This window comes from Pseudophryne corroboree, chromosome 8, assembly GCF_028390025.1.
Source record: "Pseudophryne corroboree isolate aPseCor3 chromosome 8, aPseCor3.hap2, whole genome shotgun sequence".
Lineage (NCBI taxonomy): Eukaryota > Metazoa > Chordata > Amphibia > Anura > Myobatrachidae > Pseudophryne > Pseudophryne corroboree.
The window spans coordinates 231,527,045-231,815,402 of record NC_086451.1 but is presented as its reverse complement, the minus strand read 5'-3'; the positions used below and the strand labels follow the sequence as shown (position 1 = coordinate 231,815,402).

General features: G+C 45.7%; 2 protein-coding genes and 1 long non-coding RNA gene across 4 annotated transcripts in view; 1 reads left to right on the top strand and 2 right to left on the bottom strand.

Annotated features, from left to right (window-relative positions):
• LOC134947649 (uncharacterized) overlaps nucleotides 1-28,867 on the bottom strand; it is a 177,480-nt gene extending 148,613 nt beyond the window's left edge. The window contains exons 1-2 of the long non-coding RNA XR_010182680.1: nucleotides 28,646-28,867; nucleotides 28,132-28,364 (exon numbers count right to left, since the gene is read on the bottom strand). This is a non-coding gene — a long non-coding RNA (uncharacterized LOC134947649). The remainder of the gene's footprint in view (nucleotides 1-28,131; nucleotides 28,365-28,645) is intronic.
• Nucleotides 28,868-28,933: 66 nt separating this feature from the next.
• LOC134947648 (P2Y purinoceptor 4-like) lies at nucleotides 28,934-57,905 on the top strand. The gene is made up of 2 exons (XM_063935622.1): nucleotides 28,934-29,214; nucleotides 55,935-57,905. The coding sequence occupies exon 2, from the start codon at nucleotides 55,992-55,994 to the stop codon at nucleotides 57,597-57,599; it is 1,608 nt and encodes a 535-aa protein (XP_063791692.1). The 5' UTR covers nucleotides 28,934-29,214; nucleotides 55,935-55,991; the 3' UTR covers nucleotides 57,600-57,905.
• Nucleotides 57,906-97,149: 39,244 nt separating this feature from the next.
• Nucleotides 97,150-213,749, bottom strand: LOC134948853 (diacylglycerol O-acyltransferase 2-like). 2 transcript variants are annotated; one of them, XM_063937100.1, is made up of 9 exons: nucleotides 213,673-213,749; nucleotides 210,816-210,938; nucleotides 200,376-200,483; nucleotides 187,860-187,930; nucleotides 169,360-169,564; nucleotides 147,057-147,231; nucleotides 132,795-132,971; nucleotides 118,953-119,155; nucleotides 97,150-98,283 (listed from the first exon to the last, which is right to left on the bottom strand). In XM_063937100.1, exons 1-9 carry the CDS (start codon nucleotides 213,710-213,712, stop codon nucleotides 98,129-98,131), a joined length of 1,257 nt encoding a protein of 418 aa, XP_063793170.1. In that variant the 5' UTR covers nucleotides 213,713-213,749; the 3' UTR covers nucleotides 97,150-98,128. The 2 variants fall into 2 exon arrangements, with proteins under 2 accessions (XP_063793170.1, XP_063793171.1); XM_063937101.1 differs by lacking the exon at nucleotides 132,795-132,971.
• Nucleotides 213,750-288,358: the final 74,609 nt, after the last annotated feature.

Below are 288,358 nucleotides of genomic sequence, written 5' to 3'. Positions count from 1 at the left end.
GCCGGCTTACCAACAGTGTGGCGAGCGCAAATGAGCCCCTTGCGGGCTCGCTGCGCTCGCCAAGCTATGGTCACGGTGGCTATTTTATTCTCCCTCCTGGGGGGTCGTGGACCCCCACGAGGGAGAATAAGTGTCGGTATGTCGGCTGTCGGGATTCCGGCGCCGGTATACTGTGCGCCGGGATCCCATCAGTCGGCATACTGAAGACCACCCGTACAGTACAGTAGGCCATTGCTGTATCTTGCAGCTCTGTGTCACTGCAAGTATCCATCCATTCCATATCTGTGCAGCATTTTTGTGAGCAGTATATATAGTATTACTGTGCAGCATTTTGGTGACTAACAGTATATAGTTGTACAGTAGGCCATTGCTGTATTTTGCAGCTCTGTGTCACTGCAAGTATCCATTCCATATCTGTGCGGCATTTTTGTGAGCAGTATATATAGTATTACAGTGCAGCATTTTGGTGACCCAACAGTATATAGTTGTATACAGTAGGCCATTGCTGTATCTTGCAGCTCTGTGTCACTGCAAGTATCCATCCATTCCATTTTTTTCCAGTGATTTGGACCAAGAATACCATTGATTAGAACAAATAATTCCAGTGATTTTGTCATTTTCCTTCAGTGATTTGGACCAATAATACCATTGATTAGAACAAATAATTCCAGTGATTTTGTCATTTTCCTTCAGTGATTTGGACAAATAATACCACTGATTAGAACGAATAATTCCAGTGATTTTGTCATTTTCTTCCAGTGATTTGGACCAATAATACCATTGATTAGAACGAATAATTCCTGTGATATTGAGGTGTTTGTGTCGCTTAGCTTAGCCGTCCAGCGACCACAGTGCACCTCTTTTTCTCTTTTCTTTGCATCATGTGCTGTTTGGGGCCAATTTTTTTAAGTGCCATCCTGTCTGACACTGCAGTGCCACTCCTAGATGGGCAAGGTGTTTGTGCCGCCCTCTTGGGTCGCTTTGCTTAGTCATCCAGCGACCTCGGTGCAAATTTTAGGACTAAGAATAATATTGTGAGGTGTGAGGTGTTCAGAATAGACTGGAAATGAGTGGAAATTATGGTTATTGAGGTTAATAATACTATAGGATCAAAATTACCCCCAAATTCTATGATTTAAGCTGTTTTTGAGAGGTTTTTGAAAAAAAAACACCTGAATCCAAAACACACCCGAATCCGACAAAAAAAATTCAGGGAGGTTTTGCCAAAACGCGTCCGAATCCAAAACACGGCCGCAGAACCGAATCCAAAACCAAAACACAAAACCCGAAAAATGTCCGGTGCACATCTCTAGTTGAGACAGAGGACTACTGTGCACACTGCAGTGAAGAGTGATTGAAAGTATTGGACTCGTGGTAAATTCTGGTATCTTGACTCTAACCTGCAGCGCGGCTGCAGGGAAATGGCTCCCAGACCTCTGTGTAGGAGAAAAGGTTCAGCAGTGCTGGCAGGTGGGAGATACTTGGGGGGTAATTCAGAGTTGTTCATAGCAGCAAATTTGTTAGCAGATGGGCAAAACCATGGCCCTCATTCCGAGTTGATCGGTCGCAAGGCGATTTTAGCAGAGTTACACACGCTAAGCCGCCGCCTACTGGGAGTGAATCTTAGCTTCTTAAAATTGCGACCGATGTATTCGCAATATTGCGATTACTAACTACTTAGCAGTTTCAGAGTAGCTTCAGACTTACTCTGCCTGTGCGATCAGTTCAGTGCTTGTCGTTCCTGGTTGACGTCACAAACACACCCAGCGTTCGCCCAGGCACTCCCACCGTTTCTCCGGCCACTCCTGCGTTTTTTCCGAAAACGGTAGCGTTTTCAGCCACACGCCCCTGAAACGCCGTGTTTCCGCCCAGTAACACCCATTTCCTGTCAATCACATTACGATCGCCGGAGCGAAGAAAAAGCCGTGAGTAAAAATACTTTCATCATAGTAAAGTTACTTGGCGCAGTCGCAGTGCGAACATTGCGCATGCGTACTAAGCGGATTTTCACTGCGATGCGATGAAAAATACCGAGCGAACAACTCGGAATGAGGGCCCATGTGCACTGCAGGAGCGGGGGGGGGGGGGGGTGACAGATGTAACATGTGCAGATAGAGTTAGGTTTGGGTGGGTTGCATTGTTTCTGTGCAGGGTAAATACAGGCTGCTTTATTTTTAAACTGCAATTTAAATTTCAGTTTGAACACACCCCACCCAAATCTAACTCTCTCTGCACATGATATATCTATTTATCATGCCCACATCCCTGCAACATAGCACAGGGAACTGCAGCATTATGTCAAAGGACGTGGCTACAATGACATAATTATTGGCACCATCTCCCCTTTCCTCTACCATGAACCTTATGGTCTGGATCACTGGGAAGTAAAGTGGCCACATGCAGTGAAGACACACCACTGGATCCAGTGGGGATCACACTGCACATGCTACACCTATTCACAATACTTACCTCTCCGCCTACGCCATTTTCCACAAGATCTATGAATGCACAGTACTAAACTCACCGGGAAAATGACACAGACATCATGTACCAGAGAGTGGTTCTTACACAGTAGACTCTGACAGTATCAAAGTCTACTTGGGGGTGTTGTATGATTTGTCGACAGTTATCATTTAAACTTGCATCAGGTGGTCGACAGGATTATGTCGACATGGACAAACTGTTGACATGTTTAGAATGTCGACACACTTATCATGTCTACATGGAGCACGTATGGATATGATGAACTGTTGACAAACCTTCCCTGGTGCAGCTCCAGCATCTTTTTCCAGGTCCTGGCAGTCCATATGGAGTAGTTCCGGTAATGACTAAGCAGCTGCGTTCCAGTTAGTATTTTACCCCCTATTCCTAGTCTTAGTCCCTGCCCCTAGTGCTTAACCCTATCTCTCCCGACATCACAAGTGGCCTGGCATTTAAATTTACCCACCCAGTAGTTATGTCAGTGTTGGCGGACCCTGCAGCAAGTGTACAGGCTGTTCTGTGTATTGTTTGTCACTCGAACAAAGGATAAATCATTTAAGTGTGTACTCAGGATTACTAGGGACTCGCTCTTATGAGGAAAGGGGGAGGGGGGTGCACAGAGACTGCACATGGGCCCCCTTTTCTGTTAAACCACCCCTGAGGGCCCAAATATGTCTTCTCATTTATCCCCAGTGGTCTGGAGCTCTTCCCAATGCACACTGCAAGTATTCTGCTTTGCATATGCACTATCTGAGGAGAGCGCAAGTGCAATTGTGTGGCCAGGTCCAGAACTGCAAGAAAGTGATAATGTTAGCCCTAGAGTTGGTTCATAAATAGCCCTGAGAACACACTATAATTCACCGTTACATGCAATGCTAATAAAGAATGTTCATTTTTGTGGCCACACCGCAACTGTTTATAAATGGGCCCCTTCATTTTTCTAGTGTAGTTTTATGCTGGGGTTATAATTTGTTATGGTACTTCAGCTGAATTTCTGTTGTTTTACAGATCAAAGGCCACATAAATGTATGATGAACTCATGACCTGCTGTGTTTACAGTTCCTGGACAGAATCAAATCCACCAGACGGTCACTACATGGCAGCAGTAACTGCACAGTGATATATTAGCCAAATGACTGAGATTTTTATTCTTTAAAACTAAATAAACAAAAGTACTTTGGCGGGAATCAAGAGTAAGCTCAATACTGATTCATTAGAATGAATGTCCCTTTAATTCCAGTAAATTACTAACTCTAATAATCACTGTTTGGGGCACAGATATTGCCATCCATATAACAGCCTGTCACTGATTATGAGGAATGTTGGTGTGCTTGCATGAGCAGACAGGTCCCACGCTGACAAACTCTGGTGCATGGTCCTGATGTTCCTATTGTGTCTGCTAGCACTACTTCCAGCATGTCACTATTGTGTGATGCATTAGTATCCAGCCCCCAAATATCTTGTAAGGCTGCAGGCAAAATTGAGTACTGCTTACAGTGTGTGAGAAAGAAGCAAACTGCATTCCACTGACTTAACTGACCTGTGAAGTGAAACCATGACATCCAGTATACAACATATTGCTTACAGTAACTTAACTATCTCTGCTGAATACTGGATGTCTGACTGCTGTGACTCTGAAAATGAGAAATCCTTCTCCACTGGATGTGACATCAAACCATCAATGCAAACCCATTTGATAATAATCTTAAATTTGTGTCTTCTCTTCAGTATTACTTGTTTGTATGCACAACAGTAAATACATACAGAAAAGCAATGGCTTTGTTTTATTGTCTCAGGGGGCAACACAGATTATTCTTTCCAGTGATTATAATGGGTCATTACTAGAGATGTGCAGCGGGCATTTTTCGTGTTTTGTGTTTTGGTTTCGAAATCGGGTCCATGGTCGTGTTTGGGATTCGGACGCGTTTTGGCAAAACCACCCTTTCGGGTTTTGGATTCGGATGCGTTTTGGATTCGGGTGTTTTTTTAAAAAACCTCAAAAACAGCTAAAATCATAGAATTTGGGGGTAATTTTGATCCTATAGTATTATTAAGCTCAATAATCATAATTTCCACTCATTTCCAGTCTATTTTTAACACCTCACAATATTATTTTAATCCTAAAATTTGCACCGAGGTCGCTGGATGACTAAACTAAGCAATCCAAGAGGGCAGAACAAACACCTGGCCCATCTAGGAGTGGCACTGCAGTGTCAGACAGGATGGCACTTAGAAAAATAGTCCCAAAACAGCACATGATGCAAAGATAAATAAAAAAAGAGGTGCAAGATGGAATTGTTCTTGGGCCCTCCCACCCACCCTTATGTTGTATAATAAACAAGACATGCACACTTTAACAAACCAATCATATCAGCGACAGGGTCTGCCACACGACTGTGGCTGAAATGACTGGTTGGTTTGGGCCCCCACCAAAAAAGAAGCAATCTATCTCTCCTTGCACAAACTGGCTCTACAGAGGCAAGATATCCGCCTCATCCTCATCCTCTGATTCCTCACCCCTTTCACTGTGTACATCCTCCTCCTCACAGAGTATTAATTCGTCCCCAGTGGAATCCACCATCACAGGTCCCTGTGTACTTTTTGGAGACAATTGCTGGTAAATGTCTCCACGGAGGAATTTATAATTAATTTTGATGAACATCATCTTCTCCATATTTTCTGGAAGTAACCTCCTACGTCGATCGCTGACAAGGTGACCGGCTGTACTAAACACTCTTTCGGAGTACACACTGGAGGGAGGGCAACTTTGGTAAAATAAAGCCAGTTTGTGCAAGGGCCTCCAAATTCCCTCTTTTTCCTGCCAGTATACGTACGGACTGTCTGACATGCCTACTTGGATGCTGTCACTCATATAGTTCTTTCAATGGTGACAGAATCATATGCAGTGACAGTAGACGACATGTCCGTAATCATTGGCAGGTCCTTCAGTCCGGACCAGATGTCAGCACTTTCTCCTGACTGCCCTGCTTCACCGCCAGCGGATGGTTTTGGAAATGTTATCCTTTTCCTGGCAGCTCCAGTGGCGGTAGAAAATGAAGGAGGAGCTGTTGGCGCGTCACGTTCCGCTTGACTTGACAATTGTCTCACCAGCAGGTCTCTGAACCTCTGCAGACTTATGTCTGCCAGAAATAGAGATACAACGTAGGCTTTAAACCTAGGATCGAGCACGGTGGCCAAAATGTAATGCTCTGATTTCAACAGATTGACCACACGTGAATCCTGGTTAAGCGAATGAAGGGCTCCATCCACAAGTCCCACATGCGTAGTGGAATCGCTCCATTTTAGCTCCTCCTTCAATCTCTCCAGCTGCTTCTGCAAAAGCCAGATGAGGGGCATGACCAGATGAGGCTGGCAGTGTCTGAACTGACTTCACGTGTGGCAAGTTCAAAGGGTTGGAGAACCTTGCACAACATGGAAATCATTCTCCACTGCGCTTGAGTCAGGTGCATTCCCCCTGCTTTGCCTATATCGTAGGCAGATGTATTAGGCTTGAATGGCCTTCTGCTGCTCCTCCATCCTCTGAAGCATATAGAGGGTTGAATTACACATCGTTACCACCTCTTGCTTCAGCTGATGGCAGGGCATGTTCAGGAGTGTTTGCTGGTGCTCCAGTCTTCGGCACGTGGTGGCTGAATGCCGAAAGTGGCCCTCAATTTTTCGGGCCACCGACAGCATCTCCTGCACGCCCCTGTCGATTTTCAATGATGCACCACCAAATTAATTGTATGTGCAAAACATGGGACATGCTGGAATTTGCCCACATGTAATGCACGCACAATATTGGTGGCGTCGTCTGATATCACAAATCCCCAGGAGAGTCCAATTGAGGTAAGCCAATCTGCGATGATGTTCCTCAGTTTTTGTAAGAGGTTGTCAGCTGTGTGCCTCTTATGGAAAGTGGTTAAGTGGACAGTGGGTACAACTGCATTTTTTAGGACACTGAGGACACTTTTTCTGAGGTCTGTGTACATTCTCGGTATCGCCTGCCTAGAGAAGTGGAACCTAGATGGGATTTTTTACCGGGAACACACTACCTCAAGCAATTCTCTAAGTCCCTGTGAACTAACGGTGGTTACCGGACGCACGTTTAACACCAACACAGCTGTCAAGGCCTGAGTTATCCGCTTTGCAACAGGATGACTGCTGTGATATTTCATCTTCCTCACAAAGGACTGTCTTCTGACTTCCCCTCTGGGATGACGATCGACTCCCAGCAGCAACAACAGCAGCGCCATCAGCAACAGCAGCAGTAGGCGTTCCACTCAAGGATCCATCGGAAGAATCCCAGTTAGGAGAGGACTCATCAGACTTGCCAGTGACATGGCCTGCAGGACTATTGGCGTTCCTGTCTAAGGAGGAAATTGACATTGAGGGAGTTGGTGGGGTGGTTTGCAGGAGCTTGGGTACAAGAGGAAGAAGGGATTTAGTTGTCAGTGGACTGCTTCCGCTGTTACCCAAAGTTTTTTAACTTGTCAATGACTTCTGATGAATGCGCTCCAGGTGACGTATAAGGGAGGATGTTCCTAGGTGGTTAACGTCCTTACCCCTACTTATTACAGCTTGACAAAGCCAACACACGGCTTGACACCTGTTGTCCGCATTTCTGTTGAAATAATCCACACCAAAGAGGTGATTTTTTTTGTATTTTGCCCAGGCATGTCAATGGCCTTATTCATCCCACGGACAACAACTGTCTCCCCTCGTGCCTGATTTAAACAAACCACCTCACCATCAGAATCCTCCTCGTCAACTTCCTCCTCAGCGCCAGCAACACCCATATCCTCATCCTGGTGTACTTCAACACTGACATCTTCAATTTGAATATCAGGAACTGGACTGTGGGTTCTCCTTCCAGCACTTGCAGGGGGCGTGCAAATTGTGGAAGGAGCCACCTCTTCCCGCCCAGTGTTGGGAAGGTCAAGCATCACAACCGACACAATTGGACTCTCCTTGGGGATTTGTGATTTAGAAGAACGCACAGTTCTTTGCTGGGCTTTTGCCAGCTTAACTCTTTTCATTTTTCTAGCGAGAGGATGAGTGCTTCCATCGTCATGTGAAGCTGAACCACTAGTCATGAGGAACATAGGAGAGGGCTTTAGCCGTTCCTTGCCACTCCGTGTCGTAAATGACATATTGGCAAGTTTACGCTTCTCCTCAGACGATTTTAATTTAGATTTTTGGGTCATTTTACTGAACTTTTGCTTTTTGGATTTTATATGCTCTCTACTATGATATTGGGCATTGGCCTTGACAGACGACGTTGATGGCATTGAATTGTCTCTGCCATGACTAGTGGCAGCAGCTTCAGCACTAGGTGGAAGTGGTTCTTGATCTTTCCCTATTTTACCCTCCAATTTTTTGTTCTCAATTTTTTAATGTGTGGAATTATATGCCAGTAAGATACCTGGAATTAGACGGCAGTAATGTCTTGAATTAGATACCACTAGATAGATACCAGATACCACTGTGACAGGAATGATGATGACCTATGCACAGTGACAGGACACTACCACAGCACCCTACAGCAGCAAGATGCAGCACAAGACACTGTACTAGTATTAGTAATGTAGTATTACTGAGCACCATGAGACAATGAGCACTGATACTGAGCACTGATGATACTACCGAGCACTAACACTGAGCAGCATGATTAGCACAAGACACTGTACTAGTTTTAGTAATGTAGTATTACTGAGCACCACAAAACAATGAGCAGTGATACTGAGCACTGATGATACTACTGAGCACTGATGATACTACTGAGCACTGACACTGAGCAGCACGATTAGCACAAGACACTGTACTAGTATTAGTAATGTAGTATTACTGAGCACCACAAGACAATGAGCAGTGATACTGAGCACTGATGATACTGAGCACTGATACTGAGCACTGATGATACTACTGAGAACTGACACTGAGCAGCACGATTAGCATAAGACACTGTACTAGTATTAGTACTGTAGTATTACTGAGCACCACAAGACAATGAGCAGTGATACTGAGCACTGATGATACTACTGAGCACTGATGATACTACTGAGAACTGACACTGAGCAGCACGATTAGCACAAGACACTGTACTAGTATTAGTAATGTAGTATTACTGAGCACCACAAGACAATGAGCAGTGATACTGAGCACTGATGATGATACTACTGAGAACTGACACTGAGCAGCACGATGCAGCACAAGAGAGACACTGTACTAGTACAGGTTGAGTCTCCCTTATCCAAAATGCTTGGGACCAGAGGTATTTTGGATAATGGTTTTTACCGTATTTTGGAATAATTGCATACCATAATGAGATATCATGGTGATGGGACCTAAATCTAAGCACAGAATGCATTTATGTTACTTACACACCTTATACACACAGCCTGAAGGTCATTTTAGCCAATATTTTTTATAACTTTGTGCATTAAACAAAGTGTGTGTACATTCACACAATTAATTTATGTTTCATAAACACCTTATATACAAAGCCTGAAGGTCATTTAATACAATATTATTAATAACTTTGTGTATTAAACAATGTTTGTGTACATTGAGCCATCAGAAAACAAAGGTTTCACTATCTCACTCTCACTCAAAAAAGTCCGTATTTCGGAATATTCCGTATTTCGGAATATATGGATATGGGATACTCAACCTGTATTAGTGAGCAGCACAAAAGCACTCTGGATTTGTCACCCCCCAGATACCACTGTGACTGGAATGATGATTACCGATGCACAGTCACAGGACACTACTACCACAGCACCCTACAGCAGCAAGATACAGCACAAGACACTGTACTAGTATTAGTGAGCAGCACAAAAGCACTCTGGAATTGTCACCCCCCCCCCCACCAGATACCACTATGACTGGTATGATGATGACCGAATCACAGTCACAGGACACTACTACCACAGCACCCTACAGCAGCAAGATGCAGCACAAGAGAGACACTGTACTAGTATTACTGATCAGTAATAAGCACTGATACTGAGTACTGATACTGAGATTTGAAACTGAGAGAACGTAGCCACGTCCTCTCTGTACCCTCTACAATGCATGAGTGAAAATGGCGGCAATGCACGGCTCTTTATATGGAATCTGAATCTCGCGAGAATCTGACAGCGGGATGATGACGTTTTGCCTTGTTCGGGTTTTCCGAGTTAGGCGAGAACAAACGAGCCTGGCTCGGACCCGTGTTTGACACGTGGAGTTCGGTGGGGTTCGGTTCTCAGCGAACTGAACCCGCTCATCTCTAGTCATTACATGTAAAACTGCAGAAAGCAATTAAATACATAATGTGGGTTAATACAGTAGTAGGCATTTTTTAGAGATTTTAAGCACAAAAAGAAAATGTATGTATTTTATCTGTGCCTATGTTGTTACTATGAAGAGTCATATTCAGCAGCCATACCGAGCAGTAAACAAGGCCATTATACCACTATTATATTAAAATTCCAAGCCACTCCCGGGATTTGTGCCCGGGTCCTTCCCATGTGCGACTTGGCGACACCCCGTTCTGCCGGGTTAGTGAGGTCAGCAGCTCTTGGAGGTCAGATGATCTACAAGCGCCACCTCTTTTCTATGCAGTGAATGAGTGCCAGGAGGCATCGGCCGGGCTAACCCGTTCACACTGCACTGCGATTGGAGTCCTTCCCGGGACCAACCCTGCAAGCCAGCAGGGTTGGATTCCCAGGTAACTAGACCCATGTAAACCCTTTTACACTGAGACACTCCTGGGTTATCACAGCAATAACACAGGTTTTTAGCAGCGGTGTAAAAGGGGTATTAGTCAGAACTAGAGAGGCCAATCCCAGGCCGTTTTTTCAATCCCGGGACTCTGCATTGAAAAAACGGTCGGATACCCGGGATTGGCTAGGGTAAAAATAAATTTTAAAAATAGTCACCCTCCTCAGGTATGGCTGTCAGTGGTCTAAGCAGCAGGCAGTGGTGCTGTCGGTGGGTCCGGCTGGCGGCGAGTCTGAGAGGTGGGTACAGGCATTTCGGCCACAGCATGGCTCGCGCTGTGCTGTGCAGTGTGACCTCTAACACCATATCACGCTGCACAGGGCACACAGCTGGGGGCAGGGGGAGCCGGGCTGCATCTGAGTCGTATGCTGAACCGGTTCGGAGGCTGCCCAGCATTAAAAAAAAAAGCATTGCCAACTTTAGGCCAGAATCCCGGGAGCCCGTCGATCCCGGGATTGGCCACCCTAGTCAGAACCACTGTAAGCCCCTCAGACCGCACATTTTAGTGGGTCCCATTTGAAAGACATGATGCAAAACTTGTAATTTTATGCTAATACAGTACGTGAACATAGTATCAATAGCAGTAAGCATCAATTTCCTTGTGCACAGATCAGTCTGAGGAGCGGTTACATCTTTTAATATATGAGGAATAAGGTCACAGAATTTTTATTTATTTTTTAAATAAATACCAAATGCAACAATTCTGTGTGTGATGGATCACACATTTAACTTTGTAACAATACATGTTATTATACTACAGGTAATAATAATCAGTAATCACTGCTACTAAAAGACCTCCAATTCTTCAACAATTGTGACTATGTAAAAGTGTCTTAAGTTGTTTTATGTTTCCATTTGTTTTGATTCCCCCAACTGTTTCTTTACCCCCTCCCCCTACCTCTTACAGTGCTCTCCCCTCCCCACCCAAGTGACATCACTGAAAGGCTACCTCACACAAATGTCCCAGCCTGGGCCCGCACAGAAGCAGAATTTGATGAAGACAAGATAATGCACAATACTGTGTACAGATCAGAGCCAGGTTACAGGAAAGCCTTGTAGTAATAATAATGTGCTGGGAATGAGTATATTGTAGGTAGACAGTGTGAGAGAAGCACTATGAGAGAATGACAGCCCTGTTTGGATTTTGGTGAAAAAAAGAGACAGTGGAAACAATTTATAAAGTCGATCAACAGCAGATAAAGTTTCAAGCTGAAATGTCTATGGGAGTGGATTACCAAAGATGCTGGGAAGTAAAACACTGACACAGGATCACACTCGGAAAGGTAAGCACAATTCTTAGCCTATGTAGCCTTTTGCTGCATCTTCACAATGGGTACCTCGGATAATGTCATCACTAGACTGTAGGATGACAGTATGGCTCAGATCTCTGACTGGCACAAAGGTTGCCAGTTGTAGCGGGTGTGATGTCATTGTATTCATTGAGGAATTTATATGAAACACACACATACATAATAGATACAAACTGGATGTTGGTGAATAGTCTGAAAACATGAGCTGGACAGAATGTGAAGCTGGGATGTCCGTGGGAAAGCACTACCAAAGATGCTGTGATTTAAAAACTGTTACACTGGATCATAGTGAGACAGGTAAGCACAATTCTTAGCAATATTATGTATGAATGTTTGTGCTGCAGCATCGAAAGTGTGGCTAAAACAGACTGCAGCATAAAACACTGGCTCCAGTCTCTGATTGTACACATAATGCCAGATCTGTAGCAGATGATACCATTGATAATATAAGTGCGCCCTAATAATTGTGGAATATGTATAAGGGATCAGTATGGATGACCGCCGGGCATACCATGTATAATATACTGTACACACAAAACATAATATAACATTAAGTGGAAATTAATAATTTGATTAGGTTTAAAGAATTCCCAACTTTTTGACCTCACCATTTCTTTACACTTCATGATGTACAATATTTCACAGATTTAGGTGAACTGAACCTCATACATGTACATTATAATTTATGTTATAACAACACTGGATATCATCCCCTAACTGGCATGGCATGGGTTAATGCTGTCTAGCAAACAGTTTCTCTATGTTGGCAACTACATTGTGCTGGACATTGAAATATAATACTAATGTAATACAACAGTTAAAACCCTTTTAAAAACATCTGTTTGATTATTGATTGTTTTGTTTAAATAAAGACATTCCCAGATCCCTCTTTCACCACTTTATTAGCATCCGAGAACTTCTTTCCTGAATTAGTGCCAGGCCATAGTCCACTTACAAATAAAACAAAAAACCCTATAAAGCCTACTATTTCTTACAAAGCCTTGCTGCTAAATGCCATTCTCATCTGACTGGGAACCACAATGACATGCTTGTGCTTGGCTTAGTGTGTATTGATTGGCCCACCTCATCATTTGAAGACAATGTCATTCAGCAGAAGGGCTCCAGCATGCACTGTTTTAGATAAATAAGGGTAAAAGCTGTTATCAATCAAGCCAGTGGTATAACGTTCCCTCTAATTATAAGAAGCTGCGTGCAAATTCAGCCATTTTTTTGCAAAGCGTCTTACTCATGACTGTCAAATGGGCTCTGTGATTGATGTTAAATGTACACAAGTGAGTATGATGTATGTAAAAAAGAATGATTACTATATTAACAAAAAAGTATAGCAATGGGCAGAAGTATTATGTTTATTCTTTAAGTCATTCACTGCTGAATAAGATTATCTACTGCCCACACAGGCTACATCTACTGAATGTAAGGCTAAAGAAGGAAGACTGCTTCTTCTACCAAAAGTCCAATAACCAGTATTCCACTCTACAAAGCAGAACATTGAATCAGTATTCATTTATCAAGAAACTGGCCAATGCTGATAAAATGTTCAATGTGAATAAGTGTAATCACAGAGCATTAAGATCCTACTATCCGGGCCACTTAAACATCATGTGGACCCTATTACTGAAGATGGGGGGGTTGGGGGGGTTGTGATGGCCACAGAAGGGAATGCAGCTATGCCCCAACCTGGTGTACTGTACATTACTATGGTGCTTCTCGTATCAGGGTATGTGGTTAGAGCATAGTTATGTTATGGTTATGTCACTCCAGCACTCCAAGGTCCCAGCAGACATCCAGGTCCAGGTCATTTGCGCTGCTTCTACTGCCCCCCCACTTCCCCCAATTTTGTATATTATTATATATTCATCTTTATATTATCTGTCACTGCCTAATTGGAGCTTACACTCTCAATTCCATATCATACAAGCATGCATACACATGCACATCTTGTATAAATTTCACTATTCTGTTAGTTTGTCCAGTTATGCATTTGAACACCCCTGCACCGATTAGGATGTAACTAACGTGAGATGGTCCAGTTGGATCCTGACCAGGTTTTAGGGGGGGTTAGGATTCCGGTCGGATATCCTATTGGTGTGTGCTGGGCAGAGCGTTGACCCATGGAGCGTGTTCTGGGCCTTCCACTAGACGGAGCTTGTTCTGGGCCTTCCACTGGATGGATTTGAACGAAAACTTTGCAGAGTGGTACTATTGGATCCCAGGAGATGGTTGAGGTCCTGGTTGCACCTCCTTTTAGTGTTCACCATACAGAACTGACCTGATGAGCCTGTTGTGGGCCTTCCGCCGGATGGATTTGAATAATATTGGATCCAAGAAGACATACTAAAGGGTTAAGGTCTCGGTTGGTCCTCCAGTTGGTGCACGCCAGACAGATATTTGACATAGGGAGCCTGTTCTGGGCCTTCCACTGGATGGATTTGGATGAAACTTTAATGAACTGTAATAACTTACAAAATAACCCATAATTCAGTTGCCGGAAATGACTGACTGAAATAACCATAAATCAATTATCTAAAATAACTGACAGAAATGGAGGTGGGAAGACAAAAATATTGTATACCCAAAAGCTTTGGAATAGCAACATAATAGAAAATAAACTTTAAACCCATCTTGCAGCGTGAAGTGATTATAAAACTGAACACAATGGAAAGCTGGGGATTAGGGCTACTGGCTTTACCCCCCAAAAAAGGACACAGGGCAGCCACTTCATAGGTGTGTTTGGAAGAGCTGCTAATTATTTTTAAAATGTTGACAGTTACATCCAACTTATTGCTAACTAAATAACTTGACAATTTAAACCCGGACAAAGCCGGGTACTTCAGCTAGTTAAGGATCATTTTGCTAGAAGCCATTTAACCTACCATTATGTTTTTGAAATGTGGGAGGAAACTAGAGCATCCAGAGAAAATCCATGCAAACATGGAAAGGACATACAAGCTCTACACAGATTGAGCCCTTGGGGGTAATTCAGACCTAATCGCTGCTGTGCATTTTCGCACACCGGGCAATCAGGCACAAACTGCGCATGTGTATGCACCGCAATGCGCATGCTCATCACACGGGTACAAAGCGGATCGCCGCTCAGCGATGGGTTTGTGCGACGGATCCTTTTGCACAGGGGATCGCAAGGAGATTGACAGGAAGAAGGCATTTGTGGGTGTCAACTGACCGTTTTCTGGGAGTGTCTGCAAAAATGCAGGCGTGTCCATGCGTTAGCAGGGAGGGTTCCTGACGTCAATTCCAGTCCTGGACAGGCTGATGTTATCGCAGCGGCTGAGTAAGTCCTGGGCTGTGCAGAGACTGCACAAAATCTGTTTGTACAGCTCTGTTACACATGCGTGCGCACAAATGCACAGCTAAAATACCCTCCCCCTGTAGACGGTGACTATCTGAACGCAGCAGTGCAAAAATCGCTTGCTAGCGATCAGGTCTGAATTAGGCCCCTTGTTGGGAATTGAGCCACAGTGCTGTGAGTTACTGTACAAAATATTACAAGATCTGGAATCATCATAATAATCAGTAAGTAACAAACATTTCTACCTGTGTTACCTGTGTACATAGTAAACGGTTATCAATTGATGACATCAATAACAACATCAATGCCAGGAGTGTGAAATGAAGAAAATTAAGACACAAACAGCAGAAGCTCATGGCTGAGAAATGTATGGAATTATTAGCAAAATATTCTTGCTGTAACCTGTCAGTGAGTCTAACAATGAAACACAATGCTTGTCTTTTTAATTTGTCTGACTTTAATGATTAATATTAATGTCAGTTTGTGTATGAGATGAGAAACTTTTTCGTATATGTATAAATATATATATATATATATATATATATATATATATATTTAAAAAACACTAGTAATGTCTGGCGCTATTGTATATATATATATATATATAAATATGTGTAATTGCGAGTGGGTGCCTATATACACAGTCAAACCCACTCCGCACAGGTATCAGGGAATTAATCCAATACTCTCATACCTCACAAGATCTATCCAGCAGCAACAAAGGTGAAATGGCCTGTGGATATGGCCAACACAATCCACCCGATTTTTTAAAAAACCGGGTGTGAACTAAAACAAACAAAAAAAAACCCTTGCGCTATTCAGACTCAATTAGAGGCAACAAGGCTTGAATAATCTCAAATAAGATTATAATTACAAGATGATTTTATTATCTATAAAATTGATCAAATATGAACATATATAATTCATTAATAACTGTAATATGCGCATATACATAAAAATAAGACTAAAACATTAATAATAATACAACTACTAATGAGCATAAGAGGTGGATCATATAACTAACAGTGACCACAGTGGGCTAGACACTGATAACATCCTTGCTTTTAATTTTCAAATAAGACCTTCTCATCAAATGTGTTCATGAGTCATTCATAATTAGATATCATATGGTGTAATATATTTGAAGTCTTTGTTTAAAGATCTCTCAATGAATAGAATTCATCCAATTGCTCACATATACTGATGGTGCTTTACTTGTGGGATATCATTCGAAAAGGTCATGGAGGAAGTAATACACACCCGGGACTCTTAGTGCATCGCAAGCACCTGTGAGAACAAAGCTCCCGTCTCAATTGCCACAAATGATGTCCTCCGTCTCCCACTGAAACTGGCTCCCGTGCACACACCTGTATTGGTTTGGAGAGAGAAGTAACAGTCCGGCTACCGGAGCCCCGCGCACTGCAGGCGCTAGAGATAGATTCCGCTCCTGTTTTCCAGCCGCCGCATATAGCGTCCTCTCGTCTCCTGCGTGTCAGTCTCAGACACCGCTGCATTTCAATGAGAGCTAACAGCCAAGGTCCACCGGGTCACAGATAGGGCACTTTCTCTGATGCGTTTCGCATATAGCGTCCTCTCGTCTCCTGCGTGTCAGTCTCAGACACCGCTGCACTTCAATGAGAGCTAACATTATACTGGCGGGGGTGTAGGATTGTGCCACGGCCCAATATGCTACCTTTTTGCCAGTTAGAGTAGGTTTTCATACTGCCCAGGGCGCCCCGCCCTGCACCCTGCTGTGCCTGTGTTATGGGTAGCATGCTTGCACAGCGTTCCTGCCCGCTGCGCCATACCTTTTTGCCATCACGATGACCGGAGAATCTCTTTGGTAATACCCTCACCTGTCTTCTGACTTCTGGCTCTGTTAGGGGGGGTGACGGCGTGCTGTGGGAGTGAGCGCTTAGCCGCAGCTAGTGTTCAGTACCCTTCAGAAGCTAATGGTGTCCTGTCAGCAAGAAGCAGAGCCATGAAACTGTTCAGGAAGTTGGTTCCTACTTCTTCCCCTAAGTCCCACGAAGCAGGGAGACTGTTACAAGCAGTCTGCCTGAAAATAAAAAACCTAACATAAAGTCTTGTTAGTGAAACTCAGTAGAGTGCGACCAGTCTGCCCGGGCACATTTTCTAAACTGAGGACTGGAGGAGGGGCATAGAGGGAGGAGCCAGTTCACACTCTGAAAAAGTCATAAAGTGCCCATGGCTTCTGCGGAACCGTCTATACCCCATGGTACTGAAGTGGACCCCAGCATCCTCTACGGACTAGGAGAAAAGGATTTACCGGTAGGTATTAAAATCCTGTTTTTTTATTCATTTAATGTCATCTTCATTGGAGAAAAAAAACGTGCTTTTCTTAGAAAAAAAAGGACATTTCTAAGTGACCCCAAACTTTTGAACGGTAGTATATACAAATATATACAAATATATATATATATATATATATACACATACACACATATATATATTAGAGATGAGCGCCGGAAATTTTTCGGGTTTTGTGTTTTGGTTTTGGGTTCGGTTCCGCGGCCGTGTTTTGGGTTCGACCGCGTTTTGGCAAAACCTCACCGAATTTTTTTTGTCGGATTCGGGTGTGTTTTGGATTCGGGTGTTTTTTTTAAAAAACACTAAAAAACAGCTTAAATCATAGAATTTGGGGGTCATTTTGATCCCAAAGTATTATTAACCTCAAAAACCATAATTTACACTCATTTTCAGTCTATTCTGAATACCTCACACCTCACAATATTATTTTTAGTCCTAAAATTTGCACCTAGGTCGCTGGATGACTCAGCTAAGCGACCCTAGTGGCCGACACAAACACCGGGCCCATCTAGGAGTGGCACTGCAGTGTCACGCAGGATGTCCCTTCCAAAAAACCCTCCCCAAACAGCACATGACGCAAAGAAAAAAAGAGGCGCAATGAGGTAGCTGTGTGAGTAAGATAAGCGACCCTAGTGGCCGACACAAACACCGGGCCCATCTAGGAGTGTCACTGCAGTGTCACGCAGGATGTCCCTTCCAAAAAACCCTCCCCAAACAGCACATGACGCAAAGAAAAAAAGAGGCGCAATGAGGTAGCTGTGTGAGTAAGATAAGCGATACTAGTGGCCGACACAAACACCGGGCCCATCTAGGAGTGTCACTGCAGTGTCACGCAGGATGTCCCTTCCAAAAAACCCTCCCCAAACAGCACATGACGCAAAGAAAAAAAGAGGCGCAATGAGGTAGCTGTGTGAGTAAGATAAGCGACCCTAGTGGCCGACACAAACACCGGGCCCATCTAGGAGTGTCACTGCAGTGTCACGCAGGGTGTCCCTTCCAAAAAACCCTCCCCAAACAGCACATGACGCAAAGAAAAAAAGAGGCGCAATGAGGTAGCTGTGTGAGTAAGATAAGCGACCCTAGTGGCCGACACAAACACCGGGCCCATCTAGGAGTGTCACTGCAGTGTCACGCAGGATGTCCCTTCCAAAAAACCCTCCCCAAACAGCACATGACGCAAAGAAAAAAAGAGGCGCAATGAGGTAGCTGTGTGAGTAAGATAAGCGACCCTAGTGGCCGACACAAACACCGGGCCCATCTAGGAGTGGCACTGCAGTGTCACGCAGGATGTCCCTTCCAAAAAACCCTCCCCAAACAGCACATGACGCAAAGAAAAAAAGAGGCGCAATGAGGTAGCTGTGTGAGTAAGATAAGCGACCCTAGTGGCCGACACAAACACCGGGCCCATCTAGGAGTGGCACTGCAGTGTCACGCAGGATGTCCCTTCCAAAAAACCCTCCCCAAACAGCACATGACGCAAAGAAAAATTAAAGAAAAAAGAGGTGCAAGATGGAATTGTCCTTGGGCCCTCCCACCCACCCTTATGTTGTATAAACAGGACATGCACACTTTAACCAACCCATCATTTCAGTGACAGGGTCTGCCACACAACTGTGACTGAAATGACGGGTTGGTTTGGACCCCCACCAAAAAAGAAGCAATTAATCTCTCCTTGCACAAACTGGCTCTACAGAGGCAAGATGTCCACCTCATCATCATCCTCCGATATATCACCGTGTACATCCCCCTCCTCACAGATTATCAATTCGTCCCCACTGGAATCCACCATCTCAGCTCCCTGTGTACTTTGTGGATGCAATTGCTGCTGGTCAATGTCTCCACGGAGGAATTGATTATAATTCATTTTAATGAACATCATCTTCTCCACATTTTCTGGATGTAACCTCGTACGCCGATTGCTGACAAGGTGAGCGGCGGCACTAAACACTCTTTCGGAGTACACACTTGTGGGAGGGCAACTTAGGTAGAATAAAGCCAGTTTGTGCAAGGGCCTCCAAATTGCCTCTTATTCCTGCCAGTATAAGTACGGACTGTGTGACGTGCCTACTTGGATGCGGTCACTCATATAATCCTCCACCATTCTTTCAATGGTGAGAGAATCATATGCAGTGACAGTAGACGACATGTCCGTAATCGTTGTCAGGTCCTTCAGTCCGGACCAGATGTCAGCATCAGCAGTCGCTCCAGACTGCCCTGCATCACCGCCAGCGGGTGGGCTCGGAATTCTGAGCCTTTTCCTCGCACCCCCAGTTGCGGGAGAATGTGAAGGAGGAGATGTTGACAGGTCGCGTTCCGCTTGACTTGACAATTTTCTCACCAGCAGGTCTTTCAACCCCAGCAGACTTGTGTCTGCCGGAAAGAGAGATCCAAGGTAGGCTTTAAATCTAGGATCGAGCACGGTGGCCAAAATGTAGTGCTCTGATTTCAACAGATTGACCACCCGTGAATCCTTGTTAAGCGAATTAAGGGCTCCATCCACAAGTCCCACATGCCTAGCGGAATCGCTCCGTGTTAGCTCCTCCTTCAATGTCTCCAGCTTCTTCTGCAAAAGCCTGATGAGGGGAATGACCTGACTCAGGCTGGCAGCGTCTGAACTGACTTCACGTGTGGCAAGTTCAAAGGGCATCAGAACCTTGCACAACGTTGAAATCATTCTCCACTGCACTTGAGACAGGTGCATTCCACCTCCTATATCGTGCTCAATTGTATAGGCTTGAATGGCCTTTTGCTGCTCCTCCAACCTCTGAAGCATATAGAGGGTTGAATTCCACCTCGTTACCACTTCTTGCTTCAGATGATGGCAGGGCAGGTTCAGTAGTTTTTGGTGGTGCTCCAGTCTTCTGTACGTGGTGCCTGTACGCCGAAAGTGTCCCGCAATTCTTCTGGCCACCGACAGCATCTCTTGCACGCCCCTGTCGTTTTTTAAAAAATTCTGCACCACCAAATTAAAGGTATGTGCAAAACATGGGACGTGCTGGAATTTGCCCATATTTAATGCACACACAATATTGCTGGCGTTGTCCGATGCCACAAATCCACAGGAGAGTCCAATTGGGGTAAGCCATTCCGCGATGATCTTCCTCAGTTGCCGTAAGAGGTTTTCAGCTGTGTGCGTATTCTGGAAAGCGGTGATACAAAGCGTAGCCTGCCTAGGAAAGAGTTGGCGTTTGCGAGATGCTGCTACTGGTGCCGCCGCTGCTGTTCTTGCGGCGGGAGTCCATACATCTACCCAGTGGGCTGTCACAGTCATATAGTCCTGACCCTGCCCTGCTCCACTTGTCCACATGTCCGTGGTTAAGTGGACATTGGGTACAACTGCATTTTTTAGGACACTGGTGAGTCTTTTTCTGACGTCCGTGTACATTCTCGGTATCGCCTGCCTAGAGAAGTGGAACCTAGATGGTATTTGGTAACGGGGGCACACTGCCTCAATAAATTGTCTAGTTCCCTGTGAACTAACGGCGGATACCGGACGCACGTCTAACACCAACATAGTTGTCAAGGCCTCAGTTATCCGCTTTGCAGCAGGATGACTGCTGTGATATTTCATCTTCCTCGCAAAGGACTGTTGGACAGTCAATTGCTTACTGGAAGTAGTACAAGTGGGCTTACGACTTCCCCTCTGGGATGACCATCGACTCCCAGCAGCAACAACGGCAGCGCCAGCAGCAGTAGGCGTTACACGCAAGGATGCATCGGAGGAATCCCAGGCAGGAGAGGACTCGTCAGAATTGCCAGTGACATGGCCTGCAGGACTATTGGCATTCCTGGGGAAGGAGGAAATTGACACTGAGGGAGTTGGTGGGGTGGTTTGCGTGAGCTTGGTTACAAGAGGAAGGGATTTACTGGTCAGTGGACTGCTTCCGCTGTCGCCCAAAGTTTTTGAACTTGTCACTGACTTATTATGAATGCGCTGCAGGTGACGTATAAGGGAGGATGTTCCGAGGTGGTTAACGTCCTTACCCCTACTTATTACAGCTTGACAAAGGCAACACACGGCTTGACACCTGTTGTCCGCTTTTCTGTTGAAATACCTCCACACTGAAGAGCTGATTTTTTTGGTATTTTCACCAGGCATGTCAACGGCCATATTCCTCCCACGGACAACAGGTGTCTCCCCGGGTGCCTGACTTAAACAAACCACCTCACCATCAGAATCCTCCTGGTCAATTTCCTCCCCAGCGCCAGCAACACCCATATCCTCCTCATCCTGGTGCACTTCAACACTGACATCTTCAATCTGACTATCAGGAACTGGACTGCGGGTGCTCCTTCCAGCACTTGCAGGGGGCGTGCAAATGGTGGAAGGCGCATGCTCTTCACGTCCAGTGTTGGGAAGGTCAGGCATCGCAACCGACACAATTGGACTCTCCTTGTGGATTTGGGATTTCGAAGAACGCACAGTTCTTTGCGGTGCTTTTGCCAGCTTGAGTCTTTTCAGTTTTCTAGCGAGAGGCTGAGTGCTTCCATCCTCATGTGAAGCTGAACCACTAGCCATGAACATAGGCCAGGGCCTCAGCCGTTCCTTGCCACTCCGTGTGGTAAATGGCATATTGGCAAGTTTACGCTTCTCCTCCGACAATTTTATTTTAGGTTTTGGAGTCCTTTTTTTACTGATATTTGGTGTTTTGGATTTGACATGCTCTGTACTATGACATTGGGCATCGGCCTTGGCAGACGACGTTGCTGGCATTTCATCGTCTCGGCCATGACTAGTGGCAGCAGCTTCAGCACGAGGTGGAAGTGGATCTTGATCTTTCCCTAATTTTGGAACCTCAACATTTTTGTTCTCCATATTTTAATAGGCACAACTAAAAGGCACCTCAGGTAAACAATGGAGATGGATGGATACTAGTATACTTATGGATGGACTGCCGAGTGCCGACACAGAGGTAGCTACAGCCGTGGACTACCGTACTGTACTGTGTCTGCTGCTAATATAGACTGGATGATAATGAGATGTAGTATGTATGTATAAAGAAGAAAGAAAAAAAAAACCACGGGTAGGTGGTATACAATTATGGATGGACTGCCGAGTGCCGACACAGAGGTAGCTACAGCCGTGAACTACCATACTGTGTCTGCTGCTAATATAGACTGGTTGATAATGAGATGTAGTATGTATAAAGAAGAAAGAAAAAAAACCACGGGTAGGTGGTATACAATTATGGATGGACTGCCGAGTGCCGACACAGAGGTAGCTACAGCCGTGGACTACCGTACTGTACTGTGTCTGCTGCTAATATAGACTGGATGATAATGAGATGTAGTATGTATAAAGAAGAAAGAAAAAAAAACCACGGGTAGGTGGTATACAATTATGGATGTACTGCCGAGTGCCGACACAGAGGTAGCTACAGCCGTGGACTACCGTACTGTACTGTGTCTGCTGCTAATATAGACTGGATGATAATGAGATGTAGTATGTATAAAGAAGAAAGAAAAAAAAAACCACGGGTAGGTGGTATACAATTATGGATGGACTGCCGAGTGCCGACACAGAGGTAGCTACAGCCGTGGACTACCGTACTGTACTGTGTCTGCTGCTAATATAGACTGGTTGATAATGAGATGTAGTATGTATAAAAAAGAAAGAAAAAAAAACCCACGGGTAGGTGGTATACAATTATGGATGGACTGCCGAGTGCCGAGTGCCGACACAGAGGTAGCTACAGCCGTGGACTACCGTACTGTACTGTGTCTGCTGCTAATATAGACTGGATGATAATGAGATGTAGTATGTATAAAGAAGAAAGAAAAAAAAAACCACGGGTAGGTGGTATACAATTATGGATGGACTGCCGAGTGCCGACACAGAGGTAGCTACAGCCGTGAACTACCGTACTGTACTGTGTCTGCTGCTAATATAGACTGGATGATAATGAGATGTAGTATGTATGTATAAAGAAGAAAGAAAAAAAAACCACGGGTAGGTGGTATACAATTATGGATGGACTGCCGAATGCCGACACAGAGGTAGCTACAGCCGTGAACTACCGTACTGTGTCTGCTGCTAATATAGACTGGTTGATAATGAGATGTAGTATGTATAAAGAAGAAAGAAAAAAAAAACACGGGTAGGTGGTATACAATTATGGATGGACTGCCGAGTGCCGACACAGAGGTAGCTACAGCCGTGGACTACCGTACTGTACTGTGTCTGCTGCTAATATAGACTGGATGATAATGAGATGTAGTATGTATAAAGAAGAAAGAAAAAAAAAACCACGGGTAGGTGGTATACAATTATGGACGGACTGCCGAGTGCCGACACAGAGGTAGCTACAGCCGTGAACTACCGTACTGTGTCTGCTGCTAGTAGACTGGATGATAAATAATGATATAAAAAATATATATATATCACTACTGCAGCCGGACAGGTATATATTATATAATGACGGACCTGCTGGAGTGGACACTGTCTGTCAGCAGAATGAGTTTTTTAATTTTTATAGAATAAAAAAACACCACACAAGTCACACGACGAGTGTACTTTTTCAGGCAGACATTCAATCACAATATACTATACTGGTGGTCAGTGTGGTCAGGTCACTGGTCACAGTGGTCAGTGGTCAGTCACACTGGCAGTGGCACTCTGGCAGCAAAAGTGTGCACTGTTTAATATGTACTCCTGGCTCCTGCTATAACCTATAACTGCTCCCCAGTCTCCCCCACAATTAAGCTGTGTGAGCACAGTCAGATATTATACATAGATGATGCAGCACACTGGGCTGAGCACAGATATGGTATGTGAGTGTGACTGAGTCACTGTGTATCGTTTTTTTCAGGCAGAGAACAAGAACAGAACGGATTATTAAATAATAATAAATTATAAAACTGCACTGGTGGTCAGGTCACTGGTCATCAGTCACTAGTATAACTCCTCCTAAGCTCCAGTAAGTAAATGAAGTGTCTCACTCTCACTCTCCTATCTATTTTAATTTCTAAACGGAGAGGACGCCAGCCACGTCCTCTCCCTATCAATCTCAATGCACGTGTGAAAATGGCCGCGACGCGCGGCTCCTTATATAGAATCCGAGTCTCGCGATAGAATCCGAGCCTCGCGAGAATCCGACAGCGTGATGATGACGTTCGGGCGCGCTCGGGTTAACCGAGCAAGGCGGGAAGATCCGAGTCGCTCGGACCCGTGTAAAAAAACATGAAGTTCGGGCGGGTTCGGATTCAGAGAAACCGAACCCGCTCATCTCTACACACACACAAACACAGTATATATATATATCGGTCATTATAGCATCCTGCTGTAGGTCCCAAACATAGCCCCAACTATGAGCCATGCAGCCTGATTCAGAGTTGCACATAAAGTGACTGCTATTCCAGCCGCTTTCTGTGCTTGTAATAAATGCAGATGCTCATCTCTACATAATCCGCAATTCCATCTACATGCCTACAACTTGCCAACTGAACACTTACCCTGATCAGTTTGTGGCCCAGTTACACCCACTCAGCTGCAAGTGGTATACAACTGTCTGAGATCCATATGACTGTGAATCGCCATAAATGCTCTAGGATAAGTATTTTATGTTAAATGCTCTACGATAAGTATGCAGGCAATCAGGGCCGGACTGGGACTAAAAATAGGCCCTGGCACTTTTGAAGCACACAGGCCCACCTCGGTGTCAGCATCTGACTCCTCCCCTTACTATTCCCGACTCCTCCTACTTCTTAGTCTATGATCTTACAAATATAATTAATATTATAACAACATACACGTGTACATCATTCTCTATTAAAATACACACAACCAGTAGTTGAAGTGGAAATGTTGAAGTGAGGGTATGGAAAAGTAAAGGTTGTAAATAAGCCTCCAGGCGTGGCCACTCAAAAGGGGGCATGTCCTTCAGTGTAGTTTACCACACCATATACCCCTTATACACATTATGCACCACAATAGTAGGACCCCTTATACTATCTAGTACTGGTGACCTTTTCACATTATACCACACAGTATGAGCCCGAAATTCACATTATACCACATGGTATGAGCCGAAATTCACATTATAGCACACGGAATGAGCTGAAATTCACATTATAGCACACGGTATGAGCCGAAATTCACATTATAGCACACGGAATGAGCCAAAATTCACAATATAGCACACAGAGTGAGCCGAAATTCACATTACAGCACACAGAATGAGCTGAAATTCACATTATACCACACAGAATGAGCCGCCATTCACACTATAGCGCACAAAATGAGCCAAAATTCACATTATAGCACACAGAATGAGCCAAAATTCGCATTATAGCACACACAATGAGCCAAAATTTACATTATAGCACACAGAATGAGCCAAAATTTACATTATGCCACATGGAGTGAGACAAAATTCAGGGACAGTGACAGCAGGGACATAGGGACAGGGAAAGTGACAGAGGGACAGGGAAAGAGACAGCAGGGACATAGGGACAGGGAGAGTGACAGAGGGACAGGGTAAGTGACAGCAGGGATATAGGGACAGGGAGAGTGACAGAGGGACAGGGAAAGTGGCAGCAGGAACATAGGGGCAGGGAGAGTGACAGAGAGGGACAGCAAGGGCATACAGTAGGGACTTAAAGAGAGAGAAAGGCAGCAGGGTAAGATGACCTATTTAGCAGCGGCGGTGCTGAGGATGCTGTGGTCTGCGGTGTCGTGGATGAAGAGGCTGTGGTCAGTGCAGGGCAGAGGAGGCTGTGGGTCTAGAAGATGGTGCGGAGGAGGCAGCTGTGAGAGCTGGCGGAGGTGCAGAGAAGGACTGAGGGCACAAGTCTATCCAGTTTAGTTCCTCACTGTATGCCCATCTAGAGCAAGGCAATCTATATTTTAAAGCCAGAGAACCTCACCCATACCGATGTTGGCAGAGGAGGCTGAGGGCAGCGCCGTTGCAGGAGAGGAGGAGGCAGAGGGCGGCAGCAGTGCAACGGAGGAGGAGGCGGCTGTGGTCATGGCCTTTGGTGCGGCACTACAGTGCGGCTCCTATGACCGCGGCGCTATTATTTCAAATCTGCCACGGACCGGCAGCCAATCAGGAGCAGCCACGTGGACAAGAGAGAGAGGTGAGGACAAGACAGAGAGGTGAGGACTAGAGAGAGAGAGAGAGAGAGAGAGAGAGAGAGAGAGAGAGAGAGAGGTGAGGACAAGAGAGAGAGAGAGGTGAGGACGAGAGAGAGAGAGAGGTGAGGACAAGAGAGAGAGGTGAGGACAAGAGAGAGAGAGAGGTGAGGACAAGAGAGAGAGAGAAGTGAGGACAAGAGAGAGAGAGAGAGAGAGAGAGAGAGGTGAGGACAAGAGAGAGGCGGGGACAAGAGCGAGGTGAGGACAAGAGTGAGTAAGAAACAAGATTGAGAGAGAGGGGTGGGGATGAGAGAGAGCAATAGGTGTGGGGAGAGAGAGAGAGAAAGGTTAGGACCAGAGAGAGAGAGAGAGAGAGAGAGAGAGAGAGAGAGGGGGGGGTGAGGGCAAGAAAGGTGGGGACGAGAGAAAGAGAGAGAGTTGAAGACAAGCGAGAGAGAGAGGTAAGGACAAAGAGAGGTAAGGACAAGAGAGAGAGGTGAGGACGAGAGAGAGAGAGAGAGAGATAGTGGTGGGGACAAGAGAGAGAGAGATGAGGACAAGAGAGGGAGATGTGAGGACAAGAGAAGGAGAGGTGAGGACAGAGATAAAGAGAGGGGTGAGGACGAGAGAGAAAGAGAGAGAGATAGATGGGGTGAGGACAAGAGAGAGGGAAAGAGGTGAGGATGAGAGAGAGAGAGAGAGAGAAAGAGAGAGAGAAGTAAGGGGAGAGAGAGAGAGAGAGAGGTGAGGACAGAGAGAGAGAGAGAGAGAGAGAGAGAGGTGGGGACAAGAGAGACAGAGAGAGAGAGAGAGAGGAGGGGACAAGAGAGAGAGAGAAGTGAGGACAAGAGAGAGAGAGAGAGAGGTGGGGACAAGAGATAGAGAGAGGTGGGGACAAGAGAGAGAGGTGGGGACAACAAGAGAGAGGGGTGATTATAACGAGAGAAAGAGAGAGAGAGAGGTGGGGACAACAAAAGAGAGGGGGCGAGAGAAATAGGTGGGGATGAGAGAGAGAGAGAGGTGGGGACGAGAGAGGGCTAGAAGTGTGGGCAGAGAGTGAGAGGTGAAGACAAGAGAGAGGTGGCGATGAGAGAAAGTGAGGTGAGGATGAGAGAGAGTCGGGAACGAGAGAGAGAGAGAGAGGTGGGGACAAGAGAGAGAGAGGTGGGGACAAGAGAGAGAGAGAGGCGAGGACAAGTGAAAGAGAGAGGTGAGGACAAGTGAAAGAGAGAGAGAGAGAGGTGAGGACAAGAGAGAGAGATGGGGGGTGAGGACAAGAGAGAGGGAAGAGGTGAGGACGAGAGGGAAAGAGAGGTGAGGATGAGAGAGAGAGAGCGGTAAGGATGAGAGAGTTGAGGACAGAGAGAGAGAGGTGAGGACAGAGAGAGAGGTGAGTAGAGAGAGAGAGAGGTGAGGATGAGAGAGAGAGAGGTCAGGATCTGAGAGAGAGAGGTGGGGACAAGAAAAAGTGAGGTGAGGACAAGGGAGAGAGACGTCATGAGAGGTGAAGACAAGAGAGAGAGGTGCAGACAAGAGAGAGGGGTCAGGACCTGAGAGAGAGAGAGAGAGAGAGGTGGGGACAAGAAAAAGTGAGGTGAGGACAAGGGAGAGACGTCACGAGAGAGAGGTGAAGACAAGAGAGAGAGGTGTGGACGAGAGAGAGAGAGAGAGAGAAAGAGAGAGGGGTGCAGACAAGAGAGAGGGGTCAGAACCTGAGAGAGAGAAGTGAGGGTGAGAGAGAGGTGAGGGCAAGAGAGAAAGGTGAGGACGAGAGAGAGAGAGAGACACAGTGGTGAGGATAAGATAGACAGCCAAGGCATGTATACACCTGCACTCACCTGATGGGCAGCACTCTCCCTGCAATGCTGATGCTGCAGCTGGTCCTGTGCTGTGGTGCTGCTTGGGCTGGGATCCAGGACTGCGTGGGTAATGGGTCTCCTCACCAGGGGCTCAGTCAGGCAGGCTGAAGGCCGGGCTGCTTGTGGGCGGCCGCGTGTAGTGCCATTACCCAACACCATGCTGCTGCTCCTAGGACTTTTCTTCCCCGCGGCCACTCCCAGAATGCTGTGCGCTATGATGAGAGATAGAGGGATGAGGACAAGAAAGAGAGGGGGTGAGGACAAAAGAGAGAGGTGAGAGAGAGAGGGGGGGGGGTAAGAATGAGAGAGATAGAAAGATGAGGACAAAAAGAGAGAGGGGGTGAGGACACAGAGAGAGGACAGAGAGAGAGAGAGAGAGAGAGAGAGAGAGAGAGAGAGAGAGAGAGAATGGGGTGGTAGAGAGAAATAGAAAGCAGAGAGGATAGAGAGAGAGTGAGAGTCAACCAGAGCATCATGATACACCCGCACTCACCCTAGCCAGGGGGACAGCACTCTCCCTGCAGTGCTGATGCTGCAGCTGTCTGTCTGCTGTACTGCTGCTGTGGCCGGGATCCAGGGACAGGGGCTCAGGCAGGCAGACTGGGTGCTTGTTAGCAGGTGGGAGGCCGCGTGCCACCATGCTGGGGCTGCTGCTGCTCCTTGTTCTTGCTCCTCGCACGTTTACTACCCTCCCACTACCGCGCCCGCCCCCCAGAATGGTGTGCGGACGAGCGCGATGACGTCGCGCTCACACTGGCATTCTGGGAAGGTGGGAGGGAAGAGGAGAGCAGCCGCACTTTTCTCCAGAGCGCAGCGGCCGGACATAGGCGCCGGTCGCTGAGAGTGTTGAAAGGGGGCGGAGATACTCGGGCAAGCAAGCAGACAGTCAGACCGGCCCATCTGGCCATCGGCCCTTCTGGCATTTGCCAGAAGTGCCAGATGGCCAGTCCGGCCCTGCAGGCAATGACACTTTAATTTAATAAATGTCACGAGAGCCATTCACAAGGAGGATTTACCAGCAAATCTGAATCAGTCCCAGAATATGGAAATACTGCATAAACGGTAAACCACAAACCAGATCAAAACATTAATACAATTCTGAAAACAGGGTTGAGACGTGATCTTTGTATGTCTCCAATGCATGTGGCAAATAAGGAAAAATGGGTACTGTAGTATTTTTCTTAAGTAGGGAAATGCAATAACATTTAACACAGAAAAGTTCTCCCCTAACATTCATAGCATGTAGTCTGATTATCGATAAACAAAAGTTGAAGAATCAGAAGGTAGGCCTGTGATGACGACACGCTTACGGTGGTCATTCCAAGTTGTTCGCTCGCAAGCTGCTTTTAGCAGCTTTGCACACGCTAAGCCGCCGCCTACTGGGAGTGAATCTTAGCTTCTCAAAATTGCGAACGAAAGATTCGCAATATTGCGAAAAGACTTCTCTGTGCAGTTTCTGAGTAGCTCAAGACTTACTCTGCCAGTGCGATCAGTTCAGTGCTTGTCGTTCCTGGTTTGACGTCACAAACACACCCAGCGTTCGCCCAGACACTCCTCCGTTTCTCCAGCCACTCCCGCGTTTTTCCCAGAAACGATAGCGTTTTTTCGCACACACCCATAAAACGGCCAGTTTCCGCCCTGAAACACCCACTTCCTGTCAATCACATTACGATCACCAGAACGAAGAAAAAACCTCGTAATGCCGTGAGTAAAACTCCTAACTGCATAGCAAATTTACTTGGCGCAGTCGCACTGCGGACATTGCGCATGCGCAGTAGCGACTAATCGCTCCGTTGCGATAAAAACATAACGAGCGAACAACTCGGAATGACCCCCTACATGTTCCTATTGCCAATACAAATGCTGATTATAGAAAGGTGATTGCTTTTTGGAGCACCCTTTTAGTATTATCAAAAAGATAAGTGATCATACATTAAAACATTACTTTTACAAATCTTCTTAAAATATAAGGGTTTTAAGACTGTTGTTTAAGGATAATGACACAGGGGGTATCCAATTACAGGTAAAGAAACATCGGGCATGAAAAATTTACTTTTCTACAATTTTTTCCAATGTTTCACCCGTATATTTTTACAAGCTATCCATTTTGGTCGCCTGCAAAAAAATACTTTATCTCCCGAAAACACACAGGTCCAGTGAAACGTGTGTTTTCGTTAGAAATAGCTCAGTTTGCGGATGAAAATGGGTCTGTTTCCGGGGATTTGGTGAAACAAAATCCCTGATGTAGTCAGTACAGTAAACAGTCTCCTGTATGATACAAAAGTTCTTAGCTCTGCATAACAAAGGTATTCAAAACACAAATATAAGTATGTTCTAACTGTGACAACTAAGGTACCTACTAGGGCGCTGACCTTAAACAAAAGTGAGCTATTTCCCTGACTACATATTAAAGTATTTAACGCTAAATTAATCTGCTTAAAAATATTCTATCCACTCTGTCCTGTTTTCCCATTAGAGAATTATTACTGTTCAATGTCACCACAAATACTGTACATTTTTTTGTGTAGGATATAGATAAACTCATAATACCAACCACATTTGTCTGAAAATGCAAATTAAATCAGGAGCAAAGTAAATTTTCCCTAATGTGAAATATATCATACATATTATATGCTGTAAAAGGGATATTTTACATGAAAGGTCATTATCCTTAAACAATAGTCTTAATTCACTTATATTTTAAGGAGATGGTATTGAAAGTTATGTTTTAATGAATCATCACATATCTTTTTGATAATACTAATAGTGCTCCGGAAAGGAATCAGCTTTCTATAATCAGCCTTAGGCTGGTTATACCCTGTATTGGATATTGTATTCGATTCCTGGGAGCAGGGCCGTTTCTAGCTAATTTGGCTCCCAGTGCGAGATTTAAAAATGTGCCCCCCCCCCCCCCATTCACATAAAAAAATGTGCCCCCCCCATAGATATAAAGAGTAAAAGCATGCAAGGGGGCGTGGCCTCGTTAAAATGGACGTGGTTTTGTTGAGATGGGCGTGGCCTCATCTGATCTCATCATCACGGCCACCACAGGATAAAAAATAAAAAAGTCCTCATTTTACACATTACAGCAGGCACGCGACCCCATTTTACAAGGCACGGCAGGCAAGTGTCCCCATTTTACACAGCACGGTAGGCAAGTGTCCCCATTTTACACATTGCGGCAGGAAAGTGTCCCCATTTTACACATTGCGGCAGGCACGTGCCCCCATTTTACACATTGCGGCAGGAAAGTGTCCCCATTTTACACATTGCGGCAGGCACGTGCCTCCATTTTACACATTGCGGCAGGAAAGTGTCCCCATTTTACACATTGCGGCAGGCACGTGCCTCCATTTTACACAGTACGGCAGGCAAGTGTCCCCATTTTACACATTGTGGCAGGCACGTGCCCCGATTTTACACAGTACGGCAGGCACGTGCCCCCATTTTACGCAGTACGGCAGGCAAGAGTCCCCATTTTACATAGAATGGTAGGCACGCATCCCCATTTTACACAGTACGCAGGCAGGTGTCCCCATTTTACACAGTACGCAGACAGGTGTCCCCATTTTACACAGTATGCAGACAGGTGTCCCCATTTTACACAGTACGCAGGCAGGTGTCCCCATTTTACACAGTACACAGGCAGGTGTCCCCATTTAACACATTATGGCAGGCAAGTGTCCCCATTTCACATATTATGGCAGGCAAGTGTCCCCTTTGTATACATGATGGCAGGTGGCAGAGGGGGGTAGAGAGAGAGAGAGAGGGAGAGGCTGACTTACAGTTGAAGCGGTTCTTCCCGCTCTTCGCCGCCTCTCCCTCCTCTTTGCGGCGCCGCCGGCTTGGCTCCCCCTCCTCTGTCCTCCCGAGTACCCAGCTCGGGATACGGAGTTTCGTGGAATGACGCGATTGCGTCGTGATGTCACGACGCACCGCGTCATTCCACGAAACTCCGCTCCCCGAGCTGGGTACTCGGGAGGACGGAGGAGGTGGGAATGGATTTTAAAGTGTCCAAGAAGTGCCGCGGCGGGCGCCCCGTGCGGTTGCACGGCTCGCCCGCCGCAAGAAACGGCACTGCCTGGGAGCACCTCCAGCAAGTTATATGCAGTAAATGAGAACAGTAGTTTTCAGTTATTAAGGGTAATATTGTTGGTTACAACAATACGATTTTCGATTCTCGGTCCTGTGCGGGATATGATACTTGGATTTTGGATGTTACTATTGCCATCCGCAGCATTGTAACCATGTCAGCTTTACAATTTTAAACATAGGGGTATATTCAATAAGAGTCGGAAACTGCCGTCTTGTCGGTAAGACGGCAGTTTCCTACTGATTTAGAAACAACAAAAAGAAATACAACTCTGCGCTGGACAACAAAAGGCAGCAATCAATACCTTCTGGTGTTATCAAAACCAGAAAAAACAAGTATACAATGCAAAAGATGATATTGTTTTGCGCCAATTTTTAACGGTAGATAGGAAATTTCAGTTATACAGTTCTTACTGTGAATAGTTAATTTGTCTTCTTAAGTGTATTGACTCATCGGATAGGGATGTTCACATGGAAAAAGAACACAAACAAAATGTCCCAATGTATAGTATTGTCTTGATGGTAACAGTCAAAAAGATAGAAGAATATGGGATATATTCAGATCCTCCACTCAGTGGTGATGGAAGGCATAATGGGATCACCCAAATAAGTGCGGTGGTCAGGGAAAATGATGCTCACTTCAAAGCTTACTTTCAAAAAGTCTGGTCCATGCATATAAAGGTATCTTTAAATGGGTCCTGGGATGGCGTCCTCTAATGGGTATTAATACAGCCCCTCCACAGGATATATATGGAAAACGGGAACAAGAAAGATGCTCCAATGTGTAGTACAGTAATGAACTTTTATTAAAAATGGAGAATACAGTAACCTTTAAACCGTGATGCTAGTAGGTAAGGGTCACCCACGAAGTGTGTCTCAATAATAAATGATGCTCACTTTAATGCTTACATAAAAGCGATGGATCCATATATATAAAGGTATCTTTCGATATTCTTTATCATCTATTCATCTGGCATGAAAACGTACATGTATGCTTACTTAAAATTAGGGTTGTCCACTCCTATAGCGGTTTCTTTCAGATCTCCTTCGCCATGTGTATGGAAGTAGGAAAAAAAACCGTTTGTATATAAAAACCGACTTTATTAAATAAAACAAAAAATTATAAAAATATAAAAGTTGCTTTTACACAGATACAGTCACCTGTTTCAGGGAAGGTGTAACAATGACAGCACAAAGTGGCAGATGAATAATCCAAAGGGCCCAAATTACCACTCCCACATGAGCTGAATCCCGCAGGTAACAGATCTGAGTAACATATGTAAACCACCAACGCGTTTCGACTATTTCTGTCTTCCTCAGGGTGTGCTAAGGGATCCCAGAGCAATCTATTTATGCTCTGTCTGATCCCGCCCCCTTGTTATAACAATATGGGGTAAATATTGCAGAAGATTATATACTCCAACTGAAAGGTGGATGTGGACATACTGCCAAATTCATACATATACTGAACAAACTAAATATACTGAAATGAATACTATGAATACACGTATAATATCTCTAAAAAATGGGTTACCATGGTAACCGCCACTAAACCTATAAACGGAGGCTCCCTTGATTGACACCAGAAAGACCTCAATCGTATGGTGTCGGCGTCACCTCCGGATATAGGAGAGCCAATAACAACGGCCTATAAGTAGTGGAGGGAACAGACAGCATGACCGTGCTTCCGTTCCCTCCCCGCTGGAGCGCACAGTGCGTTCCACTTCGATCCCGGAAGTGTCGTCACGTCCTGTTAGTTAGAAGAGCAGAACATGCGTTCCACCCAGAGACCGGAAGTGAATGTGATGACCATCCGTATTGATGCGTCTCACTAAAACATAATTTAGGAAGTGTGCGTTCTGGTTTAAAGGTTACTGTATTCTCCATTTTTAATAAAAGTTCATTACTGTACTACACATTGGAGCATCTTTCTTGTTCCCGTTTTCCATATATATCCTGTTGAGGGGCTGTATTAATACCCATTAGAGGACGCCATCCCAGGACCCATTTAAAGATACCTTTATATGCATGGACCAGACTTTTTGAAAGTAAGCTTTGAAGTGAGCATCATTTTCCCTGACCACCGCACTTATTTGGGTGATCCCATTATGCCTTCCATCACCACTGAGTGGAGGATCTGAATATATCACATATTCTTCTATCTTTTTGACTGTTACCATCAAGACAATACTATACATTGGGACATTTTGTTTGTGTTCTTTTTCCTACTGATTTAGGTTTCGACCGATGCAATAGGGGCAGAAGGGGTTCCGACCTATTCAATAGGGGCAGTTTTTTTCCAACATACGCATGCTACTGTCGGAAATGGGGCCAAATCCGACAGGTTTTGACCCCATTTCCGACAATCTCAATACGACTTTAAAAAAAAGTTGGATTGAGGTGAGGAGATGGGGGAGCGGTGTGGCGGACTACGGTGAGCGGTGCAGCGGGCTACAGGGAGTGGGGCTGGCAGTTACCTTATGACGGCTGTCCCCTGGCCAGGCACGTCTCTCCCTGCAGCGCGGCACTGGGCTACACGGCTGTGATGTGCGGCTCCATCAGCTCCCTGTGTTCTCACACACGGGGAGATGCTGACAGCAGCTGCACAGACACCGGCCAAATCCGACAGTCTGATTAGGCTCCAATCCGACAGTCGGATTTGGCCACTCTATTGAATAGTGGTTGTCGGATCCATTCCGATAAATGCATGTCTGAATGGATCCAACTCTAATTGAATATTCCCCATAATGGTAAAAGGTTACAATGCTGCACATTGCATTAAAAACAAGTTGGCATGCCGGGTTCGACAACATGCTGCCCCCCTTGGATTGTTGAACTTATAATGGTTGATCACACATACCCAACCCAAAATTCACATCTAAGTAAACACCTCCAGGCTGTTGGAAAGCTGGCATCAAGTGTTTCCTCTTTGTGCTTCTACTTTATGTTCAAGCAAACATTAAGCAGCAAGTGTGGCACCTTCACTTTATCTCCCTCGAGCGGTTTGCTGCTCAGTTATCCGCATCACTGCTCTGTTCAACACAGTAGAACAGCAAGCCGCCCGAGGCAAGCGTCGAGACTGGCTGATTGTGAACTGAGAGTCTCCGCTTGCCAATAGGAGAAACTGGTAATTACACTCCAGCATTTACTATATACAGTGCTATATTTATTCTGACTATTCAAATACACCACTCACTGTTCCTTATAGGGACACTAGATATAGTTCTACAGTGTGCACACTAGTTGTTCTAATTGTTGTCTGTCAATTTTATATTGTGAAGTACTTACTGGTCTGTTGTGATTTTAAATGCTTATGTGTTTGTTATATTAATGTATTTTGTTTTTTAATAAATTATTTAAAAAAAATTATAACAATTATGCATTATTAAGTGCCACTTGGTAAATGTATTTTGTCCTTGCATAAAAATGAGAAGAGGTTGGCAACCTCTTCACCAGGTGGCTGCTGATTTGTATACTGATATCTACATGCACCAACACAGCGCCAACAAACCCGATTTGTTCTCTTGTTACAGTTTAGAGTTTGGCTTACATTTTGGGTTATGTTTAGGGCTAGGCTAAAATATGCAACAAACTATGTCAACATTTTGGTATTGACATGGTAAATGTCGGCATTATGGACATGTCCACATTTTAACCATGTCATCATTTGTGAATGTCTACATATTGCTTGTCGACCTACAGTAATATGCATGTCAACATTCTGAATGTCAACCTTTTATACAACACCCTATCAAAGCTCCAAAGATTGTACCCACTTTTTACATAACGTATTTACAAATGCAGTGTCACTAGTAGTAGGTAGGTATTTTTTTAGGCTGTCGCTATAGGAGGGCCTTAGATTGATACCTTTAAGTAAAACAACATAAACACACTGTACTGATGAGCAGATTCAGATGTCTATGTTTCACACAATGGTGAAAAATGTATACAACACATGTAACTTTGACAGGGAAGGTGGGCCCCTTTCAGATCTGGGCCCCATAGCAGCTGTACTGCCTGCACCTATGGTAGCTACGTCCTTGTCTCCAATGCAATGGTTTGTCATATGATTGTTTACTAATGTTATGCCTCTATAATTACTTTCTTGTTTATCACTCAAACATAGATGAATATGATGGAACAGCTGACCAGTGGGTACTAGGGTTAAAATGTTCAAAAATTGTGCACGCTCTTGTGACACAAAACTGTCACGTTAAGTGCAACAAATATAGGCCCCCTTAGTGGAAGTAAAAAAAACATATTGTACCTGCTTTATAAAATAAATGGAAAAGCTGTGCTTCTTTAGAGGCGGTAGTCATAATATCGACATTTACAATATAGACGGGAGGGGAGGGTTAGGGATATGCTCACTGCGGGAAGTGTTGCTGGATCATGTCAACATTTGAATTGAAATGATGAATGTTAACAAAATATGCCACACTCCCTTCTTAGTATGATAATGAATAGCGTATGCCTCTTTATATGTTTGTCTTATTATTATTATTCTTAAGTAACACATTTAATAAATAAATAAATAAATAAATAATAATAATTGCCCCCAGAATGAAATAAATACCTGAAACATTTTCTGGTAGTTTAATATACTGCAGCACTGTAAATTTGACCATTTGGTTTTCTTAACAGCTGTTAAAAAATCGGGATGACGTTGTCTAATGTGTCTAATGTGCCATTTTTAAAAACAGCAGTCATTCATTGATTTGGCTTTCAGTAAATCTATCGAGTCTGAAAACCACCAAGAAAATCACTGAAAAGATGGCGATTTAGTGATACACTTAAAATATATTTCCCACTCAGAGGCTGAATCATGGGAAAATAAACATTACATTAAAGGTTTCGGGCAGGAAAAAAAAGCGGAAAACTGGGACATGTGAGAGCCCCAAGTCATGGCCATGTGTCATTTCATAGTTCTTCTCTGATATATCATCATTACACTATTCCTGCCCAAATAACATACTCTCTATTAAGAGTGTATGGGTCTTTGAATATACCTCTGCTACACCTTCACTACATCAAAATCCTCCTCTCCACATGGTCAAACATCTCCCCCCTCCCCCCCTAATATGTGCATTTTGCTTCAGAAATGTAATTGCTCTGGCAGAAATTTAAGCACCAATGTGTAAATAGGGGACAGTTACTCAGATGACCGATGTTCGCGCAGAATGATCCAGACCTAGTAGTGGACTACAGAAGGAGGCAGGAGGGGTTTATTTAAACAAGATGTATCATTAGCATGTTTTAGCATAGCTGCTGCATACAAAGAAGTATGACTCTATCTCTGAATCAGGTCCTCTTTGGGGACGTCCGTGAGCAAAAAACTTGGTAAAAGGCCTTTGCATAGAAAGCTGTTTTATGTTGCATACATACATAATTAATGCTTGAGATCCCTAAGTTAGACCATATTGTGAATACCAGCCACTATGTACAGGTTGAGTATCCCTTATCCAAAATGCCGGGACCAGAGGTATTTTGGATATGGGATTTTTCTGTATTTTGGAATAATTGCATACCATAATGAGATATCATGGTGATGGGACCCAAATCTAAGCACAGAATGCATTTATGTTTCATATACACCGTATACACACAGCCTGAAGGTGGTTTTAGCCAATATTTTTTATAACTTTGTGCATTAAACAAAGTGTGTGTACATTCACAGAGTTCATTTATGTTTCATATACACCTTATACACACAGCCTAAAGGTCATTTAATACAATATTTTTAATAACTTTGTGTATTAAACAAAGTTTGTGTACATTGAGCCATCAAAAAACAAAGGTTTCACTATCTCATTCTCACTCAAAAAAGTCAGTATTTCGGAATATTCCGTATTTCGGAATATTTGGATATGGGATACTCAACCTGTATTTTCTCTTAGCTTATCTGGCAGAAAGTTCAGTTGAATTTAATAATGCATGTTTAGTTTATTCCACTGCTCCCACCCTTCACCTATCAATTCCCACTCTGTCATTGATTCAAATCCTTAATTTTTCTGGCCATGAACTTGCCGCCTCCTCTCAGTTTGAACAAGGAGAGATTGATTGCTTCTTTTTTTGGTGGGGGTCCAAACCAACCAGTCATTTCAGCCACAGTCGTGTGGCAGACCCTGTCGCTGAAATGATGGGTTTATTAAAGTGTGCATGTCCTGTTTATACAACATAAGGGTGGGTGGGAGGGCCCAAGGACAATTCCATCTTGCACCTCTTTTTTTTTATTTATCTTTGCATCTTGTGATGTTTGGGGCCAATTTTTTAAGTGCCATCCTGTCTGACACTGCAGTGCCACTCCTAGATGGGCCAGGTGTTTGTGCCGGCCACTTGGGTCGCTTAGCTTAGTCATCCAACGACCTCTGTGAAAATTTTAGGACTAAGAATAATATTGTGAGGTGTGAGGTGTTCAGAATAGACTGGAAATGAGTGGAAATGATGGTTATTGAGGTTAATAATACTATAGGATCAAAATTACCCCCAAATTCTATGATTTAAGCTGTTTTTGAGAGGTTTTTGAAAAAAAACACCCGAATCCAAAACACACCCGAATCCGACAAAAAAATTTCAGGGAGGTTTTGCCAAAACGCGTCCGAATACAAAACACGGCTGCGGAACCGAATCCAAAACCAAAACACAAAACCCGAAAAATGTCCAGTGCACCTCTCTAAAATAATATATAGCATGAGCTGTCATGCTTCCAATCTCAAACAGAGAGACTGACATTGGTTGATATTAAGTACAGAAGTTCTGTTTTGTAATATAAAATAACTTTTTCGGGTAACGTATTGAATGACCTTTTTCTTTTTATTATAATTCTTTATTTTGTACGGTCAGAGAAAGTGGGAAAAAAATACAAACAGGAGAAACAGTTGGGCAACCAAAGCCCAATAATGACCATGTTATTTTTAAGAAAAAATATAAAAGAAAGAACATCAGTAAAGTATCAAATGGCTAAAGAGGGGGGGAAAAGGGAAGGGGGGGGGGACCACGATACAGTCTCACAATGACAAATATACAAAAAGTTTTCAAATGAGGAATTAGAAAAAAAGAAGCGAAAAAATAGAAAGTAAAAAGAGGACATAACATTTGAGGGAAGCAGAAGCAAGAAGAAGGAGGGGGATCAACCGCTGTTTTCCATAGGTCTACGGAAAAAGCTAACAACAGGAAGGGGGAGGTGATGGCTTATGCTCTGCAAGTAGCCAAGGAGCCCAAACCTGATCGAAAGCGAATCCTTGGTCATGGAGGTAATATGTGATTTTTGCCATTGCTGCAATGTGCCAGATCCTGGTCTTGAGGGCAGAGAGAGGGAGAAGAGAAGCTTATTTTCCAGTCTAGAGCAATCAGTTATTTTGCAGCTGTTAAGATGTGTGTTGTCAGTTTTTTAGAAAATGTATCAAGAGTCGGGGGGGGAGGGGGGGGGATAACACAGTAGAAAAATCCAGGGATATTTCAGCACAGGGGTTTCGAGAAGAGAATTCAAGAGTGTATGGACCAAGTCCCAAAAGGGGATAATGATCGGGCAGGTCCACCATATATGAGCCATAGTACCTCTGCAACCACAACCCCTCCAACAATTTGGAGAGGAAGACGAGGAGAGCCTATCGAGTCTGTAAGGAGTATAATACCAGCTATAATAAATCTTGTATGCTGTCTCTTTGACAGTGGTTGCATTAGAGCTCTTAGCTATCCCCAATTTCATATCGTCCCAGTCCTCATCTCCTGAGGGAGGTCCAAGATCACGTTCCCAAGCAGTTTCATGTGGTCTGGAAGACGGAAGCGTGGGATCTAGGAGGAGGGCATAAAGCTGGGAAATTAAACCTTTGGAGAGGGGGTATTTTTTATATATAGTTTCGAAGGGGGTAAGGTCACGAAGCACTGTGAGCAAGGGCAAATAGCATAAAAAATGTCGAATTTGTAGAAATTCAAAGGGGTTGAGTGTTTGTGAAGGGGTTTTCTGTTGTAGATCAGACAGGGATAACCATTGGCCCCGGTTGGCAAAATCAGCTGGGAATTTTAACCCCAGTTGGGTCCAAGTACGGAATCTCATAACCAAAGATCCCGTGGGAAACAAGGGGTTCGCCAAATAGGGGTCAAGGGTGAGAGAAGGGAGGTAAGATTCATCTTTACAGAATAGCAGTCCCAGAGTTTAAGGTTAAATTTAATGGTGGGGAGTAGTTTGGATGTTGAGGGTCGGGATGCGGAGGAGAGACCCCACAAGGGGGTCAAATCTGGGAGGTTAATGTAGGCCGATTCAATATTCAGCCAGGAAACAGAGCCAGAGGGAGCATAAGAGGTTACAATATGGGAGAAATGAGAGGCCACACAGTAGAGTTTAATATCGGTAAGGCCTCTGCCACCAGCGGGGACCAGACTTTTCAAAATGCTGGCAGAAATATGTGGGGGCCTGTTGTTCCAAATTAAACGGACAAGGGCTTTTTGAATATTGCAAAGGAAGGCAGCAGGAACAGCTACAGGAAGGGTCTGGAAGAGATTAAGCCATTTGGGAATTATATTTATCTTAACGGCGATGATCCAACCCAGCCACGAAATGATAAAACTGTTCCAAGATAACAGGTCACATTGTGTCTTGGAGAATAGAGGTGGGAAGTTTTCATGGAAGAGCGAGTCATAGTGGGAGGTCATATAAATCCCCAGATACTTGATCTTTTTGGGTTGCCATTTGAAGTTGAAATTAGTTCCAAGATTTTCGGCTTCCTGGGGGAGGGTGACGTGGAGCAACATGGCCTCCGATTTGGAGTAGTTAATCTTATAGCCCGAAACAATACTATGGGTGACGTGGAGCAACATGGCCTCCGATTTGGAGTAGTTAATCTTATAGCCCGAAACAATACTATAAGATCAAAGGATCGAGAATAGATTTGGGAGAGATATAGCCAGTTGAGTCAGGGAGAGGAGGATATCGTCCACGAAGAGAGAAATTTTGGAGTCGGTACGGCAAACTTTTATACCATGTATATCATGATGGGATCTGATGTAGGAAGCAAGCTGTTCAATTATAAGGGCACCGTAGAGGAGGGGGTAGAGTATAGTGCCAGGACACCAGTGAGAAAGTCACCAGACAAGCCATAGGCCTCGAGAGCGGTTTTCAGGAAACTCTAGCTTTTTCAGCATTAAAGAAAGCATAATAGTAGGGGATCTCCTGGAGTTTGAGATACGAATGAGATCAACAGCGCACCTGGTATTGTCTCTCATCTGGCGTCCCGGAATAAACCCCTCTTGGTCATAATGGATCAGGGATGGGAGATACGGGTTCAGGCGGTTTGCCAGGATTTTAGCGAATATCTTTAAATCTAGATTCAGGAGGGAAATAGGCCGGTAGCTAGCACAGTTAAGTAAATCTTTACCTTCTTTAGGGATCACAACAATTCTAGCCTCCAACATCTCAGAAGGAAAAGGGTCGCCATGGATTATCTTATTGAAGAGGGACTGGAGATGGGGGGGAGCAGGTCAGAGAATTTTTTATAATATAGAGCTGTAAACCCATCTGGGCCAGGAAATTTGCCATTTTTTGAGCTTTTATAGTTTGAGCAATTTCCTCCATAGTGCTAAGATGATCCAAAGTGGCCTGAGATAATTTGGGCAGGTTAGATTCGGAGAGGAAGCCAGAAATCAGGTCAGAGTGAGACGGAGAGGGGGAGGCAAGAGAGAGAGATGGGAGGTTATACAAGTCAGTATAATAGTCTTGGAAGGCGGCCCTTATGGCAGCGGGGTCATGAACCAGGCGGTTGTGGGGATCTCTTGAGATTATATTTTTCTTGGTTCTAGCAGATCGAAGTCGTGCTGCCAGAATTTTGTCTGCCTTGTCCCCTTTCTCATAAAAAGACTGGCGAAGCCATTTACGACGTTCAGCCACTTGTCTAGAGAGAAGGAGATCAAGTTCCGCCTTAACTGTGAGGAGTTCAGACAGAATAGTTGGGTCAGGATATGATGTATGCTGAGATTCTAAGGCGTGAAGTTTAATGGAAAGTTTGTTAATCCGGGTGAGGGATTCCTTTTTTCTTTTTGAAGCCATGCTGATCATATGCCCCCAGAGGACAGCCTTGTGTGTCAACCAAAGAGTAGATCTAGAAATATCTGGGGAGCCATTCAGAGCAAAATAGTCAGAAAGCTGGTCTCGGAGATGGGACAGGATCTCCGGGTTGTGGAGTAGAGAGTCGTTAAGGCGTCATGTCATTGGACAAGGGTGAGAGAGTAAACCGGAGATATCGGAAGAAATAGGAGCATGATCGGACCAAATAAGAGAGTGAATAAGGGCAGATTGGAGATTCAGAGCAAATTTGTAGCTGAGCAGGATCATATCGATATGAGAGTGTGAGTTGTGGGGTGAGGAATTGGTACATGTAGTCACGTGCAGATGGATCCTTCATCCTCCAGGAGTCAAACAGGAACTGGGACTTCATGAGATGGAGGAGAGACCTAGAGTGGATAGAGTCCGATGAAGAGGCAGAGCGTACAGGAGCAGAATGGTCCAATGTGGGATTTAGAGTTAAAATCTCCCACAAGAATGAGTTTTCCTTGTCGAAATCGAGTAAGGAGGTAAAAAATACCTCGAGTAAGTTTGGCAAAAAATAAATCTTGCCACTGATTAGGGGCATATATGTTAGCCAGTGTACATAATTTATTATTAAGTTTCCCCACCAATATAAGGAAACAGCCCTCTTTGTCAGTATGGGAATCAATAATTTCAAAGGTAAGGTGGCGAGCAATCAGGATTGCGACCCCTCTTTTTTTAGCTGTATGGTCGCATTCATGGAAAGAGTCAGGGAACAGTTTACAACGTAGTTCAGGATGGGAGTTGTGTAACAAATGAGTCTCCTGGAGAAAAACCAAGTCACGCTTATGGAGTTTAAGAGAGGCAAAGAGTTTTCCCCGTTTTGGGGGCTATTAAGCTCATTTACATTAAACGAAAGAACTCTAAGACCCATGGGCGACTAACTGAGAAATAGGCAAAATAGAAAAAGTGTTAAACTGTAGAGATAACAAGTAGAAATGGAGAAGTAAATAGGAGAGATAGAAGGCAAGAGACATTGCGATCAAGAGGAAGGAAATAAGAGAGAAAGAAAGGGATCGGAAGGTGTGTGTGTGTTTCTGGGGGGGGGGGGGGGTTGGGGTTGGTCACCCGGCAGTAGAGGCCAGGACTGTTGCCGCTGACAGGGGGAAGGGATACTGTGTGTCCACAGGACACCTAGGTCAGCTAAAGGGCTAAAAGCCCTGAAGGGGCTTAGGAAAACTGAATGACCTTTTTCATTTTATATGATGTAGAGGGAGATTATTAGAACACAGTGACAATATGATGAAGTTTTGTCTACTGGAAGGTATTCTGCTTACTATAGCTGTCACAAAACTGGCATGGCATACTTGCAATGGCTTGCTCATCTGAATTATTCAACTCCAGGTTGCAATAAGAAGATGGAAAATCTTTGAGTGATAGCTCTTCATACTCTGCCAACTAAGGTCAACCTCATTCAGTGACCAACTCATGCAAAGTCTTCCCTATATGGACAGTCATGAGTCAGTTTTACTATATATCTCTGAGATTAGTAACATGATAATTGCTTGGCTTTTTATGTGGTCTGAGGCCTTCCTGCACAAAGCCTTTTTAGTAGGATCTCACCAATGCAATAGCAGCTATTACAGTCATGGCCAAAATGTTTTCAGAATGACACAAATATAAATTTTCACAAAGTCTGCTGCCTCGGTTTTTATGAAGACAATTTGCACATACCCCATAATGTCATGAAGAGTGATCAGATGAATTGCAATTAATTGCAAAGTCCCTCTTTGCCATGACAATGAACTTAATCTAAAAAACAACATTTCCACTGCATTTCAGCCCTGCCACAAAAGGACCAGCTGATATTATGGTGAGAGTGTTGACAAGGACAAGGCTGGAGATCATGCTGATTGAGTTAGAATAACAGAAGCTTTTTAAGGAGAGTGGTGCTTGAAATCATTGTTCTTCCTCTATTTACCATGGCTACCTGCAAGGAAACAGATGCAGTCATCATTGCTTTGCACAAAAAGGGCTTCACAGCAAGGATAGTGCTGCTAGTAAAATTGCACCTAAATCAACCATTTATCAGATCTTCAAGAACTTCAAAGAGAGAGAGGTTCAATAGTTAGGACCGTCTCTTAAAGTAGATCACCTGCGGGAACATGGCACCACCAGTGCAGAGCTTGCTCAGGAATGGCAGCAGGCAGGTGTGAGGGCATCTGCATATACAGTAAGATGCATCTGCATATACAGTAAGATGAAGACTTTTGAAGGATGGCCTGGTGTCAAGAAGGGCAGCAAAGAAGCCACTACTTTCCAGGAAAAGCATCAGACACAGACTGATATTCTGCAAACGATATAGGGATTGGACTGCTGAGGACTGGGGTAAAGTAATTTTCTCTGATGAATCCCTTTTCAGATTGTTTGGGACATCTGGAAACACGCTTGTCTGGAGAAGGAAAGGTGAGCGCTACCATCATTCCTGTGTCTTGCCAACAGTAAAGCATCCTGAGACCATTCATGTGTGGGGTTGCTTCTCAGCCAAGGGAGTGGACTCACTCACAATTTTGCCTAAGAACACAGCCATGAATAAAGAATGGTACCAAAACATCCACCAAAAGCAACTTCTCCCAACCATCCAAGAACAGTTTGGTGACGAGCAATGCCTTTTCCAGCATGATGGAGCACTTTGACATAAGGCAAAAGTGTTAACTACTGTAAATGGCTCAGGGAACAAAACTTTGAAATTTTGGGTCTATGGCCAGGAAACTTCCCAGACCTTAATTTCATTGAGAACTTGTGGTCAATCCTCAAGAGGCAGATGGACAAACAAAAACCCACAAATTCTAACTAACTCCAAGAATGGGCAGCTATCAGTCAGAATGTGGCCAAGAAGTTGATTGACTGCATGCCAGGGTGAATTGCAGAGGTCTTGAAAAAGAAGGGTCAACAATGCAAATAAATGTAATGTAATTGTTAATAAAAGCCTTTGACACTTATGAAATGCTTGTAAATTTACTTCAGTATACCATAGTAACATCTGACAAAAAGGTCTCAAAACACTGAAGAATGTGATTTTATAGCACTTTTACCTTACTAGGACTCAAATTGCTTTACATTAACATTAAAAAGCTATGATATATTATGTACGTATGCCGGGATCCCGAGCGCTGGTATATCGTAGTACACCCAAAATAAAGTTTTGATACAGTGAAGAGAGTAAAAAAATAGGATTTTGGTACTTACCAGATAAATCCTTTTCTTTGAATCCATAGCGGGCACTGGAGTACTCTTGGGATATGGACAGTGCGATAGCAGGGATAGGCACATTTAAATTTTTAAATGTGTAACCCTCCTTCCCCTCCATACTCCCAAGATGCCTCCGTGTTTTTTGCTGAGCCAAATAGGAGCAAAAAAGAGAGGATGAACAATGAAGAATTACATATAACATTATAAGATAACAAACAACTAGAAAGTTGAATCGACAACAGATTACAATCATCTTAACTTTTCAAACAAGCAGGTGATAATGTGTAATATAAGTATAAACTGAACCTACCACAAGACAGGTGAAACTGCTCTGGGCAGGCGTCCAGTGCCCTCTATGGATTCAAAGAAAAGGATTTATCTGGAAAGTAGCAAAATCCTATTTTCTTTTTCATCCACTAGGGGTCACTTGAGTACTCTTGGGACATACCAACATTTCCCCCTTGGGTGGCACCAGGGCCGGTTCTTCCCCTTGTGGCGCCCAGTGCGAGAGTCACCACTGGCGCCCCCCCCCCCCCCCCCGTGGCAAAACAGTTAGTGTGCGGGGGCGTGGCTTCATAGGGGAGGGGAGGGGCCAGTTATGCTCACAGTAGCTGTGCCCCCCAGTTGATTTGCCCCTGTAGATATGCCCCCAGTAGTTGTGCCCCCTCTTTATTTGCGCCTCCTCTTTATTTTGCCCCCAGTAGTTGTGCCCCCTCTTTATGTGCCCCCAGTATTTGTGCCTCCTCTTTATTTGCCCCCAGTTGTTGTGCCCCCTCTTTATTTGCCCCCTGTAGTTGTGCCCCCTCTTTATGTACCCCCAGTATTTGTGCCTCCTCTTTATTTGCCCCCAGTTGTTGTGCCCCCTCTTTATTTGCCCCCTGTCGCTGTGCCCCCCCGCTTACAAACACACACACACACAAAATAATAAAAACAATACTTACCACAGCCCCGCTCCTGCTTCTTCTGCTACTGCTGCTGCTGCTCCGTCAGTCTGGCCGCCCGCTCCTCTCTATGGGAGAGACGTCATGACGTCTTTCCCATAGCGCCGCACAGACACTAGAGGTCAATAACGACCTCTAGTGTCTGTGCCTGTAGCCGGCTGCAGCGGACGCCCACACAGCCCACGGCGTCTGCTGCAGCCGTGGAGCGGGGAGCGGAGTGCGGGCAGGCGGCGGTGCCTGCGGGGTGACTGCGGCCGCGCCCCCAGGCCGCAGCGCCCCGGGCAAAGGCACTGCTTGCCCGCACCAAGGACCGCTCCTGGGTGGCACCTGTAACAGTAGACAGCCAAAGCTAGATGCTGATGCCGCAAAAGTATAAAACTTGTAAAAGCGCACAAACGTGTGCACTGATGACCATGTAGCCGCACGGCAAAGTTATGTCGTGGAAGCCCCATAACCTGCTGCCTATGACGTTACCACAGAATGCGTGGAATGTGCTGAAATAGATGCAGGCAGTTGTAACCTAGAATGAAAGAAAGCCTGCCGAATGATCAGCGTAAACCATGTAGCCAACTTCTGTGTTCTAAGTGAGAACTTAACATCCACTTGTTGTAATAAGGGTTCAAAAGTAGTGAGGACTACAAAAATTTCAAACTAGATTCAAGTCCCATGGAGCTGTAGGTGTATAAACGGAGGTTGAACACTAAGGACACCTTCCTTGTAGGAACGTATGCACTGTTGGCAAAAGAGCCAAGCGGCGCTGAAAGAAAAATTGGCAAAGCAGAAACCTGCACTTTTAGTGTTGCTAAATGTAGTCCTCCATCCAATCCCGTGTGTAAAAATAGCAAAAGACGGGATAACATGAAAGAAGATGTCGGAAACTTGCAAGCTTTACACGAACCAATATAAGCTTGTCAATACTTTGATAATGAGCTCCTGTAACTGACTTTCTAGCATGTAACATGGTTGGTATAACCGTCTTTTGAATACCCTCTCTTCTTAAAAGAGTGGTTTCAACAGCCACCCCATCAAATGCAGCCGCGCTAAGGGGCTAATTCAGACCTGATCGCTGCTGTGCCGATGGCTTTCTTAGCCCTGCGATCACCTCTGCCTAATTGACAGGAGTGGTGGTTGCTGGGTGGGCCGGCTGCGTTTGGCCACCATTCAGGGGAGGCAGTCTGGGCAACGCAGGCATGCCCGGACCATTGGGGGGGGTGGGCTGGGGGGGCTGCGTGACATCACATGCAGCCGCTGTGACCCTCACAGCAATGAGTAGCTCCTGCCAGCGCACAGGAGCTGCGCTGGCAGGGAGCTACTCTTCCAGTACAAAAGCATCGCCGCTGTGCGATGATTTTGTACTTGTGCGCAGAGCCGGATTAAGAGGGGGGCCCCGGGGATAAGTACCCCGGGCCCCCCTTTTTAAATGGGCCCCCTGCAACCGTCATCTCTGATCCAATCTGCGGTGCTGCACTCCCGGCTCCCGGGAGCCGGCGCGGCGGCTCCACCTGCAGGGCAGCTGAGTTATAGCTGTCTCCACTTTCCTTGCAGCGGCGCCACGGCCGCACGTAGGGACTGTGTAGAGTGTCCAGGAAGGACAGCTGAGCGACGGCTCAGCTAGTCCAATAATCTGTGCAGCAGCAGCAGTCTGTGGCTCAGCCATTGGCTGGGCGCGCAGGCTGCAGGGAACAGGGAAGGCAGCGCATATGGAGCCTTCCTGCGCCCATCCAGCACCCCTATACACTGGACCTACCAGCATCAGAGCAATAGTTGTGTGTGTGTGTGTGTGTGTGTGTGTGTGTGTGTGTGTGTGTATATATATATATATATGTATATATATACATATGTACATATATATATATATATATATATATATATACACATATACACATATACACGTGTGTGTATATATAAATATATATATATATATATATATATATATAACTATATACACACACAGTATATGTCAACTTATACACCAACGTTTCGGGGCTTCCCGTGCTGTCCCGGGCCCCTCAGTCCTTCTCCACACAATCGCCTCCTCCGCACCATGCCGACCACAGCCTCCTCATCCACTGCACCGCAGACCACAGCATCCTCAGCACCGCCGCTGCTAAATAGGTAATATTACCTTGCTGCCTTTCTCTCTCCCTAGTCCCTACTGTATGCCCTTGCTGTCCATTTCTCTCTGTCACTCTCCCTGTCCCTATGTCCCTGCTGTTACTTTCCCTGTCCCTCTGTCACTCTCCCTGTCCCTGCTGTCACTTTCCCTGTCCCTCTGTCACTCGCCCTGTCCCTGCTGTCACTTTTCCTGTCCCTCTGTCACTCTCCCTGTCCCTGTGTCCCTGCTGTCACTCTCCCTGCCCCTGCTGTCACTTTCCCTGTCCCTCTTTCACTCGCCCTGTCCCTGTGTCCCTGCTGTCACTTTCCCTGTCCTTCTGTCACCCTCCCTGTCCCTGCTGTCACTTTCCCTGTCCCTATGTCCGTGCTGTCACTCTCCCTGAATTTTGCCTCATTCCATGTGGCATAATGTGAATTTCGGCTTATTCAGTGTGCTATAATGTGAATTTTGGCTCATTCAGTGTGCTATAATGTGAATTTCAGCTCATACAGTGTGCTATAATGTGAATTTCGGCTCATACAGTGTGCTATAATGTGAATTTCGGCTCATACTGTGTGCTATAATGTGAATTTCGGCTCATTCAGTGTGCTATAATGTGAATTTCAGCTCATACAGTGTGCTATAATGTGAATTTCGGCTCATACAGTGTGCTATAATGTGAATTTCGGCTCATACTGTGTGCTATAATGTGAATTTCGGCTCATACTGTGTGCTGTAATGTGAATTTTGGCTCATACCGCGTGCTATAATGTGAATTTTGGCTCATACTGTGTGCTGTAATGTGAATTTTGGCTCATACAGTGTGCTATAATGTGATTTTCGGCTCATACTTCAAATTTACCACCCAATTGTAATTTTCTTTGCAGTAATTAAAGACGTTATGATTTTAATTTGAGATTTTAGGGCCCCACTGTCTTAAATACCCCGGGCCCCCGAAGCCTTAATCCAGCTCTGCTTGTGCGTGGTGGTCGAGCCTGACATGCGGGGCAGACTAGCCCTGTGCTGGGCATCCCCCCGCATGTCTGTGTGACTGATTGTAGATGTGCTAAATTTAGCACATCTACGATCAGGTCTGAATTAGGCCCTAAGGGAGTCATTCCGAGTTGATTGCTAGCTGAAAATGTTCGCTGCACAGCGATGAAGCAAAAAAAAATGGCACTTCTGGCCATGCGTATGCAGCGCAATGCGCATGCGCGATGTACTTTCATAACGGCCAATGCCGTTTTACACAAGAGCTAGCGAAGCTTTTCAGTCACACTGCTGGCCGCAGAGTGATTGACATGAAGTGGGCGTTTCTGGGTGTCAACTGACCATTTTCAGGGAGTGTTCGGAAAAACGCAGGCGTGCCAAGAAAAATGCAGGCGTGGTTGGGAGACCGCAGGGGTGTGTTTGTGACGTCAAATCCGGAACTGAACAGTCTGAAGTCATCGCAAGCTAGGAATAGGTCTGGAGCTACTGTGAAACTGCACAAAAAAATTTTGTAGTCGCTCTGCGATCCTTTCGTTCGCACTTCTGCTAAGCTAAAATACACCACTTCCAGAGGGAGGCGGCTTACCGTTTGCACGACTGCTAAAAACTGCTATCGAGCGATCAACTCGGAATGACCCCCTAAGTCGGGGTAAATACGGACTCTTTTGCAGAAGGTCTGGACGTAGCGGAAGCGGCCACGGATGGTCTGCGAGTAGAACGTGGAGATCCGAGAACCACGCTCTCTGAGGCCAATAATGCGCCACTAGTATGACGGCTGTGGACTCTCTTTTGATCTGCTTTAGCAACCGAGGAAGTATCTTAAATGGTGAAAATAGATATACTAGGCCGTACGGCCATGCTATAGTGAGAGAATCCACTGCCACTGAGTTTGGATCTCTTGTTCTGGACACATACTGGGGTGTCTGATGATCTTGGCGCGATGCCATTAGACACACCTGTGGGTAACCCCACCGCTGGACTAACATCTGGAACACTTCTGGATGTAAGGCCCATTCTCCTGGATGAAAATCCTGACCACTGAGAAAATCTGCTTCCTAGTTGTCCAGTCCTGGAATGAACACTGCCGACAATATCACTTGGTGATGCTCGGTGCAATTCAGGATTCAAGCAACTTCTCGCATGGCCATGAGACTTAGAGTCCCTACTTGTTTATTGATGTATGCGACTGCCATCGTGGTGTCTGACTGAACCTGAACAGTCTGAGACTGGAGCATGTGCACTGCCTGTTGCAGCATGTTGTAAATTGGCCTGAGTGCCAGGACATTCATTGACAGTAATCTTTTACGGTCTGATCATGGACCCTGAAGCTGACAATGTAGGACCACAGCTCCCCAACCTCTGAGACTTGCATCTGCCATTGGAATTATCCAATTCCAGACTCCAAACCTTTTTCCCACGGTGAGATTTTTTATTTGGAGCCACCAGAGTAGTGACACTCTGGCCTTGGAGACAACTGCACCATCTGATGAATTTGTACATGAGAGCCTGACCACTGTGCGAGAAGATCTAGCTGAAAAGGATGTGAGTGAAATGATCCAAATTGGAGTGCTTCGAAAGACGCCACCATCTGTCCTAACAGTGGAATGCACAAGTCCACCAAGACTGTCCGTGGTTTGAGCACTAACTGTACCAGATGATGAATACTGTGTGCTTACTGGTCTGGCAGGCAAATTTGTTGATCCACTGTATCCAGAATCATTCCTAGAATTTGAATTTGTTAAGACAGGACCAGGCTTGATTAAAAAGCCAATCGCGCTGAACTAGTACATTGTACGTCAGTAAGGCATTTTGAAGGAGATGAAGCCTTGATGAGAAGGTCGTCTAAGTACGGAACTATTATCACTACCATGGATGTGAAATGAGCTATCCTCACAGACATCATGTTTGTGAATACCCGAGGCGCTGATGAAAGGCCAAACGGTAGTGCCTGAAATTAATAATGGTTTTGTGATGCTCTGCCCAATTGGAATGTAAGTACGCATCCTTGAGATCCAGCGAAATTATACATTTCTGTGGTTTTAAACCTGCAATCCCTGAACGCAGGGATTCCATCATGAATTTATAGTAAGTGACGTACTGATTGAGCCCCTTTAGGTTCAATATCAGTCTGACAGAGCAGTCCAAAAAGACTGGAATAAAACCCCTGACCTTGTTGGTGTACGGGTACATGAATTAAAACTGCTGAATCTACAAGAGACTGAATAGCAGTCTGCAGATCTGCCCTCTTATCTGCTGATACAGGCAGACCCGTGTTGAAAAATTACCGCATCGGAGTTGTACAATCACTAAATTGCGGATCCACCCATTTGTGGACGTTTGAAACCACTCAAAGAGAAATGTTTGAAGGCGTGCTCCCACAACTGAAGATCCAAGACGGGCTGGAAGCCCGTCATGCCACTAGTTTGTCAGCTGGCTTTGTGTCTTGATGACGGTTAGTGGTTTGTTGAAACCACGTCCTCTTTGTGCGGTTGTGCCTTGAGCACAGCCTCGAAAGAACTGAGGTGTAAAATAATTGAACGCTAGTCTAGGATATTGTCTCTTAGGAACTGTTGCAGCAACAGTAGGAAAACAGACTTTTCCCCCAGTTGCCTAAGAAATCTATTAGTCCCATGTATGACCAAATAACATATTGCCAGTGTAAGGCAACGCTTCTATTCCTAGTTTTGACTGAACCTCCGAATACCAAAAACGCAACCAAAGTGCCCATCGGGCCATAATTAGTGAAGTTGTAAGCCAAGAACTAACCTGCCCGACATCCATAGAAGCCGAATCTAAAAAAATACACATCCAATTGACAAAAAAGATTGGCAAAAAGTATAAGCTGGTCTGAGTAAAGACCTTGTTGTAGGCTTAACCTGAGTTATTTCGCCCATGCAACTACTGCCTTGGTAACCCAAAACTACAACTAAAGCAGGTATAAGCAACACTCCTGCTGCTGTATACATGGGTTTTAACATGGCCTCCAGCTTACGCTCCGATGGGTGTTTTAGCGTAGTTGCAGCTGGGACTGGAATAGTGAATTTGTTTGAAAGTTTTCAAAACTGAATAATCCACTGGCGGAGCATTTTCCCATTTAGTTGGCAGAACCTGGAAAAGTGGAGTTAGACAGAAATCGCTTTGGTATAGAAAATACGCATATCTGGATCTTTTCATGCTTACACCAACTGCTAATTAAGAGAATCTGAATAAGGAAAACTCAGTCGCCCTTTGTCTCTTAGCAAACAATGTGCTAGTGAAATGTAGAACGTGGCGTACCACGCTGAAGAGATCATCAATCACTTAAGAGCGTATTAGAGCGTTTACTTAACCTCACCAAGCATCAGAGACTCTAGTAAAGGTGTCAACATGCATGCTGGCCAGGGCTCAGTGACCTTACTATCTGACTCCTGGCCCAATTTACCCTCCTCCTGTTTTTCCTGAGATACATTGAATTGTCAGAGTGTTAACTTGAAATTTTAGAAATATGCTGAGCCCACTCTGGCTGCTCAGACGGCATTGACCTTGGCTGATACTTATGTGCTGCAGACAACCCTGACAAAAATCAGCCATCAAACCTGCCATTATCGGCTAAGGAGGATCAGGGCAGCGGCCAGTACTTGCACCCGTTTTTGCAAGACACATTGTGCAAGGGGAAGTTTCATCACGTAACACAATCACAGTTTTCGCAGACAAGGTGCTTTTTAAATTTTGCATTAACTTATGATGCACAGAGCCAGACAATATACACAACAATAATACAGCTATTTTTACAGATTAGGTAAAATAACTAAAGTGTGCATGAGACCGAGTGCACTGCACTGTAGTACCCACTTAGTCTGTGTTGCACCAGAAGGCTGCGCTAATGATCCTCCCCTGAGCAGTGGCAGTGTGAGCTGACCGTCCGTTGTATAGCGCTGGAAGTGGCACCTCTTCCCCCTGCCTGAGGTGCTTCCAGAAGACGGACTTAACAGAGCAGCGGCAGCCACTGACAGAGCGAGGGGCTGGGAGCGGTGGTGTGAGTGACAGCAGCGGCTGATTTCCCCCCGCAGACAGCAGCAGAAAGCAAGGGGCTGGGAGTGGCCGGCGTTAGCAAGAGCTGATTGCCCGCTGACAGAGTGTGGGGCTGGGAGTGGGGGCGGTGAGCGGGAGCTGACCAGCTGCTCACAGTGGGGTAGTGCAGGGCAGCAGTACACAACAGTGGGCTGGGGAGAGCGTGCAATAGAAAAAAAGATGGGCACACTGAGCGGGGCAGCATGAGCTGACCCCCACCATTACCTGCTTCTGGGATCTCTAAGCTCTGTCCTGCTCCCTCAGCTAAGGCTGGAATCACCATATGCTTATGAAGGTCTATGGCGAGACCCCCCTGTCTGAGTGCCGACAAGCCTTTGCTGCTTGTAGCAGCCCACACAGACCCAAACTTCTTAATAAGCTGGGAAGAGCTGTGGTTAAAAATTAAAAAGTAAAATTAAAAATTAAAATTAAAGTCTGGAACTTCAGTCCAGGATGAGCTATCCCATGAGGCACATAAAAAAACACTGAGGCATCTTGGGAGTATGGAGGGGATGGAGGGTTACACGTTTAAATATTTAAATGTGCCTATCCCTGCTATTGCACCGTCCATATCCAAAGAGTACTCCAGTGACCCCTATTGGATGAAAAATAAATGTAGGTTCCATTTTTGTTTTTAACTATAGGGGCATTGATGAAATACTTCAGCACACAAAGTAAGTCTTCAGTCTATTTTTTAAGGTTTCTAGAGTGAAGGGGGCTCAATGAATTATAGGAGAACCAAGGTACTGCTAATAGTTCTTCATCTGAAGATCAAAGAGAGCAAGTGGGTTATGTAGGGTCATCCAGCATGCAGCCAGTGAAGGGAGTAGAAAATGGGTGTTATGTGACAGAAACAAAACTGGCTGCTGCATTTTATACCAACTGCAAGTGATGCAATTGTTTTGCTTGGATGCACAGGTAAAGGGAATTGCGTGTTAACACAAATGCATGTAGTATAAGCAGACCTTCTGAGGGAATAAAGTGCTTGATACTGATTATGGGCCTAATTCACATTTGTATACTTTTGCATTCGCAATTGGTATTTTTTCTGAATCAGAACTGCTAATCTTAGCAAATGCGTAGGGCTACGCAGACTGGCCGTGGCAGTAGCGACACTGGTGCCATGTTTCTCTATGTTCATGATCACGGCTGACGACAGATGCATACCCTGAAAACAGCCATGACACGCCTGGGTTTTTGCTGCCACTCCCTATAACACTCCCATACGGTCCCTTCCTGTCAATCAGTCGTCGATAAAAATCTATGTACGAGCACAATCGCAAAAGCACACATGTGCAGTGTAATTGCTGTGTATGCGCATTCTGCAGATAATCGCTCAGTTGTGTGAACGTCGCAAACATGAATTAGGCCTACAGATGTGTCCACTTACATCTTTGCTCTTTTGTTCAATTTGGTACAATATTCAAATCACGGATAAGTTGTTTTTCACAAGTAGCGAGTGGATGGATTTAATTTTTTTGTTATAATATATGTATAAAGTAACATATTAAAGAAGCAAATTAAGAAAAATCAAAAGGCATGGCTAAATCTCTGAGTCTATGGCATGCAAAACCGTGCCATACATGGCGGGATATGGCAAAGATGTATGTGGACAAATCTGTATGTTCCTCAGATGAAAGAATGAGGATTTGATCATGGCTGACATCTGTTGTTTAAGTGTTAAGCCACCATCCAGGAAAACACCAAGATTCCACACGTGTATTGCAACTCCCAAGGGTAAATTCAGCTGGTTGACTGTATTCTTGTCCTTTGTCAATTATGTCATATCATAAGGACCTTTGGACCCTTGTTTTATCCAGATTGGGTCGCAGCCAACTTGCTCTCATTGACTTCTGGAGCTCAGCTAGACAGACATTTTTGATATTGGGTTCTCCGTACCAGCAAAGGATACGTACTGTACAGTTGTGTATATCAGGCCATGACGTCTGATTATTTGATTTCAAGCTGTACTTAAGTATAGCAAGAAGGAAAGCAGTTGTCATGTTTACATTTCCAGTGTAGGACTGACCATATGGGGAAGAATTTGGTGTGAGTTGGTCAGCTTAATATATGTTAAAATATATGGAACTAACATTCCCTGTTTTAGATACAGAGTACAGTTTGGAGCATTAATGATGTATAATGGTAAGTGCAGACTTTCAATTTTTTGTTTTGTTTATACAATTTGGTCAAATCCCTCTTCCATCCCCTATGTATTTTAGATCAAGCGCTTTAGTACTAAAATATCTTTAAAAATGATACTTATTTTATACTATTATATGATTACTAATTCTGTATGTGTTATTGTCCTACATAATTATAACGTGTCCTTTATTTTCAGAACCTACCTGCATCCAAGTTTATCAAGAAAAGATTCTCCGTCCCAGTTCTGGAGAAAATGGTTGATGCATATACCACAACTTCTCTCCCATCTCCTTTCCCCCGAAATGCAACCAATCAGGACAGCTACTGTGTCTTCAATGAGGAATTTAAGTTTTTGTTGCTGCCAGTGTCCTACAGTGCAGTCTTTGTGCTGGGGCTGCCATTAAATCTCACAGCCATGTGGATTTTTTTTGCAAAAATGCGCCCATGGAGCTCAACTACAGTATATATGTTCAACCTTGCCTTATCTGACACTTTGTATCTGCTATCACTGCCCACTCTCATCTACTACTATGCGGATCGCAACAACTGGCCATTTGGAGTGGCACTGTGCAAGATAATGCGCTTCCTCTTTTACACAAACCTCTACTGCAGTATCCTATTCCTCACCGGTATTAGTGTCCATCGTTACATGGGTGTTTGCCACCCTCTTCTCTCTCTGCAGAGAATGAAGTCTAAATATGCCCATATGTTTTGTGGTGTGGTATGGCTATTAGTTAGTATTTGTCTCGTTCCTAATCTTAAATTTGTTACTGTTAGCCCCAGGGGCAATGACACTCTGTGCTATGACACAACTCAGCCTGAGGAGTTTGAGGAATATGTGAAGTATAGTACATCTGCTATGATCCTTCTATTTGGAATACCCTTTCTGGTGATTGCAGGCTGCTATGGGCTTATGACTAGGGAACTGATGAAGCCATTGGTCAATGGGTCCCAACAGACTCTTCCATCCTACAAGAAGAAATCCATCAGAACGATTGCTGTGGTGCTGACAGTATTTATTATTTGTTTCTGTCCATTCCACATTACGCGCACAATCTATTATTATGCTAGACTCCTAAAAGCAGATTGCCAACTGCTCAATGTGGTAAATTTGACCTACAAGATAACACGTCCACTGGCTAGTGCCAATAGCTGCTTTGACCCTGTGTTGTATTTCCTAGCTAGTGAAAACTACCAAAGGAGGCTTGTCACAGCAATATCAAGTGCATGCTGGAGACGTCACCCTGTTAGCAGTTCTGGGCTTGAGCCACACAGAAGAAGGAGCAATGTGGCAGTGATTTCTGCTGAGGACGTACAAACAAATGGTAGCCTGGGTAATCTCTTAGAAGTTAGAGAGGAAGGAAGACATAAAAGTGATATGGAACCAGAAAGAAATGCAGACTGGGACAGTAATGATCCAACACTGATAGATAACATTGCTAGTTCTATGAAAAATAAAAAGAAGATGAAGAGCAAAGACGTTGCATGGGAGGAAGACATTAGGCTGGGTAATGGAGAAGAAAATGAAATTGAACACAAGAAAAATGTAGGTAAAAATCAAGAGGGAATACATGTGATAGAATGCAGTAATATTGATAACAAAATTAACAGAAAAAAAAGTGAAATAAAGTCAGACAGGAAGATAGAAAATGTCAGAGAAGAAAATAGAGGCCGCTGGAGTTTGAAACATGTGAGACATGTTGGAGGGTCAAATCACGGAACCCTGGAAGAGAAATCATGTGACGTGTATAGCAGCTCCTCCTGGAATCTACTGGATTTTGTGAGCCAAGGTGAACAGTGCGTGTGGCCCATAGAAGATTCAGAGGGAGAGAAAAATCTGCAGAGTCTACCCAATATGTAAGCTAACAGAAGTAAAACAGATCAACTAACATTCTCTATTCTAATGGAGAGGGCAGATATTTTACCCCTCTATTATCACTGCTTTGGACATAACTGTAAGTCAAGTTGTAAGCTATAGCATGAACTGAATGTAAGACTTGTATAACAGAACTGTGTCCTGGATTTACACAGAAAGCTCATGAAATGTTACACTGATTCTATATTGAAGAGTTCTATCATTTTCTATTCAAAATGACAAATTAAGGTAGAGTAGAATTGCAAATAAGGAAATGTCCTATGGTTTGTATTTAAATAAATACATTTTATTATTACCGGAGAACAAATAAATTTGTGTTTGCAAATAAGTTTTGGATGTGTATTGCACTTTTTTTAACTTTGCATAACGTCTATAATGTCTCCTCTATCCCCTAACTGGTACCTGATCCTGAACTCTTTGGGGGAGATTGAAATGTTTGAAAAGTCAGTTGGGAGTCAGTTTTTTCCTATCTAATAGACAGGAAAAAACAGACACCCAGCCGACTTTTCAAACATTTGAATATCTCCCTTTGTGTGTAAAGCATTAGAAGTAACCATCAATTGGGTAAATTTACAAAGATGGGAGTTCTATTTAAGATAGCAACCAATCAGATTCTACTTCTCATTTACCTAGCACCTTCTAGAAGATAATACCTGGAATCTGATTGGTTGCTATGGTCAACATACCAGATATGGTCAATGGGAGGGGTTGCTGGTTGGTTTTGCCTTGTAACTGATTGGCGCTTTAAAAAAACAGGTAGAGTTGCACAAAGTCCTGCACCTCCGGCAGCTAACAGGCTATTACATTTATCCTTTTGTATCTGACATACTGTATTAGACATAATGATATGGCCAACAGGAAATTGTAGGTGAGATCATACAATAATGAAAACCTGCACCCACTTTAAAATTGTTTGTGTACCTTTCTGGTTGTCTGGCACTATAGCTTCTGTGTGAAAAATAAAAAGTAATTATAAAAAAAAACTTCTCAAGCAAAATATAGAATATTTAAAATACAACTCTGCTTTTATGTAGAAATCTTACTGTAATGTGTTTCTTGTGGTCTGCTTGCAATGTTTTAGTTATTGTGGCAGTATGAAGTTACTTACACTTATACCCCTTTTCCACAAGCTCCTTAAAACACGGGTAAATGCGCAGGGGCGCGCATTTACCCGAGTTTTTCCCTAGTGGAAAAGGGTCCCCCTGCAAATTCCCGGATTACTTGATCCTACCCGGGTAGCTAGCCGGGTTGAACACGTGTTCAACCCGGCTAGCTGTCTAGTGTGAACGGGAGTCGTGTCGAGGCGACACGGCTCCCGTTCACAGTGTATGGGAGGGCGGCGCTGGGAGATCATGTGATCTCCCAGCGCCGCCCCTGCAGCGTCACTAGCAGCGTCACCAACCCGGCAATATGCCGGGTTGGGGAGCGCTGTCTGAAAGGGGGCTGTAGCACGGGTCGCAGCCGTGTCAGGCGACACGGCTGCGACCTGTGCTACTAGTGGAAAAGGGATATTATTCAGAGTGTGGCTGGAGGGATCTGCCCACATAGGGAAGATAAGGCAGGTGTGAGAACACCTAATTGTTGCAGCTGAGAGTCAGATTGGAAGATTCTGCATTCAAGACAAGTTGTGGCCTGTGTAAAAGCTGCCCTGTTGAGACAAAACCAGACAGAGCTCATTGTTCCACTGGGGGCCAGGAGGCCTGAGCCTAAACCTATAGGAGACAGAGAAGGCCATGAAACTCTGGGACTGAGCTACACTTGATTGGGAAGAAGCATGGTGGGGAGCCTTGAGTGTGAGTAGGCCGGTGTCTGTGTTATGGCAGCAGGAAGCAGGACTGTGAATGTGCATTGTACCTGTGAGAGACAGGACTTAGAGTTTTCATTTAAGAGACTTGGGCTAGATTTATCAAGCCTTGGAGAGTGATAAATTGCACGGTGATAAAGTACCAACCAACCAGCTCCTGTCATGTTACAGGCCGTGTTTGAAAAATGGCAGTTAGGAGCTGACTGGTTGGTACTTTATCACTGTGCAATGTATCACTTAACAAGGCTTGATAAATATGGGCCTTTATGTATGCAGATTAACGGCCCAAGGTTAGTCAGGGGCGTAGAAGTGAGTCATTGCCCTGAATGTGGGCTATGCATTTGGTATTATCTGTTCTCTTGTCAATTTATTCTGAAAGTATAGCACCATTCCATTCATTTACCTAAAAGCTATATTGAATTCTGTTTGAGCACATAGACACTGCACAAATTCGCCTCTCTACCAAGCTAATTACCCCATGTCTTCACACTATGGGGGTTATTCAGAGATGAACGCGGATCGCTGCATATGCAGCCAGATCTGCGTTCACCTCCTCACATGATGGGGGCCGCTTCCCGATGCATCTGCAATTAGATTGCGGACACATCAGAACTAAGGTTGACCCCTGGCAGCGCAGCCTGGCTGTGCTGTCAGGCGGTTTGCTGCCATTTTATAGTTTGGTGCAGTGGCGTGTGACGTCACACAGCCACCCTAAAAATGGTCCCCGTCTGCCCCGCCTAGCCCCCCCAACGCTGATGCAGCCGCTACCCATACATAGTTTGCCGCCATCGTCAAACTGTGCTGCAGACCATTGATGCGTCAGGGTCTGAATGACCCCCTAAGATTGACCCTGTGTGAACCTTTGAAAAATGCAGCTAACAGAATAACTTACGCTTTATCCAAATGTCAGCAAAAGCTGGGCACCCAAAGAAGCAACAGCATATCACTTGCGCGGTAACCGTCAGGTTGCATAGGATGGCCGGGCTGTTCACACCACTCGGGGTTAGGAAATCTACATCCGAAGACGCGGTCCCAGGCCTTACCACTTACAAAAAACAAAGGCGATATGCCACTGTTTTCGGGAACACTGTTCAGCTCCGCCCCCTGCCCCAAATGTCAGCAGCCTGTCAAAGAAGGCACTGCATGCGATCACGCTGCAGGACCAGTCCTGTACATGCGCAGAGCAGGTCCTACATGTGCAGAAACACCACCATCGAAAAATGGACGTAAACCATCAGGTGCAAACTATCCCAGGTGCAAATGTTCTAGTTGGGAACAACTTTACTTCATACTCTCGCTGAACAACCAGGAGACTACTAAATTTTGGGTTTTCCAGCACTGTTCGTATCCCACCCTCTTATTAGTGAAATGAGCAAAAGGAGTAGGGGTGATACCGCAATTATCGTCATCATATCCCAGCACCTTATACACTGTGCTGCGATTTGTGCATTGCATCATGAGGGCATGGTCAAATGATGCAATATGCTGACCCTGCACAGCCACAGTGACTTTAATTGATACTTGTAAACTATAATTAAAATATTACATGGCTGATTTAAATCCTTCCCATGTGCGCTCAGTCATCACCACTGTGTCTGGCTGCACACATTACGGCTTATTACAGCAAGGAATCTTAGCTCATTTTCCTGCACACTTCTATTGTATATATTGCTGCAGATTGACTTCACAAGTATTCCGTAGGCACTCCACAGGACATTGGCCCTCATTCAGATCCCGTTGCAGAGTTGTGATTCATGGAGCAAAGCAACAATGGCCCTCATTCCGAGTTGATCACTAGCTGCCGTTGTTCGCAGCACAGCGATCAGGCAAAAAAATCGGCACTTCTGCGTATGCGTATGGTGTGCACTGCGCACGCGCAATGTACTTTCACAAAAGCTGATGCAGTTTCACACAAGCTCTAGCAAGGCTTTTCAGTCGCTCTGCTGGCCGCAGAGTGATTGACAGGAAGTGGGTGTTTCTGGGTGGTAACTGACCGTTTTCGGGGAGTGTGTGGAAAAACGCAGGCGTGCCAGATAAAAATGCAGGAGTGGCTGGCCGAACGCAGGGCGTGTTTGTGACGTCAAACCAGGAACTAAACAGACTGAAGTGATCGCTAGCTAGGAGTAAGTCTCGAGCTACTCAGAAACTGCTCAGTCTTTTTTTGCAGCAGCGCTGCGATCCTTTCGTTCGCACTTCTGCTAAGCTAAGATACACTCCCAGAGGGCGGCGGCTTAGCGTTTGCACTGCTGCTAAAAGCAGCTAGCGAGCGATCAACTCGGAATGAGGGCCAATGTTTGGTACTTTGCGCATGCGTTGGACCTGTACTGCACACAGAGCCGGTCCTAGGCATAGGCAAACTAGGCAAATGCCTAGGGCATTTGGAATGCCTAGGGGCACAAGCAGCTTCTGCTGATTATAATGATATGCAGCATGCCTATATTCTGTGTTTGACTGCGACTCTATCTGCATACGAAATGCATTATTAACGTGCGGCATTATGTGTATAATGCAGTGGTTTCCAAACTTTTTTGAATTACGGCACCCTAGAATATCAGAATTTTTTTCACGGCACCCCTAGGCCAAAAATGTCTTATTGAGAAATTTAGAAAGAAATCTTACATTAAGTAGATCGCGTTTATATGTCATCCTTAGGGTCAGTTGTGTGGCGAGGGACAAGATTTGCTTCTATTTGGCCACATATTTTATGACTGGCAGCCACCAGCACTGGTTTTGCCTATTATATTGACCATGAATAATTTGAATTGGTCCTGGACCACCAACCCAGGGCACCCCTGCAAGTGTCCCGAGGCACCCCAGGGAGCCACGGCACACCGTTTGGGAACCTCTGGTATAAGGTGTACTACAGTAGTTTGTAGAGTAACGTACACAAAGGGCACTACTGTGTGGTGTAATGTGAATAAAGAGCAATATGGTGTGGTGTAATGTGAATAAGAGGCACTAATGTGAGGAGTAACATGGTACTACTGTGTGATGTAACATGAATAAGAGACACTATTGCATGATATAGTATAATGTGAATAAAGTTGCAGTACTCTGTGGCATAATTTCAACTGGGGGTAGTATTGTGTGGCCATACCCCTTCCCAGCAAGAACGCGCACTGTTTTGAGCTGCACACCAAATGTGCACACTGTTCCTATTTAAAATATAGGGGGTAGGAGCACCAAAATGAGGACTGCTATGGGTGAGGGGTGATGGTGCTGGGAAAGGAGTACAGAGTCAGAGGTGGAACTAGCGTCTGTGCAAGGGGGCACCAGCCAAAATCTTGCCTAGGGCATCATATTGGTTAGGGCCGGCTCTGACTGCACATGTGCTGTACGGGTCTGCAACGTTGGTCGCACTACGGCATCAGACTGTCAGTGATTGACAGTCTGATGCCGTCTGGGAGTGGCTTCTGCCTCAGTTTCTCCAAACGGAAGCATGACGCCGCCATTGCAGGGGAGGGAACAGGCCAGGATCTCAGTCAGACAGAGATTTCCTGACCTCTAGGTACTGTAGGACTTGCAGCGGCTCATGGGTCACGCAGCCGGTCAATGGTGTCGCATATGATCTGATACGCAGGATCAGTAATGCATGCCGGAGGCGTGACACCTCCTGCTGAATTACCATATTAGCGCTATCAGTGATGCTTCTATGTAAGCAGCAGTGATAGCTCCTTCAACCACATATGAATGAGGGCCATTGTACGGGATTGAATCATACTTACCGACTTTCTGGCTGCTGTCTTTGGGAGAGAGCAGCAAGATCGACTCAGCAGGGTAGCGAGGCAGGGCAATGATGAGCTGAAGGGGTGGGGCAGAGGCGGTACGGGGGTTTGGTTGCCAGGTCGCGTCATTTAAGCCCTGCCCTGCACTGTAATGCCAATATTACCGGCATTATACTGCAAGGGGTGTGGCTATGATGATGCAATTCAACAAGAATCGCGTCATAGACTGCCCCGACCGTCCACTTTACTCACTAAGTGGGGGCCGGGCAGGAGGGACCACAAAAATCGGGAGACTTGCCTGCTCTTCTGGGGGGGCCGGGAGGGTCACCCAGTTTTCGGGAGCCTCCCGGCCATTCCTGGAGAGTAGGCAGGTAGGGATTGAATTGAACCCTGCAAATTCTTTTTTTCATTACTCCTGGATAGAAAACCTTCTTGACTATAACTTCAGAATTTATTTTATCTTACATTGTAGAAGAATGCCTAAATAAACTTATGTGATTACAACGATGTATATCTGACATTATTTATAATTACACTTTTTTCTTTCTCACATCTTACAGTATTGGTTCTGCACCCCCCCTCCAGTCTTACAATATGTGTCCGGACAGTTCCCTCTTTTGTTAATCCCTGCTTTTATCACTGGGCTGTAAAGATTTCCATGGTTACATGCTAAAAATCTTAAACCCTGGTCTTAATAAAAACAGATTGTCCCTGAAGCAGTCTGTATTGGAATGTCCCTCGCTACTGTACCTTTCTGGAAAGGCTGTGGGAGTAAGAGGGAGGAGAAGTTCTTTGTGCCCAGTTTAATGGATGTAGTGGGTTTACTTTATAGGTAACACATTCTGTCAGGAGACATAGTTGGAATTTACTGACAGAAACCAAGCACTGCCATAGAAGTAATCAAAAAGGACAGAAGAATGAAAGAACTCCCTTTCTGTAAAGATAATAACACTTTCTTCTGCGTTCCTTCATGGCAGCCATTACTCTGGGGATTGTATCCATCCTCCTATAATTAGACAGGTAGGTTTTTTTTTCCAGCAGCTAAGTACCGCCCACTCTGGGTATAAAGCGACCCTCCTCTTCCTCCTCCCTAGTCTTTTTTCCTGTCTCCTATTAGAGCAGAGTAGTGTTTGTTGTTTTATTTTTGTTTTTATTTTATTTTTTTAGGCTTACCTCTAATATTCCCAGTTTGCGGTTATTGCTTTATACTGGAAGAGGGTGGCTCCCTGGGAAGAGTGGCAAAGTGTGCTAGGGGCAGTATGAGTAAGTCCCCACTAAACAGCTTAAGGTGTCTGCCCGCAGCCTGCTTTTGTATAGAGGCCTCTCTGCATCGCCGCATCATAGTGCACATACCACTTTTCCCCTGTGCTTGCGTTCTCCCCATTCCGTGGTGTGGGTGGAAGTGCGGCTAGGGGAAGGGACGCACTGGCGGGCGGAAGGGAGCGCTCGACAGTGGCCGCTGGCGGGCGGAAGTGCTGGGTGGCAGGCATCCCTGGAGGATTAGAGGGAAGCTCTGCACAAGTGCTGCAGCTCTATGATAAGGAGCTGTTTAAAAAAAATAAAATAAAATGGCACTGCACACTAGAGATGAGCGGGTTCGGTTTCTCTGAATCCGAACCCGCCCGAACTTCATGGTTTTTTTCACGGGTCCGAGCAGACTCGGATCCTCCCGCCTTGCTCGGTTAACCCGAGCGCGCCCGAACGTCATCATGACGCTGTCGGATTCTCGCGAGACTCGGATTCTATATAAGGAGCCGCGCGTCGCCGCCATTTTCACACGTGCATTGAGATTGATAGGGAGAGGACGTGGCTGGCGTCCTCTCCATTTAGATTAGAAGAGAGAGAGAGAGATTGACCTGATTTACTGGAGCTTAGGAGTACTGTAGAAGTGTAGAGAGTGCAGAGTTTACTAGTGACTGACCACAGTGACCACCAGACAGTGCAGTTTTGTTTTATTTAATATATCCGTTCTCTGCCTGAAAAAAACGATACACACAGTGACTCAGTCACATACCATATCTGTGTGCACTGCTCAGCCCAGTGTGCTGCATCATCTATGTATATATATCTGACTGTGCTCAGCTCACACAGCTTATAATTGTGGGGGAGACTGGGGAGCACTGCAGTGCCAGTTATAGGTTATAGCAGGAGCCAGGAGTACATATTATATTAAAATTAAACAGTGCACACTTTTGCTGCAGGAGTGCCACTGCCAGTGTGACTGACCAGTGACCTGACCACACTGACCACCAGTATAGTTAGTAGTATACTATATTGTGATTACCTGAAAAAGTTAAACACTCGTCGTGTGACTTCACTTGTGTGGTGTTTTTTTTTTTATTCTATAAAAAACTCATTCTGCTGACAGACAGTGTCCAGCAGGTCCGTCATTATATAATATATACCTGTCCGGCTGCAGTAGTGATATATATATATTTTTTATATCATTATTTATCATCCAGTCGCAGCAGACACAGTACGGTAGTTCACGGCTGTAGCTACCTCTGTGTCGGCACTCGGCAGTCCATCCATAATTGTATACCACCTACCCGTGGTTTTTTTTTCTTTCTTCTTTATACATACATACTACTACATCTCTTTATCAACCAGTCTATATTAGCAGCAGACACAGTACAGTACGGTAGTTCACGGCTGTAGCTACCTCTGTGTCGGCACTCGGCAGTCCGTCCATAATTGTATACCACCTACCCGAGGTTTTTTTTTCTTTCTTCTTTATACATACATACTACTACATCTCTTTATCAACCAGTCTATATTAGCAGCAGACACAGTACAGTACGGTAGTCCACGGCTGTAGCTACCTCTGTGTCGGCACTCGGCAGTCCGTCCATAATTGTATACCACCTACCCGTGGTTTTTTTTTTTTCTTCTTTATACATACATACTACTACATCTCTTTATCAACCAGTCTATATTAGCAGCAGACACAGTACAGTACGGTAGTTCACGGCTGTAGCTACCTCTGTGTCGGCACTCGGCAGTCCGTCCATAATTGTATACCACCTACCCGTGGTTTTTTTTTCTTTCTTCTTTATACATACATACTACTACATCTCTTTATCAACCAGTCTATATTAGCAGCAGACACAGTACAGTACGGTAGTCCACGGCTGTAGCTACCTCTGTGTCGGCACTCGGCAGTCCGTCCATAATTGTATACCACCTACCCATGGTTTTTTTTTCTTTCTTCTTTATACATACATACTACTACATCTCTTTATCAACCAGTCTATATTAGCAGCAGACACAGTACAGTATGGTAGTTCACGGCTGTAGCTACCTCTGTGTCGGCACTCGGCAGTCCGTCCATAATTGTATACCACCTACCCGTGGTTTTTTTTTCTTTCTTCTTTATACATACATACTACTACATCTCTTTATCAACCAGTCTATATTAGCAGCAAACACAGTACAGTACGGTAGTCCACGGCTGTAGCTACCTCTGTGTCGGCACTCGGCAGTCCGTCCATAATTGTATACCACCTACCCGTGGTTTTTTTTTCTTTCTTCTTTATACATACATACTACTACATCTCTTTATCAACCAGTCTATATTAGCAGCAGACACAGTACAGTACGGTAGTTCACGGCTGTAGCTACCTCTGTGTCGGCACTCGGCAGTCCGTCCATAATTGTATACCACCTACCCGTGGTTTTTTTTTTCTTTCTTCTTTATACATACATACTACTACATCTCTTTATCAACCAGTCTATATTAGCAGCAGACACAGTACAGTACGGTAGTCCACGGCTGTAGCTACCTCTGTGTCGGCACTCGGCAGTCCGTCCATAATTGTATACCACCTACCCGTGGTTTTTTTTTCTTTCTTCTTTATACATACATACTACTACATCTCTTTATCAACCAGTCTATATTAGCAGCAGACACAGTACAGTACGGTAGTTCACGGCTGTAGCTACCTCTGTGTCGGCACTCGGCAGTCCGTCCATAATTGTATACCACCTACCCGTGGTTTTTTTTTCTTTCTTCTTTATACATACATACTACTACATCTCTTTATCAACCAGTCTATATTAGCAGCAGACACAGTACAGTACGGTAGTCCATGGCTGTAGCTACCTCTGTGTCGGCACTCGGCAGTCCGTCCATAATTGTATACTAGTATCCATCCATCTCCATTGTTTACCTGAGGTGCCTTTTAGTTGTGCCTATTAAAATATGGAGAACAAAAATGTTGAGGTTCCAAAATTAGGGAAAGATCAAGATCCACTTCCACCTCGTGCTGAAGCTGCTGCCACTAGTCATGGCCGAGACGATGAAATGCCAGCAACGTCGTCTGCCAAGGCCGATGCCCAATGTCATAGTACAGAGCATGTCAAATCCAAAACACCAAATATCAGTAAAAAAAGGACTCCAAAACCTAAAATAAAATTGTCGGAGGAGAAGCGTAAACTTGCCAATATGCCATTTACCACACGGAGTGGCAAGGAACGGCTGAGGCCCTGGCCTATGTTCATGGCTAGTGGTTCAGCTTCACATGAGGATGGAGGCACTCAGCCTCTCGCTAGAAAAATGAAAAGACTCAAGCTGGCAAAAGCAGTAGCACCGCAAAGAACTGTGCGTTCTTCGAAATCCCAAATCCACAAGGAGAGTCCAATTGTGTCGGTTGCGATGCCTGACCTTCCCAACACTGGACGTGAAGAGCATGCGCCTTCCACCATTTGCACGCCCCCTGCAAGTGCTGGAAGGAGCACCCGCAGTCCAGTTCCTGATAGTCAGATTGAAGATGTCAGTGTTGAAGTACACCAGGATGAGGAGGATATGGGTGTTGCTGGCGCTGGGGAGGAAATTGACCAGGAGGATTCTGATGGTGAGGTGGTTTGTTTAAGTCAGGCACCCGGGGAGACACCTGTTGTCCGTGGGAGGAATATGGCCGTTGACATGCCTGGTGAAAATACCAAAAAAATCAGCTCTTCGGTGTGGAGGTATTTCAACAGAAATGCGGACAACAGGTGTCAAGCCGTGTGTTCCCTTTGTCAAGCTGTAATAAGTAGGGGTAAGGACGTTAACCACCTCGGAACATCCTCCCTTATACGTCACCTGCAGCGCATTCATAATAAGTCAGTGACAAGTTCAAAAACTTTGGGTGACAGCGGAAGCAGTCCACTGACCAGTAAATCCCTTCCTCTTGTAACCAAGCTCACGCAAACCACCCCACCAACTCCCTCAGTGTCAATTTCCTCCTTCCCCAGGAATGCCAATAGTCCTGCAGGCCATGTCACTGGCAATTCTGATGATTCCTCTCCTGCCTGGGATTCCTCCGATGCATCCTTGCGTGTAACGCCTAGTGCTGCTGGCGCTGCTGTTGTTGCTGCTGGGAGTCGATGGTCATCCCAGAGGGGAAGTCGTAAGACCACTTTTACTACTTCCACCAAGCAATTGACTGTCCAACAGTCCTTTGCGAGGAAGATGAAATATCACAGCAGTCATCCTACTGCAAAGCGGATAACTGAGGCCTTGGCATCCTGGGTGGTGAGAAACGTGGTTCCGGTATCCATCATTACTGCAGAGCCAACTAGAGACTTGTTGGAGGTACTGTGTCCCCGGTACCAAATACCATCTAGGTTCCATTTCTCTAGGCAGGCGATACCGAAAATGTACACAGACCTCAGAAAAAGAGTCACCAGTGTCCTAAAAAATGCAGCTGTACCCAATGTCCACTTAACCACGGACATGTGGACAAGTGGAGCAGGGCAGGGTCAGGACTATATGACTGTGACAGCCCACTGGGTAGATGTATGGACTCCCGCCGCAAGAACAGCAGCGGCGGCACCAGTAGCAGCATCTCGCAAACGCCAACTCTTTCCTAGGCAGGCTACGCTTTGTATCACCGCTTTCCAGAATACGCACACAGCTGAAAACCTCTTACGGCAACTGAGGAAGATCATCGCGGAATGGCTTACCCCAATTGGACTCTCCTGTGGATTTGTGGCATCGGACAACGCCAGCAATATTGTGTGTGCATTAAATATGGGCAAATTCCAGCACGTCCCATGTTTTGCACATACCTTGAATTTGGTGGTGCAGAATTATTTAAAAAACGACAGGGGCGTGCAAGAGATGCTGTCGGTGGCCAGAAGAATTGCGGGACACTTTCGGCGTACAGGCACCACGTACAGAAGACTGGAGCACCACCAAAAACTACTGAACCTGCCCTGCCATCATCTGAAGCAAGAAGTGGTAACGAGGTGGAATTCAACCCTCTATATGCTTCAGAGGTTGGAGGAGCAGCAAAAGGCCATTCAAGCCTATACAATTGAGCACGATATAGGAGGTGGAATGCACCTGTCTCAAGCGCAGTGGAGAATGATTTCAACGTTGTGCAAGGTTCTGCTGCCCTTTGAACTTGCCACACGTGAAGTCAGTTCAGACACTGCCAGCCTGAGTCAGGTCATTCCCCTCATCAGGCTTTTGCAGAAGAAGCTGGAGACATTGAAGGAGGAGCTAACACGGAGCGATTCCGCTAGGCATGTGGGACTTGTGGATGGAGCCCTTAATTCGCTTAACAAGGATTCACGGGTGGTCAATCTGTTGAAATCAGAGCACTACATTTTGGCCACCATGCTCGATCCTAGATTTAAAGCCTACCTTGGATCTCTCTTTCCGGCAGACACAAGTCTGCTGGGGTTGAAAGACCTGCTGGTGAGAAAATTGTCAAGTCAAGCGGAACGCGACCTGTCAACATCTCCTCCTTCACATTCTCCCGCAACTGGGGGTGCGAGGAAAAGGCTCAGAATTCCGAGCCCACCCGCTGGCGGTGATGCAGGGCAGTCTGGAGCGACTGCTGATGCTGACATCTGGTCCGGACTGAAGGACCTGACAACGATTACGGACATGTCGTCTACTGTCACTGCATATGATTCTCTCCCCATTGAAAGAATGGTGGAGGATTATATGAGTGACCGCATCCAAGTAGGCACGTCACACAGTCCATACTTATACTGGCAGGAAAAAGAGGCAATTTGGAGGCCCTTGCACAAACTGGCTTTATTCTACCTAAGTTGCCCTCCCACAAGTGTGTACTCCGAAAGAGTGTTTAGTGCCGCCGCTCACCTTGTCAGCAATCGGCGTACGAGGTTACATCCAGAAAATGTGGAGAAGATGATGTTCATTAAAATGAATTATAATCAATTCCTCCGCGGAGACATTGACCAGCAGCAATTGCCTCCACAAAGTACACAGGGAGCTGAGATGGTGGATTCCAGTGGGGACGAATTGATAATCTGTGAGGAGGGGGATGTACACGGTGATATATCGGAGGATGATGATGAGGTGGACATCTTGCCTCTGTAGAGCCAGTTTGTGCAAGGAGAGATTAATTGCTTCTTTTTTGGGGGGGGTCCAAACCAACCCGTCATATCAGTCACAGTCGTGTGGCAGACCCTGTCACTGAAATGATGGGTTGGTTAAAGTGTGCATGTCCTGTTTTGTTTATACAACATAAGGGTGGGTGGGAGGGCCCAAGGACAATTCCATCTTGCACCTCTTTTTTCTTTTATTTTTCTTTGCGTCATGTGCTGTTTGGGGAGGGTTTTTTGGAAGGGACATCCTGCGTGACACTGCAGTGCCACTCCTAAATGGGCCCGGTGTTTGTGTCGGCCACTAGGGTCGCTAATCTTACTCACACAGCTACCTCATTGCGCCTTTTTTTTTTTCTTTGCGTCATGTGCTGTTTGGTGAGGGTTTTTTGGTAGGGACATCCTGCGTGACACTGCAGTGCCACTCCTAAATGGGCCCGGTGTTTGTGTCGGCCACTACGGTCGCTAATCTTACTCACACAGCTACCTCATTGCGCCTCTTTTTTTCTTTGCGTCATGCGCTGTTTGGGGAGGGTTTTTTGGAAGGGACATCCTACGTGACACTGCAGTGCCACTCCTAGATGGGCCCGGTGTTTGTGTCGGCCACTAGGGTCGCTAATCTTACTCACACAGCTACCTCATTGCGCCTCTTTTTTTCTTTGCGTCATGTGCTGTTTGGGGAGGGTTTTTTGGAAGGGACATCCTGCGTGACACTGCAGTGCCACTCCTAAATGGGCCCGGTGTTTGTGTCGGCCACTAGGGTCGCTAATCTTACTCACACAGCTACCTCATTGCGCCTCTTTTTTTCTTTGCGTCATGTGCTGTTTGGGGAGGGTTTTTTGGAAGGGACATCCTATGTGACACTGCAGTGCCACTCCTAGATGGGCCAGGTGTTTGTGTCGGCCACTAGGGTCGCTTAGCTTAGTCATCCAGCGACCTCGGTGCAAATTTTAGGACTAAAAATAATATTGTGAGGTGTGAGGTATTCAGAATAGACTGAAAATGAGTGGAAATTATGGTTTTTGAGGTTAATAATAATATGGGATCAAAATGACCCCCAAATTCTATGATTTAAGCTGTTTTTTAGGGTTTTTTGAAAAAAACACCCGAATCCAAAACACACCCGAATCCGACAAAAAAAATTCGGTGAGGTTTTGCCAAAACGCGGTCGAACCCAAAACACGGCCGCGGAACCGAACCCAAAACCAAAACACAAAACCCGAAAAATTTCAGGCGCTCATCACTACTGCACACAGAGATTCAGACTGCAGTGTCTCCCTGAATGGCTGGGCAGGTTCCTGTGCATACCAGCAGCAATATCATGGAGGAGCCTTCTTCCCCAAAGCCAACTGTTGCCCTAAAGAGGTAAGTCCTCATAGAGGGCATATATATATGTTATATTATATTATATTATATTATATTATATAGTGTTAGAGTAGGTTATGATACCAGTATTATAGTGTGCCTCCAACTAAGAAGAGGATGTATAAAACTAAAAAGAAGCACAAGGAAATTCAGTGTGCTGCCTGTGATAAATTCTTCTCTTCTGTGGAGAATACTAAATTCTGTGAAGATTGCACTAGAAATGAGGCCAGTGACTCTAATCAGTCCAGACAAATACAGAATCTGAAAGAGTGAATGAAGAGCTCGTTTGTTACCAAGCAGCAGCTGTCTGAGTTGCAGGGAAGTAAAAGGTCTAGGTCTTTGACTAGCATTGATTCAGTGGAGGATTCAGTCTCACATGATTGTAGTTATGATGACGAGTATCAGGAGGAGTATAGGAAATTCACATTTGAATTGGTGGACAGTCTGTTAAAGAATATTTATAAGACTATGAATTATAAAGAGCCTGAAGGAAAATGTGGTGATGAAGATGTACTGTTTGCAGAGTGTTCAAAAAAAAAAAAAAAACTAGGAGTTTCTAGTTCACAAAGCATTAAAGACATTGTCAGTTAAGAGTTGCAAAATATTGATAAAAGGCTTGGTAATATTAAAAAGACTGACCGTATGTTTCCTATTGAGGATGAGCAGGTTTTAAACTGGTGTATGGTACCTAAAATTGATGCTGCAGTTGCTGAGGTAGTTTCAAAGACTACTATTTTGTTGGAGGATGGTGCAGTTCTAAGGGATAAACGGATGGAAAGTGCCCTAAAAAAGCTACATATTTCCTGAGCGGTGTCATTAAAGTCAGGTGTAGCAGTTGCTTCAGTATCCAGAGCATTAAGAGTCTGGGGTCAGCAATGTCTACAGACTTAGAGGAGAAAATGTCAAGGTAATGTCTGTTGAAAATTTTTTATATGAAAGGAGTAAAATATCTGTGTGAGGCATCCTTAGATGTTCTAAATTTTGCTGCAAAGTCTATGGCAGCAGGAATAATGGCAAGGAGAGCTCTGTGGCTTAGACCGTGGGCAGCAGATATCCTTTCCAAGAATAGACTGGTGTCTTTACCATTTGAAGGATCATTGTTATTTGGCAATAAATTGTAAGCCATTATACAGAAAATATCAGGAGGTAAATCAGCAAAATAACCTCAAGATAGAAGGAATAGATTTCCTGTTCCCTACTCCAGGCAACAATTTAAAGAGGCCAGGAGATATAGGCCAGGTCATGGTTACATTGGCAGGTATTCGTCAGGGACAAATCGTCAATCCTTTCGTCAGTCCTACAGAAGAGGTCGCAGACAATAACTATTGTGGAGTTCTGGACTCCATTCCAGTAGGGGGCAGACTTCGGGAATTTAGCAGTCATTGGAGAGAGTCAATTCAAGATACGTGGGTGTTGGATGTCATAGCCAATGGTTACAGAATAGAGTTTTCGGTAGTTCCAGATGACAACAATTTTCTGGTATCAGAAACACCTTCTCTGGCTCCAGAATTAGAAGCCCTAAGGGACAGTTTAAAGAAATTGATCAGAGCAAAGGCAGTGAAGGTTGTCCCAAAGTTCCAGATAAGAAGCAGATTCTACTCAAGAATATTCCTAATAAAAAAAAAAAACCCTGGGGAGTTCAGAACTATTCTAGACCTCAGACGCCTATACAGATTCATAAAAACAAGAAAATTTTATATGGAAACCCTAAAGTCAATTCTGATAGGGGTAAGGAGAAAAGATTTTATGGGGTCCATAGACCTAAAGGTTGCTTATTTTCAGGTACCTGTAGCCAGTTATCACAGAAAGTATCTAAGATTCTGCGGGCTCGGAAAGCGTTTTCAGTTTACTTGCCTTCCGTTTGGTCTAAAGACATCACCAAGGGTGTTCACGAAAGTCCTTACATCACTCCTGCCGGTCATAAGAAATCAACAGGTGGCAATTTGGTCATATCTGGACGATCTGCTAATATGTTAGGGATCGGAAGCAGAGGTGATGGTGGCATTGGACAAGACATTACAGATTCTTCAGAATCATGGCTGGCTGATAAACTGGGAGAAGAGCCAGTTAGAACCAGAACAAAAAATTCAGTTTCTGGGAGTACAACTGGATACTTGCAGCTATGTAATAAGTCTGTCGGAAGAGAGATGCAGAAAAATACAGGAGCTGGCAGTTCTGGTAAGAGGGTGCAGCACAGTGACGTTACGTCAAGCGATGAGTCTATTAGGAATGATGGCGTCCACCATAGATATAGTCCCTTGGGCGAGATGGAGAATGAGGAAACTACAGATGGACATTCTCCGGTTCAGTTAAAAAGGTTATTCTCTAAACTATCAGATAGGGTTACGTCAAGAGACAAGGTCCCTAGATTGGTGGTTGGAAGCGGAGCTGATAGAAAGAAGCACGTCTTTGGCTGGACATCAGTGTCTAGTGTTAACAATAGACGCAAGCGCAGTAGGTTGGGGAGAAAATCTGCTGCAGCAAAGTTGCCAAGGCCAATGGAATCAGAGAGAGAAGAGACTATCTTCAAATCACAGAGAAATTAGGGCAGTTTGGAATGCGATAATATTTTTCCAGAATCAATTATGTGGGAACCATCTCAAAGTGTTTTCGGACAATGTAACGGTGGTGGCCTATCTGAATCGGCAAGGAGGCACCAAGAGTCAAGCACTAATGGTGAAAGTGTCAAGGATACTTCAGTGGGCGGAAAGCTACCTTTGGTCCTTGTCAGCCCTGCATGTTCCAGGCAAAAGAAATCTGGTAGCAGACTTCCTCAGCAGACAACAAGTGCTAGCAGGAGAATGGGAATTAAACGAGGCAATGTTCTGGGACATTGTTCAAAGGTTCGGACAGCCTCAAGTAGACCTGATGGCCACACATATCAATGTGAAGATGTCCCTGTTTTTTTCCCGTTATCATCTACCAGGAACAGGGGGAGTAGATGCCTTCTCTCTTCCATGGAATTTCAGACTGGCTTATGTGTTTCCCCCGTTTCCAATGATTGCCCGTGTAATAAAGAAGATCAGGGAAGAGAAGGCACAAGTCATAATAATTCTTCCCTTATGGCCAAAGAGAGTTTGGTTTCCCTCAGTGATGAGGATGGCGGAACAAGGACCTTGGAGACTACCTCTAAGGAGAGATCTGCTACACCAGGGGCCGCTGCTACATCCGAACCTTCAGCAGCTTCATTTGACGGCATGGAAGTTGAACGGCAGTTACTTAGGAAAAAGGGCCTGTCCGAGCAGGCCCTCGATTTGCTAATTCAGGCAAAGAAGAAGGGGTCTTCAAGTGCATATTATAGAGTCTGGAGAAATTTTATTTCCTGGGCCAGTTCAGATTTTGGCACTCAGAAAGTAGATACGTCTCACGTGTTACAGTTCCTGTTCGAGGGCTTCGAGAGAGGTCTGGCAGTGTCAACTATCAAAGTCCAAATAGCAGCACTCAGCGTGTTCCTTGACCGAAGGTTGTCGAAGGCCGATTTAACAAAAAAGTTTTGTCGGTCAATAAAGAGGATACGCCCTAGAGTTAGGTTAATCTTTGCACCATGGGACCTGAATTTGGTGTTGGATGCCTTAATGGCGCCACCCTTTGAGCCAATACAGGAGATCTCAGTAAAGTTGTTACATGGAAAGTGGCTTTTTTAGTGGCTATTATGTCGACCAGGAGAGTTGGTGAGCTACAAGCCCTGTGGTCAGAAGAACCTTATTTAAATTTCCTTCCGGATAGAGTGGTTCTTAGAACTAATCCGAGTTTTCTTACCTAGAAATTCTTCAGAATTTCATTCGGGTCAGGAAATTGTCTTGCCGTCCTTTTATCCGGAACCACAGAACAGGGAGGAAGAAAGGATGCACAATTTAGATTTAACCTGAGCAATCTAATTTTATCTGGAGAGCATGTAGGAGTTTCAGAAGACCAAACACCTGTTTGTGCTGCATTCAGGACCAAAGAGAGGTGACATGCCTACTAAGCAAACCATTTCCAGATGGATTAGAGAACTGCTAACATTTGTGTATGAGGAAAGTGATCGGGAGGTTCCAGGAGGACTAAAGGCACACTCTCTATAAGGGCGGTGGCAGCTTCCTGGGCTAGGAAGGCTCAAGTGTCGGCAAGAGACATGCGCAGCAGCTACCTTGTCATCTGTACATACGTTCTCTAGTCATTATGTGCTGCATGTTGGAGACTCCCACTTTGGGAAACAAGTCCTTGAAAGGGTTATGGAATAAATAGTTATTACTGTTCAGCATTAAACCGTGGTCTTTCTAATTTGTTACCCTCCCTGTATTGAGCGTTGGTATATCCCAGAGTAATGGCTGCCATGAAGGAACGCAGAAGAAAAAAGCAAATTATACTTACCGATTAATTTAATTTCTTCAAGATACTTCATGGCAGCCTATGATATTCCCTCCCTTAAGTTTTTTTTTCACAGAAGGTGTCAGTAAGGAGACATTCAAAAGACTAGGGAGGAGGAAGAGGAGGGTCGCTTTATACCCAGAGTGAGCGGTACTCAGCTGCTGAAAAAAAAAAACTACCTGTCTAATTATAGGAGGATGGATACAATCCCCAGAGTAATGGCTGCCATGAAGTATCTTGAAGAAATGAAATTATCGGTAAGTATAATTTGCTTTTTTAACCAGGCAAACAAACGTATTGAATATATAGCCTTAGGGTATTTTTTGTAAAAAATATACTGATGTCCTGCTGCGCATGCGCCACCCCCCCCTACATCGCCGCTACTGCCGCCGCCCGGTTGCCCCCCCCGTCGCTACTACCCCTGTGTGCCATGGACTCCACCCAGAAGATCAACATACTTACCAGTCTAGGGAGCCGGTCCGCGCTGCTTCAGGAGGCTGCCAGGCGCCGAGTCCTTTCCCTGCGCTGTGACCCCTGGTGCTGTAAAGTGTGCTGCCAACTTGCAGCGTCACTTTAATGCACCGGGGTCACGGTGCAGCATATGGGGGACCCGGCGCCGGGCAGCGCTCACTGGAGCAGTGGACACCGGCTCCCTGGAGCAGTGGACACCGGCTCCCTGGACAGGTGAGTATTTTTTTTTTTTAAACTGTGATCAGCTTGTATGTCCATCAGACACACATAGCTGATCACTCTGCAGGGTACCTGCTCAGCTTTCTCTGCAACGGGCGGAGAAAGCTGGGCAAATGGCACATTATCGCAGTGCCGCCCCGTGAACTCGCCAGCCTGAGCTGGCGAGATTATCACAGAGCACACTGCGGTATTTTTTCACATAATATTTTATTTTTATTTTTTTTAGCAAATTTGACCACATCACATTTCCCATTATAAGTATGGGGAATGCGATGTGTGCTACTAAAAATAAAAGTGATTTAGTTTTTCATGAAAACTGCTCCAAATGCCCTTTAATACATTCAGGCAGGGCCGTTTCTTGGGGCAGGCGAGCAGTGCAACGCACCGGGCGCCTGCCGCGGCACTAACTCTGGCTCCCTGCTTCCCCCTCCTATTTCTCCCCGAGTAACCTGCTCGGGGGGCGGAGTTTCACGGAATGACGCGGTTGCGTCGTTACGTCACGACGCATCCCCGTCACTCCGCGAAACTCCCCCCCACCCCGAGCGGAGTACAGAGGGGGATCCAAGCTAGGAAGAGGGAAAGGCCAGCGCGAGGAGCGACTGGTGAGGCGGGCAGAACAGCGGTAATCGCCTCTGTAAGTATTCTCTCTCTCTCTCTCTCAATGTGTAAAATGGGAACACCTACCGTAATGTGTGAAATGGGGACTTTTGCCTGCCGTAGTGTGGGGATTTAATGTATCAAGGGCATTGCGGTGTGTGGCATAATATGGTGCAGGGGGCATTTCTGTGTGGGGCTTAATATGGTAGAATTTTTTTTTCCTGTGGTGGTCGTGATCTGTTGGGGCAGGGTCAAAAACTGGATTATGAGGTAGTCTTTTCAGATGAGGCCATGCCCATTTAAATGAGGCCACACCCATTTAGATGAGCCATGCCCCCTTGCCGGGTGCCCGCGCAAGTTTTTTTTTTTTATCTAGGTGTGTGTGTGGGGGGGGGCCACATTTTTTTATGTCATGGGGGGGCGCATTTTTAAATCTCGCACTGGGAGCCAAATTGGCTAGAAACAGCCCTGCATTCAGGTGATACTAAAATAATGTGATACTAAAAATGATGTTAATAAATAGACCCCTTAACCTCAAAGGTGAGGAATAGAGACCGAAAAAGATTCTAAGTTGGGAATGGGGAAACATAGAAGATGTGGAAGAGGAGACAGACTTGGAGAAAAAGTATCAAGCTGAGGAGAGACTGAGAGACAGAACAGGCATGATAGAAAGAAATTAGTATCCTAATGAAGAGCAGTGAGATAATAGAGAAAGTTAGTGTGAACTGTGGCTAATGGTGAGATTGTTTTATTAGCAATCTTTAATTGAACACACAAAAAGCCAATACCGCAGTTTTTAAATACATTTTGTACCAAGAGATGACCATTAAAGTAAGTTTATTTCTTATCATATGTGGTAAACCAACGGTATTTAAGTGAAATATAGCTTCCAATGTAGATGCATAGGCATCACATTTATCATTTATCATATATATTGCTGGTGGCTGTCGCTGCACCTTGTCACAGGCAGCGGCGCCGGCAGTGTCACAAGCACTGCGCTTCTATCTCCAGTCCCCCCTCCCCCGCACCTTGTCACAGGCAGCAGCTCCGACAGCAACAATCACTGTGCTTCTGTGTCCAGTCCCCCCTTTCCCCCGATTATGACTGGCCGGCAGAGAAGCAGAGGACGGCTCTTCATGTGCTGTCAGGGAGAAAAGAGCTGCAGTTAGTGTGCTGCCTGCAGTACTGCCAGGAGCCACTAGATGCCCCCATCTACAGTGACTGAGCCACCTCACCTGCCAGAGCTTGGATTTCTATCTATCTATCTATCTATCTATCTATCTATCTATCTATCTATCTATCTATCTATCTATCTATCTATCTATCTATCTATCTATCTATCGGGCCCTACACACTTCAGGATTGCCGGGGGAGGTGCCCGACGACCGATACGGCCGACGGGCAACCCGGCGGCGGGGGTGGTGGGGGGTGGTGGCAGGTTCACTCCCCCATCACCCGGCTCCATAAGAATGCATGCTAATATGGACGAGATTGTCCATATTGGCCTGCATGTTTAAATGAGCCGGCACCAGCAATGAACAAGCGCGAGGCTGCACATCGTTCATCACTGGTGCCTACACACTGGAAGATATGAATGAGATCGTTCATATCTTTCACTGGTATCGGCCAGTGTGTAGGGCCCATTACTATCCTATCTATCTATCTATCTATCTATCTATCTATCTATCTATCTATCTATCTATCTATCTATCTATCTACACACAGGTGTGCGCACACCCTAATGCAGGGTCACCGGGAGGTTAATTTCGAAGTGCTTCATATAATCTTTCACTATACTACCTCAGGCGGGCAGCAGCGGGGGAAGGGAGGGGAGATACATAACATGTTCCTTCCTAAGGACTTAGTATCTTAGCGTGCACCACGCACACACAGCCGCAAAGCTACTGGTCCCGCAAGATGATGACATCATCATCATCTCGCGAGTCTCTTTATACTCCAGGCTCCTGGACTTTCTGGGAGGTGTTGTGTACGTGTACACCCCATCACATCTAGAACCTCCCACCCGATGTCCTTTTACAGACACATGCCGGTGACACTGAAGCACGCAGAGCAGCAGCAGGAAAGACCCGCTCTGCCCTTACCTAAGGCAGAGTGCCTGAGGTAGAGCCCCCGCCTCGTCACTCCCATAGTCCCAGGCAGTAGACAGATGAGACCCCCGGCATTAAATATGCTTCCAAATGAGGTTAGTGTCACACCATCAATCATACTGTCTGTGTTGACTAATATATAGTAAGGACATGTGTGTAGGTCCCACCTACAGACACCACCTAGCACCTCTGTTCCCAAACAGAAACCCCCCCATACCCTGACTCCCTGTATCCATACACCACCCCACCTACCTACCTCTCCCCTGCTTCCAGATACCCTGCCTCCAGACACAAGCCCTCCTTCCACTCCCTGCCTCCAGACACCGCCTTCCCTCCCTCACTGCTTCCAGAACACCACTGCTGTCACCAGTACCACAGACGTTACACATCCCAGTTACCAGACACCCCCTTCTTGCTGCCACTCATATTGCCATGCCATGTTCCATGTTTCCGGACTCTCCCTCCATACTGCTAGACTTCTCCCCCTTATTGCCATTCCCCCCATGCTGCCAGACTCCCCACCATTCTGCCACCCAACCCCCCCCCCATCCCCCACACACACACGCACATACATACACATTTTGTGAGTAAAGGTAGCATACTTTCTAATAAAGTAAAGCTGGGTACACACTAGACGATATGTCGTCTGATCCAGCAGCTCGGACTGACATATTACACACATTGTCTATTGTGTACCGACTGTGGCACTGACAGTGCGCACTCCGGCAGGTCGTCAGTGTCATCCTCCGTCGGCCTTACATGCAGAGCCGATGGGGGATGTCATTGCCATTGCCTCATCTGCATTGACTTATATGAAGATACCTATTCAGGTTTTTTTTTTTTTTTTGGAAGGAAATTCTTGCTTCTTTCATAAAAGGGAACATACAAATATTTTTCTGTTTAGGAAGGATTTTACTGTATGTTATTTATGGATATATTTATTAATTATCGGGTCTTAGACCCCATAATTATCATTTCTTATTGTCTCTGCTCATGGTAATACAAAATTATGATTCGTCTTAATGTATTAAAATACACTCTGCGGGGTATAAGTAATAAAGGGATTGCAGTCGCACTTCCTTCACTACTTCTTCTGAAGCTGTGCGCAACACTGCGGGCTAACACCATCTTCAGATGGCGTTTAGCTACAGGGTCAAGCTCCGTAATGCACCAAATTCTGGAACTTGGTAAATTCAGCTAAAAAGCAGCTCTCATAAAAACCTATAGGGGTACTTTTTGAAAGCGAAAATGGGAGAATGCAGCAGATACTGTATCTCTAATATCTGCTTTGGTTCCTAGCTATTTACATTCGGGGCATACTTATTATTTGCAGGTATGCCCCCAACAAGTTGTGACCACACCCTCTCCAGAGGGGGCCCCCGGGAAATTCCTGTACCGGGGTCCAAGATTTCTCTTGACAGCCCTGTCCTAATGTTGGCACGCTAGGTCTTCAGCTGCATTGCTGTTCATAGGCTGAATGCTAGCCCTAGCTTACTGAGCAGGTCCACACCTTGACACTCGGCCGGGTAGGTAGCATGGTAAATCAGGCACCACGTGTGGTTTAATGTGAATAAAATTGTGCTACTGTGTGGCGTAATATGTATTGGAGTTATTATTGTGTGGACACAGCCCTTCCTTGTGAGACCACACCCCTTTATTTGTGCACTGTACCTTGATTAAGTATGGGTGGGAGGGCGCACATTTATAGTTTGCAGGTGGGCGCCAAACACCCTAGCACCGGCCGTGGCTAGACACTCCCTTTGGGTGGAGCATGACATGCCCCACAACACACACCTCATTCTGCTACCAACTATATTCTCCCTGAAAATAGTTATGAAAAGTAGACAAGTATGCCTTGCACCTGTCATAGACATGCCACTGAATCTACACACTATTCACCTTCAAGTACCTCTTGATGTTGTCCAATAATCCTTCCCTTTTGGCAGGGATTGCCTTTTTCTCATATGTCCTAGAGGATGCTGGGGACGACATCAAGACCATGGGGTATAGACGGGATCTGCAGGAGACATGGGCACTCTAAAGACTTTTCATTGGGTGTGAACTGGCTCCTCCCTCTATGCCCCTCCTCCAGACCTCAGTTTTAGAAATGTGCCCAGGTCGACTGGATGCACTCTGAGGAGCTCTACTGAGTTTCTCTGAAAAGACTTATGTTAGGTTTTTTATTTTCAGGGAGATCTGCTGGCATCAGACTCCCTGCTTCTTGGGACTGAGGGGGCAGAAGCAGAAGCAACTTCCTCAGAGTTTCATGGCTTTGCTTCTGGCTGACAGGACACCATTAGCTCCTGAAGGGAACTGAACACTAGCTGTGTCTAGATGCTCACTCCCACAGCACGCCGTCACCCCCCTCACAGAGCCAGAAGTCAAAAGACAGGTGAGTATGAGAAGAATGATCTTCTATCAAGTAAGTGACAGCTGAGGTGCGGCGCATCTGGCAGGAGCGCAGCGCACCATTGCTGCCCACACACACAGGCACTACAGGGTGCAGGATGCGGGGGGGTGCCCTGGGCAGCAAGAAAAATACCTCAAACTGGCTAAAAGGAGGCATAAGTTGCCGCTGGCACAGCCCTACCCCCACCAGTATAAATATTACAGTGTTTGTATGAGTGTAAGGACGCGCCATTGCGGGGGCGGAGCTTCTTCCTCAGGCAGCCAGCACACTACTCAGCGCCATTTTCTCTCTCTCCTCAGGCTGCAGAGAACACACTGGTCCTCTCCTCCACTTCTGACAAGTACAGGTTGCTATTAAGGGGGGGGGGCACAAAGCGATTGTGGTGCATTTGATAGTGTATATTACTATTTAAAAAGCGCTGTTATTCGGTGGACATACTGTGTTCACAGGAAATACTGGCGCTGGGATTGTGAACTGGCTGCTCCTGTCCTGTGTCCCTCTGACAGATTTTACTGTGGGTCTGTCCCCAAAATAAGTCCCAGTGTGTCTGTTGGTGTGCTGTACACGTGTGAGGCATGTCTGAGGCAGGGAGTTCCTCCCCAGAGGAAGCCATTTTAGGGACACAGAGTTGTAATGTGGTGGCGCTACCCGCACACCAAGAGCCTGCATGGGTGAAAGAGATACGTGACAGTATGCATCTGATTAACCGTAGATTAGATAAGTCTGAATCTAAGGCTGCATGCTGGAGAAAATCTGTGGAAGATGTGATTTTTCAGGATGCTGTTATTCCTTATGCGAGCGGCCCCTCTGGGTCACATAAGAGACCATTTGCAAATGTTGTAAACACTGATACGACACGGATTCTGACTCTTGTGTCGACGATAGTGAATCCAGAGAGATAATTCATAAATTGGCAAAAAATATACAATATATGATTGTGGCTATAAGGGACGTGTTAGAGGTTACAGAAACCACACCTGTACCTCAGGAGAAGGCGTATTTATGTAAGGGAAAGAAGTCCAAAGTCACATTACCCCCTTTACACAAACTAAATGCTCTGTTTGAAGGGACGTGGGTGAATTCTGATAAAAGATTTCGTATTCCCAAAAGGATTCACATAGCTTAGCCTTTCCCTGCTGAGGACAGGAAAAAGTGGGAATCACCCCCTGTGTTAGACAGTGCACTTTCCAGGTTGACAAAGAAGGTAATTCTCCCTGCTCCTGGCACGGCTTCTCTTAAAGAGCCGTCAGACCTCAAAATGGAAACGACATTGAAATCCATTTATGTTACCAATGGTACACTGATTAGGCCCACTATTGCCTGCGCATGGGTGAGTCGCGCTATTGAAATATGGTCAGAAAGCGTGTCATCAGAAATTGACACAATTGATAAAGATGAGATACTCCTTAAGTTAGGGAATATGAAGGACGCTGCCGCCTTCATGCTGAAAGCAATGAAGGATATTGGACTCTTGAGTTCACAGGCCGCTACCATGGCAGTATCGGCTAGGCGGGCATTGTGGATTCGCCAGTGTAACGCGGTTGCAGATTCCAAAAGAAACATGGAGACTCTCCCATATAAAGGTGAGGCCTTATTTGGCAATGGCCTGGATGGGTTAGTCTCGGCGGCTACCGCAGGTAAGTCGACATTTTTGCCCTCTGCGCCTGCACCGGCAAAAAAGACCTATCACCCGCAAATGCAGTCCTTTCGGCCCAATAAATACAAAAAGACGAGAGGTTCCCCCTTCTTTGCAGGTAGGGGAAGGGGAAGGGGAAAGAAGCCCACATCGGCTCCAGGTTCCCAAGAGCAGAAGTCTACCCCTACTTCTGCCAAATCCCCAGCATGTCGCTGGAGCTCCCTTGCGGGAGGCCGCTCGGGTGGGGGCACATCTCAAACTCTTCAGCCAGGATTGGATTCTGTCTGGCCTGGATCCCTGGGTGTTGCAAATAGTATCCCAGGGGTACAAGCTGGAGTTTCAAGACGTTCCCCCATGCCAATTTTTCAAATCGACCTTGCCAGTTTCTCCGTCAGAAAGAGAAGCAGTAACAGCGGCAATCTAAAAATTATGTCAAGACCAGGTCATAGTCCTGGTACCGTTGTCACAACAAGGGAGGGGTTTTTATTCAAGCCTCTTTGTGGTTCCGAAGCCGGACGGCTCGGTCAGACCAATCCTAAATCTAAAGGATCTGAATGGTTACCTAAAAAGGTTCAAGTTCAAGATGGAATCACTTCGGGCAGTGATTGCCAGTCTGGAGGAGGGGGACTGCTTGGTGTCAGTGGACATAAAGGCTGCTTACTTGCATTTTCCCATTTATCCTCCTCATCAGGCTTATCTGAGATTCGCAGTTCAGGATTGCCATTACCAATTCCAAACATTACCTTTCGTTCTCTCCACGGCGCCGAGGGTATTCACCAAGGTGATTGCGGAGATGATGGTTCTCCTTCGTCAGAAAGGAGTCAGTATAATTTCTTATCTGGACGACCTCCTGATAAAGGCGAGATCTAGGGAGCAGTTGTTACAAAACATATCACTCTCTCTGTCAATACTCCAACAACACGGATGGATCATAAATTACCCAAAGTCACAGTTGGAACCGACGACAAGGTTGTCTTTCCTCGGGATGATTCTGGACACAGAAGTTCAGAGAGTATTTCTTATGCTGGAAAAGGTCCCTGGAAATCCAGAAAATGGTAAAACAGATATTGAAACCATCAAGTGTGTCGATCCATCAGTGCATTCGGTTGTTGGGGAAGATGGTGGCGGCCTACGAGGCCATACAGTTTGGCAGGTTCCATGCCAGAGTATTCCAGTGGGACCTGTTGGACAAGTGGTCGCGGTCACACCTACACATGCACGGAAAGATAATCCTGTCATTGAAAACCAGGATTTCGCTCCTGTGGTGGTTACACAGCTCTCACCTACTAGAGAGACGCAGGTTCAGGATTCAGGACTGGGTCATGGTAATCACAGATGCAAGTATCTGAGGCTGGGTAGCAGTCTCTCAGGGAGAAAACTTCCAGGGACGTTGGTCACAACAGGAAGCCTGCCTTCACATAAATGTTCTGGAGCTAAGAGCCATTTACAACGGCCTTCAAGAAGCGGTACATCTTCTTCAAGACCGTCCCGTGCAGATCCAGGCGGACAATATAACAGCAGTCACATACATAAACAGGCAGGGCGGAACGAAAAGCAGAGCGGCAATGGCGGAGGCGACAAAAATCCTCCACTGGGCAGAAAAACATCCTACAAGCTCTGTCGGCAATATTCATTCTGGGAGTGGACAGCTGGGAAGCAGACTTCCTCAGCAGACACGATCTCCATCCAGGATAGTGGGGCCTCCACCAAGAAGTCTTCGCAGAGGTGACAAGTCTTTGGGGAGTTCCTCAAATAGACATGATGGCATCTCGTCTCAACAAGAAGCTTCAGAGATACTGTTCCAGGTCGAGAGACCCTAAAGCAGTAGCAGTGGATGCACTGGTGACCCAGTGGGCGTTTCCGTCAGTGTATGTCTTCCCTCCACTTCCGCTGATCCCAAAAGTTCTCAGGATCATAAGAAAAACAAGGGTTCGAGCAATCTTCATTGCCCCAGACTGGCCAAGGAGGGCTTGGTACCCAGATCTTCAACAGTTACTCATAGGAGATCCTCGGCCTCTTCCTCCTCGAGCGGACCTGCTGCAGCAGGGACCGTGTGTGTACCAATACTTACCGCAGCTACGTTTGACGGCATGGCTGTTGAGCGCCGTATCCTAGCCAGGAAGGGTATTCCCAAGGAGGTCATCCCCACCCTTATTCAGGCCAGAAAGGGAGTAACGTCGAAACATTACCACCGTATTTGGAGAAAATATATATCTTGGCGTGATCCAAGAAAGCTCCTATGGAAGAGTTTCTTTTAGGACGTTTTCTCCATTTTTTGCAGGATGGTGTGGAGGCGGGCCTCCAATTGGCATCAATCAAGGTCCAGATTTTGGCCTTGTCAGTGTTCTTCCAGAAACAATTGGCATCTCTTCCAGAGATTCAGACCTTTGTGAAAGGGGTTCTGCACATCCATCCACCATTCGTGCCTCCAATGGCACCCTGGGACCTTAACGTGGTATTGCAGTTCCTTCAATCGGATTGGTTTGAGCCTCTACAAAAGATAGAGTTGAAGTTTCTCACTTGGAAAGTGGTGATGATTTTGGCTTTGGCATCCGCAAGGCGGGTGTCTGAATTGGGGGCCTTGTCTCACAAGAGCCCTTACCTGATCTTCTATGAAGATAGGGCAGAGTTGAGGACTCGTCAACATTTTCTTCCGAAGGTGGTTTCATCTTTCCACATAAACCAACCTATTGTTGTGCCAGTAATTACTGACACATTCACTGAGTCAAAATCTCTAGATGTGGTTAGAGCTTTTAAAATCTATGTTGCTAGAACGGCTCGTATACGGAAAACAGAGACTCTATTTGTCCTGTATGATCACAACAAGTTTGGCTGTCCTGCTTCCGAGCAGACTATTGCACGTTGGATTAGGAATACGATTCAGCAAGCTCATACTGCGGCTGGATTGCCGTTACCGACGTCGGTAAAGGCCCACTCCACTAGGAAGGTGGGCTCATCCTGGGCGGCTGCCCGGGGGGTCTCGGCATTACAACTTTGCAGAACAGCTACTTGGTCAGTGTCAAACACATTTGCTAAGTTCTACAAGTTTGACACCTTGGCCGATGAGGACCTCAAGTTTGGTCAATCGGTGCTGCAGGGTCATCCGCACTCTCCCGCCCGTACTGGAGCTTTGGTATAGACCCCATGGTCTTGATGTTGTCCCCAGCATTCTCTAGGACGTATGAGAAAATAGGATTTTGATAACCTACCGGTAAATCCTTTTCTCCTAGTCCGTAGAGGATGCTGGGCGCCCGTCCCAATGCGTACTTTTCCTGCAGTTTAGTTATTAGAGTTACACAAGTTGTGTTATCTTGGTTTCAGTATGTTGCTGCAATTGGTTCATGCCTGTTGGCGTGTGTTATGTTGAATGCCATGTGTGCGGCATGGTTGAGGGTGTGAGTTGGTAGATATCTCACCACTAGTTTAGTAATTCCTTTCCTCGAAATGTCAGTCTCCCTGGGCACAGTTCCTACAATTGAGGTCTGGAGGAGGGGCATAGAGGGAGGAGCCAGTTCACACCCAATGAAAAGTCTTTAGAGTGCCCATGTCTCCTGCGGATCACGTCTATACCCCTTGGTCTTGATCTCGTCCCCAGCATCCTGTACGGACTAGGAGAAAAGGATTTACCGGTAGGTTATCAAAATCCTATTATTATGCCAGTGATGGACAACCTGATCCACTGCAGCCCTTAAGATAAGGAAACACCTTGTTGAGCCAGCTTTGGATGTGACATTTGTTGGAAATATGTTTGTGTAGGCTTCAGCATGTAGCAGTTTCTGTACACACCAGCGGATGTCTTACAACTATGAATAGCCCAGTGGAGTGGTCTAATGAAAGATAAAGCAGGTACAGCTGTACTCAATTTTGTACACACTGGTAGATAGAATGAAGTTTGAGCGGAATTGGTGTCCTACACCTCACCATCCTCCACACACCCCAGCACCTGGATAGTGATATTTGTCCATTCTAAATAGACTGTGTGGGTTCAGAGGGGTTGGAACTGGGGGGCAAACATATAAAGGTGCCGATCATGCACAGGAGGAGCGATGTGCGGTCAGGTGAAAGGCCGCACATTACATCTTCCGCTCTGTGCAGTAGCGGCGCAGGCAGCATGAAAAGCGTCTCCCCCCTCTCTGCCTCCTTACTGACAGAGCCACACTGTCCTGCCTGTTGCTGCCGCTGTTGCCAGCCTCTATCACAGCAGCAGCGGCCGGCACGCTGCACAAGTATTGCAGCACCCGGCTACCTGATTGATCTCTCAGCCGTGCCGGGTCCTGATGCACACTTATTTCCTGTTGTGAGCAATTGCGGCCCACGGGATTACAGCAGCCACTGCATTTAAAGGGATTAGCACTCCCTGTCAGGCCCTGAGCGAGGTCCCCAAGGAATTCGTAATTAGTTCTGGTGACAGTGTCAGTGCCTCCTTCCTCTGTCAGTGGCTCCCCACCTCTGCCAGTGCCTTTCCCCTCTGCTTCTGCAAGTGCCCCTCCCCCTTTTTCTGCCAATGCCTCCCTTCTTTCTTCTGGTGCCCACGATATATTCTGGTGCCTCCCTCTTCATCTGCATCCCCCTGCTCTGTCTATGCCTCCCCCTCTATGCCAGTGCCTACCCCATCTTTCAGTACTCCCCCTCTCTGCCAGTACCTCCCCACAGGGCCATAACTAGGTGTGGGAAGATGGTGCTTCGCACACAGTGCATTTGAGCTGTGGACACACCACCCACGTCCACCACGATTGACCACTGCCAGCTGCAGTGCTGCTCGCTATAACAGTAGTGTTGCACTCGGCTCCTCTGCCGGATGCACAGCTGCTGCTATACATTATAGCCGGCAGCGCTGCCTGGTCTCCTCGTGTGCTCTGCCCCTCTCATCCCTTCTAGTGCAACAGCATCCCAGCACTGGCCAGGGCTGGAGCCGTGCCTTCTTCTTGCAGGGAGCTGGGCAGGAAATGCCAGGAGCTGCTGCCATCATCACATAAGTGGGTGTGTGTGTCCCATGTGCTCTCTCGCTCTCTCTCTCTCTCTACCTGCCACCTTGCTCTGTTTCTCCCCCGCCCAACCATATCTCTCTCTCCTTGCCCTCTCTCCTACCCCCCTCTCTCTTGTGACTCTACCTGCTGTAATGTGTAAAAGGGGACTCTACCTGCTGTAATGTGTAAAATGGGGACTCTACCTGCTGTAATGTGTAAAAGGGGACTCTACCTGGCCTAATGTGTGATAGGGGCTCAACCTGGTGTAATGTGTAAAAGAGAGCTCTGCTGGGGGCGTGGCTTGGTGCAGCATGGAGTAGGCAGCATAGTGCTGTAGCTCGCTACTGTATATCCTCTCTCCCATCCTCTGCACCTGGTTTTAAGGCTCTATCTGCTCCTCCTGTTGTGGGAACCCCTGGTACACCCCTGGAGACATCCCGCACCGATGTGCGATGCCTGCCCGCTGAGAATTGGCCACGGCGGTGAGTGTGCCCTGTCCCTGCTCCGGACCTCCCTGGCCGCGTGAGTCTCCGAAAGTGTGCTGCCGCCAGCAGTATACGGGCTCCCTGCTCCAGTGACTCCTGTGCCCCTGCCTGGCTTCAGAATGGCTGATTCTAGCTGCTGACTGCGGGATCTGACCCCTGTGGAGCCCCACATGTCTCTTTCTGAGCTCCCGCTGGCGCCGTCTTGAAAACATGTGCCCTGCCTGCCGGAGCGCCTCCTGCCTGGGTGTGCCTTTTCCTGCTCCAGGTACTGTGTTTAACTCCTCTCTGACACAGGGGCACACATTATTAGCTGTTGCAGGCAGTGTGGGGGCCCTTTGCCTATGCTGGCTGCTGTGTATCTGCACACTGGTGAGCCCTGGACAGAGACAGCTGCCTATGTCTGTCTATACTCTGGTGGCATAGTTCTGCATTCTGCTGAGCTGCACTAATCTCTTTACATATTGGCTGTGCCCTGCACACTTTGAATCCTATATACACATACACATTGAATGTGCACCTTGTGTTTTCTCTATTGACTCTCTGGATCACCTGCTATACTGCAATCTTGCTGTGTGTGACCCTGTCATTTTCTCTGTACATATCCGTTATTCTCCCCCTGACCCTGGGACTCCTGTTGCCATTGCTGTGGAGAAAACTGGCAATACGCCGACACGTCCGCCTACTCAGGCTGCATCCCTTCCCTCACCTCGGGTCGCTTCGAAAGAACTCTCCATTACTGATGTTATGCAATCTACTCAACAAATTCTGCAGGCCATCACCACGTCCAAAATTAGGGTGACGGGACAAGATTGGTCAAGTTCAAGGTGATATTTCACTCATTCGTCATGACATTCAGAAGCAGCGTGAGCGTGTGGGTGGTGTGGAACAATGGGTGTCCGATATTGAGGATATAGCTGCTCCCCTCAAGGATAGCTTCGCTGACCTTTCCTCCCAGATGGCTGCTGTTAAAACCAAGTTGTCAGATATGGAAGGTCGATGTAGAAATATACGCTTTGTAGGCCAGCCTGAGCGGGCTGAGGGCACACACCCTGAAAAATTCTTGGAGGAATGGCTCCTCAAAATCTTCAAAAAAGAAGATTTCAGTGCACAATTTGCTGTGGAACGTGTGCATCATTCACCTTTTCAAGCTTCTCCTCCGGGCGCCCCCCGGCACGCACCTTCATTGTCCGAATGCTCCACTATAAAGATCGAGATGCCATTTTGCATCTGGCCAGGGTACATGGTCCGTTGCAGTTTGAAAATCACTCTGTGTCTGTTTTTCCTGACTTTGCCATGGACGTACAAAAATCCAGGTCCCAATTCCTTCAGACAAAAAGGAAATTGAGAGACAGACAGATCCAGTATTCTACGCTGTTTCCAGCTAGATTGCGTGTGGTGTATGAATGTTCTACCCACTTCTTTAATTCTCCGAGGGAAGCCAAAGTGTGGTTGGAACAGAGACCTTGTGCTCCTCGCTATTATGCCTTTGTTTTGCCGTGTAATTTATCTTTTTCTTTCCAGGTTTTTTTTCTTATGTGAGGGCCTCTATGTCTAGTTATCTTATGTGGGGGTTTGTTCTTATGCCTCTCTACCGGGGGCCATTCACCTTTATTGGGAGCCCATGCTGAGATATAGTATTTAGGGGTGTTTATCCCTAATTGTCCCTCTTTCAGTATTTTGGTGTTTTTAGTTTAATTTACGGGAAGTTTAATTGGGGTATAGGTATATCTAGGTTTTTGATGGATGTACAGGGTGGGGGTGGTTGGGTGTTTGCTGTTTTATTGATTTTTCTGTTTCTTGTTTGGTACTTAATGCTATGGTCAAGTATTGATTTTGATTTCATATTGCAGTATACTTCTGATGTTTTATTAGATATGTTTTGGCATTATTGCTCGCTGACTGCTCCATGTTTTCTTCATTTTCCCTGTGCTGCTACTAACCTGGAATTCATGTATTATGCTGTACAATTTTTCCTTTCATGTGTTTCTTCTCCTTTTTCCTCCTATTCTCTCTTTTTCTCCTGTTTTCTGTTTTTAGTATCTTCTGATGCTGGTAACACCTGAGGGGCTCCACCTGCTCGGCTGGAACGTACGGGATCTCAACAATAAAATAAAGAGAGCGCTGGTCCTATCGCAAGTTAAAAAGTATAAATTGTTTGCCTTTCAGAAACTCATCTTACTGGCAGCAAGATGTTAGCTCTGAAAAAACCATGGGTGTGGTGGTTGTTCCATTCCACTTTTTCAAAGAATGCCAGGGGAGTCTGTGTACTCATCAAAAATATCCGTAAATTTCCACTTAGATCATAGTCAAATAGATCAGTATGGCCACTTTGTATTCCTTAGGGCTTTTGTTAATTCTACCCTTTAGAAGAAAAAAAAAGGGGGGGGGTTCGCACAGGCATATATATGTGCTATATCAATAATTACAGTAAGTCACATAGAATCCTTTCCCATATGTTTAAATCTTATTTTTATCTATCAATTCAGTTACATGGAAGGTGCTCCTGGGAATAAATTAAATGCATACAAGGACCAAAAGAAGGAAGTATTCCCTATTATGGGCACGCTCGGACTTTGTGACAGTATTCTTAAAGTCAAATATCAACAGTGATATTTGACCACTAATGTTAAAATATAACTTTTATATGTTATCTTAAAACTTCTGCGAAAATATTGTGCAAGTGAAAACAGGTGAAAAAATAATAACCAAATGTGACATAAACATAAAAATTCAGTCACTGCTGCTTTGTAATTCTTCACTCTCTCAAGTGTTCAAAATGTATCCATATTTATTGCAATGATCTTTACCTTTTAGTATACCAATAGAAACAATAGTATCCTTTTGATGTACCTCTGTGAGATTGCTTATTCCACTGTTTGGGACTGAATTACCATTCTTAATAAACAGTCTCTCTCAGTCTTGGTAGTGTGCGCACCACTGTTTACAAGAATATTCTATATATGATGAATTAGACACTATCATGTCCTATATGGTACATGTCGTTTGTCCTACTCATCATATTTGTCTATCTCACAGAGTCGTCTTTTGTAACCCCCCTGTATATGAAAATTTATTGGTGGAGATTCTTGATATATGTTTTACTTCTGCTGCAATGTCAACCTTTAATTAAGATTGCCCAAAACAATTGATTGCAAATATAGTGTCGTGCCATTCATATAGTAATGCTGATAATAGCCGTATACCTGTGACACAACTCAACCAATTTGATTAGAAGAACATGCTGTTTTTGCATGCTTATATTCATAAGTTAAGTTCATATCATGTGTATTCTAAGGTAACAAGTGTTCCCTATCAGTTCTTCAGGAGTCTTGCCGGTTAGAGATATGTACTATATGCCGGCAATATGCTACTTTGCAACTTGCACCTACTAGTTGTGGCTAGTATACCCACATCCACACTTTATCTGAATAGTTATGTCAGTTAGAAATATATGACAAGTTATATTCTTAGGGTGTGTGTCCACAGTCGCACCTTACTCTTAAATCTCGCCAGTTAAAAAAGTGTGGCGGCAGTGTATTACTGCAGTGCGTTTTATCAATATATAGTGAGGAAAACAAAGATAATATGCTGTCCTTCTGCCACGTGTCCCAGCTTATACCTGCTAGTCGTTGTTTATACCTATACACCCACACATATAATTAAAGATCTAAATATCATTCCTATTCAGAATAATGAAAATGTGTCTCACACAATGACTGATCTTGCAATTAATAAAAAATACTGACAATACAGAAAGGTGGCGGTTACATGTTTTTGACACCTATACACCCTCCTTATTAATGCTTTTCCAATAATGTTTATATGGTAATAGTGGATAGGTATGTCTTGATGTAAGGGTGCAGAGCATCTCAGCAAGCACCCATCTGCCGCGGCTCCCAGCTCCCACGTTCTACACAATGTAATCACCGTCAATATGGTATCGTCTAGGGCACAGCTTGTTGAAGCTGGGGTCTGTAACAGCGTGCAGCCACTAGCCGCCGCCTACCGTCTCCCAGGCTACACACGCTGCTAGCAGCGTCCATCAATACAAGGCCGCCGGGTGTATGTCCCGCTGCGGCTGTGGCAGTATATTATGCTGCAGATCTGTGTCACAAGTTACACCAGGGCCGAAACTAGGGGGGGGCTAGGGGGGCAGGCGACCTGGGCGCCGGATTGGAGGGGGCGCCGAGACCCCCTAACACCCGCCGCAGCACTTTAAGACTTTGAAACCCCCTTCTCCTGAGTGCCCAGCTCGGGGGGCGGGGTTTCGCGGAATGACGCAATTGCGTCGTGACGTCACGGCGCAAACGCGTCATTCCACGAAACCCCGCCGGAGGAGGGAGAAGGGGGAGCCGCGCAGACGAGGAGGGAGAGGCGGCTGAAGAGCGGCGAGAACCGCTTCAAATGTAAGTCAGCCCCTCTCCCTTCCCCTCTCTCTCTCTCTCTCTCTCTATCTCTCTCTCTCTCTCTCCCTCCACCACCTGCCGCAATGTGTAAAATGGGGACCTGTGCCTGCTGTTTCAGATGTATTACACAAACACCTGCCGCAATCTGTAAAATGGGGACACTTTTTCCTGCGGAAATGTGTAAAATGGGGACACTTTTTCCTGCCGCAGTGTGTAAAATGGGGACACTTGCCAGCGTACTGTGTAAAATGGGGACCTGTGCCTGCCGCAATGTGTAAAATGGGGACACTTTTTCCTGCCGCAATGTGTAAAATGGGGACACTGTTTCCTGCCGCAATATGTAAAATGGGGACACTTGCCAGCGTACTGTGTAAAATGGCGACCTGTGCCTGCCGCAATGTGTAAAATGGTGACACTTTTTCCTGCCGCAATGTGTAAAATGGGGACACTTGCCAGCGTACTGTGTAAAATGGCGACCTGTGCCTGCCGCAATGTGTAAAATGGGGACACTTTTTCCTGCCGCAATGTGTAAAATGGGGACACTTGCCAGCGTACTGTGTAAAATGGGGACACGTGCCTGCCGCAATGTGTAAAATGGGGACACTTTTTCCTGCCGCAATGTGTAAAATGGGGACACTTTTTCCTGCCGCAATGTGTAAAATGGGGACACCTGTCTGCCGCAATGTGTAAAATGGGGTCACCTGTCTGCCGCAATGTGTAAAATGGGGAATGGGGACACTTGCCCCCATTTTACTGTGTAAAATGGGGACACTTTTTCCTGGATATGAAATTTATGTTAGAAAAGGCAATTTTTCAGGTAAAAAAGTTCTGAAAGAGATATATATACAAATGACTACCTTGCCCCGGGTGACAAAAATCCTAGTTTCGGCCCTGGTTACACGATATGATACATTTGTCTAAAACATAGGATACATTTATATGCAGTGACTAAACATTTAAAATACTAATTGACAGACACACTGCCGTGTGAGCTGTCTTCCTAACGACCATTTCGCATAAGCTTAATCATAGGAAACCCCATTGTCGGTTTGAAAGAGCTAAATACCCAGTCAGTCTCTTTCATTGGCCACAAAATTTGATTGACATATCAAATGTCCAATCATGGATTGTTTCTATAAAAAAGATATCTATTGATGAATAGGTTACCAGGAAGAATAAATTATTGATGGTTTACAACTTGTATTTTTAACTCGAGGTATTTACCTCCTTGGTAGATACATTTTAACCCTTCTATAGATTTTAATTTTGGTTGTTATATAAATTTACTGGATAAATTAATATTAGTTGTTAGTAATATATTGTAATTATATTTTTGAATAATACTTTCTATTATTATATCATTATTTAGTTACCATTCTTGTTCCCAGGTATCCAGGGCGCAAAGAATCTTTTGTTCAACCCCAGTATGTAGGTGACATGAAATTGTTTATATGTGCCATCCATATCCATTTGATATGAAATATTAGTGAGCACTAAATAAATGGAATACTATTCTGTGATGAGATATAATATCATGAATGCCGTTCCCAATCATCTGGGATGGCTACTCTAGTGATCTGTGTGTGTGCTGTTATAAATGTGCACCAGTGAGTGTTTAATAATATATTCAGGTGTAAATAAAATGTATCAGAAAAAGAGAGGGGTGTGCTGATAAATAAATATGACTGTGAAAATGTACAAACTCAAGCAAACATGAAAAAACGTGAAAGAAAGTGACAAAAATGACTGTATTCAGGTGTACTATATCCGGGGAGATACAATCAATTGTTATAATTTATCCTGTATTCCCAACTTTTATAAAACATAACATTTAGAGAATAAAATAATTTATCCAGTTAAGAAGGATGAAAAATGTATGTGTTCATTCATGCCGTTTGGTTGTAGTCCATCCAATAAGAAAGTCCATCGACTTTCCTTCCTCAGCAGCTCTTGTGTTGTGCTGCCTCCTCTTATTCCCAGATATACTCATTCTATTCCGAATGCCATAAGGTCCGTTACTTTTCCAGCATGTTTTTCATGGAAATGTTTTGCAACTGTTGTCAGTTGTTTGAATTTGTTGTAGTCCTTTTGGCAGTTTCTGATTGAACCAACATGTTCCAATACCCTCTGTTTCAATGGTCTAGTTGTCATACCGATGTATCTTTTCCCACAGGTACAGACAAGGCAATAAACAACTCCAGATGTATACAATTTATTTAGTCCCTGATCTTATGTGTTTTGTGATTTTTATCTTCAAATTCTGTTGTTTTTGTCATATAATCACATGCTTTGCAACCTTCACATCTATATGACCCCGTTAATTTCTCTGAAGTACAAACGTCAAAAGTTTCAGCAGAAAATCTCCAAATTCAGTTTTACCCTCTTTCTGGTGGAAATATTCAGCAGACTGAATGCCTTTCTCATGTTGTATGCTGGTATAAAGTGATTTGACATCACAAGTGGCAAGAAGAACTTGCCGGTCCACATGGATTTCATTCAGTTTGCACAGTACGTCTGTTGTGTCCTTCGTATAGGACGGCAATGTAATCACAAACTTCCTGAGGTGGGTATCCAAAAATTTACTGGCCTGTTCGGTCAGCCCATCTATCCCCGATACTATGGGGCGGACAGGAGGTGTTCATTCATTCTTATGAACTTTTGGGAGTAAATAAAATGTAGGGGCCTTAGGTTCCTCTACCTCAAGAAATTTTAGTTCTGTTTTATTTATAATGCCCGTCTCATAGGCTGTCGTGATAATTCGATCGTACTGTTTTTTTTGTATGCCTCCATGGGGTTAGATGGTAGATGTTTGTAACATGACATATCATTAAGTTGTTTCCTTGCCTCCTTAAGGTACAGTTCCTTGTCCCAGATGACAATATTGCCTCCCTTATCGGAAGGTTTTATTTGGACGTTGTCCCAGGATTTGATATCATGAAGTGCATCTCTTTCATCCTTGGTCAGGTTATCCATGACATAATGTCTGGATTTATTCCTTTCACATAAAGTATCCAAATCCTTGGATACCAATTCCATGAAGGTTCCCACTTTAGGGCAGATTCACCCCTGGCCCTTAGGTGGCTGGAGGGGGGGACCCCTTGATTTAAGGGGTCCCCACTCCTCCAGGGTACCCCGGCCAGGGGTGACTAGTTGGAGATTTAATGCCACGGCCGCAGGGACCTATATAAAAGTGTCCCCCGGCTGTGGCATTCTCTTTCTGGCTAGTGGAGCCCGGTGCTGGTGTAAAAAATATGGGGGACCCCTACGTCTTTTGTCCCCCATATTTTTTGCACCAGGACTGAATGCAGAGCCCGGTGCTGGTTGTTAAAATACGGGGGAACCCCTGTCATTCCCCCCCCCCCCCCATATTTTTACAACCAGGACCAGCTCAAAGAGCCCGAGGCTAGTTATGCTTAGGGGGGAGGGGACCCCACACATTTTTTTCAGGAATTTTAACACTTTCACACCCCTTCCAACCTAAAAACATGCACTGATCTATCCATATTATTGTAGTTAGTAAAAAAAATAAAAAATATTCTTTAAAAAAAATCGATTAAATAATACTTGTGGCTCCTAAGGTCAAACCAAGTAGATAATCCCTTCTAATATAAATAGATAAGCTATTAGCGATAAAAAAAAGCACAAAAAAAATCATGTTTATAAAAAAATTTATTAGAACATGACAGGAAAATGAGGCGGAATGAAATTGACGAAATGACTGTCGAAAAGCACTGTTGTCGAATCGACATTCTTCAATTGAATGTACTTTTGTCGAAAAGCCGCATTTTAACATTGCAGACATGTGGAATTGAAAAAAAGTAGAATTGCCAAAAGTCGAAAATTTAATGGCAGGTTTTTTCTCGAAAAGTACTGTATTGCATTGTCGAATCAAATTAGACAGGTTTTTTGTGTCGAAAATGACCCGTTTTTCGACATTTTTGGTAATTCGATCACAATTGCATATACCCCTAAACATTTATTCATATAATATCAGCATAATCTGCAGCAATTTACAGTTGAGAATAAGCACAGTAATACAATGAGGTGGAGAATTAACAAACAAAACCTCAACATATCTACAGTTAAGGAAACAAATACAAAAAATCTAATTTAAATACACAGTGTAACCAAAGTTATTTGAAATGATCAATGAAAGCTGAACTTTTTTAATGATTCACAGGTAGAGGCTCATTGAAGGTCAATTGTTAGGGCATACAGTATATTTTGTCGGTGTTAAATACTTATGCAAGAAGCATTTTTAAGTGTTTATTTTAAAAAAGATAGACTGCAGACAAATAATGAATTAAGAGTTTAAACATTTTTTATATACTGGTTCACAATAAAATTAACTATTGTCTTTCAACACACAGGCACTACACTGGAAATAGGGCAACCCAGTTTACTGTCAACACAAGGAGGGGAACTGTGACTCATCCACTTTATTTTACAATACTTTTTGTCCAGTTTTCATGAATTCAGAATGCAGGAAAATAGATAAAAAAAAATACATAGGTTGAGTTCAAACTTTGCTTAGGCCAAGAACACTGCAACTGTTGCCAGCCATCGACTGTGAAAATATCCCTGTTGTCCTTCTATGGTGATGTACAGAACAAGGTCTCCACACTGTTCATCACAAGATGCGTAGCTCTGCGTTCTCTCCCAGCCCATGCTTAGTCTTATTTTCATGGAACAGTCTGAGCAGAGAACACTTGTACATGTTGTGATATCTATCCACAATCTCTGGGCTTGGATCCTGTATCTGGGGGACAGTGACAGGCTCCCCAACTATTAGAAAACAAAGACAAGAAGAAAATGTGAGGAGGATTCTTGTGACCGTGTAATAGTAATTTGTAACCTAATTTTTCATCTCTGATGCGACATGTGAGCAAACTACAGGAATACCACTATTACCTGTATATCACTAGATCAACTTTTTTTTATGTCCATTGCATGGAATGAAAACACTGGTTTACTGCTTTTCCTCAACCCACAGAGTATAATAAAGATGAAGCTTTGTCTTTTTCAACATTGTAAGCTTTGTAACTATTACGTGGAGGTGGGGGGGGACACAACAAATTTTACCTGTTTCAAATTATCTAAAATGTTGTACAGAGAAGTACTGTATCATAAGTTTCCATATCCAACAGCAGCTGTGATATTGATATTTCAGCATTAGCATTTACCTTCCTGTATACACTGACAATGGTGTGGGAGAACATTTGTATATTGACTTGTAATCCTTTAAGTTACATCACCATTGGATAAGAACTCATTCAATTAGTTCTATGGGGGTAATTCCAAGTTGATCGCAGCAGGATTTTTTTTAGCAGTTGGCCAAAACCATGTGCACTGCAGGGGAGGCAGATATAACATGTGCAGATAGAGTAAGATTTGGGTGGGTTATTTTATTTCTGTGCAGGGTAAATACTGGCTGCTTTATTTTTACACTGCAAATTAGATTGCAGATTGAACACACCACACCCAAATCTAACTCTCTCTGCACATGTTATATCTGCTTCCCCTGCAGTGCACATGGTTTTGCCCAACTGCTAAAAAAAATCCTGCTGCGATCAACTTGGAATTACCCCCAATATGTCTTACTTGGAAGGTAAGTTACTGCTAGTGGTATATGAACCCTTTTGTTAGCATTGATGTGACTTGGCATCCAGGGCCAGCCCGAGCCTACATTTTTTGGTAAGTGGATAAAGATTTTGGTCCCCTTTGGGGTTATAAACTCTCATATATTTACATAACTGTAATTTACTCAGTGTGTGAATTATCAGGAGTACAAGTAATAATGTAACAATGACACAAGGGAATCTGTAGATCAAATAAAAGATAATAAAACACATGATTCACATGAAAAACAACAACCCCTTATTCACGTTACGTTACACCACAGTAGAGCCCCTTATTCACGTTACACCACAGTAAAGCCCCTTATATACACTACACCACAGTAGAGCCACGTATACACATTACATCATAGTACAACTGATTATACATGTTACACTAAAGAAGAGCCGCTTATACACATTATGCCATGGTAGAGCCCCTTAGCCACGTTACACCACAGAAGAGCCGATTGCACAAGTGAAACTAAAGTAGAGCCATTTATACATATGCCATAGCAGAGCCCCTTATACACATTACACTACAGTAGAGCCACTATGGAAGCAGCTGTGAGATGAGCACAAGAGAGAAAGTACAAGAGAAAGAGAGAAGTGAGAATGAGAGAGAGATGAGGACAAAAGAGAGAGAGAGAGAGAGAGAGAGAGAGAGAGAGAGAGAGAGAGAGAGAGAGAGAGAGGGGGGTGAGGATGACAGAGAAAGGGCAAGAGAAAGAGACAGAGAGGTGAGTATAAGAGAGAGAGGTGAGGATGAGAGAGAGAAGGAGGCGAGGATTAGAGAGGGTAAAAGAAAGAAAGAGGCAGAGAGGTGAGAGTGAGAGAGGTGAGGACGAGTGAGAGGTGAGGGAGAGAGATGAGGACAAGAGAGATAAGCAGAGAGGTGAGGATGAGAGAAAAAGGTGAGGACGAGAGAGAGAGGACAAGAGAGAGTGACAGGTGAGGGTGAGTGAGATAGGTGAGATAGAGGTGAGGGTGAGAAGAGAGAGAGAGAGAGAGGGGTGAGGACAAGAGAAAAAAAGAGGTGAGAGAGAGAGGGGGGGTGAGGATGAGAGAGAGGTGAGGATGGGAGAGAGTCAGTCACTCACCCTGGAAGATCTCCTTTCCCCATTGATAGTGAGCTCTTCCAGGCTGTTCCTGTATCCCAGCAATGCTGATGCTGCAGCTGACCCTGCTGCTAGGGGCCAGGATCTGGGACTGCCTGGATTATGTGTCTCCACAGGGCCATGGGCTCAGACAGGCTGCTGCAGATGGGGTGATTGTGGGCGGACAGCCGTGTGTGTAGCTACACGCCATCACCCAACACTGTGGTGGTGCTGCTCCTCCTCTCCCCTGCGGCTGTCCTTGCACTTCTTGCAGTAGCCGCAGATAAAGACATCGGTCATGGCTGGGTGCAGGGAGTGGAGGACACAAAGACTCCCAGGAGCAGCGTGCCCCAGATAAGGAGCAGATCAGGCCAAAGCTGATGCCCACTGAGCCCCGCACCGCATTGTTCACATGCACCGGCCATTCACGATGGATTGCTTTGACCTAGAGAGAGGAAGGGGGAAGAAGGGGGAAGCGGAGCAGAGGGGACTGAGACACCGGAACTTGGGAGAGGCATGCAGCAGCAGACACAGCGTTGCTGCTACAAGAAGTTGTGTCAGTGGCGCCTGCTGTGGCACAGGAGGCACAGGCATGCAGCAGCCGCCGCAGGTGAGACTCTCCACAGCAGTGGTGGGAGACGGTGTCCTTAAGAGCTCAGTGCCATACGCAGCTGTGTAGCTTGCATTATTGGCCGGCCGGCCCTGTTGGCATCATACATGCAAGTCCAGTGCTCGAATTGGGGTGGTATACAATGATCCTGCCCTGCCACCTGCATCAACAGATGATGCAGGTGTCACCAGTGCTTCCCCCTCCTCAGGTCCTGGTGGCTTCTTTGTTGTTTTTTTTTGCTGCAAGGTGTAGATAATGTTATAACGCCGCAAAGAGGAGCACGGTCCACCTAACACTGTGGCGAAGACAAGAAGGTAAGAGCAGCTGGAGAGATACTGGCGAGGACACAGGACAGAAAAATTCACTGACTAGGTGCAGGGGGTGTCAACAAGAATGACAAAGGGGGATGAGCTGAGGAAACACGGAAGAACTGGAGACACAATGGACTGAGCTGTAGAGTCAGAAGGGGGCTAGAGAGACACGGGGTTGAGCTGGAAAGACAGAAGCGGAGCTGGAGTGACACAAGGGCCTTATCTGGAGATAAAGAAGGGGGGCTGGAGAGACACAGAGGGTTATCCTAAAAAGACATAAGAGGGGCTGGAAGGAGACACAGGAGACTAAGCTGGAGAGAAGGAAGGGGGCTGAGCTTGAAAGACAGAAGGGGGGCTGGATAGACACATGGAATGACGCATTTGCGTCATGACGCCACTGTTGGAAAACTGCAATAGAGTGAGACTTTGATGTGTAATTGCATAGGATGGACAGCCGGTGGAGCTGTCGTATATCTGTTATGTGTTTTACAGTCTGTGATGTATGTCTCACACTTGTTTGTTCCTGTGTTCTGAAGGTGACATGAAGGAGAGAGATGGAGCATGCTGTGACTGCTGCTCACATACAGCTGTCTTGTTCTGATTATCAGTTTGTATTATGATCGGTTCCAGTTTCATTATATAAACAAGTTATACCACAAAGAGCTTTCTGGTGTGTGCCTACTGATTCAGGCATAGCTCAGAGGTGATCCTGACTGCGTGGGGAAAACACTCTAATGCCAACAGGTTATGGGCTCAGACACAGACAAGAGGATCCCAGTTACCAGGAGTAAAGATTACAAGGATCAAGGCACAAAGAAACATCTCTGAGAGATCTGCACAGCAACTGTGAGTAAATGCAGCATTATAACTCAAGGGGAATAGCAGACAAACAGAAAGAGATGGCAAGCAGCACAGATCTTAGACTGGCAGTAACAAAGCTGTCTAATGATAACTACCAACTGTGGAAATTTAAAGTTGAAATGCTGCTGACTAAAGATGATTTGTGGGAAGTTATAACTACAGACAGACCAAATGACAATAACCAGGAATGGGACAAGAAGAACAGACAGGCACATGCAACTATAGGCTTATTAGTTGAAGATGATCAGTTAGTCCATATAACTCAACAAGACACTGCAAAGGGCATGTGGGATACACAGGGACGTGTGTGGCCCAATGCAAGTATGTACACCAGTGGTCTCCAACCTTAATTGGGGTGTGAGCAACTTTCGGAAAATAAAACCTCTGAAGGAGCTACCCCCTTCCCCCAATGCGCGTGCATTCCTGTAAAAGTGTGTGTGGCCTCACAAAAGTGGGTGTGGCCTCACAACTACAAGTAGTGCCCCTGTGTAGTGCCAGATACACAAATAATGCCCCTGAGCAGTGCCAGATACACAAATAATGCCACTCAGCAGTACCAGATACACAAATAATGCCACTCAGCAGTGCCAGATACACAAATAATGCCCCCCCAGCAGTGCCGGATACAATGCCCCCACCAGTGCCAGATGCAATTCTCCCCGCAGTGCCATTTGAAATGCCCCCCCGGAGCACCAGATAAAATGCCCCCCCAGCAGTGTCCGATACAGTGCCCCACACAGTGCTAACCCTTGCTGGGTTCTTCTACTGCCGCTGGTGCTGCTCCTCCTGTTTGAGGGACGGAAGGGGAGGAGAGCGCACCGCGCACCTCTCCTGTGAAGTCCGTAGAGCGGCTGAGGTGAGGGTGACAGTCTCCGGCGACGGCGGCGGGCACTTAAAATATGTCGGTAAGTGAGCCAATCAAAACTCGCGGTCCGGCAGCCAATCAGGTGCCGCCACTGCCGGTCCATGAGCTCTGATTGGCTGACGGCCAGTACCATATTAAAAATGAAGGGAAGAGGAGTGCCAGTGACTGTCCAAGCCCGTGCACTCTGTTAGCTACTGAAAATACTACGGCAAGCTACCGGTAGCTTGCGAGCTATGGGTTGGAGATCACTGATGTCACCAAGTGGTAACATATATAGTGACTTTCACTGATGACTACTCCAGATATACAGTTACTTATCTGATCAAAAGCAAGGATGAAGTACTGGACAAGTTACATGATTACGTAACAATGGCTAGAAATAAATTTCGAAGAAATCCACTAGTATTTCATAGCGACAATGGAGGTGAATTCACGGGTCACAAAATAGAACACTTCCTGAGATGACTCGGTATAGAGCACCACAAGACAGTATCCTACACACCAGAACAGAATGGGGTAGCTGAAAGAAAGAATAGGACTCTGACAGAAATGATTAGATGCATGTTAACAGATTCAGAATTACCTGACAAATACTGGGGTGAAGCCGTACCAACAGCCACATACTTACAGAACAGATTATTCTCAAGAACAGTGGAGAAAACCCCATATAAATTATGGCATGGCAGGAAACCTAATGTGAGACACATAAGAGTCTTTGGATGTAAAGCATTTGTGTATATTTCAGCAGAAAGACGCAATAAACTACAGAACCGCGCAGTGGAAGGAATCTTCATTGGATACAGTGAATGTTCCAAAGGATACAGAATTCTAAACCCAAAGACAGATATGATAACCATAAGCAATAGTGTGACCTTCGTGGAGGAACTAATGTGGTCATTCCGAGTTGATCGCTCGCTAGCAGTTTTTAGCAGCCGTGCAAACGCTATGCCGCCGCCCACTGGGAGTGTATTTTAGCTTAGCAGTAGTGCGAATGAAAGGATCGCAGAGCGGCTAAAATATTTTTTTGTGCCTTTTCAGAGTAGCTCAAAACCTACTCAGCGCTTGCGATCACTTCAGACTGTTCAGTTCCTGTTTTGATGTCACAAACATGCCCTGCGTTCGCCCAGCCACGCCTGTGTTTTTCCGAACACTTCCTGAAAACGGTCAGTTGCCACCCAGAAACACCCACTTTATGTCACTCTGCGGCCACCAGTGCGACTGAAAAGCTTTGCTAGACCCTGTGTGAAACTACATTGTTTGTTGTAAAAGTACGTTGCGGCATTTGTTGTAAAATGTATGTATGCGGCATTTGTTGTAAAATGCCGCATATGCATGCGCAGAAGAGATGTTTTTAGCCTGATCGCTGCACAGCGAACGAATGCAGCTAGTGATCAACTCAGAATGACCACCTAAGAAATTAAGTGATGATTCCAGCAGGTCTGGTTAAAGACAACACTGACTCTTGTGACACCATCACAACATATGCTGACCAAGAGGTTGAAATCAGTCTCGAACCAAATACTAAAGGTATGCAGGAGCACACCACAGATGAAGTAAGGCGCTCGACCAGAGAGAACAAAGGCAAAGCACCAGTGCGTCTCTCATATAAAGCTAGTACCATCACTATATGTGAACCCACATTATGGGAAGAAGTATCTGACTTACCAGAAAGGGAGCTGCAAAATGGATAGAATCAGCAAAAGAAGAAATTAAATCCATGCACGACAATCAGACATGGACACTAACAGAACTGCCAGCAGGAAGAAAAACCATAGGCAGCAAATGGACATTCAACACAGATGGAAAAGTGGAGCGATACAAAGCCAGATTAGTAACCCAAGGATATTCGCAAAAATATGGAGAGGACTATGATGAGACATTTGCTCCAGTAGTAAAGCACACAACCATAAGGACATTACTTACAGTAGCAGCCGCAAAGGATATTCAAGTGAGACACTTCGATTTAAAGACAGTGGCCCTCATTCCGAGTTGATCGGTCGCAAGGCGAATTTAGCAGAGTTACACACGCTAAGCCGCCGCCTACTGGGAGTGAATCTTAGCTTCTTAAAATTGCGACCGATGTATGCGCAATATTGCGATTACTAACTACTTAGCAGTTTCAGAGTAGCTCCAGACTTACTCTGCCTGTGCGATCAGTTCAGTGCTTGTCGTTCCTGGTTGACGTCACAAACACACCCAGCGTTCGCCCAGGCACTCCCACCGTTTCTCCGGCCACTCCTGCGTTTTTTCCGGAAACGGTAGCGTTTTCAGCCACACGCCCCTGAAACGCCGTGTTTCCGCCCAGTAACACCCATTTCCTGTCAATCACATTACGATCGCCGGAGCGAAGAAAAAGCCGTGAGTAAAAATACTTTCTTCATAGTAAAGTTACTTGGCGCAGTCGCAGTGCGAACTTTGCGCATGCGTACTAAGCGGATTTTCACTGCGATGCGATGAAAAAGAACGAGCGAACAACTCGGAATGAGGGCCAGTGTTCTTACATGGTGAGCTAAAGGAGGATATTTACATGGAGCAGCCACCAGGTTTCAAAGACACTGAAAGACCAGACCTAGTGTGCAAGCTCCAGAAGAGTATATATGTCAGGAAGCAAGAGCCTGGAACACAAAATTAAATGAAGTAGTCATACAGGAAGACTTTGTGAGAAGCAAAGCAGATCCCTGCTTATAGGTCAAGGAAATAGCTGACAGGTGGATCTACCTGCTAATCTATGTGGACGATCTTGTAGTATGTTTTGAGCAAGAAGGGGATAAAGAGGAATTACTGCAGATTCTAAACAAGGCCTTCTCAACTTGGAATATTGCCCAACAGAAGAAATGACTGAGGATATTCTCACCAAGCCATTGGCTGTAGAAAGACATCACAGACTATCTAGAAAGATGGTCTCGTGGATCAAGCCTCACCTATTGAGAAGGGGTGTTGAGAAACTGCAATTGAGTGAGACTTTGATGTGTAATTGCACAGGAGGGACAGCCGGTGGAGCTGTCCTATATTTGTTATATGTTTTTTGCAGTCTGATGTATGTCTCACACTTGTTTGTTCCTGTGTTCTGAAGGTGACATGAAGGAGAGAGATGGAGCATGCTGTGACTTCTGCTCACATACAGCTGTCTTGTTCTGATTATCAGTTTGTATTATGATCGGTTCCAGTTTCATTATATAAACAAGTTATACCACAAAGAGCTTTCCGGTGTGTGCCTACTGATTCAGGCATAGCTCAGAGGTGATCCTGACTGCGTGGGGAAAACACTCTAATGCTAACAGCCACGACGCAACACATCATTTTGTGAAACTCCTCCCCCCGAGCAGAGTACTAATGACATGGAAGAGGGGGAGCAGGGGAGTTGCTCGCTGGCGGGAGGACGGGTGCTGTACACACCCATGACAATGAGCACTACACACCCCTGGCAACTAGCACACCCCTGGCAACTAGCACAGACTCCTGGCACTACACACCCCTGGCAACTAGCACACACCTCTGCCATTACACACCCCTGGTACTACACACCCCTGTTAACTAGCACACACTCCTGGCATTACACACCTCTGGCAACTAGCACACACTACTGGCATTACACACCCCTGGCAACTAGCACACACTCCTGGCACTACACACCCCTGACAATGAGCATTAGCCCTGGCAATGAGCATTACACACACCTGGCAATGATCATGACACCCATCCCAGAGCATGAAACCCCTGGCAATGAGCATAGATCCCAGAGCATGAAACCCCTGGCAACGAGCATGACACCCAGCACGTGAAACCCTTGGCAATGAGCAAGCAATTTAAAAGTAATTAGAAGTAATTTAAAAGTAATCAGTGCATAATGGATCATGGGCATTGCAGTGTGTGGCATAATATGGTGCATGGGGCATTACTGTGTGGGGCTTAATATGGTGGAATTTGATTTTTTTTTTTTTCCTGTGGTGGCCAAGGTCTGTTGGTGCAGAGACAAAAACTGGCGTGTAAGGTAGCCTTTTCAGTCAAGACTACGCCCATTTTAGCAGGACCACACCCATTTTAATGAGGTCACAGCCCCTATCTATGGGGGAGGGATGTTTGTTAATGTCAATGAAGGGGGGGGGGGGGGGGTGCGCTGAGATTCCAGCTGTCGGTATTGTTGGCTGCCGGGATTTCGGCATCAGTGGGATCCCAACAGCTGGCATTTTAACTGCATCCCCTTGGGATGTATTCAGTTGAAAGTTGCAGTTTACCAATTTAATTGGTATGGTTCTGCTTAATGCACAACAAAGTGCTCTTCCTCATGAACTGAACATATCTCCTAATGTAAAACTTAATGAAGTTCTGCAAGTGCATGTAGCACATCTAGAGGCAAGGGCGTAGGTATCATTGGTGCATGGAGTGCCGCTGCTATGGGGGTCAGAGCCGAGAGGGGCCCACCCTTGCTGTGAAAGTTACACATGTTATATACATTTCATTGACGTCCTAGTGGATGCTGGGAACTCTGTAAGGACCATGGGGAATAGACGGGCTCCGCAAGAGACTGGGCACTCTAAAGAAAAGATTAGGTACTATCTGGTGTGCACTGGCTCCTCCCTCTATGCCCCTCCTCCAGACCTCAGTTAGAATCTGTGCCCGGCCAGAGCTGGGTGCTCCTAGTGGGCTCTCCTGAGCTTACTAGTATAGAAAGTATTTATAAGGTTTTTTATTTTCAGTGAGCTTCTGCTGGCAACAGACTCACTGCTACGTGGGACTAAGGGGAGAGAAGCAAACCTACCTGCTTGCAGCTAGCTTGTGCTTCTTAGGCTACTGGACACCATTAGCTCTAGAGGGTTCGAACACAGGCACCTGTCCTCGATCGTCCGTACCCGGAGCCGCGCTGCCGTCCCCCTTGCATAACCAGAAGAACAGAAGCTAGAAGACGACGAAATTGGCGGCTGAAGACTCCTGTCTTCGTTAAGGTAGCGCACAGTACCGCAGCTGTGCGCCATTGCTCCCAGCACACTTACACACTCCGGTCACTGTAGGGTGCAGGGCGCTGGGGGGGGCGCCCTGGGCAGCAATTGAAGTACCTTTGGCATAAAAATACATATATACAGTCTAGCACTGTATATATGTAAAAAACCCCGCCATTATTTTACACTGAAAGCGGGACAGAAGCCCGCCACTGAGGGGGCGGGGCCTTCTTCCTCAGCACACCAGCGCTATTTTTTCTTCACAGCTCCGCTGGAAGCAGCTCCCCAGGCTCTCCCCTGCAGTATCCAGGTACAAGACGGGTTAAAAAGAGAGGGGGGGCACATAAATTTAGGCGCAAAGAATACAAAAAAAGCAGCTATTCGGTAAATCACTTATTAGCAGTGAAAATCCCTGTGTTATATAGCGCTGTGGTGTGTGCTGGCATACTCTCTCTCTGTCTCCCCAAAGGACTTTGTGGGGTCCTGTCCTCAATCTGAGTATTCCCTGTGTGTTTGCGGTGTGTCGGTACGGCTGTGTCGACATGTTTGATGAGGAAGGTTACGTGGAGGCGGAGCAAGGGCAGATAAGCTTGGTATCGCCCCCGTCGGGGCCGACACCTGATTGGATGGATATGTGGAAGGTCTTAAATGACAATGTAAACTCCTTACATAAAAGGTTTGATGACGCTGCAGCCTTGGGACAGCCGGGGTCTCAGCCCGCGCCTGCCCAGGCGACTCAGAAACCATCAGGAGCTGTTATTAAACGCCCTCTATCTCAGATGGTTGACACAGATGCCGACACGGAGTCCGACTCAAGTGTCGACGATGATGAGGCACATTTACAGTCTAAAATGACCAAGGCCATCCGATACATGATTATTGCAATAAAAGATGTATTACACATTTCTGAGAGTAACCCGGTTAATACCAAGAGGGTTTTAATGTTTGGGGAGAAAAAGCAGCCAGTGACTTTTCCCCCATCTGATGAATTAAATTAATTGTGTGAAGAAGCGTGGAGTTCCCCTGATAAGAAATTAGTGATTTCTAAGAGGTTACTGATGGCGTACCCTTTCCCGCCAACGGACAGGTTACGTTGGGAAACATCCCCTAGGGTGGACAAGGCGCTGACACGCTTATCTAAAAAGGTGGCCCTGCCATCTCAGGATACGGCCGCCCTAAAGGAGCCTGCGGATAAAAAGCAGGAAGCTATCCTGAAGTCAGTGTATACACACTCTGGTACTCTAGTGAGACCTGCTATTGCTTCAGCCTGGATGTGTAGTGCTGTAGCAGCGTGGACAGATACTCTGTTAGACGACATAGATTCCCTCAACAGAGATACTGTTTTGCTAACCCTGGGCCATATCAAAGACGTTGTCTTATATATGCGAGATGCTCAGAGGGACATTTGCCTGCTGGGCTCTAGAATTAATGCTATGTCCATTTCTGCCAGGAAGGTCTTATGGACTCGGCAATGGACAGGAGATGCTGATGCTAAAAAACACATGGAGGTTTTGCCTTATAAGGGTGAGGAATTGTTTGGGGACGGTCTGTCGGACCTCGTGTCTACAGCGACAGCTGGAAAGTCCACTTTCTTGCCTCATGTTTCCTCACAGCCTAAGAAAGCACCGTATTATCAAATGCAGTCCTTTCGTTCCCAAAAAGGCAAGAGGGTCAGAGGTGCATCCTTTCTTGCCAGAGGCAGGGGTAGAGGTAGGAAGCTGCACCATGCAGCCAGTTCCCAGGAACAAAAGTCCTCCCCTGCTTCCACTAAGTCCACCGCATGACGTTGGGGCTCCACAGGCGGAGCCAGGTGCGGTGGGGGCGCGTCTCCGAAACTTCAGCAGCCAGTGGGTTCGCTCACAGGTGGATCTCTGGGCTATACAAATTGTATCTCAGGGATACAAGCTGGAGTTCAAAGCGACTCCCCCCCGCCGTTACCTCAAATCAGCCTTGCCAGCTTCCCCCATGGAAAGGGAGGTAGTGCTGGCGGCAATTCACAAGCTGTACCTCCAGCAAGTGATTGTCAGGGTCCCCCTCCTTCAACAGGGAAGGGGTTACTGTTCCACAATGTTTGTGGTACCAAAACCGGACGGTTCGGTGAGACCCATTCTGAATTTAAAGTCCTTGAACACTTATATAAAGAAATTCAAGTTCAAAATGGAATCGCTCAGAGCGGTTATTGCAAGCCTGGAAGAGGGGGATTTTATGGTGTCGCTGGACATCAAAGATGCTTACTTGCATGTCCCCATTTACCCACCTCACCAGGAGTACCTCAGATTTGTGGTACAGGACTGTCATTACCAGTTCCAGACTTTGCCGTTTGGCCTGTCCACGGCACCGAGAATATTTACCAAGGTAATGTCCGAAATGATGATACTCCTTCGGCAGAAGGGAGTTATAATTATTCCGTACTTGGACGATCTCCTCATAAAGGCGAGGTCCAGGGAGCAGTTGTTGATCAGCGTAGCACTCTCTCAGGAAGTGTTGCAACAGCACGGCTGGATTCTGAATGTTCCAAAGTCGCAGCTGATTCCTACGATGCTTTTCCTGGGCATGATTCTGGACACAGAACAGAAGAAGGTGTTTCTCCCGGTGGAGAAGGCCCAGGAACTAGCATCTCTGGTCAGGGACCTCCTGAAACCAAAACAGGTATCGCTGCATCACTGCACGCGAGTCCTGGGAAAGATGGTGACTTCCTACGAAGCCATTCCCTTCGGCAGGTTCCATGCGAGGATCTTTCAGTGGGATCTGTTACACAAGTGGTCCGGATCGCATCTTCAGATGCATCGGCTGATCACCCTGTCCCCAAGGGCCAGGGTGTCTCTTCTGTGGTGGCTGCAGAGTGCTCACCTTCTCGAGGGCCGCAGGTTCGGCATACAGGACTGGGTCCTGGTGACCACGGATGCAAGCCTCCAAGGATGGGGGGCAGTCACTCAGGGAAGAAACTTCCAAGGGCTGTGGTCAAGTCTGGAGTCTTCTCTACACATAAATATACTGGAATTAAGGGCCATTTACAACGCCCTGAGTCAAGCAGAGCCCCTGCTTCGAAACCGGCCAGTGCTGATTCAGTCAGACAACATCACGGCGGTCGCCCGTGTAAACCGCCAGGGCGGCACAAGAAGCAGGATGGCAATGGCGGAAGCCACAAAGATTCTTCGATGGGCGGAGAATCACGTGCAAGCACTGTCAGCAGTGTTCATTCCGGGAGTGGACAACTGGGAAGCAGACTTCCTCGGCAGACACGACCTCCACCCGGGAGAGTGGGGACTTCATCAAGAAGTCTTCCAACTGATTGCAAACCGATGGGAACTGCCACAGGTGGACATGATGGCGTCCCGCCTCAACAAAAAGCTAAAAAGATATTGCGCCAGGTCAAGGGACCCTCAGGCGATAGCTGTGGACGCCCTAGTGACATCGTGGGTGTACCAGTCGGTATATGTGTTTCCTCCTCTTCCTCTCATACCAAAAGTACTGAGAATAGTAAGAAAGAGAGGAATAAGAACAATACTCATTGGCCCTCATTCCGAGTTGATCGGTCGCAAGGCGATTTTAGCAGAGTTACACACGCTAAGCCGCCGCCTACTGGGAGTGAATCTTAGCTTCATAAAATTGCGACCGATGTATTCGCAATAATGCGATTACTAACTACTTAGCAGTTTCAGAGTAGCTCCAGACTTACTCTGCCTGTGCGATCATTTCAGTGCTTGTCGTTCCTGGTTGACGTCACAAACACACCCAGCGTTCGCCCAGGCACTCCCACCGTTTCCCCGGCCACTCCTGCGTTTTTTCCGGAAACGGTAGCGTTTTCAGCCACACGCCCCTGAAACGCCGTGTTTCCGCCCAGTAACACCCATTTCCTGTCAATCACATTACGGTCGCCGGAGCGAAGAAAAAGCCGTGAGTAAAAATACTTTCTTCATAGTAAAGTTACTTGGCGCAGTCGCAGTGCGAACATTGCGCATGCGTACTAAGCGGATTTTCACTGCGATGCGATGAAAAATACCGAGCGAACAACTCGGAATGAGGGCCATTGTTCCGGACTGGCCAAGAAGGACTTGGTACCCGGAACTGCAAGAAATGCACACAGAGGACCCATGGCCTCTGCCTCTCAGACAGGACCTGCTGCAACAAGGGCCCTGTCTGTTCCAAGACTTACCGCGGCTGTATTTGACGGCATGGCGGTTGAACGCCGAATCCTAGCGGAAAAAGGCATTCCGGACAGTGGCGTAACTAGAAATTTTTCTCCCCCAATCCAAAAAATTCTTCGGCGCAACCCCCCCCCCCCCCTCATGCTCCATAATTGGGAGCAAGGAAGGGATAAATATGCGCGCGCCTTCGGAGCGCGCGCCAAAAAGGGGTGTGGTTTCGTTGGAATGGGCGTGGTTTCGCATAAAGGGGCATGGCATTGCAGGAAAAGACTACCTTATACCCCAGTTTTGCAACCTGCACGCCCATACGTTGGCCACCACAGGAAAGAAAAATAATCCTGATTCATGCCCCTTACATTATTTGTCATTTTTCCTCCTTATAGTAATGCCCAGTATACATTATGCCACATACTGCAATGGCCCTTAGACATTATGCCGCACACAATAATGCACATGACACAATATGCACACACTGTAATGCCCCCGACACATTATGCCACACACCGTAATGCCTGTGACACATTATGCCACACACCGTAATGCCTGTGACACATTATGACAGAAATCGCAATGCCCGTTATACATTATGCTACACACTGCAATGCCCCTGATACATTATAACACATACAATGTCTGTGACACATTATGACACACACCGCAATGTCCGTGATACATTATGCCACACACTGCAATGCCCGATACATTATAGCACATACAATGCCTGTGACACATTATGCCACACACTGCAATGACCTTGAGACATTATACCACAATGCCCGTGATATAGTATACCATACACCGTAATGCCTGTGACACATACCGCAATGCCCTGCCCGTTATACCCTATGCCACACACCACAATGCCAGTTATGTATTATGCCACACTGCAATGACCCTGAGACATTATACCACATACCACAATGCCCGTGATATAGTATACCACACACCGTAATGCCTGACACATTATGACACACACCGCAATGTCCGTGATACATTATGCCACACACTGCAGTGACCCTGAGACATTATACCACATATCACAATGCCCGCGATATAGTATACCATACACCGTAATGCCTGTGACACATTATGACACACACCGCAATGTCCGTGATACATTATGCCACACACCGTAATGCCCATTACACATTAAGTCCTACAGTAAGGCTTCTAATTACTTTTAAATTACCTGCTCGTTGTCAGGGGTTTCATGCACTGGGTGTCATGCTCGTTGCCAGGGGTTTCATGCTCTTGGTTCCATGCACGGTGCCAGGGGTTTTCATGCTCAGGGTGTCATGCTCGTTGCCAGGTGTTTCATGCACTGGGTGTCATGCTCGTTGCCAGGTGTTTCATGCACTGGGTGTCATGCTCGTTGCTAGGAGGTAGTCCTTGTTGCTAGGGCTGTGCTCCCAGTGCCACATATGTCCCCAGTGCCAGATATTCCCCCACGGTACCAGGTACTCACATGCCCCAGTGCCAAATATAGCCCCCCCCCCATGTGCCAGGTATACCCCCCCAGTGCCACATATGCCCCCAGTGCCATATATTCCCCCCCAGTGCCAGATAGTGCCAGATATTCCCCCCCAGTGCCAGATATTCCCCCCCAGTGCCAGATATTCCCCCAGTGCCAGATATGCCCCAGTGCCATATATGCCCCAGTGCCAGATATCCACCCCCCCACCCACCCCCCGCGCTGCTGCTTTTTGGAGGGACACGGAGGGCACAGCTCGCCTCTCCTGTGTCCCTCCTGCTGCATCATCTCCGGCGGCCGCGGGTCTAATAGGGGAAAGTGCCGGTTCGTGAGCCAATTAGAGCTCACGGACGGCACATCCCCCGATTAGACCCGCGGCCGCCGGAGATGATGCAGGAGGGACATAGGGAGGCGCTGTGCCCTCCGTGTCCCTCCAACAAGCGGCGGAGGGAAGGAGACCGCAGACTGACATGCGGACGCTCGTCCGCATGTCAGTCTGCTGTAAATCAGTGGCGCCCCCGCAGCCCCTCGCCCCCAAGCCACCGCGAGGGCTGCGGGGGCAGTAGTTACGCCACTGATTCCGGATGAAGTTATTCCTACGCTGATAAAGGCTAGGAAAGACGTGACAGCAAAGCATTATCACCGTATATGGCGAAAATATGTTGCTTGGTGTGAGGCCAGGAAGGCCCCTACAGAGGAATTCCAACTGGGTCGTTTCCTGCACTTCCTACAGTCAGGGGTGACTATGGGCCTAAAATTGGGGTCCATAAAGGTCCAGATTTCGGCCCTATCCATTTTCTTTCAAAAAGAACTGGCTTCACTGCCTGAGGTTCAGACATTTGTTAAGGGAGTGCTGCATATTCAGCCCCCTTTTGTGCCACCAGTGGCACCCTGGGATCTTAACGTTGTGTTGGATTTCCTGAAATCCCACTGGTTTGAGCCACTTAAGACCGTGGAACTGAAGTATCTCACGTGGAAAGTGGTCATGCTGTTGGCCAGGGCCGGCTCCAGGCCTACTAGCACCCTGAGCGAGAAAATTTAAAAGTGCCCCCCCCCCTCCCCCATGCGCGCGCCGAAGGCGCGCGCTCCTGAAAAAGTGGGTGTGGCCTCCTGAAAAAGTGGGCGTGGTCTCGCCCCCCAGCAGTGCCAGCTACACATGACATGCCCTCCGGCAGTGCCAGCTACACGTGACATGACTCCCAGCAGTGCCAGCTACACATGATAGTGTTCACTTTTTAGGGCAGGTTGCTGATCACAGGGAGGGCACATTTTTAAGTTAGGTGGGCAAAATGATGTACATATTGTAATGCTTGTTGTACCCATTTCCACACGCTAAAGCATGGACAGTGCGCGCCGAAGGCGCGCAGCAAAAATTTAGGGGAGTTACTTCGTGGGGAAGGTGCGTAGCCACATTATAGTGGCAATTCACATTACACCACACAGTAGTGCAGCTAATACACATTGCACCAGGTAGAACCTCCTATAAGAGCACGTTAGACACATTGCGCCAGGTAGAGCACTGAGACACACTGCCCAGCCACAGACGCCTAGCGGGAACACTACATGATATGCCCCCCAGCAGTGCCAGCTACACATGACATGCCCCCCAGCAGTGGCAGCTACACGTGACATGCCCCCCATCAGTGCCAGCTACATAAATGGCCACACAGTTCCAGATGGATAAATGCCCCCACAGCGCAGATATGCCCCCACAGTGCCAGATACATTAATGCCCTCACAGTGCAAGATATGCCCCCACAGTGCAAGAAATGCCCCCACAGTGCAAGAAATGCCCCCACGGTGCCAGATACATAAATGCCCCCACGGTGCCAGATACATAATTGCCCCCACGGTGCCAGATACATAATTGCCCCCACGGTGCCAGATACATAAATGCCCCCACGGTGCCAGATACATAAATGCCCCCACGGTGCCAGATACATAAATGCCCCCACGGTGCCAGATACATAAATGCCCCCACGGTGCCAGATACATAAATGCCCCCACAGTGCCTGATACATAAATGCCCCCACAGTGCCTGATAAATGCCCCCACAGTGCCAGATAAATGCCCCCACAGTGCCAGATAAATGCCCCCACAGTGCCAGATAAATGCCCCCACAGTGCCAGATAAATGCCCCCACAGTGCCAGATAAATGCCCCCACAGTGCCAGATAAATGCCCCCACAGTGCCAGATAAATGCCCCCACAGTGCCAGATATGCCCCCACAGTGCCAGATATGCCACCCACAGTGCCAGATATGCCACCCACAGTGCCAGATATGCCACCCACAGTGCCAGATATGCCACCCACAGTGCCAGATATGCCCCCACAGTGCCAGATATGCCCCCCACAGTGCCAGATATGCCCCCCACAGAGCCAGATATGCCCCCACAGTGCCAGATATGCCCCCCACAGTGCCAGATATGCCACCCACAGTGCCAGATATGCCACCCACAGTGCCAGATATGCCACCCACAGTGCCAGATATGCCCCCACAGTGCCAGATATGCCCCCACAGTGCCAGATATGCCCCCCACAGTGCCAGATATGCCACCCACAGTGCCAGATATGCCACCCACAGTGCCAGATATGCCCCCCACAGTGCCAGATATGCCACCCACAGTGCCAGATATGCCACCCACAGTGCCAGATATGCCACCCACAGTGCCAGATATGCCACCCACAGTGCCAGATATGCCCCCACAGAGCCAGATATGCCCCCACAGTGCCAGAAATGCCCCCCACAGTGCCAGAAATGCCCCCCACAGTGCCAGATATGCCCCCCACAGTGCCAGATATGCCACCCACAGAGCCAGATATGCCCCCACAGTGCCAGATATGCCCGCACAGTGCCAGAAATGCCCCCCACAGTGCCAGATATGCCACCCACAGTGCCAGATATGCCCCCAGGCCACAGAACCAGATATGCCCCCACAGAGCCAGATATGCAATGCCCCCCACAGTGCCAGAAATGCCCCCCCCATAGCCAGAAATGCCCCCACAGTGCGGATCCCCCCAATACCTGCGGCGCTGCTGGGGAGGAGTACTGCTGCTGTCCGCCTGTCCGAGTGTGCTGGCGAGCGGGCGGGAGTGCTGGCGGGCGGGCGGGCGGCCGGCCGGCGAGTCAGAGTGAGCCTGGGTCCGGGTGGCCACTTGTGTGCACTATGGCGCCGGCGTCTGACGTCAGACACCGGCGCCGCGCAGCGCGCATAGCGCACAGTGCACACGGGCCAATGCTGCACACACAGGGCCGGCTCCAGCATCGAATATGGCGGCGCCAGCGCGCGGCGCCCATTAAGGGTGGCGCCCTGTGCGGCCGCTCTATTCGAACATGCCTAGAGCCGGCCCTGCTGTTGGCCTTAGCATCGGCTAGGCGTGTGTCGGAATTGGCGGCTTTGTCATGTAAAAGCCCATATCTGATCTTCCATACGGACAGGGCAGAATTGAGGACTCGTCCCCAATTTCTCCCAAAGGTGGTGTCCTCGTTTCATTTGAACCAACCTATTGTGGTGCCTGCGGTTACTCGGGACTTGGAGGACTCCAAGTTGCTGGACGTAGTCAGGGCTTTGAAAATATATGTTTCCAGAACGGCTGGAGTCAGGAAGACTGACTCGCTGTTTATCCTGCATACACGCAACAAGCTGGGTGCTCCTGCTTCAAAGCAAACTATTGCTCGCTGGATCTGTAGCACGATCCAGCTGGCTAATTCTGCGGCTGGATTGCCGCATCCAAAATCAGTAAAAGCCCATTCCACAAGGAAGGTGGGCTCTTCTTGGGCGGCTGCCCGAGGGGTCTCGGCCTTACAGCTTTGCCGAGCGGCTACTTGGTCGGGTTCAAACACCTTTGCAAAGTTCTACAAGTTTGATACCCTGGCTGAGGAGGACCTTGTGTTTGCTCATTCGGTGCTGCAGAGTCATCCACACTCTCCCGCCCGTTTGGGAGCTTTGGTATAATCCCCATGGTCCTTACGGAGTTCCCAGCATCCACTAGGATGTCAGAGAAAATAAGAATTTACTCACCGGTAATTCTATTTCGCGTAGTCCGTAGTGGATGCTAAGCACCCGTCCCAAGTGCGGACTTTCTGCAATACGTGTATATAGTTATTGCTTAACTAAGGGTTATTGTTCTGAGCCATCCGTTGAGTGAGGCTCAGTTGTTGTTCATACTGTTAACTGGGTAAGGTATCACAAGTTGTACGGTGTGATTGGTGTGGCTGGTATGAGTCTTACCCTGGATTCAAAATTTCCTTTCCTTGTAATGTCAGCTCTTCTGGGCACAGTTTCCCTAACTGAGGTCTGGAGGAGGGGCATAGAGGGAGGAGCCAGTGCACACCAGATAGTACCTAATCTTTTCTTTAGAGTGCCCAGTCTCCTGCGGAGCCCGTCTATTCCCCATGGTCCTTACGGAGTTCCCAGCATCCACTACGGACTACGAGAAATAGAATTACCGGTGAGTAAATTCTTATTTTTTCACCATTGGGTGGTACATAGGGGCCCTTACAATCTTTTGTGTTGGAGCCTACAATTTATCTAGTTATGTCCCTGGACCTGCTTATTGTAATGTGGTAGAAAATGAACTGGAGGTCATTACAATGTTACATAATCTGAACTGGGACACTTTTTATGTGGCACAATATGAACTAGGGCACTGTACTGTTACATAATATTAACTGGGGAACTGTAACATGGCACAATATGAAGTGGAGGCACTATACTGTGGCACAACAAAGTTGAGGCACTATACTGTGGCACAATATGAAATGGAGGCACTATACTGTGGCACAATATGAAGTGGAGGCACTATACTGTGGCACAAAATGAAGTGGAGGCACTATACTGTGGCACCATATGAAGTGGAGGTACTATACTGTGGCACCATATAAAGTGGAGGCACTGTAATGTTGCACAATATGAAGTGGAGGCACTATAATGTGGCACAATATGAAGTGGAGGGACTATACTGTGGCACAATATGAAGTGGAGGCACTATACTGTGGCACGATATGTTATGGGGACACTATGTCATAACGTAACTATGGGGTACTTGCAGCTCTACAATGTGATATCATTTGAACTAGGGTACTACTAGGGATCATAAAATGAACTAGGACAACTACTATGAGGCATAACATTAACTAAGACACTACTGTGGATCATAAAATGAACTAGGGGACCATTATGTGGCTTAAAATTAACAACTGCTGGGGAGAGGTGTCACGTGAGAAGCATTTGGACAGGGACCCCCTTCAAAATGTTGCTATGGGGCCCACAAAATTCTGGCTATGCCCATGTCTAGAGGTATATGTAAAGTTATATTATATGAAATATTGTTCATACATTAAACTTGTTAAATTTAAAATATGAACCTGCCATAACAACCTTTTGTAGTAGTGAGTTACAGAGCCTGGCTACCTCTACAGTGAGGACCCCTCTTTCTATGTTTCATTGGCTGATTTTTCCTCTTACAGCTCTGCTGTCATTATAGAAATGGGAAAAATTACCTTGATGTGCAGTAACATGAAAATGTTAATACTTACTGACAGTGGTGATTGGCCGGGAGTAAGGGATGAAACCCTTTGATTGAGGCGATGTTAGGCCACGACCATAGAAAAAACATGGAGCAAATCCAAAAAGTTTCTGGAACCTGTGCTGAGCTGCATGAAGCAAACTTCCCTCTGTGAAATGCACTTGTTGGTACAGGTCAGTCTCACCAAAAGAGTAAGAGGGGACGAGGTCTGCCCTGCACAGAGACATCAAGGAAACAGTCATCACTACAGATTCACCAAAGGAAGTATTTAGGCAAAAGTTATTAAAGTAAAATCCACCTACAAGATCTGCAATAGTGCCAGTACACTAATAACACTTTTCCACTGTAATTTGGGTGTCCAAACAAGATATTTTTCTCATTAACCGCTAAATCTGATATGGTTAAATAAAACCTTTAGTTTGTTTTCTTTGTCGGACCATATAGACGTTGTATGAGCTGCTTATTCCTATACAGGGTGATTCAAAAGTCGCAGTACACCCCTATGTTTCAAAAACTGTGCAGGAAATGGGAAAACTGAATACTCCAGTAAGGTATGGGTTAAGTGGGCAATCTTTTAGGACATGTACCAAACATTGGCGCCATCTTGAAATCGTCCATCTTGAATCTAAGTCAGTTTTCCCATTTCCTGCCCAGTTTTTGAAACAAAAGCATGTACTGCGACTTTGACAAGGGTGTATTGCAACTTTTGAATCACCCTGTAGTTATATTATTGGAGAGGTCATACATTAAATCTGATTGCTGGCTAAAAACGTGCTTTCTCTTATGTCCTAGAGGATGCTGGGGACTCTGTAAGGACCATGGGGTATAGACGGGCTCCGCAGGAGACATGGGCACTATAAAGAACTTTAGATGGGTGTGCACTGGCTCCTCCCTCTATGCCCCTCCTCCAGACCTCAGTTAGATCCTGTGCCCAGAGGAGACTGGGTGCACTACAGGGGAGCTCTCCTGAGTTTCTCTGAAAAAGAATTTTGTTAGGTTTTTTTATTTTCAGGGAGCACTGCTGGCAACAGGCTCCCTGCATCGTGGGACTGAGGGGAGAGAAGCAGACCTACTTAAATGATAGGCTCTGCTTCTTAGGCTACTGGACACCATTAGCTCCAGAGGGTTGGAACGCAGGTCTCACCCTCGCCGTTCGTCCCGGAGCCGCGCCGCCGTCCTCCTCACAGCCGGAAGATAGAAGCCGGGTGAGTATAAGAAGAAAGAATACTTCAAAGGCGGCAGAAGACTTCAGATCTTCTCTTAGGTAATGTGCAGCGGTAACGCTGCGCACCATTGCTCCCACACACAACACACACAGCGGGCACTGAAGGGTGCAGGGCGCGGGGGGGGGGGGGGGGGCGCCCTGGGCAGCAATAATAAACCTCTAGGGACTGGCTAACATATATATAGGCTGCGGAGGCAGTATATTAAATAATCCCCCGCCAGTATTGGAAATTTGAGCGGGACCGGAGCCCGCCGCTGAGGGGTCGGAGCTTGATTCTCCAGCACTAACCAGTGCCATTTTCTCCACAGCACACTGCAGAGAAGCTGGCTCCCCGGACTCTCCCCTGCTGAACACGGTGACAGAGGGCAAAAAGGGGGGGGGGGGGGTACTTTAAATTGGCGCAGTGAGTGTATATATATATATATATATATATATATATATATATTTATATATTTATATTTATATAAAAGCGCTGTTTTATCTGGGAATTTTGTTTCCAGTGTCAGTTGGCGCTGGGTGTGTGCTGGCATACTCTCTCTCTCTGTCTCTCCAAAGGGCCTTATTGGGGAACTGTCTCCATATAGATATATCCCTGAGTGTGTGGGAGTGTCGGTACGCGTGTGTCTGCATGTCTGAAGCGGAAGGCTCATCTAAGAAGGAGGTGGAGCAGATGATTGTGGTGTCTCCGTCGGCAACGCCGACACCTGATTGGTTGGATATGTTGAATGTTTTAAATGCAAATGTGTCTTTATTACATCAGAGATTGGACAAAGCAGAGTCCAGGGATAGAACAGCCTTTGACTGTGTTACAGGGCCCTTCAGGGTCTCAGAAACGTCCCCTGTCCCAAGTAGCAGACACTGATACCGACACGGATTCTGACTCCAGTGTCGACTACGATGATGCGAGGTTACACCCAAGGGTGGCCAAAAGTATTCATTATATGGATTATTGCAATAAAGGATGTTTTACATATCAGATGACCCCTCTGTCCCTGACAAGAGGGTACACATGTTTAAGGAAAAGAAACCTGAGGTAACCTTTCCCCCATCTCATGAGCTGAACGCGTTATTTGAAAAGGCTTGGGAAACTCCAGACAAGAAACTGCAGATTCCCAAAAGAATTCTTATGGCGTATCCTTTCCCTGCGCAGGACAGGTTACGGTGGGAATCGTCACCCAGGGTGGACAAGGCGTTAACGCGCTTGTCCAAAAAGGTGGCGCTACCGTCTCCAGACATGGCAGCCCTCAAGGATCCTGCTGATTGCAGACAGGAAACTACCTTCAAATCAATTTATACACATACGGGTGCCTTGCTCAGACCGGCAATAGCGTCGGCTTGGGTTTGTAGCGCTGTTGCGGCTTGGATGGATACTTTGTCAGCTGACATTGATACCCTGGATAGGTATACCATTTTATTGACCTTAGGTCACATTAAAGACGCAGTCTGATATATGAGAGATGCTCAGAGGGACGTTGGTCTGCTAGGTTCGAGAGCCAACGCCATGGTGATTTCTGCTAGGCGAGCCCTGTGGACCCGCCAATGGACGGGTGATGCCGACTCTAAGAAGCATATGGAAGTTTTACCTTACAAAGGTGTGGATTTATTTGGGGAAGGTCTCGCGGACCTGGTTTCCACAGCTACCGCGGGTAAATCTACTTGTTTACCTTACGTTTCCCCACAGCAAAAGAAAACGCCGCAATATCAGATGCAGTCCTTTCGATCGCATAAGTCCAGAAGAGGTCGGGGCTCTTCCTTCCTCGCCAGAGGTAAGGGTAGAGGGAAAAAACTGCCTGCTACGGCTAGTTCCCAGGAGCAGAAGTCCTCCCCGGCTTCTACTAAATCCACCGCATGACGCTGGGGCTCCACTGAGGGAGTCTGCGCTGGTGGGGGCATGTCTTCGACTCTTCAGCCACGTCTGGGTTCAGTCAGACATGGATCCTTGGGCAATGGAAATTGTATCCCAGGGTTACAGGCTGGAATTCAAAGACGTGCCTCCTCGCCGGTTTTTCAAATCGGCTTTACCAGCTTCTTCCCCAGGAAGGGAGATAGTTTTAGCTGCAATTCAAAAACTGTGTCAACAACAAGTGGTTGTCGAGGTTCCCCTAGTTCAACAGGGGAAGGGGTACTATTCAATCCTATTTGTGGTCCCGAAACCGGATGGCTCGGTCAGACCCATTCTAAATTTAAAATCCCTAAACCTGTACTTGAAAAAGTTCAAATTCAAGATGGAACCGCTCCGGGCAGTTATCTCCAGCCTGGAAGGGGGGGATTTTATGGTGTCACTGGACATAAAGGACGCATACCTTCATGTTCCCATATATCCCCCTCATCAGGCGTACCTGAGATTTGCTGTACAGGACTGTCATTACCAGACGTATTTCTGCAAGGCTTGTATATAGTTATTGCTTACATAAGGGTTATGTTACAGTTGAGATCAGTCTTTGGCTGATGCTGTTTTTGTTCATACTGTTGACTGGTTGCATATATTCCAGGTTATACGGTGTGGATGGTGTGGGCTGGTATGAATCTTGCCCTTAGATTAACAAAAATCCTTTCCTCATACTGTCCGTCTCCTCTGGGCACAGTTCTCTAAATGAGGTCTGGAGGTGGGGCATAGAGGGAGGAGCCAGTGCACACCCATCTAAAGTTCTTTATAGTGCCCATGTCTCCTGCGGAGCCCGTCTATACCCCATGGTCCTTATGGAGTCCCCAGCATCCTCTACGGACTAGGAGAAAAAGATTTACCGGTAGGTTTAAAATCTTATTTTCCTGCTTTTCATACCTCAAATCCAGGATAGGCAGAGTATGAAAAGAAGAAGTGGGTGCAACTTGTGTCACCATTTATGTCATCAAGTCACTGGATCAAAGCTTGCAAGTATTGTTTGTGTCATAGTGCCCTGGAAATCTGGGGGCTATTTAAATTTGTGTACATGTGTAAATGTTTGCATGAGATTAGCACTTCTGTACTTCAGCAGTACACCAACACAGTGCATACAGTACATCTGTCGCATATACAGTAGATTTTTGCTAAACGTAGACTGTAGGGTACCTGCTGGAGTGTCTCTTGCAGTAGAGCTACTGGCTGCAGGCTGCTGTTTCAGGCACCCTGTGAGTATATACAGGTACCATGTGGCACACTCCTAGTTACAGCCCTGCTAGAAAGGCAGAAAAGGAGTGGACAGTATCTGGGCTCTAGGTCAACCATGGAAAGGTCGACAGTCATTAGGATGACCATTAATGGTCGACATAGACAAAAGGTAGACATGGTTAATAGGTCGACATTGCTTAGGGTTGACAAGGACAAAAGATTGACAGGTTTAAATGGCCGACACACACTGCTAGTCTTTGAGGTTTTTAGCATTTGCATGAACTTTTGCATACTTTGCCATCCGCTTTGACTACAGTTAGAAATGGTAACCTTGCCCGAAGCATGGCGAGCGAAGCAAGCCATGCGAGGGGACGCCATACACTGATTGGGGTTCCATATGCTTTGACGGTGAAAATGACACCCAAAAAAACTTTCAAATGTTGTGCTGACCTTTTTGGGGGTTGAGCTTTTGACATGTTGACCTTTTCATATGTTGACCTTTTGACCCTGTCGACCATAAGTACCGAATAACTGAATGACTGTAGACCTTTTCCATGTAGATCTGCTGCTCTATACACGGAGTGGACAAGGGCAGGGAAAGCATAAACATATACCTCCCAATATGACCCTCTCCAGGAGTGACAGAATGCTCTGCTCCTGGACTTCCCTCTTAATGTATGATTGCCTTCACCTGTGCTGAAACACCTTTCTTATCCATTAACCTGTTCAAAACAGGTGCTGGTAATCATAAATTAAAAGAAAAGTCCAGAAGCAGAGCATTGTGTCCCTTCTGGAGAGGGTCATGTTTGGAGGTTTTGTAAGCAGATGTCATATCGTGTTCACACAATTGTGACAGTTACACTACACATTGCATATCCTCAGATACACCTTTTAGGAGTCGTAATACACACGATAGATATATAGTAGCTTCTGCTGTGCTTATTGCACACTGACTCCTTCAGCAAGTAAGTATCACGCAATGGCAACAAAATATTCATTCGTCTGATACAATTATAACCATATCATATACAACTTTAAAATGTATCAAATCATTTATAACCAACATGAATGTGAACTTACATAGGAGATTTTTAAATAATAGGCTGATTATCCTGCAGTTAAAAAAAAATCACCGATATTCAAAAGCGCACTGCTATGCAGTATATAGTCACAAGAGCTTCTTCAATAATATGATTTATACAGACAATCCGGAGTAGATCCAATCACTGATGGAATACCTTAGTGTGAACAATAAATTTATACTGGCCAAGTGGTGGTAATTAATACCAACCTTGTAGTTCCACAATGGTGCTGGAATCAAGTGGAAAGTGTATCTCCAATAAGGCTGCCACTGGCGTCCCAGTGCAGATTAGAACTCCAGCAATGAAATTATAACAGCAGGACCAGTTCAGTATAGCACATTGTAGATACATTTTAAAGTTGTATATGATATGGTTATAATTGTATCAGACGAATGAATATTTGTTGCCATTGCTTGATACTTGCGTGCCATTGCTTGATACTTGCGTATTCTTATTTTAAACAGAAAGAAAGAAAAGTACTGATGCCTTTTTAAGAAAAGCAAGTCTCTTGAGTGATTATTGTGTGAAATTAGGTGGTGCATGTGCCTGGGTGTCAGTAGGGGAGCCAGAGCTGCATTTACCTCAGCAGCTGCAATCCTTGAGGGCAGGCCAGAATGCTGTTACCTTCTCCAAGGAGCTGTGCTCTGCAGCAGTAAGCTTCATAGCCCCTGTCTCTGCATGGCCCTGCCTCCTCCTCACTGACAGGAGTCTACCAGACCACATGATTTGTTACGTGAAAAGTGAATACTGACTGAACCATCTGCCTAGGGAGGAACAATTTCTTCAGAGGCCCCCTCTTTGCAGAGAAACCACCATATAGGTAAGCAAGACTCCCACTTAGGATAAATCACATGTACATCATAAAAGTAAAAAACTGGAATATCAGTGCCTGTTAGTAGAAAGCACATCCAGAGGACTCCAGAAGCTGGTTTCTGGTTTGAAAACGGAGCCACTGTGCTTTATATTAACAGGCTTGTTTTCCCCTTATATGCCAGTTCTGTAGCCACATTAGCATAAAGGGGGAAGATGTATTAAAACTTGGAAAGAAATAAAGGGCTAAATGTAATAGGCCTCGAGCTGCCATAGCTGCGTGATTTTGTGCAAGTCTACCCATATTTTTAAAGTGGCAATCATTTACTAGGCAAAACCAACTTTGGTCTCACCAGTCTTATCCCCACTTGTGTTTCTCAGTCTTATCCCCCCATGTCTTTCAGCTTCTTCCTCGCCTGTGTCTCTCAGCCTTATCCCCCATGTCTTTCAGCCTCCTCCTTGCCTGTGTCTTTCAGCCATTTCCCCGCCCGTGTCTCTCAATTATATACATGTATTTCAGCCTCCTACTTGCTTATATCTCTCTAGACTTATCTCCTTTGTGTCTCTCAGTCTTTATTCCCCATGTTCCTCAGCCTCCTCCTCACCTGTGTCTCCCCAGCCTTATTATTGCCTGTGTCTCTCAGCCTTATCCCCCAAGTCCTTCAGCCTCTTCCATGCCTGAGTCTCTCCAGGCTTGTCCCCTTTGTGTCTTAAAGCATTATCCCCCCCATTTCTTTCAACCCCTCCTCAATGTGGCTCTCCAGCCTTATACCCACCTATGTCTCCCAGCCTTATCCCTCATGTCTTTCACCCATCTTCTCACCAATGTCTCTCCAGCCTTATCCCCCATGTCTGTCAGCCTCCTCACTTGTGTCTCTCAGTCTTATCCTCAGTCCCAGCGACAGGGAGGAGTCAAAGGGGATGCCCATACCGGGTGGGCCCCAAAGATCAGAGGGGCCTGGCTGGGGATCAGGGACAAAAAAAAAACAGGCCCACAGCACCTATTAACACTTTCTAGACTGCCCACCTGCCAAAACTAATTAAGTCCGGGTGCATCAAACCCCAGCCGGCACATCGTCATGGCACCGCGCAGGCCCTTCTTTGTTTCCTGCCGCTGAAGGGCCTCGCTGAGCCAGCCCAGCACACAGCAGATTTGCTCAACCTCCTGCCGACACCAGACACAAGTATTTAACATAATGTATTCCGACACTTGCAGATTGCTGCAGTAGCCCCCTGCAGCCGCACCGCTGTGCTGTTCCTACAGGCAAGAGAGACACCCTGGCTGTAGTAATGGTAAGTCTATCTATCTATCTATCTATCTATCTACACACACACACACACGCCCGCGTGTAGATGTACAGTGCATCCTTAAAGTATTCACAGCGTTTCACTTTTTCCACTTTTTTATGTTACAACCTTATTCCAAAATGGAATAAATTCATTTTTCTCCGGCAGGGTCCACAGGTTATCCACAGGATAACAATGGGACATGATGAAACATCAGCAGATTGGCACCAATCGATCAAAGCTTTCTGGCCTTCCAGGATGCAATGGGCTCGTCCATATATCCCCGCCCACTGACACAGGCAAATCAGTTTTTTGTTTGGTGAGGCAGGAGCCGGATCATGGTCAGAGGGCGGCGGTTTCTTAACAGCCTTAAGCTTTCTTATTTTATTTTTCTATAGTCTTACTGATTTTTGAGTGATCTTTCAAAACAGCATCTGATACGCACCTTAGAAAGAGTCCCTCCAACAAATCTTCGCTGGGTCGCGACTACGCTTACCCACGAGTACCGTGCTGTTTTGGCGGGCGTCTGTGTCGGATATACTAGCAGGTCCATCAGACGTTACCAGGCTGTGGCCGGAGCACGGGAAGAAGGTAAGGCATCGGTTCTGCTTAGCTAGATGGAATACGGACACAACCGCACTGTTTTGGGAGGAGACTACCATACAGTAGTTGACGCTGCTGCCACTGCGGGTGCACCAGCGCTAGGCAATAGGGATAATAGGGTCCAGGAGTAGCATGAGGCCGTGATCCCTAAGGTTGATGTCAGCAAGGGGAGTCAGACACTCTCCTGGTTGCCCCTCCCCCCGTTTCATGACCAGTTTCCGCCGAGTCTCCCGCCATGAACTGTTTCCTCACTTCCATCTCAGACGCTGCCACGAGGGGATCCCGTCACAACATAGGCAGTTGTGTGACCAGTGCGCCTGTGTTCACTGAGCATCTGTGTTCACTATAGGTGCATGGAGCAGCAGTGTACACTAGTAGCGTCTGGACCCACTCAGCGTTCGCTTACATATTGATAGATCTTGAAAGCAAGGTGAGTCTCCCTGTATCACACTCTACTGAGTACGGGCTATTCAGCACTAAGGGGGTCATTCCGACCCGATCACTGGCTGCAGTTGTTCGCAGTGCAGCGATCAGGTCGGAACTGTGCATGCGCCGGTGCCGCATGCCGGATGGCCGAGGGCCATCAATCCCTAGCGATCGCCTCGGCCTGATTGACAGGCAGAGGCGTTTGCTGGGCGGGAGGGGTGGTACAATGGCATTTGGCTGCCATTTTGTGGGCGCAGTCCGGCCAACGCAGGCATGGCCGGACCCTCCAGCGGCAACAACGAGCAACTCCCAGTCTGCCGCAGGAGCTGCGCTGGCTTGGAGTTACTCAACAAGTACAAAAGCATCGCCACTGTGTGATGCTTTTGTACTTGTGCAGGGGAGGGGGCGGACAGACATGTGTGGCGGGCTAGCCTGTGTTGGGCGTCTCCCCCACATGTCTGGGAACATGATCGTAGCTGTGCTAAATTTAGAACCGGTACGATCAACTTGGAATGACCCCATAAATCTCTATCTACCTTTTGAGTACGAATAGTTAGATAAGTGCCTATTGCATATGAGTCTGTATACATTTACTGTTGTTTCTCTCGCTTTGCGTCTGAATATGGTAGCAGTTTTAATCAGTAATATATTCTCCTACATACTTAAAGATATGTTTGTAGTTAATGAGGTGTTCATATTGCTAATTATACTAATGTATAACGTGACTGACTGCTAGTGTGATTGCTGACTTTATTATATGTCTGTCAATTGTCCTTTCTGATCCCCAATGCTGGTGCATGGGTAGGGTCAGATTGTATGTCACTTTAAAAACTTGAAAGTGATTACAGTCACTAATTGTGTAGTACACTGTGAAAGTGCTGATTATTTATCATGTCTAAGAGCAGCAAAGGTGAGGAAGGTACACTCACAGCAACACCAACACTCTTTTCATGTTTGTCTTGCAAAATTGTATTATCCTCTCAGGATCTGGTTCAAGATGGTTTGTGTGCAAATTGTTTTAGTTTTCAGCAAAATACGAGGCAGATCCCTATACAATGTCAGGTACAGAGGGATCCACCTTGGGCTATGTTTGCACAGACATTACCCAGTATAGCTGAATGGATAATTCCTACTCCATCTGTACCAGGAATAGGTTACACTATTAACCCTTACATGCAGCTCCCTACCTATGGTATATAATTTCCAGCACCTTCTCAAAAGCAGGCTGATAAACCGAGGGTAAGTAAATCTTCACCTTCACAGGCTACACATGAGGCAGAGGAGTATTCATCAGAAGATGAAAGCTCAATTAATTCTACTTTGGCATACGAATAGGAGGAAGAAGGTCTATGCACAATGGATATAGCTGAGTTAATTAGAGCTATGAAAGCCATTCTTTCCTCAGAGGATGCACCAGACGTCCTAAAACAGTTAAGACTGAGTTTCCAGGGTCAGAACAGCTGCTGGAAATCATGGAAGAGGCTTGGGCTACACCCAACAAGAGGTTTAGGATTCCAAAGAAATGGGATTCAAGTTATTCTCTTCCAGGAGCGGATTGTTTAAAAAGGGAGGTGGCTCCAAAAGTAGATACGCATGTGATTCGATTAGTGCAAAAAATCTAGATTACCTTTGCCTTTCACATCATTAAATGATGTCACGGATAGGAGAGTGGAGGGTTTCTAAAAACTATGTTTTCCCTGTCTGGGGCAGTCATAAGGCCAGCCATGGCTTCTACTTGGATGGCAAAGGCAGTAGCAGCCTGGGCTGATCCATTGGAGGGGGATTTTCCAGTATCTAGTAGAGAACAAAAATCCCATATACTGTAGCTCATATAAAGCAGGCTGCAATATTCTTGGAAGAAACAGCATTAGATAAGGGTACTGTAGCCTCCAGGGCATCAGCTTCAACAATAGCTGCTCGTAGAGCAATGTGGTTACGTACGTGGAAGGCAGATTTAGAATCCAAAAAGGTTTTGGAATCTTTACCTTTCTCTGGAAATATTCTTTTTGGAAAGGAATTAACAGATATTCTGGAGTCAGAAGCAGACTCCAAAGAGGTCAAGTTTCTTTCCACATACAAACACAAACCTAAAGTTCCGGTGTTTCGGCCCTTTCGGGCTCAAAGAAAAGTTAAGGGAAAAGGTGATCGCAAGCCCCAAAACAACATGTCTGGTAAGACTAAAAAACATTGGGCTACCAGAGGACCGGCTTCCAAATCAGAAGACAAGCCATCAGCCTGATGGTGCGGACCTCCACTTGGGGATCCCAGGGTGGGGTGCCTACTTATTCAGTTTGTACAGATTTGGCAGCAGTCTACAACAGATGCTTGGGTGCAGGAAGCGGTATCTCTAGGTTATGCTTTTCCCTTCAAGAAGCATCCTCCTCAAAGGTTTTTCTGTACCAACCTGTCTCGGGTAGAGGCGAAGGCCAGGGCTTTGCAAGAAGCAGTTCAGAAATTGCTTCAGTCAGGAGTAATTATTCCATTTCCCCCTGCACAACGAGGACAGGGTTTTTACTCCAACCTATTTTTGGTTCAGAAGCCAAATGGATCCTTTCGGCCCATTCTCAATCTCAAAATGCTGAACAAATACATTTGGGTACCTCGGTTTCACATGGAGACATTACTGTCCATTATCTTGGCCATGGAGCCAGGACATTAAATGGTATCCCTGGACATACAGGATGCTTACCTACATGTTCCTATAGCACTGCCCCATCAGTGTTATCTCAGGTTCGCTATACAGCCCCCAGAGTATTTACCAAGATTATGGTGGTTATGGCAGCTTATCTCCGCCTGCAGGGGATAAGAATTTTCCCATGCCTCGACGATCTTTTAATCCTGGCACAGTCACAGGAATTGCTCCTATGTCATCTCCAACAGACAATAATATGTCTACAGAGACATGGGTGGTTCATAAATTGGGCAAAATCATTTCTAGTTCCGTCACAACGGATGACTCACTTGGGGGCAGTACTGGATTCAGGTCTGCAGAGAGTAATTTTACCTTGAAACAAGATATCCACGGTACAGTCAAGGATTCAAGACTTGCTACACAGTCAAACGGTATCCATTCACGCAGCAATGTGAGTGATGTGTTCGATAGGGTCAACATTCGACATGGTGGAGTATGCACAATTTCACTCGAGGCCTCTGCAGTGTCTGATTCTTGCCAAATGGAATGGGTTAAATCAGACAATAAAGACACAGACCATGATACTTTCGGTAAAAGTAAAAAGGTCATTAGCCTGGTGGCTACAGACATCCCATCTGGACAAGGGGAGACTCTTTTGGATATCAGATTGGGAGATTCTGACAACCGATGCCAGTCTCCAGGGCTAGGGAGCAGTGTCCGGAAGGTTGTGCTCCCTGGGACAATGGACCAAAGAAGAAAGTTGCCTGCCAATAAATGTGTTGGAACTTCGGGCCATATACATGGCACTGATTCAGGCAAAGGACATTCTTCAAGGAAAACCAGTCCAGATCCACTCGGACAATGCAACGGCAGTAGCGTACCTCAACCATCAAGGAGGAACTTGCAGCCAAAAAGCAATGAAGGAGGTAAGTCACATAATAAAGTGGGCATAACTTCATCATCCAGCCTTGTCCGCAGTGTTCATTCCGGGAGTCCTAAACTAGGAAGCAGACTTTCCCAGTCGACACACCATTCAAGCAAGTGAATGGGCTCTACATCCGGAGGTCTTCCAGACTCTAGTAGACAAATGGGGGTTGCCAGAGAAAGATCTCATGGTGTCCTGTCTGAACAACAAAGTGGCCGCATACGGGTCAAGAACAAAGGATTCCAGAGCTATCATTGTGGATGCCTTGTCAGTGAAATGGGACTTTCTTCTAGCTTATGTGTTTCCTCCGATCACCTTGTTACCCAGGGTGGTGAGGAAAATAAAGCACGGAAAGGGTGCCGTGATACTAATAGCTCCAGCTTGGCCCAAAAGGCATTGGTATACAGATCTGCAGAGAATGTTGATAAATGCTCCATTTTGACTCCCTCAACGTCCAGACCTACTGATGCAGGGTCCTTGTTATCACAGACATCTGGATCGACTGTCTTTGATGGCGTGGCTCTTGAAACCTCTATCCTGAAGTCAAGAGGATTCTCACAACAGGTAATTCAAACAATGCGCAGAGCAAGGAAACCTTCCTCAGCTCGGATTTCTCCCCGAATATGGCAAGCCTATATTCTTTGGTGCAGTGAAAGAAAGGTGGACCCTAGGTCTTTTGGAGTTTCCAGGGTCTTAGCATTCCTTCAGGCAGGAATGGATAAAGGTTTGAAGGTGGCTTCTTTGAGAGTGCAAGTATCGGCATTAACTGTATGGTTACAAAAGAAAATTGTCAGCTTACAGGATGTGTGTACTTTTTTTCCAGGGAATGCTGCGCATTCAGCCTCCGTTTGTTCCGCCTTCAGTACCGTGGGACTTATGTTTAGTCCTGAAAGCTCTTCAAGTTGCCCCATTTGAACCACTTAATAGAGTGGATCTTAAATGGTTGACAGCTAAAGGGCTCTTTCTACTGACTATGGCAACAGCTAGAAGAGTATCAGATTTAGGGGCGCTGTCATGTCGTTCCCCATTTCTGATTTTTTATCCAGATAGAGCAGTTCTTAGAACTAGATCTGGGTATCTTCATAAGGTGGTGTCTAAATTCCACCTTAATGAAGAAATTGTAGTTCTGGCTTTCCAGGTATCGTGCCTTTCTGCGGGAGATGCATCGCTAGACGTAGTCCATGCATTAAGGATCTAAATGGATTGTACCAGTGCCATCAGAAAGAAAGATTCTCTATTCATTCTCTACGGATTTCACAAGATAGGATGGCCTGCTAGTAAACAGACGCTGGCAAGATGGCTTCAGATGATGATTTCAGATGCATATTCTCCAGCTGATCTCCCTGTCCTGGCTAATGTCTCTGCTCACTCTACTCGTAAGGTAGGTCCTTCATGGGCAGCACAACGTGGTGCTTCAGCAGAACAGATATGTAAGGCAGCCACATGGTCTTCCATTAACACATTCATTAGACATTATGCCTTGGATACCTTTGCCTCTCATGACACTGAATTCGGGTGAAGGGTTCTCCTGTCTAATCAGGAGCATCCCCACCACTAAATTGCTTTGGGAAATCCCAATGTTATCCTGTGGATAACCTGTGGACCCTGCCGGAGAAATTTACATTATGGTAAGAACTTACCGTTGATAACTGTGTTTCTCCTAAGTTCACAGGATCCACAGGGATCTCACCCTGACGCATCTGATTTGAGGATCCTTCTACTCCCTAACCTCTTCCTTCTTGTATGGAAGGGTGTGCATGTGTGTTCTTCTCACCTGATTAGGGCTCTACATAATGCTCCTGCCTTATGCTTTGGAATACAACTGATTTGCCTGAGCCAGTAGACGGGAATATATGGATGGGCCTGTTGGATCCTGGGAGGCCAGAAAGCTTTGATCAATTGGTGCAAATCCGCTGACGCTCCATCATATCCCATTGTTATCCTGTGGATCCTGTGGACTTAGTAGAAATACCGTTATCAACTGTAAGTTCTTACCATAACGTATATTTTCCCTCCAAATTCTACACACAGTGGGGGTCATTCTGAGTTGATCGCTAGGTGCCATTGTTCGCAGTTCAGTGATCAGGCTAAAAATCAGCAGTTCTGCGCATGCATATGGACCGCAATGTGCACGCATGACGTACGGGTACAAAGTCCTTTTTGGTTTTGCACAGGTTCTAGCAACGTTTTCATTCGCACTGGCAGCCGCAAGAAGATTGACAGGCAAGGGGCGTTTCTGGGTGTCAACTGACCGTTTTCAGGGAGTGCTTAGAAAAATGCAGGCATGCCAGGGAAAACACAGGCGTGGCTGGGCGAACACTGGGCGGGTGTGTGGCGTCAAAAGCCAACCCACCAATGTTAGAATCAACGCACACGAAGAGTAAGTACAGGGCTGGTTTTGTTTTGCACAAAATGTTTTTGCAGGCGCTCTGCTGCACAGGCGTTCACACTCCTGCACAGCAAAAGTACACTCCCCAGTGGGCGGCGACAATGCGTTAGCATGGCTGCTAAAAACTGCTAGCGAGCGAACAACTCGTAATGACCCGCAATACCCCATAATGACAACGTGAAAACGTTTTTGGGAGATTTTTGATACTTTATTAAAAATAAAAAAATAAAAAATCACATGTACATAAGTATTCACAGCTTTTGCCATGAAGCTCAAAATTGAGCTTAGGTGCATCCTGTTTCCACTGATCATCCTTGAGATGTTCCTACAGCTTAATTGGAGTCCTCCTGTGGTAAATTCAGTTATTGGACATGATTTGGAAAGGCACACACCTGTCTAAATAAGGTCCCACACTTGACGGTATATGTCTGAGCACAAACCAAGCATAAAGTCAAAGGAATTGTCTGTAGACCTGTGAAACAGGTTTGTCTCAAGGCACAAATCTGGGGAAGGGCACAGAAAAAAATCTGCTGCTTTGAAAGTCCCAATGAGCACAGTGGCCTCCATCATCTGTAGATGGAAGAAGTTTGGAATCACCAGGACTCTTTCTAGATCTGGCTGGCCATCTAAACTGAGCAATCAGGGGAGAAGGGCCCTAGTCAGGGAGGTGACCAAGAACCCGATGGTTACTCTGTCAGAGCTACAGCATTCCTCCGTGGAGAGAGGAAATCCTTCCAGAAGGACAAACATCTCTGCAGCAATCCACCAATCAGGTCTGTATGGTAGAGTGGCCAGATAGAAGACACTCCTTAGTAAAAAGCACACAACAGCCCACCTGGAGTTGATGAGACAAAGATTGAACTCTTTCGTGTGAATGCCAGGCATCATGTTTGGAGGAAGCCAGGCACTGCTCATCACCAGGCCAATAGCATCTCTACAGTGAAGTATGGTAATGGCAACATCATGCTATGGGGATGTTTTTCAGCGGCAGGAACTGGGAGACTAGTCAGGATAGAGGGAAAGATTAATACAACAATGTACAGAGACATCCTGGATGAAAACCTGCTTCAGAGCGCTCTTGACCTCAGACTGGGGCGACGGTTCATCTTTCAGCAGGACAACAACCCTAAGCACACAGCCAAGATATCAAAGGAGTGGCTTCAGGACAATTCTGTGAATGTCCTTGAGTGGCCCAGCCAGAGCCCAGACTTGAATCATGATAGAACATCTCTGGAGAGATCTGAAAATGGCTGTACTCTGAAACTTCCCATCCAACCTGATGGAGCATGAGAGGTGCTGCAAAGAGGAATGGACGAAACTGCCCAAAGATAGGTGTGCCAAGCTTGTGGCAGAATATTCAAAAAGAATTGAGGCTATAATTGCTGCCAAAGGTGCATCAACAAAGTATTGAGCACAGTCTGTGAATACTTATGTACACGTGATTTCTTCGTTTTTTCATTTTATTAAATTAGCAAAAATCTAAAAAAAAAAAAAATTTTCACGTTGTCATTATGGGTTGTTGTGGGGGTTATTCAGCCCTGATTATAGCAGCAAATTTGTTAGCAGTTGGGCAAAACCATGTACACTGCAGGGGGGTGGCAGATATAACATGTGCAGAGAGAGTTAGATTTGGGTGGGGTGTGTTCAAACTGAAATCTAAATTGCAGTGTAAAAATAAATTAGCCAGTATTTACCCTGCACAGAAACAAAATAACCCACCCAAATCTAATTTTCTGCAAATGTTATATCTGCCCCCCACCTGCAGTGCACATGGTTTTGTCCAACTGCTAACAAATTTGCTGCTACGATCAGCTCTGAATTACCCCCAGTGTGTAGAATTTTGAGGGAAAAAAATAATTTATTCCATTTTGGAATAAGGCTTTAACATAACAAATTGTGGAAAAAGTGAAGCGTTGTGAATACTTTCCGGATGCACGGTATACATATATATCTCCAGTAATGGGCACAGGGCACTTTCAGTTTGTGTTACAGCACAGGGGTTGAGAGGGGGGGGGGGGGGGGGCAGGGGGCAGGGATATCAGTGTACAGGAGCCCAACATTTGTGTTGCCAGCCCTGCTTATCCTCTTATCTTCCATGTCTTTCAGCCTACTCCTTGCCTGTCGCAAAAAGTGAGGAAGATGCTAGGACATACCTTGATAGACTCTCTTAGGGTGGGGCACTCTGATATACCCTAAGAGCGTCTATCAAGGCGCGTCCTAGCGTCTTTCTCACTTTTTACGACATTTTTTATTCTCAGGGAGCACCCAAGTGTCTTCATTAGCCCCTAATCCATAGGCAAATTTGGATTGTCTTCAAATGTAGCCATATTTATCCCGTCATATTGTGACACATTGTCGTATATACCTCAACTTGTGCGGTCTATACGTTCTTCCCTTTTTTTACTCCTTGCCTGTGTCTTCCCAGCCTTATCTCCACCTATGTCTCTCAGTCTTATCCCTCCTGTCTTTCCAGCCTCCTCCTCAGCTGTGTCTCTCAGCCTTATCCCCATGTCTTTCCAGCCTCCTCCTCAGCTGTGTCTCTCAGCCTTATCCCCATGTCTTTCCAGCCTCCTCCTCAGCTGTGTCTCTCAGCCTTATCCCCATGTCTTTCACCCTCCTCCTCACCTGTGTCTCTAAGTCTTATCCCCCATGTCTTGCAGTCTCCTCCACGCCTGTGTCTCTCAGCCTTTCCCTCCATGTCTTTCATCCTCCTTCTCGCATGTGTCTTTCCAGACTCATCTGCTTTGTGTCTCTCGTGGCCATTGGAACAAAGATGCTGGAGACTTTACAACTGCATACAAAGATGCAGTCACAGGCTGAGACACGTCTTTGAAACTGTCATGAAACACCTGCGTTTGCCTGGCGTAAGTTCATCCCAGTCACCCGGAGGCAAGATAAATGTTGGTACCCCCCATATATATATATATATATATATATATATATATATATATAGAACTATATATAAAACTATTTAGAGAGAGAGAGAGAATGGGGTTGCAGGAGAGAGAGAGGTGGAGAAAGGGGAGAGAGAGAGAGGGTATCGGGTAGAAAGGAGAGAGACGGAGAGTGACAGGGACACAGAGGGCTCAATTCGATGACAGATGAATAGCACCTTGAATTTACTTCCAGTGCTATTCAATACAGCGCAGTGTTAAGTCGGAGAATGCTCGTTCTCCCGGACTAAACAGGGTGTTTTGTTGGGAGAAAGGGCATTCTCTGACTTAAGTGCTCTTTGTGACGCTGTTTTTGCCGCACTAAGGGGTGTGAGATGAAATCACGTCATTAAATGTCACGTGGCACTGTATTGGATAGCACCCGGAGCTAATTCCTGGTGCTATTAAACTGTCACTGAATTGAATCGAGCCCAGAGAGAGATGGGGGTGAGAAAGAGGGTGTCAGGGAAAAAGAGGAGGTGAAAGAGAGGATGTCAGGAAGAGAGAGACACAGAGGAGCAAGAGAGAGGGTGTCAGGGAAAGTAAAGGAATGAAAGAAAGAGAGGGGAGGCTGAGAGAGTGTCAGGAAGAGAGAGAGAGAAAGAGGGTGTCAGTGAAAGTGAGGAAATGAGATGGCAGAGTGAGAGGGTGTCAGGGACCAAGAGAGAGAGAGAGTCAGGAAGAGAGATAGAGAGATGAGCGAATCTGAAGTCTCAAAAAACCCGCTGCTGTATAACTTGGTACACCACCCATGTCAAAATCTGAAGATAAGCGTCCCGACTGACTTCTAGGGGGGTAGGTGAGTCTTCAACACGTGGGGGTGGGCCTAATATTCTGGATTTTCCAGAGGGAGGAGGGGGGGTTACTGCTGCGGGGTATATCTCTGCAGACTGTGGTTCCTTAAACTAGAGCGTCCCAGCTTTTGGGTACCTGTGTAAAAGCAGTTCTGGCTTTTGGTTCCGGAGATATCAGGGGTTAAAGGTAAAAAACAATGCTACCCAGGAAGCTGGACTTAGGCTCTGGCGTGGAGCTGACACCGAGACCCGGTGCTTGAAGCCAGATATCTCCGGATCTATTGGTAATAGAAACTTTGCTCTGACAACCAATGGAAGTGGAGAATCACTTTAAATTTTGAGGGTTTCAACTAAATTCTACGTTTTACAAAACCGGAACTATCCAGCCGAGAAACTGAATTAACAGTCGCTGGGCAGAAAGCGGAAAATGGTTCTAGAAAGCTGGGACTTTCTTCTTTCAGAGGTCGTCAGGATTGGTCAGGAACTGCTGGAATGGGAAAGAAACCACTACAAGGGTCCTTCTGAATGGCGCTGGGCAAGGCTGCCTCGAGACTGCTGCTCTTGTTTTTGTTTTCCTTTGTTTGTGCAGCCCCGTCCCTGCGAACCTAATCTACACCAGAGAAGAGAATCTTGCTATCCTGGCCTCGGTGGTCCGGGGACTATGATGTGGCTGCGGCCCTGCCGTGTCTGGCAGCGTGGCTGTCGAGGGAGCCTGTAGCTGTGGCCGGCATCTGCAGGCGGAATGGCGGAGGGTTGCGGAGGCACCGAGGACTCATGATGGCAGGCAGTCCTTCTTAGCAGCAACAGGCATGGGCGATATGGCGCGTCTTGCGGCGCCCACGGGCAGGGATATACGGTAGCCACCAACCTTGGATGTGCCTGCGGTGCGGCGCTCCATGTGACCCGGGCTCACCCATGTAAAGTGACGGTCTGCGGTGCACCCTCTGGCGGCGGGCCAGGAACCAAAAGAATGTCGGGCTGTGTGGTGCCTAACCGAGAGTCCAGGAGAAGACTGCAGCGACTGGCCCTAGAAGTCCCGGAGGAGCAACCAGGTAAACTGTATGATCTGGGCAGGGCTGCTCCAAGCTGGGGGGGACTGTTTAGTTAGGCAGCGGCTGGCTCAGCAGGCCCCAGAGGTCCCATATGTTCAAGGGGCAGGCCATGGCTGGGCTGCTCACTGTCAGGGGACCTGGAGATGGTGGCAGCCGTCTCCTAGAGACACTGTGGGGCCACCGGGAGTTCAGGCTGGAGACATTGTGGGATCACCGGGAGGTCAGGCCAGAGACACACAAGCGAATGCCACAAGAGATCCTGGGAAGAAGCGCCGCAGAGGCATGCGTGCGGGGGCCCTGGTCAAATGGACATGGAGGGGGCTAAGATCAGTTCTCCCCACTGTGGGCCTGGCCAACGTGTGCTCCCTAACCAACAAAATGGATGAACTACAGATGCTTCTAGGCAGCGCCAGAGCTGACATTGCTGGCTCGGCTGCCCTGTGCTTCACGGAAACCTGGCTCAGTGAGCGTGTGCCTAATGAGTCGCTTTCCCTGCCGGGCTTCTTTATGCATAGAGCAGATCGGTCAGAGTAGCTATCAGGGAAGTCAAGAGGTTGGGGTATCTGCTTCTACATTAACAACGGCTGGTGCACCAACACCATAGTGTCACAACTGAGGGCCTGAGCTGATGGGAGGCAGCCTCAGTTGTAGGGGCTGAGGTGTAGTGAAACCTGGGAGGTTGTATCAGACCCCTGGACATGTAAGTTACACGTAGAGAGATTGCCCGAAGGCGTGACCACGACAACCAAGATAAAAGTCAATGATGTTTATTTGAACTCCATGCAACACAGCAGTAATAAAAGAAACGTAAAATCAGAAGTAATATAACACAGTTCCTGGGTACTACAGGATGGCAATAGCCACAGGGCTCTGGTAGTATGGGTAGAGTTCTTATTGACCTCTAGATGGAAAGTCCTTACCAGACCCGACTGTAGTAATGGAGATAGCCCAGGATCATACCAGCTGATGTTCCATAGGAAGCTGGGCTGCTGTAGATAAAGTGGCTGCTGTGGGTACTGGTTGGAACCAGATAGATGTAGACACGGAGTGGATACTGGATGGAACCAGCCAAATAATAAATGAAGCTTGAGAGCGATTAAATACAAATGATAAATGAAGCTTGAGAACGGTGAAATATTAGTACCGGTGGTAAATGGAAATCTGCAGAAATGGTACCGGCACTTTAAGAAGAGCTGATCTCTGCTGGAAGCTAAATGCTGGAAGCAGGTGAATCTGTAGCTGGAAACAGATGAGTCCCAAAGGACTGGAGAGTCAGGCTGCACCGCAGGTGGTAGACTGGAGCGGGTCTCTTTAGTGGAAGTTTAGAGACAGGAACTGGAACCTGGAAAACAACCACAGGAGAGAGACAGACTGGAACAAGGTATGGCAAACAAAGCACTGACGATTTCCTGGCCCAGGCACAGGATACTTATACCTGCAGCAATGCAGGCATTGGCTGGGCAATTATGCAGATTTCCAGAGGCAGTGGATTGGTGGAACTGAGACATGTGATTGGATCCAACATGGCTGCGCCCATGTTAGAACTTGGAGGGAAAGCTGGTTTTGAAACCATGTGGAAACATAACAGTAATGGCGGCGCCGGCCGCAGAGGACAGGAGACGCCATGCAGGATTCAAACATAGCGCCGCTGTGACAGCGTCTCAGCATGATAGGAGGGATATGCAGAATGTGGACAGAGATGAGATCCGGCCTTGGAACGCTGAGCCAGCCTCAGGAGACATCTGAAAGGCAAGTAATGGCGTCCAGATACCCGGATCGTGACACATAGTCCTGCAGCCCTCACCTGGAAACCTTGTGTATGAACTGCAAACCCTTCTACTCCCCTCGCGAGTTTGCTTCATTCATCTTGGTCTGGGTCTATATCCCTCCACAGGCTTGCATTAAGACTGCGCTGCAGCATCTCTCAGTGCATAAATGACTTGGAGCGTAAATTCCCTGACTCTCTGCTCATCATTCTGGGTGACTTCAACAAGGCAAACCTGACCAAGGAGCCGCGAAAATACCGCCAGCAGGTGAAATGCCCCACGCAAGGAGGTAACATCCTGGACCATTGCTACACAAACATAAAGGACGTCTATCACTCTGTCTCGAGGGTGGCTCTGAAGCTTTCTGATCACTGCCTGTTACACTTGCACCCCACCTATAAGCAACGTAAAAGATCCGCAAAGCCAGTGGTCAAGTCGTTGAGGAGGTGATCCAGGGAGGCCGAACTGAAACTGCAGGCATTCTTTGAATGCACTGACTGGAGCATTTTTGAGGAAGCCGCAAAGGACCTTAATGATCTGGCTGACATTGTCACATCATATGTCAACTTCTGTGAGGACTTATGTGTTCCGTCAAGAACCGTCCGCATCTACGCTAACAGCAAGCCTTGGTTCACCGCCAATCTAAGGCATCTATGCCTGGCCAAGGAAGAGGTACACAGGAGTGGGGACAAAATAAAGTATAGACAGACCAGGAACACCATTTCCAGAGAGATCAGGGCAGCAAAAAACGCTATGCTGACAAGCTAGTGTCCAACTTCTCCACATATGACCCTCGATCGGTGCGGATGAGCCTGAAGGCTGCCACCAACTACAAGAGTTCCACCCCCTGTGCTGGCTCAAGTCAACAACTGGCTGAGGACCTAAATCGTTTCTACTGCAGGTTTGAGAAGCCCTATGACGCAGGCGACTCATCACTGTTCTCTGCTGGTAGGTTGGCAGCCACGGAGGGAACTCCCTCTAGCCCCCAGGACACCATGCCAAATCTTCACGCAGACGTTGAAGAGGTAATGAGGCTATTCAGAGGTCTGAAGCCCAGGAAGGCATCGAGGACAGACAGCGTATCCCAATCCGCCCTTAAAACATGTGCCGAACAGCTGGCACCAGTCTCCAAAAGGCATTTGGTCCCACCTTGCTTCAAGCGCTCACTCATCATTCCAGTACCGAAGAAACCATCCTCTTCCGGGAACCTGAACAACTACAGGCCGGTAGCGCTAACATCAGTGGTGATGAAAACGATGGAGCGACTGGTTCTGGCTCAGCTCAAGTCCACAGTAGGCCCCCTCCTCGACCATCTTCAGTTCGCCTACAGGGCAAATAGATCGGCAGAGGATGCAGTGAATATGGGCCAGCACTCCATCCTGCAGCACTTGGACTTGCCAAGGTACTATGCGAGGGTCCTGTTTGTGCACTTCAGCTCGGCTTTCAATACTATCATCCCCGCCCGACTGAGATCTAAAATGCACGGTCTAGGTGATTCAGAACTACTATGCTCCTGGGTGGTGAATTTGTTAATGGAAAGGGAGCAGCGAGTGAGGATGGGGAAATTAATCTCCGGGGTCAGGTCAACCAGCATGGGGGCGCCCCAAGGGTGTGTCCTCTTCTCTCTCTTTACCTCTGGAGAAACATAGATGAAACTCCTCAAATTTGCGAATGACACCACACTAATTGGTCTCATTACGGATGGGGTAGAGACTGCCTAGGGGAAGGAGGTTGAGAGACTAGTCACCTGGTGCGACACTAATAATCTACAGCTAAATACATCCAAAACGGTCGAGATGATTATTGATTTCAGGAAGCACCCTCCTTCAGTAAACCCACTAACAATTGCAGACAATGCAGTAACATACATAGTATCTAAGGTTGAAAAAAGACAATTGTCCATCGGGTTCAACCTATTTGTGGTCTCCTATGCACGATTATTTTGTATAAAATTTTGACTGACGTTGCTGACTGCCGTTCCGATTAACCCCTCTTTTTTTTATAATTGTTAGGGTCTCCTGCCCTGTGCTGCCACGTCGTCATGGCAACCGGGAGACAAGTGCTGGCGGAGTGACCTGAGCGCAGCTGATACTCCGGTTCGGGTCTTTTGCTGTGCAGTGGTTATAGGCTCTGTGCATGGCAGGGGATCCGGTGCTGGTTTTTGTGCTCACAGTCTGTGAGGTCTGAGTGGGGCGTGGACAGCACCTGCTTTGTGGGGCCTCTTCTCGGGGTAGGCGGATGCTGCTGAATCTTTGTTGGTTAGTCAGTTTCTGAAAGTTAGCCAGTACTGTGTAGCTTTGTATTTGTTTGTTGCTTACTGCAAATAGGCCTGGGGATTTGGTATTACACTCTGCCAATCCAGACCTAGCAGTAAGACTGGAGTCAGTCGTTTAGCTTGCTGGGGTTCTGTTACTACTCTGTGAACTTAGCAAGTTTGCGACTGTATTCTAAGACTTGCCTGTCTAATCCTGTCTCACTGTGCTAGGTGTCAGGGGTCAGTTTAGTGGCAGTAAGCTGAACCTGTGCACTGCAAGTGAGAATTAGGATTGTGGAGACTCTCCTTGTGTCTATCATTCCATCTCTGACCAAGGAGTTTACTGCCACACCCGTTGGTAACCCTTTAGGGTTTTGCTGTTGCCCTTAGCAACAGCATTTCGGGTTCTCTACGTATTAAAACACAACATCTTGCTTTTCCCATCTGAGCAGTTCTAATACAAGGGAGATACCCAGTTCCTTAGCCTCTGGGCTTCTCTGTTCACTTTGTGTGTATTTTGTTAACCTATCACCTTCTGTGTACGTTATGTCATATTCCCCAGTCTGTCTGTAAGTCCATTTGTTTTGCATAACAGTTCAAACACCAGTACATTCCTGCAGGCACTGGAGTGCATAACAGTCCTGACACCAGTACTTTCCTGCAGGCACTGGTGTGCATAACAATAATAACCATAGTGCGTGACTATGCCCCGTAACCCTGGATATCCTTATCCATTAGGAATTTATCTAATCCATTCTTAAAGGTGTTGACTGAGTTGGCCATTACAACTCCCTCAGGCAGGGAATTCCAAACACGTATCGTCCTTACCGTAAAAAAGCCTTTACGCCGTATTGTGTGTAATCTCCTCTCCTCTAACCTGAGCGAGTGTCCACGAATTCTCTGTGTTGATCTAACCAAAAACAGGTCCTGCGCAAGATCTGTATGTTGTCCCCTTATATATTTGTAAATGTTGATCATGTCCCCTCTTAGGGGGTCATTCCGAGTTGTTCGCTCGATAGCGGATTTTAGCAGATTTGCTCATGCTAAGCCGCCGCCTACTGGGAGTGAATCTTAGCATCTTAAAATTGCGAACGATGTATTCGCAATATTGCGATTACACACCTCGTAGCAGTTTCTGAGTAGCTCCACACTTACTCGGCATCTGCGATCAGTTCACTGCTTGTCGTTCCTGGTTTGACGTCACAAACACACCCAGCGTTCGCCCAGACACTCCTCCGTTTCTCCGGCCACTCCCGCGTTTTTTCCGGAAACGGTAGCGTTTTTTCCCACACGCCCATAAAACGGCCTGTTTCCGCCCAGTAACACCCATTTCCTGTCAATCACATTACGATCGCCAGAACGATGAAAAAGCCGTGAGTAAAAAACCTAACTGCTTAGCAAATTTACTTGGCGCAGTCGCAGTGCGGACATTGCGCATGCGCATTAAGCGGAAAATCGCTGCGATGCGAAGATTTTTACCGAGCTAACAACTCGGAATGACCCCCTTAATCTCCTCTTTTCCAGTGTAAACATGCCTAGTCTCGCAAGCCTTTCCTCATATTCCAGCGTCTCCATACCCTTGATTAGTTCGGTCGCCCGCCTTTGAACCTTTTCTAGCTCCAGGATATCCTTTTTGTAGTAAGGTGCCCAGAATTGTACACAGTATTCAAGGTGTGGCCTCACAAGTGATTTATATAACGGGAGTATAATACTCTTGTCCCTAGCATCAATTCCCCGTTTTATGCATACTAATATCTTATTAGCCTTCTTTGCTGCAGTCCTACTTTGGGTACTACGGCTTAGTTTGCTATCTATGAGGACACCTAAGTCCTTTTCCAGTACAGAATCCCCTAATTTTACCCCATTTAGTAGGTAGGTGTTATTTTTGTTCTTGTTATCACAGTGCATTACCTTACACTTGTCTGTATTGAAGCGCATTCTCCATTTCGCTGCCCAAGCTTCTAATTTAACTAAGTCATTCTGAAGCGACTCAGCATCCCCCTCCGCATTTACAACTTTACACAATTTGGTATCATCTGCAAAAATTGACACCATGCTCTCTAGACCTTCTGTTAGGTCGTTAATGAAAATATTGAACAATAGCGGTCCTAATACTGAGTCTTGCGGCACACCACTTAGCACTTCAGTCCAAGTTGAAAAAGATCCATTAACCACAACGCGCTGCTCCCTATTATCTAACCAGTTTTTGACCCAAGTGCATATTGTGCTTCCTAGCCCTGATTCTTGCAGCTTGTAGATAAGTCTCATGTGTGGTACAGTATCGAACGCTTTGGCAAATCTAAAGAGATTACATTCACCTCTTTACCCTGATCTAGTAGCGATAGTAGAATCCTTCCAGTTTCTAGGCTCCATGATCGCCAGGGATCTGAGGTGGCATGCTAACATTGACGGCATAGTGGGTAAGGCCCAACAGAGACTGCATTTCTTACGTCAACTTAGGAAGTTCAATCTGCTGCTGGAACTCCTGATAGTCTTTTACTCGGCAATCATGCAATCTGTCCTCAGCAACTCAATAATAGTGTGTTTGGCTCGGCCTCAACTCACGACAAAAACAGACTACAACAAATTGTTAAAGTTCCTGGTAAAATCATAGGGATTAATCTCCCGACAATTGAAGACATCTATCGGGCCAGGGTCACGAAGCGGGCAGAAAGGATCATCAATGGCTACTCCCACGCCACCCATGACCTGTTACGACGGCTGCTGTCTGGCAGGTGGTACAGCTCGAGGCTAGTGAGGACTGCCAGATGTAGGAACAGCTTCTTTCCCCAGGCAACTATCATGTTGAACTTGACTATTGCCTAGACCACCCCACAACCTTACACAGAGGATGCTACTCAAGTACCCGCCATGCTTCCCTGCTCTGTGTTTTGTTATGCTGCGTTATGTCGTTGCCGTCCTATTGTGTTGTCCTTTTGTGTTGTCTGAGAGCTGTGGTTATTGTAAACAAATCCCTTGTGTACTCTGTATTCGGTAATGATATACTTGGCAATAAAAGTGATTCTGAATCTGGAGTCCGTCTCAAGTCAGTGAAAAATGTGGTTTTATACTGTAGCTTTTCACCTGGATATTAGCTGGCAGGGGTCACAGGTGAGCACATGGAATTGGAGACTATGGAGGAGAGGTGCCCCCCTTCAAGGCAGGAGCCCAGCAGCAGCCGACTCCACTGTCTCCGGCAGTTCCGCCTCTGTTGTCACCCCCATAGTAATTCCCATATATGCTCACTGACAATCGCTCTTCATGTTAACCCTCAATGGGGGTACACACAGATCGATTTTTGCTTAATTTCTAAGCAATCAGACTAGATTGCTTTGAAAAGAAGCATACATTGCTCCGTGTGTGTGTCCCATAGCGATAGCGATGCATGGCCCGTGCGTCGCTATCTCTGACACTGCATGCAGGCACTATCTAGTCAGGTCGCTCACTGCACCGCTGTGTGAAGTGAACGCCCCCCACCCTCCACTCAGCACACATCGCGCTGAGTGTGGGGAGACGTGTGCTGAGCGGTCAGTGATAGATCGCTCAGCACATCTCCTCATGTGTACCCCCCTCTACTGTGACTGCCATTGGTAATTAGAAATCGGCATTGTGTCCACCTCTGAATTGGGACCTGTGTCAACATTATGTCATCGGCAATCTCCCGTCTACATAATGACTGTTGGCAACACATATGTATTCCAATAAAGCAATTACCGAGGAGCGAGTGTTGCATTTCCACCCATTTCTCTATATCTTCCTCATTGCAGTCATCTGCAATGGAGCATCCCCAATAGAGGAGGTGTAACTATACCTGATGGGGCCTCATAGTAAACTGTCCCCCCCACACACCCACACACACCACAATGCATCCCCCTCCCCCACCACTACTGCACTATTCACTGTACTGACATGAACACTAACCTTCTAAGTCCCATGGTTTCTCCTGCTAAAAAAAAGGAGAAGCCATAGGACTCTGGAGGTTAGTGCAACTCAGTGTGGCTGTCAGCATAAGTGGGTGCACGGGGCTGGGCTCCTAATGTGGCCCGGGCCCTGTGGCAGCCACAGCCCTTGCACCTACTATACCTATGCCTATGGTTGCAGTTGAGCTATACACAGATATGCTAATAAGAGTAATCATTACCATGCAGCATGTACACAGCTGCCTCCCCTCATCCATACACTAATGACATCAGAATTGCATTGCATGTAATAACACAAGTTTAGAACAAGTTGTGTTGAATGTAGTATAACAAGATTAGAACAAGTATAACATATATTGCCTAAGTGCCCCTAAAGCAGAGCGTTGTGGAGCACTATTGCACATAGGGCATGACTCAGAGTTGTACGCTAATACCGTCGTTGCTGCCAATTTGTACGCATTGATTGCGAGAAAATATGCAAATGTCCCAGATGCCTGGCTTTGTATTGGGGTGCCCACTGGTGGCTGTGTACGCATCTTTGGTCACAGTTCAGTTGGTTATGGAAGTTCTGAGTATCTCTACGGTCACGCAGGATGGCTGCAGGAAGTAAGATGGCGAAGACATTACACCTGCATGCAGCCTCAAACATGCCTCCAAAATGGTCATGACACGCCTGTGTTTTATCCACTCCCTAGTTATCTCCCACACATGCCCCCTGCCTGTCACTCACTTTGTGAATGAATCCTCGCTGCGAACGCCATTGCAAGTCCATTGCAGCACACGTGCAGTGCGACTCACACGCATGCACAGTGGCAAACACATCTCTCCACTGCATACAACATCGATAGTGCATACAACTCTGAGTCAGGCCTATAGTGCCAACTGCTTAAGCACTATTTATTAATCGTTAGTATGGAGTAATACTGACCCATGCTCCAATGCCAGTCGTACAAATCCTCGCCTGTTACTTAGGATCAGATTTGTGACCCCCGGCTGGCAGGACAACGATTCAGCAGCTCCACCTACTACAATAACTACGGCATTTCCGCGGCCCTTCTGTGATAGAGCATAGCCAATAGATTTTCGATTCACTGGACAGAGTCCTGAGAAGAGACAGTAGGGTAGAAAGTATAGCATATAATGTTTACAGACAAAACAGAATTTATATATGAGGGGACTAGTACTGGTGTTATACTTCAGCTATTTAGAAGATTCACTTATGAATTTTACAATGATAGATTTGGTAAATACAGGTTGAGTATCCCATATCCAAATATTCCAAAATACGGAATATTCCGAATTACGGAATTTTTTGTGTGAAAGTGAGATAGTGAAACCTTTGTTTTCTGAAGCTCAATGTCCACAAACTTTGTTTAATACACAAAGTTATTAAAAAATATTGTATTAAATTACCTTCAGGCTGTGTTTACAAGGTATATGTGAACATAAATGAAGTGTTTGAATGTACACACACTTTGTTTAATGCACAAAGTTATTAAAAATATTGGCTAAAATTACCTTCAGGCTGTGTGTATAAGGTGTATATGAAACATAAATGCTTTCTGTGCTTAGACTTAGGTCCCATCGCCATGATATCTCATTATGGTATGAATTTATTCCAAAATACGGAAAAATCCGATTCTTCCGGTCCCAAGCATTTTGGATAAGGAATACTCAACCTGTATCTGTAATACTGTGTAAGAGCAGTGTGTGTACTGTATGCTGCCTCTGCATGCCTGAGACAAATCACATCCCAACCCACCCAGAAATGACATTTCTTAATCAGTGGAACATTGGACTTGTAAGCGATGCTACTGTACATCAACTATAATAAAAAGGCTGACTAAAATAAAAACGAAATAAGGAGAAACATTTTGAGATCCTCCAGAAAAGGCTAGTCAGTGAAGTTGAAGGTCCAAACCAGGGATGGGACATCAAAAGAAAACATCGGTAGTACTGCTGTTTGTAACATCCACCACAAACAATTATTTAGCCCTACATACTGTATACGTTATGGTAAGAACTTACCATTGATAACGATATATCTCCTAAGGACTAAACTTAAATCGCAAAGCACTCTAGGAGGAACAAACGGAGGCTGAATGCGCAGCATTCCCTGGAAAAAAGTACTCACATCCTGTAAGTTGGCAATTTTCTTTTGGAACCATACAGTCAATGCTGACACTTGCACTCTCAAGGAAGCCACCTTCAAATCTTTATCCATTCCTGCCTGAAGGAATGCTAAGACCCTGGAAACTCTAAAAGACCTAGGGTCCATTTTCCGTTCACTGCACCAATGAATATAGGTTTGCCATATTCGTTGATAAATTCGAGCTGAGGAAGGTTTCCTTGCTCTGAGCATTGTTTGAATTACCTGTTGTGAGAATCCTCTTAACTTCAGGATAGAGGTCTCAAGAACCACGCCATCAAAGACAGTCGATCCAGATGTCTGTGATATCAGTAGATCTGGACGTTGAGGGAGCAGGAATGGAGCATCCATCAACGTTCTCTGCAGATCTGTGTACCAATGTCTTCTGGGCCAAGCCAGAGCTATTAGTATCACGGCACCCTTTCCGTGCTTTATCTTTCTCATCACACTTGGTAATAAGGTGATTGGAGGAAACACATAGGCCAGATGAAAGTCCCATCTCACCGACAGGGCATCCACAAAGATCGCTCTGGGATCCTTTGTTCTTGACCCATATGCGAGAACTTTGTTGTTCTGACGGGACACCATGAGATCTATCTCTGGCAACCCCACTTGTTGTCTAGAGTCTGGAAGACCTCCAGGTGTAGAGCTCATTCGCTTGCCTGAATGGCGTGTCGACTGAGAAAATCCGCTTCCCAGTTTAGGACTCCCGGAACGAACACTGCGGACAAGGCTGGATGATAAAGTTCTGCCCACTTTAGTATGTGACTTTCATAGTTACATAGTTACATAGTTAATGAGGTTGAAAAGAGGCAAAATACCCATTGGGTTCAACCTGTAATCTGTCTTAAGACGAGTTAATTATAATGTCCTAATTGAAGTAATGTTTTATGTTTAGTTACCAACTGTAAATCATTTTCCTCCCAGATTAAAAATGTCAATATTTTAAATGCTATAACCTTGAATATCTTTTTCAGTCAGAAATTTATCCAATCCGTTTTTAAATGCATATATAGAGTCCGCCATTACCACCTTCACTGGCAGGGAATTGCAGATCCTTATTGCCCTAACAGTGAAGAACCCTTTCCTACGTTGAGTATGGAATTTTCTCTCCTCTAGCCTCAGCGAGTGACCTCGCGTCTTATACAGAGTTCTTGTAATAAACAATTCCTCTGATAACTCTTTGTAATTTCCCTTTATATATTTGAAGATATTGATAATGTCTCCTCTTAGACGCCTCTTTCCTAGTGTATACAATTTCAACCTAGTGAGCCTTCCCTCATACTCCAGTCCCTCTAGCTCTTTAATTAACTTAGTAGCATGCCTTTGAATCCTTTCGAGTTCACAGATATCTTTTTTATAATGTGGTGGCCAAAACTGAACACAATATTCCAGGTGCGGATGTACCAATGATTTGTACAGCGGCAGGATTACACTCTTGTCCCTTGTCTCAATTCCCAGTTTTATGCACGCTGGCACCTTATTTGCCTTCTTTGCTGCACTTTGACATTGTGTACTGTTGTTTAGCCTATTATCAATGAGTACCCCCAAATCTTTTTCCAATACTGTTACCCCTAGATTTTCCCCATTTAATATGTAGGTTGCAAGTTTGTTTTTAGTCCCGAAGTGTATTTGCATTTTTCTATATTGAATCCCATTTTCCTTTTAGACACCCAGATTTCAAGTTTAGATAAGTCATTCTGTGGAGACTCCACATCTATTTACGAATGAATTACCTTACACAATTTAGTATCATCTGCAAAGATTGACACTGTGTTTTCCAGGCCTATTTCCAGGTCGTTGATAAATATGTTGAACAGTAGTGGCCCAAGAACGTACCCTTGTGGTATTCCGCTGACTACTGGTGCCCAGCTGGAGGACATCCCATTGGCCACTACTCGCTGTACCCTGTTATCAAGCCAATTACTTATCCATGTACAAATAGTTTTTCCTTGGCCAAGCTCCTTTAATTTGATGATCAGTCTCCGGTGAGGCACTTTATCGAAGGCTTTTGCAAAATCTAAGTATGCCACATCCACTGCTTTTCCTTGGTCAAGATTGTCGCTCACTTCCTCATAGAAGCTAACTAAGTTAGTTTGACATGATCTATCCCTTACAAACCTATGCTGGTTCTTGCTAATAAACTTAGTGGCATGCAGATACTCATGTATGCTATCCCTTAAAATTCCCTCTAATAATTTCCCCACTATAGATGTCAAACTAACAGGTTTGTAATTTCCTGGATGATTTTTAGATCCCTTTTTAAATAATGGCACTACCTCAGCAATACGCCAATCCATTGGTACCATGCCTGATCTAATAGAACTATTGAAAATCAAGTATAGGGGTCTTGCTAGTTGTGACCTAAGCTCCATAAGAACCCTCGGGTGAAGTCCATCTGGTCCAGGTGATTTATTAATCTTAATTTTACTTTGTCTCTACTATCTAGCGAGAGGCATGGCCTAACTACTCAGGGAAGCAGGTGTGATTTTGCTGAGCTCCTTCCCTATTCATTAAATATCCCCTTTATCCACCCCCTCTATGTCCTCGTGACCCTGCTCCCTGCTACCCCTCGTCTGGCTGACCCCCCCTAGATACTGCCTGGTACGGCCTGCAGAGTCGGGGAGCACCCCAGGAGCTCCCGAGGATTGCAGCCTACCTGTAGCTGCGGCCTCTAGTCTGGGGGACTGCCGGGGACAGACCTCCGGCGACGCACGCCGGTGCCTCTGGCCTTAGGACCATGGCGCTGACTCACCGCTGCCTTCCCTGCCGCACGAGAGGATCTCCCGCTGGCTGGCTTGCTGGTCCATGGCCGCCCGTCCGCCCCTACCTGCCCGGATGCTGCTTGGATGGCTGGCCTCGGAACTCCTCTGGCAGTGGCCATCTTGGATCCCGCTGCTCCCGTCCGGCGCTGGGGAGCTTTCACAGGCCCGGAACGTACATCACTCTACAGGGGGCTCTGAACAGTTGGAGGGCTGAGCAGGTGCCCAAATATAGCACAGCCTCTCTTATATACTCCCTAAGCAGAGGGAGGCAGCCATAGTTGTTTCACATGAGTGTGCATACAGGTGGCCCCTTTACTTGGAGTTGTCCCTCTGCCAGATTCAAGCTTTACCACTGAGGACCCTGGTTGTTGGCTGGTCCAGTCCAGGTGTCCCTTACCAAAGACGCCGCAAAGTGTGCCTAGAGGAGCCTCACAATTCCCCTGCAAGTGGCTGTGGGGTAAGTGCTTGGTGTATACTCCCTCACCCCCTATCTGATAGTTATACTGGATCCGATACACGCTTCCAGCCCCTCAGCCCCTTGGAGAACCCTTTTTCACAGTTCCTTCCTCTCTGCATTGTTTATAATTCATAACCATGGAAGGACCATTCAGATCTAACAATTCTTGCTCCTGGCAGCTTATACAGCCTCTTCATTAATAAGCTCTCCAGCACCATCTTGTGGCCGAATCAGATATAGGTCTGCTGCGACCTCACTGTGGTTAGAAAGAATGTATTTGTTTCCAAGTAGACTTGACGAGCTTATGAAGATGTAATTGGCTTCTTTAACTCCCCCCTCGCTACTTCGCTACCTACCTTTTGGAACGTCCCTCCTGTATGTGTCACCCTACTATGGGACAGTGCTTTCTCTCATATCCTGCAGGTTGCGTTATCCATCGTTGTATCTTCTGATCTTCATTATGCCTCCTAAACGTCTGAAGGATCAACCTTCTGTCCCCTCGGTGAATCTCTTCAAACATTCCCCGTCGGAGTCGACCTCTAAAACCTCTGCTAAAGGTGATATGGATTCAAAGCTTAATCCGTGTCAAAGCTCCAAACTGGATTGACTTACTACTAATAATACACCCAAAAGTGATCAAGGAGATGACTCACCGCTGACGCTGAGCAGTCAGGTAGATGCGGTTGGACATCGAACGGACCACCTCAAAAATAAGTTTGAGGAAATGGTTCAATCGCACAATGAACTGATCGATAAATCCAACAATTTACAGTCTGAAATCACAGAACTTAGTCGGAAAACTTGCAACTTAGAAGATAGATCGCGACATCAAAATATTAAAATCAGAGGGATCCCAGTAGAAGTCGCTAACTTAGACTTACCACAGTTCATCACTGATATCTTTATGAAACTACTTCCTACAGTGACAATGCACGAATTTCTGATAGACCGCATTCACAGGTTAGCAAGGGCTAGAAGTGCACCAAAGGATGCGCCTAGAGACACCTTGCTGAGGATGCACTACTACAATATCAAGGAAAAAATTCTCAGAGCGGCTCTCCCTTCGGCTACCTCATCCGCTATCCTGGGCGACCTCCAACTATTTGGTGACCTCTCTGCGGCAACACTTGCCTTACGGCGGTCATTCTACCCAGTTACTGAAGCGCTCCGATCAGTGGACATTCCCTACAAGTGGGGCTTCCCTGTAAAGCTCCTAATCCGGCGTAACGGAACCACCACCACAGTTAGTACCCCAGAGGCAGGTATTCAGCTTTTGGCGACATGGAATGTGACTGACACCTCTACTAAATCTCCACAAGATCTCAAAATAGACCATGAGTGGACAGTGGTGGGCGGTCCAAAGTGATCCCCTCCTCTCTCCAGCAGGTTGTATGATGTGAAGACTGTATTGTTTATTAATCTTTTTACAGGTGCTGTCTCTACTTGCCCTGTCTATGGTTCTCCAGGACTCATTATTGCTCTCAAAGTTCAAATTTATGATGCTCTGTTTACGCTCCTTCTTTTTCCTTAAAGATAGAGATGTGTCTGCATGCTAACACTGTGTTTATTCCATTAGATAGGATGCTTAATGTGAATGTTGACACAGGGGCCACCGTGAAGTGTCCGTTGGTTTCTTTACCCTGAGTAACTTTTACAGTTTAAATGTCCTTTGACACTTAACCGTTACGAGACTACTTCTTGTTTTTCCACGTGTTTATGGTGGGATACATCGCCCGCTGGTCGCCACTGTTGGCAATGATGATGAGATGGTTACTATGTTCTAGGTGGTGACTCGGAGTAGCGATTGTTCTCTGGCCTGACTGTTACCAAGGACGACACTGTTCAATCTATCCAATTTAGCCAGTTTTGCAGTTAAATTTATTAGATACTGACATTCAAAAAGTTATATTTGTATTATTGTTTACTATGTAGCGAGGGTTTTTTTTTTCTTGTTGACCCCACCACGTCCTCGTTGTGTTGCCTTCTTGGGCACCTACCGGGTGCCTTTCTTTTTCTCCCCTCCCATTTTACTTTTCCTCCCTCCCTGTGTTTGAGAGGCCTCAATCTCCCACAACAGACCTTGCAAAGACTATGGTACATATTTTGGCACTTTTTATGATGTTTACTCCCACGACAAAGATGTCCTGGTTCCCATTTCTACGCACCACCTTTTTTAGGGATCAATATGGTTAATATACTCTCAATTAATGCCTAAGGTTTAAACTCCCCAAACAAACGCAAAATATACTTGAACTATTTTTCTCAACAAAAAGCCCATATAATGGCGGTTCAGGAAACGCACTTCATAAATTCTAACCCCCCGTCGTTTACGAACAACAAATTCCCTCAGTGCTATACAGCGAACGGCCCCTCCAAAAAGGCAGGGGTTGCTGTTCTCATATCTAAATCTTGTGACTTTACATTAGACAAACAATTATCTGACCAGGAGGGTAGATACATTGTTTTACAGGGGAAACTGGATAACAACCCATTACATTAGCAGCTATTTATGTTCCCAACACTAAACAAATTTATTTTCTCAGGAAATTCTGAAAATTCCTCCAGAAAAATATTCTGGGGCCTCTCTTAATCTTGGGTGATTTCAATATCGCTAGGTCATCCACCCGACGCTTGCTGCGCCCGACCACGACATATGATGGCTCCAGAGCATTTTGACATATTCTCCATGAGAATGAATTATATGATATATGGAGGGCTAAAAATCCCACTGGTCGGGACTTCACTATTTTCTCCCTGGACCACTCCTCTTTCTTGAGGTTTGATCTTGCCATTTCTGACAAATGGACTCTGCAACAAGTTACAAAGGCCTCTATCTTGCCAGCATCTTGGTCGGATCATTCTGCACTGCTCTTACGGTATATATCTTCTCCCTCAAAAATCCCCATTGGAATTTGGTGCTTTGGGGATTATCTACTGAAAGACTCCGTAGCCCAACAATCCCTTACCCTAGCCATTTCTCAATACCTAGAAGTTAACCGCCCGGAGGATACTTCTCAATTCAACAATTGGTGTGCCTTGAAGGCTGTAGTTAGGAGTGGTGCTATTCAAGCAGCAGCTCGTATTAGAAAACTGTCCCACAAAAAACAGGTGGAGCTGGAAGCTCTCATTTTAGACCTAGAAAATAAACTTAAACTATCCCCCGATTTGAAAAAGACCTACCGGACCCTTATGACTGCTAGGGAGAAAATGAATAAGATCTCGCTCCACGAGGTCCATAAAAACCTATTTAAACTAAAGCAAAAATTCTATACCCATGGAGACAAAGCGGGCAGAATGCTTGCCTGTAAACTACGAGGTAAAACTGCTCAAGATCATATTAAATCAATCCACACGCTAAGCTTGACGAAGGTTACTAATCCCTCCGACATAGCAAACACCTTTGCAGAATACTATACGTCCTTATATAACCTGAAGGATGATCCTTTGACCCCCTCAACCCACGTTACCACTAATTGATCAATTTTTAAATGGTCTTAGCCTCCCGTCCCTAACCGAGGAAGCTTTACAGTATTTAACTTTACCGTGGTCCTTAGAAGAAGTCTCTGCCACTATCGATTCTCTCCCATTAAATAAATCCCCGGGCCCTGATGGGTTTACTAAAATGTTTTAAATAAAGGAGCGCTTGTTATGAATAGTACCGCTCATACCTGTAAAAAAAATGGGTTAAAAATAATGTTTACAGCCCCTTTTAGAGGTGTTTTTGTTTAAGATGAGGATATGGAGTATTGAGGATTCCAAATGTATAATGGTCCGGTACCAGAAGTGGGTGATGTGCATGTGAAGCTGTCCCGTCCTGTCTAGCCCTACTGTCCCTACCTTGCAAGCCGCTGACCGCGGCTTGCTTCCGGTCTCCGGACCTGGTTTCCTCACCGCCTGTTAGCGGTATGCGAGCAAGTTGCTTTGCCGAGCGTCCAATGATGACGTGTAGCGGTACCTCCTTCCTCCGTCTCTCTCTCTCCTGATGGGTTTACTAATGATTTCTACAAAACCTTTAAAGAAACCTTGCCCCCCCCGACTGCTGTCTTTAACCATGCATCAGACTGTGGTGTGTTCCAGGATGAGATGCTGGAAGCTCGTATAATTACCTTCTCGAAACCGGGTAAAAACCCAGCGTTTTTGTACAATTACCGCCCGATAGCCCTTTTGAGCACGGACATCAAGAACTACGCAAAACTTATTGCAAACAGATTATGCCCCTATTTACCTACTTTGTTACATCAAGATCAAGTTGGTTTTGTCCAGGGACGACAAGCCTCCGACAATACTAGACGAATTATTGACCTGAAGGACATATACTCAAATACTAACTCTCCTCGTATGCTTCTATCGCTAGACGCCGAAAAGGCATTTGACCGTGTTCATTGGGGCTACATGCGCAAAGTACTGGATAAGTTTGGATTCTCAGGTAGAATCCTGTCCTCCATTTTGTCCCTCTACTCTAACCCTTCAGCCACAGTATTCGTAAACGGCATGCTTTCCCTGAAAGTTCCGCTGGTATTTGCTCTACTAACAGAACCCCTTGCTGAAAAAATTAGGTCGAACCCTGATATTAAAGGACCGGAATTTTGTGACAAAACCTACAAAATTTGTCTTTTAGCAGACAACATTTTGCTCACATTGGAGGACCCTCACTCTGCGCTTTCCCATCTCTTTCCGGTACTAGATGAATTTTCTATGGTCTCATATTATAAACTGAACTGTGCCAAAACCGAAGCCTTACCTATTTATCTTCCCACGACTGAGATCCACAAACTGAAAGCTGCATACACGTTTGACTGGCAAGATGGAGGTCTAAAATACTTGGGTATAAAGATCACGCCAACCGTTTCAGACATGATCTCTGCTATCTACCCCTATTGCGACAAATCACACAATTAACAACTGACTGGATGCTATATCAGGTGTCGTGGTTCGGGCGTATAGCGGCTCTAAAGATGATGATCCTCCACAAAATTCTGTACCTCTTTAGGACTATCCCTGTCCTCCTTCCCACCTACCTGATGGATACATTTTATTCTGCTTTTAATAAGTATGTCTGGCAGGGTAAGAAATCAAGATTGTCAAGAAAAATAATGTCTCTCAACAAAACAGAAGGGGGCCTAGCTTATCCGGATCTCCATAAATATCAAGCAGCATGTATTCTAGCACAACTAGGCTCCTGGCTGAACTTAGGTAACCCCATGCCCTGGGCCAGGCTAGAACGCAAGAAACTCCTCCCTTTATCTCTGGTAGACCTTCTTTGGTTACCCTCATCTGAGGGAAAATCCTATGCTAACTCCGTAAAGGTTTCCCGTAAAATCTGGTTAGACTCTGTATACCTTTTTGGAGATGTTAGCCTCCTTTCCTCTGATTTATCTTTAAAAGGTTTAGTGTCCCTCATACCAAATTTAAGATTGGATGACTGGGATCTATGTGGTATATCTTCCCTGAACTAAATTATGGATGGCGACTTCCTTGCTTCATTCGCAAAAATTAATACCCAATATTCAGTGTCACATAGAGATTTTTACAAATACGTCACTGGTGGAGACAGACATCTCCATAGCCTCACAAACCCTCTCCTATCCCTGCTTATCTCCATGACCTGCTTACTAAGGGTGGTACGAGAGGATCTATATTCCACTGGTACAATCTGTTGAATACATCCCAACACCAAATCATGTTACCTTATCAATTTAAATGGGAGGTGGACTTGAACTGCACTATAACGAATGAGGAATGGGAGCTACTATTCCGACACGCCCGAAGATTATCGACATGCACCAACCATATTGAAGCATTTTATAAACTTCTGCACAGAGTATATTTAACTCCAATCAGGTTACATAAAATGAACAGTGACATTTCACGTAATTGTTGGTGAGATTGTGGCAATATAGGATCTTTATCACATATCTTCTGGTCATGCCCAGCTATCATTAGTTTATGGATCTCTGTATTCTCCCTTATTTCTGAAGTGTTAGGCCTCAGGATATCCCCTCACCCCAAATTGGCCCTCCTCCATATCTACACGGGACACTTGTCGAATAACAACAGATACATATTGAATCATATCTTAATTTCCACCAAGATTCTCCTTGCATACCACTGGCGCACAAATATAATTCCCACGCTGGAGACTATTGAAACTGCAGTCCAATCACATTTTGAGTTTGAAACTGCAGGGGCAGCTTACTCCTCTTCATCTTCTTGTCCACATATTAGATGGTTCCTATGGAGTGAATACAGAACTCTAAAAAACTCTGGTGCTCATACACACTAAATATAATCCCATACTTTGGTCCACTAACTAGCCCCTTTACGTTGCCATAGCTTGGATCTTTCTATTTTCACTTCTCTATTTTTATATTGGCCTATTTGTCCTTTGTCTATAAAGCGGTCTTTTGAGTGTTATTATAATGTTTCTGTAATATTACCGTAGCCTACTTGTTGTTGTACCACTATTTCCGGTTATCTGTCTATACCATATTATTGTACATCGCCACCTATCCCCTCCCTTTTTATTTCTGTACCCCCATTGCCCTTTCTATTATACATGTTAAAACTTCAATAAAAATTTAATTTGAAAACAAGTATCTAGCCAGGAATCATTGCTTTCACTATCGTTATGCACTACTACCACCATCACTTCTTCTCTGGTGAACACCGATGAAAAACATTTGTTCAGTATTTCCGCTTTTGTTTCATAATCATTTATCAATACTCCAAATTCATCTTTTATTGGACCTACATTCTCCTTTCTTAACCTTTTACTGTTTATGTATTTAAAAACTTTTTAGGATTGGTTTTGCTCTCTATAGCTTTTTGGCTGTGAGTTCCTCCCTGATGGTTGAGGTACGCTACTGCCGTCACATTGTCTGAGCAGATCTGAACTGGTTTTCCCTGAAGGATGTCCTTTGCCTGAATCAGTGCCATGTATATGGCCCAAAGTTCCAATATATTTATTGGCAGGCAACCTTCTTCATTGGTCCATTGTCCCTAGAAACAAAACCTTCCTGACACTGCTCTCCAGCCCTGGAGACTGGCATTCCATTGTCATAATTTCCCTATCTAAAATCCAAAAGGGTTTCCCTTTGTCCAGATGAGATGTCTGTAGCCACCAGGCTAACGACCTCCTTACTTCCACTATGGGGACCATAATCTGCGTTTTTATCATCTGCTGAAACCCACTCCATTTGGCTAGGATCAGATACTGCAGAGGCCTCGAGTGGAACTGAGCATACTCCACCATGTCGAATGTTGACACCATCAATCCCATCACATGCATTGCTGCATGAATGGCTACCCTTTGATTGTGTAGCAGCTCCTGAATCTTTGACTGAACTTTGGATATCTTGTTCAGAGGTAAAAATACTCTTTGAAGGCTTGAATCCACTACAGCCCCCAAGTGAGTCATCCGCTTTGACGGAACCAGAGACGATTTCACCCAATTTATGAGCCACCCATGCTTCTGCAGACACATTATTGTCTGTTGCAGATGACACAGGAGCAATTCCTGAGACTGTGCCAGGATTAAAAGATCGTCACGGTATGGAAAAATTCTCAGCCCCTGCTGGAGGAGATAAGCTGCCATTACCACCATCATTTTGTAAATACCCTCGGGGCTGTGGCTAACCCAAAAGGTAGGGCCTGGAACTGAAAATTCTGTTGGAGAATAGCGAACTTGAGATAGCACTGATGGGACAGTGCTATAGAAATATGTAGGTAAGCATCCTGGATATCCAGGGATACCATATAATCCCCTGGCTACATGGCCAAAATGATGGAGCGTAAAGTCTCCATATGAAACAGAGCTACCCAAATATACTTGTTCAGCACTTTGAGATTGAGTATGGGCCGGAATGACCCATTTGGCTTCTGAACTAGAAACAGGTTTGAGTAAAAACCCTGTCCTTGTTGTGCAGGAGGAACTGGAATGATTACCCCTGACTGAAGCAATTTCAGAACTGCCTCTTGCAAAGCCCTGGCCTTTGTCCTTACCTGCGATGGGCTGGTACAAATAAACCTTTGAGGATGGTGTTTCTTGAAGGCAAATACATAACCGAGAGATACTGCTTCTTGCACCCAGGCATCTGTCGTAGACTGCTGCCAGATCTGAGCAAACTGAAGAAGTCGGCCCCCCACCCTTGAATACCACAGGTGGAGTCCCACACCATCAGGCTGTTTACTTATTTTCTGTTTTACTCTGGTAGCCCAATGATTTTTAGTCTTACCAGACTTGTATTGGGGCTGTTTGCCATCACTTTTCCCTTTAGCTTTTCCTTGAAACTGAAAGGGCCAAAAAGATGGAACTTTAGGTTTGAATTTGTATGTGGAAGGAAACTTTACTTTGTTGGAGTCTGCTTCTGACTCCAAAATATCTGTCAATTCTTTACCAAAAAGAATATCTCCATAGAAAGGTAAAGACCCCAAAACCTTTTTAGATTCTGAATCGGCATTCCATTTACGTAGCCAAACTGCTCTGCGAGCGGCTACTGTTGAAGCTGATGCTCTGGAGGCAATTGAACCCATATGCAAAGCTGCTTCTTCCAAGAATTTCGCAGCCTGTTTTATATGTGCCATATGGGATTTTTGCTCTCTAGATGCCATTAAAAAATCTCCTTCCAATGCATCAGTCCAGACAGCCACTGCTTTTTCCATCCAAGCTGAAGCAATGGCTGGTCTTATGACTGCCCCAGACAAAGACAAAATGTTTATTTTTTTTAAAAAACCATCCACTCTCCTATCCGTGACATCATTTAATGATGTTGAAAGCAGAGGTAATGTAGATTTTTGCACTAATCGAATAACTTTGGGGGCCACCTCCTTCTTTAAACAATCCCCAGCTGGAAGAGAATAATTGGAATTCCATTTCCTAGGAATTCTAAACTTCTTACTGGGCATAGCACAAGCCTCTTCCATGATTTCCGTCAGCTGATCTAACTCAGGAAACTCAGTCTTAACTGTTTTTTGGACATTTAAACACAGGTGCCTTGGATTTTAATACAGGCTCTGCTGATTCTTCTAAGGATATAATGGCTTTCATTGCTTAATTAACTCAGCTATGTCCACTGAGCTGAGGCCTACCTCCTCCTCTTCGTATGCAGAACCGGAGCCTTCATCCTCCAATGAATCCTCATCTGAAACGTGTAGACTGTGAAGATGTAGATTTACTTACCACTGGCTTTTCAGCCTGTTTCTTTTGAGAGGCTGCTGCTGGAAGTGATAAACCGCAGGTGGGAAGCTGCATGTAAGGTTTAATCGTGTAACCTATTCCTGGTACAGAAGTTGGAATTATCAGCTCAGCTATACTGGATAGTGTTTGTGCAAACATAACCCAAGGGGGATCAACTTGCACCTGTATCTGCCTTGTACTATTCAAGAGACCTTGGTGAAAGCTAAAACACTTTGCACATAATCCATCCTGAACCAGATCCTGAGAGGTTAACCCAGCTTTGCAAGACAAACATGATATGAGTGTTGGTGTTGCTGTGCAGGGCCGGTTCTTGTCCTTGTGGTGCCCTGGGCAAAATGTTAGGGGCATGGCTTAATACAGGGGCGTGGTCAGTAACACCCCCATTTGTAGCGCCGCTGAAAGAAAAGAAAAAAAATTATACTTCCAACCCCGCTCCTTATTCCAGACCGCTGCAGACCTCCGCCAGCGCCGCTCCTCTTCTCAGATGCATAGACACTAGAGGTCAATTATAACCCCTAGCATCTGTGCCACAATGCTGTGCGGTGCGCGAGGACATCATCGCGCACCGCACAGCAAAGGTCCTCTCCACGAAGAGAAACTAGACGCGTAGCGTCTGTTTCCCTTCACAGCGGGAGACCAGCGGTGGGGGGCACAGCGGGGGGCACTGCGGGAGGCACAGTGGCAGATCTTGCCATGGTGCAGCAACCTACGGACGGCGCCGGCGCCCTCCGGAAGGCAGTACCCCGGGCAAAAGTCCCGCTTGCCCGTGGCAAGATCCGCTACTGCTGCTGTGAGTGTATCTTCCTCACCTTTGCTACTCTAAGACAGGATAAATAATCAACACTTACACAGTGTACTACACAATTTGTTACTGTACTCACTTTAAGACTCGTTAAAGTGACATACAATCCGACCCATCCTGCTATACACCAGCATTGAGGATCGGAATAGATAGAAAAAAACTGACAGAATTATATTAAAGTCAGGAATCACACTAGCAGTCAGTCACATGTTATACATTAGTATAATAAGCAATATGAGCATTTCAAATATGTAGGAGAAACATATTACTGCATTACTTTTAAAAGTTTTAACCGTAGTCAGACGCATAGCGAAAGAAACCACAGTAATATTATCAGACTCATATGCATTATGCACTTATCCAACTATTCATACTCAAAAGGTAGATAGAGACTTAGTGCTCAGTAGAGTGGGATACAGGGAGACTTACCCCACTTCCAGGATCGATCAATATGTCTGCGAACGCTGAGTGGATCCAGATGCTATTAGTGTACGCCACCGATCCGTGAACCTAGTGAACACAGATGCCCAAGTCAACACTGACGCACCAGTCATCCAGCCGCCTATGCTGCAACTGGGTCCCTTAGTATACAGCGTCTCAGACGGAAGCGGGAAAACAGTTCATGGCGGGAGGCTCAGAGGAAACTGGTCATGAACTGGGGGGAGGGGCGACCAGGAGAGCGTCTGACTCCCCACTGCTGACATCAACCCTCGGGATCATGGCCTTATACTACTCCTGGAGCCTATGATCCCTAAGGGCTAGCGCTGGTGCACCCAGGGTGGCAGCCACGTCAGCGACTGTTTGGTAGTCTCCTCCCAAAGCAGTGCGGCTGTGTCCATATTCCCCCTCTAAACGGAACCGATGCCTTACCTTCTCCCCATGCTCCGGCCACAGCCTGGTAACGTCTGCTGGACATGCTAGTATATCCGACACAGACGCCCGCCAAAACAGCACTGTACTTGTGCGTAGGAATTGTTGTGGCCCAGCGGAGAGTTGTTGGAGCAAATCTTTCTAAGGTACGTATAAGACGCTTTTTAGAAAGACCACTTAAAAAAATAGTAAGACTATAAAAATAAAAGGTCCGGCTCCTGCTGCACCAAACAAAAAAATGATTTTTCTGAGCCAGGAGGCGGGGATATATGGATGGCCCCGTTGCATGCTGGGAGGCCAAAAAGCCTTGACCGATTGGTGCAAAGCCGCTGTTGCATCATCATATCTCAATGTTATCCTGTGGAGAAACATTGGTTTGAGAACGTGTGTGTGTGTGTCTTCAGTAGTAGTAGTAGTAGTAGTAGTAGTAGTAGAGCATTCTTGCTTCTAGGTATAGTTTTGCCAGAAACTTCCTGTATATGTGTTTTCCCAAATACACCTGGCAAGAAAGGATGTGGCTGAGTCAATCACCACCAGAACAAAATAATCGATTGTGATTAAACATTGGGGGGGGGAAACACTATTGATGGTAAAAAAAAAAAATCCCCAAGACATTGAACACTGGAACCAAAACATTGATGGTTACGATGTCCCATTGATTGATTCCCATCCCTTGTCTAAACTGGGCCTTACCAAACATGCACTTCCGAGCATGACTAAGTAGCCGAGCGTGACCAAGTACAGGGAACGTGACCAAATCCAGGAGCTGAGGCCATGCCCCTTCCAGGAAAAAAATATATGTATAGTGCCATAAACAGTAACCACCCCCCCCCCCCCACCCACCTCCCACTTCGGTGTACCTGGGTGGACAAAGTAGATTCACAGTCCAATGGAAAAATATGAAAAGGCACTGGTAGCAAAGTCTAACCTGCTACTACTTTATAACTGCCTCTAATTTTTGGTCATAATAGTAATGGGACATTTAGACTTACCGAGGCAAAGCAGGAAGCAGTAGTGGTGAGATGTATTATTATATTATCATTATATTATCTCATTTGCGGGAGTGGGGAGTGTCTCACCTCCCAGCTGGCTTCACTGGGCATGCAAGCGATCTCCCGTGCAGTCTAAAGCCCCATAGCTGCCACTACAGTGACTGTGAATGGAGCAACAACAACTGCAGCTGTCAAAATTGATAGCTGCAAGTGTCGGAACCGTTCATACATTGGGTGGCACATCGGCGCGCTATCAGCACCATTAATTATATTTATACATTGGGAAGACGCCGTATCAGTGCACATAACATGCACTGAATCCATAAAGACAATTAATACATCTACCCAGGGGCGTTTTAACAAAGGAGAAGGGCCAGTTTGCAGACTTTAGGTGGGCCCCCTCCTCTTCCTGCCATGTAGACTCTGGTATTGTGCACAGGTCTCTGGAAACATGGCGTCCGCCATGTTCCGGAAACTAAAGCCCTACTGCGCATGCGCGGCAGCCATTTTGCTGGTAGTCTTTTTTACCGCGACTGCAGCTCCGACTTGGGGTAAGTAATGAAACATGGGTGCAGTGTGTATGGTATGGGCCTCCCTGGGGACTGTATGTGCTGCAGGGGCCCCAGGGACCTGTGTGTACTGCACACATTGCACGCATTACAGAAACACCAATGTATCTACACCTTTGAATGTTTCTCACTTGTTACATTGTGCAAAGTGCACCTTGAATTCACTTCTCTGGAAGGTTCAAGATGTGCCACATAATAAGCATATCTCTGCCAGAGCTGATGTAAAGATGAGTACACACTAGACGACTGGCAATCTTGCAGATGGCTGAGGCAATTTTAACTTCACATGGACCATGCAAGATTGGCAGTACACACTAGCCAGTAGCCAATATAGTAAACATCTCTTCCGTCCTTCATTACACTGCACCAGGTCACATGCAATATCGTCCCATTGCCCGTACAGCATTGCCGACCAAAAGATGTCGCAACCCAGGGGCGGAACTGTGGGAGGCAGTGGAGTCGGCTGCCGCCGGGCTCCTGACCTGCAGGGGGCACATCTCCTCCACTGTCTCCCACTGCCTGATCGCCGCTGCTCAGCGGCGGAACTTGCGCCTGTGCAAGCGGTGCAATGCACCGAGGCTCAGCGCTAAGAAGGGGCCCACAGCCGGCAGCAGTGTAATGAGTCACACTGACTCATTACACGATGCCGCCGCTGCGCTGCAGGCCTTAACACAGGAGGAAGCCGCCGGACGTGAGCGCACAGCGCCAGCAAGTGAGAAGGGTGAGCTCATCACCCTTCAGCTCGGCACCGCGCTGCTGCAGCTTCCTCCAGGCTCCTGGTCTCTGCCACCACTGCATGCTGGGGGAAGGGGGAGGGAGGAGGGACAGTCACGGCAGCAGTGTGTGTGGAGAGTGAGGACTGGGAGACGTCGGCTCAGCCGCAGTGAGGAGCCTTACAGGAGCCAGGAGGTGCAAAGTATGTTGTACACACATGCAAATGCTGGCTGTGTGTGTATGTACTTAGCTGTGTGTGTGTTTTGCTATGGGTGTATGTGTTTTGCTAGTGATGTATGTGTGTGGTTTTGCTATGAGGTGTGTATGTATTTTGCTATTGGTGTATGTGTGTGTATACTGTATTTTTTTGCTATGGGTGTGTGTTTGTGTATGTATATATGTGTTTTGCTATGTGTGTTTAGTAGTGTGTGTGTGTGTGTGTGTGTGTGTGTGTGTTTTGCTATGGGTGTATGTGTTTTGCTAGGGATGTATGTGTGTGGTTTTGCTATGGGGGTGTGTATGTATTTTGCTATTGGTGTATATATACTGTATTTTTTTGCTATGGGTGTGTGTTTGTGTATGTATATATGTGTTTTGCTATGTGTGTTTAGTAGTGTGTGTGTGTGTGTGTGTGTGTGTGTGTGTGTGTGTGTGTGTGTGTGTGTGTGTGTTGTTGTACGTTTTTGCTATGGATGTGTGTGTGTGTATGTATTTTGCCGTGTGTGTGTGTTTACTATGTGTGTATATAGAGTATACTGTATATCCATATCTTCAGATGTAGCCACACTCACGACTAGTGTTTCCATGTCTATGAAATGTGCGTGCGCTATAGAGAGAACGTCGGCTGTGACTTAGCGCAGCACAGCGTTCACTGAAGCTTGTCGCAAAGCGTACGCCCATACCAACGCATCACAGCAAAAATGAGGCTGGCTACATCTATTTCTATCTAGCTCACATTCCTCGTAGTTAATCTTGGTGTGCACATCAGGTAGACACTGGCATAACGTGTATAAGGTTCTCTACTGTGTGACGTAACGTGTATAATGCTCTCTACTGTGTGACGTAACGTGTATAAGCCTCTCTACTGTGTGACGTAACGTGTATAAGGATCTCTACTGTGTGGCGTAACATGTATAAGGCTCTCTACTGTGTGGCGTAATATGTATAAGGCTCTCTACTGTGTGACGTAATGTGTATAATGCTCTCTACTGTGTGGCGTAACATGTATAAGCCTCTCTACTGTGTGACGTATTGTGTATAATGCTCTCTACTGTGTGGCGTAACGTGTATAATGCTCTCTACTGTGTGACATAACATGTATAAGGCTTCTACTGTGTGATGTACCGTGTACAAGGATCACTACTGTGTGATGTACCATGTATAAGGTTCTCTACTGTGTGGCGCAACGTGACTTTAGAGTACTATTGTATGGTGACACCCTTCTCAGTGAGACAAAACTCAATTTTCTGGGTGATGCACTTCACCTATTTATAATATGGGAGGGGGGCCCAATCCATATTGTTGCACCTGGGCCCACCATTCTCTAGTTCCGCCACTGCCGTTGCTAATTTTTTTTTAGGATTCTTACAGACGGAGGAGCTGTGTCAGTGACACGGAAGCTGCCTCCTGTATATACAGAGAGCTGGCACTGGCTGCAGCTAGGGGTAGCACCAGAGCGCAGCTCCTCCCGGGCCCTTCCAGTTAAGCAAGCCAGCCGAGTGAGGCTCAGGCTGATGATAGCCAAAGGTAGGCACTGGCAGCACTTGCCTCAAGCTTTAATAAATGTTGGAAGCACTGTGTTTTGTGTGTGCATGTTTTTAAGTGAGGTGTGTGTGTGTGTGTGTTTTTAAAGAAAGTTGTGTGTTCAAGTAAAAGAGGCGTGTGTGTGTGTGTGTGTGTGTGTGTGTGTGTGTGTGTGTGTAAGTGAGAGGTGTGTGTAAGTGAGAGGCAAGGATTAAAGGGGCATTTGAGCATTTCTACAGGACTATGTACAGAGCACACACCTGGTCTGGGTACACGCTACCTTACAAATATATGGAGGGGTGTCAGTTTCTGAATGTGTGTGTGAGAGGCATGTGTGTGTGTAAGTGAGAGGCATGTGTGTGTGTAAGTGAGAGGCATGTGTGTGTAAGTGAAAGCGGTGTGTGTGTGTGTGTGTGTGTGTGTGTGTGTGTGTGTGTTTTTTTAAGTGGAGGTGTGTATGTGTGAGTGAAAGAGCCATGTGTAAGTGAGAGGCATGTGTGTGTTTTTAAGTGAAAGGCATGTGTGTGTTTAAGTGAAAGGCATGTGTGTGTTTAAGTGAAAGGCATGTGTGTGTTTAAGTGAAAGGCATGTGTGTGTTTAAGTGAAAGCGGCGTGTGTGTGTTTAAGTGAAAGAGGCATGTGTGTATGTTTAAGTGAAAGAGGCGTGTGTGTGTTTTTAAGTGAATGAGGTGTTTGTGTGTTTTTTTAATATATATCGGCACACCGCTGCGCCAAAGCATCTCTATCGAGACCCACTGGCGGGTGAGGGAGCACTGTAGGTGTACTATAAAGGTATGCTGGTATCTGTTTTATTGTAATGACTGACTTGGAGTGCGTCCACTTTGTATGTGTATGTATATTACTATTGGGAAAGGTACCTGAGCACGCTACTACTGTTCACCCTGAGTGCCGGATAGCTCCATATGGTATGTGTGTGTATATGTAAGGGGGCACCAACATTTATCATGCCTCCGGGTGACTGGGACAAACTTACGCCACTGTCGCAACCCATGCATACACACTAGATGATGTGGATGATTTGTCGTTCCAATTCGGCACAAAATGACATATCATCCAAAATATTGTCTAGTGTGTACCCAGTTTAAGATTCAAGTGCTTTGTTGTTATGTGGAAATGGGCGTGCACCTTTGCTTAAACCCCCCACCAAAAAAAAATAAAAAATAACATGCTTAAAAATGCACTATATCCACCTTTTAATTCATTTTAATTATCTTATACCACTAACTGAAACTGCTGTAGCAGTATACAAGGAATGTCCTACCTACAGTGGCGGATTTAGGGGGGGGGGGGGCACCAAGGCACGTGCCCCCCCTGTCATTTGTAACAGTCTGCGCTGCTACACGCACCCGGCACCCGACATGTCCCCCTCTCCTGTTAGTTGCTGCTGCTGCTCTGCGTGTGTGTGTTCCTCCTCCTGATTGGCTCCCTGGAGAAATGTGACCTGCAGTCAGTGCAGGTCAGGAGCCGAGCAGGAGGAGGAACACAGATCCAGACCACGGCGGCGGCTGAGGGACAGTGCACCGCTTCCGCCCGCCGCCGCTGAGGGACAGCGCACCGCCGCCGCCCGCCACCGCTGAGGGACAGCGCACCGCCGGCGCCCGCCACCGCTGAGGGACAGCACAAAGGAACAGTGCACAGCAGCGCAAGGGTCCGGGAGAGCAGCCGCCAACCGAGCAAGAAGACGACGCCTGCCTGACTGGCCCTGCTTTCTACTGGTGAGTGGTCTTTTGTTTGGGGGTGGGGGGGGGTGACCCGGGGACGGTATAGAATAGTTCTGCTGCCTGCTGTGAGTGGTCTTTTGCTGGGGGGTGATCTGGGGAGGGAGAGAATGGTGCTGCTGCCTGCTGTGAGCGGTCTTTTGCTGGGGGGGGAGTGGGGGTGACTGGGGGAGGGAATGGTGCTGCTGCCTGCTGTGAGCGGTCTTTTGCTGGGGGGGGGGGGGTGACCTGGGGAGGGAGAATGGTGCACTTTGAGCGCGGTTGATTCTATATCCGAGTGGGAGAAGGGAGCTTCTGACGTACTTAGGGGAGGATACACGTCACCAGGGGGAGGAGCTATGGGCAAACAGGGTACCCGAAAAGTACCCTCGCAGGCTCGCTTCGCTCGCCACGCTTCGGGCTCGGTGACTCGCTTCGCTCGCCACCTGATTACTAAATGTAATAGTTGGTGGCGTGGATAGTAGAGGAACTATCCCGCTGGCATAGCTCCTCCCCCTGATGGAGATGGTCCCTTAGCCCACTTGTTTCTAGCATCTACCCTTTGAGCACATTGAGCACTTGACCACACACCCTCACACAATTGGTCACACCCACTAAAACTTGGTCACGCCCACTCCACTTCTGACTCCACCCCTCCTTGATAGCACAAGCACTTATGGTGCCCCCCCTGTAATTTTTTTCTGGATCCGCCCCTGCCTACCTACCACTCCGTCTGGAAATGCTGCACTTCAGCCATACGGGTGGTCTTCAGTTTGCCGGTGGCTGGGCTCCCGACGACAAGCATACCAGCGCCGGAATCCCGACTGCTGGCATACCGACACCTTTTCTCCCTCTTGGGGGGTCCATGACCTCGGGAGGGAGAATAGATAGTGTGGTGCGCGTATCGTGCAACCGTGCCCACAGCGTGGCGAGCACAGTGAGCCTGCAAGGGGCTCATTTGCGCTCGTCCAGCTGTCGGTATGCCGGCGGTCAGGATTCTGGCACTGGTATGCTGGCCGCCGGGAGCACGACCGCCGGCATCACATACTACACCCCGCCATACACCTGTGCACTTTCCATGGCAGAAATCATGTGCGCCAATGCAAATCAAGGTGCATGGCATCACTGGATAGACTTTTTCTGTGGCTTAGGACATTGCACACTTTGTAAATTATACCCCATGTGCACCAACTAGCAAATTAGGTCTCCACATCCAATAATCTTTATGCCTTAGTTATATACTGCAGTCAACCCACCTCCACTCATCATGTACTCGCGCAGGATGGGCAACCGGAAGTTTCCTGTGAGTGTAGTCAAATGAGGCCGAATTCCAGGGAATTTTTGGGAGAAACCTGTGGATTCTGTGACAAAATTACAAAACGCTCCAATACACAGGATTCCATGGGGATGTGAGCCAATGATGTAATTACGTCCTGGAGGTAGGTTGTGAGTCTTCACGAGCTGTGAGGAGGAAGCAAAATGTAGAACAAATGAGGAATGTACATAGGCTGTGATACAAAGGCAACAAAATATGTTACAGTCTGACACAAAATCAACAGGGCCCTCAATAGATTTATGGCGAACCAGACAATTTTTTATATCACTATCATACCTCCCAACATGTCCATCTCCAGGAGAGACAGAATGCTCTGTTCCTGGACTTTCTTGGTAATGTATGATTGCCATCACCTGTGGTGAACTAGTCATTTGATAAGAAAGGTGTTTCACCACAGGTAATGGCAAGCATAAATTAAGAAGGAAGTCCAGGAACAGAGCATTTTGTCTCTCCTGGAGATGGTTATGTTGGGAGGTATGTATACACTATGTCCAATTAATAAAATTAAGGATTTAGAACAATAACGTTACTATGCTTTGGGGTGGGTAAAGCAAACCTATTCCAAAAATTTGTACAAAAAATTCCAAATTTACATCTGGTATTGTGATCTAAGAATCTAGGTCATGCTCTGCTGGTTATAGAGACAAATTGTTGCCTTTCCTTGTTCTAATGTGGATTACAGGGGGTTAATTTGCTGAACCCCAGATCTCCAGTAAGAATACAGACGGTCAGAGTGCAAAATAGGCTACAGCAATGTTGAGGTGTAAATAGAATGGGTAGCTCCATTTTGTTGGCACATACCCTTTGGGCCAGACATGACCAACCCGTGGTACTCCAGCTGTTGCAAAACTATAAGTATCAGCATGCCTTACCAGCATGTGGGAGGGTATACTGGGACTAGTAGTTTCACAAGATATTAAGCCTTAGAGAGTTATAAAGTGGAGAGAAATAATCTAGGCCTACCATCCAATTAGTTCCCAAGTGTTATTTTTTAAGCACAGCCTGTAATATGGCAGTTAGGAGCTGATTGGTTGGCACAGTACTTTCAAACTCATCTCATCTATATCTGCACCATCCCTTTAAACCAGGGGTGGGGAACCTTTTTTCTACCGAGGGCCATTTGGATATTTATAAAATCCTTCGGGGGGGCCATACAAAAATTCTCAACTTAAAAAATTACCCTGCCCCCCAGTAGGTCTGCCCCTTAGAGGCACTATGTGTGCGCGCCGGAGGCGCATGCACCAAAAAAATGGGTGTGGCCAATTAAAATGGGACGTGATACACATATGCCCCCAATAGTGCAGTGCCAGATCCACAATTGCCCCCACAGTGCCAGGTATACAAATGCCACCACAGTGCCAGGTATACAAATGCCCCTCACAGTGCCAGGTATACAGATGCCCCCACAGTGCCAGGTATACAAATGCCCCCACAGTCCCAGGTATACAAATGCCCCTCACAGTGCCAGGTATACAGATGCCCCTCACAGTGCCAGGTATACAAATGCCCCCCACAGTGCCAGGTATACAAATGCCCCCCACAGTGCCAGGTATACAAATGCCCCTCACAGTGCCAGGTATACAGATGCCCCCACAGTGCCAGGTATACAGATGCCCCCCACAGTGCCAGGTATACAGATGCCCCCACAGTGCCAGGTATACAAATGCCCCTCACAGTGCCAGGTATACAGATGCACCCACAGTGCCAGGTATACAAATGCCCCTCACAGTGCCAGGTATATAGATGCCCCCACAGTGCCAGGTATGCAGATGCCCCCCACAGTGCCAGGTATACAAATGCCCCTCACAGTGCCAGGTATACCGATGCCCCCACAGTGCCGGTATACAGATCCCCCCCCCACAGTGCCAGGTATACAGATGCCCCCACAGTGCCAGGTATACAAATTCCCCTCACAGTGCCAGGTATACAGATGCCCCCACAGTGCCAGGTATACAGATGCCCCCCCCCCACAGTTCCAGGTGTACAGATGCCCCCCACAGTGCCAGGTATACAGATGCCCCCCCACAGTGCCAGGTATACAATTGCCCCTCACAGTGCCAGGTATACAGATGACCCCCCCGTCCGTGTCCCCCCCCCCGTGCTGCTTACCGCTGCTTCTTTCAGCGGGACACGGAGGAGAGCGCGGCTATGTTGGGCGGCGGTGTGTAGGACTTGAAACCAGCCGCCGGTTCGAGAGCCAATCAGAGCTCGCGGACCGGCTGCCGCGGCTCCTGATTGGCTGCCGGTCCGCGAGCTCTGATTGGTTCACGAACCGGCGGCTGGTTTCTAGTCCTACACGCCGCCGCCGCCATCCGCCGCGCTCTCCTCCTGAGTCCCTGTCCTGACAGCTGAGACACGCTGCCGCCGGACTGAGCGGCGGCGTGTCTCACAGAGAAGCGGGTGGGCCGGAGCAAACGGCTTCGCGGGCCTTATACGGCCCGCGGGCCGGAGGTTCCCCACCCCTGCTTTGAACCTAGACGCTCATGAATTACACAGGTTCTGTGGCTGATTAAAGCCAGATGAAATGCAGTCGTTCAGCCACAGAACCTGTGCAATTCATTATTGTCCCTGTTTAAAGGGATAGTATGGTAAGCCTTACCAGGCCTGATCTGGGCTACATATATTTAAAAGCACAGCTTTTTGATCTCGGAATGTAAAGTGGAAATAATATTAAATACAAAACACTGCCTTTGTTGAACTGACTAAATTAAACTAAATCACTCACATATCTGATCAAGATTATTTAAGTTTCAATAAGACATAAGACATAAAGGAGCGCTGATGGTATATAAGTAAAAATATTTCTAATATTTATTAGAGTTCAACACAATAAAAACAATTAGGCCAATAGTAACCAGACAAAAATGTATCCACAATATTTCTGATTGTATAAAAACTGTATACAGATTCAGCTGTAATCACTCATATTAGATCGATTGTGTTTAAGTGCAGCTGAATCAGCTTTGATATGTGCAGTACTGTGGTCCATTGGTTATCATAATAAAGTGAAGGAGTCCTCCAATGTATGTATATACCAGAGGGATCCCACGGTATTACAGTGAATAATTTAAGTAGTTCAATATCCTCACTTATAGGTCAGTGTTCTCACCCAATGTTGGTAAACTCCGCTGGTTACTGTCAATAGCAAAGTGCAGTGTGAGCTACAAGCGGCTGTAAGTCTCCCTCACAGATGGATCAGAGGGAGATGCCGCGAGCTCTGATGATCAGTCTACAGACAGGGCGTCTCATCACAGCGGCGGACGGTAGCGTTCCGTCCCGTGTGACATCGGTGAGGATCAATGAAATTGGTTATAGCGGGGTTAAACGAAGTGGATGAATCACCTTCAATGGACCGACAGTAGCCACAACCCTCAACGCATTTCTCCACCACAGGCAAACGGCAGTTTCCTCGGGAGATATGAATACCCAGTAGAGAAATGAATGGGTATTTAAGCCCATATATATATGGGGATTAGTGTGTTCTTTGTTTCCCACCACTATCTACTATAAGTATTAATCTTATTGTCTAAGTATGATATTATATGTATAGTTCCCTTTTCTTTTTAACAAAAGAGCACCTGTATTAATCACATCATATGGATCAACTCTATACAAATTAAGCAACACCGACCATTCACCCAGGTGTGCATATCACGACTTAAAAGCCAATTGGATACAAATGGTTTAAATACCCATTCATTTCTCTACTGGGTATTCATATGTCCTGAGGAAACCGCCGTTTGCCTGTGGCGGAGAAACACGTTGAGGGTTGTGGCTACTGTCGGTCCATTGAAGGTGATTCATCCACTTCGTTTAACCCCGCTACCTCAGACGGAATATGTTACTACAGGAACGTATAGCTGCCGAATCTCTTTCCACTGAGGCCAACCCACTAGATATGCATCATCTATTTAATAGACTAGAGAATCTTTTAAAAGCAGAGACGAGGCATTGGCTCAACAAAATGACTCTTTAAATATATCAAAGAAAAAATTATTCCTAGAGGAAGAATTGCTCCTTTAAGGATGATGTCGACCTAACAAAAAAGTGGAACGAGATTTTGGACAGCTGCTCCTTCTCTCTAATGGAGCTCTTAGTTACTTATCATGAAACCAAAATGACCAATATCTGTGTAGAAATAGAAAAGGTACAAAAAATGTTGAAACCTTTCGATATAAGGGCAGATTTCAATAATTGTGATTACATTTTGAACCAAAAGATAGAGGAATTTGAAAAAGATTATTTCCAACAAAAACAAAAAACTAGACAGAGATAGATATGACTATTTTAAGAACATAGTGCATACCTATAATAGAGGTGGGAGGAGAACTATGGATATGTATAAACAACCAAGTTTCCAAAAGTCATCTCCAGATTCCTCCAAAAATAAAAACAAAAATACACAATCCAATTATGGTTCAAGAACTAATTTACTTACATAAAAATAACTCAAAATTGGATTCGAGAAATGAGAGAAGACCCCACCACCCCCCTCAACTCAAGTTAGAACCCTGACACATATGAGGGAATACACTCACAAGGGGGCTAGACCTAAGAATCCCCACCTAATGTCTGCAAGGTATGAGGAGACAAGCAACACCATCAACTCCCCTCATTTTTTAGAACGGGAACTCTATCCCATATGGAAGAACAGAAACAAGTTCAGCCACCTAGAACCAAAATCTCCAAAAAGAAGAAGAGAATCAAATTTAGAGGATGTAGAGGAGGAAGAAGGGAATCCCGAAAAAAGCTCAAAACTACATTGAGGAACAAAGTGATATTTAACTTGTCCTCCAGATCTTTATCTGAGAGTGAAAAAGCCATTTAGGCGAAAGGGTTAAAATTTGCACCCGTAAAAGATCCCCAATTCTTCGACCTCTACATCGAACTAAATAGATACATTTGTGATCTCTGTAGAAAGAGATACTTTCACAACAAAACTCTGAAAAATAAAGGCATCATAGGGACCCCTATAGTATTAGATTCAGATGATCAATCTACTTTGGACATCTTGATAGATCTACAGTTGGAAGGTAAAATATCACAAAGGGTTCCCATTTTTGATGCAAGTAGCACCAACAGTGGTAACCCATTTTGGAACAAAAGTGAGTTCTATCCAACTTATTATAAAAGTGGCTATATAGAAACTTTATACACCACCACCCTACAGGATTTTAAAAATCTTTGTGAAAACAGGAAAAAAGGGAAAAGAAACCAGCATTCCAAGAAAGGGAAAAAGAGTAGGTCTGGTAAAGTTAGAGACAATCTACATCCCAACGAGAGACGTGCCCTAAAGGACTCTGCAAAGGGATAACACTATTATGATTAAAGCTGCTGACAAGGGGGGAGGGATAGTTATTCAGAATGTCTCCGAGTATCTACAGGAGGCTTACCGGCAACTTAATAATACAAAATTTTACTCCAAACTACATAGTGATCCTACTCTGTGCTACATTGTTGAGTATAAGGAGTTACTTATGAATGCCTTGGCGTGTAGTGCAATCTCCAGAAATTAATATCAATCCCACCACCCCCACATACTACCATCTCCCTAAAATCCACAAATCCTTCACGTCACCACCTGGTCACCCTATCATTTTGGGTGTGGGTTCCCTCACTTCGCACCTTTCGGCTTTTGTAGATTCATTTTTGCAACCCCTTGTTAAAAATCTCAAATCCTATATTAGAGATACCACTCATTTTTTACAGTTAATTAGTAATATTAATTGGCAGGAAAGTTACTTATTAGTTACCTGTGATGCTGAATCATTATATACAAATATCCCTCACAATAATGGTTTACAGACAATTAAACACTATCTGGATCTTGAGTCCTCTATTCCCGATCACTTGAATTAATTTATTTTAGATGCCATTCACTTTATTTTAACACGTAATTATTTCACATTTAATGGTGATTATTATTTACAGATGCATGGTACTGCCATGGGCACCAGGTTCACCCCAAGTTTTGCTAATCTATACATGGGACGACGTCTCGAGGATCAATATATCTGGGATGGTCCTTATCGGGCGGACCTGTTGCTCTATGGCAACAGTTTGGAATGGGGACACCTCTTCAGTCACTTCTTTTGTTGATCATTTGAACACCAACATGTATGGACTCACTTTCACAAGCACAATCCACAACACGGATATCACCTTTCTGGATATTACACTGCACGCTGAGCCATCTACAGGCAGACTAACTACGAGAACTTATAAGAAAAAGGTTGATTGCAGCTCCTTTCTCAACTATTCAAGTTGCCATTATCGCCCTTGGCTAAATAACATTCCTAAAAGTCAATACTTAAGACTTAAGAGAAGCTGCTCGAATGATTCGGATTTCACTATGCAGAGCAATGAGCTCACACAATCATTCAGAGATCAGGGGTACCCTCAAGAGGTTTTGGATAAAGCCTTCTCTGAAACTCTTGCAAGAGATAGAGATGATCTTCTTCTTGTGAGGGCTCCTGAGGCTCCTCCACCTTCTGGGTGCCGTGTTTTTTAAATGATCACACTGTCTCCATACACTAAATTGAAATGTGCAATTATTGATATAATCTGATATCCGGGGCACCGGATAAATGTACCGTAGGACGTTACTAGATATTAAATAAGTGTTGTCTCCCTCTCACCAGGGATTTAGTAAGGCTTATCTGGGCATAGTTGAGAGAACGAGCATGATATAATGCACTATTGCTTAATACGGCAATGAACAATAAGACACGCAGCTAACTGACATCTAATCTCCGTTCTCATTCAGTCAGTCTAAAAGGGTTAACCCACAGAAACAGATAACTCAATTTCTATGTATAGAAAAGACTGCATAATGTGTTATACGGCATTCGCAGGAGAATGTAACCAGCAGTACATGCTTTGGACACATTGTAAATCAGCCAGGTTACGATAGCACTGACACGGCTGAATTTGAAACATTTGTTGCGGATCACTGAATACATGGGTCTACTGTCTGCACAACACGTTAGTGACACTTTGTATTGCAGTAAGACCATTCTAGCCTGATTTAATCAGCCGTATATTACATACTGTATTAAGTGATATAGATCTAATACTGGGAGCGCATACCATCGAGATCCTCTGATTCAGCAATACTATTACGGCTTGTTTGAGCTGCTTCTTATCAATTACATACAGGAGCAGGGAGATTGAGGATAATTTACTTACTCCCAGGTACTGTGGAAGGCTATGCTCGAATAGGATTAACCCCCTAACTGACGTGTGTGAATGCATGTTATATGAGAATATCTATCTAAGTGATTTCGTTCTGCACAAGGGAAGTGTTCAGATCATATCGCTGCAGTGCCCTAGTTTTTAACACAAACCTTACATGGTGGGAATATGTCCTGTTGGGAATATACTTAGAATTTTAGAAAGTTGGGACCACATAAATAAAAATCACTATGTATTGAGATAGGGTCACTCTAACAATCCCTCTACATTAGCAGTAGTCACAAGTGGTTCAGAACTGTATCCACTTAGGGTATCAATACGTGAATTGCTGATTATGATCACTGTATCCTGTGATCAATAGTGGAATCCTCAATTAAATTATCCCAACAGTAAGCCTAAATATCCCAAGGAGGGGAGCGCACAATTTATGTATACAACCCTATAGGTCAATATTGACAATAAGCACAACGATATAGTTGTATAATTATTACAAGAGAGAATTATCTAGCTGACTGATCATATACGAGACTAGTGTGTGTTCTAATTTTATCTTTATTTTTTCTTTTGCACTATTCACTATTTCACATATTCTCTTTGAATACTTCGCTAGCTATCCACTATTAGTATTTTAAACTAATTATAATAAAGGTTATGTTTTATAGGGAGTTGTCCCATACCCAGATTCAGATTTTCCATTACAGTAAGTTACAGATGAGTGCCCCAATGTGGAATACTATTTCTTTTTGTGTTTTAATATGATTAACTTATTCCAGGGAGCACCCCCAAATTAATGGTTAATACCAAGAATTTTCTCTGAAAATTGTTTTCAATTATAAAAATGGGAAGTAACTTACTGATATGAATATATAATCTATATGATCTGTGCGGATTTTTTCTTCTTTCAGCTCCTCCACCCTTGTCAGTACCATCAAACTATGAACCAGTCTTTATCTCTAAATTCAATAATGCTTCAAATTCAATTAGAAAAATAATTAACAAGAATTTTCCAACCCTAAAAATGGATAGAATCCTTGCAGACTCCCTGGAAAAAGAAGCTAAAATTATCTTTAAGAAAACTCAGAATCTTCAAAACTATTTATCCCCGAGCCACTTTTCCTTAGGAAATGACTTAGGAAATGACTCGGGACCCCCCAGTTCCAATTTAAGTGTTTCGAGATCAGGTTGCTTCAAATGCAATAGATCTAAATGCATCACCTGTGCATACATGAAAGAGAGTACACAATTTTTATCATATAGAACTAAAGAATACTTCGATATAGTGGGCAATATAAACTGCCAGACATTTGTGGTTTATGTAATCTCCTGCATTTGCGGCTGCCAATATGTCGGTAGAACAGTACGCTCTCTGAACACTAGGTTCTTAGAACATAGAAGATTAATTCTTAATAAGTCAACTAAACACAGTGTACCTAGACATGTTTGCTCACTCCATGGAGGTGATTGTGGAGTTTTGTCCATACAGGGAGTTGAACATATAAAACAGACATTCTGAGGTGGGGATAGATATAACCTCTTCTGTAAGAGGGAAGCATACTGGATTTGTATGCTAGATACTTTGTTCCCTCTAGGTCTCAACGAAAACATTGAGCTGAATAATATAATAATATTAATATTAATATTATAATAATATATAATAATATTAATATTAATATTAATAATATTAATTAATATTAATATAATAATAATATATGAATCAATATCTGTATGTCATTCTAATTTATCCTATAGCTCCCTTTTTTCTTCTCCCCCCCCCTTTCCCGCCCTCCCCCCCCCCCCCCCCTTTTTGCGGTTTTCTAATAATTCTGTTAAGAAATCTAGTCTATACATACATATATATCCTTTGAGATTTCTATGGAGTATACTTTACACATGGTACCTTGTATCTATCTCTGGATTATTATTTTTTGTCTAGTGTGATATGCGCAACAATAGACTCATATGTATATTCACCAATCTACACTGAATTTGACAACGCACATGGCTAACTCAGATGGTCTCTGTCACAACTACTGAGGATTCAGAAAATACTTACCTGTTTAATTATTATCTGTATATCTTAGGAACATCTATTTCAATATTTTCTCTCCTACTATTTTGAATACAGTGGTTTGGTCCTGCATGTTCTGGGTGGGTTATCAGTGTTTATCAAAATAGGCTGAATAGTTCATACAGCTGTAGGTACTTCTTCCACCTTAATTTTGCTACAACTTTGACTTATTTATTGCCTCCTCTCAATATACGTATCTAATAGATTAAACCTATAATACGTATGTATTCCCCAATAACAACTATTGGGGTGTGCTTTAACTGTTCTAAATGGCTGTAAACATTAAAACATAAAAATACATGAACAATACAGAATTTTAAAAATAAACAAAGTAATTGAGTCTAAATTAGATGAACCGACAACCTATTACACTGTAGCTCAGTTACCTACTCACTGAGCTATCTTAGCTGTCTAGTTATTATGAACTCTTTTGAAATACTTGTTTCTTGGAGCTTTCTAATCAAATTAATGGTTATACTCCTCTGAGATGCCTCTTTTTATATTGACAGACCTTCCAACATGACCCACCCCACTAGGTACAAAATGCTCTGTTCCTGGACTTCCCTTTTAATTTATGATTTCCATCACCTGTGTTGAACTAGGTAAATGATAAGAAAGCGGTTTCTTCACAGGTGATGGCAATAATAAATTAAGATGGAAGTCCAGAAACAGAGCATTTTGTACCTAGTGGGGCGGGTCATGTTGGAGGGTATGTATTGAATATACTGTATGTGTTTTCAGAAAGTGGTGGGAATAACTTGAAACACGAAACCCCTTCAAAGAAATAGTGAGGATGATAAATATACAAGCTATATATATAAAAAATAATCTCTATAAAGCAAGATGTATTTAATGTCAAACTAATAAAGCGACATACTAGGTATCTGTATGTCCATTAGAAATTCTATCTGTATATATATATATATATATATATATAGGGATTAGTGTGTTCTTTGTTTCCCACCACTATCTACTATAATTATTAATCTTATTGTCTAAGTATGATATTATCTGTATAGTTCCCTTTTCTTTTTAACAAAAGAGCACCTGTATTAATCACATCATGTGGATCAACTCTATACAAATTAAGCAACACTGACCATTCACCCAGGTGTGCATATCACCACTTAAAAGCCAATTGGATATAAACGGTTTAAATACCCATTCATTTCTCTACTGGGTATTCATATCTCCTGAGGAAACCGCTGTTTGCCTGTGGCGGAGAAATGCGTTGAGGGTTGTGGCTACTGTCGGTCCATTGAAGGTGATTCATCCACTTCGTTTACCCCCGCTATAACCAATTTCATTGATCCTCACCGCTGTCACACGGGACGGAACGCTACCGCCCGCCGCTGTGCTGAGACACCCTGTCTGTAGACTGATCATCGGAGCTCGCGGCATCTCCCTCTGATCCATCTGTGAGGGAGACCTGCAGCCGCTTGTAGCTCACACTGTACTTTGCTATTGACAGTAACCAGCGGAGTTTACCAACATTGGGTGAGAACACTGACCTATAAGTGAGGATATTGAACTACTTAAATTAAATTATTCACTTTAATACCGTGGGATCCCTCTGGTATATACATAAATTGGAGGACTCCTTCACTTTATTATGATAACCAATGGACCACAGTACTGCACATATCAAAGCTGATTCAGCTGCACTTAAACACAATCGATCTAATATGAGTGATTACAGCTGAATCTGTATACAGTTTATATACAATCAGAAATATTGTGGATACATTTTTATCTGGTTACTATTGGCCTAATTGTTTTTATTGTGTTGAACTCTAATAAATGTTAGAAATATTTTTACTTATATACCATCAGCGCTCCTTTATGTCTCTATTGAAACTTAAATAATCTATATCGTCTAAGGCATGGGTCTTCAACCTGTGGCCCTCCAGCTGCTGTGGAACTACACATCCCAGCATGCCCTGCCTCAGTTTTAGCATACATTAATAGCAAAACTGTGGCAGGGCATGCTGGGATGTGTAGTTTCACAGCAGCTGGAGGGCCACAGGTTGAAGACCCATGGTCTAAGGCATCCAGTTGCCGCATAGGAGCTGCTATCTAATAATCAACATATTTGGTGCTCATTTAATACATGTAACATTGCATTAGCGCCTGATTTAGCTAGGTAACTATATCTTGCATGTTGTGTATATATCTGATCAGACTGAAATTAAACCAATTTCTCATACGTCCTAGAGGATGCTGGGGTCACCATTAGAACCATGGGGTATAGACGGGATCCGCAGGAGACATGGGCACTTTAAGACTTTCAAAGGGTGTGAGCTGGCTCCTCCCTCTATGCCCCTCCTCCAGACTCCAGTTTTAGAATTGTGCCCAGTGAGACTGGACGCACTACAGGGGAGCTCTACTGAGTTTCTCTGAAAAAGACTTTATGTTAGGTTTTTTATTTTCAGGGAGTGTGCTGGCAACAGTCTCCCTGCTTCGTGGGACTTAGGGGAGAGAAGTATGACCAACTTCTAGTGAGTTCAATGGCTCTGCTTCTGGCTGACAGGACACCATTAGCTCCTGAGGGTGCTGATCGCTGGGTACGCCTAGATGCCCACTCCCACAGCCTGCCGTCACCCCCTTACAGAGCCAGAAGTCAGAAGACAGGTGAGTAGCAGAAGAAAAGAAGACTTCTTCCTCAGTGACGGCATTCTGAGGTACCGCGCAGCGAATGGAACGCCGCGCGCCATGCTCCCACACACACACAGCACTGCAGGGTGCAGAGTGCGGGGGGGGGTGCCCTGGGCAGCATAACAGCCTCAATTTCCACTGGCTAGAGGGGACATTAGTGCCAAGGCACTGTCCTAACTCCCGCCAGTATAATTATTTGTTAAAATAAGCGGGGCAGAAGTGCGCCATTAAGGGGGCGGAGTTTCTTCCTCACAGCTCACTCTCAGCTCGGCGCCATTTCTTCTCCACAGGGCTGCAGAGGCGCTGGTCCTTCCTCACACTGCTGACAAGTATCAGGGTGCAAAATGGGGGGGGGGGGGGGCACAGTATAATTTGGTGCAATATATTTGATATGTAAAGCGCTACAGGTCTGGGGCATTTGTTAGTGTTTTCAGACCCGTTAATTTGGTGCTGGGTTGTGAGCTGGCAAATCCCCTCTGTGTCTCTCTGACAGACTTTACTGTGGGTCTGTCCCCTATATGCCCGGTGTGTCTGTGGGTGTTTGGTACACGTGTGTCGACATGTCTGAGGCTGAGTGCGCTTCCCAGGAGGAGGCTGTATTAGGGACACAAACGGCTATGGGGGTGACCCTGTCGGCACTGCCGACTCCTGATTGGGTAAATGTTTTGAATGCTTTGAATGCTAATGTGGCTCTTATTAGTAAGAGATTAGATAAGTCTGAGTCTCAGGCCCAGGCATGGAAGAAATCTGTGGAGGATGTGTTATTACAAGTACAGGGCCCCTTGGGGTCACAAAAACATACTTTTGCCCAGTTGGCAGACACTGGTACCGACACGGACACTGATTCCAGTGTCGACTATAGTGATTCCAGATTAGATCCAAAATTGGCAAAGAGCATTCAGTACATGATTGTGGCGGTGAAAGATGTATTACATATCACTGAGGACCCTGCTGTTCCTGTTAAAAGGGTCTGTATGTATAAGGAAAAGAAACCTGAGATAACGTTTCCTCCCTCTCATGAATTGAACACTCTATTTGAAAAAGTCTGGGAAAGCCCTGACAGAAAGTTTCAGATTCCCAAAAGGATTCCGGTGGCTTATCCGTTTCCCTCTGAGGATAGGGAAAAGTGGGAGTTATCCCCCATTGTAGACAAGGCCCTATCACATTTGTCTAAATAGGTGGCTCTCCCGTCACCTGGCACGGCAGCCCTTAAGGACCCTGCGGATCGTAAGCAAGAAACTACGTTAAAATCCATTTATGCGACCACAGGTATGCTACTCAGACCTGTCATTGCATCTGCGTGGGTGAGTAGTGCTATCTAAAAGTGGGCAGATAACTTGTCATCTGATATAGATACCCTAGATAGGGATAGCATCCTCTTGACACTGGGTTATATCAAGGATGCTGCAGCGTACCTAAACGAAACTGCGAGAGATATTGGCCGTTTGGGATCAAAAGCCAATGCCATGGCAGTCTCAGCTAGGCGAGCATTGTGGATTCACCAATGGAATGCTGATGCTGACTCCAAGAAAAATATGTAATCTCTACCATATAAAGGTGGTGCCTTGCTTGGTGACGGCCTCGCTGATTTGGTATCTACGGCTACCGCGGATAAATCAACCTTTTTACCTTATGTTCCTCCACAACAAAAGAAAACACACCACTATCAAATACAGTCCTTTCGGCCCAATAAATACAGAAAAGGGCAAGGTTCTTCCTTCCTTGCTACTAGAGGAAGGGGAAGAGGTAAAAGATCACCAGCCTAGTAGGGTTCCCAGGAGCAGAAGACCTCCCCGGTTTCTGCCAATTCCACCGCATGACGCTGGGGCTCCTCTGCGGGAGTCCGCACCGGTGGGGGCACGTCTCAGACTCTTCAGTCAGTTATGGTTTCATTCAGACCTGGACCCATGGGTTTTACAGATAGTATCCCAAGGGTACAAACTGGAGTTTCAAGACGTCCCCCCTCTCCGATTTTTCAAATCGGCCTTACCAGCTCCTCTTCCGGACAGGGATGTAGTATGCGACGCAATACAAAAGTTGTGTCAGAATCAGGTCATTGTCATGGTTCCCCCGTCACAACAGGGAGAAGGCTTTTATTCAAGCCTGTTCGTGATCCTGAAGCCGGACGGCTCGGTCAGACCAATCCTAAACCTGAAATTCCTCAATTTCTACCTAAAAAAATTCAAATTCAAGATGGAGTCTCTCCGAGCAGCGATCTCCAGTCTGGAGGAAGGGGATTTTATGGTGTCGGTGGACATAAAGGATGCCTACTTACATATTCCCATTTATCCTCCACATCAGGCTTACCTGAGGTTTGCAATTCAGGATTGTCATTACCAAATAATGGCGGAAATGATGGTTCTCCTTCACAAGCAAGGAGTCACGATTATCCCGTACTTGGATGATCTCCTGATAAAGGCGAGATCCAGGGACCAGTTGGTGCAAAACATTGCACTCTCCCTGACAGTTCTTCAACAACATGGTTGGCTTCTAAACTTGCCATAATCACAGTTGATTCCGACGACGCGGTTGTCGTTTTTGGGAATGATACTGGACACAGAACTACAGAGAGTTTTTCTTCCAGTGGAAAAGGCTCTGGAACTTCAGAGTCTGGTCAAACAAATTCTGAAACCAGCAAGAGTGTCAATCCATCAATACACTCGGTTGCTGGGGAAGATGGTTGCGGGGGAAGATGGTTGCGGCCTACAAGGCCATTCAGTTTGGCAGATTCCATGCCAGAGTGTTTCAGTGGGACCTGTTGGACAAGTGGTCTGGATCCCACCTGCACATGCACCGAAGGATAATCCTGTCTTCCAAGACCAGAATCTCACTCCTGTGGTGGCTGCACAGATCTCACCTCCTAGAGGGGCGCAGGTTCGGGATCCAGGACTGGATCCTAGTAACCACGGATGCAAGTCTCCGAGGCTGGGGAGCAGTTACACAGGGGGAAAAAACTTCCAAGGAAGATGGTCAAGCCAGGAAACTTGTCTCCACATAAACGTTCTGGAGTTAAGGGCCATTTACAACGGCCTTCTACAAGCGGAACATTTTCTTCCCAATCTGCCCGTACTGATCCAGTTGGACAATGTAACAGGAGAGTGGGGCCTCCATCAAGAGGTCTTCACAGAAGTGACAAGTCATTGGGGAATTCCTCAAATAGACATGATGGCATCGCGTCTCAACAAGAAGCTTCAGAGATATTGTTCTAGGTCGAGGGGCCCTCAAGAAAGAGCAGTGGATGCACTGGTGACACCATGGGTGTTTTCAGTCGGTGTATGTATTCCCCCCACTTCCTCTCATTCCAAAGGTTCTAAAGATCATAAAAAGAACAAAGATTCAAGCGATCCTCCTTGTCCCAGACTGGCCAAGAAGAGCTTGGTATCCAGATCTTCAGGAATTACTCATAGGAGATCCCTGGCCTCTTCCTCTACGCAAGGACCTGTTACAGCAGGGGCTGTGCGTGTATCAAGACTTACCGTGGCTACGTTTGACGGCATGGCGGTTGAACGCCAAATCCTAGCCTGAAAGGGTATTCCCAGTGAAGTCATTCCCACACTTATTCAGGTCAGGAAAGGAGTAACGTCTAAACATTACCACCGTATTTGGAGAAAATATGTTTCTTGGTGTGAATCCAAGAAGGCTCCTATGGAGGAATTTCAGCTAGGACGTTTTCTCCATTTTCTACAAACAGGTGTGGATGCGGGCCTAAAGTTGAGCTCAATTAAGGTACAAATTTCAGTCTTATCGGTTTTCTTTCAAAAACAATGGCCTCCCTTCCAGAAGCTCAGGCTTTCGTGAAAGGTGTGTTGCACATCCAACCTCCATTTGTGCCCCCAGTGGCATCATGGGATCTTGACGTGGTGTTGCGGTTCCTTCAATCACATTGGTTTGAACCTTTACAGAAGGTGGGGTTGAAATCCCTCACTTGGAAAGTGGTCATTCTGTTGGCCTTGGCATCCGCAAGGCAGGTGTCTGAGTTAGCGGCCTCGTCTCACAAGAGCCCTTATTTGATATTCCATGAAGATAGAGCAGAGTTGAGGACTCGTCAGCAATTTCTGCCGAAGGTGGTTTCATCTTTCTTCATGAACCAACCTATTGTGGTGCCAGTGGCTACTGATGCCTTAATTGAGTCAAAGTCTCTGGATGTGGTCAGAGCTTTGAAAAAGTATGTCACCAGAATGGCTCAGGTTAGGGAAACGGAGGCTCTGTTTGTCCTGTATGCTCCCAACAAGATTGGGTGTCCTGCTTCCAAGCAGACTATTGCACGCTGGATCTGTAATACGATTCAGCATGTTCATTCCACGGCTGGATTGCCGTTACTGAAATCGGTGAAGGCCCATTCTAATAGAAAGGTGGGCTCCTCCTGGCCGGCTGCCCAGGGAGTCTCGCCATTGCAACTTTGCCGAGCAGCTACCTGGTCGGGTTTGATACCCTGGCCGATGATGACCTCAAGTTTGGTCAATCTGTGCTGCATAGTCATCTGCACTCTCCCGCCTATTCTAGAGCTTTGGTATAACCCCATGGTTCTAATGGGGACCCCAGCATCCTCTAGGACGTATGAGAAAGTAGGATTTTAATACCTACCGGTAAATCCTTTTCTCTTAGTCCGTAGAGGATGCTGGGCGCCCGTCCCAGTGTGTACTGTATCTGCAGTTATTAGAGGTGGTTACACACATGTTGTGTTTCGTTTATTGTCAGCATGTTGCTGCAATTGTTCATGCCATTGGCTTGTGTTCTGTTGAATGCCACGTTGTGCGGCATGCTTGAGGTGTGAGCTGGTATGAATCTCACCTTAGTTTAACAATAAATCCTTTCCTTGAAATGTCCGTCTCCCTGGGCACAGTTCCTATAACTGGAGTCTGGAGGAGGGGCATAGAGGGAGGAGCCAGTCTATACCCCATGCTTTTAATGGTGACCCCAGCATTCTCTACGGACTATGAGAAAAGGATTTACCAGTAGGTATTAAAATCCTATTGTTCCCTAAATCCATTCCACGGTGCATGATTCCCAAGTCTTCTCACAGTATCACAAGTGAAATAATTATAACAACTTGTGGCTCTTTAAAAAATGTCAGTCGGTAACGAATACACCTGTGCACCAACTGGGAGATCCGTACAAAATGCATGTAGGGTTTTCTGGGGACTGGAGTTGGAAAATACTGAAATCACACTTGCCTACCTGACCCCCTCCATGAGGGAGAAAATGCTCTGTTCCTGGACTTTCCTGGTAATGTATGATTGCCATCACCTGTGGTGAAACACCTTTCTTATCAATTAACTAGCTCACCACAGGTGATGGCAATCATACATTACCAGGAAAGTCCAGGAACAGAGCATTTTCTCCCTCATGGAGAGGGTCAGGTAGGCAAGTATGGGCTTACCATTCTATGCCTTTAAACTGGGACACTTATGGGTTACACAGACTCTGTGGCTGATTAAAACAAGGTTAAATGCAGCAACAAAACCTATGTAATTCATTAGTGTCCCGGTTTAAAAAGTATGGTAAGCCCATATCATACTTGCCTACCTGACCCTCTCCATGAGGGAGAAAATGCTCTGTTCCTGAACTTTCCTGGTAATGTATGATTGCCATCACCTGTGGTGAGCTAGTTAATTGATAAGAAAGGTGTTTCACCACAGGTGATGGCAATCATACATTACCAGGAAAGTTCAGGAACAGAGCATTTTCTCCCTCATGGAGAGGGTCAGGTAGGCAAGTATGGCCCATATCTCCCAACATGACCCTCTCCAGGACGGACTGAATGCTCTGCTTCTGGACTTCCTTCTTACTGTATGATTGCCATCACCTGTGCTGAAACATCTTTCTTATCCATTACCTGTTCAACACAGGTGCCGGCAATCAGAAATTAAGAGAAAAGTCCAGAAGCGAAGCATTCTGAATCTCCTGTAGAGGGTCATGTTGGGAGGTATGAGTAAACCTAATCTAACATGAGTGGTCAGCATTACTGATAAGTGGAGCAAAAAATGACAATTCACAGACAATGTACTTCCTTGAAGTTCCCCTTTGTCTTGGATTGCATGAAACGATGGGTTCAATTCTGAAAATTCATGGCCAGTATTCAGTTGTTTTGCATGCCTGATCTCCCGTCTAAAGTGAAAGGAGATCACGGGGAGCAAGTCAATTGTTGTTTTTTTCTTTTGCTTATTGTGCCTAATTCTTTTGCTTATTGTGCCTAAAGATGGTGGGTTTAGCGGCGCAAAGCAGTTATACCCGACCAAAGTGTTAGGCATTGCAAAAAGTGCAGTTTGGGTGCCCAAAAGGGTCACTTTTCGTGCATTTCAGCTCGCCACCTCAGGGCTGTGTGAGCTAAAATGAAGATGCCGGCAGCCATCGCGCCCCTGTGGAGCTACAATTGAATAGCGCCATTGGGCACCATCTTGTGGCTGCTGGAAAGCAAAACATTTGAATTCCACCCCATGAATGTTTTCAAGTGTCTTTTGAAACACCTGTCCATTCCGACTTTTCTTTTTGCTAAACTATACCTGTATAGGAAAGTAGTCCCGAAAATAGTTCCAGACAGAGCAGTTCCGTACCCATTCACTGCGCCGACCCCCTATGGGCCAACAAAGAATAGAAGATATCTTAAAGTAGTTGTTGTAATCACTACAGTATACATATTTAAGCTGCTTTATACAAAAATTTGCAAGATGTATAATTATACAGATGTTTTCTCATACACTATTGCAGCAGTGGCGCCAAACAGCCCTTCTCTGCGCAAAAGGCAGAGCATCTTTTTCACCTGAATGTGCATCGTAGTCACCCAAATTAAACAATGATACGCAACAAAACTGCCTACCGAGACCACCGACGATATTCAACACTTGTACATCCTTGTGCAAATGAGTCTGAATCTGTATATGAAGTGCTGCGAAGCAGCGGTTGTGGCATTTTTCACACCATTTTCCGTTTATGCTTTATCTGCAACTTTGTACAAATTTAAAACTAATTCATGTGCAGTAAAAGTCCCAGCGGGTGTCTGATACAGACTGAGTGGTGTATCAGTGCAGCTGCGGTGTGAATTTAAGATGCAAATTACAGAAAAAGCCACTACGCTACACCACTCAGTGTGGTTTACTAGCATCGGACATCTCACGCCGCATGGTGTATTATGGAGGCTTGGTATATGAGGACACATCTGTATGTTTACTTTCAAACAAGTGGCTTCCAATAAATATATTAGGTTTTAACCTACTGTACATATTCTCCAGCACAACATGCCTGTCCCCCTATGGAGTAGTTACCAGTTTGGTTACTCTATCATACCTCACAACAATTTGGACAGAACAGCCCTGATATGATATAGAGTACATGAGAAGACTCTCCCAACATTCACCTTTATCCTCACTGCTGTGAATATAGGGGAGTATACCCCACTCAACAGTAGTCAGGGGCGGATTAGCCATAGGGCTCACCAGGTGGGCTGTTGTCATGTGGCCATTAGGGCTGCGTCCATAAATTTCCCGGGGTGGTTTTTCATCCCAATCCCCCCCGGCAGTGGTGGGTGCGTGCAGCAGTGCAGTGAACGCAATGGTCCGTATATAATAGCCTGTGAGTTGCAAGAATCAGTGAACTTGCAGGTTATTACAAATAGTCCAATGATGTGAGGCATACTCTATGCCAGTGATGGCTAACCTTGACACTCCAGCTGTTGTTGAGCTACACATCCCAGCATGCCCTGCATCAGTTTTGTTATTTGGCCATGCTAAAACTGATCATCACTGCTCTATGCACTCATGAAATAACAATAGGCCTAATTCAGATGCGGACACAAAGCAGGTACTGTAAGCAAATCAGTCAATGCTTTCTTACTGCGCATGCGTCTGAGCTGCAGTGCGCACGTGCAGCGATAGAATTGCGATGGCGGTCACACAGAGGAATTAATCACAAAGTGAGTGACATGAAGACAGTGTTTGGGTGGTGGAACGAGGAGTGGTTGGATAAACGCAAGCGTGTCATGGCTATTCAGATGGCGTTTTCTGGGTGTGCATAAATTAGCAGTTGTAATCTTACTTGCTACTGAATAGTTGTCAGCATCCCAGGAGAGCAGCCCAGTCTGCGTATCTACAGAGGCACTCAAACTCTGCAAAATTACCTGATTTGCAACGTTGCTACAGATCAGCAGTTGTACACTGACGGACGGAAACAGCAGTAGGCATACCGATGCACAGGTCAGCTTCAGACCATATTGGCCTATAGTCACAATTCTGATCACAAAAAGATAGCAACAGCAATCGCATCAACATGCACGTCTGATCTAGGCCCAATGTCGCTGCTCTGCTAAAATATGCAAAAGCTGCAGGAGTTGTCTTTAGTTTAGAGATGGCCACGGCCAGCTTCTGTGATCTGCTGCTGTGTCCAAGGATCGTCTGCATAATGCTGCAGCGCCCAGTAAGTCTATGTCGGAAGATGCAGAACTTGGCTTTGGCACGCTTACAAAATGGGTCAGACCCCCCCCATCCCCCATCCCCCATTTTGTAAAGCACCTCTATCCCCAAATGAGTGGATTCTATCAATCAGGCAGCGGACTCCAGGCCACAGGGAGCGACTCTGCATAACAATATCTACACAAGCGCAGTGCGGTATTTGTGCAGGTCTCAAACCATTGGAGATGTATGTTAACATCATATTAATGTACATGCCTGAATCGAGCCCTATATTACCCGAAGCACCCTGCAGTAGTGTAACCTCTCCCCTAAGCGTTTAGTGCAGCTATTGGATGCATATAAGTAATGGCTGATGGTAGTTGTGTAGGTTACGTCCACAATCATCGCACACTGGGCTAAGATGCAGGCTTCCCTTCACCCGCCAGGACTGCATTGTATAGAAATATTACACCTAGAAACTTGCTGGGACTCACAGAAATGTACACAAACATACTGTACTATTAGCAATGGGCCTTAGTTTTACTACTCTCAGGGGGTCATTCCGAGTTGATCGCTAGCTGCATTTGTTCGCAGCGCAACGATCATTATAAAAAACGGCAGTTCCGCGCATGCATATGCAGTACAATGCGCACATGCGATGTACGGGCACAACGAGCGATGCAGTTTTGCACAGGGTCTAGCGATGCATTTCAGTCGCACTGGTGGCCGCAGAGTGATTGACATGAAGTGGGCGTTTCTGGGTGGCAACTGACCATTTTCAGGGAGTGTTCAGAAAACGCTGGCGTGCCAGGGAAAACGCAGGCGTACCAGGGAAAATGTAGGTGTGGCTGGGCAAACGCTGGGCGGTGTGTGACGTCAAATCCGGAACTGAATAGTCTGAAGTGATCGCAAACGCTGAGTAGGTTTTGATTTACTCATCGCTGCACAGCGAACAAATGCAGCTAGCGATCAACTCGGAATGACCCCCATAATGAACTATGGTGCGTATTTATGTTAATGTTCCTCAACTCTCTGTTTTTACCTTATCCATGCCTCCCAACTGTTCCAATTTTGGCAGGACAGTCCCTTTTTCTGGCACTTTTCCCCTGTCCCACCCATGGGTCGTAGCATCTAACCACCTTGAGAAAGGGACAGGGGGCATGCCAGCAGCTCACAGAGCGCCCCCCACCCCTCCTACAGCGGTGAAAAGGGGGGCATGTCCCATGATCGCGGCACTTCCCACGAGGCCATGCCCATACTTTCGGGCGAGCGCTAGTGTCCCTTATCCCAGCTTCAGAAACTTGGGAGGTATGCCTTTATCATATAGCAAATGGCTTTTCTTATAAGAAGCAGCATAAATGAGGCATTTTATTTGTTGATTTTAGCAAACTAATATTTGAATGCAATTTATATGCATTTGCTATATTTACACTTATTGAATGTATAAAGTGAGCATGACGCCATAATGATCACACAACGTGCAATATGAGTGGAGGGGTGTAATGTCATGAGTGGGAGGGGAGAGTGGTTTAGCCATTGTTTTGGGGCACTCACCTCTTAGAGAGCTGTCTTATCACTAATAAAGCCAGTTACTAGGAGAGGGTTCGGTATGAAATGCCGTTTGTCGAGATGCCGGTGGTCAGGAGACCGACAGCAGCATCCTGACAGTCGAAATCAGGGGGCAGTAAGTAGTCTAACCCTACCCTACCCCTCCCTTTTAGGTGCCTAAACCTAACCCACCCCCACAGCCTAACCATAACATCCTCAGATGGTGCCTAAACCTAACCTCCCTTTTCCACATCCTAACCCTAACTGTGTCCACCCTGCAGCCTAACCTTGACCCCCCTGGTGATGCCTAACCCTACCCCTCACTCCCCGCACCTTAATTTTAACCCTCCATCCCACACGATAACCCTAAGTCCCCCAGGGGTCACCTAAACCCATACCCAGCTTAGTACTTTCCTGCCTCGCTGCCTGGACGATCAGGATCCTGACGATCGGGATTCCGACCTCCGTGTCCTGTCCACTTTTGGGATTCCATTGTGATCATTCTGCCGTGTGTCAGTATTCCGGCACCGGTATCTTGTGTGCCGGGATCCCAACTGTCGGGATTGTAACCGCATCCCTTAGGAGAGTGTAAAACCTCTTTATTTCTATACATCCTGCTTTTCTGTACTTATGCACAGGCAAAGTAACATAGGCACGCCATGGTACTAATATTTTCCCCAGAACTGCCAATTAGGAATTCTCTCACAGTGACAGATTGCAGGAATATCTGCTCTGCTGATGGATCTCATGATGTTTAGTAATTGCACAGGCTGCACGGGTCTGGGACTCCGGGTCGACAACAAAAAGGTCGACACACCGTAGGTCGACACACCTTGTGTCGACATGGACAAAATGTCGACATGGACAAAAGGTCGACATGAACAAGGTCGACATGGAAAAGGTCGACATGAGTTATTTATGTTTTTGGTGTCGTTTTCTTCGTAGAGTGAGCGGGAACCCCAATTAGTGCACCGCGTCCCATCGCATGGTGCCTTCGCTCCGCTACCGCTTCGCTCGGCACAGATTACCATTCCAATCGTAGTCCACGTGGATCGTTAAGTATGAAAAAGTTCCAAAAAAGAAAAAAATCGTGAAAAACTCATGTCGACCTTTTTCCATGTTGACCTTGTTCCTGTCGACCTTTTGTCCATGCCGACCTTTTGTCCACGTCGGCCTAAGGTGTGTCGACCAATTGGCGTCGACCTAAGATGTGTCGACCTTTTTTGTTGTCGACCTGGAGTCCGGATACCGGCGGCACAGCCTGCATTCGCAACTCTGAGCAACTGAGATTCAGAGCCGTATGCATATCAGCCACATCTGTACTTACGGCTAAGTAGGTGTAAATGGGAGACAAGTGGTTCTTCACAGGTAGGCTAAGTGTGTCGTGGCTGTGCTGTCAAATCAGATGGCTCTCTTCACTAAGGATAGGGCAAGTCCACACAGACAGTAATGATGGCCACTTCATAAGCAGATGGATTGGGGAGGTGTGTCTGCAAACTAGGGACGTGCGATGAGGTAAATGACTGAGGAAGTACTGGTGAGTACCAGAGCCAGATTGACACACAAAGGTGCAGCAGTACATACGACTGGAAATATGGGGACTTTTAAGCAGAGATGTGTGGAAAATATAGGAGGGAATGCACTGCCTCACCTGTCATAGACTTTCTAATACGTCCTAGAGGATGCTGGGGTAACCATAAGAACCATGGGGTATAGACGGGATCCGCAGGAGACATGGGCACTTTAAGACTTTGAATGGGTGTGAACTGGCTCCTCCCTCTATGCCCCTCCTCCAGACTCCAGTTTTAGAATTGTGCCCAGGCAGACTGGATACACACTGAAGCTCTACAGAGTTTCTCAGGAAAAGACTTTTGTTAGGTTTTTTATTTTCAGGGAGACTGCTGGCAACAGTCTCCCTGCTTCATGGGACTAAGGGGAGAGAAGTATGACCTACTTCCAGTGAGTTAAAGGCTCTGCTTCTTGACTACAGGACACCATTAGCTCCTGAGGGTCTGATCGCTAGGTACGCCTAGATGCTCGTTCCCAGAGCCGGCCATCACCCCCCTTACAGAGCCAGAATTCAGAAGACAGGTGAGTAGAAGAAGATCAGAAGACTTCAGTGACGGTTTTCTGAGGTACCGCACAGCATTCGCGCTGCGCGCCATGCTCCCACACACAGCGGCACTACAGGGCGCAGGACGCGGGGGGGAGGGGGGGGGCTGGGCAGCAGTTAAACCTCAAAAAGGGACTGGCAAGAGGGGACATAAGTGCCTAGGCATAGTCCTAACCCCCACGCAGTATAAATATATATTTAAAAAAAGTGGGACTGAAGCGTGCCATTAAGGGGGCGGAGCTTCGTCCTCACAGTTCACAGAGCTCAGTGCCATTTTCCTCTCCACAAGGCTGCAGAGACGCTGGTCCTTCCTCACACTTCTGACTAAGTATCATGGTGCAAAACGGGGGGGGGGGGGGGGGCACAGGAATATTGGTGCACATTATATTTATTTTAAAAGCGCTGCAGGTCTGGGGCACTTTTTAGTGTTCCAGAACGGGTGATTAGGCACTGGGTGGTGAGCTGGCAAAACTCCCTCTGTGTCTCTCTGACAGGCTTTGCTGTGGGTCTGTCTCATATATGCCCGTGTGTCTGTGGGTGTTTGGGACACGTGTGTCGGCTTGTCTGAGGCTGAGTGCTCTTCCCAGGGGGAGGCTGTATTAGGGACACAAACGGCTGTGGGAGTGAACCTGTCGGCACCGCCGACTCCTGATTGGGTAAATGTGTTGAATGCCTTGAATGCTAATGTGGCTCGTATTAGTAAGAGATTAGATAAATCTGAATCTCAGAACCAGGCATGGAAGAAATCTGTGGAGGATGTGTTATTACAGGTACAGACCTCTTCGGGGTCACAAAAACGTTCGTTTGCCCAGTTGGCCGTCACAGATACCGACACAGACACTGACTCCAGTGTCGACTTTAGTGATTCCAGATTGGATCCTAAATTAGCAAAGAGTATTCAGTACATGATTGTGGCGGTAAAAGACGTGTTACATATTTCCGAGGACCCTGCTGTTCCTGATACAAGGGTTTGTATGTATAAAGAAAAGAAACCTGTGGTAACGTTTCCTCCCTTTCATGAACTGAACACTCTTTTTGAAAAGGTTTGGGAAAGCCCTGACAAAAAGTTTCAGATTCCTAAAAGGATTCAGGTGGCATATCCATTTCCCTCTGGGGATAGGGACAAGTGGGAGTCACCCCCCATTGAGGACAAGGACCTATCCCGCTTATCTAAAAAGGTGGCTCTCCCATCTCCTGATACGGCAGCCCTTAAGGACCCTGCGGATTGCAAGCAGGAAAATCCATTAAAATCCATTTATGCCACCACGGGTACGCTGCTCAGACTAGCCATAGCGTCTGCGTGGGTGAGTAGTGCTATCGAAAAATGGGCAGATAACTAATCTGAGATAGATACCCTAGATAGGGATAACGTCCTTTTGACACTGGGTCATATCAGGGACGCAGCGGCCTACCTAAAAGGAAACTGCGAGAGATATTGGCCTTTTGGGATCAAAAGCCAATGCTATGGCTGTCTCTGCTAGGCGAGCATAGTGGATCCATCAATGGAATGCTGATGCTGACTCCAGGAAAAATATGGAATCTCTGCCATATAAAGGTGGTGTCTTGTTTGGTGACGGCCTCGCTGATTTGGTATCTACAGCTACCGCGGGTAAGTCATCCTTTTTGCCTTACGTTCCTTCACAATCATAAAATAGATGGATATATGCAAAAAGGCACCCTTATAACAAAGATGAATAGTATAAAGTATTTATGAATAAAAACACATAACTTTATTATTCACAATTGTGACAAAGTAACATATTAAAAAGGTAACATATTAAAAACATAACACAGTATTGCACTAATCCCAATAGATTCTCACCCTCTTTAGGATTTGCGGTGGGCCGAGAGCTTTTTAAACAAAAAGCATTCCGGTCCTAATGGAGTTGGTAAAAGCACCACCGCACAAAGCTTTTTCCTCTGGAGGCTGAGTAGGGAGTCCAAATAGTGCATTCAAGAAACGATATCCATGTCGTCCAAACGACGCGTTTTGGAGAGAAATCTCCTTTATCAAGCTTGATAAAGGAGATTTCTCTCCGAAACGCGTCGTTTGGACGACATGGATATCGTTTCTTGAATGCACTATTTGGACTCCCTACTCAGCCTCCAGAGGAAAAAGCTTTGTGCGGTGGTGCTTTTACCAACTCCATTAGGACCGGAATGCTTTTTGTTTAAAAAGCTCTCGGCCCACCGCAAATCCTAAAGAGGGTGAGAATCTATTGGGATTAGTGCAATACTGTGTTATGTTTTTAATATGTTACCTTTTTAATATGTTACTTTGTCACAATTGTGAATGATAAAGTTATGTGTTTTTATTCATAAATACTTTATACTATTCATCTTTGTTATAAGGGCGCCTTTTTGCATATATCCATCTATTTTCTGGTTGCTTCGTTATTATAGGGATAAGGTGTTCCCTTGGTGATATGTGACAGCTGCCTGGTTAACATTTATAGCGCACTTTAAATAAATTACGTTCTTTCACAACAAAGAAAACACATCACTATCAGATGCACTCCTTTCGGCCCAATAAATACAGGAAGGGCCGAGGTTCTTCCTTCCTTGCTACTAGAGGAAGGGGAAGGGGTAAAAGATCACCGGCCTCGGCAGGTTCCCAGGAGCAGAAGTCCTCCCTGGCTTCTGCCAAAACCACCGCATGACGCTGGGGCTCATCTGCGGGAGTCCGCACCGGTGGGGGCACGTCTCAAACTCTTCAGTCAGTTCTGAGTTCGTTCAGACCTGGTCCCATGGGTTTTAGAAATAGTGTCCATGGGGTACAAACTAGAGTTTCAGGACGTTCCCCCTCGCCGATTTTTCAAATCGGCCTTACCATCTTCTCTTCCGGACAGGGAGATAGTATGCGACGCAATACAAAGGTTATGTCAAAATCAGGTCATTATCAAGGTTCCCCCATCACAACAGGGAGAAGGCTTTTATTCGAGCCTGTTCGTGGTCCCGAAGCCGGACGGCTCGGTCAGACCAATCCTGAACCTAAAATCCCTCAACCTCTACCTAAGAAAATTCAAATTCAAGATGGAGTCTCTCCGAGCAGTGATCTCCATTCTGGAGGAAGGGGATTTTATGGTGTCGGTAGACATAAAGGATGCCTACTTACATGTTCCCATTTATCCTCCACATCAGGCTTACCTGAGGTTTGCAATTCAGGATTGTCATTACCAATTTCAGACGTTGCCGTTTGGTCTGTCCACGGCTCCGAGGATTATCACCAAAATGATGGCGGAAATGATGGTTCTCCTTCGCAAACAAGGAGTCAAGATTATCCCGTACTTGGATGATCTCCTGATAAAGGCGAGATCCAGGGACCAACTGGTGCAGAACATTACACTTGCCCTGGCAGTTCTGCGACGACATGGTTGGCTCCTAAATTTGCCAAAATCACAGTTGAGTCCGACCACGTGGCTGTCGTTTTTGGGAATGATTCTGGACACAGAATTACAGAGAGTTTTTCTTCCAGTGGAAAAGGCTCTGGAGATTCAGAACCTGGTCAGACAGATTCTGAAACCAGCAAGAGTGTCAGTCCATCAATGCACTCGTTTACTGGGAAAGATGGTGGCGGCCTACGAGGCCATTCAGTTTGGCAGATTCCATGCCAGGGTGTTTCAGTGGGACCTATTGGACAAGTGGTCCGGATCCCACCTGCACATGCACCGGAAAATAATTCTGTCTTCCAAGACCAGAATCTCACTCCTGTGGTGGCTGCACAGCTCTCACCTCCTAGAGGGACGCAGGTTCGGGATCCAAGACTGGTTCCTAACAACCACGGATGCGAGTCTCCGAGGCTGGGGGGCAGTCACACAGGCGGAAAACTTCCAGGGAAGATGGTCAAGCCTGGAAACTTGTCTACACATAAACGTTCTGGAGTTAAGAGCCATTTACAACGACCTTCTTCAAGCAGAACATCTGCTTCGCAATCTGCCAGTACTGGTCCAGTCGGACAATATAACAGCAGTAGCGTACATAAACCGCCAAGGCGGAACAAAAAGTAGAGCGGCAATGGCAGAGGCCACGAGGGTTCTCCTCTGGGCGGAAAGACATACAAGCCCTCTGTCAGCGGTCTTCATTCCAGGAGTGGACAACTGGGAAGCAGACTTCCTCAGCAGACACAATCTCCATCAAGGAGAGTAGGGTCTTCATCAAGAGGTCTTTGCAGAAGTGACAAGTCTTTGGGGAATTCCTCAAGTAGACATGATGGCATCTCGTCTCAACAAGAAGCTTCAGAGATATTGTTCCAGGTTGAGGGATCCTCAAGCAATAGCAGTGGATGCCCTGGCGACGCCATGGGTGTTTCAGTCAGTGTATGTATTCCCTCCGTTTCCGCTCATTCCAAAAGTGCTAAAGATCTTAAGAAGAACAAAGGTTCAGGCGATCCTCATTGTTCCAGACTGGTCAAGGAGAGCTTGGTATCCAGATCTTCAGGAATTACTCATAGGAGATCCCTGGCCTCTTCCTCTGCACGAGGACCGTGCGTGTATCAAGACTTACCGCGGCTGCGTTTGACGGCTTGGTGGTTGAACACCAGATCCTAACCCGAAAGGGTATTCCCAGTGAAGTTATTCCCACACTTCTTCAGGCTAGAAAGGGAGTAACGTCCAAACATTATCACCGTATTTGGAGAAAATATGTGTCTTGGTGTGAATCCAAGAAGGCTCCTATGGAAGAATTTCAGTTAGGACATTTTCTCAATTTTTTACAGGCAGGTGTGGATGCAGGCTTGAAGTTGGGCTCAATTAAAGTACAAATTTCAGCCTTATCGGTTTTCTTTCAAAACAATTGGCCTCCCTTCCAGAGGTTCAGACTTTTGTGAAGGGCGTGTTGCACATCCAACCTCCATTTGTGCCCCCAGTGGCACCATGGGATCTTAATGTGGTGTTACAGTTCCTTCAATCACATTGGTTTGAACCTTTACAAAAGGTGGAATTTAAATTCGTCACTTGGAAAGTGGTCATGCTGTTGGCCTTAGCATCCGCAAGGCGGGTATCAGAGTTAGCGGCTTTGTCTCACAAGAACCCTTATTTGATCTTCCATGAAGATAGTGCAGAGTTGAGGACTCGTCAGCAATTTCTGCCGAAGGTGGTTTTGTCATTCCACATGAAACAACCCATTGTGGTGCCAGTGGCTACTGACGCCTTAGTGGAGGCGAAATCTCTCGATGTGGTCAGAGCTTTGAAAATGTATGTCACCAGGACAGCACGGATTAGGAAAATGGAGGCTCTGTTTGTCCTCTATGATCCCCACAAGAATGGGGCTCCTGCTTCCAAGCAGACTATTGCACGCTAGCTCTGTTCTACGATTCAGCAGGCTCATTCTACGGCTGGATTGCTGTTACCGAAATCGGTGAAGGCCCATTCTACCAGGAAGGTGGGCGCGTCCTTGGTGGCTGCAAGGGGGGTCTCGGCCTTACAACTATGCCGAGCAGCTACTTGGTTGGGTTCAAACACTTTTGCAAAGTTTTACAAGTTCGATACTCTGGCCGAGGAGGACCTCATGTTTGGTCAATCGGTGCTGCAGAGTCATCCGCACTCTCCCGCCCGTTCTAGAGGTTTGGTATAACCCCATGGTTCTTATGGTTACCCCAGCATCCTCTAGGCTGTATGAGAAAATAGGATTTTTATACCTACCGGTAAATCCTTTTCTCTTAGTCCGTAGAGGATGCTGGGCGTCCGCCCCAGTGCGTACTGTATCTGCAGTTATTAGTTCTGGTTATACACAGGTTGTGTTACGTTATAGTCAGCCTGTTGCTGACATTGTTCATGCCGTTGGCTGGTGTTCTGTTAAATGCCATGTTGTACGGAGTGCTTGAGGTGTGAGCTGGTATGTATCTCACCTTAGTTTAACAATAATTCCTTTCCTCGAAAATGTCCGTCTCGCTGGGCACAGTTCCTATAACTGAGGTCTGGAGGAGGGGCATAGAGGGAGGAGCCAGTTCACACCCATTCAAAGTCTTAAAGTGCCCATGTCTCCTGCGGATCCCATCTAAACCCCATGGTTCTTATGGTTACCCCAGCATCCTCTACGGACTAAGAGAAAAGGATTTACCGGTAGGTATTAAAATCCTATTTTGTTATTTCAGAGTTTTGACTATAAAAATGATTAGGAACCTTTGGTTCTCCAGCTGTTGTTGAACTACACATCCCAGCATTCCCTGCAACAGTTTTCCAATTTGGCCATGGTATAACTGTTACAGGGCATGCTGGGATGTGTAGTTCCACAGCAGCTAGAGGGCCAAAGGTTCCCCATCCCTGGATTAGACTAATGCAAAGAAGATATTTATAATATTATCTTTGTACAGGTTGAGTATCCCATATCCAAATATTCCGAAATACATAATATTCCGAAATACGGTATTTTTTGAGTGAGATAGTGAAACCTTTGTTTTCTGATGGCTCAGTGTGCACAAACTTTGTTTAATACACAAAGTTATTAAAGATATTGTATTAAATGACCTTCAGGCTGTGTGTATATGGTGTATATGAAACATAAATGCATTCTGTGCTTAGACTTGGGTCCCATCACCATGATATCTCATTATGGGATGCAATTATTCCAAAATACGGAATAATCCGATATCCAAAATACTTCTGGTCCCAAGCATTTTGGATAAGGGATACTCAACCTGTATTTTTCATACACTCTATATAGTCAAAACTCTGCCATATTCTGGAGTATGACAGGAAAGGCTCTGCTTCACCTGCCTCACCTCACATCACTGCTTCATATGTCTGGCTGACTCTGAATAATAATGGATTAGATCCTATCCACTATCCACTACATTAATCCTACGTTTATGTAGGAGTATGCAATGCTGTCACAGATGAAATCAGGCACCAATTGGCATACTGTTTTAATATTTATGTTTTTTCAAATGTGTTTTCTTGTAATGTCCTGTCCTAATTGTATTTCACGCATTTTAAATTAGATGAATATTTATTATTTTATCAATTAAGTGTTTTTACCTGTTTCTGGCGTATCCCAATCCAGCAAGACCCAGCTCAGATACAGAGCAGATATCGGCCAGAGATGTGTGAAGAACAGACATATAAATACCATAAGGAATGCCAGGCCTGTGGTGGGAGAAATGACATGGAACACACGTTTATCAGTAGGGATAGAAAGCCTCATTGTATCGAAGGACAAGGCAAGGCACTGATATTTTGCTTTGTTTTACATGGCAGAACATTATTACAATACAAAGTTCCGCTGCCTTCTACTTTCATCCACTAACAGAGACATTTTTTGTCACAAAGTTATTTTTTTATAGCATCTGTTATTTATTTAATTTAAAGTCTAATTGCGTGTAGCCCCCTAGATACATATTTATGCTAGTTAGCTTTGTCACAAGTAGCTGACAATGGGATATGAGCCTGTGGTCTCTAGAAAAGTCTCTCAGTTAAATTGTTATTCAGAGAAAATAAAAAAACAGTAACTCTGAATTATTTATTACACTAACTATTTCACTTAATTTACATCTGTTCAGTAAATAATATGGACATATACTGCATTATTCAGTGGTTGAAGTAGAAATTTTGAAGTGGGGGTATGGAAAATATAAAGGGGTCAGTGTGCTTTTTGCACGTGCCAAAAATAGGGGTGTGGCTTCATGGGGAAGGGGTGTGGCCACAGAATAGTACCAATTCACATTACACTGCACAATAGTGTTCATCAGTCACGTTACACCACACAGTAGTACCCATTATACACATTACGCCAGATAGAACCACTTATACAACACTGGAAAAACAAAAACACAGGGGGGAAAAAGATTAATGCCCTTTAAATTATTCGTAATTTTTGTTCCTTATAGTAATGCCTTTTACACATTATGGCACACACCATAATGCCCATTACACATTATGCCACATACTCAGTGGTGGAACTAGCGAGCGGTGGGCCCATGTGCGACAAAATGCTTTGGGGGCCCCCCATCCAAGTCCATCCCCTCACCCCTGGAGAGGATCTGGAGAGGGGGACCTGCTCAGGGCCAGGGAAATGGATACCTAGCAACAGTGCCATAATTAGTGATTTCTCATACGTCCTAGAGGATGCTGGGGATGCTTCAAGTACCATGGGGTAAAGACGGGATCCGCAGGAGACATGGGCACTTTAAGACTTTAAAAGGGGTGTGAACTGGCTCCTCCCTCTATGCCACTCCTCCAGACTCCAGTTAGATTCTGTGCCCAGTGAGACTGGATGCACACTGAGGAACTCTCCAGAGTTTCTCAGAAAAAGACTTAATGGCCCTCATTCCGAGTTGATCGGTCGCAAGGCGAATTTAGCAGAGTTACACACGCTAAGCCGCCGCCTACTGGGAGTGAATCTTAGCTTCTTAAAATTGCGACCGATGTATGCGCAATATTGCGATTACTAACTACTTAGCAGTTTCAGAGTAGCTTCAGACTTACTCTGCCTGTGCGATCAGTTCAGTGCTTGTCATTCCTGGTTGACGTCACAAACACACCCAGCGTTCGCCCAGGCACTCCCACCGTTTCTCCGGCCACTCCTGCGTTTTTTCCGGAAACGGTAGCGTTTTCAGCCACACGCCCCTGAAACGCCGTGTTTCCGCCCAGTAACACCCATTTCCTGTCAATCACATTACGATCGCCGGAGCGAAGAAAAAGCCGTGAGTAAAAATACTTTCTTCATAGTAAAGTTACTTGGCGCAGTCGCAGTGCGAACTTTGCGCATGCGTACTAAGCGGATTTTCACTGCGATGCGATGAAAAATACCGAGCGAACAACTCGGAATGAGGGCCAATGTTAGGTTTATTATTTTCAGGGAGACCTGCTGGCAACAGGCTATCTGCATCGTGGGACTGAGGGGAGAGAAGCAGACCTACTTCTGTGAGTTTCAAGGCTCTGCTTCTTAGGCTACTGGACACCATTAGCTCCAGAGGGTCTGATCGCTAGGTACGCCTAGATGCTCGTTCCCGGAGCCGCGCCGTCACCCTCCTTGCAGGGCCAGAAGTCAGAAGACGGGTGAGTACAAGAAGATCAGAAGACTTCAGTGACGGCAGAAGACTTCAGTGTCTTTGAGGTACCACGCAGCGGCCGCGCTGCGCGCCATGCTCCCACACTCACAGCGGCACTACAGGGTGCAGGGCGCAGGGAGGGCGCCCTGGGCAGCATAATACCTCATAAATACCTGGCAAAAGAGGAATACAGTGCTTTGGCACTATGCCCAGACCCCCGCCAGTATAAAGAATATGAAAATTAGCGAGACTGAAGCGCGCCATTAAGGGGGCGTGGCTTAGCCCTCACAGCTCTAATCAGCGCCATTTTCTCTTCACAGAGCTGCAGAGACGCTGGTCCTGACCTCCTACACTGCTGTACAAGTAACAGGGTGCAAAACGGGGGGGGGGGGGGGGGGCACAGTATTTTGGTGCTGTTTTATTAGTATAAAAAGCGCTAACAGGGCTGAGGCATTATTTTAATCGTTTCTGTACCGGGATAGGCGCTGGGTTGTGAGCTGGCAAAACTCCCTATGTGTTTCTCTAACAGGCTTTGCTGTAGGTCTGTCCTCTATAGCCCCAGTGTGGTTGTGGGTGTCGGTACACGTGTGTCGACATGTCTGAGGCTGAGTCCTCTTCCCAGGAGGAGGCTGGAGTGGGGACAGGAAAGACTGTGGGAGTGACCGTGTCGGCTGATTGGGTTAATATGTTGAGTGTTTTGAATGCAAATGTGGCTCGGTTGAATAAGAGATTAAATAAATTGGAGTCTCAGAACCAGACATGGAGAAAATCCATGGAGTGAGACTGGATGCACACTGAGGAGCATTGTCGCAAGTTCAGACCCCCTTGGGGTCACAGAAGCGTTCATTTACCCAGATAGCGGATACAGATACCGACACGGACTCTGATTCCAGTGTCGACTATAGTGATGCCAGATTGAATCCTAAACTGGCTAAGAGCATTCAGTACATTGTGGCGATAAAAGACGTATTACATATCACGGAAGACCCTGCTGTTCCTGATACTAGGGTCTGCATGTTTAAGGGTAAGAAACCTGAGGTGACGTTTCCTCCCTCTCATGAACTGAATGCTCTTTTTGAAAAAGCTTGGGAAAATCCTGACAAGAAGTCACAGGTTCCCAAGAGAATTCCGGTGGCATATCCGTTCCCCTCTGGGGACAGGGAAAAGTGGGAGTCAACCCCCACGGTGGACAAAGCTCTATCGCGTCTGTCCAAAAAGGTGGCGCTACCGTCCCCTGACGTGGCAGCACTAAAGGATCCTGAGGATCGTAAGCAGGAAAATACACTAAAATCCATTTATGTCACTACAGGTACGCTGCTCAGGCCTGCCGTTGCATCGGCATGGGTGAGTAGCGCCTTTAAAAAGTGGGCAGATAACTTGTCATCTGATATGGATTCCCTGGACAGGGATAGTGTGCTTTTGACACTGGGTCATATCAGGGACGCTGCAGCCTATCTAAAGGAAGCTGCAAGGGATATTGGCCTTTTGGGATCAAGGGCCAATGCCATGGCAGTCTCGGCTAGGAGGGCATTGTGGATTCATCAATGGAATGTTGATGCTGACTCTAAGAAGACTATGGAGTCTCTGCCGTTTAACGGTAGTGTCTTGTGTGGTGACGGCCTCACTGACCTGGTATCTACGGCTACCGCAGGTAAGTCATCGTTCTTACCTTATGTTCCTGCACAACAAAAGATAATGCCCCACTATCAGATGCAGTCCTTTCGGCCCAATAAATACAAAAAAGGACGGGGGTCTTCCTTCCTTGCTATAAGAGGAAGAGGAAGGGGAAAAAGGCTGTGGCAAGTTCCCAGGAGCAGAAGTTGTCCCTGGCTTCTACCAAATCCACCCCATGATGCTGGGGCTCCTCTACGGGAGTCTGCACCGGTGGGGGCACGTCTACATCTCTTCAGTCAGGTCTGGGTTTGCTCTGCCCTGGATCCTTGGGTATTAGAACTAGTAGCCCAAGGGTACAAATTGGAGTTTCAAGATGTGCCCCCTCACCGATTTTTCAAATCGGCCTTGCCAGCTTCTCTTCCAGAAAGGGAAGTAGTATGCGCTGCAATACTAAAGCTGTGTCAACATCAAGTCATTGTCACGGTACCCCCGTCACAACAGGGGGAAGGCTTTTATTCGAGCCTGTTTGTGGTCCTGAAGCCGGATGGCTCAGTCAGACCGATTCTGAACCTAAAATCCCTCAACTTCTATCTAAAAAAAAATAATTCAAGATGGAATCTCTCCGAGCAGTGATCTCCAGTCTGGAGGAAGGGGATTTTATGGTGTCGGTCGACATAAAGGATGCCTACTTGCACGTCCCCATATATCCTCCACATCAGGCTTATCTGAGGTTTGCTGTCCAGGATTGTCATTACCAATTTCAGACGTTGCCGTTTGGTCTGTCCATGGCTCAGAGGATTTTCACCAAGGTTATGGCGGAAATGATGATTCTCCTGCGCAAGCAGGGAATCACAATTATCCCGAACTTGGACGATCTCCTGATAAAGGCGAGATCCAAGGAGCAATTACTGAACAACGTTACGCTCTCCCTGACAATTCTGCAACAACATGGTTGGCTCCTAAACTTGCCAAAATCACAGTTGGGTCCGACAACACGGCTGTCGTTCTTGGGTATGATTCTGGATAACAGAATTACAGAGAGTTTTTCTTCCAGTGGAAAAGACTCTAGAAATACAGAACATGGTAAAACAGATTCTGAAACCGGCAAGAGTGTCGATTCTTCAATGCACTCGGTTGCTGGGGAAGATGGTGGCGGCCTACAAGGCCATTCAGTTTGGCAGGTTCCATGCCAGGGTGTTTCAGTGGGACCTGTTGGACAAGTGGTCCGGGTCTCACCTCCACATGCACCGGAAAATAATCCTATCTTCCAGGACCACAATCTCTCTCCTGTGGTGGCTGTACAGTTCTCACCTCCTAGAGGGATGCGGGTTCGGGATCCAGGATTGGATCCTGGTGACCACGGATGCAAGTCTCCGAGGCTGGGGAGCAGTCACACGGAGGAGAAATTTCCAGGGAAAATGGTCAAGCCAGGAAGCTTGTCTGCACACAGAGGCAGAACTCTGGGAGGCAATGGAGTCATCTGCCACCGGGCTCCTGCTCTGAAGGGGGGCACCTCTCCTCCCATTCTGTGACACCATTGAATTAAGTTAATTGATAGCTGTCGCTGTCTTTTCAGTGGGCGACTTCCTCACTGGTCCCTGCACCTTACAAATCACACCCTTTTTATTATACTGTAGATACACATTTTACAAGTATCACACCCAGGATTAGAAACCACAACCTACTACACTGGAAGCAGACACCTTACTGATTAAGCTGTTTGCTCCTGTATAAGAAATATGAGAATTTTAACTATATGAAGATACTTCTCTGATAATTACACGTAACTTCATATAGTTAGAATTCTCATGCTTCCTCTACAGGAGTAAATAACTCCATCAGTAAAGTGTCTGCTGTTTGTGTAACAGGTCATGGGTTCTAATCCTGGGTATGACTGCAAAGAAATGTGTGATTTAAAATAAAAGACAATTAAATGTATAAATACAGTATATAATTTTTTTTCAGAACACTCCACACACACACACACACACACACACACACACACACACACACACACACACACACACACATATTTATCTTAATATAGGAAATAGAGGGGCACCAATATTTATCTTGCCTCCGGGCCCCTGTGACGAACTTACGCCACTGTCTGCACATAAACATTCTTGAATTAATGGCGATTTACAACGGCCTTCGGCAAGCAGAACATCTTCTTTGCGGTCTGCCCGTCTTGATTCAGTCAGACAACGTAACAGCAGTTTCGTATATAAACCGCCAGGGCTGAACAAAGAGCAGAGCATTGATGGCGGAGGCCACAAAAGTTCTTCGCTGGGCGGAGAAACATGCAAGCGCTCTGTCAGCAGTCTTCATTCCAGGAGTGGACAACTGGGAAGCAGACTTCCTCAGCAGACACGTTCTACATCCAGGAGAGTGGGGTCTTCATCAATAGGTCTTTGCAGAAGTGACAAGTCGTTGGGGAATTCCTCAAATAGACATGATGGCATCTCGCCTCAACAAGAAACTTCAGAGATATTGTTCCAGGTCGAGGGACCCTCAAGCAATAGCGGTGGATGCCCTGGTGACACCGTGGATGTTTCAGTTGGTCTATGTATTCCCTCCACTTCCACTCATTATGAAGGTGATAAAGATCATAAAGAGAACAAAGGTTCAGGCAATCCTCATTGTTCCGGACTGGCCAAGGAGGGCTTGGTATCCAGATCTTCAAGAATTACTCATAGAAGATCCTTTGCCTCTTCCTCTACGAGAGGACCTGTTACAGCAAGGACCGTGCGTGTATCAAGACTTACCGCGGCTGCATTTGACGGCATGGCGGTTGAACGAAAAGAAGTAACGGCGAAGCATTACCACCATATTTGGAGAAAATATGTGTCTTGGTGTGAATCCAAGAAGGCTCCTACGAAAGAATTTCAGTTGGGGCGTTTGCTCCATTTTTTGCAAGCAGGTGTGGATGCGGGCCTAAAGTTAGGCTCCATTAAAGTACAAATTTCGGCTTTATCTATTTTCTTTCAGAAGGAATTGGACTCCCTTCCAGAAGTTCAGACTTTCGTGAAGGGCGTGCTGCACATCCAACCTCCCTTTGTGCCCCCAGTGGCACCATGGGATCTTAATGTGGTGTTGCAGTTCCTGCGATCTCAATGGTTTGAACCTTTGCGTAAGGTTGAGTTAAAATTCCTTACTTGGAAAGTAGTCATGCTGTTGGCCTTGGCATCCGCAAGGCGGGTGTCTGAATTGGCGGCTTTGTCTCACAAAAGCCCCTATTTAATCTTCCAGGCAGATAGAGCGGAGTTGAGAACTCGTCAGCAATTTCTGCCAAAAGTGGTTTCATCGTTTCACGTAAACCAGCCTATTGTGGTGCCAGTGGCTTCTGACGCCTTGGCGGAATCAAAGTCTCTTGATGTGGTCAGAGCTTTGAAAATCTATGTCGCCAGAACGGCTCAGATTACGGAAAACAGAGGCTCTGTTTGTCCTGTATGAGCCCAACAAGATTGGGGCTCCTGCATCCAAGCAGACTATTGCACACTGGATCTGTAATACGATTCAGTAGGCTCATTCTACGGCAGGATTGCCGTTACCGAAATTGGTGAAGGCCCATTCTACCAGAAAGGTGGGCTCATCCTGGGCGGCTGCCCGAGGGGTCTCGGCATTACAGCTTTGCCAAGCTGCTACTTGGTCGGGATCAAACACCTTTGCGAAGTATTACAAGTTTGATACCCTGGCTGAGGAGGACCTCTTGTTTGGTCAATCGGTGCTGCAGAATCATCCGCATTCTCCCGCCCATTCTAGAGCTTTGGTATAAACCCCATGGTTCTTGAAGCATCCCCAGCATCCTCTAGGATGCAGGGACAGGAGCTGCTGGTGCCAGGCACTGACAGGCAGTCATGGGTTAAGTGGGAATGGATGCATTGCAGGGCTCCTGAGTGTGTGACTCTGTACTACATACTGTACGCTGCAATCCACTCCCCCACCATACAGTCACTCGCAGCAGCTTTCAGGTCAGTGCTCGAAGTGTCGGTATGTCATACCACTGTATACCAGCCCACTTCGAGCACTGGTATTATTCTATACATAAAATCCAATGAGCTGCGGGAACCCCCCACATTGAGCCCCAGAGGATGGATTTCTCTTCACAGCCTCAGGAGCTGTAAGGAAAAACCACATTAAAATGCATACACTACTGAGATGTGATCGCAGTTACCCATTTCACAGCCCATGTGATGCAATTGCATCTCAATGATGCGAATGCCACTGCCTGATTGAAAAGCAGAGGCGTTAGCAGGGCAGTTGTGGGATGTGACATGGCATTATGGGGTGGAGGGTGGCAAAAACTAGGGAGTGTCCAGGACAGTTTTCAGGGCGGCTGCATGACATCACACACGGCCACTGCAAAACAAACATGGAGGCAGCTGGCTACCTTTGCTGTGTGTGCAGGGCCGTCTTTTCATATGGGCTCAATGGGCACTTGCCCAAGGGCACCAGAAGTATAAGGGCCATAGGCTGATAGCTGAGGGTCCCCTCTTTCCATGGTACCAGAATTTTGAAAATTGGCCCTAGTGAACTACTTCAAAGCAGTGGTCCCCATCCGAGCCTGTTAATTGCTCTTCCCAGCAAGATCTCTTAGGATCTGTCTGCCTTACAGTTTTTATGAGGGTAGACTCCAAAAGCTGAGACTCTCCACTTTCGGTGGACACTGGCAGCTTGTTTCTACTATACCCAGAACCAGAGATATCAGCCTTCAAGCAGCTGGTCCCTGCTCCAGCTCTACATGCCTAATATGCAGTTTTATATACTCGTTGGTGGATTACTCTGGCTCCTGAACTCTGATCCCCAAGTCCACAGTATCTCCTGAAAGGTGAGACGCTCTCATTTTTTATCCCATTTAAAGCTAAGAAATCTTTTTCCAGGAACTTGAGATATCTGCAGTCAAGCAAGCTGCTCTCTCACCAGAAAATTATGAATATTAAGCCCACTCCACTATCGACCCCTCCCTTACGTATTAAACATCCCATACAGTACCACCCTGCAAGTCATGTACCGGGGCCACTTCATTCAGCCCAATTCCCCCTTCTACAGTTTAGTGTTCTCCCTCCCGACCCATTTCCCACATCTGTGCAGTAAAGGAGTAATTAGCAGAAATTACTGCTCCAGGTCCTACATGCTGAGTGGAAGATAGAACAACCCCTACCCCTACCGCCCGCAGGACATCAAAGCTGCCGCTGATAGCACCCCCCACCCCTACCGCTGGAGGATGGCTAAGTGCCCCAGTGCATTGCTGTGCCCAGGGGCTCACACTGCTGTTAAGACGGCCCTGTATGCGGGGTCAGCATTGTGGACACAGTTGAATTACGATTGCATCGCTGGCTGCCATTTGGATGCCTGGCGGCCTTGCCCCCAGCATGCGACTGGTAGCAGTTGCAGTTTTGTTAAGGTAGCAAAACTGCAACTGAAGCTGAATAGGGTCCTTAATGCGCCAAGAACTTCATACATTATAGCACTTTGCAACGGAATCTATGGGATAGCATGCGTTAAACCAGGGTTTACCGCATGGGTAAAATACTGAATAATTGAATAGCTCCAGGCATGAAACCAGGAGCTTTTCCCCATGCGGCAATCCCTGCACCCAATTGAATTCACTCCCAAAGAATCTTATTTCCCTGCTGGCTTATTTTATTTAGTATGACCAAGGACTGGTATACTTGCAGAAGTATAATCACAGTAAAACAGAGCTGATACAGCATTTAGTTCATTAATATTCAAATATTATTATACTCACCAGGAAACTCAACATCCATCTTTCTTTTGACTATAGTTATTATCTCCTATATTATATTACGTTAAACTGACATTGAGGCAAAAAGAAAAGCAAAAAAAACAAACTTTTTTTGCAACATTTTAAATAATTTGTAAGTTGTTGAGCTTATTCAGAGCCCTCATACACTTGATAATAAGGGCTGTAAGAATATTAGGGTGATTTTCTTATCAGGGACTTGCAGCCTATCAGTTAGCTAGGAACGAGCCATGTGACAGAGCACAAGGAACAGGAGTGATTAGTTCCAATGCAAATAAGCTGCATTGTAGTGAATAATATTGGTTCAGCTCACAAATGGCTGTTTCCATAGTTTATAGGTTTATGTTTTATTACATATGTATAGACTATTAGGGGGAGAGTGAAGTCGCAGCAATAAACTGCTGCAATGTCCAGGTGCGCACAACACTGTATAATATAGTAGGCAAACACTGCTAATTTTCCTGTGCACATCTATAGGGTGTGAGGGAACCATAATACATACTTGCCTACCTGACCCTCTCCATGAGGGAGAAAATGCTCTGTTCCTGGACTTTCCTGGTAATGTTTGGTTGCCATCACCTGTGGTGAGCTAGTTAATTGATAAGAAAGGTGTGTCACCACAGGTGATGGCAATCATACATTACCAGGAAAGTCCAGGAACAGAGCATTTTCTCCTCATGGAGAGGGTCAGGTAGGCAAGTATGCCATAATAAGGTTGATGGTCGTGAAGGGTTTAATCAGACCGTTAGGGAATAACATTGTGGTTATCACAAAGAATTGAAATTACCATTGATGTTTTCTTTGGACCAGTCACATAAAATAGGCTGACCATACTAGCCCTTTAAACTGGGACACTCCTGAATTACACAGGTTCTGTGGCTGACTAAAACCAGGTGACATGCAGGCTTGAAGTCAGCCAGCCACAGAACCTGTGTAATTCATGAGCGTCCCAGTTTAAAGGGCTAGTATGGTCAGCCTACATAATAAAGTACTGAGTGCTTGCTTGATGCAGTTGGCTCTACTGTGGCTCACTATTATGTAACTCACCCATCACTAGAAAAGAAAATATCCATTGTAGAATAGAAAGCAGCTGCATAAATGAGCGGAGCTGCTCTTGGAGTTGTGTAGTAGCAGCAGATACAGAGCGCAGTGCAGAGCGCAGAGTCAGTCCTGAAACACAAACAAAGTTTCATGGTCACACACAGGTGAAAGAAAATACTAATTGCCCTATATCTGTGGCTGGCTGTATTTTGGAGAGGTAAAGTAGGGACCTGATTGCTCCAAAATCCGAGCCAACAAATGAGTCAAAGGAAATAATTTTACCCAACTACATGTAAGAGCTCCCATAGACATATACTTTTTTTTATTTTAAATATGAGCTTTATGAAGTAGTCAACAAACCTTCATGTGCCCTTCCTTCTCTTCCTTCTATCGTCTACTCCATACTCCCTTCAACGGCACCAAATCCCTCGGTTTTCTGCCACCCTGGTACTTATTTCAGTGTTGTCTGCTGATGCAGATTTGTCTATATATACCCCGTATTTGTCCTGTATTGTCTTGAACTGTAAAGGTGCATAAACACTTGCCGAGAAAATGAGCGTCGACGCTCATTTTCCCTCTTCCTGAGCAACATCGTTAATTTTCTAGGCAAGTGTGTATGCCGCCAGCGACGAGCGATGCGCGGCCCTGCGGGTCGGCAAAAACAACCCTCGCTGTCGGCTGTGCATGCATACTCAATCTGGACTATCGTGCAGGAGCTGCCAGCACTGCCCGGCTTCTGCGTGATGTTACTGAGTGATATGAATGGTCATATCGCTCAGTGTGTACGGCCAGCTGGTGACCGCCCGGCCCGGAGGGAGGGGAAACACTAGACCACAGGTTCTCAAACTCGGTCCTCAGGACCCCACACAGTGCATGTTTTGCAGATCTCCTCACAGATCACAAGATAAATAATTAGCTCCACCTGTGGACCTTTTAAAATGTGTCAGTGACTAATTAATACACCTGTGCACCTGCTGGGTTACCTGCAAAACATGCACTGTGTGGGGTCCTGAGGACCGAGTTTGAAAACCACTGCACTAGGCGACATCGCTCACAGAACATGTTGCCTAGTGTGTATGCACCTTAAGTCACTGTTTTCTTGTTTTGCTTATTTCTTTATGTACTCTGTAATTGGGTGCTGTGGATCCCTTGTGACACCATATAAATAAAGGTTATTATTATTATTATTATTATTATTATTAATAATAAAAATAATAATAATAATAATAATTGAGAGTACAAATATATTGGACACTATCATAAAATGTGATTCCTATAACTTCTGCAAACAAACAGTACATGTTTTATTCTGACCCTCTATAACATAAAATAATTGTAAAAAATTGTCTGTCTAAGATGGCAGCGTGCAAGGGTGTTCTGCTGATACTAAATAGAATGGTGCCCTCCCCATCCCTTATACAAACTGACAGAAATATCTGTAGATCAGGTGTGTCCACTTCAAGAGACAAGTTTTTAAATGTGACATCAACAAAATGGTCATTTGTATTATTATAGTTTGTTGCCTGAGACAGTGGCCTCAGGTAGTGTTATTATTGTATGCTTGCCATTTTATATTTCTTTATCGTGGTTCGGTATTTTATTGTCTAGGTAAATTCTTTCCAGCGCAATTTTTTACTTCAGCCTTAATTTTTTTTAATATATATATTAGTGTCATTTTACTCACACACGCGGCTCCATTAGAAAAATCCTATCTAGACATTGTTAGACTGTGATATTAAATAAATAAGTGTTTTTGTCTTTAATTGATTATTGATATAAAGGATCTTTCCTCTGATTGATCTCCTGCCTAAGGGTCTTTAGAGTTTTGCATATTTTTACATGTTTTTGGTAGGGGACTCTCATCTATTATTCCAAGACTTTGCTTCATTCCGCATGGTCCCAGCATTTATGATAATTGGAGACTTTTCATGGCCTGGTCTCAGCAATGGAGGATGAGACACAAGATAACAAATCACAAGTATCTTTCTGCTTGGATGGAAGTGGTGTTCATCCAGTCACTAGCCAACTGTCATTGCTACCATGCATCCATTCCTTCCCGCTCCCTTATCCTCTTATTGCCTCAGACTACAGCTCTTGTTGAGCCACCTCTCCATAGACACGTATAAGGAGGACAGGCAATGTGGGAATTTGGGAATAAAGGTGTTGGTATTCCTGATAGTTACAGTTATAACAAGTACATATAATGCTGTAAATTCTGTGGTCATTCACAAAGATTATTCTTCTCTATAATGTATATAAAATGTAAATTAGAAGTCACATTATTAATCACTGTATCCTTATATGATCACTAAGTCCCTTGGTGACTTCTGTTATGGTATTATAGGTCAACAGTGAAAAGGTCGACACCTATTGGTTTACCTGTACAAGGTCTACATAGGTAAAAGGTCAATGCATGAAATGGTCAACACACTTTTTTTATGTTTTTTGGGTGTCAATTTAAAGGTTTCATCGCATGAAACCCCAATTCCCAATTAGTGTACCGCTTTGCTCTCCATGCTTCGGGCAAGGTTACCGTTCGCAATCGTAGTCCAGTCGATGGTAAAATCTGAAAAAGTTTTTTTTTTAAAGTAAAAAACTTTTTTTAAAAACCCTCATGTCGACCATAGTCACATCGATCATTTGAACATGTCAACATTTTGACCATGCCAACCATATGCATGTGGACCTATTGACTGTCAACCTATGGACCGGATTCCGGTGACTTTGAACATCCCTATGATTGTAGAGCTGTGCCAGTGAAAGATTACAAATAACCAATAACATTACTGTACTAGGCCATTGCATACTGTAGACTGCAGTAAGATCTATGTGATGCATAGCACGTGTCACAAGTAAGACTTACCACTCAGGTCTTGGGAATATGCAGCAATAATGGTTTTCATGGCTCCAACTATTCCTGTTACTGTCTGTTGTCACTTTGAGTATATTCCTAAAATTTGCTGCAGGAAGATGCCATCATTGAGCTGGAGGGGAAACAAATCAGTACCTAGTCTGTAAATGTGACAAACACTCTAAACTTAACATGGCAAGATAACATGGCAAAACATACAGGTGATATGTGCACCACAACCAGATCATCCTAAACATAAATTGAGGGACACATAGCTAGTAGATATTGTAAACACCTGTATTATATCTCCCTCTAAACTATGCATTGGAGCATTCCATGTTGTGATGAAATTCTTTTGTGCCCTTGGTCCAGGGTTAATGGGACTCAGTCCAAAACAAATTCAAACCCTTATCAGTTTGTGTCCCAGAGGATGCTCAATGGGGGAGTCGACTGTCCTCCTTTTAATCTTCAACTCTGCAAATGGCTCAGATGTGCAACACTGGGCACAGCTAACCATAATCATTCTCCATTTACTATATGCAATGATTTAGCTTGTATGATTAACACATCACAGAAGAATTAATATAATCACTTATTGCAAATCTAACCATATTATATACACAGATGTTATCTCATAAACTACTGCCGCAGTGGTTTCAAACAGTTAATCTCGACACGCCAGGTCCTGTACATTTTGGCTTGCGCCAAGCATCTTTTTTTTGGGGTCAAATGCGCACATTTTACAAATCTGGATGCCACAAAACTGTTAAGCGACACTGCACTGATTAATATGATATTCGACATGTATATATCTGTGTGCGAATGAGTCTGAATCTTTATATGAAGTGCTACGATGCAGCAGACGCAGCTTTTTTCACTCCAAGTTCCATCATGCTTCATCTGCGACTTTGTACATATTTAAAACTAATTTCTGTGGTTCAAGTCTCAGCCTGGCATCTCTGGTACAGACTGTGTGGCGTTTTGATGCATCTGCGGTGTGAATAAGATGCAAGTTTTAAAAGCTGCTATGCTACATCACACAGCGCGGCTCACTCACACTGTACGGCGTATTGAGGCTTGGTGTATGAGGACCCATCTGTAGGAATGGTGGCTTAAAAACTGGGCTAATCAATACATCTCTAAATAAATGTATGAGCTATCCTACACTTACATCATGCTTCAGCGGATAAGATGGTTCTAACTTTACCCAGTGTGATCATTTTTATTGGGTAAAATATAAAATAAAAATCTGGAGCAAAACTTTACGGCAGCAGCCCAGCCCTATCGAGAGGTTTACTGCCCTATCAGAAGCCCTACAATACTGAAATGGTGCAAATTATACTGCTTTCAGATCGCTAATGCCGGGTCACTAGGGAATTGGAAACGGGTCTACCCGGGTGTGACCTGGCATTGCACCCTGAGAACTGGCTTCTCCACCCAGAATATTGCCGGGTCGGGTTGCCATTGGGGGCGGGGACCACGGTGTCGTCGGGGGCGGCGCTAGCAGATGAGATCATCTCTGTGCCACCTATCCCTATGCTGTGAATGGGTACTGGGTTGCATCAACCCGGGAAACTCATTCACACTGCACCTGACTCAGTAATAGCCCGGGAATAACCCTTCTTTATTTCTGGGTTGATTTACCGGGTCAGGCGACCCGGGAATTCAGGACTGACCCTTTCACACAGCACAGCAGGCCGTGCCGACCCGGCAGTATACTGGGTGGATACCGGGTTATTTGTACAGTGTGAAAGGGGTATAAGTGGAGGAACAACTCACTACAACATCACACACAAAATAATCCACTTGACTTATTTAAAATACCTGACATTAAAAAGTGACAAATGTCAGACACCATAATGAAACGGTTGTTCTATGGCACTGTCAGTTGTCTTTGTTATCCGTGCACAGTACACTACTGTTATTTAGTGATTGGGGTTAGACTCACTGGATGTGATTTCTTTACTCTGTAGCATTGTATAGGGGAGCTATGTACATGTTGTGTACTTATTGCAAACAGGAGAAAACATACCTAGATAAGACCTTTAGGACTCTTATTCACTTACTCTAATATTATTATAGAGGGTAAATGTAAATAATTCCCCCCTGCCTAGAAAATTTTGTTTTAGTATGTGCACTGCAAACCACTGCCGTCTCAGTCAGATCTCTGTTACCGCTTTCAGATGGCAATGCCGGGTCCCACCCGGCAGAGGAGTATTTACCAGAAGGCAGCCAAAGCAGCTGCTTAGGGCCCTGTTGATCTCAGAGAGCCCTGCAGGTCCCAGGGGGCCCACCGACAAATATAGTAACATAGTTGTTGAGGTTGAAAAAAGACAATTGTCCATTGAGTTCAACCTATAGAGCCCTATATTGTATTACATCTTTTTTACAGATTATATCCTTGGATGCTATTGTTGGCTAAAAAGTTGTCCAACCCTTTCTTAAACACCTCGATTGAGTCAGACATTACAACTTCTCTGGCAGTGAATTCCATAATTTTACTGCCCGTACTGTAAAGAAAATCTTTCTACGCTTGGTGTTAAACTTCCTCTCCTCTAACCTTTGAGGGTGACCACATGTCCTGTGTACAGATCACTCGATAAGTAAATCGCCTGAAAGTTCCTTATATTGTCCCTTTATGTATTTGAAGATATTAATCATGTCTCCTCTTAGACACCTTTTGTCACAAAACGGAGGTTTACAGTGCTTCCCAGATGCAGTTTGACCTACCTGCGGCGCAGTACAAATCGCTGTCCACCATTCGTTGGTCCATCTGGCATCCCACGCTGTCAGTCACAGCATCCATTTCAGGATAGTTAGGCTTCGGCTCCTTCCCAGCGTGCTAGGCCTCAGTCCACTCTGAAGCCTAGCCCGGAGTACTGCATGTTACTTCTTGATCAACTGACTCTGCAGAGAACTCTCCCACCAGGTAGTGTTTCCCTGACATGTGATCCCTTCAGCCTATCACCAGAGAGCAAGGGGTATATATTCCAGCTCCAAGCACTGGGAAGCTGTCAGTGCTTTGTTGTCCTCAAGCCTGTAGTGAGCTCTTGCAATCGCCTGCTTAAAGAGACTCCTATCTGCAGGATATCTACAAACCTGCATTGCTGGTTATCTCATCTCCAGGATATCTGCAAACCTGCGCCACTGGTGATCTCATTTCCAGGATATCTGCAAACCTGCATCGCTGGATATCTCATCTCCAGTATATCTGCAAACCTGCACTGCTGGTTATCTCATCTCCAGGATATCTGCAAACCTGCATCGTTGGATATCCCATCTCCAGGATATCTGCAAACCTGCACCACTGGTTATCTCATCTCCAGGATATCTGCAAGCATGCACCGCTGGTTATCCTACCTCCAGTATACCTGCAAACCTGCACTACTGGTCAATACAATCTCCAGTATATCTTCAAGCCTGCATCACTGAGTATCCTATCCAGCTATCCTGAACTTTTGGTTCAGTCCCAGCTTTGAGCTATCCAGCTATCCTGTAATGCTGATTCAATCCCAGCTTCCAGCTAACCTGTACTGCTGGTTCAATCCCAGCTGCCAGCTATCCTGTACTGCTGGTTCAATACCAGCTGCCAGCTATCCTGTACTGCTGGTTCAATCCCAGCTGCCAGCTATCCTGTACTGCAGGTTCAATCCCAGCTTCCAGCTATCCCGTATTGCTGTTTCAATCCCAGCTACCAGCTATCCTGTACTGCTAGTTCAATCCCAGCTTCCAGCTATCCATTTATCCTGTACTGTTGGTTCAATCCCAGCTTCCAGCTATCCAGTTATCCTGTACTGCTGGTTCAATCCCAGCTTCCATCTATTAATTTCTACCACAAGTGTCACTCAACTATCATTGCACTGGTATCCCCAGTGTTCTTTTCCCCATAGTTGTACAAACACCTGTGGCCAGCCATAGACTTTAGCCAAACCTGCCATGTCTGTATGAGCAGATCATATATCAAGCCCGCACTATTCCATCCTGGGGACTCAAGCCAACCAGCTACTAGACCTCATCTGGTTCCACAAGTACCAACAACCGTGACACCTCTTTACTAGTGTAAACATATTTAACCTAAATAGCCTTTCCTCGTAATCCAATGACTCTAAGCCTTTAATCGATTTTGTAGCTCTTCTCTGAACCTTCTCTAGTACTACTATGTCTTTTTTATAGTGAGGAGCCCAGAACCAGGGCTGCCACCAGAAATTGTGGGCCCCCCCAATGTGAAATTCGCCATTGCCTGTGGTGAGCTAAGTAAGAACAACTGGTGGTGTTAGAACATTGGGGTCCATTCAATTCAACGCAAATTGAATAGCACTGGAAACTTGCTCCCGGTGCTATTCAATTCAGCATGCTGTGACACTCGACGATATAACATTTATTGAATTAAATAAAAAGTGGGTTGTATCACTACATGGAGAACAAACTTGTATGCGAAATATATAAAAAAACACACACATAAAGCGGTGTATAGATGCAAAGACAAAGTGAGTACTGAAAAAAGAAATGAATAAAGATTTTAAAAGACTCTATTCATTTCTTTCTTCAGTACTCACTTTGTCTTTGCATCTTTACACTGCTTTTTTGTGTGGTTTTTAATATATTTCATATACAAGTTTGTTCTCCATGTGGTGAAACAACCCACTTTTTATTTAATTAAATAAATGTTATATTTTAAATAATCACCCTAAACAGTTTCTTTTCTTTCCTTTTTTGTCTCTTCTACAATGTTATGATCTGTGGTAGCACCCCCACATATTGTTATATTATTATTATATCTTACCTCAATCAGGGGTTCTCTCAAACTAACCATGTATTAACTCTCTATGATAGGGATAATTCATTTCCTGTGCAATGGACCTTCCCTCTTTCCCATTTCTCCCCCTTTTATTGACATGACAGTCAAACAGACCTGGGCCCCCTTTTCAGAGTCACAAAAACAACAACAACAATCACACAAAGTCACAAACACATACATTACATACTTACATAGCCATCCTCCTGAGCATCCCCTCTTCTACTTTGTCTGCTCCTGTCCTGATCTCTCCTCTGTCCGGAATCCAACGCGGGGGCTCCTCTTCACTGACAGGCGCGGTATCTGGCTTAACTTGCTTATTTTGATTGTTGTCACAGATCTGCAGCGTGCGGAGGGGAGCAGCCCGCGGCCCGCCGATGACAGGCTCAGCAGCCGTGATCAGTCCCAGTGTCCCAGCGGCGGCTCCTCTTCTCTTAACTGTTTGGCGTGGCGTGACGTCATGATGCCGCGCCGCATCAGGCTCCAACTTGCTTTTTATGATCGCCAGCGGCAGGTGGAGGGGAGCAGGCCGCAGGCCGCAGCCCACCCGCTGATGACATCCTCAGCAGCCGCAGTCAGTCCCAGTGTAGCGACGGCGGGATGTTTGAGCAGCCCGGGGCCTCTACTCTCTGTCAGAGTGGCCAGGCCCAGGACAAGTGTACACAGGGCACCCCCTTGATGGTGGCCCTGCCCATAACTGTACACAGTACTCTACATGGGGCCGTACCAATGATTTATACAGTGGCAGGAGTACACTTCCATCCCTAGTCTCTATTCCCTGTTTTACGCATGCTAATACCTTATTGGCCTTTACTGCTGCAAAAGAAAGTAAAAATTGAAAGCGCTGACAATCTGTGTGTGTATATATATATATATATATATATATATATATATATTGTGACAAGAACACTGGGATAGTGTTTGAGGGCAGGTATGTTTGTCCCAGGTTCAGGGCCGGTGCAAGGTAATTTGGCACCCTAGGCAAAACTTATGCGCCCCCCCCCCCCCTGTGCCTCTCATACCCTTCACTGTCAAACAGCCCCCCCCCTTTATTCTGTCACTCAGCAAACCCCCCCCCCCAATCTATGTCTCTCAGCAACGTTCACTGGCGACTACTCTGTCTCACGTGTGCCTGTGAGCCGTGGGCGCAGCAGTCTGTAATGTTGGCATCGCGCTCCCCAGGTCCTGGAAGCCTGCAAAGTGGGAGGCAGTTGTGCCGTCCAGCTGTCCCCATATGTATTCTGCATTGTGCTGTCCGCCCTCTCCGCATCTGTATGTGCTGCAATGTGGTGCTGGCCCCCACCCCATCTGTATGTACTGCATTATGTTGCCCCATATTAATATATATATATATATATATATATATGTATATGTAGAGAGAGAGAGAGAACTCACCAGCCTGTGTACAGGTAAGCCCACTAATGGTGCTATCAGATGACGTCTTACGCCTTCACTTGGATGGCCATCTGGCCAGCAAGCCTCTGCATCCATTGACAGAACAACACCCCTGCTCCCCTACGCCAGTACATCATTATGTCACACCGGACCAGCACTCTCCCTCACTGAATCAGCTGCTCCAGTACCTTCTGGATCCAAATAAATAATTTTCCATACAAACACACAGCGGCACTTGGAGTCTTAATTTTAACTTTCACACTGGGCAACTTTGAGCTGAAAGCAGGTCACTTTTGGTGTGTTGAACTGCTTTCAGTCGCCCAGTGTGTATGCCCCAGCGATTACCGCTGATGCGCTCTCCCGCTTCATCGCCGGCGGCCGCCATTCATCTGCTGGTATTACAAGTAGATGAACGGCGGGGTGAACAGCTTTCCATAGCCGTTCACCCCCGCTGACATCGCTGGGAAGTGGGGAAAAAATTGCTCAGTGTGTATACACATTAAGTGTATTCATAATCTATATCCAACATTTTGGGGCTGGATCGCCCCTTTGTCAAGGGGATTTACCTTGGCAAAGGGGCAATCCAGTCCCGAAACGTTGGGTATAGATATGAATACACTAAGTTAAATTTAAGACTCTGGTGCCGCTGTGTGTTTGTATATATATATATATTTTTTTTTAAATAATAGTAAATAAAATAATATATATATATATATATATATACACAATATCTACACCATTATATGTTGCTGTACAGTACTTGGCTTGTTATGGCCTCTCCAGCTGTGATGTCACTACAAGTTCCAGCACATTCAGCTGACAAGATCTGCTGGGACTTGTAGTCCCACTACATATGGACAGGCGCAGTCAGCAATCAAATTACTCTTAGAGCCCCTACCTCTTCTTAAACAGCTCATGTACCAGAGCTGTCCCCAACTGCATAAGACCAATCTGTCTGTGGACAGCAGGGACGGACTGGGAACTAAAAAAATTTCTAGAAGTGGCCCCATGTGGGCGACACCAAATCAATGGTAGGCGGAGCCAACACCAAAGTAGGCGGGATCAGTACACAAGACCATAAATATGGGGTGCGGGCAGTGCCATCGCGAAAAGGTCCTCGGGGCAGCACCCTGTGCTTTGGATGTACTTAGAATTGAAACTTTTGTTTCCATGTGCCTCCAGACTGGCACTGCACTGTAAATGCCTAGTATGAGCCCAAATTCACATTACGCCACACAGTAGGAGCCAAATTCACATTACACCACACAGTATGAGCCCAAATTTACATTACCCCACACAGTATGAGCCAAATTCACATTACGCCACAGTATGAGCCGAAAATCACATTACGCCACACAGTATGAGCTGAAATTCACATTACACCACACAGTATGAGCCAAATTCACATTAACCCCGCACAGTATGAGCTGAAATTCACATTAAGTATTTCCCCAGCAGTGCCAGTTACAAATACCACCAGAGGTGCCAGATACAGATAATCCCCCAGTAGTGCCCATCGCCGCCGCTGCTGGTTTGCTGCCGCTACTTGTCCTCCTCACTGATGCCTCCTGCGGTGGTGGCCATTTGAAACATGGCACCGGCCGTCAGCATATCAAAGCTTGCGGTCCATCAGCCAATCAAGAGCCGCTGCTTCTGGTCCGCAAGTTCTGATTGGCTGATGGGCGACACCACATTTAGAATGGCCGGCAGCAGGGGGCGGGTTGTTGAGAGAATTGATCGGCACGCAAGGTGCTGACCGCCGCGTGGGATTCAGTCAGGGCCAGTTCTCCTGATAGTGGGTGGTGGCCGCTGCATGCACCGCACTACATTGGGTCGGCTGGCGGGGAGGTGGCCCCGCACACCAATAACCCCAGAATTTGACAAACTGTGTTTAATCCCTGTGCTCCTTGCATGTAGCTGTTGATGGGCATCAGCTTACCTACCTCAGCAATATCTCCCTAATGGTGGGTACTCACTGGTAGATATATCTGCCGATCAATTGATCGGCAGATATATCTATGGACGGATCGGGCAGTGTGTTGAGCATACACACTGCCCGATCCGTTGGGGACTGACGTCATGAACTGGATGGGCGTGTACACACGCCCGCCCAGTTCAGCTGTCAATCACCGCCGGCCGCCACATCATGTGTACGGGCTGCCGTCTGGTCCCCCACACACACACAGCGATGCGCCAATATATCGGTAGATATATTGGCCGTCGGCTGTGCTGCGGGGCTGACGCGATACGTCTGTGAACAACGGAGTTCACAGATGTATCGCGTGTACATACTGGCCGATGGTCCCGCGATATATCGGCCGTTCAAGAGAACGGCTGATATATCGGCCACTGTGTAGGGGCCATAATTCAAATGTATTTCATTTAAATATCCACTGGGGCTTGCCCCAAAGCAAAACTAATGGCCAGACTGACCCTCCCTGTCTAACACATAATGTAACTTTAATGGACATACACTGGACCCATGCACTGAAAATAAGATGATGCTATCTAGATATCATATTGGTGACTAAGTTTGTAAATAGTGAGTACACTATTACCTGCAGGAGCTCTGTGCTGGATCCACATAGCTGGCGATGGAGGGGAGGAATTGGAAATCGCGGGCCGTGGGAGGGGCGGAGTCTCGGAAGGGGGCGGGGCCTTAGCTTCTGGATGGTGCTGCTGCTGTAACCAGGAAAAAAAAAATTAATCCTGGGGGAAGGAGATCAGGCCAGGGAAATCTGCACTGAAGGGCCTCCACACTGCTGTTCTGCAGCAGCTGATTGTGATGCCGACAAGTGAAGAGCCTCTGCTCAGACTGCCCTGCAGGACTCTTATGGCAGTGTGACGTCTCCCTTGCACACCCTGACCTCCGGCTTTCCTGGACTTGCGGGAGGCTCAGGGTAAAACTTTTACCCAGACTTGCCTACCCTCCTAGCGGGAGGCTGAATGCAGGAGGGAACTAGAGCAGCTGATGATGCGGAGGGAGGGCAGCTCTCCCCATAGTGACCGGCCGCTGCCCGCAGTGCGCTCAGTTATTTCATTAAAGAATTCACAGGTGACACGGGGGGGGGCTGCCTTTCACATGGGAGGACTAAGCAGTGATACAACAGCACGGGCTGCTGGGAAGGTAGGGTAGGAGAGAAGCACCCTCTCTCCCTATACGCTGCTTTGAATGATCTGCTTCAGCTGCGCTGTGTGCGATCCGGGGAGGAAGGTGATCGTCACGCGCAGGCTGGGGTGGTCCCTGTCACTGTGCACATCGGCGTGTCCTCTTATCTGTCAGGGCGGGACGATGTCACCCTTTGATGGCGGCTCTGACCGGGACAGGTATCAAGTGTGCGGCGGGCGCGGCGATACCTGAGCGTACCCGGCCGCATACATGAATCACTGGGCGGCTCTAGTTTCTACATTAGAGTGTGCACCCGTTTGCACACCTATGAAACTACTGTTTTTTCAGGACAGCATCAGCGGACCGCCCCTTCATGTCTCCCGCCCCTAGGCAGCTGCCTAAAGCTGCCTAGTGGAAGCGCCGGCCCTGCCCAGGTTCTTGTCTTACATGTTTTAGAAAATGATAACTTCTAGGAAAATGCTTTTGTTTTGTTAGAACCTTTTCAGTTTGCTGGAAAAGCTGGATAAGGGCCCGGAGAGCTAGAGATAGGGCGAGTTCCAGACATTGGGCCCAGTTCGGATCTTTGGCCTCACAGTGGGCTAATCAGGACTTTCAGCTGTGCAAGAGTCTTATAGGGCTTCTAGCCTGATTAATGTGTGCAGACTGCCTGGGAAGACTGCAGGATCTCTGTGTGAGAAACACGCTTCCTGATACAAGTGAGCTATACAGTGTTTACTGGAGAACTCTGTGTTTTTGTTTAGTGATAGTTAGGAACATCTTGTGTTTAGTTAGTGCCGGACAGGCAAGGTATTTTCTTTTGCTGTTTGTTTTATTTTCTGTATAATAAAACTGTCTGGGGCCAGTTGTACCGGAAACTGGACTTGTGTGGTTCCTCAGCTGCTGCATGCTGCCATTTATCCCAGGAAACGGCACCTTGTACCCTTACAGTGTTACAACATGGTGGAGAATGCGAGCATGCCGTTCTGCGCATAAGTGAAAGCAGCAGCTTTGTGAGGCCTGCAGAAAACGGTGGTTTATGCAGATACAGCCCAGTGTGAAGTTACTGAGACTCGCCCTGAGGATTTGATATATGTCCTGGGTGAAAGCAGCTACAAAGCCGCCTGAAAAATCTGTCGACATGGAGGAACTGCTTAAAGCCTTGCTGCAAGCTACAGCGGCTCAGCAGGAGGCCAACAGACAGCAGCAGGTGGCAATGGAGGAAAATTGGAGACAGCAGCAGGTGGCAATGGAGGAAAATAGGAGACAACAGCAGGCAGCTGTTGACGATCTTTACAGGCAACAGCGTCAGGATAGAGAGGCCTTAACAGAAGTGGTGCAGAGCCTTGCAGCCCTGATTGGACATGTGGCCATCAGTGCTCCGACCAGCTCTAGTTCTATACGGGCCAGTCACTTCCTGCAGAAAATGACAGAGGCTGATGATGTGGAGGCCTACCTGACCACGTTTGAAAGGACTGCCGAGCGTGAGAACTGGCCGAAAGCACAGTGGGCCAGTCTGCTGGCACCTTTTCTGTCAGGTGAGCCCCAAAAAGTGTACTTTGATTTAAGCCCTGCTGAGGCTCGGGACTATGATAAACTAAAGACTGAGATCCTGACCCGCCTGGGAGTCACGCTGTCAGTACGAGCACAACGGGTGCACCGTTGGGTGTACACCATGGAGAAGCCTCCTCGCTCCCAGATGCACAACCTTATTCAGCTAACAAAAAAATGGTTACAGCCAGAGACATTAACTGGTCCCCAGATGGTTGAAAGAGTCGTCATGGACCGTTATTTGAGATCTTTGCCCATGGTCCTGCGCAAGTGGGTGAGCCATGGAAACCTGGAGACTGCTGACCAATTAGTGGACATGGTAGAGAGGTATTTGGCAGCAGAGGAACTACTGATGACCACCCAGCAACCCATAGATCCTCGACAGCACCCTTCAGTAAAGACTGGTAAGACTGTTCCGTGGGAAAATGTTGCTGGGAGGTTAAGAGAACGCAAGGCTGGAGAGACTGTAAACACTGGCCCTGGAGACAGGCCAATGGGGCTAGAACGGTCTATGCTGCCCAAACGGGTTGATAATCGTGTGGTTAAATGTTTTAGGTGTGGTATGCCAGGTCATGTTATTGCCAATTGCCCAGTCACGCAGGAACCCATGCAATGTGATGCTGCCTTTGAATGTCGCAGAATGTCTTTCTTTGCTAGGTTAGCCTGTACTGTGGTACCTTCACCTGAGCTGGAAAACAAATGTGTGATGTGTTCTTAGAGGGTAACCAGGTAGAGGCCTTGCTAGATTCAGGAAGTTTAGTTACCCTTGTGAAAGCGGGGTTAGTGAACCCCTTAAAGGTCCAGCAAATACCTATTGGGGTAACTTGCATACATGGGGATACCCAACATTATGTCACTGCTGAAGTGAATATAGAAACTTGTTGTGGGTCAGCAATTGTTAAAGTAGGACTGGTCCCCACCTTGGTGCATGAGGCCATAATAGGGAGGGATTTTCCTCATTTTTGGAAACTATGGGAATCACGTTTATCAACAGATGTGAGAAGTAAAGAGCCAGTTGATAATACCGGTGATTTCATGGATGTACGTGTGTATTCGGAACTTTCTGACCCTTTGCCTTTTGCTAGTTTGGTTGGGGAAGGGACAGATGGGGAATCCAGTGAAGACCCTCTTGCTGGGAACAGAGACATAGTAGTTAGAACTGAAAGCGTGCCTGACCTGGAGGTAAAGAAGGATCTGTTTGCGTCTGAACAGTTAAAGGATCCTACCTTGATAAAGGCTAGAGAGAATGTTAAGATTGTTAATGGGGAACCTGTGGTACCAGGTGACAGGTTTACGTATCCCCACATGGCCATCTGTAATGAGCTCTTGTACCACATTGTCAAAAGGGGTGAGGATGTGGTGGAACAGCTGGTAGTTCCCCAGCCTTATCAGAGAACGGTACTAGATTTAGCTCATAGTCACGATACCGCAGGACATTTAGGGGCAGAAAAAAACACTGAAAGAGTTTTACAAAGGTTCTTTTGGCCAGGGGTTTATAAAGAAGTGTCTGAATATTGTTCTTCCTGTCCTGAATGCCAGTATCATGCCCCTAGACCCAATTTCAGGAGCCCACTAGTTCCCATGCCTATTGTAGAGGTCCCGTTTGACAGAATAGCCATGGAACTCGTGGGGCCGTTGTTAAAGTCTGCTCGGGGCCATCAGTATATCCTGGTAATTATGGACTATGCCACTCAATATCCTGAGGCTGTCCCTTTACGCACTATCACAACCAAGGCGATAGCTAGGGAGCTGGTGCAGGTTTTTAGTAGAGTGGGAATACCAAAAGAAATTTTGACTGACCAAGGTACTCCATTTATGTCAAGGATCATGAAAGAATTGTGCAAATTATTTAAGGTCACTCACCTCAGGACGTCCATCTACCATCCCCAAACTGACGGGTTGGTGGAAAGGTTTAATAAAACATTAAAAAGTATGTTAAAAAAGGTTGTTGAGAGAGATGGGAAAAACTGGGATTGTTTGTTGCCCTACTTGTTAATGGCCATCAGAGAAGTTCCTCAGTCCTCTACGGGGTTTTCTCCATTTGATTTGTTGTATGGTAGACACCCCAGAGGGCTGTTGGACATTGCCAAAGAGACGTGGGAAGGACAGCCCACTCCTTATAGAAGCGTTATTGAACATGTAACACAAATGCATGATAGGATTGCAGCCGTGGTACCTATTGTCAGAGAGCACATGGAACAGGCCCAAAGTGCTCAACAGAGGGTCTATAACCGGAGTGCCAAGATACGGGAATTTGCTCCTGGAGATAGAGTTCTTCTTTTGGTACCCACTGTGAAAAGCAAATTCCTAGCTAAATGGTAGGGTCCATTTGAGATTAGGGAAAAAGTGAATGAGGTTAATTACAAAGTATACCAGCCGGGAAAGAGAAAACCCGAACAAATCTACCATGTTAACTTAATCAAACCCTGGAAAGATAGGTTGTCTCTGTCAGCGGAGCCTTGCCCTTTGGTGTCTTCACCTCGGTTGCTTCCCGCAGTAAAGGTGTCAGAGACATTATCAGCTGATCAGAACAATCAGGTTAAAGAATTTCTCATCCAAAATAGGGAGATATTTTCAGAGCTGCCTGGCCGAATGACCATAATAAAACATGACATTGTCACAGAACCAGGGGTCAGGGTTCATTTAAAGCCATATAGGATTCCTGAAGCTCAGTGAGAAGCTGTTTCTAAAGAAGTTAAAACCATGTTAGAACTTGGAGTCATAGAGGAATCTAACAGTGAGTGGTCCAGTCCCATAGTTCTCATCCCGAAGCCCGACGGTAGCATACGCTTCTGTAATGACTTTTGTAAGTTAAATGAGGTGTCCAAGTTTGACGCATACCCCATGCCCCGTGTGGATGAGCTTATAGAAAGGCTGGGAACAGCCAGGTTTCTCACCACGTTGGCCCTGACCAAAGGTTACTGGCAAATACCTTTATCTGATAGCGCAAAAGAAAAAACAGCCTTTTCGGTTCTGGAGGGGCTGTACCAGTATAAGATGTTACCCTTTGGGTTGCATGGGGCTCCAGCAACCTTTCAACGGGCGATGGATAAAATTTTGAGGCCCCATAGAAAATATGCAGCTGCCTATTTAGATGATGTGGTAATTTACAGTACAGACTGGGGGTCCCATTTGGTTAAAGTACAAGCAGTACTGGACTCAATCAGAGAGGCAGGGTTAACTGCTAACCCAAAGAAGTGCTGCCTCGCAATGGAGGAGGTCAAATACTTGGGCTTCACCATAGGCAGAGGTCTGATTAGGCCCCAATTGAATAAAATTGATGCTATTCAAAACTGGCCTTGTCCAGTGAATAAAAAACAGCTAAGGGCTTTTTTGGGAATAACGGGGTACTATAGACGGTTTATTCCCAATTTTGCGGCCACAGCGGTGCCGTTGTCAGACCTTACCAAAGGGAAGCAGTCAAATATGGTGAAATGGAACCCTGATGCAGAAAAAGTGTTCCAAACGTTAAAAGTGGCTTTGTGTTCACAACCGGTATTGATAACACCAGATTTTTCAAAAGAATTTGTGGTACAGACAGATGCCTCAGAGGTAGGGATAGGGGCTATGTTGTCCCAAACCAGAGATGGGGACGAACACCCTATCATTTATTTGAGTAGGAAACTCAATGAGCATGAAAAAAGGTATGCCATTGTGGAAAAGGAGGCTTTGGCCATTAAGTTGTCACTAGATACCTTGAGATATTACCTCTTGGGTAGACTATTCAGACTAGTGACAGATCATGCCCCTTTAAAATGGATGTATGTAAATAGAGGCAAGAATGCTCGTGTAACTAGATGGTTTCTAGCGTTGCAGGATTTTAAGTTTACTGTCGAACATAGACCGGGTGTAACGATTTCTAGAGTTCTCTGTGTGTGCGTGCTTGGAAAGATGTCAGCTGAAGCCAGGTGAAAATTAAGTAAAGTTTATTGTGGAAAAAGTGGTGGTAAAAATAAATATAAACTGGATGCTTGATTACATGGAACAAAACACGATAAATGGAATATTTCAGGTTAAACATAGATGCAAAATAAACATGAAGAAATCCGGGTTTTAAATCAAGCAGGGGAAAAATAACATACCAAAAATGAAGTGATCAGGCAGGAATGGAAACAAACTGCAAATAATAGTCCAGAAATGTAGATGTTGAACTGGCAGGGTAAGAAGTCCAGAAGCAAGGCACATGCGTTTTAGCAAACTGCAGGGAAGTCTCCAAGAAGCAAATAAGGCAGAATCTGGACAGGGTTACTGGAGAGAGCCCAGTCTCACTCCATACGGAACCGCAATGATCTGCAACTAAGTGCCTGTGAGCTGGAGTTAAATAGCAGCAGGGTGTTGGGCTCCAGGTGCACACAATCAGGTAATTACCCTGCAGAGGCAGTGTGCAACTGCCATTCAGACCTGAGGCAACAAGTGAGACCCCTAGAGGCAGGAATGAGGTAATGCAAGGCAAAACAAAACACAAATATTCCTAACATTATCCCCCCCTTAAACAGGCGGATTCCAGACGCCTCAAAGTTCACCTTCTCTTCTTTTTTCCTTTTTTCTTTCTGGGTTGCCTAACCCTATTTGAAGGTGTCACAAAGACACTATTAGGCAATACAGGTCCATCAAAAACGAGTCTCGGATCATCCAGAAGCTCACTCTCAGAGTCGGAGCCACCACCCAGCGGTAGAACTGACCTCTTATTTTCCTGGATGGAATCAAGAGCGGATGGTAAACTTGTAGATGTTAAACTTGCCGAGCAATCTGCGTGAACACCTAGAGATACCTGCCCACATCTGAAAAACTGAGGGTGCTCCCCAGACTGCAAAGGCAGGTTCTCAGAGGGGCACACCTTAGTAGATTCATCTAGGAGCGTGAGGACAGTTGGTGGACTGAATCTTTCGGTCACAGCCTTGAGGAAACCGGGCAAATCTTGTAACACTGGATCTCCCTTATCTATAAGACCATTTACCCACTTCAAGGCCCTCCCTCTGAATCTCATACATACGTTAGCAATGATATCAATAGGGGACAAGTCATCAAAACTCAGATAATATCTGAAGAGAGCTAAACAGTGAGAGATATTTCCATAAAAGTAAGGCAGATCCTCGGGCAAATCTTGGATCTCGGGCATGGCAGGCACCTCTATCTGGTGTTGGACAGGCGGAACCCCCTCCTGGGGCTGGACAGGCAGAACCCCCTCCTGGGGCTGGGCAGGCAGAACCCCCTCCTGGGGCTGGGCAGGCGGAACCCCCTCCTGGGGCTGGGCAGGCGGAACCCCCTCCTGGGGCTGGGCAGGCGGAACCCCCTCCTGGGGCTGGGCAGGCGGAACCCCCTCCTGGGGCTGGGCAGGCGGAACCCCCTCCTGGGGCTGGACAGGCGGAACCCCCTCCTGGGGCTGGACAGGCGGAACCCCCTCCTGGGGCTGGACAGGCAGAACCCCCTCCTGGGGCTGGACAGGCAGAACCCCCTCCTGGGGCTGGACAGGCAGAACCCCCTCCTGGGGCTGGACAGGCAGAACCCCCTCCTGGGGCTGGACAGGCAGAGCCCCCTCCTGGGGCTGGACAGGCCTTGGCCGGACCTCTGGCAAGGTGGACACCTCTCGGACCTCTGGCAAGGCGGGCACCTCTCGGACCTCTGGCAAGGCGTGGACCTCTGGCAAGGCGGGCACCTCTCGGACCTCTGGCAAGGCGAGCACCTCTCGGACCTCTGGCAAGGCGTGGACCTCTGGCAAGGCGGGCACCTCTCGGACCTCTGGCAAGGCGGGCACCTCTCGGACCTCTGGCAAGGCGGGCACCTCTTGGACCTCTGGCAAGGCGGGCACCTCTCGGACCTCTGGCGAAGCGGGCACCTCTCGGACCTCTGGCGAAGCGGGCACCTCTCGGACCTCTGGCGAAGCGGGCACCTCTCGGACCTCTGGCGTAGCGGGCACCTCTCGGACCTCTGGCGTAGCGGGCACCTCTCGGACCTCTGGCGAAGCGGGCACCTCTCGGACCTCTGGCGAAGCGGGCACCTCTCGGACCTCTGGCGAAGCGGGCACCTCTCGGACCTCATGCCGTGAGGCAAGGGCAACGGGGACCTCATGCCGTGAGGCAAGGGCAACGGGGACCTCATGCCGTGAGGTAAGGGCAACGGGGACCTCATGCCGTGAGGCAAGGGCAGCGGGGACCTCATGCCGTGAGGCAAGGGCAGCAGGGACCTCATGCCGTGAGGCAAGGGCAGCAGGGACCTCATGCCGTGAGGCAAGGGCAGCAGGGACCTCATGCCGTGAGGCAAGGGCAGCAGGGACCTCATGCCGTGAGGCAAGGGCAGCAGGGACCTCATGCCGTGAGGCAAGGGCAGCAGGGACCTCATGCCCGAAGGCAAGGGCAGCAGGGACCTCATGCCCGAAGGCAAGGGCAGCAGGGACCTCATGCCCAAAGGCAAGGGCAGCAGGGACCTCATGCCCAAAGGCAAGGGCAGCAAGGACCTCATGCCCAAAGGCAAGGGCAGCAGGGACCTCATGCCCGAAGGCAAGGGCAGCAGGGACCTCATGCCCGAAGGCAAGGGCAGCAGGGACCTCATGCCCGAAGGCAAGGGCAGCAGGGACCGACACCCCTCCTGGGGTCTCTGGGCCGGACACCCCTCCTGGGGTCGCTTGGCCGGACACCCCTCCTGGGGTCGCTTGGCCGGACACCCCTCCTGGGGTCGCTTGGCCGGACACCCCTCCTGGGGTCGCTTGGCCGGACACCCCTCCTAGGGTCGCTTGGCCGGACACCCCTCCTTTCGAAATTTGAGCACCACAGTGGCATAACTGAGCAGAATTTGGCACTATGGCAGAATGAGGAAAGCTCTTTTTATGTTTGCGAGCAGGACATAACTGAATAAAATGTCCCGACCTGCCGCAATAAAAACAGAGCTTCTTATCCCTTCTATGTCTCCTTTCTTCCTCAGAGAGACTGGGTCGTGGAAAACTCCAAAACTTGCCTTTGCTTACGCTAGAAAAACAGCAGCCAGAATTGAGAGTACCAGACTGATCTTTTCCCCTTTTTTCCTGCGTCTCCTTAAAGGGAGCAGGTAACCTTACTGAATCTTCAGGCAGAGCAGACAGTATCTCTGAAGATAGGATTTGAATACCCTCCAGTTTCTCTCTGAAATCCACCAGCAATGCAGAACTCAAAAACGGCAAAAACTTGAGAGGCAGGGAACCTTTCTGAAGTGAAGCCATTTTATGAGATTCAGCTGAATCAAAACAAAACTCCTGCACACGTTTATTTTGGCAGATCATTCTGTAACGATTTCTAGAGTTCTCTGTGTGTGCGTGCTTGGAAAGATGTCAGCTGAAGCCAGGTGAAAATTAAGTAAAGTTTATTGTGGAAAAAGTGTTGGTAAAAATAAATATAAACTGGATGCTTGATTACATGGAACAAAACACGATAAATGGAATATTTCAGGTTAAACATAGATGCAAAATAAACATGAAGAAATCCGGGTTTTAAATCAAGCAGGGGAAAAATAACATACCAAAAATGAAGTGATCAGGCAGGAATGGAAACAAACTGCAAATAATAGTCCAGAAATGTAGATGTTGAACTGGCAGGGTAAGAAGTCCAGAAGCAAGGCACATGCGTTTTAGCAAACTGCAGGGAAGTCTCCAAGAAGCAAATAAGGCAGAATCTGGACAGGGTTACTGGAGAGAGCCCAGTCTCACTCCATACGGAACCGCAATGATCTGCAACTAAGTGCCTGTGAGCTGGAGTTAAATAGCAGCAGGGTGTTGGGCTCCAGGTGCACACAATCAGGTAATTACCCTGCAGAGGCAGTGTGCAACTGCCATTCAGACCTGAGGCAACAAGTGAGACCCCTAGAGGCAGGAATGAGGTAATGCAAGGCAAAACAAAACACAAATATTCCTAACACCGGGTACACAATTGGCCAACACAGATGCATTGTCCCGCATCTTCTGTTTGGGGGCTACAAGTGTTCCGGCCCCTAGGTTGAAACAGGGGAGGGGGATATGTGACAAGAACACTGGGATAGTGTTTGAGGGCAGGTATGTTTGTCCCAGGTACTTGTCTTACATGTTTTAGAAAATGATAACTTCTAGGAAAATGCTTTTGTTTTGTTAGAACCTTTTCAGTTTGCTGGAAAAGCTGGATAAGGGCCCTGAGAGAGAGAGAGATAGGGCGAGTTCCAGACATTGGGCCCAGTTCGGATCTTTGGCCTCACAGAGGGCTAATCAGGGCTTTCAGCTGTGCAAGAGTCTTATAGGGCTTCTAGCCTGATTAATGTGTGCAGACTGCCTGGGAAGACTGCAGGATCTCTGTGTGAGAAACACGCTTCCTGATACAAGTGAGCTATACAGTGTTTACTGGAGAACTCTGTGTTTTTGTTTAGTGATAGTTAGGAACATCTTGTGTTTAGTTAGTGCCGGACAGGCAAGGTATTTTCTTTTGCTGTTTGTTTTATTTTCTGTATAATAAAACTGGTTGGGGCCAGTTGTACCGGAAACTGGACTTGTGTGGTTCCTCAGCTGCTGCATGCTGCCATTTATCCCAGTAAACGGCACCTTGTACCCTTACAGTGTTACAACATATATATATATATATATAAAATTGTTTTTATTTAGATTTTAATACCATAAGCTCTGTAAAATTTAAAACATCAAATCAGCAGAACAGTTAAAAGCACATATTTTGGTTAGTACATTTTTCTATATATCCCATGTGAAAATCACTCCTTTCAAGTTCTCAGAGACTGTTTCCATTTAGATGTTACCTTTATTATATTACAATGTATTCAACCAATCTCTGTAGAACAGAAAAGTCCACAGCTCCCTTTCACTCTGCAACAATTTACTCATATATAATAATATGCACATTTAAAAGCAGATGTTAATCTATCTACTATGCCAGATTCTTTCGCTCATACAATTTAAAATGACATTGCAATATCCATGCTGCGAAGGTTCTTGCTGTATAATAATAAAGTCAGTTTTATTCCATTTTAAACACAGGCTTTAATCAGCGGATTCAGCAGGGACAAATTAAAATCTCAGCTCGGTGAAATGCTTTAAGCAGCGTATTTAATACTTTTACGCTTGAATCCTCTATTGCAGAGCAGGAACAGTTAATCGCACATTTAGTGCTTTTTTATATAAACATGGCCATGTTTGTTTTTAAGGTATAAAACAACTTTACCCCTTTCACCGTCCGTGAATCAATTGTGCTGGTCAGTAGGACTCCCAGTTCTGGTTGCTAATTCCTTTTTAATTAAGCCTTATCTGGAGGTCCGTGCCCAGTTCCATGTGGGGTTGCAGGGATAAGGACAAGTGTGCATAACTGCTGACACCACTCAATACGCGTTTCTCCGCCTTACATCTCCATCGGCGGCTTCCTCAGTTGGTGAATGTCTTGGGCATCCCGAGGCTCTTGTTATTTCAAATTTTCGCGGTGCGCACATGCTGCATTTCAAGCCTCGTTTTCATTTTTATTACATAGTAGCTATTTAACTCCATTGTCCCGAGAATATGGGCAGCCAGCACCTGAATCCATTTAAGTCAGTATGGACCGATATAGCGCAGATGTAGCAATGTATTTTTCCTTAATTGGATCTGCTCCAAGTTCTTACTTAGATTCTCCGCTATGCAGGATCATTATGTATCACACATGTCTTCTCATTTCAACATAGTAGCTTGTTTGTTTTATTACTTATAATAAATGGGATTACCCCACAGACATTACTTAATTCTTCTATTCATATACATTCATTTTCATCAATATATTATCTATTTTGTACCTGGGTATCCCTATGTGTACATATATTTTTTTTTATATATTTATTATTGTATATAACATTTCACTATGTTTTATCCATACTCTTTATATATATATATATATATATACTTAATAATCTCAAATCCACATTTTATGTTGAGATGACTTTCTGATTTTAAATCAATCTATTTATTTTTATTTATATTACTGCTGCATCTCAACATTGGGCACTACTGCTAAAGGCCCATAGACATAGTGAGATTCGGGCTATGCCTGATTCTCACTATGCGACAGGGGCTAGGTCGGCATCGCAAGCACATAATGAGTGTGCTTGCGATACTGACTTATGTGCGATTTTGGCTAAGTGTCAATTTTGACTATTTGTTCTATAGAGAGAGTCAAAATTTACTTGCCTGCACAGTCTATCTATGCTTGCGATGCCGACCACGCGGGACCGCGCATCGGCATCGAATCGGGATCGCAAAGTGACTTTCACCTTGCGATCTGCACTAACTTTTCTTACGATTTTGACTATATAGTCAAAATCGTAAGAAAATATCTACACCATTAGTCTACTGTCAATGATCACCCCCAATTCCTTTTCCATTACTGATTTGCAAGGAATTACCCCATTTGATGTACAGATTGCATGTTTGTTTTTGATCCCAAAATGCATAACTTTACATTTCTCTATATTAAACCTCATACTCCACTTTGTTGCCCAAACCCCCAGTTTAATTAAGTTGCTTTAAAGAGAGTCTACATCCTGATCTGATCTAATTATCTTACAAAGTTTAGGATCATCTGCAAAAATGTACACTTTACTCCAACTCCTATCTCATTTATAAATATGTTAAACAGCAGAGGTCCTAGCAGGGCCATCATCAAGGAGGTGCCCTGTGTACAGTTGTCCCGGGGCCGGCCACTCTGACAGAGTGGAGGACCCGGGCTGCACACACAGCCAGCCGTGGATATTCCTGGCGGCAGCCGCCGCCGTGACACTGACCGCGGCTGGCCGGCTGCTAGTCAGTGGCGGATTTAAACGGGGGCGGAAAGGGCATTCAACCCCGTACACATGCCCAACACATTTGAGAATTGAAGCCACTGCCAGCGGCGCTGGGTCCATCCCTGTACTTCCGCAGGCCATGCCGTCCGAGCAGCAGCACTGACTGAGTGTGAGAGACTGCCCTCCACTGCGGCTGCTGAGAGTCTCAGCAGTGGCGGTGGGCAGTCTCTCAACTCAGTCAGTGCTGCTGCTGCTTGGACGGCACGGCCCGCGGAAGTACAGGCATGGACCCGGTGCAGCTGGCGGTGGCTTCAATTCTCTAATGTCAGCCTGAGCAGTGGCGGATTTAGTGCCCAGTGCAATTAAGAGGCCCAGGCTGCATGCTGGGATGGGAAGAGGGAGGAAGCAGGAAGGATGAGGGACGGGACACAGGGAGCTACCTGTGGATGTGTGAGCAGTATGCGACTCTGCGTTGCTTGAGGACTGACTACTGAGGAGCCTGACCGCTGCCATCCAGAAAAAAGTATGTTATTTCATAATTAAATAATTAAAAATGTTGATCCTGTATATATGTGTGTGTCTGTGTCTAAACATATAGAGCTGCCCCACTAGTATAGATATATCTACCTGCATAGGCAGATTCGGAGGGGGAGGGGGGGGGCCTGCCTATTTTTTCAGTCCCGGGACCCACAATTTCTTGTGGCAGCCCTGGGTCCTAGTACAGACCCTTGAGGTACACCACTTAAACTATAGTCCAGTTCAAAAATGTTCCATTGACTACCACTTGCTGTTCCCTATTTTCCAACCAATTTTTGACCCAAGTACAAATGCTGTCTCCAAGACCAAGCTCTTTTAATTTAAGACTCAACCTCATATGAGGGACTGTGTCAAAGTAAAAAATGTTACAGAAAACATACAAACTCTAAACAGATGAGTCGCTGTGTGTGCAAATACATGCAGCGTGCACAGCGATATATGGTAGCATACGCATTCACACAGATAAGCCACAAAGATATATTGAACACATATTTCATACCACACATAAATTAAACATGTCAGGCACCAGACATTATGTTTTAAATTATATAATTGGAGTCTAAGATCATGTATATGTATTAATGGAACGTAACAAGATAAACATGTCATGCTTGGTGTCAAAATAATCAGGGGAATGTGTGGATTAATTTGATACCTGTGGTTAGATTATAGCACATTGCAATGAGTAGTTATGATTGAATGTATGAATATAAAGCAACAATTCAAATGAGAACAAAAGACATTCCTGCATCTTCAAGGCTGGACGTTGCTTGCATATGAACTGACCAATAACACACAAGGAATGAGAGACCTCCCTCTCCTGTACCAATGGAAGGAAGCTGAAACCAACAACCTGATAACTCCCACTGTTTTGATATAGGCAGTTTCAAGGGTTTAGTATTAGAATTAGTTGCTGTTCTGTTCAGTTGTTGTTTGCTGTTGAGGGAGAGCTAAAGATGGAGACGACTGTTCACTGAGCATTGAGAGAGAGGGAGAGAGAGAGAGATGGAGCGGAGAGTGCATTGAGGGAAATGGTAATGTATGCTGGCTGTGGCTGTTTGGATTCTTTTGTAACAACTGCTTCCTGTGTAATTGTAAATCTGTAACCATATATATACTGTACATGTGTTATATTGTATGCTTACCCTTTTAATATCAAATATATACATCTCTGAGCATTGGAACTCAGACAATGTGTGCAAGTGCTTGCTTTCTCTTAAGGGATATAGTGTTTGCGACATACAGTGCACTTTTATCGTATATGGTAATAAGATTCACCTTGCGTCCACAACATATATTAACGCTGGCATTATAAACATTTATTAGAAATATATTTGAACTTAACAGAAGGCTTTTGCAAAATCTAAAAGACCAAATCCATAGCATTTCCCATGTCTAAGTTTGCGCACACTTCTTCATAGAAACAAATTAAGTTAGTTTGACATAACCTGTCCTTAACAAACCCATGCTGGTTCCTACTAATTATGTTTAAGCATCCCAAATACTCCTAAATGCCATCCCATAATATACCTTCCAATATTTTTCCCACTATAGATGTCAGGCTTACCGGTCTGTAATTTCCAGGATTGGATTTAGTTCCCTTTTTAAATAGTGGCAAGGCTGTATAAAGGGAATTTCTGATGGACCATGAGTATCACCAAAATTGTCAGAGATCTGGGCTGGCTGAATATTCCCAGCCAGTGGCGGAACTACCATAGGTGCAACAGATGCATTGCACCGTGGACCCTGAGGACTAAGGGGCTCACTGCTGCCCAGACCAGCCATGAGTTATCTCCTGATACACCCACGGCAGACCATTTTGAGCAATGTCGGATAAATGGACTATTGCAGAGAGAACAGGGTGAGCCCCACTGCCGTAGGGACCTGCCCTTACCTTAGGTAGGCACGGGTGACCTTGTGTGTGCTGGACTGATGAAGGAGTCAGGCCACCTATCAGCGCTGATAGTCACAGCCACATACTGCCTTTAATTAACAGACAGCTATATATTATTTCTGATTCTCTGCACTGTGCAGGGAACACTATCACCCACTGTCTCTCCCTGTCACCCACTTCCTCCTCCTGTCACCCCCTGCCTTACACTGCCACCCCCTCCCTGTTACCCACTGTCACCCAAGCAGCGACACTCACCATCATCCCATGCTGCACACTAATGCTGGATTTTGGACACAAGAATTAGCTGACCACCGCAGCACACAGCATATGCTGCAACCATTGGCAGCTGAAAACATCAGACGTGGCTGTGACAATTGAGTGCCCCACATTCACTGCTGATGATTGTGTCAGCTCTTTGGATTTCATTGTTACCATCTAACATCCAAGCGTACCGATAAAGGAGCTGTATTACAGCTATATCTAATGCGCTGATGAGCGCAGTGGGTGGGTACAAAATTATATTAGTGAGATGGATGAAAGTATTTTTACCTTTATTCATTAAGAGACAACTGTGCACTTACCATTCATAATTGGATCCGGATAATATAGACACGGTGTTACATTATTATTACATTTTAATGCATGCAGCGCTATTGTCATTGTACTCATGTTTTATATTGTGATATTTATTTAATGTATATAACATTCTTGTGTATATGCACATTCAATTTATAGCTAATTAAAGAGTTCTGTTTTATTTAACGTGTAGTGAGTAGTGTAATAGCGGCACCATCTCTTTTATATTCCACTGTTTTCGGTCTCAGGGGACTGGCACACCTCTAATCAATTTGGCTGCCACACCTGCACTTAACTCCCCACATTATTATACACAATTGTTTGGTGCTGGGACCAGAGTAAAAATACTCCTCTCAACCGGGGCAGGGACTGATGTTAATGGCCAAATGTCCTCTGCAAAGCGCTGCGGAATATGTATGTACTATATAAATAACTGATAAATAATAATCAATACACTAGTCAACTAGCAGATTGGGGAGCACACACTGACTGTGGAGTGGCATAATGAGTGGAGACCTTTCTGCTACAATTGGTGGTGGTGGGGGCACTGTGGATTGTTTGAAAAATTGAGGGCCCTAAACCAATGTCTTGCTTAGGGCCCCATGAAGTCTAAATCCACCTCTGCCACCCAGGAACTGGAAACTGGTCCTTCCCGGGTGGGACCCGGCATTGGACCCTACATAATGCCATCCGGGGGCGGGGATAGAGCCGGCATCAGGGGCGGGTGCGGAGGCGGTGCTGGGAGATGACATCATCTCTACGCTGTCTCTCCCTATGAAGTGAACGGGTACCGGGTCGCATCAACCCGGGTAACCCGTTCATACTGCGCCTGACCCGGGAATAACCCTTCTTATAAACCGGGTTGAATTACCGGGTCGCCCGGGATTTCTGGAGGGACCCTTTCACACCACCCAGTGACCCGTGTCGACCTGGCAATATACCGGGTCGATACCGGGTGATTTGTTTGGTGTGAAAGGGGTACATGACAGCAGCAGTGATTTATATGGCAGTCTGCACAATTCTCACATTACTGAGTAGCATGTAACTAAATAACATCTGGTAACAATTGTATCTGTGTTACTTTCCCAGAGATAACAATTGTTACTAATTGTTACAGAATTCACCCGTCCTAGTGAGCACTGATTTATATTATAAAACTGCTGATCCCAGTGGATGTAGAGGAATATTTTAGATAGTAACTATTGTGATACACAAAAAATGAAAAGTTACTATATGATCACTCTGAACTTTGAAGAGACTGAGACCTATTTGTATCCATTTTGATTAATTATCACTATATGAGATATTAATTCAATCTATTTAATACAATATCGCATTAATGTAGCTGAATAAGAACACTTATTGAGGGTACTATAATGGAAACTACTGAGGAGGAAAGGGATTTAGGAGTCACTATTTCAAGTGAATTAAAGGCAGGAAAGCAATGCAACAAAGCAATGAGAAAGGCAAGTCAGATGCTTGGTTGCATAGGGAGAGGAATCAGTAGCAGGAAAAAAGAAGTAATAATGACACTGTATAGGTCATTGGTGCGGCCTCATCTGGAATACTGTGTCCAGTTCTGGAGACCAGGGTGGTCATTCCGAGTTGTTCGCTCGCTAGCAGTTTTTAACAGCTATGCAAACGCTATGCCGCCTCCCACTGGGAGTGTATTTTAGCTTAGCAGAAGTGCGAACAAAAGGATTGCAGAGCGGCTACAAATTTTTTTTGTGCAGTTTCAGTGTAGTTCAAAACCTACTCAGTGATTGCGATCACTTCAGACTGTTCAGTTCCTGTTTTGACGTCACAAACACGCCCTGCGTTCGCCCAGCCACATCTGCATTTTTTATGCCACACCTGCGTTTTTCCGAACACTCCCTGAAAACGGTCAGTTGACACCCAGAAACGCCCACTTCATGTCCATCACTCTGCGGCCAGCAGTGCGACAGAAATGCTTCACTAGACCATGTGTGAAACTACATCATTCGTTGTAATAATACGTCGCATGTGCGCAATGCGCCACATACTCATGCACAGAAGTGCCTTTTTTTGCCTCATCGCTACACAGCGAACGAATGCAGCTAGCGATCAACTCTGAATGACCACCCATATCTCCAGAAAGATATAAATACATTAGAGAGTGTACAAAGAAGGGCAACTAAAATGGTGCATGGCCTACATCACAAAACTTACCCAGAAAGGTTAAAAGATCTTAACATGTATAGTTTAGAGGAGAGAAGGGAAAAGGGGAAACTTTCAAATATACCAAGGGTTTTAACAAACTTCAGGAGGGAAACATTCTTCAAAGGAAGAGAAGTATTAGAACTCGAGGACATACACTGAAACTGGAGGGAGGCAGGTTCAGGGGAAATTTAAGGAAAAATTACTTCACAGAAAGGGTAATGGATAAGTGGAATAGCCTCCCATGATAGAGGCTAAGGCTGTAGAGCAATTTAAACATGCTTGGGATAGGCATATTAATATTCTTACAAATAATTAAAGTTCAAAAATGGTTGAGATTACCTAAAGGATAAAAAAAAAGGGGCAGACTAGATGGGCCAATTGGTTCTTATCTGCCGTCAAATTCTATTTTTCTATGTTTCTATGATTTGTGTGATAAACGTTCTGCAAACCACTATGAACAGTGGGCAGAGCCGGCCCTAATCAATATGATGCCCTAGGCAAGATTTTGGCTGGTGCCCCCTAGCACCACCGCTGGTTCTGCCTCTGACCTTGCACCTCTTTCCCAGCACCATCACCCCTCACCCATAGCAGTCCTTATTTTGGTGTTTGTACCACCTACATTTTAAATAGGAACAGTTCGCACATTTGGAGCACAGCCCAAAAAGGGGTGTGTTTTTGCTGGCAAGGGGCATGGCCACACAATAGTAACACCAATTCCAATTACGCCACACAGTACTGCAACTTTATTCACTTTTGATCATACGATAGTGTCCATAATTCATATTACATCCCACAGTAGTATTACTTTACCTTATAAACATTACTCCTCACAGTAGTGCCCCTTATTCACATTACATCACGCTGAATTGCTCCTTATTCACATTATACCACAACCTATTGCTCTTTATTCATATTAGACGACACAGTAGTGCCCTTTCTATATGCAACGCCACATAGTAGAGCACCTTATACACATAATGCCACACATTAGTAATGCATTTATAAATTCCACACAGTAATGCTCCTTACACATTATTAATGTCCTTATAAACATAATGCTCCTTACACATTATGACAACCTTTATTAATGCCCTTTTACACATAATGTCCCTTACATATATGCCGCACATTATTAATGCCCTTATACACATAATGACACACATAGTACCCCTACACATTTGCTGCACATTATTAGTGCCCCTATATGCATAATGACAAACATACAGTAGTACCCTGTTACACATATGCCGCACATTATTAATGCCCTTATACACATAATGACACACATAGTGCCCCTTGCACATATTTTTACATGACACACATAATGCTCCTTACACATATTCCGAATACTACTGCACAACCAACCCACTCACATGCACACAGCACTCACACTGCCACTAACACTGTGACCTCTGCCTCTGCTTGGATAGAGATGTGTCCTCATAAATCTTGCCTCAATGCTAACGTCGGGCACCTTTTTTATGAAAATGCATCTTATTTGCATTGCTATGTGGCTAGGATGCACAAGCAGATTCTGCTGATTAAAATGATATGCAGCATGCGTATATACTGTGTGAGACTGTGGCTGTATTTGCATAAGAAATGCTACACACAGAATAGAGGCATGCCACATATCATTTTAATCAGCAGAAGCTGCTGATGCCCCTAGGCATATCAAATGCCCTAGGCAATTGCCTAGTTTGCCTATGCCTATGGCTGGCTCTGACAGTAGGCCTAATTCAGGTTGGGTTGTAGTAAGCAATGCAACCGCAATAATTCTTAAAAGGATGCAGGCGCATGTGCAGTACCCGTCCTGCACATGCGCCCGTATTTTCTGTGGGGGGCCACAGAAAATGTGATTGTCACTGCCTGTCTAACAGGCAGATCCAGTTGTGGGGTGGGGGACAGCAACGCTTCATTCCCTAGGCGGAGCTGGAGCATTGTAGGGGCGGAGGCAGGCAAACAGGGACAGCGTTTTGGAAATGGGGGGCATTGCATGGACGTGATTGCAGCCGCTGCGTGACGTCACATGCAGCTGCCGTGATCAGAAACATAGTGGCGGGCCTCCTGCCAATGCAGCTAAGCTGCTCCGGCAAGAGGCAACCTGCTATCAAGCAGAAATTGTGATGCTTGATCTAGGCAGGGGAGGCAGCGGTCAGCATACTGTGCAGCCTTGCCCTTCAATGGACAGCCCCTAGCATGCATTCAGAAGGATTTCAAATTCATCTAATAAGCAAAATTTTGCAATCCTTACTGAATTAGGCCCAGAGAACGTAATTAATAATTATATATACTGTATATATATATATATATATGTATATATATACACATACACTTATTGGTATATAAGAATATATGGTGTACAGACCATCATCTGTTGCGACAAATATATAGAACCTACTTCATCTACATTATTAAAGATCTCACTGAGAAGGGCCATTCTGAGCAATATCTTTTACTATCCCGTCTAGTGTGTACACTCAATATCATTAACGAAGCATGCTCTCTCATCTGAACAGTCCAGACGAGGGAGGACCTCGTTAACGAGGGCCATGCTGCAGAATGGCCCCCACTCCCCCCCATCGCTCCTTTCACACCAGCATCGGCAAGTGTGTATGCACTTGCCGTTGCCGGAACCCTGCCGGGTCACCGCTGTGTGTACTCGGCTTAAGGATCGCAGTCAGCAGATGTAGATCTTGTAATTCACTCGCATAATTAATGGTACAATTATATTACTTGCAATGCTAGCAATTATCTATCACTGCGGTACACTGGCTTAATATTCCCAGGCTGCACAATTGACATGACAGCCTGTCATAGTTAGTAGACATAAAAAATATATACCTGTTGCACAATATAAAAGAATGTTTGTTTGTTTTTACTATTATCAACACCAGGCTTTAGTGCAATAGTTACTCATTTATATTTTATTGATACCACCTTTTGACAAGCGTAAATATATTCAATTTATTCTTAATATTCCAATTGTACTTGTACAGCAACACCTTCTATTTTCCAATCCAGTGAAAATGAATACTGTCCTCAATAGTATACGAAAACATATATTTATTGATGGATATATTTAATAAATAAGTTAACATTCTATACGTGATAACCAATACAGAATGTAAAGCCTATTATGGATTAGGATCTTAAGGACTTAATATCTGTCTTTTTTCTGTATCGTAGAAACTATAAGAATTATACATAGGAATACATTGATAAAATAAACTTCATATACATGTGATGAATGAATATAAAATAAAGAGACAGTGAGGTATGGACTTTTAATAATTACTTTAGTTCACTTTATCACATTTATGTATGTTTTATTTCACAAACCAGAACATTTTTTAAATAATATACAATAAAAGTTATATTTTCATTATCATCTTAGTGTGCCAGCAAAACAGACAACCCATTTTCCCCCCTCTTTTTCTATTTGACATATATGTTGTCTAAGGCAGCACTCCCACTTGCAGAATCTGACTATTCATGTCTACATAAGTAATTGGGGTTTTCCAAAATAACAAGCAATATTTACTGGTGCAGAAGATGAGTTTTTCCTTTCCCTGACTCCCTCTTATCTCAAAGATCTCCCTAATGCACAAGGGACATTTGGGGTAATTCTGAGTTGATCGCAGCAGGAATTTTGTTAGCAGTTGGGCAAAACCATGTGCACTGCACGGGAGGCAGATATAACATGTGCAGGGAGAGTTAGATTTGGGTGGGTTATTTTGTTTCTGTGCAGGGTAAATACTGGCTGCTTTATTTTACACTGCAAATTAGATTGCAGATTGAACACACCACACCCAAATCTAACTCTCTCTGCACATGTTAGATCTGCCTCCCCTGCAGTGCACATGGGGGGTAATTCCAAGTTGATCGCAGCAGGATTTTTTATAGCAATTGGGCAAAACCATGTGCACTGCAGAGGAGGCAGATATAACATGTGCAGAGAGAGCTAGATTTGGGTGGGGTGTGTTCAATCTGCAATCTAATTTGCAGTGTAAAAATAAAGCAGACAGTATTTACCCTGCACAGAAATAAAATAACCCACCCAAATCTAACTCTCTCTGCACATGTTATATCTGCCTCCCCTGCAGTGCACATGGTTTTGTCCAATTGCTAACAAAAATCCTGCTGCGACCAACTTGGAATTACCCCCATGGTTTTGCCCAACTGCTAACAAAATTGCTTCTGCGATCAACTTGGAATTACCCCCATTGTTTTGTTTTGTTCTTTGTTTTTTTAAACAACTGGTAAAATGCTACTGAATTTGCCTCTGATATCAGTAATACACAAAATTCTACTGGTATTAAACAGGTAAGACAGAAATATAGACAAGTATTGGCAAAACCATAAAATAACACTTACGAAAAACAATTTTCCCAGGCATATTAGAATAATTAGGAGAATTGCAGTATAATCAAGAGAATGTTGCACCAATGTGTCAATTTAAAATATCTTCTGGGTTTAAATGTAACCGGAGTTCATTTTCTTCATACAAAACTTTCTCTCTCACCTATCCCTAGCCAGTATGAGTAAAATGGTAAAATTAGGCCACTTGACCTGCCAACCTCTTGGTTATGGCTTTCCTGTTGTTAGACACAACTCCCAAACATCATAATTTGTCTGTTTTGGCTATACTCGTTTTTGGCTAAATTGACCACTGATGCAGATGTTCAAATATAGCACCATTTATATGGCATCACAAAGTGTCCGCAGCAACAACACAATTATACATCAATACATGGGATGACATAAGACAACAAGACAATGATACAACCAACGGGAGAGTGAAGTGTATGGAATACGTTAAGGGTAGGGTTGAGAGACTCACTATGAATAGTAAAGCTAGTTGTGACTGGAGACCCTGACAATGTGGATAAAATGGCCACCGTGGCACTGACAGGGTTGACCTTTGTGCTGCGGTACAATTTTTAAAAGACAAAATTGGCACTAGTCTAGCGTCAGGTGCTGAGGGATAAATAACATGTGCTACTGGCACTAAGCACCAATTTTAAATGTATGCTCAGCACTAGTTGCCATTCTTGAATGTAATGCTGGCGCTAGGTGCCATATGTACTATTATGTAAGTTCTAACTGTTTTGATGTGACATGGTTGTGGACCCTATCCAGTGACTATGGCAATGCTGCTTGTTAACTCCTGGTGTGCTGCACCGGGGGAAGGGACGGGGGGCATGTGCCAGGAGCTGCTGCAGCTAGGACTTAGTCCCAGCTGTGTGGCAGTCACTGGGGTCCAGGAGCATAGCTCCCAGCACTACAGAGCAAACAAGCAGTGGGTTAACCCCTCGTTGCATTGCACCAGGGAAGGGTGCGTAGAGTCCTGTATGACCTATTTTGTGTATACCTTCTGTGACATCAAGAAGAGTTGTACTGCTGTGAACATCTGTATGCTGCACCCCAAGCAATACTTGCAAAGGGAAAGAGTCTTTTTGAAGACTTTTTGAGCAATAAACATCTTGCCTTTAAGATGGCTATCTGAATCCTGTGACCAGCAGAATTGCGCCATATGCAATTCAGTCCTCTTGCTGTTCCAGGTTAATACCAGAGTCTCCAAGCTCTGCCAGCTACAATGCAGAGCCAGGTTCATGGTGAAGGACCTGTAGGAACCAGCTGACACCAATCAGGAGGTGTGGCCAGGGATGTATTAGCATGTTAGGCCCTGGGCAAGCAATGTACTGGGGCCCGTACCTGTCCATTCACAGGAGTCCTTTAAATAAAAATCATAAAATGGTAAAATGCAGAGTTAGGTGCGCCAGATAGACAATTCTTAGCTGAAAAAAAGGATGTCGTAGTGATAACACTCAGGCTAATTGAATTATTTTAAAAACATCAATTATGTCTTTTATTTAAATTAGAAAATGTCTTAACTATGCACACAATAAGAACTTAGGCAGTTCTGTGTAGGGTTGTGGTTTATATATTGGGGAAAGGGAACGGGATAGTGAGGGATGGAGACACTCAGGTTGGTGGCGTCCCACCTCTGTAGTGTCTAGTTCTGTTAGAGTGTTCAGAGCCTAAGGTCAGTGTTGTTGTTAAGTCCGACTGGAAGAGATTCAAAAGTAAAACAAAAACAAAAATAGGGGTACCCCCGGAGGGTCGGTGCGGCAAGGGATCCTACTGGTTGCTATTCGTCAGGTAGGAAGACAACTGCTTCTAGCCCTAACGGGCTGTCTGCTGTGCCTTCTCCTCTCCTACAGAGTCCCTTACCTTATCCTCGTAGCTCCGTCCTGTATCCTCTTGCCGGCGGCCTGCTCCGTTATCCTTCAGCGTCGCTGTCCTCCTCTTGCTTCCGGGTATAATAAGGTAAGGGACTCTGTAGGAGAGGAGAAGGCACAGCAGACAGCCCGTTAGGGCTAGAAGCAGTTGTCTTCCTCCCTCTCCAAGACGGTGACCGCTTCCCCATTCGCATAGACATTCACGGTGCGCTCAGAAGAACGACACAGTGAACTGTCAGAGCACAGGGGTGGACGGTATGTCCGGAGCCCTCACTACCTGACGAATAGCAACCAGTAGGATCCCTTGCCGCACCGACCCTCCGGGGGTACCCCTATTTTTGTTTTTGTTTTACTTTTGAATCTCTTCCAGTCGGACTTAACAACAACACTGACCTTAGGCTCTGAACACTCTAACAGAACTAGACACTACAGAGGTGGGACGCCACCAACCTGAGTGTCTCCATCCCTCACTATCCCGTTCCCTTTCCCCAATATATAAACCACAACCCTACACAGAACTGCCTAAGTTCTTATTGTGTGCATAGTTAAGACATTTTCTAATTTAAATAAAAGACATAATTGATGTTTTTAAAATAATTCAATTAGCCTGAGTGTTATCACTACGACATCCTTTTTTTCAGCTAAGAAATTGTCTATCTGGCGCACCTAACTCTGCATTTTACCATATCTGTATTGAAGTTTGAGGTACTTCTAAAAACAGGTTGCAGCCTGAGGACAATCCAAATACTCTTATACACGAGCGCTGGATATCCTTCCTTCTAAGCTAAAAATCATAAAATGCCCTTCCTGCAGTCCTGCGCTGTCTCTCCACATGCTTCCATACAGTAAATGGCTATCAGCACTCTGATTGGTGTATAGCACAAGCCATCCACCAATCGACATGCTGAAAGCCATTCACTGACTGGCTGCAGGTTGGGATGCAGTTAGAGAATGCTGCCTTGCTGCTCTGATTGTGAAATCACCACCCACACCTGCTTGAAGGCCCCATAAATTGTGGGGCCCTGGGAAGCTGACCAGCGTGCCTATACAAAATATACCTGGGTGTGGCTGCAGCTTGTCTATGAATATGCAGTAGGAGCAGCCCCAGGTGGCACTTGAAGGATCCTGGTGGTGGCAGTGTTACCCGCCCACTGGCAGTGGGTGGAGTTAGTAACAGGTGGTTACTGACAGTAAGAGAGAATCCCCTATTGGCCCAGGTCCAGTGGGATCAGATAAGTCTGTGATTGCTTGGCACAGGCAGCAAAGATCATCTGATCACACTAGTAATGATAAGTTGCCTGTGGAGGGGCAGGAAGTAAAGCAGCACTCAATAACACAGTACCCAACTAGTGGATGGACAGACCGAACCAGGGATGCTGGTGGGAGACAGGGGAAGAAAGGTGCACTAATGTCAGGGATAGTGCTAGAAGGAGAGAATGAGGGAAGAGGACCCTGCTAGTGAGATCTTACAGACATCTGACTTTATTTCCCATGTTATCCTATTAGTGACATATTTTCTATTAACACAAGCAAAAAATAATTGACTACTTTTATTTATAATTATGATTAATGCTTTAATGGGACTAATTCAGACCTGATCGCTAGGCTGCGTTTTCATACAGCAGGCGATCAGGTCTAAACCACGCGTATGCACTGCAATGCGCAGGCGCGTGTACATAGCGGATCACCACTCAGCGATGGGTTTGTGAGAAGGATCCGTTCGCACGGGCGTTCGCAAGGTGATTGACAGGAAGAAGGCATTTGTGGGGGTCAACTGACTGTTTTCTTGGTGTGTTCGGAAAGATGCAGGCGTGTCCAAGCGTTTGCAGGGAGGGTTGCTGGTGTCAATTCCGGTCCCGGACAGGCTGAAGTGTTCGCAGCGGCTGAGTAAGTTCTGGGCTACTCAGAGACTGCACAAAATCTGTTTGTACAGCTCTGCTACACATGCACTCGCACACTTGCAAAGCGAAAATACACTCCCCTATAGGCGGCGACTATGGACTGCAAAACGCAGGACTGCAAAAAAAAACCTAGCGAGCAAACAGGTCTGAATTAGCAAATACAAAAGAGAGGGGTTCCTCCCAGAGCTAATATAATCAAGTGTGATGTTAACACTCACCACTGTAACACTAAAAAGTGCCTAACAATAATAGTCTAATACAGACTGAAATAATAAAATGAATATATTTTCTTTATTTGAAAGCAAGAATAGTAAAATTGTATCAGAATTAAATGTTAATACAGGTTGAGTATCCCATATCCAAATATTCCGAAATACGGAATATTCCGAAATACGGACTTTTTTGAGTGAGAATGAGATAGTGAAATCTTTGTTTTCTGATGGCTCAATGTACACAAACTTTGTTTAATACACAAAGTTATAAAAAATATTGTATTAAATGACCTTCAGGCTGTGTGTATAAGGTGTATATGAAACATAAATGAATTGTGTGAATGTAGACACACGTTGTTTAATGCACAAAGTTATTGAAAATATTGGCTAAAATTACCTTCAGGCTGTCTATATAAGGTGTGCATGTAACATAAATGCATTCTGTGCTTAGATTTAGGTCCCATCACCATAATATCTCGTTATGGGATGCAATTATTCCAAAATACGGAAAAATCCGATATCCAAAATACTTCTGGTCCCAAGCATTTTGGATAAGGGATACTCAACCTGTATTCAAATATCCTTAATAGTGATTCCTAATACTGGTATACTATAACATAGACATAACATACACACATATAATATAAACTGGTTAGATGCTGGTACTGATTGCGGGAGATGGACCGTAGCAGGGTCCTGGGGTTGTTATCTTTCCCAGAATTCGTCCCTTAGGTTCACAGTTCCCAATAGTTGGATAACAGGCAGGTGTCAAAGATTGAAGGTCCCAGTCTTACCAGACAGTCAGTACCAGCATCTAACCAGTGAGAGGATCTCCATTGCTGAAGGAGTGCTAACCTACCGGAGGACTCAATACAGTGAACTGGTAATAACGGTACTACAATTTCCCTAGGAATCAGGCTTCTTTCAATGTACCCAGCATTTCAAGAAAAATATAAAAAAAAATTTACAAAATCTAGCAGTGTTGACTTTTGCCCTATTTTTATTTTTGATATTTTTTACAATTTATTTTTTATCTGTTGCAACAGTATTTTATGTCAATGTACATGAGATTTATGATACATGTCTTAAAATAAAATAATTTCAGTATAATTATTTAACCAGATACTAGCGCTGAATTTGTTCATATCTTGACTTGTTTATATTAAGGGTCTAACTAACCCTTCATTCAGCAGCTTGAGGATTTACAACATCTGCCAGCGCCATTCTACCTTGGTAGTTTTTCTTACAAAATAACTGAAAGACTTATTGAACTTTCTGTAGCTGGAAGCATAAGTATCGTGTGTCTGCTGGCAGACATTGCTGGTGCCTCTGCGATCTTCTAGTTTTGCCTGTCTAAGCAGGCTTCATCAGGATGCCTGAGCGCACCTTCTAACCCGTCTTATATGCTCCACTAGCTGCCTGTTGTCATAGTTACCGTGTCCATAATCATCTTCTAACCGGGCGTCACTTCCGCCCATCTCCTTCTTGGCCTCATTTCCGTACTCGCGCTGCACAGTCATGGTTACTCGAGTAACGGCCATGTCACTTCTGCCCTTCGTTATAGTTTCTGACCTGACCTATTGTCCTCGCACCGCGTCATTTCCACCCGCTTCTTCGACTTCTGAAGACGGCTGTAGTTTCCATAGGGACGCAGTACAACTTCCGCTTTAGTCAGAAAACCCTTCCATATCCACTTAGGGTTATTTCAGTGTTGTTTCTGATCATCATGGTAACCCAGGATCGTAGTTTCTTATGGAAAGGATTCATATTATTAAAGTCCCCCTGTTTTGACAGTTTAATATTTTTCCATTTAAAGCTTATTTTCAAAAATTATAGTCTTTGAATACTGTATGTCCTTTTATTTTATATAATAATATGTATCGCCTTTGAAATCGCTTCCATCTGTCTTTTTCTTACAGTTTAAGCACATTTTACCAATAGTCCTTATTGAACTATAATACTAATCATACATACATACATACATACATACATACATATACAGTAACACAGTGAGAAATGTTTTAAAAAATTAATAAGTATCTATTTTCATATTGATACTATAATATATAATATATCCCTATTCTAAAATAAATTCTTTTTCTACATAGTTAAAACCTAAACTTAATTATTAGTGGTCAGTGTTTATGAGGACAAGTACTAATCATGATAATTTTATTGCCCTTCTTTCAGGAAAGGATGAAGGTCCCAATCTATATTCAGTCCTCTTGGTATTAGAGTCCCCAGTTCAAAGATGGTTCTTGCTTCTACTTTCAATAGTACACTATCTCAGTTGCCTCCTCTCCATGATTTCTGTATTAGTTTAATCCCAATAAAGTTCAAGGATGAGGGATCGCTGTTATGAATTTTAGTAAAGTGTTCTGGAATGCTATGGTTCTCTTTATTTGTTCTTATATTATTGAAATGTTCATTAATTCTAATATGGAGGCAACAATAGGTCTTCCCTACATGCTGAAGTCCACAAGGACATGTAATCAAATTAATCACTTCTTTGGAATTGCAAGTGATTTTATCTTTTATCTTGTATTCTTTGCCTGTTTTGTTGGATTTATATTTCAAAATGGGTTTTGTTGTTAATTTCTTTGTTTTTCTACAGACTGTACAATTATTACATCTATAGAATGCTCTTGATTGTGGGTGCTCACTATATACTATCTTAGGTTTCTGAGGTAGACTTTCTCTTAAATCATTATCTGTGGTAAGGATATGCCAATGTTTATATATGCTTTGTTCTAGAAGCGTGCGCTGGCTGGAATAATTTGTCAGAAACATCACATCTTTACCATTGTATTGAAGAAGGTCTATTCTGTCCACTTTATCTACCTCCTCTTTATTTCTTTCAAGATCACTTTTACTATAGTTCCTTTCTTCAAACTGTTTCATAAGGCCTGGTGTTTGTGCTTCATACTCTTCTTTTCTTGGGCAATTTCTCCTTATTCTTTTCATCTGGCCTTTGGGAATATTGGACAACCATTTCGGGTGATGATTACTCCAGGAATTCAAACAACTGTTGCAATCTACTTCCTTACTATAAGTTCTAGTTTCAATTTCATTCTTCTCGATAAAAATGGTTAGGTCCAAGAAGTTTATGCTGATGTCACTGACTTCTTTTGTGAACTCCAGATTAAATCTGTTATTATTGATCTTTGTGATGAAATGCTCTTAGTCTTCTTTTGCTCCATTCCAAAAAATGATCACATCGTCAATATATCGTCAATATATCTTGCCCATAAGACAAGATTAGATAGATATTCATTATTGGTCCATATGAATTCATTTTCCCACTGGGCAAGAAAAAGGTTTGCATATGAGGGTGCAAAATTTGCACCCATCACCGTTCCCTGGGTCTATATATAAAATTTTTCACCATACCAGAAAAAATTATGGCTCAACGTGAACTCAATACCCTCTAGGATGAAGTCAATTTGATCTTTCATCTTGGATTAATTCGTAATGATTTTCCGAACAATCTCCATTCCCTGTTCATGTTGAATTGAAGTGTACAACGACTTAATGTCACACGTGGCCTACAAAAAGCCTTCTTTCCATGTGATCCTATGTAATAAGTTAAGAATTTGTGTTGTGTCTTTAATATAACTACGTTGTGTAGTTACCAATTTTTTGAGTAAGGTGTCAATATTGCATGAAAGGTGTGCTGTTAGTGATTGGATCCCTGCCACTATAGGTCTAACCGGGGGGGTTTGCATCCTTATGGATTTTTGGCAGATGATAAAAAAACGCCATCTCTGGATGTTCCGGGTATATGAATTTATACTCAACCTTAGTCCGAATCCCCTTTTCCAATGCTTTTTTCAGGATTCTTTCTAGATCCTTCTTATATTCCTCCATGGGATTTTTTTGTAGTTGTTGGTACGTTTTATTATCTACTAGTAACCTAATGGATTCGTTGTCATATTTCACTCTATCCATTATAATGATGCCACCCCCTTTGTCTGCTTGTTTAATGATAATTTCTTCATTTTGTTTCAATTTTTTCAGTGCCTCTTTTTCTTTTTTGGTAAGATTCCATTTCCCTATTGGCTCTATAGTCTCAGGGATCCTCCTAATATCTTCCACAATTTTCTGAAATGTGTTAAGAAAGTGGCCTTTTAAAGGTACGGGGTAGAAAGTGGATCTTTCTTTTAAGCCTGTATGTTCAAAAGGATCAGGACTTCTTTCCCTTTCCACAATTCCCTCTTGTTCTTTTCGTTTGAAGAATTTCTTCAGTGTAATCTTCCTAATGAATATTTGGAGGTCAATGAAGGTGTCATATTTATTGAGGGGATTTGTCGGGGCAAATTTCAGTCCCTTTTCCAGTACTTTAACTTCAAGAGCACTCAATTCAAATTCACTTATGTTGAATATCCCCTGTGGTGGGCCTTTTTGTTTTTCTTTGATTTTTTTCTTTAGGCCGGATCTTAACTCCTCCCCTTTTTTCCCATTTGTGGATACCGAGCTTCTTTTTCGTCTCCTTCTTTTTCTTGTTTCTGAATCTGGAGTTTTTTTCGGCATCGCTCCAAGATTTTGTGACGAGTTGTTCCTTTGTGCCAGTTCTAAAAAAGCATCCAAAAAGGCTTCTGTATCGTCAAATTCTTCCTCCTCCACTATGCGATGTTTATCTTCCAACTTCTGCTCTTTTTCCCCCCTGTTGTTTAGGCGTTCCATAAGGGTTTGAGCGGATATATCTAGAGTTTCTTGATGGTCCTCCCTTCCACTGTTGAAACTTCTAATTAGAGTTTCCGTGGTGGGGTATTCGTCCTTCCTGTGTTTCTTTGCAGAATCTTTCCTCATTTCTTGTCTTTCCACCTGATGGTGTCTATTATCCTCCGTCCATGGTTCATATTCCTTCTCTCTCTGCGATCTACTTGTTTGTGGTGGCATTCTTTCCTTATCGTAATATCCACGGTATCTGTCATTCATTACAATTGGGTCATTCCTATATTTCCCAAATTCTCTATTTACTGATGTTTGTGGGTATTTTTTGTGATCGATTCTTCCTGTATACCGATCATGGATATCCCGTTTTGGAAGATGTTGATTTATCTCCCAAGTATGGGATACATGATGGTTCATCTGATATCTGAGGGGGATTTTCTTCCTATCTTCTATTGCATTCTGTGATCTTCTTTCTATTTTCCAATTTCTGTAATCCCCTTTATAATCCTCATAATCTCTGCTAAATTTCTTCTTTTTTTGTTCAATCACTTCTTGTTCAATCTTTTTTAATTTATTATTGGTTAGGTTTTCCAGATTTTTAAAATCAGTCAGTTGTACCATCGATTTGAATTTTTTCTTATATTTTTGATTTCCTTCTCTGTGTCTTTTATAGTTTCCTCTCTGTCCGCAATGATCAATTTCATCAAGTTGAATGAACAAATATCTAATGTCTCATTCCATTTGTTCAGAAATTCTCAATTTCTTGATGTAAAAGATGGAGCTTTAATTAGTCTCAAACAAGTAGATCGCAGAAGCACCAGCAACGTCTGCCAGCAGACACCTGATGCTTATGCTTCCAGCTACAGAAAGTTCAGTAAGTCTTTCAGTTATTTGTCTGAATGAACAGAAGGCAACTTTGGACTTATTACTAGAAGCCCTTTATAGGAGTGAAAGCCAATAAGGATATTGTCCACTGCATTTTCAAAACAATTTGTTACAACACTAGAGTGGCAATTAGACACCTTATTGATCCTAATTACAGATTTCTAAAGGCTTAAAAAAGTGAGTAAATCGCCAACGGGCGTGTCACGAGCCAGTATATGTTATATGTGTGTATGTTATGTCTATGTTATAGTATACCAGTATTAGGAATCACTATTAAGGATATTTGAATATTAACATTTAATTCTGATTCAATTTTACTATTCTTGCTTTCAAATAAAGAAAATATATTCATTTTATTATTTCAGTCTATATTAGACTATTATTTTTAGGCACTTTTTAGTGCTACAGTGGTGAGCGTTAACATCACACTTGATTAAATTAGCGCTGGGAGGCACGCCTTTCTTTTGTATTTGCATATACTGAGAGGAATGTGGTATCCTCTCACTCCTCCATAAGCAGCTTAACTATCAAGTGAAGCAAGAAGCGCAGCCCTCGACTCTTTCTATAGGTCTGAATTAACCCCATTGTGTTGGTGCAGCTGACGTATCACATGATAATGCCACAATTCTAAGCATTAATTTAGAGAGTTTTTGTTTTTTTTATTCATTTTTGTAAGAATTACAGATGTATGCTAATACATCTAGCCTCAATACGCCACGCAGCGTGAGATGCCTGGCAGCAGGGCCGGATTAAGGTCTGTGGGGGCCACTGGGCAACACATTTGTGGGGCCCCCACACACTGTCCTCACAACTGCGAAAAAAAACATCGGAGTAGGAGTACAGCATTTACCTGTCTCCTCTCCGTCCTCCTCGGCAGCTGAGACGTTCTATTACAGCTGCGGCCGCCAAGGAGCTTCACTCACAGCAGTCTCGCGAGATAATGTTAAATCTTGCGAGACTTCACACAGCAGTGAGTGAAGCTCCTCGGCTGCCGCAGCAGTAATGGGACGTCTCAGCTGCCGAGGAGGATGGAGAGGAGACAGGTAAATGCTGTACTCCTACTCCAATGTTTTTTTGCAGTTTTGAAGACAGTGTGTGTGGGCCCCGGGATGACCGCCCCTTCCGACCCGCTGTTAATCCGGCTCTGCCTGGCAGGAGTGCGCTGCCAGGTCCTGTGCAACTCTGCTAGTAATAGGCATCTATTTTTTTGCTGACAATGCATTTTAGTCACAACACAGATGTGAATAGGACACATTAATATACTGTGCTGATTAATTTGTTATGCGACACTTGTATATTGTATTTGACTGAGCTTGTATATGGAGCACAATGGAACTTGTACTGGAAAAAAACTGTGGCTGCTACATTGTAGCACTTCATATACAGATTCAGACACTCGGTCGCTCACAGATATACAAGTTTTGATAACAAATCCAGCAGCACAGTCTCCTGGTGCATTGTAGCTGCTTCGCCTTGTGACTAAGATGCATTTTTGGCAAAAAAAGACACCGGACACTAGAAGAGTCTCATGGCACCTGGCGCGCTGAAAGGGGCTGTTTGACATGACTACAGCAATGATGTATGAGAACACAACTGTACATTTCTCTGTAGTCAGGGATACAGTTGATGATTAATAAAATACTAAGCAGAATGACACACATTGTGTATTTTAGGTTACTAAGCAGCCTGTGGAAGAGAAAATTACAATGCAGTTAAGTGTTTTAAATAAGCCAATACTCTCCTATTGGCCGGTCTGTGATCAACCCCCTAACTTATGACCCGACAATAAAATACACAAAGAGGAAAGAGTTGCCAAGAGCTTATGTACAATAAAACATGGACGAGTTATTTATAACCCAAAATGCTGATTACCAAATGTGAAAGTAGATAATGCAATACTTAATGATTTCCATTCAGTATTATATGGATTTAAGTATAAAATGAAAATATTTATGAGGCATCCAGTCATACATTCATAGGCGATGGAACAGAGGGGAAAGGGGGCTGCTCCCCCCCCCCCCCCAAAATAAAAAAACAACAACAACACACCAAATATTTGAGAGGCTCCAGTCAAAGTAGTGGATCATGGGGTGCAGTGTGGATGGCAGAAAGGAGATCATGCCCTTTTCCGCCTGCTCCACCTCCTCCCTCCCTGCAGCCCTTCTCCGTCTGCCTCCAGGGCCCTATTCCACACTGAACCTAGCTTCAACCCCTATAGTGATTGGCTACTTACTGTGGGCTGACCCCTCCTCTGGGAACAGCCCAGTGCTCTTCTCACCTCCCACTTCATATGTTCCTGTCCTCTTCCCCCTCAACTCCCCCTTTTCCTCCAAACCCCATTCCTTGTGGCACCCCATAACCTGCCCCCTTTTCCAACCAAGTTAAGCTGAAAATGTACCCGTAAAGTCTCATTATCTTCCACGCACAGCCTCAGCCAAATGTGTGATCCTGTCTCTTAGTCTTCTACATAAAGTCACCTACATGTTACAGTTATGTTTTTGGGGCATATTTATTATACACATATTGTGGGAATTCACCTGAAAAATCGTGATACTCTTAAAATTTATTTTTTCCACTGAAAGTATTACAGGGGTTCCGCATCATATTTCAAAGATATCTGCTGTGCTTTCCCCGTGTCATATAGCAGCAATAGTGATGGTGTAAGCCATTGTAGTTTATGGGCCATTAATTGCATAATTAACTGGAAGAGGGATTGTCCGGATCCCTCCCTGGTAACAGCTACAGGGGGTCATTCCGAGTTGATCGTAGCTGTACTAAATTTAGCACAGCTACGACCAGCTTCCCAGACATGCGGGGGAACGCCCAGCACAGGGCTAGTCTGCCCCGCATGTCAGTCCGCCCCCCCATACTCAAGTACAAAATCGTTGCACAGCGACAATGCTTTTGTACTTGATGAGTAACTCCCGGCCAGCGCAACTCCTGCGGCTGGCCGGTAGTTACTCGCTGCTGCCCCGGGTCACAGCGGCTGCGTGTGATGTCACGCAGCCGCTGAGGCTCGCCCCCCGCACGGTCCAGCCATGCCTGCATTGGCCGGACCGTGCCCCGAAAATGGCGGCCAAATGCCGCTGTACCGCCCCCTCCCGCCCATTGACCGCCTCTGCCTGTCAATCAGGTAGAGGCGATCGTTAGGTAATGACGGCCTTCGGCTGTCTGGCATGCACCGGCGCACTGCGGCACCGGCGCAGTTCCGACCCGATCGCTGCGCTGTGAACAACTGCAGCGTGTGATCGGGTCGGAATGACCCCCACATCTCATCCGCTTTCTAATGATCACACATGCGCAGTAGACCCGCAGTATAAAGTAAAATGATCCCTGATACGATCACTTTAGCTTATACATTGCTTGGATTGGCTCCAGAGCGTCTGTCCCTGGATGTGATTTTTAATACATCTGGGCAGAAATTTTGTACTGCCCACATAGTGGGTGTAAACCTCAATAAACAGTTAACAGGCCCTTTAATGTTGTATTTTTCTTCTAACACACTATTGTCTGCATTCCCCATAGTATCCTCTATGCTGTTTTTTTACATAAGTGTGTGTGTGTGTGTGTGTGTGTGTGTGTGTGTGTGTGTGTGTGTGTGTGTGTGTGTAGATAGATGATAGATAATAGATAAAGATCTGTCCTCCCTCAGCTTTGCCACTAGCTGCGGCAATCACAGATCATTTGCTATGACTAACTTGCCCACAGCCTGCATGTGCACTGCGCACCCACCCACAATCCATAGATGGTGTGGTGGGAAAGTCCAGCTGCCCCTGTGGGGCTACATTCAGCGATTTAGGGGTGCCAAAATTAAATTATATCTTGCCCTACCCAACCAAAAAGGTTGTGGCACCTCTGCTTACATGTAAACAGGATGAATGTTCATACATTCTACAACAATGGGGGTAATTCAGATCTGATCATGGATGTGCTAAATTTAGCACATCTACGATCACAGAGCTAGTCTGCCCCGCATGTCTTGCTCTGCCCCCCCCCCTCCCGCAAGGGTGCAAAAACATTGAACAGTGGTGATGTTTTTGCACCCAGTGAGTAGCTCCCTGCCTGCGCAGCTCCTGTGCCATTGGCACGCCCCCTCCCGCCCTGTGACCGCCTCTGCAGAGGCAATCGCAGCCCAGAGATACTGTTAGCATCTCACTGGGCTCCCAGGGTGCGCGTGCGCACTCCACAAAGGGATACAGACTGCGACCGCTGCAGCGAACCAGTCTGAATTACCCCTATTGGCGGCACAGTGATGAGGGTAGTTTCTATATTAATTCAAGTAATAAGCTGTGCTTAAGGGATTTTTTTTTTATATGGCAATAAGCAAAGTCTAAACAAGTCAAACAAATGTGCATTGGCCAGGGCACACATAAGATCTCATCAGTCTACATCTTTGGCAGTTTTGAGACCTTTGAAAATTCTTTGACTCTACATGCAATATGGACTGGATCATTTATTTCATATGAGATTAAGGATAGTCTTAAGTATTATTATTTGAATGAATATGAATTTGTATGTAAGAATGTATTTGCATTGTGGTTTGATTAAATAGTTTTCTTTCATTTATCATGCACTTTTTCTACATCCATTCAACACCTAAGGGTGTGTACACATGGTGAGATATTTTCTTTCAATTTGACTACATAGTCAAAATCGAAAGAAAAGTTAGTGCAGATCGCAAGGTGAAAGTCACCTTGCGATCCCAATTCGATCCCGATGCGCAGTCCCGCCAGGTCGGCATCGCAAGAAAAGATAGACTGTGCAGGCAAGTCAATCCTTGCTAGATCGGTGTACTATCTAGTTCATCTCACATGTCAATGACATCTCACATAAGCCAAAATCTCACATAAGCAAAAATCGTATGCACACTTAGGCCCTCATTCAAAGTTGATCGCTCGCTAGCTGCTTTTAGCAGCATTGCACACGCTAGGCCGCCGCCCTCTGGGAGTGTATCTTTGCTTAGCAGAATTGCGAACGAAAGATTAGCAGAATTGCTACTAAATAATTCTTAGTTTCTGAGTAGCTCCAGACCTACTCACAGATTGCGATCAGCTCAGTCCGTTTAGTTCCTGGTTTGATTTCACAAACACGCCCTGCGTTCGGCCAGCCACTCCCCCGTTTCTTCAGACACTCCCGCGTTTTTCCCTGACACGCCTGCGTTTTTTTTAGCAAATGCCGGGAAAACGCTGAGTTGCCGCCCAGAAACACCCACTTCCTGTCAATCACTCATTGATCAACAGTGCGACTGAAAAGCGTCGCTCGAGCAACAGCAAAATTACTAAGTTTTTAGTAAAATAACTACGCACATGCGCTCTGCGTACCATGCGCATGCACATTTAACAGCAAATCTCAGCATAGCGAAAATCGGCAACAAGCGAACAACTCGGAATGACCCCCCTAGTCCATATCTCAAGAAAAGTTAGTCAAAATCTGTGTATCTGGGCTCCAGGGAGTTCAAGGGAAATCGCAAGTGAAAATCGGGCATAGCAAGGATCTCACCGTGTGTACACACCCTAAGTGTAGTTAGTTGTAATGTGCGCATAAACTTCTCTGTGATTACAGCACATTGAATGTTCTTTTATGACATTTTATTTGTCAAGTAACAGTGATAAACTGTTACAAGGGGATAAATGTATTCTACCTGCATGATAAATAACGCTTCCTACTAAGCCTCTTTTGCCGATGCGAAGCAGGAAGCAGCAGCGTCGAAAAAGTACTCGGATGCCGAAGAGGGGGAATGAAAACTCCCCCCCCCCCTAACCCCCCCTCCAGCAATCGCTGCTAGAACACACAGGGCATCACCTTAGCACTTTGTCTCTTCCCACGGCTGGCTCCAGTGCGCATGAGAGCTATTTAATGTTAAATACCAACAGCATATTTGTTAGGGGATGCATTCAGGATAATGGTGTTCGGCTTCCCAGCAGTCGGAATACAGACACTTCCCGGACATGGACTGAAATGCAAGCGCATACAAATGCTAAAATCCCTCATTGGTAAGTGGCAGGGGGGAAGGGGGGGGGGGAGTTAGGCTGTGGGACAGGGAGGCTGCAGGGAGGGGGGTTAGGTTTAGGCACCATCGGGGAGGGTTAGAGTTAGATTGCGGGAAGGGGGTAGGGTAAGCATGCTTACCTAACCCCTGTCGGGATTCTATGCTCCGGGATGCTGGTGTCAGTAATATGACAGCCGACATTCCATCTGGTAATGTATGTATACCTTTGTTAGTATTTCTGCAATAGTAAATGAAATATGCCGCTACTATTAAGACTCATAGTTAAATGGGGCCCTTTGTTTGAAACTGTTGCTTTAACTTATTTTAGAAATAAACAAAAAATGTATACAATAATAGACATTGGACTCCTTGTAGAAATACAAAAAAAAAAAAAAGCAAATAAAAAGAATGGGAAAACAAAAAGAATGTAGTGTTGCAGGAAATACAGGCGATGAAATAGGTTGCCAGTGCCCATCCCCAGTTACATATTCTAGCTCTGAGATCCCAGTCCAAAGACAAGAGTTGAAGTTTAACATCTCTTTTATAGTGACCCAAAGCCTTTAGCAATCACTGCTTTAAGGGGGGTACTCACGGAGCGATATTCTAAGCAATCTGACTAGATTGCTTAGAATATCAGCATGATCGCTCCGTGTGTAGCCCCCTCAGCGATAGCGATGCGCAGCCCCGCACATCGCTATCGCTGCTGCTAGATTGGCCTGCATGCAGGCCAATCTAGCGGGTCGCTCACTTCACCCGCTGGGTGAAGTGAGTGGCCCCCCCGTCTCCCCCCGCACGCTCAACACAGATCGCGCTGTGCTGAGCGGCAGGAGAGATGTGTGCTGAGCGGTTCGCTAAGCACACATCTCTCCTGCATCGGCCCATGGGTACTGGGCTTAAGTCAACCACTTCTCAAAGGTCCCAGATTGTTCTACATTTTTGCAAGGAACCTTCTGTGATGCAAATATTTTCATTCATTGTTATATAATTAATTTTATCTATTGGATGATCAGTGAGTCACAGCCAGTCTGCAATTACATTTTGTTCTAAATCTTGAAGGGATCCAGAAGGTAATCTAATAGCCTCAAATTTTGGGTAAGGGAATGTTTGTTCAAATAGTTTGAAATTTGGTGTGTGTCTTATCTTTATTTTAATGTACAGTATTATATTGCCACAGGTGTCAGCAAGCTCTGGATGACAGGACAGAGCATGTTGGCAATTTTCCTGGCAGCCACTAAAATTGGATATGACAGGGCTTGCAGAGAAGTGTAGTGCTTAAGTATAAAATATATTTTCTAACACTAGAACATGGATATTGGTGGTCATTCCGAGTTGATCGCTAGCTGCCGTTGTTCGCTGCGTAGCGATCAGTGAAAAATATGGCTAATCTGCGCATGCGTATGCACCGCAATGCGCAGGCGCGTCGTATGGGTACGAAGTCCATTGGGGTTTTGCACTGGTTCTAGCGATGATTCCAATTGCAAAGCCGAACGTAAGGAGATTGACAGGAAGAGGGCATTTCTGGGTGTCAACTGACCGTTTTCTGGGAGTGGTTGGAAAAACACAGGCATGACTGGGCGTTTGCTGGGCGGGTATCTGACGTCATTACCGTGTTACTCGTCGCAGCAATCATCGCACAGGATAAGTAACTACAGGGCTGGTCTTGTTTTGCACAAAATATGTTTGCAGGTGCTCTGCTGCACAGGCTTTCACACTCCTGCAAAGCGAAAATACACTCCCCGGTGAGCGGCGACTATGCATTTGCACGGCTGCTAAAAACTGCTAGAAAGCAATCAACTCTGAATGACCCCCATTGTCCCAACACCCTCATGGTTGTGTTGGGAGGTGATATCAGCATGGGAATGCAGCCTCCGTCTCTAGCTAGCTTCTCCATCTCTAACCAGCAGTTGTGCAGCGCATTAGATAGTGGACTCTGGTACTGAGCCAGTGTCTTCTGCACACGCGCAGATCTCCTGGGAAATAGCGCTTCAGCAACCATACCATTTTTCCAGTAATTTGTACAGCGCTAATGCTGCTGATGTGGGACTCTGGAGAGGTAATTTTGAAGAAATGGGTGCAGTGTGGGCCCCCCTGAACCCAGGGACCTGTGTTGGACCTTATGGTTTGGCTACCCAATGCTGTGTGTCTCCCTGCTATAGTCCCACTAGCCATAGCTGGTAATGCCAGGTGGAAATGTGAGGCAACCCCATGCTTGTTTCTCTGGTTTCATCCCTGCAAGTCAGAGCCTGAATTGTGGGATGGGGTAGATACTTTTAAAAATTATTTACAAAAAAATCCTGAAATTATTCCAGAATTCCAGCAATATGTAGGTTTATAACCCAATTCTACACATATAGGAAGTTGCACTAATCAATTTATAGGTTGAGACAGGGACTTGAAAGGGAGGGAGTGCTGGTCTTTGTAATTCCACATTCGAGGCTTTTGGGGCAGGGTCGGATTGACCATAAGTCTCAATGGGAAGATCCCTGGTGGGCTGATGTGCACGAGGGGCCTATTTTGTTTGTTTACATGTGGGGTGTGGTGCTGTCGCCATGATTACATGGTATACCTCTGGTGCTGACCATGTGAGGACACTTCTACAAATTTTTCTAGGGCCACTTTCAATTCCAAATCCACCCGTTTTGGGGAATTCCTGGTAAGTCAACTCGCAATTTAAGTATAACCCAAAATACATATAGCATGATACCTTTTTTATTGGGTTATGGCAGTGTGCTGGGGACAAGCTTTTCATTTTTATATAATCCAATGGCTTCACTATCACCAGGATGAATCAGCCTCCAAATTGCTGGCGCCTTCTTGCACCGATTTAGAAGACAATATTGCTGTAAAGTCTCAGGTTATTACATCCTCACAACTGTGATTTTCCAAACGCTGCTACCTTAGGACACACCTCTGCACCAACTGTAATATAAAGAGGACAAAATATATGCACCATCTAGGATGAAACTAGGATTTTTGTCAGTAATAAGGCACTTCCGGTGGGGTCTCCTTTCTCCTGATGACCCACAACTGTTACTTCCGGTTCTGATGCTAATGAAATAACAATCGGTGGGTGCCTTACTCCATGTATTCCCGAGGCTCCCGTGACATCACTAGCTGTGGGAGTCCATCTGCTGCAGGGGATACCTGCATAGCTATGGAAGGAGACCCCATGCAGGAAGCCGTCGGGCAGAAGCAGACAACAGGTAATTGTCCTGTATCAATTTCAATAGAGAGGAAGGGAGGGGACAGCTCAGTCTCGGATCCCCGAGGTTGGTGAGAGGAGCTTAGAGGTCCAGGAACAAGTTTTTTCTGGATACCTGTTTTGCTGACAAAACAATACTCCCCTGCTTTTGGACCCTTTTATCCTAGCAACTGGGATGCTGGCTGCTACATGCAGCATCTCACATGTTTGGAATTACCTTGTTACCTGATCTTAGCCTGATGTTTCTTGTGATTGGTCTGGAACCCTTTAATTAAGGATTCTGGCCAGTTCCTGTCTAGGTCCATGCTGTTGGCACTCTGCCACAGATTCCAGTACACACCCAGCTCCTGATTGTTTCCAGCAGTTAACCATCAAATGGCTGTGTTTACCTGCAGCTAACACCTTATTACTCCAGTAACCATTGTCCTGTTGTGATTCCTGTGCACTTCCAGTCCAGCAGCCTTCAGTCAGCATACCTTGCCAAATCTGTCTGCAGTTACCAACAATGTGTCTAGTCTGCCTGCAATTAACTCTTGCCTTGCCAGCTGCTACATTCCAGGTTATTACTTTGTGGTCTTCAGCCTATTGTGTGAGCCCCTACTGCTAGAGGTTTAAGTCCAAGCGGCATCTCAAGTACCGGTGAGCGCATACAGCTCTAAGGGAACAGGAGTGGCTGTTATTGGTGGCAGACACTCCGCTCTAGGGGTCTCACATAAATAGTGCTGGAGTTCTCCAACAGTCTATCAGTATTCCATTATTAGGTGTTATTTTATGTTGTATATCCTTTTATCCTTTTGTTACCTATTACTTGTTTCATGACAATTGTCAAAGATTTATTAACATTAATTAGCATTTTTGGTATAGTCACTAGTAGAGGTTTTGCGCTAGAATCTACCCTATTGACCATACTAGTTTTAGCCAGGTGCTCTACTTTAATTTTGGTGTGTGATTTTCATGAACGCCTCTATTTATATTCTCTATTAGGTGCTCTACTTGGTCTATAACCACCATGGTCCCATGGAAACTGAGAAAAGAGGTAATTAATTACAAGGGAAATTTAAAGTGGAAACTACTCTTTAGTCACATCTAACTGCACTGATTGTATTTCTGCTATAAAGCAGAGTAGGAATAGTTAACCCTATGGGAGGAAATAATTACAGTATATTTGTAACATAAGAAGCTACTGGAAAGAGATATGATATTGCTGACTCTGCATGTGTCAACAAAAATCAATTCACTCTCACTGTGACCTCTAGTTCATTGCCCATTCATCTCTAAACCAGACAGTTTTATCATCAAGATTTCATTATTCAGTCAATAAATCTGAGATCTCAGTCACCCCCCAACCTGCGTTATTGCATTTCATAATAGCCACTGATCTCTTCATTATAAAAGTAAACATCCTGATTTCATAACACTTAACCTCAGCCTTGAGTCCTGCTGTTTCCATATAACCAGAACTCCCCCGCCTCCCCTCCCCCACCCCCCCAAAGTCCCTCATGATTTTGCTCCCAAAAAAAGGTTTGAAATAAAAGCGGATACCAAAGGAACTTGAAAGATCATTTCTGCTGTCTGTAAAGTCTGCAGTGTGAACGTCAGATAAATTGCATGAAGGCAAAGGTCACTCATCACACAATTTAGTTGAAAACTATCGCTAACAGCCAATCTGATTGTATGTGACTGCGATCGCCTTATCGCATTCTCATAAAGGTCACAAGTTATATTAACATTGGTAATGTCTAAGGTTATAATTTAAAGATTTAGTTCATGAAATTGATATACTTCAATGATATTTGCAACTGAACATAGTAAAGGCGCTTTTATGTATTCTGTACACACACTGGGGGTAATTCCGAGTTGATCGCAGCAGGAAATTTTTTAGCAATTGGGCAAAACCATGTGCACAGCAGGGGGGGGCAGATATAACATTTGTAGAGAGAGATAGATTTGGGTGTGGTGTGTTCAATCTGCAATCTAATTTGCAGTGTAAAAATAAAGCAGCCAGTATTGACCCTGCACAGAAATAAAATAACCCACCCAAATCTTACTCTCTCTGCAAATGTTATATCTGCCTCCCCTGCAGTGCACATGGTTTTGCCCAATTGCTTACTTTCTTGCTGCTGCGATCAACTCAGAATTACCCCCACTGTGTACTATCTGGATAAAAATGGGGGCATACATGCAGGACAAAGACTCACTTCAGGGGACAAAGACCAGATGATGCGAACAATGGGATGTTGAGTCCTTGTGATGTCCTGACCTTTCACCTTATGATTGTTGACCTTTAATGTGTAGTTTGTTTATAGTTGTGATGTAACAGCCTTTTCATTGTGAAATGTATAAAACTATACACCACTGACTCTGAAGGTCAGAGCGTTTGGTACTCAAGGTTGGGGCGATGCTCTCCGTTATTTTTACTATTGCGAATAAATCTTTTTTTTTTTGCTTTGGAACCACAACAATTGGATTGGACTGTCTTTTGCAGCGAAAGTATAATTGTTTTAACAGCGGACTATGGGTATATTCAATTAGTGATGAGTTTTCCGATACTAATTCGACCTGTGGGTATTCAATAGCGGACGTTTGACAGTTTTTTTGGTCCATACCTTTTTTTTTTTTTGTCGAATCGCCATGGGGAAAAACGGACCAAAAAAATGTCAAATGCCCGCAAATTTGTCAAAACACGTGGATCGGCGGCGAATTCGCTGATCCACCTGGTTTTCGTCTGTGTGGATTTTTCAACCAGTCGAAAAAACGGCATGGGCATTGAATAGGTCAAATGTCAATTTGACCTAAAAACCGTCGAAAAGTGCAGTTTTTTCATCTGGTCGAAAAAACGGCACTAATTGAATACCCCATATGCCGTCATGTGTCAGACTGCAGTGGGGAGAATGGAGGCTGTAACGTCATGGAAAAATTTCCCCTGGGTACACACTGAATTTTGGTTTGTTGCTGATCATATTATGAACCCAAAGATCTTGAGAGTTAAGTATGTAGAGCTCTATATAATTTGAAATACTAACACCTACATAGCTTATGACACCATACTGTCTAGAACACATAGTTACATAGTCAGTGAGGTTGAAAAGAGGCAAAATGCCCATCTGGTTCAACCTATATTCTGTGTTAAGATGTTCATATTATAATGCACCTGCTAGAGTACTACACATCCCAGCATGCCCTGCTACAATGTTGCTATTTGGCCATGCTAAAACTGATGCAGGGCATGCTGGGATGTGTAGTTCAACAACAGCTGGAGTGTCAAGGTTAGCCATCACTGGTTTAGTACCAATTGACAGCTATGAATCTTACCACTCCCATATAATTAAATGTCAATATGTTAAATGTTATAGCCCTGGATACATTTTCCAGTTAGAAATTTGTCCAATCCGTTTTTAAATGCATTTACAGAGTCTGCCATTATTACCATCTTTTGCGGCAGGGAGTTCCAAATCTTAATTGCCCTTACCGTGAAGAACCCTTTCCTATGATGTGTACGGAATTTTCTCTCCTCTAGCCTCATTGAGTTCCCACGCGTCCTATACAGAGTTCTTTTTATAAGCAAATCCGCTGCTAGCTCCTTGTAATGACCCTTTACATATTTGAAGATATTAATAATGTCTCCACTTAGTCACCTCTTTTCTAGTGTATACATATTTAACCTAGTAAGCCTTTCCTCGTACTCCAGTGTCTCTAAACCTTTAATCAATTTAGTAGCTCTTCTTTGAACTCTTTCTAGTTCCCCCGATATCTTTTTTATAATACGGTGCCCAGAATTGAACACAATATTCTAGGTGCGGACGTACCAATGATTTGTAGTGGCAGGATTACATCCTCGTCCCTTGTCTCAATGCCCAGTTTACTGCACATAAGCTCTTTACTTGCCTTCTTTGCTGCAATTTTACATTGTGTACTGTTATTAAGCCTATTATCTATGAGCACCCCCAAATCTTTTTCCACCACAGTTACCCATATATTTTCCCCATCTAGAGTATAGGATGCAAGTGTATTTTTTGTTCCAAACTTTGCATAACTTTGCATTTTTCTATATTAAACCTCATTCTCCATTTAGATGCCCAGGTTTGAAGTTTAAATAAGTCATTCTGTAGAGCAGGGGTGGGGAACCTCAGGCCCGAGGGCCTTATAAGGCCCGCAGAGCCACTTGATCCGGCCCGCCCAGGCTCACCTAGCCAGGCGCCCGCTGAGATTTTGTTACTAGTGGACGCCTGGCTTCTAACCCTCAGTAGCAGCCGGAGGCAGGAGCTCACTCCTGAGCTCTGGCTTCTGGCTCTGGCAGTGTGCGTGTGCTGCTGTGCGGTGTTATGGGAGAGATGTCATGACTTCTCTCCCATAGTTCTGAGGAGCGAGCGCCCAGGCGGAGGGCAACGGTCCGGAAGCAGGAGCGGGGCTGGTGAGTATTGTTTTTTTTTTCTTTTAATGTGTGTGTGTAAGCGTCGCTACTAGGGGGCATATCTAATGGGGCATAACACCTGACTGGTGGCATATCTAATGGGGCATAACAAGTGACGGGGCATATCTAATGGGGCATAACAACTGACTGGGGGCATACTTACTGGAGGCATATCTGCAGGGGCATAACAACTGACTGGGGGGATATCTACTGGGGGCATAACTGCTGACTGGGTGTATATCTACTGGGGGCATAACTACTGACTGGGGGCATAACTACTGACTGGGGGCATAACTACTGGGGGCAGGCGCATTTTTAAGTTGATAATTCTTGTATGGCCCCTGAAGGATTTTATAAATATCCAAATGGCCCTTGGTAGAAAAAAGGTTCCCCACCCCTGCTGTAGAGACTCCAATGCGCCTTCTGAATTAATTATTAGTATCATCTACAAAGATTGACACTGTGCTTTCCAGGCCTATTCCTAGATCATTGATAAATATCGTGAACAGCAGTGAGCCAAGAATGGACTCGTGTGGTATTCCGCTGACTACTGGTGCCCAGCTGGAGAGCAGCCCATTGACCACTACTTGTTATACTCTGTTATCCAGCCAATTACTTATCCATCTACAAATAGTATATCCTAGGCCAAGTTCCCTTAATTTGTTAATCAGTCTCATATGAGGCACTGTATCGAAGGCTTTTGAAAAATCTAAATACACCAAGGGGGTAATTCAGAGTTGAGCGCAGCCGTAAATTTGTTAGCAGTTGAGCAAAACCATGTGCACTGCAGTGGGGGCAGATACAACATTTGCAGAGAGAGTTAGATGTGGGTGGGTTATATTGTTTCTGTGCAGGGTAAATACTGGCTGCTTTATTTTTACACTGCAATTTAGTTTTCAGTTTGAACACACCCACCCAAATCTAACTCTCTGCACATGTTATATCTGCCCTCCCCTGCAGTGCACATGGTTTTGCCCAACTGCTAACAAATTTACTGCTGCGATCAACTCTGAATTAGGCCCCAAGTCCACTGCTTTTCCCTGATCTAGATTCTCGCTCACTTCCTCGTAGAAGCGAATTAAGTTGGTTTGACATGATCTGTCCCTTACAAACCCATGCTGACTTTTGCTAATAAACATTAGTAGCCGGTGGGCCTCAAGCCACGAGTCATTACCTCCCCTGTCGCTATGCACTACTGTCACCGGCTTGTCCTCCCTGGTAAATACTGAGGAAAAAAAGTTGTTCAATATTTCCGCTTTTCATTTGTCGTCATTTATCAAAGCTCCCACTTCATATTTTAATGGGCCTGCATTCTCCTTCTTTACCCTTTAACTGTTTATATATTTATAAAACTTTTTAGGATTGGTTTTACTCTCTATAGCGATTTGCTTTTCGTTTAAAATTTTAGCTGCTCTTATTACTTTTTTGCATCTTTTATTGCATTCCTTGTAATACCGGAATTAATCCTCATCTCCATTAGGTTTAAATGTTTTGAAAGCACGCCTCTTATTAGCCTTTGTTCACTTGACCTCCTTATTGAGCCACATTGGTTTGTGCTTAGTACTCCTGGGTTTACTGTTCATGGGAATTAATTTGTGAATATTGCTTTCAAGCACTGGTGTCACAAGGTGGATGCGGGGGGTGCGACCCGCACCCAGGTGTCACCCGCCGAGGGGTGACACCAAAGTGCCAGCTCCTGTTCAGTGACAGGAGTAGGGTGCTGCACTGTAACATTACGTGCAGCAACCCGGCTTCTGTCACTGTGTAGGAGAAGGCAACAGAAACATGCTAGTCTCCAGGGGCAGCCCGCACTTTCCGGAACCCCGGAGTGACAAAAATGCGGGTCGGGTTGCGAATCCACTCCCCCTCTCACGAAGCCACGCCCCCTCACATGAAGCCACGCCCCTCCAAGGGCACTTTTGTAGCCACGCTCCTTTCGCTGCCGCACCGGGTGTAAAAGAGGTGAGTGACACCTCTGCTTTTAAGCAACCATTTTAAAGCATCCCACATTTCCAATGTGTCCTTGCCTTGTAACACAACTTCCCAGTCAATGTCGTTTAGTGCCCGTCTCAGCATAATAAATTTAGCCTTTCTAAAGTTAAATGTTTTGGTCGCTCCATTTTAGCTATGTTTCTTGAAACTGATGTCGAATGTGATCATATAGTGATCACTGATTCCCAAGGTCTCTCCAACTTTAGTGTTTGCTATAATGTCCACATTATTGGTAATAACTAGGTCCAGAATAGCTGGGTCCTCGATTAATTGAGTCAAGTATTGATCCTCTAATGTATTTAAGAACCTTCTGCTCCTAGTTTTACTTTTTACACATGAATCGTTGCTCCAATTTATATCTGGATAGTTAAAATCACCTAACACTAGGATGTCCCCCATTCCTGCAGCACTTTCAATTTGTTGTAAAAGTTGTTCGTCATGAACGCTGATATCCGATTGCTTGTAGCAATTGCCAATGACTAGTTTCTTTGCTTCAATGCACCCACCTGTGATCTCAACCCATAGCGACTCCACGTTATCTCCAGTCCCCTCGTAAATAGCTAGATTGGTTTTAGAGATGGTTTAACAAAGAGACATACCCCTCCTCCCCTTTTGGTAACCCTGTACCTCCTGAAACGAGAATATCCCTCCAAATTCGCAACCCAGTCGTGAGAGTTGTCCCACCATGTTTCCGTAATACCTATAATATCATACTGAGACTGTGATACAAGCCATTCCAATTCCCCCATTTTACCCGATAGGCTTCTTGTATTTGCAAGCATACAATTGTTATGAACCACAGGTAGTGGTTCATTCCTATTTTATGTTTATAAGTAGTCTTGCAGGCCAGGATTTCCCGTTGCTCTGGTTTAAGAAGATTCTTGTTTGCTGCCAGTGGTGAGTCTGTGTGATTGCAGCTTGTTCCCATGTGTTCAGCCTCACCTGTCTGTTGATTGCACCTCTCAGTTGTGCAGCAGGGCAGCTGCATGACATAATTAATTAAGACTCTCTGTTATATGCTGGCTCAGTGCAATTCACAGACGCTGGTGATATTTCCAGATTTCCAGGGTTCCAGAGTTCTTGAGTTCTGAGCTAGTCCCTGCCAGTTCCTGAGCTCCTGTCTAGCAGTGTCTGTCTAGCTGCTTTGAGTGTCGGTTCCTGTGTCGATTCCAGTGTCTGATCCTGTGTCCTGCCGTGAAGCGTTCCTGTCCAGGAGTCCTGTGGCTTTGTCTGTGCCTGGTCGAATATCTGGCTTCTTGGTGTCCACCGGTCTGTCGTTTGGGATTCTGCCTGCCCTCCAGTTCTGAGAGTCTGTGTCGGCTACATTGGGGGTTCCTGTCCGTTTGCCAGTATTTGTACCGGTTCCGTGAGTAGCGGCTTTGCCGCGTCCGTCGGCTCAGGCCGCAGTATTCTTTGGTTATAATTTGTTTCTGGTGTTTTGCAGAGGGTTCTGCTTGTGCTGTCACCGCCGGTACACAACGGTATTGTGTCGGCGAGTGGACAGCATTTCCTTTGTTGTTCTTTTCCTTTGGCGGCGTGCCGCACATATATTTAGGTTTCGGGTTGTTAGTAGCCCCTAGCCTTCTGTTTGTTTTAGCTAGAGGTCCCCTTGTTATTATCCTGTCTCGGTTCACGCCTTGTCTCAATCTAAGACCTGGGGGCATCGGAGTTGGGCAGACCTAATCCGCCCTTCAAACGCGGCTGCCATGGGCCCAAGAAACCATAGTCACTCAGGCGTGAACGGACCACACAGGTGAAACAACGGAGGTAGGGTGCTAGGGGCTATTTCCACACCACACCTCGTTTCAGCGTCACGTTCTGGTGCTCAGGACTCACTACGCAACATCTCCCTTGTTCTGAGCACCAGGAACCTAACACAATTTAGCTTAGCATCTCCCCTGTGTGTTTGTTTTATTGGTGACTTATCTATATTTTCCAGTGCCTTTCTAGAATTAACCTTACCGACTGTCCTCCCTCCCTTCCACCCATCATACATAATACAGCCTCTCTCACTAATATATCTATTTGATCTATTAAGACTTACTAACCCCCCCGATGTTAGTATCTTCCCTTATGCTATGGGCATCATTTTCTATATACCGTATTGTTGGGCCACAATCGTCTTTTAGTAATGAATTGGGAATATCTTGGGCAATACTTGTGTCTGTATTTTCAGTGTCAATACCCATGCAAATACCCTTGTCCTTGCCGGCTGATCTTTCACTCCTCCCCCCCCCCCCTCTCCACCCCCAATTTGTTCACTACCCCCATCCTTGCTGTTCTCGCTGATTGAACCATAGCTTCTAGCTAAACCCTTCCCCCAGGCTCCTAGTTTAAAAGCTCCTCCAACCTTCTAACCATCCTGCTCCCCAGCACCGCAGCCCCCTCCTCATTCAGGTGCAATCCATTGCGAGAAAAAAGATGGCGCCTGACTGAAAAGTCCGCCCAGTGTTCCAGGAACACACACCCCTCCTTCCTACACCAGTCTCTAAGTCACACATTTACCTCCCTAATCTCCCTCTGCCTCGCTGGGCTAGCACGTGGCACTGGTAATATTTTGGAGAATATTACCTTAGGTGTCCTTGCCTTAAGTTTCTTGCCTAATTCTCTATAGTCTTTCTTAAGGACATCCCACCTACCACTAACTTTGTCATTCATGCCAACATGCACCAAGACCGCCAGGACTTTACCAGCCCCTCCCAACAAACTAACTACCCGGTCCGCGATGTGCCATACCTGAGAGACCGGGAGACAACAGACTGTATGGCGATCACGGTCCCGGTAGCAGATTGCCCTGTCTGTCCTCCTGATAATAGAATCCACTACCACCACAATCTGACAAGGTACCTCACTATCTTTTTTCCCAAGATAGGGACCGCTCCTCCAGTTGCTAGAGGGAACAGTCACCTCCGGTCCCGTCATTTCCTCATTGCCATCCTCAGAATCTTCGTCTAATCAGGCGAATTTATTTGGGTTGGGCAAATCGGAGATGTCCTGTCTCCTGCTTCCCCTTCTAACTGTGACCCAGCTGGCTACCTGATCATCCTTGTCTACCAGTGATCCTCCCCGCAACTCTTCCACTGTTCTATATAAACTTTGCTCGAGATTGTGAATATCCCTCAGTCGCGTAACGGTCTGCTCTAGATCAGTTACCTGGGCTTCCAGGGCAGCCATTCGCTCACATCTCGCACAGATGTATTCACACTCGGACTGTTGTTCTAGGTGCGCATACATCATGCACGACACGCACTGAGTGAGATTCCAATCGCGGCCCCACCCATTTTTAATTAGTGGTAGCTCCCTATTACCTTCAAAAAAGAGCAGGACAATCTATATATGGAGACAAATATGTAAGGAACTAAAAAGGACAATAAATAAGGAGGAAAAAAAGTATAAATTAAGTACAATTAAATACAATTAAAATACAGTAATGGATACGGAATTAAGTAAAAAAAATACAAATATATAAGGAACTATAAAGGACAATAAATAAGGGAAAAACACAAAAAGTATAAATAAAGTACACTTAAAATATAATTAAAATACAGTAATGGACACAAGGAATTAAGTACAAAAAAATACAGTAATGGACAAGGAGACAATTGGTTAAGGAAAAGTTGATACTTATCTGCTCCTCCGATCTGTGTTCAGATACTGTGGTGTAGGCAGGCAGTGGGTCAGGCTGCTGTGGCAGCCTGGATCAGCTTCCCTTCCCTCTGCTCCTCTCTCCTCCGCCCGTCAGGGTGCTGGCTCCCACCTGCTGCTGGCCTCCCCCTGGCTGCTGGCCCCCTGGCTGACTCCTCCCGGCTCACGGCACTTATAGCAGCTCTTGCACCCTGCAGCTGGTGCGACCGCTCCGTCCCTGTGTGCGCGCATCACTTCCGGTTTCCGTTTCAGCGTCTCCTCCTCTCAGCGTCTCCTCTCCCAGACAGTATCCCAGGCTGATATATACATGGACACAGCCAGAGAGCGCTTACGGCAATCACAGCTGATAACTGTATCTTGTGGTGTCTCACAAAATAGGATTTTGATAACCTACCGGTAAATCCTTTTCTCCTAGTCCGTAGAGGATGCTGGGGATGACATCAAGACCATGGGGTATAGAAGGGATCCGCAGGAGACATGGGCACTCTAAAGACTTTTCATTGGGTGTGAACTGGCTCCTCAATCTATGCCCCTCCTCCAGACCGCAGTTGTAGGAACTGTGCCCATGGAGACTGACTTTTTCGAGGAAAGGAATTACTTAACTAGTTGTGAGATATCTACCAACTCACACCCTCAACTATGCTGCACACATGGCATTCAACGTAACACACGCCAACGGGCATGAACTAATTGCAGCAACATGCTGTAACCAAGATAACACAACTTGTGTAACTGTAATAACTAAACTGCAGGTAAAGTACGCACTGGGACGGGCGCCCAGCATCCTCTACGGACTAGGAGAAAAGGATTTACCGGTAGGTTATCAAAATCCTATTTTCTCATATGTCCTAGAGGATGCTGGGGACGACATCAAGACCATGGGGTCTATACCAAAGCTCCAGTACGGGCGGGAGAGTGTGGATGACCCTGCAGCACCGATTGACCAAACCTGAGGTCCTCATCGGCCAAGGTGTCAAACTTATAAAATTTAGCAAATGCGTTTGAACCTGACCAAGTAGCTGCTCTGCAAATTTGTGAAGCAGAGACGCCCCGGGCAGCCACCCAGGATGAGCCCACTTTCCTAGTAGAATGGGCCTTCACTGACTTCAGTACCGGCAAGCCTGCCGTAGAATGAGCGTGCTGAATTGTCCCTCTGATCTAGCGCGCAATAGTCTGCTTAGAAGCAGGACACCTAATCTTGTTGGGAGCATACAGGACAAACAGAACCTCTGTTTTCCGTAAACGAGCTGCTCTTGCGACATAAATCTTCGAAGCGCTAACCACATCTAGAGACTGTGACTCAGTGAAAGTTTCAGTAGCTACTGGCACCTCAACAGGTTGGTTTATGTGGAAGGACGAAACCGCCTTTGGAAGAAATTGTTGACGAGTTCTTAACTCTGCCCTATCTTCATGGAAGATCAGGTAAGGGCTCTTGTGAGACAAGGCCCCCAACTCATACTCCCGCCTTGCAGATGCCAAGGCCAAAAGCATCACCAATTTCCAAGTGAGAAACTTCAATTCTATCTCCTGCAGAGGTTCAAACCAATCTGATTGAAGGAACTGCAAAACCACATTAAGGTCCCATGGTGCCACTGGAGGCATAAATGGAGGCTGGATGTGCAGAACCCCTTTCACGAACGTCTGAACTTCTGGAAAGGAGGCCAATTGTTTTTGAAAGAAAACTGATAAGGCCGAAATATGGACCTTGATTGACCCCAATCTAAGGCCCGCATCCACACCAGCCTGCAGAAAATGGAGAAAACGTCCCAACTCAAACTCTTCCATAGGAGCCTTCTTGAATTCACACCAAGACACATATTTTCTACAAATACGGTGGTAATGTTTAGACGTTACTCCTTTCCTGGCCTGAATAAGAGTGGGGATGACTTCCTTAGGAATACCCTTTCGGGCTAGGATCCGACGCTCAACAGCCATGCCGTCAAACGTAGCCGTGGTAAGTCTTGATACACACACGGCTCCTGCTGTAGTAGGTCCTCTCGAGGAGGAAGAGGCCGAGGATCTTCTATGTGCAACTCCTGAAGATCTGTATACCAAGCCCTCCTTGGCCAGTCTGGGGCAATGAAGATTGCTCAAACTCTTGTTCTTCTTATTATTTTGAGAACTTTTGGAATCAGTGGAAGTGAAGGGAAAACATATACTGACCGAAACACCCACTGGGTCACCAGTGCATCCACTGCTATTGCTTGATGGTCTCTCGACCTGGAACAATATCTCTGAAGCTTCTTGTCTAGACGAGATGCCATCATGTCTACTTGAGAAACTCCCCAAAGACTTGTCACCTCTGCGAAGACTTCTTGGTGGAGGCCTGGATGGAGATCGTGTCTGCTGAGGAAGTCTGCTTCCCAGTTGTCCACTTCTGGAATGAAAATTGCTGACAGAGCTCTAACATGTCTTTCTGCCCAGAGGAGAATCCTTGTCACCTCTGCCATTGCCGCTCTGCTTTTCGTTCCGCCTTGCCTGTTTATGTACGCTACTGCTGTTACATTGTCCGACTGGATCTGCACAGGATCTTGAAGATGCATCGCTTGTAGAAGGTCGTTGTAAATGGCTCTCAATTCCAGAACGTTTATGTGAAGGCAGGCTTCCTGACTTGACCATTTTCCTTGGAAGCTTTCACCTGTGTGACAGCTCCCCAGCCTCGGAGACTTGCATCCGTCGTTATTAGGACCCAGTCGTGAATCCCAAACCTGCGTCCCTCTAGTAGGTGAGAACTGTGTAGCCACCAGAAGAGTGAAATCCTGGCTTTGGGGGACAGGATTATTTTCCGGTGCATGTGTAGGTGGGATCCGGACCACTTGTTCAACAGGTCCCACTGGAATACTCTGGCATGAAATCGGCCAAACTGTATGGCTTCGTAGGCCGCTACCATTTTCCCCAACAACCGAATGCATTGATGGATCGACACCCTTGTTGGTTTCAATATTTCTTTGACCATTTTCTGGATTTCCAGAGCCTTTTCCACTGGAGCTAAGACTCTCTGTACTTCTGTGTCCAGAATCATCCCTAAAAAGGACAATCTTGTCATCTGTTCCAACTGCGACTTTGGAAAATTCATGATCCAACCGTGTTGTTGGAATATTGACAGGGAGAGTGTGATGTTCTGCACCAACTGTTCCCTGGATCTCGCTTTTATCAGGAGATCATCCAGATAAGGAATTATATTGACTCCTTTTTAACGAAGGAGGACCATCATCTCCGCCATCACCTTGGTGAATACCCTCGGTGCCGTGAAGAGTCCGAACGGCAACGTCTGGAACTGGTAATGGCAATCCTGTACTGCGAATCTCAGATAAGCTTGGTGAGGAGGATAAATGGGAACATGCAAGTAAGCATCTTTTATGTCTACTGACACCATGAAGTCCCCCTCCTCCAGACTGGAAATCACTACCCTCAGGGATTCCATCTTGAACTTAAACCTTTTCAGGTAGAGATTGATTTTTCAGGTTTAAAATCGGTCTGACCGAGCCGTCCGGCTTCGGAACTACGAAGAGGCTTGAATAAAAACCTTCTCCTTGCTGTGCCAAGGGTACCAGGACAATGACCTGATCCTGACATAATTTTTGAATTGCCGTTGTTACTGCCTCTCTACCCGGAAGAGAAGCTGGCAAGGTCGATTTGAAAAATCGGCATGGGGGGACATCTTGAAACTCTAGTTTGTACCCATGGGACACTATTTGTAAGACCCATTGGTCCAGGCCAGATTGAATCCAGATTTGGCTGAAAAGTTTCAGTTGTGCTCCCACCCGAGCGGACTCCCGCAAGGGAGCCCCAGCGTTATGCTGCAGATTTGGCAGATGCAGGGGTGGTCGGGAGACGCTGCGGATTTCATTCCTTTTCCCCTTCCCTTACCTGCAAAAAAGGGGGGAACCTTTGGCCTTTTTGTATTTGTTGGGCCGAAAGGACTGCATGTTAGAGTGATGTGTCTTTTTCGCCAGTGTAGGAGCACAAGGCAAGAATGTCGACTTACCTGTGGTAGCCGCCGAGACTAACGCATCCAGCCCATCACCAAACAAGGACTCACCTTTATACAGGAGAGCCTCCATATTTCTTTTGGAATCTGCATCAGCATTCCACTGGCGAATCCACAATGCCCTCCGAGCCGATACTGCCATGGTAGCAGTTCTTGATCCCAAGAGACCAATATATTTCATGGTTTCTAGTACGTACGCAGCAGCGTCTTTGATATGTCCTAACGTTAGGAGTATCTCGTCTCCATCTATTGTGTCAATGTCTAATGACAAGTTTTCTGACCACTTTTCAATAGCACTACTCACCCACGCACAGACAATGGTAGGCCTGAGTAGTATCCCATTGGCCACATCAATAGATCACCTCACTCACTTGCGGTCTGTCGGCTCCTTAAGTGAAGCCATTCCAGGCGCAGGGAGAAACACCTTTTCTCTTTTATGACAGGGCCCTGTCTAAAATGCGGAGTGACTCCCACCTTTTTTTGGTAAAAGGTAAGCTGCCTGATATCCTTTTGGGAATCAGAAATTTCTTTTCAGGTTAAATCAGACCTGAGGTGGAGGGAAAATTACATTACTTCTTTACTAAAGTAAACCCTCTCCTTGTGGTAAAAGAGGGGTCTTCGTAACTTCTAACACCTCCTTTATAGCTAAAACATGTTTTGAATGCTTTTTTGCTAACTTAGGACCTATTCCCCTGGAATCACTAGTGTCAACACAGGAATCAGAGTCCGTGTCAGTATCAGTTTGTACTACTTGGCCAAATTTGTATGTGACCCAGAAAGGTCCCTGTGGATGAAAGGCAGAACTATTAAAAATCACATCCACAGAGTTCCCTGCTACAGACATGTCACACACGTGCAGAACCACACCACAGACACTCCGGGATTTATAGGGGACAGACCCACAGTAAAATCTGTCAGAGGGACACAGATAGGATTTTGCCAGTTCACAACCCAGCGCCAGTAACACAATGTCTGTGAACACAAAATGCCCACTGACATTCAGCGCTTTTATAATGTTAATCACACAATTATATAGCACCAAATTCACTGTGCCCCCCCCCCCCCCCCCCCCCCCCCCGTTTTGCACCCTGATACTTGTTCAGTAGTGGAGGAGGACCAGTGTTGTCTCTGCAGCCCGAGGAGAGAGAGAAAATGGCGCTGAGCAGTGTGATGGCTGACTGAGGAAGCTCCACTCTTCAGTGGTGTGTTTCTCCTCAGCTTTCATGAGGTAATTTTTTATACTGGCTGGGGTAGGACTGTGCCTCAGCAACTTATGCCCTTTATTTATGCCAGTTTCCATAGGTTTCATGTTGCCCAGGGCGCCCCCCCCCACGCACTGCACCCTGCAGTGCCTGTGTATGTGTGGGCAACATGGCGCGCTGCGCTCCCGCCAGCCGCACGGTACCTTTAGCCGTCACTTTCTTGATTGAAGATCTGTCTTCTAACACTCACCTGTCTTCTGACTTCTGGCTCTGTGAGGGGGGGTGACGGCATGCTGTGGGAGTGAGCATCTAGGCACGGCTAGCGTTCAGTTCCCTTCAGGAACTAATGGTGTCCTGTCAGCCAGAAGCAGAGCCATGAAACTCTTTAGGAAGTTGGTTCCTACTTCTGCCCCCTCAGTCCCACGAAGCAGGGAGTCTGATGCCAGCAGATCTCCCTGAAAATAAAAAACCTAACATAAGTCTTTTCAGAGAAACTCAGTAGAGCTCCTCAGAGTGCATCCAGTTTACCTGGGCACATTTCTAAAACTGAGGTCTGGAGGAGGGGCATAGAGAGAGGAGCCAGTTCACACCCAATGAAAAGTCTTTAGAATGCCCATGTCTCCTGCGGATCCTGTCTATACCCCATGGTCTTGATGTCGTCCCCAGCATCCTCTAGGACGTATGAGAAAGGAATTTCATTTATTTTTCTCTTACGTCCTAGAGGATGCTGGGGACTCCGTAAGGACCATGGGGTATAGACGGGCTCCGCAGGAGATAGGGCACCTAAAAAGAACTTTGACTATGGGTGTGCACTGGCTCCTCCCTCTATGCCCCTCCTCCAGACCTCAGTTAGATCTTGTGCCCAGAGGAGAATGGGTGCACTGCAGAGAGCTCTCCAGAGTTTTCTGTTGAAAAATAATTTTGTTAGGTTTTTAATTTTCAGGGAGTCCTGTTGGCAACAGGCTCCCTGCATCGTGAGACTGAGGGGAGAGAAGCAGGGCTGGCTTAACGGTTGGGCTCTGTTTCTAAGGCTACTGGACACCATTAGCTCCAGAGGGAGTCGAAACACAGGTCTCACCTGGGGTTCGTCCCGGAGCCGCGCCGCCGTCCTCCTCACAGATGCCGAAGATAGAAGCCGGGTGAGTATGAGAAGGCAGAAGACATCATAGGCGGCAGAAGACATCAGATCTTCATGAGGTAAGGCACGCAGCGGTAAGCTGCGCGCCATTGCTCCCATTCACACACACAGAGCAGCACTGAAGGGTGCAGGGCGCAGGGGGGGGGGGGGGGGGGGGGGGGCGAGCTGGGCAGCAATAAACCTCACATTTGGGCACTGACAAGGTAGATTAGGCTGCTGGGCAGTAATTCTATGATCCCCCGCCATTTTCTATAAAAAAATCACCGGGACCGAAGCCCGCCGTCGGGTGGGCGGAGCTTGATCCCCAGCACTAACCAGCACCATTTTCTCCACAGAAGCTGCATGAGGAAAACGCTGGCTCCCTGGTCTCTCCCCTGTTGAACATTCAGGCTGGAAAAAAGAGGAGGGGGCATTTTGAGCGCAGTGAGTGGGAATCTGGTCATTTTATATATAAAAGCGCTATCTGGTCATATTTTTCCAGTGTTATTAAGCGCTGGGTGTGTGCTGGCATACTCTCTCTCTGTCTCTCCTAAGGGCCTGGTTGGGGTTTTGTTCCCTTATAGGTTAATCCCTGTGTGTGTGGGGTGTCGGTACGTGGTGTCGACATGTCTGAAGCGGAAGGCTTTTCCAAGGAGGAGGTGGAGCAAATGAGTGGTGTGTCCCCGTCGGTTGTGCCGACTCAGGAATGGATAGACATGTGGCATATGTTGAATGCAAGTGTGGCATCCTTACATAAGAGGCTTGATAAGGCTGAATTAGGGGTGACATCAGGGGGTCAATCCTCGGATTGGACCGACTCACAGGGCCCGTCGGGGTCTCAAAAGCGTCCCTTAACACAAGACACTACTACCGACACAGACTCTGATTCCAGTGTCGACTATGACGAAGTGAAATTGCACCCTAGGGTGACAAAAAGCATTCAGTGTATGATTGTGGCAATAAGGGATGTGTTGCATATTGTGGATGAACCCTCGGTCCCCGACACAAGGGTGCACATGTTTAAGGGAAAGAAACAGATTATAAATTTTCCCACATCTCATGAACTAAATGATTTCTTTGAAAAAGCTTGAGACACTCCGGAAAAGAGACCGCAGATACCCAAAAGAATTTATATGGCATACCCCTTCCCTAAACAGGACAGGGAGCGTTGGGAATCACCTCCCACTGTGGACAAGGCCCTGACGCGCTTGTCCAAGAAAGTGGCGCTACCGTCTCCTGACACAGCTGCCCTTAGGGACCCTGCAGATCGCAGGCAAGAGACTACCTTAAAGTGTATTTATTCTCATACTGGAGCAGTCCTTAGACCGACAATTGCGTCGGCATGTGTGTGTAGCGCGATTTCAGCTTGGACAGATGAGCTGACAGCTGATTTTCATAAGATGGATAAGGATACTATATTCTTAACTCTAGCCCATATTAAAGACGCAGTCTTATTTATGAGGGATGCTCAAAGGGACATTGGTTTGCTGGCTTCTAGGGCCAATGCCATGTCTATCTCTGCGAGAAGATCCTTATGGACTCGCCAATGGACGGGTGATGCAGATTCCAAAAAACATATGGAAGTTCTACCCTATAAGGGAGATGTATTGTTTGGGGATGGGCTGACGGACCTGGTTTCCACAGCTACAGCAGGTAAATCAAACTTTTTACCATTTATTCCCCAACAGCAAAAGAAAGTACCACCCTATCAGATGCAGTCCTTTCGGTCGCACAAGTCCAGAAGAGGTCGGGGATCCTCCTTCCTCGCCAGAGGTAAGGGCAGAGGCAAAAGAGCACCTGCTTCGACAGGTGCCCAGGGACAAAAGTCCTCCCCGGCTACTCCAAAGCCCACAGCATGACGCTGGGGCTCCCCTGAGGGAGTCCGCACCGGTGGGGGCACGTCTTCGACTTTTCAGCCAGGCCTGGGTCAGCTCAGGCCTGAATCCTTGGGTGTTGGAAATAGTTTCCCAGGGTTACAAACTGGAATTCGAGGAGGTGCCCCCGCGCCGATTTTTCAAATCGGCCCTACCAGCTTCCACATCGGAACGGGATGTAGTCTTAGCTGCAATTCAAACGCTGTGTCTACAGCAAGTAATAATCAGGGTTCCCCTGAACCAGCAGGGAAGAGGTTACTACTCAACCCTATTTGTGGTCCCGAAACCGGACGGTTTGGTCAGACCTATTTTGAATCTGAAATCCCTAAACCTGTACATAAAAAGATTCAAATTCAAAATGAAATCACTCAGAGCGATAATAGCCAATATGGAGGAGGGGGAGTTTATGGTGTCTCTGGACATAAAGGATGCGTACCTTCATGTCCCCATATATTCCCCCCATCAGGAATACCTGAGATTCGCTGTACAGGATTGTCATTACCAATTTCAGATGTTGCCGTTTGGGCTTTCCACGGCCCCGAGGATTTTCACCAAGATAATGGCGGAAATGATGGTGGTCCTGCGCAAGCATGGAGTCACAATTATCCCATACTTGGACGATCTCCTAATAAAAGCGAGATCCAGAGAGAAATTGCTGAGCAGTGTGGCGCTCTCTCTGAGAGTGCTCCAGCAACACGGTTGGATTCTAAATCTACCGAAGTCACAGTTGATTCCGACAACTCGACTAACGTTCCTAGGTATGATACTGGATACGGAACAAATTAAGGTCTTTCTCCCACTGGAGAAAGCCCAGGACATCCAGAACATGGTCAGAGACCTGCTAAAAACGAAAAGGGTGTCAGTTCACCAATGCACTCGAGTTCTGGGAAAAATGGTGGCGGCCTACGAGGCCATTCCCTTCGGAAGGTTCCATGCAAGGACTTTTCAATGGGACCTTCTGGACAAGTGGTCCGGGTCCCATCTGCACTTACATCAGAAAATAACTCTGTCCCCAGGGGCCAGGGTGTCTCTCCTGTGGTGGTTGCAAAGTACTCACCTGCTGGAGGGTCGCAGGTTCGGAATTCAGGATTGGATCCTGGATCCTGGTTACCACGGACGCGAGCCTCCGAGGATGGGGAGCAGTCACACAAGGAAGAAATTTTCAGGGACTGTGGTCAGACCAGGAGTCCTGTCTACAACATTTACAACGGCCTTCGACAAGCGGGGAGTCTTCTTCGAAACCTACCGGTTCTGATTCAATCAGACAATGTCACAGCAGTGGCTCATGTGAACCGCCAAGGCGGGACAAGAAGCAGAGTCGCGATGGCGGAAGCCACCAGGATTCTTCGCTGGGCGGAAAATCACGTAAGCGCTCTGTCGGCTTTCTTCATTCCGGGAGTGTACAACTGGGAAGCAGACTTCCTCAGCAGACACGATCTCCATCCAGGAGAGTGGGGACTTCATCAAGAAGTCTTTGCAGACGTAACGTGTCTTTGGGGAACTCCTCAAATAGACATGATGGCGTCACGCCTCAACAAGAAGCTTCGGAGGTATTGTGCCAGGTCTCGGGACCCTCAGGCAGTAGCAGTAGACGCTCTGGTAACACCGTGGGTGTTCAAATCGGTCTACGTGTTTCCTCCTCTTCCTCTCATCACAAAAGTGTTGAGGATCATAAGACGAAGAAGAGTACAGACGATACTCGTTGTCCCAGACTGGCCTCGAAGGGCCTGGTACTCAGATCTACAAGAGATGCTCACAGGAGATCCCTGGCCTCTTCCTCTGAGGGAAGACCTGTTGCAACAGGGGCCCTGTGTATTTCAAGACTTACCGCGGTTACGTTTGACGGCATGGCGGTTGAACGCCGAATCCTAGCGAAAAAGGGGATTCCGGAAGAGGTCATCCCTACTTTAATAAAGGCTAGGAAGGAGGTGATGGTAAAGCACTATCACCGTATCTGGCGATAGTATGTCTCTTGGTGTGAGACCAAGAATGCACCTACGGAAGATTTTCATCTGGGTCGTTTTCTCCACTTCCTACAGACAGGAGTGGATATGGGCCTGAAATTAGGCTCTGTTAAGGTACAGATTTCGGCCCTCTCGATTTTCTTTCAGAAGGAATTGGCTTCTCTTCCAGAAGTCCAGACGTTTGTAAAGGGAGTGCTGCACATCCAGCCCCCTTTTGTGCCTCCAGTGGCACCATGGGACCTGAACGTGGTGTTGCAGTTCCTAAAATCACACTGGTTTGAACCGCTTAACAAGGTTGAGTTGAAATTTCTTACCTGGAAGGTGGTCATGTTGTTGGCCTTAGCATCAGCAAGGCGAGTGTCAGAATTGGCGGCTTTGTCACACAAGAGCCCCTACTTGATTTTTCATGTGGATCGAGCTGAATTGAGGACACGTCCGCAATTTTTGCCTAAAGTGGTTTCTTCATTCTATATGAATCAACCTATTGTGGTGCCTGTGGCTACAAGTGACCTGGAGGATTCCAGATCCCTGGACGTAGTCAGGGCCTTAAAGATTTATGTAGCCAGGACGGCTAGAATTAGGAAAACAGAGGCTCTGTTTGTCCTGTATGCTGCTAATAAGATTGGCGCACCTGCTTCAAAGCAGACTATTGCTCACTGGATCTGTAATACGATTCAGCAGGCTCATTCTACTGCTGGATTGCCGGTACCAAATTCGGTTAAGGCCCATTCCACTAGGAAGGTGGGTTCTTCTTGGGCGGCTGCCCGAGGCGTCTCGGCATTACAGCTTTTCCGAGCGGCGACTTGGTTGGGGTCAAACACTTTTGCTAAATTCTACAAGTTTGATACCCTGGCTGATGAGGACCTAGCGTTTGCTCAATCGGTGCTGCAGAGTCATACGCACTCTCCCGCCCGATTGGATGCTTTGGTATAAACCCCATGGTCCTTACGGAGTCCCCAGCATCCTCTAGGACGTAAGAGAAAATAAGATTTTAAACCTACCGGTAAATCTATTTCTCCTAGTCCGTAGAGGATGCTGGGCGCCCGTCCCAGTGCGGAAACTCTGCAAGACTTGTATATAGTTGTTGCTTACATAAGGGTTCTGTTACAGTTGGACTCGGTCTTGGACCGTTACTGTTATTGTTCATACGGTTAACTGGTTATGTATGATCCAGGTTACATTGTATGATTGGTGTGGGCTGGTATGAATCTTGCCCTTGGATTTCTAAATCCTGCCTTGTATTGTCCATCTCCTCTGGGCACAGTTCTCTAACTGAGGTCTGGAGCAGGGGCATAGAGGGAGGAGCCAGTGCACACCCATAGTAAAAGTTCTTTTTAGGTGCCCTATCTCCTGCGAAGCCCGTCTATACCCCAAGGTCCTTACGGAGTCCCCAGCATCCTCTACGGACTAGGAGAAATAGATTTACTGGTAGGTTTAAAATCTTATTTTTACTTCAAAGCTTTGTAGCACATACAGTAGACTAATCTCCTGCCCACCTGTATACAGAGAATTTGTCCATAGACTGAGGGGGTAATTCGGAAAGTTAGTGCATATCGCTCCGTGTGTACACAGGCAGCGATAGCGATGCGTGTCCCCGCCATGTCGCTATCGCTGGGAAAAATAGACTGTGTAGGCAAGTCAATTTAGACTATGTCGCTGCAAAAGTTAGTCAAAATCGCTCATATTTTGTGTGCACAAGCGATTTTCCCCAGCGATAGCGATGTTTCCTTCTAGCCACTCCCCGCCGCCCATAGCTCAGTGCGCGGAGGCTGAAGAGGGAAGAGTCAGCAGAGTTCAGGAGCTCCAGACACCGCTGAAAAAGTGAGTATGAATAGCGAGGTGCCTGGTCAATTCCCACTGCTTTCCTCTGCCTAGCTGCTGCTCCGTGAGGTGGGGAGCAGGGGCAGGGGGGGAGATGCCGCCGTGCCTTGCGCCAAGTCTGTCAGGGGGTTGGCGGCGGTGATGTGTGCTGTGCGTTGGCTCCAGGTCTGTCCCTGGTGCACAGCATGATACGAGGTGCCTGGCCAATTCCCGCGGCTCTGCCCCCCAACGTTATTGCAACCATCACGACATATTGTCGGGTTGGGAAGCCCGCCAAAGACTGCCGTTAGGGTCCATTGCCAAATCCCACCCGGGAAAGCCCCGTTTCCAATTCCAGGGTGGGATTCGGCATTGGAGATGTGAAAGGGGTATTGTATGTTGCACTTGTTTACATAGATGTTGGATATGTGGTTAATCAGGATGAATAATGAAATCCTGGCTGCTGCCACAACGATATACAAGATAACAACATCGGAATGCAGGCAGTGGGTCAAGCACAATTAAGCACCTTGCGGGATCCCAAGTACAGTATATCCCTGTTATTTAGCTGCAGTGCAGTTACGTTTTTAAAAACCACAATATGCAAACAAATATGTAAATTGGTAATAGATGGTGGTACAAATCTCTGTTATTAACCGATGACTCTCTGGCTTCATAAAATTTGGATAATCTTTTCAAAAATAGGGAAACACAAGGCCTTGCATGGAGGTAAGGGCTTTGTAATTAATTTCAGGACACGGTTCAATTAGCTAATAAATACAAATTTAAAACAAATCAAAATCGCAGACACAAAGTAAAAAGGACACACCAAAACCATGCCGCAGACATCATTTATTTCACCACAGATAGTAAACAATCCCTGAAATACATCTACTCAATTGCAACATCCTGCCAGTACATTGCCCCCACACCGTTAAAGTAGGCCATGTACTCCTCTCTGACTTTTTTGGCCTTTGCATTGGTGGCTTGTGAGTTATGTCCTGCAGGTGTTTCCACACCAGGCCACCTGGCATAGTCAGGATCGCGTGACTTGTCTATTGGTGCTGTAGGTGGTGGGCTTGTGGGTGTTTTTTTTGCGCCTCAAATAATTGTGCAAGGCGCAACACCCAAATACCACCCAGTTTATTTTGTCCACCCTCAAATCAATTGGAGAAGTGAAGATACGAAATCACCTACTCATGATCCCAAAAGCGCTCTCCACTACGCGTTGGGCCCGAGATAGGCGATAGTTATAGATCCTCTTTTCCAAGGTAAGCTGCCTTTGAGGGTAGGACTTTAGAATGTCTTCGTGCAGAGCAAAGGCTTCATCTCCTACAAATACAAAATTCAGCCCCTGCTTGCACTCCTCTGCTTTAGGCAGATGTAGCTGCTGTGTGAGGAGCCGCCGATAGAAGCCGGTGTCTTTTAATGAACTCCCATCTAATGCTCTCCCATTTTTGCCAACATCTATGAAAATAAATTCGTAGTTGGCATTAACAATTGCCATGAGGACTATGCTGAAAAAGCCCTTATAGTTGGAAGGAGGTGATATGCGCACGTGCTTCCCGTCAATTGCTCTGCCACAATTAGGAAAATGCCAGCTCTTTTCAAAATCCTCAGCAATGACTCTCCACTCCTCGGCAGAGGCAGGAAACTATTTATTTATATATATATTCAGGGTGCTGAACTTCAGGTCCTGCAGCGATCTCCCGGTAACCACTTAGCGCAGGGTAGCCACCAGCCAGTCCTGCACAGATATGGCCTGCCGCATGTTCGTATCCTGCTTCTGAATGAGAGGTGTCACCAGTCGCAGCAGCTCCTGGAACATCTCCTCATCCATCTGCAGATAATTCCGGTAATCCTCCGGATTGTTCTCCTGAATCTGCTTCAGCAATGGCATATGAGAGAGAGATTCCCTCTGCAACAGCCACTGCTTGGTCCAACAGGATTGAGCACGTCTCCTCTCCCTCCTCTGTGCTCTCTCCATATCCCACACTGCCACAGCCTGAGCATATAATACCCTGACTTGGTAGTTGTGATCCATAATGAAAAGCTCTTTGTTCTGGCTTGCCAAACAAAGAATAGCGCACTAGCAATGTGAAGCATTCAAGTAGGTAAACCTAACTAGAACTAGCCTATAATGGCTGATGCTATCTATTACCACAATACTGACACTCCCCCACTGTGTAATATTACCCTATTTTAGTGACACTCCCCACCCTATCAAAATTCCCTATGTGCACAGATAGTGACACTCTCCCACCCTGTACAATCAACCTATTACAGCCACCCTGTAAAATCATCCTATATATGACACTCCCCCACTCATCCCCTTATTTAAATGAGATAGTCAAAATCTCCCATAGCCAAAATCTTTTGCACACTTAGTCAAAATCTCTGGTAAAGTTAGTCAAAATCTCCTACTGCCAGTTCAAGGGAAATCTCTCAGTCAAAATCTCTCATAGTCAAAATCTCTCCGTGTGTACAAACCTTAACAGACATTACTGGGCTGCACCCAGGGCCAGATTAACAATGGGGCGAGTGGAGCTCCAGCTCCAGGCCTCCACATAAAAATAGGCCCATCATGCTGGCAGCAGGATGATGACCAGACACACAGCTGGGCAAACAATCCTAAATCATAAGTATTAAAATTGTTTTTGTAGTTTTCTCAAAAAATTATCCAATTTTTCTATATGTATGTATTTAGGGAAACAGTCGGATTCATAGTATATAGGGTGTACATGTCCAAATGGCTCTGGCCACATTCACACAGCACTGGTCACAGCTCCTCCCCTTTTCAGTATAGGCCCTAG

Coding starts and splice junctions, on each gene's coding strand:
- LOC134947648 (XM_063935622.1), top strand. CDS start 55,992: ATGGTTGATGCATATACCACAACTTCTCTCCCATCTCCTTTCCCCCGA.
- LOC134948853 (XM_063937100.1), bottom strand. CDS start 213,712: ATGAAAACCATTATTGCTGCATATTCCCAAGACCTGAGTG. Junction 187,931..200,375: donor TTGGGATACGCCAGAAACAG/GTAAAAACACTT, acceptor GTTGGCCCATAG/GGGGTCGGCGCAGTGAATGG. Junction 119,156..132,794: donor TTATGTAGAGCCCTAATCAG/GTGAGAAGAACA, acceptor GTCTCTGTGCAG/GGCAGACCTCGTCCCCTCTT.